The sequence below is a fragment of the Liolophura sinensis genome, chromosome 1, assembly GCF_032854445.1.
Source record: "Liolophura sinensis isolate JHLJ2023 chromosome 1, CUHK_Ljap_v2, whole genome shotgun sequence".
NCBI lineage: Eukaryota > Metazoa > Mollusca > Polyplacophora > Chitonida > Chitonidae > Liolophura > Liolophura sinensis.
In genome coordinates this window covers 27,287,278-27,517,906 of record NC_088295.1, presented here as the reverse complement: position 1 = coordinate 27,517,906, position 230,629 = coordinate 27,287,278, and the positions used below count along the sequence as shown (strand labels likewise).

The following is a 230,629-nucleotide window of genomic DNA, read 5'->3' as shown; positions in this document are numbered from 1 at the left end:
ATTCGATTGCTATTGTGTGAAACTGCAAAACAAATCCGCACTTGACACATGTTGGAGTACTTCCTTGTTCTAGCTTGTTCTTTTCGGTAATTGACCATGAAAAATGCCTGTTTGAAAGGCGTGAATGTGCAGGGTGAGATTAAGCCTACCACACTTGGTGGCAATCCTCATATCAGATGGCCTGAACAGATCGCGTTCCGATTTCAGTCCAATTTGCAACGTGCCGGGTGAACTGATCCGTAACAATGGAGCCTTTGTCAATTACAAACGTGAAGCATTTTTGTTGAAAGGAATTACTCAAGAAATGTTATGGCTGTCGAGAGAGAAAAAGATTAGTTGTATTGACGGAGTGAGTACAAAGTGACCTCCCGTGGGGAAATGAGATACCAGCACACGACTGAGCGCGGCTGTTACGTCACACGTAAGTCCATGCTGCTCATATTGCGACCGCCGGCTGTCAGCGTGACAAAAAATACATGTAGGTGTGATGGCTCTGTGCAAAAGCCCCACGTGTCAAGAGAAAAGGAGTTTAAATATTTAAATACGCGCGTTCATCAACTTCATGACCTTGTTCATCATACTTTGTGACCTTGTTATCAATATATTATATCCGTTGTGAAAAACTAGAATTAGGCACCTACGATGAATAGCATTAATATTATGTATTATGCATATATAGCCAGGTAAACTAGGCAAACGCTGTTACAAAGCTCAAGCAATTATTGACGACACCGTGGATAGTTCATGCTGGTTTTAAATGCCGACGCATGGGTATACCCACGCGCAATTATCGAGTGAGGAAACGCAAGATTATAAGTTAAAGGGAAAAGGTGTTATTTGTACGGTCGAACATTTACACCTGCCTATTCAGCGGCAATACACGTGCTCCTTTGTCCTCGGACCCCATCTTCATCCCTGTATCTCATTGTGCTCGAACACCAGGTTGTCCAGTGTTTAACCACATAGGCTAAGTAGTCCCGGAGTTAAATATTAACCGTCATGGTTAGGAATGGTGCAGTGCGCGGGACGAGCAGAAACAGATGTCCTTATGTAACGCCAATGAATTGTTAATCACACACAACCGCCGACGGTCATTTCCACTCAATGGATATGTTTAGTTAATCAGAAGAGACTGCCTGGTGGCAAGAGTTAAACGAACCTACTGATGCAGACTTAAGATAAGATAGTCCCCTACTGGCCTTTAAAGACGTCATGCACGAAAAAGATCAAACATGCAGTTCGGGAGCGGAGATCTCGCACAATTATGGATAAATTTAACTTTCTGATAGCATCTTCATCATAATCTTAAGTGCAATTGTACACAGTTAAGGGTGTGACTTGGCCGTGAGTCCATAACTTTGTCACATCTTGAAAATATTGTCAAAATGTCTACAATACAGAGACATATATATATATATATATATATATATATATATATATATATAATGCTCGCGAATTGCAGTGCAAATAATATACTTTTTCACAATCTTCATCAGTTAGCACTTCATGCACAAGAGCATCTCTTGCCGCCACCGGACAAGTGCACAAAGAGTGAAAGCGGTGAAATTCATACCAAGCCCAAGGCCGTCCCAGCGGTTGAATAGGGGGTCTACAAAGGTATTTGATCTGAACTAAAAGTTGTCCGAATAAAGAAATGACCATAAGTTTGTTGCATTTTCCTGGTGTACTTTGGCAGAAGGATTAGATTTATGCATGCGCCCTACACGTTTAATTCCTCTGTATAGCTTATGTTTGGCGAGAAACACAACGCAAAAATCTGGACAGAACCCGTTGTACATGTATTTGGGTATGTCTTGACGTCAAATTGCGATTTCGATCACCAGAAAAAAAAGCTATACTTTTTTAAATCATGGATGACGAGAACAACCAATATCATGTTACAACATTTTATAGCAAAGGGATATAATTGGTGTAGGCCTGCATTTTCCTTACCAAAGTATGTCAAATAAGAGAAACATCCATTTATTTTAACAAAGAAAGCGTCCATAATTTTATTCAATTACCATGCTGGAGAAGGCTGTTGACAACATGCAGTTTTGGAGAAACTTGAAAGCCCTGCAGTTCACCTTTAACAACTCGACCACGACCCGGCCTATATATTACACTGTAACAGCAAATTTAAAACAAATTTTAAATTATGGTATACATACACTTTATGTGCTGAACAACGTCACCTTTTGTGCCAGAAACATATTGTTCTCCAGCCGTTCCTATGCGTGTACAGCATAGCTACAGGTTTGACATGTTAATTAGCAGTTATCGACTTTATCGGTTGGTAAGTGACATGTCTGTATCTTACCTGACAGATGGCTAGTCGTTAGCCAAGGTGTTATAATCTTGTTAGTCTCCTTTACACATCTGTCATAATTGTATAACATTCAGCTATGTTTGTTAGGGAAGTGTATTCAAATATATGTCTCTTACATGCATGTATAACACGATGTTAAACAGTCTATATAGTAAGCATGCAGTGCAAACAAATGCGAAACGGTTTTATACTTGTTATAATCATTATTTTGACTTTCATGTTGATCTTTTTTTCCTAGAGTATATATGCTTATTCACAATACCTTTATCTGTGTTTAGGCCTTTTGCTTTATCTATATACGCATATAATTATAATTATCAATAAAAATTAATTATAGAAATTAAATTACTGTGACATGACGTCTTTTTGGAAAAATACAAATGAGAATGAAACTATTCAGTCCCGTAGCTGATTTACCATTAGATTATTGTAATGTGAATCAATAAACCCTGTACAATCCTTAAATCCTGTAATGTTTTATGAATTCTACTCATACAAGTTAATCAGTTGACGTGCAGACCGTACAGCTAGATAAATGTGTGTCCATCCTGTGGCTTTGTATTCTAATTTCCACCAGCTTATACCATATGTTATAAATTTACAAGCTTTGATTAGTTCGACGAAAACAAATTACGTTGGTTTCAAAAATTTGAATGAGTGTACAATGGGATTAAACTAGGATCGTTGACAAAGACAACCCGCCTACCCCCCGTTAAGAGTAGGCTAAGCCCTGTTGGATTCCATCAGGGCGCATGCATAAATCTAATCATTCTGCCAAAGTAGAAAAGTTTGTTTGTTGAAATTAAACATGCGGTGGAATGTTGATTAATGAAATGCACCACGCAATGTAAATGATTAACAGAACTCGTCATAAATCCTATGCACATGCGTGTAGGCCCTTTGCTAAACTTATCATAAAAAGATGTTCGCTGGACATTAATCAAAACGATTTTGCAACAAACGAAATTAAGCCTGTATAATTTTAAGGAAACTTGTATTTAAGCTTATCATGACGATGAGCCGTGTGCGCATAAATAAAGCCCCGTCAAGATGTGATAACTGTGACAAATGGTGGTTGTTTTTGACAAGACAAAGTCTGCTCAGTTCAGTCCGTCATTATTATTCATTGTTGATCTGGGTTTGTTGTATAGTCTACCGTTTCTGTGAAATACATTCCAAATTTATTTATTTCTTTGTGACTAGTTTACTTCATAATAATTAACATTTGACGTTCACGAACTGAATTACGGTGGTGTCTTTATAGGGGCATGTAATTCAAGTGTAGGCCTATTAAATTTACTATTTGAAAAAAAAAGACACAATGATTAATAATAAATACCCTAAGGTATAGATTTATATGTGATTCGTGTGTAGTTCGCCTTGTCAGAAACTTCAAGCTGTACCGAGATGTCAAGTTAACAAAAGGCACAGTACGGCCAATCAACACCCTAAATGGGGCACTTTGAAAGTTTAAAAATGGGTCAGGAAAAGCGTCGTGGGCAACCGAGACTGAGAGAGTCACGTTTGAAAACGCGATTTCCGCCAGCCAATCAGCGTGCAGCATTTATGCAGAAACTCTAAACATTTACGGGAGCGAGTGGAAAGGCGAAGCGGTTGTGGAGAAAGAGTGTTTAGACCTCTTTAGGGTGTAGAAGAGTGGAATTTACACTAAACACAGGAGACATGAAAGGTAATAATCGATCTTTTAATTCAGGTGGTTCGATTATGTGTGGTAGTTACTGAGGTATCTACCCTAACACGTCAACGAAGTTGAGCGTTACAAACACGACATCAACACGTATCGTGGCCAACTTCAAAGCCGTTAGACAGACTGCCTGTTTGTGAAGTCTTTCTTTAAGTTGTGAACGTACCATTGCAGTTGGTCCGTTTAGCATATATCCACACTTTAAAGATTCTAACAGACGACGCCAGTGTCACGAAGCTGACAAGCAAACATGTGTTTGGGATTTTTTTTACTATTTTATATCTTGTGCAAGATAAGCGCGCCGACGGTCTATCTTCACGTTCGTGACTTCAACAACGACATTCCTTTTAAAATGTTTATACTGAGTGCTACAGTCAGGGGAGGACATTTTTAGACGCCAGTATACATCTTTCATTGTGTCATGGACTCCGTCATTTCGGATATCTTACAGTTAAATGGCCCTCTGACCACTCAGAGATTTCAAAATTTTGGCGGACAGATATGATGTAACCGGTTAGGTGTTGCGCGGGCAGAGGTCACTGGACAGTATGAATGACCAAGTATTTGTTATTTATAAAAATTCATTTCGGTGAAATATTAATGCAGGTAGATCACACAGGGCCATTGTTTTACTATTACTACTCACCAGGACACTGTAAGGTGGTCATGAATAAATAACCGTGAACATGTCGGTGCAGGCTTGGCGAGGGGCGGGTCGATCAAAGCAATCATGTTTGTGCGTGTAGTAACGTATCGACGCAGGGTAGCGTCGCTGGAGATGACAGTTTGGGTTTCTCTATGTATATAAGAGGAATTTGGTCAGTTCTCAGCACATCACTCAGCAATCATGGATAGTCCAAGTCCTCAGAAAGTCTATGCTTATGTACAGGATATGGTCAGTCGTTTAGGTAAGGAAAAAGAGCAAGATTTTCCTCATTTTGACAGGGTGATTCTGTGAAAGTGACATTTGTCCAGTGGACTGGATTTTGGAATACATTATGTGTATGGTTGGTTGTAGTATTCTCAGCTTCATTTATGTGAAGAAACCTCTCAAGTAATGTCCAGAATTGCTTCAATAAGATACCCAGGGCTATATTTTAACCAGAGACCTTTCTCAAGCTTCTAAATATGACTAGTTATATGGACAAATTAATTTACCTTCATATATTTGTATTTTTTCTTAGTGCTTCGTGGGTTAGGAAGGCTCCCTAGAACACCAGACCAGCAGTTCATTCCAGTACATATGCACTTAGGACCACGTACAAGGAGTCAAGTGACAATATGGAGTTTACCAGAGGAAGTTTTACTGCATTTGTTGACAGGACTTCATGTTACCGATGTATTAAATATGCGTCTAGTAAGTAGAAATTGCTTATTTTTTTTTATCTGTGAAGTTCCTCCCAGAATGTAATATTCTTTTATTTTAAGAAAGTATATTTTTTAATATTTTGTGTGAAAATTTTGTGTTAGTGCAGTTATTGAATTAAAGTGGAAAAATTAACAACATGAAAGCCGTGAAATGTTTGCTTCAGCTCATGCTGGCGGCCGTACGTGAGAAGGTCTGCCAGCAAGCTGCGAATGGTCGTGGGTTTCCCCCAGGCTCTGCCCGGTTTCCAACCACCATAATGCTGGCCGCCGTCGTATAAGTGAAATATTCTTGAGTACGGCGTAAAACACCAATCAAAATCAAAAAATCAAAATGTTTGCTTTAATTACTAGTAGATTACTTTATTAATGTTTACCTTTTTGTTTTCAGGTTCATCATTATTTCCGCGATTTAATTGACAATTGCACTACAATCTGGACAAATGCAAGTTTTGAAGACACATGGCCCTCCTCTGCTAATATCAAACACTTTAAAAGGTAAGGTTACCATCTTTTTACTTTTTAACTGTATAATGTACATGTAATGCCAACTTCAAGGATTAAATAACTCATTACATTTGATTTAGCTATTTATTTTTATTTTTTAGTAATTGTTTTATTACTACTCTGTTCAAGTCAAACATTGAGTTCTAATGTCCTAATTTTATATTATTCATAACAGGGCAGCCAAACATGGAAACATTGAAGCTTGTGTGAAGCTGGGAGTAGCATATCTCTACAATGAAGGATGTAAGTACATCAGTTTTTCTATGGTCACCTTTCAGTTGCCATACTTAGGGCTAATTAATTTAATGAAAATCAGAAATCTTGATTTCCTTTACACACAGACTTAAAATAAAATGTCACGGTTATGCTGTTTTGCGCTAATTAGATTTGAATTTCTTTTTTTTTTTTATTCATATTGTTTTGAATGAATTTGTAACGTTTATATTTTGTAATTTTCAGTACCAGGTGATTTTGATGGCAAAAGGATTACAAGCAACGGTGAGAAGGCTGCCCAAATGTTTTGCAAAGTGGAATCCCTTTTGCCCCAGATGTCTCCATTCACATGGCTCTTCATACGTCCACCTTGGTCTCTCAGCGGTGCTTGCTGCAAGGAATGCGTGTTCACTTACATGAAAGCACATTTAGAAAAGGTAAAATAGGAGAATTAATTCAAATATAGTATTTTCATCAAATTACTAATTTCAGAGTGTAACTGTGTAACGAAGATGTTGGATATTTATCAGTTAAAAAAAGAGGAAGACTGTACAGTAATAATAAACTGTAAACAACATCTGGGGTATCCATGTGAAATGTTTTTGAAAATGCGTCTCACTCTCTGTTGACAGACTCAGGACTCGTCTGTGATGATTTGTGTAGCTAAGATCCTAGCCTTGTTAGATGATGAAGAGAAAGTGAAGCAGTCCAGAGAATACTTACAAGCAGCGTCAGACAAGGGCTCCAGCTTAGCCTCCTATTTATTGTGGGAAGAGGCTCAAAAAGCAGTGGTAAGTTAGTTGTAATTTTTTTTTATCACACATAGAGGAAGATTATTAGACAGTATTGAAAGCAAATCATTCTATAACATGTAATTTGTTTTCTGAAAATATTATCAAAGTACTTTCCACAGTACAGTATGTGGTATAATGGACATATCTCTGAAGAGATTATTTTAAAGTTTATTATTTAAAAAATTTATTTGTTCACACAGTAATTAATTGATGTTCATAGGTTCACGACAGAGCGGGTCAGCTAGAAAGTATCCGACAGCTTCGAGGTATAGCTGAAGAAGGGGATTCGGAAGCTCAGCTTGCCCTGTGTAGATGCTATGTGAATGGCAAATATGGTGGCATTGAGAAACATCAAGCAGCTGCATTTGTGCGAGGATTTGTGCAATCTTCCAAACCTTCTAATGCACATAAATTGTTTCGCTCCAGCTCTGAACTTACACCATCAATGAGGTGATTTTTCATTTATGAAATCTTTAGCAGCATTATTCATCTTAGTGTATAAACTGCACAGAAAACTTCACAGTAGTTTCATTAAGAGGAAAACCTTTGCCAGTGGACCTTTGAGATGCAAAACTATTTCTCTTCTAGTTTTTCAGAAATTCTTTCCATATTTGATTACGAATTATTTATTTTTTGGTCGTTTTGACATATGATCCTCTGTCAGGTTTTTTAAACTTAATATTTCATGCATGGCTGAAGTAATTTTTGATAGTAATCAATAGATTTTCCTTTCCTCTGTCTCAGGTACATCCTGGTTGACTGGCTTGTAGAGGTGGCCGGAATGAAGGACTTCTCAACCCAGACACTACATGTGGCCATTGATGTGGTTGACAGATACTTGAAGTTGCACAAAACATCACGCTCCAAACTTCAACTTTTGGGCGTTGCAGCTATGGTTATATGTTCAAGGTGTGCATTTTCATGAAATTCTTCATTTAAAGCATTGCAGTAATGTGTATGCTTTGTAAAAGTCATTGAATTTTTAATAAGTAGTTCAAGATGTCTACGGACGCAACCCTCCGAATTGTCTACTTTTGCATTGTTTATTTTGCTCTTAATTTGAAAAGTTAATAAGATAACCTCACATGCCTTCTTTTGTTGATTTATTATTTATTATGATTTCCTATTTTTCAGATTTTTAGGCAAGGACATAATTACAATCCGGGAAGCAGCCTGGTTGACAGACAACACATACAAATATGAAGATGTAGTTCGCATGATGGGAGAAATTAGTGCCACCTTGAAGGGAAATTTCAGGGTAAGCTTGCAGAACTAAAGTGTATATTCAATTCAAATGTAAAAGTGAAAAAGATAAGTGATTAACATTTGGTAATTTGAGTACATTATCAGCATTTGGTCTCAAGTCAGAATGTGAAGGTTAATTTGGTGTTTTTATTTCTGATACTCAGGTATTCACCAGTCTAGACTATGTCGAGCTGTTCAGCACACTGGCAGGGCTCAACGCTAAAGCCAAGTGTCTGACAGAGCTGATGTGTGAGCTGACATTACTCCACGCCGAGATGGGGCAGTTCACAGCAGCTGAGATTGCTGCATGCTCAGTGCTACTTGCTCGTCTTGTGCTAAAAGAAGGTAAGCAACAGCAAATGTTGATGAATATGTGCAATTAGGCCTCATTATCAGTCATCATGAAAAACAGAATTATTGATAACATTAATTTAAAATCACTCCACAACTAAGCTTCCAAGTTCCTGAATCACAGTAATCTATAATGGAGAATTGAGCTTGATATTGGCTAGTCATAAAATCAATCATCAGAAGTGTGTGCATATGCGAGTACTAATGTGAATCTTCTTTCCAGAATTCCCATGGCCTCAGAAACTAGAAGAATTTACAGGATTTTCCATAAACGACTTACACGAATGTGCCCGTACTCTGCACAGAAAGTGGTAAGTTATTTTTGTTAATCAAAGAGAAATGCTTTCCTAAATTTTTCAGAGAAGGTTTTTATTTCTTCATCTTAAGAAGTTGATGATTTAGTTATAATTCAGATTTAAGAATTTTTCAAAAAGAGGTATATATCCTGTAAAACTGTTTTTTTTTTTTTTTTTTTTGCTTTTAACAGTTTCCTTGATGGTGCTATGATTGACCACCGAGAAGTGACCCTTCAGGCAGTCAAGCAGAGATACTCTGATGACCGCTTCCAGAAAGTTGGGGAGATTAAGGTAAAACAAACTTACAGTATGCCTTCAGTGTGTTTGTGGTATTGTACAATGAAACAACATGATAAAAATATACAGCAAACAACTCCTTCCAAGTGAAAAATTCTTAAGTACTGCGTTAAGCAAAAATCAAATTCAGTCACTAGGGAAGCAAAACTTTTTCGTGTAAAGGAGTCTTACTGTGAAAGCATTTGTTTATGTCAATTGTTTTGCTTTTACAAATTTTTAATAATGATAATTATTTCTTGACAGATGATGACAACTGAAGAACTTTACTGTCAGCTTGGAATTACAGAAGAAAGCTTGAGTTTGTCCAAGCACAAACAGAAACTCCGGAAAACAGAAGAGCTGATTGTCTCCCCTTCACGCACCAAGTCTCTGTCAAGAAGGTACCCATTTCATCAATCTATACTTCACTTTTAAAGTATACTACATAGTTTGAGATAAGTCCATGAAGCCTTGATTTCAATTTGGTCAGACACAAGTTTGTAGTAGTTATATTTTCCTGTTCTAACTAAATTTGTTCATTTGCTTCTTTAAGATGTGACGTTGACAATGCCGATCGTACCAAGGCCTCTACTCCCACAATAGATGTCACTAATCTTCTGAACGAGTCGGCAATGTCAGGGTATGAAGGAGATCATGAGGATGAGGAGTTGGAGGATTCAGTCTTAGACCAGGATGGTAAGCTGCACTTTGATGTACCAGTTGTTTACTGCACTAAATGCACTGTTTTCCCAAACATACATTTGCCCATTTCTTCTAGCTTGAAACTCAGATTCTAGATAATTTAGATTAAACTTATTTATGTTATAAGAATTGTTTTCATGAACATTCTGTAATGCCCGTTAACATTTGTTTTAATTAATTAATGTGGAAATGATGAAGTTGTGAATAACACCGAGCTGTCTGAATTTACAGGTTACTATTCTGATGCTAAGAGTCCAGTCTCTCAGGATGCTCCGTTTGCTATGGAGGAAGACGATACCTATTTTGCCAGTCTTCACACCTCTTTTGACATTGAGAAAGAGAAGCAGTCCTCTTTGGAACTGATGCTGCCATCTTGGATGTCCCCCACCAAAGACTGTGATTTATTTCAACAGCTACATCAGAAAACTGATGACTGTGAGATGAATGGACCCAGCTCATCTGGTGTGTCAACGTCGCCACGCTCACCTGACTTCTCTCCCTTCAGAACCTTTGCCATTGGCAATAACAGCCTGTGTGCACCATTGTGCCCCTCCCCTAGTGCTATCTCCTACAGTGGCTTTAACATTCAGATGGACTCTAGTGAAAGCGAAGTTGAGCGTTCAGCGAAGGGAGCCAACTCTAACTCTTTGGTGGCATCTTTTTCATCGAACTCTTTCATCTCATCGTATGGACATTTCGCTGTTAAAAAGCACTCCAGCAAAAGAAAAAGCTCAAGACAACACGGCAATGCAACCAAAGCTTTCATTGTTCCTCAGCATCAATGATAATTGTGATCATAGTCTCAATACAGGCCCGAGATACTACTCAAGCCTGGCTAGTCCGTCCTCCATATTACCAGTTTCTGATATGACCTCATTTTCTACTCCAGTATCATTTTCTTTTTTAACAGGATGGCATTCCAATTTACAAAATTGTCTCAGTCCAATTTCCATTTGCTCAGAAGAATGGTAGATCACTTTTGAATTTGCCACTGTATTATTTTGAAATATTGAGGGTATTATAATTTATTTAGCATGTAGTGCCACAAGTTCTACATTCCAACCAATGATAAGAGATAAGAATGCAGCTCCCTTTATGAAAATGAAGAGAAAATCTGATTCATGATTGAAGTGCTACCATGAATGATTGTATAAGTGGAAGATAAGAATGCAGTGTGAAACTAGGTCTGGTATTCAACCAAAGAATGTTAAACCAAATATTTGCATAAACATAATATTATACCACTTGGCAGCATAATTGTCATCAGTTTAATATCTACTGTCACATGATAGTTAAATGTTGGTAGGAATCTTTTACTGTAATGTGGGATTTTTGAGCTCTCAACTTAATGAAGTGAATTTGGCTATACCTTTAAGTTCAGTCAGGCCCATATATGTCAAGAGCGTACTCATAATTTGAGTTAGTTTCATACTGAAAAACTGTGTGAAATGTTTATACTAGAAAGGAAATTCATAATGTTTGTTTTGACTTTATACGTTGGTGCTACTTTTCATCCCACAGATAAATGTGATCGTTTATATGTTGATAAGTACGTCAGTTGATATGTTTTCTAGCATAAAAATCATGCTTTGAAATTAACAAAGAGTGGTGAGAAAGAAACATTAACTGCAAATCATGCTATCCAAAATGCCATGTGTATGGTATTAAATTAAGAGTATGTGGATGATTTGTTCTTGATTTAATTAATGAGAAATGTCTGTTGTTGAATATCTGAATTTTGTTTGTAAATAGATTTGCTGTTATTGGTTGACTTGTAAGAGGTTGAAAAGCAGAGGACTCTATTTACACATGCTTTCCAGAAGAGATATACATGAAACAGATTGTGTATATCAAATATATTATTTATGAGATGATTTTTTTCTAAATAAATACTCCATGCAAACTCATATCAGAGCTTGGTTTTCTTTTCCATTTTATGTGTAGGTTGTTCAGAGAGTTTGGTGGAACCATTGAGTAGCTGGTTGTTCATTAAGTCATTGACTGTTTACCAGGCGCTTAATTCTGTTATTCCCTTGTTTAGTTCACTGAGTGTTGTGGTGTAAAATCAAGTTAAATGTTCTTGTTCGATTGCTGCTGTGTGCATTTTTACATGTATGTGAGAAAAGTCGCATTTCAAGTTTACTATTTGCACAAACTGGAACCTCATTGCACAAAAACAGACAAGTTTAAAGCACTGCTGTTCAATTCATGGAGATTTTTAAACTTAGTGTTTGCTGTGAGGATCCATTGCAGGCCTTAATTTAAACAATTCTTGAAAAGGAACTATAAAACAAAGATTATGTTTCTATGCCAAGTGAAGAAAATTATGCCCTGGAATTTTTGCTAAAAAAAGTTCATTTTGGGGATATTTTTATACCTGTTATTACCGCTCTATATTATCCATATTTTCCGTCAGCAGTCAGATTTTTTCAGAAACTACGGCATCGTTGATGTTGCTTGGGACTCGGTGAACACCCTACGAAGTGCCCTGAACCCGGTGAACCCCTTCACGCCCCTACACCCTACCCCCATTTGGTCTGTTCCCCAGGCCTCGGTCCCCATTCGACCAGATCTGTTTAGTCTGTCCCCCACAGAGTTCTTTTTAAACAAAGATCATTGTTGATGTCACCGCTGCAAGCTACGGACTCACCATTACTTTGAAGCCATTTTGGCTAGATTTTCTGGATTTTGCCCAGGAGTTAGTCTCAGAAAGTGCGCTTTAGTTATAATGCAATAAATGTTAACAAGAAATAATTCAGAAACTGCAGTTATATCTGGACTACAACATTTGGACAAACCAGCATATACTAATATAACTACACAAGTCAATATAAATTACTAAAGAGATGACCAAGTTTTCTAACAGCCTTATTTCAAATGAGCACTTCGCTAGCGCAGCGTAATGACCCAGAAGCCTCTCACCAATGCGGTCGCTCTGAGTTCAAGACCAGCTCATGCTGCCTTCCTCTCCGGCCGTACGTGGAAAGGTCTGGCAGCAACCTGCGGATGGTCGTGGGTTTCCCCTGGGCTCTGCCCGGTTTCTACCCACCATAATGCTGGCCGCTGTCGTATAAGTGAAATATTCTTGAGTACGGCGTAAAACACCAATCAAAAAAAAAAAAAAAAAATCAAATGAGCACTTAAAGAGTCACTAATCTGAGAGGCCCTTAGGTCATTACACTGCGCTGGCGCACTAACCAGCTGAGTCTGCCGTTATTAGCTTCAGAGGATAGTATGGAAGAAAAAGTTTTGTCCATTCCAATTTTGCCTGGTGCGACGTCACGCAAGAACATTTGACGTCACTCATCCCTGACGTATAGCTCTGTTCCCTAGGGTATCCTTCTTTTCATTTTAATATTTCGACATAGCTTCTCTTAGGACTGAAGTAGTACTTTAATAAAAATGTGGAACCACTTCACTCGCGTAAAGGAAAAATTTTGACGAGCGGAGTAAGCCTTCATGTATATCCCAGCGCCAACCATACTCCTGTTTTAGCCCATTTAGACAAAATTTAAGCACTCTAATCTAAGGCTACACGAATATTTTAAAACCATCTGAATGAAAAGAATGTTGTGTCGGCGCATTCACCGTTTTAGATATTAAATCGACTAAATCATGGGCCTGGCCTGGTTATGGAAGCAGAATATTCTGTCTCCATGCTGCAGAAGTCCGGTTTTTCTGTACATGTTCCTCCATTCCTGTACTCCAACCAGTGAATTTATGTGCGCACATAGACCCCGGCGCGTGGCTAGTCGGTCAGCTCTGCGTTAGGTTGAGTGAGGCTTACTGGGTTTTACTCTCAGGTTCCATGCGTGTTTTAATAATCATAACTCGTTTATTAGTCCATGAATCAAAAAATTGCTTAGTACACTAGTTTGTACACTAATTCCGCACTTGCTAACACATGTAATCTAGGTGGCGCTGTTATCAGGGATGTGCAGCATCTAACTACTTGGGATGCGGATCTCAATGCCAATCATCAGTAACTCCGCCCCATTTCCATCCTGTATATAAATAGCAGGTGCCCGTTATTTTATTCACAAATTCCCACTCACAGGATACATTAACGTCTCGTGGGGGATTTTCTGCAGGCTTTGGGCTTACTCACCCTTGTCTTCTTATCTAAACAGCTTGAAATCAACTGAAAATGGTAAGTAAACGTTTTAATTATGTACTGATTTAGATTAGGTGTACGGACGCCACGTGTTGAAAGAAAAATCTTGCTAGTTGGTCTTCATGAAAAAAAATGAATCATGGCTGCCTGCGCGGGCGCCAAGTCGTGTAGAGCGCCTTTTCTTGGCGGTTGAAATACTGCGGATGTTGTAGTACAACTGTAATTGTCAAAGTATATTTCATAAATTTTACTTAGTTTTAGCTCAACCGGTCCGTTTTACTTGCAGCGTGAATGTATCAGCGTCCATGTCGGCCAGGCCGGTGTCCAGATGGGAAATGCCTGCTGGGAACTGTACTGTCTGGAACACGGCATCCAGCCGGACGGTCAGATGCCCTCAGACAAAACAATCGGAGGTGGGGACGACTCGTTCAACACCTTCTTCAGTGAGACAGGGGCAGGGAAGCACGTTCCTCGGGCTGTGTTTGTCGATCTGGAGCCGACTGTTGTCGGTATGTTAACTATAATTCCAACTCAACCCTCCCACCCGCAAAATATTAAAAAAAAAAAAAAAACACATTAGATAAATGAATGCAGTTGCTAACATGAGAAAAAGCTCATTAGCGATTATAAGCAATTATCATTAAATGGCAATGAAAACAGATACTAGGTACACAATGTGAATAGGTACTAGGTACACAAAGTGATATCCTAATAGACCTAGAGGCCTGTAAGGTCAGCCATGATGAGGTGATCTCATCGCAACCGGTTTCCCAGGAATACATTATTTATGCCAGCCTGATGACTCACCCTATGTCTGGTCTGACCAAGAGGAATGTGGACGTGCACTATGAAAGATTTGGATCTGTGACCCAGATGAGGATGTTGTTCAGACTGCTAGTCTAGGACAATTCTCTAAATTTAGCATACTAGGACATGTGGAGATGATGACCTTTTTTTTTTTGGATTGATACTGAGGTGCCTGACATATTGTGACCTGATGGCTTGACCTTATTACCAGTGCCACAACCTTCACAAAGTTGACCTGACATTTACCAACTATAGAACATTATGTTTTAGTATGTTGTAATTTTATAACATAATTCATAAGCTGATGCCAGGGTATAAATGGTAACCTTTTGCTATCATTTTATGACGTTTTTAGTAAGGTGATGTGGGATGTGAAGGTATTATTCTGATGGTTTTCCGGGTGTAGCATCCATATTCAAATCAAACCATTAAATGACTATATTAAGGTTGGGTCTGACATGTTGGTTTACAGATAAATAAATGTACAGGTATAAGCTTTAGTAATTCACATGAATGTTTGTTAAGCCACAATGTACATGTTAAAAAAAAAAATTTTATTGTTGATAATTGAAGTATTTATAAGTGTAGACAATTTAGATCTGTGATATATGTGTTTTCAGATGAAGTGCGTACTGGAATCTACCGTCAGCTGTTCCACCCAGAGCAGCTTATCACAGGTAAAGAGGATGCAGCCAACAACTATGCTCGCGGTCATTACACAATCGGGAAAGAGCAGGTTGACTTGGTCCTTGACCGTATCAGGAAACTGGCTGACCAGTGTACTGGCCTTCAAGGTTTCCTGATTTTCCACAGTTTTGGCGGTGGTACTGGGTCAGGATTTACCTCCCTTCTCATGGAGCGACTCAGTGTTGACTATGGCAAGAAGTCTAAGCTGGAGTTCTCCATATACCCAGCTCCACAGGTGTCCACGGCCGTGGTCGAGCCCTACAATTCGATCCTCACTACCCACACAACTCTGGAGCACTCTGACTGCGCCTTCATGGTCGACAATGAGGCCATCTACGACATCTGTCGTCGTAATCTTGACATCGAGCGCCCAACCTATACCAACCTTAACCGGCTGATTGGTCAGATCGTCAGCTCCATCACGGCTTCTCTCAGATTTGACGGTGCTCTAAATGTGGATCTGACAGAGTTCCAGACCAACCTGGTGCCCTACCCACGTATCCACTTCCCCCTGGCTACCTACGCCCCAGTCATCTCTGCAGAGAAGGCCTATCATGAGCAGTTGTCTGTAGCTGAAATCACCAACGCCTGCTTTGAGCCAGCCAATCAGCTTGTGAAGTGTGACCCACGTCATGGTAAATACATGGCTTGTTGCATGTTGTACCGAGGTGATGTCGTTCCTAAAGATGTCAATGCTGCCATTGCTTCCATCAAAACCAAGAGAACCATTCAGTTTGTTGACTGGTGCCCCACTGGTTTCAAGGTCGGCATCAACTACCAGCCCCCAACCGTTGTCCCAGGTGGCGACTTGGCCAAGGTCCAGCGTGCTGTCTGTATGTTGAGCAACACCACTGCCATTGCTGAGGCTTGGGCTCGTCTTGACCACAAGTTTGACCTGATGTACGCCAAACGGGCCTTCGTCCACTGGTACGTGGGAGAAGGTATGGAGGAGGGTGAGTTCTCCGAGGCTCGGGAAGATTTGGCTGCTCTGGAGAAGGACTACGAAGAGGTTGGGGTTGACTCGATGGATGCTGAAGACGAAGAGGAAGGGGATGAATATTGAAACAATCTCCATCATTCTTATCAAACAATCCAGCCCTAAACTGTAAATTTGCCATTACATCAACAGAGACTTTGTTCAATTAAGACTCTAAACAGCATTCCGAAAACACTCTAATTGGCTTTATAAATTACTAATGATTTTTTCGACTTAATTTAATTTATTAACCAAAGAGTACAATTTTCAGGCTCTATTGTATACATGGTTGTTAAACCTTTAATACTCGTAATTCAAATTACAGTACATTTCTATAAATGTTTTCACAGCTGGTTTGTTTACAAAACATGCAGAGGCTGTTGATCAGTTAAAGAACATGAATAAAACTACAAAAAGTAATATATTTGTGTTAATGTCACTTGCATCATATTTCTGTGCTGGTTTTCAAGAACAATATCAACATTTTTATATAGAGAATAAAAAAGTTCAGGCTAGAAGAAGTTTAGAGGGTGAAAAAATAGACTGACTCCATGTTTTAAATCTCGCCATGACGACTTCGAAAACAGAACCATGGTTAGAGGCACGTGCCGCTCGATCACTAGGGCACAGGTGACTGCTCAAACCCAACCTTGGACAGAATTTGTAGGGTGCCTTGGTCTCACTGCATGAAAGTTTGACCGTGTTCATGTGACCATTGGCTTCGTCTAGTTAGTTCTAATTAATGTTAGGTAAAGACCATGCGTCTGTTGTGAATATGTTGTTCAGATCTGTGTGTCACATTGGAAAGTTCATAATTTGCCAGTAATTGGTGGGTGTACCACAAATCGTAGTGAACTTGCCAGTAATTGGTGGCTGTACCACAAATCGTAGTGAACTTGCCAGTAATTGGTGGCTGTACCACAAATCGTAGTGAACTTGCCAGTAATTGGTGGCTGTACCACAAATCGTAGTGAACTTGCCAGTAATTGGTGGCTGTACCACAAATCGTAGTGAACTTGCCAGTAATTGGTGGCTGTACCACAAATCGTAGTGTTTTCTGTGAACTTCCCATCCCTCCGGTTCCTGCAATGAATTGTAGCACATGGTAGCGTCAAGGAAACTAATGTACTCTTATCAAGTTACTATAAAACAAACTTTCACCTACCCATCAATGGGTATTATGGGACTTCGGCAGCTACAAACACGAACAAAACACTTGTTCTGGAACAAATGAGTTATGCCAAATGACCAGTACCGGCCCGGATAGCACAGTTGGTAGAGCGTCCTTAATCGAGTCTCGCTTAAGACATGCGTTTAGCATGAAGGGAATAGTGCAACGACTGGTTGACCCGTATCAGTATAATGGCTCGGGCGTGGCGCCTTACTTGCCTTCGGTAAGTCGTCTCAGTGAAACAGCACTAGATAAAAGAGCGGTGGAAATCCGTCCTGCTACAAGGAGGCACGTTAAACGTACATGCACCCTAAGGATTCCTTCGTCGTCATATGACTGAAAAATTGTTGAGTACAACGTTAAACCCCAAGCACTCACTCACTCACAAATGACCAGTGAAAACAGGTGTCCCAATCCAGCTGGCTAGAATTACTTATGTAAGAGTTTGAACTCTAATAGCTGTACGTGCAAAACATTGCAGAAATTATTTGATGATCGTTTTGAATTTCAGAAGCCAAATTATCAACTTTTCCGGTCTTAATTTCCTTTAGTCGATAAATGTGTAGTGGTTTTCACTGATCAAGTTTCGGTCAGATTTGCAGGCGGAGGAAACCAGAATTCAGGGGAACAATGGAACCTGACTAACATTTATAGTGGATGTCTACCAGGGGTTATGTCTCAGCGCCTTGGTGGAAAGCAGCAGCCGGCAGCATTAAGTTTTAGTCTAACATCAAGTCTGCTGGAGATCACTTCAATAGAAGGCACATTTTGTGACTTCCCATAGACCTGTGGGTTACTGTAGCTTCCTCCACCCAGGCTGCTGGCTGCATAATAATTTTGGGTGTGGCATTTAAACGCCAATCCTGATCGTTTCAGTTTATTGAGGGAATGCCTGGTAAACTGTCTCATTTTGACATACAGGTTAATTCCTTTGTCTACTTCTAATGGTTTCCTCTTTATTGCCTACTCTTTGATAGGATCTTAGCAGGGATTCTGTACAATATTTTAATCTGTTTCCTCATGACCTTGCAGTGACTGGTTCAGGATATTGCTGGATTTCTCCATGACGTTGCCAGGTTTCCTCATGACACTGGTATCTCAGAAACACAGAAAGAAAAGAAAAAGCAAATACTGTTGAATACATTTTTTTGGGATGCGAAAAGAGATGTGATAAAATGCATAAGATACAGCATCAAGGCAGATTTCTGCCGAAGAAATGAAGTAAGACTAGAATTGCAAAACGAAACAAGCCTGCTCGTTTAATACAAACACTCATTACAAACCTGAGGATGAATGCGATTCCAACTAAAGATAGGCGATGTGATCTTTCATCTGAAAAAAGTGATAAGCGGGCGTACTGCGACGTATGTCAGGAAGAAAGTGATCTCTGTAGTTGAGAGTTACCCCCCTTGTACTACTCCAGTAGCACGTGCGATTGTCTGACAGGTGTTAAACGTTGAATGATTACATGATCAGAGAAAAGTAACAGTCGCTCAATTTTTATGTTTCGGAAAATTTTTTTCAAAGGTTAGAAAGTTTCAAAGTAAATTTCAATGGACAATGCCTTCAAAAGTCTACCGAAGCTAATGGACACACAAGTTGAAAAGTGTGAAAGAAGTGACAGTTTGTCAACAACAACAGACCTAGAACCTGAAGTTGAAATGGCAGCACATTTAAAGACGAAGTGATGCACGGGTAAGGACGAATTGTATTATTACTGTATCACAGACAGTTTGGTGATTTTGATTCTTATTTGCAAAGCGGTAAAATTTGTCTTTTACTCTGTCAGTGTCATTGGGTGGTTGTACTGTAACTGTCAAGACAAGAACAGTACACCCTGACATGATACAAGCATGGTGAAGTATTGATTGCACAGAACCGATATAATCTCCCAGTTTTCGTGTCATCTCCCTGTTTCCAATGATGTCTCAGCTATTTGTCATTCAAATACCTTTTGTCCTCTTCTCTGCCATTGGTTGGGCACGCACAACTTACGTCACACACATCATACACACTGAAACTCTTCATGATTTTAAATGGTGGGACTTCTGACTAGAACTGCAGCATACCATGAGTCTTACTGCAATATCTGGTAGAAGTTCTTGTCAGAACATTCAGATTCAGAGTTAACTCCAGTGTAGAAGGTAGATTACTCCAAACCTAGCGGGACGTGGTGTCGTTTAGTGTATGCTGAGAATGAGAGAGATCTTCTGCATACAGCGAGAAAAGACGAGTTGTTGTTGACATTTAGCTGCCTTCTCAAAATTTCAAATCTCAGATAGACTGTCGTGCATGGGAAGACTGCTTCATGCCATGGTTCCACACTTTAAGCACTGTTGGCAAAGCCACAAGTGTAAATTGTTAGGGGGTGACGGTTTTATTTCTACAAATTTAACCTTATGACATTATTAAACATGGTCATTTTAACCAAACCAGAAAAAAGAACATAACAAAAAATTGAGGAGGAATTCTTATTCATTAAATTTTATTGTTATGATTTTGTCAAAGGTAACCTTTTTAAATCTTTCGAGTAATGCCATGAATAGTTTCACATGCATTATTAACAAAAGTGAGTGAGTGAATGCTTGGGGTTTAACGTCGTACTCAACAATTTTTCAGTCATATGACGACGAAGGAATCCTTAGGTGCATGCACAAGTAATGTGCGTCCTTGTAGCAGGACGGATTTCCACCGCTCTTTTATCTAGTGCTGCTTTACTGAGACTTACCGAAGGCAAGTAAGGCGCCCCGCCCGAGCCATTATACTGATACGGGTCAACCAGTCGTTGCACTATCCCCTTCATGCCGAACGCCAAGCGAGGAAGTTACAACTTCCTCTTTTAAAGTCTTAGGTGTGACTCGATCAAGGATTGATCCTGGATCTACCGGTCCCGAAGCGGACGCTCTACCAACTATGCTATCCGGGCCGGTATATTAACAAAACTTCAAGATTATACCATTATGGTTTAAAATATCAAGCACCTCTTTTCTCTCTCTGATAAAACCCCTTCTTTTCATCAATAAAAACTGCTACCATTAACATAAACATATCTTTCAAAATACAGTGTAAAACACCCATGAAAAAAGTAAATCTTTCAAAATAGCTTATAGTTATGCATAACTGACACATGAAATTGAGACATTTAGACGGGTTTCAAGCATTAGCATGGTAAAAAAGTTATTGTAATCTTGCTTGCTAATTTCTGTGTACTTTTAGAGCCCGATTTAAACCCACATAGACTGGACCTATAAGGTTTTAATTTCAAATGCAACTCTTGCTTGATTAGATACAGTTTCATTGTACAGGTGTATCGGTATTCTAGTTATGGCTCAAGTCAGGTTATGATTTATTCTCTTTAAGTACCTGTGAAACTAACAGCTATAATTATTCACTCTTTTCACATGTTTGCAAGGTGTTTATTCAAGCATATTCTGTAGGCATTAATCTGTGTTGACTGATAAAATCACACTTTTTTGGAACCCTCCAAAATCAAGTTAAAAATGTGCACTGAAAATAACTCTTTCATATGCAAGAAGTTTGAGGAATAAGGGTATTGTGAATAAATGAAATACACCGTTCAGATAAATAAATAAGTCACTAGCATCTAAAAGCCTGAGTGACTGCAAAATAATATAGGAATATATTACGTGGAATGTCAGGATTGATTTTTGGCCTGTAGGAGGTCTGCCAAGCAGACACATGGTATAGCAGAACAAGTTATGTAACAAACAACTCCCAGCCCTCTTCTGTTTGAGGCTGACGTATATTTAGTCTGACAAGACGGATCCTTTTCATAAGATGAATGCATGGTGCGAGTCTAGTAGCCAACCTGATTGGTTGACTTGTTTCCTTTGTTGTTTTCTTCATACACTTGAAGGTTGCAGGGATGAGTAAAAGGTAAGAGCTTGGGGGTGGGGAGGGGGTTGGTAGGGAGGGGGTTGTATTAGCCAAAACTGCATGTAACTCATCAAGAGGAGTTGACAGAAAGCCTGGCATAGACTAATGAAAGAGGTGGGATGAAGTATCACATTCCCAAATGGCTTACATACAACACTATAGCATGACTAAACAAACTTGTTCTATCCTGCTGCATAATGAAACAGTGATATTATTCACACTGAAATTTTAACACTATATCTGATTGGATTATTGTGTGTGATGTTGAAGTACAGTTAATTAAGAAAAGGGCACTCCGGAATTAATGATAAAAATTCAATAATATTATAGGTTCTCTCTCTCTCTCTCGTTTTAATTTTGTACTGCTATGTTCTTATGTCTTCTTATTGGCCACTGTATTGTGTGTGTTTTTGTTTTTTAAATATACTTGTATATAGGCATACATGTATAGTCACTGATGAAAAAAAGAGTGGAAGTATAATTTAAGCTACTTGATGAAATGATCAGTTTTTTAAAGGCTAAGCTCCTCTGTGTGGCTGCAGCCTGTCAAAGAAATTGACATGTGGGCGGGCATACATCATCAGGGAGTCTAAAAGTGGACTGCTCTCCAGAGAGATTGAAGTGCGGCATAGAAAATAACATTTTTTCAAAAAGATGCCAGAGATTTTAGTGGTTGCTGGACCATGTTTTGACATGTTTCAAGTAGATATTGTCTGTCACATGTGAGTTTGCTGTTGTTTCTTGTAGACATTGGCAGATAGTAGTTTTTGTGGCGAGATAACTGTTCTGCCGCCAGCTGAGGAATCCAACCTGCCCCTCCAACACAACTGGCTACACTGGTAGTCTACCACTGACTGGAAGGAGATGTTAACAATGCTCTTTTCTCTCTCTAGCCTTGCTGACAGTTTGGACAGCTGGCCAGTGGTTATCCAGGCATCTAGGCAGAACAATCCCTAACCCTGTCTCAGCATTTGCCTCAGGAGTACCATTTGGCAGGTTCAACCGCTAGTATTTGGATTGTAAACTGAAGTGGAAAGTTTTGTGTTTGCATATTATACTTAGGTAAGTGCTCCTCTGTATTGTTAACTTTGATGGATTTAGTTGTTTTAATTTCTGACATCAATTACCCTAAATGACCTAAAAATTTGACCACAAAAGAGCATTTTTGGAGGCAAATAAATTTCACGAGATATTACTGATGGTGCTAAAATTAACATTTTCCCAGTAGGCTATCATCCTACCTTGCAAACACCTCTCAAAGCACCTATCCAAATTTAATAGAACTCAAAGAAACTGGAAAAATGAGCAACTTAGTCATGGATGAAATTTGAGGACATTTAGGGTATTTACATGCTATTCCTTTGATATTTGGCAATACTAGTAAGGGTATTTTAAAAGAAGCCTTTGGAAGAGTATTTACGTTTCCTCTTGAAAAAATAACAGTGTACATTTTTGTCCAGAATGTGTGGGAAGTTTGAATAGAGAATGATTTGTAAATGAAAGTATATTGCCATGTCAACTGGTTACCTTAAGAATTACAGAAGAAAGTAGTTTTCTTGATAAATGTTGGATGGCACTCTAAAATATCAGTGTTATGCTTGTTAGTTAATCATCATCTTAAGCTGACTGTTACCTGTTGTTTGTGGCCTTTCTCTCTTTGGGTATTAGGCAGTTTATAATGATAAAATCTAAACTTAATTTGTTTTTCCAAATGAGGCAGTTTCCCAGTTTTGTCAAAGGCAGCATTCATTTTTCAATTTCTCCCTAAGTTTCAGTTTAATCTGAGCGAGGTTCATTCTTTCTGATGGTGTGAGAGCACGTATGGGACATGGTTAGTGTATTCTTGTATTAATATTTTAAGGGCATTATGAGATTCTTAAATCTTGAAAACTAGATCAAGTCATCATGTACAAGATGAATTCTGGTATTTTTGAGAATTTAAGACAGGATTTTTTTTTTTAAGTGCTGTTGCAGTAAATTGGTGGGGGTTGAGGTTTTGGGAGGCAGGAGGTGGCTGTGCATGTAAGTTACTGATCTTAGTGTGCGTACTTTAGTATCTTCATTATCTACAGTTTGTAGCCTACAGCCTCCCTGAATTACCACAAGGGATCTTTTCAAGCTGTCATTAAATATTCCCACCTCAGTGTCTCTGGAAAATGTGTTAGCACTTTTTTTTCTGTGTGTCTTTTTTTCTGTTTTCTGCATGGGAATATTACACAATAAAGAGATGAGCTGCACATGTCTGAATGTGTGCTGTGAGCCATATGGCACAAAGCATTATCACATTTCCTTACTGTGATATTACCTGGATTTCTCGTTCACTTTTTAATTCTCTACGATAATGGTACAGTACTTTTACCACCAGTAGGTTCCATAAAAACTACAAGAATGTCTTGGAGGTGAAAATGATTAGTTTTCTTATCTCGCAGATCTGATGAATGAGAACCAGCAGAACCCTTGGTTCTGATGTTTTCAAGGCTTCTGGTACCTGCAAGCATCAGGCCAACAATTTTTTTTTGTGTGTGTGAGTTGTAGGTTAAAGTGATCTCGAGAACAATTCCACTTGGTTTTTTGGTAATAGCTGTTTGGCAACTGCAACAGGTGCAGCTTTTAAAAAGTGGATCCTGTGGAAAGTGTTTCCTGCTGCTTTGAAATATGCTTTGGTATAATGAAGACCAATGGAAAAGTTGCAGTGCATGTAAAGAAGCAGATTGGTTTGTTTCTAATTTATATAAAGCAGCCCCACTGGTTGTTTTGGATTAAAAGTTCTTGTCATTAGAAGACTGCCCGTTTTGTTGCGTGTCCAGTTCCACTTGGAAATGGTATCAGACTATTTTTGTCGGCTGTCAGGTCTTTGACGTGGTGAGTTAGCAGACCAGTGAGTGACTGTTGTTGGTAGGTACTAACACTAAGGTGATTCTTTAGTAACAGACAGTTAATCACAACGTAATGTAAGCTTACTTCTGATGGGTAGTAAAGGTGTGAAGTCTGCAGGTCTGCCAAACCCCCAGGTGAACCAAGTATTCCCAGCTTTACTCTTTGGAACGCCCTACACCCTGATATAGTAGGAGCTGTCAAAGTAGCTGGATAGTGTGTGTTCCTCTTGCTGGATAATTGTGCTAAGCTGAAAACATGTAAAGAGTTCTGGAGCCAAAGGATAAATGACAGGTGGCCAGGAACAGAATGTGTGTGTGTGTGCTGCAGACCATGGCTGCAAGCCTCTGGACCAATTTTAAGCGTCTTCAAAACTCATTTTGGTGGAAGTCAGCTTTCATCATGCCAAACAGTTTAACGCTTGCTAGGCTTTTCTCCATGCCACTTTCATTTTGAGCATTTTGGATTCGAGTTCTCATAATCAGACGTTGTTAGGTCACGTGATGATGTTTAACGGCTGTTTGGTATTACGTAACAGAAACATAAGAAACTAATCTATGACAGGTTTTTAGATAACGAATGTCTTAAGTTTTAAATGATTTTCCTGTTTATGTCATCAAGACTGCCTTGACAGCAACTGTTTTCACATGTGTATGGTATTTGGTTTCTGTCTGTCATGCCTGAACCAAACAGTTTGGGCATTCTCCTCTATTTTAATAAGTGGTCTAAGCTATATCCAGTACCGGTATGGCTGAAGTCGAACTTTTATGCAGTGCTCTGAATAGCTTACATAAGCTGTGCAATATGACTTTAAAGACTTTCTTGAGTACAGTGTAAAACACCAATCAAATAAATGAAGACAAAGCTCATCTATTTATAGTGTGGAATGCTGTATGTCATCAGTAACATTGATGTCTGCTATTGATTTTGACTGAATTAAAATAACTGAGCAGAGATGAACATACTGTTTTAGTAAAACTCCGAAATCGTGTCGGAACACTGTTCAAGTACTGGTAGCCAAATTCTGTGGAGAATCATGCACAGTGCAGGAATTTGCCTTGGTCTCTTTTTTCTGAGGGTATTGGTTTTGAGAGGAGTCATTAAGACTGTTGGTTATTACTCTACGAGCCTAAAGTTAATTACCTGGAAATGTTAGTCTTTGATGGCTGCTCTGAGCTGTAGTAACATTCTATGAGGTCCAATCCTGTTCTCTATCTTTTTCATTGGGTAGATGTCAAGGCCTGACTTTGTGCAGTGAGAGAGGCTAGTGCTTAATCATCTCTATAAATCTTATACATGCATATTGAAATTTTCACTGAGATCACAATGGTGCATAAAAAGGGTTAGATATTGTGTTTGCTTACTACCTTACTTTCAAAACCAAGAAGCATTGAAAATGCAGATTTATGAGAGCAAGGTTAGGGAGTCGTATTCATTGAAATGTACTCGGTTTTCATGCTTCTTGAATACATGTACATTACAGCCCTGGTGTTGTATAAATGTCATTGAAGAAAACTGAACTGATGTCTTCAACCATAAGAAAAAGAGGCCATTATCATAGAGTCAACAAGAACATTCTTTTTTTCTTTTTGTAGGAAAACTGAGTTGAACTAAGAAGCAATCCAGTCAGTCATGATGAGACACTAAATTATATGTAGGTGTACCATACAACTTGTTGATATCTCTTCAGAATGAAAGAATTTGACAACTAATGGGGATCCATCTGCTTGTGTACTTTTCTCTGTTATTGCAATATAACAAAATAATGTATAGCTCTGCAGTGTTTTGGTATTTCTTACCAAAAACCTTTCTGTTCTAGAAAGCAAAAGTGTTCCACCAGTTAGATATATATGTATAAATGATTGCTTTCTTTAAGAACTGAGCCTTGGCACTACAGTTTTCTTTAGGAAGTGTTGTTGTGCCAGACTAAGTGTATATCTACCCTTTGCCTGTGTTGTTCTGGCTTGTGTGATAAGTGCAGAGGTAAGTGGAGGAAGGACTCGCCCACTGTCTCTCTTCATACAGTTCATCATACTTGTACACCTGGGCATGTAACCAGGGCTGGACCAATACTCTATGAGGTATAACAAATCTGGATGTGGCATACAGGTTGGAGTGGATTGGATTGACAGCAAGTCCACATGCAGTGACCAGCTTGGGATAGGAATATTGAGTGCAGAGAATTGTAGAAAGCTCATTGGAACGTGAATTTGTCTGACTCAAAAGAGAAATTTAACAAATTTAACAGTAAATCTGAATTGAATTGGTGAGGAATTAATCGTGTGGGATATGTGAAATGCATATATCTTAGAAATTATGGGACAAACAAATAAAAATGGATGGCCACTTTATTACATGAGCTGAGGGAGGGGTGGGGAGGGTGAGGTTTTGACAGATTGTTTCACTTAAAACTTCGCCCCTTTATAATGTCCACCATGCATGTGCCAGAATGAACCCCCTCTTCCTTGTATTGAAGATACTTAAAACAGATATGCAGAAAAAGAGGCTCAGTTCTTTGGGTTTTAATAAAATGGTTTTGTCATCTGAAAGTATTGTTCATATTCTACATGCTTTGGGATTAGTGAGTACATTCAGAAGAGATTGATTGTTAATGTGTAAGATATTTATTGTCTCTTGGCAAATAAACAGTATGTATGCCTCAAGTGTTCATCAAAACAAGCACACCTGATATAAATTAGGAATGGTAGGGTTTTTTTTGCTTTTCTTTTCTTTTTGCACTCTTTCTTTTCTAGGATTATGATGTATGAAAAGACATTATGCACAATAAACTTTAGAATTTTTAAATAGTAAGGGGAACTTTAGAAGAAAATTAAAATACTTAAAATATCAGTATTGAAGTGTGTGAATTATAAGATGTCCGCACTGGCATGTTACTACTACTTGATGTTCTTCTTCACTTGCATTTGTTATGTGGAAACACTACAAAAACAGCCATACATTATTGGGAGGTTACACAGATAGCTGTCTAGTATTTAGAGGAAATCTGTAACATTGACAAAAGGCGGTGTTAAGTAAGAAGCTCATGTTATTCTTAGAGCCATCATGATGGTAAGTATATCTTGTAGCCTCAGGATGTCGGGCAGCCTGAAGTAGCAGAAGGGATTTAATTTCCTGTAGGCCTTTGATCAAGCAGGTGCAGGTTACACAGTTTGGATTGAACCATGTCTAAGTTTAACCAGAGAATGCTCTTAAGCTGTTGTATTACTATTTAAATAGTGTAAAGATTTATTTCGGCTGTGTTTAAAGTACCTTAGATGAACACCTGAAGTAAATTTTGGACAAGATTTAACCCTCTAATAAAGTGAATGAAATGGACAATAATATGTAGGACAAATTGTATCAATTTAAAAGGTTAAATCAATACATATTGTCTACATACCTTAAGCAATAACTGGGTGATTTAATAAAAAAAAATATGAAAATTCAAAATTACAGAATAGCTTTATTAAAATGACATTGACTATAAGGAATTTTCAAATCCTCCTTAAAATGACAGTTGGTTAGCGCGCTAGTGCAGCGTAATGACCCAGGAGTCTCTCACCAATGCGGTCGCTGTGAGTTCAAGTCTAGCTCATGCTGGCTTCCTCTCCGGCCGTATGTGGGAAGGTCTGACAGCAACCTGTGGATGGTCGTGGGTTTCCCCCGGGCTGTGCCCGGTTTCCGCCCACCATAATGCTGGCCGCCGTCGTATAAGTGAAATATTCTTGAGTACGGCGTAAAACACCAATCAAAAAAAAAAAAAAAAAAAAAAAAAAATGACATTGACTAGTGAATTCAGATCCTCCTTAAAATGACATGGACTTGTTAATTCAAACCCTTCTTAAAATGACATTGACTAGTGAGTTCAAACCTTTCTTAATATGACACTGACATTCAAACCTATATGGTGTGTGAGATTACTTGGAGCTTGTTTTCCCACTTGCTGATATCACACCAGTTATTAGATATGAAGGATGAAGAAAGCAAGGAATCTATTGGACTTTGTGGTGCAGGTCTATATTCTCACTGCCACTTCATAGTATTCACAATTATCAGACATGTCTTTTATTTTAAGGCGCCTTATCATCCAATGGTATGGCCTCCATTGCTCATATTCTTAACATTTTCTCCATATAGAGACTTGTATTTAAATTTATTGTTGTTGCATATTTAGGCTATAATTAATACCTGATATAATCATCAGGCTTGTTAGTCTTGTCTTTTACAGATAAAATGCCTCATTAACCTGTTTTATTGCTCAAATTTCTGTGTAGTGAGTTGTATTCAAATTTGTTATTATTACATATTAGGGCTAAATAATGGTATAATCTAACCAGAGTGTTGAAGGCTATGTAAACTGACAACATGTGGTCAGTGACTTATGCTGACCTGGTCAGTGTGATCTGTAGACTAGAGAGCTTGTTTATTTGGCACTGAGTGATGAACTTATCATACTGTCACATTTAACATCCTGTTTCTCCACTGGCTGACATTTTGTTGACAGGTTGATTGAAGGACTGTAAGTCTTCAAATAATTTACCATCAACAGTGGTCAAAATTGTACAGTATGGGAACAAGACTTGGTGTGATTTGTAAAGTTCTTATGTCTACTTTCTATTAAACTGGATGTACGGTATTTCAGCTAAAGTTTAGCACTTTTCAAGTGACTTATTTTGCTTGATTCTGATTGATTCTTCCACCTTATAAGGCCATTTGAGAGCTTTTTGAGCAGTTTGATTTTTAGGCCTTTACATGCTTCAGAAAGTACACTTTTAGACACCAAACTTCAGGTAAGATAAAGTACATGTACAAAAGTAATGTAAGGCCACACCAATTTAAATTGTGTTTTACAGGTGGAATACATTTTTTTGTCAGTTTCAGAGGAAGGTATAAGTATATAATTTTAAAATCATCTGATTTGTGTGAAATGTTGATGATCCCAGCAATTTTTCCACTGATGACATGTTTTCGTGATCTGAAAGCTTGGAAAAGCAGGGAAATCATGAAAACACCAAGATGAGACAACATAAGAAGGTGAATTTTAAGTTTTATTTCTAATTCTATTTTTAGATTGTTTAGTATAGGTTCACCTGTAAAAGAAAAAATTGAATGGGTGTTGCCGAGAAAGTTTACATTATATAGGGCATGTACATGCTCTTAAGCATTGCGAAGTTTAATTATGTTTAGTACATTGTCACATGTATAAGCAGAAATAGTTTATTCACCTAAAAAAGAATTATCTGTAAATCCTGGCATCTTGCACAGTGACATGAAACTGCATCATGATCAATGCATGCAGGTGAATTCTGCATATGTTCACATCTACACATGTGGACTGAAGATGAAGGAATTTTATTTTCCAAGATTGGCAGTATGTGGCCCAAAATCTAGAGGCTTGTCAGGTATCTTGCAAGCAGCAGTGGTTTTCCATTAATTCTCTTATCGTAAACCTACCATTAATAATGTAATATAAAATAAAAAATTATTTAATTGTGCGACAAAATACGACCAAATATATACATGTACTAGTAAAACATCTACTTTACATGGAGTTTGAATTAATTTAGAATCATTTACTTGTTTTTACATAGTTACGCAGCTGTAAATATTTGTTTAAAGTATGCGGTTCAAGAACATACATGTATTGTGCTGAATTATACACAAAGTACTTCATGAAGGATTGCCAGAAGACCTTAGGGCCCATTGGTAAGTTTTCTTGTTTTTGACTTGTTTGATATATATGTGCGAAGTTAATTCAATCGAAGTCAGATGTGCTTGTCAAAGGGTTGGGTTAAGTTTCCCCTTTGAAAAAAAGTTGTCATTTCCTGTCATTTTTTGCTACTGCGTTAAATAGTTTGATTGTGTGGAATTCACCTGTGGCATGCCTGGACTGTGGAGGCTAGTATTTGGTGTGAGGGCGAGCCCATGTGGTGGCCAGCTGCTAGCAGTTAGGCCATTTAGAGGGTCTCAGAAAGGAAAGATTGGAGAATTAGGGTGATTATAGAGCAGTCACAGGCTGGTACAAGGATCCCCCTCTCTCCTCGCTTGACCCCTGGGCTGGTAATTGACTCCTTCTGCCCTGTGGTGTGTACTATACTACAAGACATGATCACTGGGAGCACACTGCAGTGGCCAGAACAGGATTACCAATCAGCCTACTAAATACATTGTTACTACAGTTTATCTGGGATGCACAGCACATACCTTTGGGTGCCAGAAAACCAAGAAAGCAGAAATGGTAAATACATGTTCCGCAACTAAGAACTAAGTTAATATATCGCAAGCATTTTAGTTAATGAGGCTTGTTATGCCCATTGGCCTCTCTCTGGCTCATTTGTTTAAAGTATCTCTGACTATACTTGATCGGCTGTTGATGATCAGTGGCGGATGTTACACATACTAGTTCATCATGCCCCGGTTGTTTAAAAGTGTATTGGGTCTTTAGGTTGGTATTAATTTTACTCACAGACTAAAACGTCATGTACTTTGTAATAGGGTGAAACTGGTATTAAGATTTTAGCCTGGCTTAATTTTAACACATTTTTGAAGAACTGATGGCTGTTGTTAAGGCAAGTGGCTTTCTCTTTCCTACCTAGGTTTCCTTTCAGTTCTGCTCAGTTTCTTGTAACTATAAACCTGTGGCTTCTCCTTGTAGTGAAAGACCTGCAATTTGCTTTCACTCTTTGATACATTCATTCATCACTTACCGTTTACCATCCGGCAGAAGCAAGTTTAAAGTTTGTAGATGTTTGTAGACTGGTGGCCGTTATAATATGTAATATATAATATATCAGGGTAGTTATTTTATCTCCTTGCTTTAAAAGTGCTGACATAATTAATTCTTCCCTGGATAAGCCTTTTGTAACTATGTAATTACTGTGTGAATATGAAATTACGAACATGTATATATAGGCTCTACTGTATATGGAAAAAGAGCGGGCCGTGACCTGATGGTTAGAGATGCTTGTCTTTCCTTTGTTTGGACACTCAAGGTGTGGGTTCAAACCCTACCTCTCTATTCATCTATGCAGGTAATAAGCAGTAAAACTGGCAACAGTAAGTCATTCTCACATACATGTAGACAAAAGGAGGATGTCAGATCTAATGTTATGCAGTGCTGGCTGTTTTATAGTAGGATGTAGGACATAAAACTTTTTTTCATTTAAATGTACATTATCGAAATACACAATGCTCGCTAAGTACCTTTGACCAAAGTTGGTTTTCAGTGCTTCTGCATTTTTATGAAATTCTGGTATTGAGGGGATGTCCATCCCAGTGTTCGTGAAATAATAAAATGAACTTAAATCCGTCAATCTCCACCCATAAAACTTACCTCTGTTGTACAAATGAATATCAGTCAAATAAATAAATAAATGAATAAACTTATCATCCGTTACCAGTAACTTCTGATCTCTTATTGTTTATTTGTTTTAATTTTTCTATATGTATATACAGCTTAGGTGACATCTCTGCTTCACAGACTCTGAATTCTGGTAATGAAAGTTGATAGTTAATAGTTAAATGATAGTTAATTTAATACAATTGCACTTTGCTGGGTAAAGTGCATAAATGTCACCTGACAAATTATAAAATGATGATATATTCACGGTACAAAACTCGCATAATATTGTTGGCATAATAGCTTAAACAAAATGTTTGTAATTTCATTACATTTGCAATTGACTGCCATCAGGCAAAATTACCTAACGACCTGGGGCACAACTAATTAGACTTGTTTGTCGGCTAAATTCCATAGGAAAACAATGGGGTGATTTTGAAAAGAATTTCAGCATGTGGCATGATACTTAATTTATTTCTAGCTTATTGCATTTTGCTCTGCCATATGTCATTAATCCTTAAAACTTTTTCACAAATTGTTAGTACAAAATCAAGTTTTACTCACTTTAAGGTTTTATTCATTTTTTTCCCCTACAATTTAAATTCTTGTCATTTTATAAATGACTTCATAAATGACTGTTACTGAGTACACTTCCATTTTGTCCTGTGCTTATAATTTTCAGCAGTATTTTGATTTTTCTTCTTATGAAAACCACTTAAGTGTAAACCTTGATGTTTTGAATTTCAAGATTTATTTTGAATTCAGAGCAGGTTGTTAGTACTGCACATTTGGGAAAGGATGCTATCATGCTATTTATTTGTCCTTTCTTTGTTTGTTTGTTTGGTGATAGAAGTTTCAGTTTCAATATTTCATTATTTTTCTATTTCTATTGTACATGTAAACATGTGACAATATTAGTTACTTGGGTTACTCAGTGATAGGATACAGAAATATATGGCGTCAGTAACCCTCATATTGGGCTCAGCTTATGTAGGATAAAAATAAATACCTACATGTATCTTTGTTTTTGGTTTTATTCTAGAAATTTATCGCTATTATCTAGACACAAGTTTTTGTTGTGGTGATAAATAGTCTTTAGCATTTCTCAGATTTTCTAGATATGATGGAATAGGTGACTTTGTCTTGAGAATACTTAAAGGCATGGTTAGTGAATAACTACACTTTGTAGGTGAAATGTGTGAGAAAATCGTCAGAAGAAAAGGTATATGGTTACACACACTAATGAGGCAGGGAGCAAGTGTGAAGGCTTATGTTTGTCTGTTTATCTGATGTTCAACAAGCCAAACTCTGAGAGAGATAGACAAAAGCAGGTGCTGCTGTCTACACAAAAAATTACCAGAAATATCAGTCCCTTAGAATTACACACAAAAATGGCCAAGAAAAGATAGTTCATGTTGATAAATGCATCAGCTTCGTATATGCGTAAGTTGTAAGGTTGTGTGAGAAAGGGTACAGTTTGAGTGATAACATTGGCCAATTTTTAGTAATAAGTGTAGCTAATAGAATTAAAGACAATAGTTTCCCCCACATACCTGACACATGTCATATAAAAAAAAAGTGTTGAGTACGGCATCAGGTAAATGAAACCTGTAGTCATAATTTATTCCACTGGATATTATTATAGTGATGAGGGATCATTATTTGTATTTCATTTGACTGGTTTTCAAATATGGAGAGAAATAATTTATATGTGAATAAATTATTATGACAGAAACTCTCCTTAATCTCCCGCACCCTCTACCCCTGGAGGAAGAATTAAGAAATGCAGTGGTGATATAGGTTCTTCATATAGTTCACATGTGAAATAGTGAAATTCATAGAGAATTCATTGGGTATCCACTATGAATATTATGAATAGAAATCCACAGTGACAGAGATATAAAATGAATAGGAAGTTACTGAAATGATTCAAATTCATAGTGAATAAGACGCATTTAGGGTCTCCTATAGTTTCAGAACTTTGTAATAACATTTCACAGTGCTTAACAGACAAAGTTGGGCTGAAATGTTGTTTCTGTAACAAACACAAGTATGATTAATCTCAAGAACATAAATTTATTTATTTAGTTGACTGGCGTTTTACGGCGTACTCAAGAATATTTCACTTATATGACAGCGGCCAGCATTATGGTGGGTGGAAACCGGACAGAGCCCGGGTTAAACCTACGACCATCCTTAACCCACGACCATCCGCAGGTTGCTTTCAGACTTTCCCACATACGTCCGAAATACATAAATATAACAGCTTTTAGTCTTTACCAACAGATTCAGGGGTTTCTCCATCTACTGCAACATGTGTTGTTTAGTATGGTGTTTTTGGTGCAGACATTCTGTGCCTATTAACTGTGAATAAAAACAGTATGAAATGTGAACTGACAGCTTGGTATTTTGTGACCTTTTAATTAAGAGTGAGACTTGTCCTGAAGCATGCATACACCAGGAGCTGCTTGTGAGATGGGATTTATGACCCCATTCATGAGATGCTCAGCATCTATCCAGAAAACATTACTCTGATCCTTCTGTTTCTTAATCCAAGACTGCTGAATAAAAGTCAACATCAATCTGTATGTATACTTTTTCATCAATGTCTATTGTACACGTGTGTGTGTATTCCAAGAGGGTTGTCTTGAAATAGTGCCAGTTTAAGCTTTAGATCACTTTAGTTGTTATTTATTTTTTCATTGTACCCAGCAAGCATGGACATGTAGGTGTAACAGCCTTGAGAAGTTCAGATTTTGACATTGCCTCTGTGTATGGATTTGTGATAAACACTGGGCTTCCCTCCTGGTTTGTGTGTAGTACAATAGTGTGGTAGCAGTAATACAGGGGGCAGAGTTTGGGAAGCTGGCTCAGCACAGCAGGGCTTGCTTCAGCACTACCCCTACAATGTGGGATTTATTACCCTACATACTGGCCCAGGGCAGAAAACACAGCCTGATTTCTTCCCTCTAACAGTGTCTCCTTGTGGGCAAAATGCTTCAAATGTTTGCCTATCTGGCAACCTGTTGTGATGCCTGAGAGGAATATATTTCTAATCACAGTAGAGATGCACTTTAAGATTGCCCACTATATTTACAGCTGTATTTTCAAGAATCTTTTCAATGCATACTAACTAATTAGTGGACAATCAGTTGGTTACTTTATATACTACATGTATATATATATATATATATATATATGTCATTAAAATTGGACAGGAGTGCAATGATGTCTTAGGGCTACATTTTATTTTGCCTCATGGCAAAGTCAAGTGAAAAAAATGACAGCTACATGTATAATTAAAGCTTTGCTGATACAGGCCTGTAGGCACAATTTGTATAGTTATGCATGGCTGTACCCTAAATTTGCTGTTAAGGAGCTGAGTGCATAATTTGAGTCAGTCTCATATAGCCCTTGCTTGTGTTTTAAGCCACTGTGTAATAGACAGAAAACATGTGAAATAAATCCCAACATTATTGTTGATAATTTCTTGATTTAGTTTAACTATGATTCAGAATGTTTGATTGTGGAACGGAGGATTAGTTCATGTGTACACACACTGCAGAATGGTATGTGCACTTGATACATGAGAGATAGTGTGAACATGTTAGAACAACTTAGGCAAGATTGATAGTGTGAAGGGCATAAAGGGTTGATAAGCCGAAAGCATGATGGCATGATATACTTACACCCGTGCATAATGAAATTTTATCTTGATGATATATTTGCATGTTAATTTTTATGTAAAATAAATTGATGTGATATGTGCACGTTAAATACTTATGTAAAATTAATATGCACATGTTGAATGCCAAGAGACAATGCATGAGTGCTACTATCAACACAGTGAATTCTCAGGGAGGTACATCTGTGGCTGAACTATTTTTACCTCCTGGCTTTTGATAGATGCCAAGGCAGTTATATTTTTGGATCTGTTACATCTGAATAACTGGGTGGGCTGTTTGACGCAGACGTGCAAATGCTAATTAACATATGGTAATTAGTTGAAACACATTTAAAGTTTCATGTGCAATCATTCGTAGAGGTACTGAACTTACTCTGCAGCTAGGAAAACTGATTTAATTATGCTTTTATGGTGAACAAGCATCTCTATGTTGACCTTGATGAGATCTAGACAATATGTTTATAGAAAGTCTTTAGGCTAATTTCATAGCCTAAAAAATTTACATGTGATATGTTTCGAAGACATCTGTATGTTTTATTTTTGAATGCTGAAGGAAACTTGGCACGATTCTGAACATACATGTTGATGTTAAAGCAAGTATTTAGAATACATTGTGGTGGTGGTATATGTCTAGCATGTAATTGTTCATGTTCTTGTGGATTACAGTACTCATTGTATTGATGAAAGTGGAGTGAACAATCAGAGGAAAAAGGAAATGCCCCAAATAGCCAGTGTTTGATCAGGGGATGACTTTGGATTAATGAGACCCATACATATGAGGGGGTGAGATGTTTCAGATATTTCTCTGCATATAGAGCTACCCTGTTTGCCTTCCTAGTAATTGTTCAGGACAGGATTACCATGACATGCATTTCTCAGGCATACCTTTGCTGATGGGTACAGGATGAGTACACGATGGGTACACACGCAGTTCCATTGAATGTTGCCCTAGGTGCTGGTTATTAGTTGTGGTTTGTGATTCACCACATATTTTCTGTATGTAATGGTTTCCATATTTGTATGGTGTAGTATACATTAATTTTGTAAAAGCTTGCACTACATATCATCAGTTTCTGTCCTTTAGACATCATCCTTGAATTAAAGCCACTGCATTCAAACATCCCGTATGTACTGTTCGCTTGTTTTATGTCTTTAACTCTCATCTCTCTAGCTCAAAGTAGCTTTACTTTATGAAGGATGATGCAGGCAGTATAACTTTGCAAAAAAGTCACTTATCATGCCTATTTCCTCATTACGCTGCTTCTCCTGAAACCTACTGCACTGGTAGCTAGTATATGTGTATGGTTTAAACTCCAGGTGCTACCTTACCTGGCTAAGTGGTAAAGGCTTCTTCTAAAAAATCCATCTCTCAGAATAATGTGGTCACACGCACACTTTAATTTGTGCTCTTGCTGATCTGACTGTATCTTTGATTCATTAGGCTTTTCAGGTGGCATGGTTGTTGGTTAGTTTCCTCTGCCAAAAAGCACGAGTGCAATATTACAAGTGAAATGTTCTTGAGTGCAGCTTTAAACCACCACCAAATTGGTAAATTAATAAATGCATTCTACAGATTAAGACAACTATAATCTTGTCAAGCTTTGCAGAACATTTGTGTTGTTGGTCATGGTATTATTCAAGAATACAGGAAATAAAAATAATGATTTCTTAAGATCATTTTGCTTGGGGTAAAATCAGATCTGACATCTACTGCAGTCCAAAACATTGAGAAAGATACAGATATGGTTATGTGCTACAAATTCCTGTAGGACTTATGATGAACTTACCAAGTTGATGCATAAATCATTGGTTTGTATACTTGGATAATACGTGTACTTGGTAATCACTAGGCTGTTTTCAGCAGTTTTAAAATACATTTGTGCTTGTAATACAAGTACATCTGTCTGCAATTCCATCTGAGCTAAATGTTTTTTTATTTTTAGAAAAAGGGCTTTGTTTATTAAGATATAAATAGAAACTGTTTTAGAGGGTTTTTTTTAGAACAGCTCAATACCTGTATCTAAAAGTTCTTACACATGTACAGGCGATGAATTACTGCCACCTTAGAATGATCAAGTTCTTTGGAAGATGAAACTGTGAATGATCTGTTGTGGCATAATTTGCCAACAGTTCCTTTTTTCCTGGTGGTTCATGAACGTGAGCAACAATCAGTAGAAATCATGTGATGGACAGCGTGAGAAAAGATTACAACTCCTGAAATGTACATGCAAACAATGGGCCATTATCTCATCATCATGGGAAACAGGAGGGTGAAAATTTATTATCTGTTTTTCAACTTTTTTGTCTTTTTTCTTGATTCATGTTTTAGGCTCTTAAAATTATGCATTCATCATGTAATTGAACATGTGGGTTAAACAGATAAACCCTCAAAATGGTGACTTTGTTATTGAGAGCTGACAAATTAAGAACTATCATTGTGCTTTCATTAGTTGTTGAATTTCTCCACTTTCTTGTTTAAATATTTACTAGGTATGATGTATATTGTAAATCAAATACATAAAACAATCAAAATCCTGTTATTAATAATTTAATCTCATTCGTTTGTCCATTTTATTTTATTGGTACTCAGGAATATAACATTTATACCACAGCCGTCAGGTTTGTGACGGGAGGACAGGGCTGTTAAAGGCAGCCTTTGCTTTCCTTGAATTCTATCGCGTCATAGATTTTGTGTTATAGAAAATGTTGTATCCCAGTATCTTTTGTATTTACAGTATATGCTCTACAGCAGTTGATTGGGAAGGTTTCACAGTAAACTTTTATTAGAACTATAAAGTTTAGCAGGTAGTGAGGGGCAAGTATCTATGAATTATAATGTCTATATAATAAAAACACTTGATCCCCAGATAAGAGGTGTTTAAAACACTTGTGATTGTGAAGTCAGGGTGCAAAATGTCATGATATGAAGTCCATAGGTTTATGTATATAAATGTGGGGGTTGTGAATTTGTGGTTGATAGTGGAGTTTCACTATAGTTAGAAGTGGCCATTCCAGTTAATCCACACAGTCAGTGACTACATGGATAATCCATATAGTCATGGACTACACAGTCAGTCCTCATTGTCATTGACTACACCATCGATCAGTACACAGTCAGTCCCACTGTCCTTGACTACAGAGTCAGTCACTACACAGTCATTGACTACACATTCAATCCACAATGTGAGTTACTACGTGGTCAATCCCCACAGACCCAAAATTTTTTGCACAAAAGTGTATTTTTTGAGCCAAAATCTCACAAAATATTATGTTTGGCACTGAAACTTACAATGTTCCAGGAGAATATCTTCTTATGTTCCAATCAAACCTCAAAACCTTTTTCTAAAATTAATAGAACCCTCAGAATCGGGGGAAAATGGGCAAGTTAGTCATGAACGAAATTTATGGTCATTTAGGGTACAGGATCAGTCCACACATTCCATCCACATAGTGAGTAACTACATAGTCAATTCCCACAGTCAGTGACTACACATTCAGTCCACAAAGTGAGTAACTACATGGTCAATCCCCACATTATATTGGCTACACAGTCAGTCCACATATTCAGTCCACAGTGAGTGGCTACACACTCAATCCACAAAGTCAGTGACTACACAGTAAATTATCACAGTGACTACACAGTAAATTATCACAGTGACTACACAGTAAATCCTCACAGTCAGTGACTACACAGTCAGTCCACAGTCAGTGACCTCACTATCAGTCCACCGTCAGTGACCTCACAATCAGCCCACCTTTTTGGTTAGGATTTATACTTGTAAAATCAGTTCAGAATATTATAGCTTCAGCCTCATCTCACAGAAATATTGCTGACCACAGTACCACATGGTGAGGTAATTTGCAAACCAGAAAACAACCTTTGTGAAAAAAAAGGACGCGTAAAGAGGTTTACAAGGGTTTACATAAATGTATTTTTCTTTTCTACATAAAAATACACCTATTTATCTTGTGTACACAAAGTTTATGGAGCTATTCCTGTGAAAGCCCATTGATAGCCAGTTTTCCTTTAGAAGCCAGACAGGGCATCAATCACATTGTAACACCTTTAGGTGTACAGTTGAATTGTGTCCAAGTACAGCTTGCGTCTAATCCATCCAGTCAGTGGGCTTGTTAAAGGTTTGACTCTGTGCCTGGCCTTGGTCTGAGAAGCTTAACTTTTCACCTAACTCCGCCTCAATGTCGCACCACACTGTCAAAATACCAAACAGCAAAATAAAACTCAGTGATTAGCCTTCAAACAGTAGGGAAAGTTTACCCGAGGCCAGCCATTGACCTTTTACCACATGGCATTACTTTATCTGTTTTTTTGGCGTTATTAGAAGCTATAATCTGGAGTCAGTGTTAGGAAAGATCATTTAAGTGGGAATGATGGTATGAATAGGGAATGCTGTATGTTTGCTTTGCATATTTTATTGTTGGCCTTTGATACAACCTTCGTTGTGCAACATTTGCTCTCTGTACAGTTCATTTGGATTGAGAGGTAATGTGTAGATACTGTACTGTACTGGTTTTATGACTGATATCTGTACAGTTCATTTGAGTTGAGAGGTAATGTGTAGATACTGCACTGTACTACATGTAGTTTTATGACTGATCGACTGATGTGGCTTAGTCATGCGTGACAAAGCGAGGAAATGCCCTTGTGAATGTCCAGCTATTGTATTGTACTTTCTTTCATCTTCTCCATTTCAGACAAGGATGATAAGTAAAGGGTACTGAGGAGTTATGCTGACAGATATATATGTACAGTATATCCTACCTGGTGCAACTTATGATACAGGTCTTACACTGACTGGAGTTATAGGAGTTACCTGTGTTAGATAGGAATGAGCGCTTGGTGAATGTTGATTTATCAAAAGATTTCACCTGATGTGATGACACATGTGTTAAATGCTACAGGTAAGACTTTCCTTATGTGTCTGTTTTCCAATTCATGTTTTATGATTTGTCTAATTCCTCATGGACATATTGTTGGCCAAACACTTCACTCAAGTTCACTTGCCTACTGGCCAGCACAGTTACATCTGAACTGTATACCTAGAAATCTGTTATTAACTAGGCCTACTCATAAGCCGGGCTGTCATATATATATATATATATATATATATATAAAGCTGAGGATGGCACATTTGGCCATGGTGATCCTTCTGTTCACATTGAAAAGGGATGTTGAACTTCAAACTTAGCTGCATATGCCTTTGACAGGACTTCACACATGTGTGCTGAAATTATTGCGATCTAATTGAGCAACCAATCCAAAGAAATAAATGAAATTTGCCAGTTTTCATTGATACATTTACCCAAGTAGCACTATCAGACAGGATTCCCACAGTCCCTTTAAAAGATCAATTGACAAAATGTGGCATAAAAAGTATCCTGTGACATATTGTGAAAGTTTCAGTCAGACTATGCAAAATTGTGACAGGAAGCAAATTTAAGATCAAAATATTAATTTTATTATTTTTTTTTTTGCCAAAAGGTTATATATAAAGTGTTTATGTGAAACCCATCACTTTTAATACATGTACATGCAGGCATAAGAAAGGTCATTAAGTAGTGATATTGGGTATTGTGCAAACTTTGACAAAATGTGACTAATTTGAGTCTTGTGACAAAAAGACTATTGTGCCATAAAAATGCTTAATAAATAAAGGACAACGTGCAGTTTATCACAGGTTTATCACAATTTTTTTTCACCAAAAATAACCTAAATTGCGTCACCAGAAATATAAATGGCCAGAAATGGTCCTTCGAACTTCACCTGTTGGACTGGGATACTACTTTTGCAGTCAGCCTCCCTCCCCCACCAATATATATATATATATATATATATATATATATATATATATATATATATACTCCAATGAGCAGTAAATGTAATTTTAAGTATACATACCCCTGGTTATTAAGTTTTTACAGGAACTATTAGGCAGTCTTATCAAGTTAATCAGTGCCCGATTGAAATGGCTGTTATTGAGATGACAGATTGTTCATACTGAGTCTGTGCTAGCCTATTATGTCTCATTAGTCACCTGTTGGTGATATGTCATTAACACATGTTGTGACGATGTTTTGTGGTTAACTTCTCATAATCCCTCATTAACCTTCTCTATTCATTCATCTCATTTGGCTCCTCCAAATTTATAGATGACTATGCCTGATAACATCAGAATTGCTCTCTTCTTTTACAGTTTATTTATGTTTTCACATGATAAAAACTGACTCAGCTAAAGTCATAATGATGCAGTTTTAAATGAAATGAGTCTTTTAGTGACAGATTGCTGTAAACATCACCATATGATTGAAACATGAATTTTATCAAGGTGAGCAGAGAGCAGGTAGACTTGATTTATTCATTTATTTGATTGTTAATTAATGGCATACTCAAGCGGCAGACACTTCATATTAATCTGAGAATATGTGGAATAATGGAGAATGTAATAAAACTGGCTTGCGTGGCCTTTTGAATAATGAAATTTTAATATGGAAAATTTATAATAATTATACTGTTGTACTGAGTTGTTCCTAAGTTTCCAATGAAAGTGTTACAGTATTACTAAAACTAGAAAAAAAATAATGGAGGTGAGAAAAGAAATTATGCCACCATTATAGTAAGTGTGCTTTATGATGTTCAGGTGATTGATGTTTGTCAAGCCACGATAAATCCAGATCACAAAATCTCTGTATTATACAGTATGACTGACTACCAGGTGTTTGGCTCGGCTTAGTCCATCGTCAAGTTGTGAGGTATCGTACCTATCAGTGATCAGAGCATAAGTCAGGTTGGTGTATCAGAGCATTGCTATCTATCCTGCCCTCACTGGGAACCTGTGACGAAGGGTCACTGATATTATCTTTATCTTGTTAGCTGGGATCCCTAGGGAATAACATGTGTCAATACTATGTACAGCCACAAGTCCTGCTAAATTAGCTCTCCTCGACCTGTAGGGTCTTTAATTAATGTTACCTGTGTACAGTTATGCACTATAATAAAAGGTGTGGAAGTGTAATATTTGTGATTCCATCCTTATGAATAACAACGATTTGTCTGCAGAGAATGAGGATATACAACTATGTAAAGGTGAGATTAGTGTATGTACATAGGTGTATATATACCAGCCTTTTAACATTCAATAACTTGTACAGGTATAAGGTATCTGTTTCTTGCAAACCTGTTACCAATAATGTTAGACAGTCAGTGACTGTGCTAGGATTTTGTTGCTTGTGTAGTGAATTGCACCTGGCTTTGTTAATTGTCAAAACCTCATGGATGAATATGTCATAGGTACATTATACAACGATTTAATAATTTCAGTTTAAAATGGTTTGATTAATGTCTGATCTCATGAATTCACTGAATACTCAAGATTGGGCTGTGGCTGAGTGGTTTTGAGATGCTCGTTGTTTTGTTTTTTTCAATGTCGGGACACAGAATTCAGGTCCAGCCACAGACAGTGAATGTCGAGATTCCACATTTTGCAGTCCTCGTGGGCAGTAGAGTGTTCATTGTGCTTGGAAGCACCTTCACTTGACTTACATCAATATGGCATCTCTCAGCTTGCTCTGGGTATAAACATTTGTGTGTCACAAGTAGGAAAATTTGGCAGTTAAACTAAAAAGGAAACTGATAACTGCTATATGTACAAAAAATACAAAAAAGTGTTAAATACAAGTAAAGTAAAAATACATGAATTCACTTCAAACACAGTGCTTATCCTGTACAATTGTTGGTTGTACTGTGTGGTTGCTGATTTACTTGTTAACGTATTATGTATGATGATATTTCAGTAGACAATTTAAGTTAGGACAGTCGTGGATAAACCTATATAAAAATTTTAGTGGCTCTAATACCTGAGTGCATTAATCAACCACAGGTACAGCTTCATGTCTATTCCAGTTCTAGCTGGATCAACAGTGACCTTTTGTGGTGAATGTTTTCAGGTGTTCAGAACTTTTCTTACCTATTAATCTGTATTTTGTGGTGTACATGTATATTTAAATACTTTTACGAAGTAAACAACAAAGTAATTTTACAAAGTAAACATCTTACCTGAAGTACTTGCTGGAAACAGCAGTTTGTGTTTTTTAGCACTGATATATGGCAAAATACAACAGCTATTGTAAATAAGTCAAACTATTCTTAAAACTTTCACTGCAGAATATACTTTTAACTTTAGAAGTTGTGGGAATTTCATACAGCAAGATCCAATTTTCTGTTAATATACCAAAATTTTGGTGTCCCGAGCTAGTGTATTATCATGAAAAAATTACTGTATTCAAAGTTGAAATCTTTGATACCGATTAAATTATCTTTTGTTAACACTTGGCATGGCATGGTTAAGTTAAATAATCAGGGCAATTTTTTTTATAGAAATTACTGAACCACATTTGTTAAATTGTGTAATATAACATACATGATAAAGAGTTATAATAATGGCATTTTCATGAATTCTTTCTTGCTAAATATGAAGTGGTATAAAAGGTACATAAATCATTTGTGTGTTGATGTTAATTAGTTTTAGCTTTCAGAGTTTAATACATTCTTTCAGTAGTTTAAAATCTGGGATATAAAATTCCCCAAATCAATAGAAAACAATTTACCTCATCTATTTTCAACCTGGCACATCATGTATCTTATACAGATGATCTTCTGTACATGATTTACAAGCACGTGAAAATTGGACTAATAAAAACATGAAGACTTGGATGTCCTACGTACCCTTAGCTAATATTAGTTCAGTGAACAGTCAAAACACAAAGTTACCAAAGTCACATACCATGTCAGCAGATTGAAAGAAATCATGTATGCATGTAATTGCTTGTGGTACAATTTGATTTCACATCAAAGTGGCGGTACGTGCTGTTTGTAACAACTTGGACGTGAATTCGTCTACCTTTATACTTCATGGTGCTTCGTAGTTCTACAACCTTTGATGGTATTGTGCTGCCCAGAGGGCAAGTTCTCAAGACTATTCATATTGTTGTCATGACAACATATACACATACAGAGGCCATGGTTTGATTCATAGTCTGTCAATTGCTTGCCTATTATTGTTACATGTAGTTTATTTTTGAAGCTTTTAAGTTTAATTGCCTAATCTTCATAGTGGGCTATAGTTTAATGTGTATATAAATTATTTGTGGTAAGCACTTTTTTCTCACCTTACTTTTCTGATGTAATGAGGCCAATGATTCAGGACAAGTTTTGTTGTTGAGACCTCCATATACAGCATAAATCAAACTGACTTGTCCACTACAGGTGTGTCTAACAGAATGGCTGGCTGGCCTATAGTGTCATACAGCTCTTATCCTAAACTGTACAGTGTGGGTGTGTTATTATGGCTTCATATAGATATGACACAGTATGTTACGGTGACAGTGTTTAGGGCCCGGTCACTGTCAAGATATCTGAGGCATTAGATCACCCATCTCTGCTCACAGGTACATCTCCCTCCACGCTTGCTCGACTGTAACACACCCCGCAGCCCCCCGTACCCTTTGGATTTCACTAACCTAGTTTTCACCTGGCTTACTTACCCATTCAGGATGTACAGAGTCAGTTACCTGTAACGTAACAGAGTAAGGATGGTGAAATTCTTCTGATGTGGTTCTGTGGTACAGGTGAGTAACAAGTAAGGCATTCTCCTGTCTGTTTGTGATGTGTTAGATTTTGTTGTAAGTTATTGTTGTTGTTCAGTGTATTGACAGCTTGCCCACAAAGAGTATAGAAATCTGCTTGTTAGGACAGCCCTTGAATGGGTTTTTATTTCTTCCCTTGAAAGGTAAGAGAGTATGTGTCCAATACATTGATATAATAGTTCAATTTTTTGTTGTTCATGTTTTTGTTTTTTCTAATCTTTGTGTACAGTAATTCCTACCTCTGTGGTGATACTTTATGTTGGTTCCGTTACTAGATACATGTACATGTCAGTAATCAAGAGTACAAATGATTTTGCATTACAATTTTATGACTGATATTATATTTATCTTTGAGCGCTTCAGTGGCTTAATGGTTAGAGCCGTCACCTCGTAGTAGATAGCCCCGGGATCAAACCCTGGTCGGATCATACCGTAGCTGCCTCGCTTGGCATTCAGCACTGAGAGATTAGAGCAAGAAAACAGGACTAGTTGGCTCGGTGTCAGTGTATACAACTATTATAGTAATAAAGCCTCATCATGCCCTCTAGGAGCTTCTTATAGTGTGTGTAAGTTAATAATCAATTGATGTAAGTCAGTGTGCATATTTTATGTAAATGATATTGCTGAAAATCGGGTTTAATTTCAGAATAATTAAGTACTTATGATGGAGATGGTGTTAAGACAGTGTGTTATCTGCATAGATACAGATCATGACATGGATTGATAATAATCAGGGTTAAATTTAATTGTACTCCTGGTGGTAAGCTCTTTCAACCAGGCTAGTTCTTAAAGCTACATGTATATTGCATTTACTTATATTCAGTTTGCTTTATGGGATTTGATAAGACTGTATGTTTCTATGATATAGTTGTACCTTGACAAAAATTTGCCAAGTGTAGTTTTTGATTTGTATGTAGTCAAGATTTTCTTACCATCTCTACCTTAAATTGAGAATACATTTTAAGTGGTGGTAATATCAGCATAAAAGCAGTTATATCCTATAGACTCTGTGTGTGAGAAAAGACAGGAAGTCCTTTAGATTAAAGTTGGTGTCTGTGCTGATTTTGTCTTATTTCATCTCTGATTTGCCTGATAAATCTGAATGTTTTGAAATGAGATCAGGTATAATTTATTTTTTTCACAAGGTTAGAGATGGTCTAAATTAATTAAATTAGACCAATCATCTCTTTATTTAAATTATTAGTTTAATTAAGTTCTCTTTGAAGTATGCCTCTAATTTTCCATGAACTTATATTTCATCTGGAGATACCATACAAATAACACCAGCTTAATATGGAGTAGAAGCAATATAATTTACATGTATTTAGTTGTTTGATTGCTGTTTAACTCTCTCCTATATGTGTGTAAATAGCGTTAAACAGTTGTGATTTCTTGTGGAATTATACTGTTGCATTGTTGTACAGTAGATGGTGGAAAAGTCATACTATGCTTTAGCATTCATTCCTAAGCTTGACCCACCTCTTTCTCACACATCACCTCTGTTTAGATTACCTGGTACCTGCATTAAAGGTTGAGGAGGACAGTTTTGTCCCTCAGTATTTCTATGCCATTCATAAAGTCCCCCCAGTAACTGGATAATTGGTATGACCTATGCAAAATGTAGTAGTTAATAGTAGTAATAAATTGAAAACTGTGTTAATTACCACATAGAAAAGACTATGCATAAGAAATGTGATCAGAAATGTAATAGCACTGCTTGATATGTTTTACCCTCCAGATTTTCTGACCTATTAAATAGCACATGGATGTATGTTTTGCTACTACTAGCTAATGTTTTTCCCTTGAGTGAAACCCCTTGCCAGAGCCCCTAACTGAATTACATTAATCTGTTTACACATGGCACCTGTCTATTGTTTTCTGACCTAAGAATGAAGCCAGAATTCTGGCCCCTGACTGGCCCCACATTACAGAGCAGGGATTGTCTCCATTCAGTTTAGGGCAGACAGCATAGTTAAGGTAGTCCATGAGACTGAGGCAGAGTTTACTATATAGTAAGGTATTGGATTCTGGAGCACACTACCTGTATATTAACAGTGAACAGAAAATTCCTCACACGGCTGCCTTAACAATGAAGGTAATCAAGTGATGGAAAGATAGCGGGCCTCAGATTCCCAGGTATTACACTAATGTTAATTAATTCTCTCAAAGCCAGAGCCGGAATGAACCAGGTAAAGCTCTGCTGGATGAGGTATGCATGGTTAGACGATCCAGTGAATGGAAAACTGGACAAAACAAGAAAAACAGCCATTAAGCATTTCGGAAAAAAAAGGGCATGAAAAAGACGTAGTACAGATTGAAGAAAAAAAAACTGTAAACACTTTTGCCTCTGGCAGTCGAACAGCTTCAGTAAACATGAAGGGTTGGTTCGTGAAATTGTATCAGTATTTTATAGAGGTGATGTATTTATAAACTGCTCATACAAGCTGTTCCAGGAAAGTCATGCAAGCTGGTCAGGGATTACTGCAGTGTCTATTGTTTCATGTCCTGACTGGACTGACTCTGTGTAATAAGTGTGTATGAATTTTCGTGTGATGTGTGCACTCCATGTCACATTCCGGTCACAACATACCAGCCGCATGCTACATGTGTCAGGTCACACTTATACCCAGTACATGGATGGGTACAAGCATACAGATGTGTTACCTAGAGGGTAAGGTAGGTTGTACAGGTAGTAGCATGCTTGTAGCTATATATGTTCATCACCAGATAACATTACTTCACCGCTAGCCTTTATCCTAAGTGATTTATGTGAGATATGCATAAATTGTGATGTGCATAAATTGTGATATGCATAAGTATATTTACATATATTATAATACTTTGACAGGTCTTTGTGTAGCTTTGTCCTTACATATATTTCTGAGAGAGTCCATATTAAGTTAACTTAAATGATTTCTTGGGGTGGACTGAAATGGGTCAGAAATTTAGTGAAAAGTGATGAATTTTATTCAGGTTGTCAGGAAGGTGAGGTTGAACTTGATTGAGCCTAGATGATGACAGAATTGACAGTGTCTAGTGTCACATACGGATACGTGTGTTTTCATGATGCTTGGGTGTCAAATGTTTACAGTGTTGATGTTGTTGCTATCCCTGTACAGGGATTCAGTGTGTGATTTGTATCTGTGAGGATCACATTCACAAGAATGCTGTAAAGTTAGTTAGTTAATGTTTTCAAGAACTTCCCAGGTATGAAGTGGTAAAAAAAGAATGGTATATGTAAGTGATATATCTAAATATTTTTTCCCCATGATGAGCTTTAAAATGAATTGTTGTTGCAACTCTGATAGACAATGATAGAATACATATTGTGATTTGATATTTATGGCAGAGATTATGATGTGTTGTTCTGTGCACACGCATAGCCTTGCTACTCCCCTTGTAGAAATATTTTTATCCGTGTAAAAGTATATTTATCATAATAGAAGTATATTTATAATTATAGAAATATATTTATCATTATAGAATATATTTATCATGTTGGTTAGCGTGCTAGCGCAGCGTGATGACCCCGCAGTCTCTCACCAATGCGGTCGCTGTAAATTCAAGTCCAGTTCATGCTGGCTTCCTCTCCGGGAAGGTCTGCCAGCAGCCTGCGAATGGTCGTGGGTTTCCCCCGGGCTCTGCCCAGTTTCCACCCACCGTAATGCTTGCCGCCGTCGTATAAGTGAAATATTCTTGATTACGGTGTGAAACACCGTTCAGATAAATAAATAAATAAATAAATATATTTATCATCATAGAAAATATATTTATCATTCAGTCATCTCAGCTAAGGAAATATGACAAGATTGGTTGATAAGGTGTACAAAATCCAAAATATTTATTTCATTATTTTGTGATGTTAGGTAATTAATTAATCAGGCACATGTAGAATTGAGTAATCCTGTCATTGGTTGATGTTATTAATTTTTTACATGATCCAGGGGCATCTTACATTATTCATTATTTGACATTGAATTTATCAGCACATGTACATGTCTATTTTTGATCGATAAAAAGAAGTATAATGCAATTCAATGAGGAGTTAGTTTAAGATATCAGATGTAAGATATCAGTACAACTGTAGCTTATTTATTTGCTTTTGTGTGTTCTTATGCCTGTCAGTCCACATCTGTTTTTGAGGTACAACTCCAGTTATTTTGTATGTGCAAATAATATGTAATAAATATGTGTAAATTTTGACGGATATATCCTTAGATACAGAGGTGCTTACCTGCTACACCTCACTTGTAATGTCCATTTCTGTGGTTACCAATATCCCAGCATCTTCTGTTTAAATACATCTAAGTAAGAGTTTTGTCCTGGTTAGCTACAACTCCAATTTTTAACTTTTGGTGGGTAGCCTACTGAGATGCTAAGATGACATTGTGTTGCACAATACAGTTGTCCATTTTTGCCAGTTCCTCTATGTCACTTGTATAAATAGCTATAACTTTGTCACAACTCCAGTTGTTTTGTTTGCGCAGATTTCATTTTTGATTCACGGTCTGCATAGGCACAAAGGTGAAGCTCTGACATGCCTCACATTTTAACCAGTTGATATGAAACTTGTTCATGGGTGGAAGAAACCAGGTAGATCTAAACACAACTACTTCTCCTGAGCAGTTTCTAAAAATGATCTTATGTGAAACCAGTTTATGGGTGAAGTAGACCAGGTAGTTTTTGAAACAATTGCCACTCCTGATTAGTTTCTAAAAATCATCTGATGTGAAACCAGTTTATGGGTGAAGTAGACCAGGTAGTTTTTGAAACAATTGCCACTCCTGATTAGTTTCTAAAAGTCATCTGATGTGAAACCAGTTTATGGGTGAAGTAGACCAGGTAGTTTTTGAAACAATTGCCACTCCTGATTAGTTTCTAAAAATCATCTGATGTGAAACCAGTTTATGGGTGAAGTAGACCAGGTAGTTTTTGAAACAATTGCCACTCCTGATTAGTTTCTAAAAGTCATCTGATGTGAAACCAGTTTATGGGTGAAGTAGACCAGGTAGTTTTTGAAACAATTGCCACTCCTGATTAGTTTCTAAAAGTCATCTGATGTGAAACCAGTTTATGGGTGAAGTAGACCAGGTAGTTTTTGAAACAATTGCCACTCCTGATTAGTTTCTAAAAGTCATCTGATGTGAAACCAGTTTATGGGTGAAGTAGACCAGGTAGTTTTTGAAACAATTGCCACTCCTGATTAGTTTCTAAAAGTCATCTGATGTGAAACCAGTTTATGGGTGAAGTAGACCAGGTAGTTTTTGAAACAATTGCCGCTCCTGATTAGTTTCTAAAAATCATCTGATGTGAAACCAGTTTATGGGTGAAGTAGACCAGGTAGTTTTTGAAACAATTGCCACTCCTGATTAGTTTCTAAAAATCATCTGATGTGAAACCTGTTTTTGGGTGGAGGGAGCATGGTAGATCTTTAGATGAAACCACCTCACCTTGCTTGGCTCCTAACAAATCAGCTGATGTTAAACCAAGTAGACCTAAACACAACTACCTCTCCTGATTAGTTTTTTTTTAAATCACAGTATGTGAAACCAGTTTGAGAGGGGGTTGGGGGGGGGGAGGGAGCAAGGTAGATCTTTAGATGAAACCACCTCACCTTGCTTGGCTTATAACAAATCAACTGATGTGAAACCAAGGACAGAAAGATTAAGACATGTTCTCTCATTGGTCAAGGGCTGGTGGTCATCCACCCAAGCTCGTTAGATCGCCATACTTGCAAAGGTGTGCCGTTAACTTTTTTCAAACACTACTGTGTATTTATTAGTACAAATGTGTTTATTGATGGAGTAGTGCCTTAGGGATGGAGTGATACAGATGTTATGTGTAACGGCCTTGACAACTGTGACAAAAAAATTACTTGGCACAAATTGTGTACATGAACACGCAACATTTTACTGAACTGTGGCTTTTAAAATTCCATGCAATGCTATGTTAACTACACCCGAGTTTTTTTGTAGGTGAGAAGAATTTATTAATATAGAGTACATTTGTAGTAATCCATTGAAAATACATATCAACAGCTTTAGGTCTACTCACTTCTCAAGCATGCTGAAAGTAAACATAAAGTCAGCCACTGAATCTGAATAAATTAATAAGGTGGTATCCCAGAAATGTTTTAAAAATTCTACACCTCTTATCAACAAAATAAATAGCAAATGATCGTCAGTGCCTAGCCACTCATTTTGTGACACCATATTGCCATGTTATAGCTAACTAGATTGACTTCACAAAAACTAGGGGCTCTCCCGTACCATCGGTATTAAACAGTGACAGTGAGAAAGTACAAATGCCTGATAAGCAACCAAAGAATATCAACTCTGTTCTTTTTTCAAATTGCCTATGTTTTTTTTAGCTTATCGCTCGGTCAGGACGATCTTCGTTGGCACAACCGCCGTTTTTCAACGGTCCTGCTAGTCCTCGTCTTCAACCTGCATGAGTGTAAGCTGTAGGCCTAGCTGGCTGTACCCACTTCAGGGAATTTACCAAACATGTCAGGACCTTCTGATTTGGAACACTCTTTCATGAATATTTTGGGAAGATATTTTCCTGACATGGTTTTTGGATGTGACAGCCAATTATCACGTGATGCTTTCAGTGCTAGTGGTTCAGTGACCAAGTTTATAAAGGCTTCTACAACATGGCTACTCGGAGTGAGCGTTCTATCAGTGCTGTATCTCTAATGCTGAACTTCTTCTTCTTACCTTTCAAAACTTCATAGAATTTTTTACATATTTTTGTTTGATAACTGTGTCCTATATCCGTTTTTCTATGTATACATAGTGGCAGACTTTATGTTCACTTGAAATAGGTTTTTGGAGTGTGTCATATCTTTGTTACATGTTAGTCAATTCCTAGCAGCTGTTTTAACTTGCCTAAAAGAATAGCAGAAGAGTTAGATAAGAAAATAGCCAACTTGTATAATCTTTTATCATCTTGCTCTAGATGATGGTGTGCTGGATTGGTAGAAATGACAACAGTTCCGAGTTTTATTATAGAGGCAGGATCACTTTGCCGGTTGATTTCTTAGCTTCGGTACACATACATGTGCATGTACGTACAGTTTATGACAGATTAGGCCTACTTATCTCAAGTTGATATATTTGGGTTTTAGCTGTTTAACTATTACTATTAGCTCTGTATCATTGGATAACAAATGTTATACGTCATCATATATAGGTTGTGATATGTGTGTGTTTATGGACTGTACCCTAATTAAAACTTTAGTTTTATACATGTATGCTGATATACATATATGTACGTGTAAATTCATGTTTTGGTATAGAGTATTACCTTCATATTTATGTTGTGTTTTATGACATCAAGTTTATGTGTATGTTTGTCCGTAGCCCCAATTCTGGTGTCATTCAGTTATACATTCCTGATCATTATATATACAGCCACAGATAAAGCAAATTAAACATCGCTACATTTTATTTAATTCCATTCCCATCCAAATTTATCAAGCATGAATAAAAGTGACTAGCTAAAATGATTTTGTGAGTGAGTCGGAGTGTAACATGTTCCTATTAATGAAATCACTATTTTACACGTGGTTTTGTGACATTGAGGAACATGATATAGAGAAAATTACTGGTGACATTTCACAACATTCCATTGCAGCTAAATCACATGTACATTTGCGTGTAAGGATATGCCAAACAGAATGACAGACATGCAGTATTTGGTCTTCCACAGTTTCTGGATAAATACAGGCTGTGCAGTATACCCCTTTATGTGTATGCGTCACTTCCAGCTCTATCTATGTCAGTGAAAATGAGAGATTTAACATTACATTATTGTTTCAGTTTCAGTGGAAGAAAAAGGCCGGAAAAAATATGTTGGTAGATATTTCTGCTGATGTGTATGAAATTTCCCTGTTAGCAATTACATATTCATGCTGTCAGCTAAAATCTAGGATTAATTAGCAGAGCTGATGTAACTTTTAGTTAATGACATACAGTAAATAGCCTAATGTTCCCCCCAAAACTAAGTTGCACATTTTGCTGTATTTGCTGAAGAGTTCTGTAGGTTCTGTAGAAAGGTGTTTAAGGTTTGTTTGGAAAGTAGGATCATATCCTAGTGGGAAATGTAAGTTTCAACATTAGTCTAATATTTAGGCTATGTTTTAACTGACATTTGTTTGAATCTAAATGTGGTCTTTGTTGGGATGCGAAATGTTAGGACGTCATTTACATATGTCACATAGGCCATCTGAATAAATACAACACCTAGCAATTTAATTTTCATTCAGCCCACTTTTTAAACTTTGAGTTTGATCATCTTTTGGTATACCCCAATGACTGAATTATGGTGAGTGCCTATTACTGTATCCTTAGGTAGAACATTTATTGCTTTTTGTAGTGAAACCAGCTAGTCCACAGCCTTTTTCTGTACAGGAACCTGTAAATGGTGTGTTTTTCTTAACATTGTAATGGATACAAATGATTATGCTGTCCTTTAGAAATAGAGAGTGTATAGTGATTGCTTTCTGTGGCCCAGTGGGTCAAGACCTATAATTTGCTGATATTTTAGTATCAGACTTTTAACTTTATTAAAAATGTTTGTGACTTGTGACTGAAGGATAAGATGAAGGCTTGCCCAGTTTCAATAATTTCTGTCAGAAAATGCAGTGGTGTTTAACTGTACCGTATGACTGTATAATTCATATCTGGAAAGGCATTCATGAATTGTTGTTTCTTGTTAAAGCCAATTCTCACATGACTAACATGATAAAGTCTATCGTTATTAGAATCCTTGGCTCTAGTCTGTATCTGCCATTCAGTTTTGGGCACCTATAATTTGGAAGTAAGACCATGTATACCATATCTAAGTATATTCTTGATAAATTCTGTTTATTCCTCTCGTTTGAAGACTATTCATCATTTCTGAATGGCTTTGAGTTTGTTGGATTTGTGGCTGATACTATAGTATGTTATCCTTGGTCCATGTGGTTCTGCTGTGCCTGCAGTGATTGACACATCCTGAGAGACCCTGGTAGTTAACTGTTATCATACTGTCTGCTCATTGTTAAGGCTTGTTTGGTCCCCTGCCCTGATAACTGTAGAGGACTGTGGTCACACGGCCAGACCCACTCTTCTAGTACATGCCATCCTTTACTTCGACTTACAGCAGGCTTTTGACTTGCCTTCCATCTGGTCTGTCAGTGTGTAATTTTCTTTATACACATGCGCCATTCCATGGATAATGTATGTAATTGTATTGTCCGCAAAAAGGTTTGGAAATGCCACCAGAGGCGTAATGACTATAGATGAAAAGTGCCCTGCTGTGATCTGGCTTATATTTTATATGCAGTTGCTGAAGATGACCTTAACATGCGTGAGTCAAGATTCATGAGGGATACATACATATACGTACGATCAGAACTGGTGAGGACAAATTGTACACCTACTGTAGAGATTTAACCATATGTGAGGGCTGCAGTGCTTTATCTGCTTGTGAAAGGGCTAAAGTTCTGGAATTATTAATCAGAAATTTCACAGGTAAAATGTATGCCATCAGTATACACTTAGGTGGACTTGGATTCATAAACTTAGAATTTTTGTATTTGACTTTCTCAGGAATACTATATATGGAAAAACTCCATGCATGTTATGTCCTCTTAGCTAGATTTGTTTTGTTTCATAGTAAAAAGGAGGCTGTTTTGAATTCGTTTTTCCTCACATGATTTTCAGGGTAATTGCAGTTGTGTAATGCATACCATATATCATTTTATCAGGTGTGGAACGTAGTGCTTAAGTGGTAAGTTGACTGTCACGTTGGTTTGATTCAGCCTTTTGTGCTACTGAACAGTCCGCTTCAAAGATGGATATTTGTCACAGTTAAGGTGTTTTCACACAGAAGCCAGCATTTTATAGTGTTAGTGTAAAGTTTGTCAGACAGCAGTTAGAAAAACATGGATTTTTCATCCCAAATTCTTTCTCTTATTTTCCAGGTTAGTTTCAATTGAACAGATAGTGTTAATGGATTTTACCGACTGTCAGGTTTTTACTGTGGACAGCAAACAAGGATGTGATGGCCCAGTGTTTTAGGTAAGTGTGGGGATGGATGAAGAGATCGGAATGTGAACACAAAAGTAGGTTAGTGTCAACAGGAATTAAAAGTTCGGCTGGGGATATGTCAGCACGACAACATCTCTGAGGCTAATTCTGTTTTACTAGTACATCATCTTACACCACATTGCATTTATGTAGCCTTGTGAATGGGGTTACTCAGGATCCCCATCTAACAGTCACCACAGCAAGTGGGTGTAAGGCTTGTCCTTCTCATTTTTTTTTTTAACATGTGCAATAACTTTGTGCTTCGTCTGTTGATGTCATATGTAATTTATTATTGTTCAGTTAATTTTTCTTTCTAATACATATGGTTTTCTTATTAACTGGGCTGCCTTAGATGAAAGACTTAAGTATAGTTATTTCTGCTCAGTGTAATATTTTTGGCCTAGTTGTTTGAAAGTGTATTAGCTGATATTTAATAAAACTGGGATGTCATATTTTGTATTTAAAAGTTTCGGCTAACTGAGCAGCCATGAATTTCTCCAAAGTAAAAGTATAACAGCAGAAGATTTTGTTCATTTTTAATATTTTGTTACACATTTATTTAGGGCTAAATACAAAATTAAAGACTTCAAGGCTTACAGTTAGTCTAGTATTAAATCTTAAAATAGTTTTAAACAAATGAGGAACTGTTCATTTTAAGAAGTTCTTAGTTTTAGTTGTCATTTAATATATATCTGACCAACCATATTAAACTTTCTGTAGTGAAATTCTTGCTTAGCCTATTTCAGATGGTTGAACCTATAGTTCCTGCATCTTGGTAAACACATAGATGTGTAGATGGAATGGATCTGATACTGGTTTGCAGCATGGAACTAGAGTTGTTGCCCTTGGAGTCTAAAATACAGCTGCTAGTGCAAAACTATGGAAGTGAGAAGTTAAATGATGTTTGATTCTAAGAGTTTTAATCTTTAAATACATTCTACATTTACTACAGCTACTAGTTATTTGATGAGTCAGGCATACATACAGAATTGATATCAGCATTGTAAAGAGTTACATCATGGAAATGCTATGAACATGTCACAAAAAGGCACTGCCCAGTTATACAAAGTTAAGGGGTGTGGGGGGTGTGGGGGGTGGAATCCATGCATCTTCTCCAAACTACTGCCCTGATTTTAGTGACACTTTCCATACATCTTATCTATCATCCATCTGAACTTGTGCATGCTTAAGATTAATGGCAATCGGAAAATTTTCATAATTAGCCCCATTTAGGACTTGCCTAACAGTACTTCCATGTATTCAAATTTGTCCATGCAGCTCTTCCTAAAGTACCAGTACTAAACCTGTTTCCATGAAACATCATATTATATATCTTCCCAATCATCTAAACTTGTACATGCTTAAAAATTTATTACAATCGGTTTATTATTTTCATAATTACCCCCCGTTCAGGTAATGGATTTTCATGTACACTGTATTCTCTTCTGTTTGGTAGGTTTTTCCATTTAAAATTCGAACATCTGGACTTTAGTTTATAGTGTGTCTTTTTTGTCGGACTTTGTGCATAGTTGAAAACTAATCATTTGTATGTTTATATCTCTTGTGATAAGCAAAACCTTAGGCTGAAACAGAAGTATATGTGTTTAATTTCGTAAATTAAATATAAATTAAATTTGCTACCAAATTAACTCCTCACCATTAGGCCACACCTGTTTAACTTTTGTTTTATGGGTAGAATAAATCATTTTTGAAGTGTCATCAGAGGGTATAAAAATAAAATCCTCTAATTTGTGGGAAAGGTGGATTATGTGAACAATTGTTCCTGTTAAAGACATATTTAAATAATTGGAAAGTCATGAAAAAAGTAGGAAAATCATAAAAATGATTATGAACAGACAAAATAAAAAGGTGGATTTTAATTTAATTTTGATACCTTTCTTTGTAGTTTTTTTAGTGTTGGCTTTCCCGTAAATCACAAAATAACACTAGTGTCACCTTATCTGAAAGATTATCTAGGTTAGACTGAGATTTATGAAATTTAATGCCTGGTCACCACTAATGGCAGGATCAGTCTACTCCATATGGATGCCCATTGAAAGAGTACAGACCTGATCTGAAAATGTTCAGATTAAAACAGTTCATGCCACATTTTAAATAGTTCCATCTGTTTAACTACCTTTGTCTCAGAAATTTTTAAATACAGTTGCCTGGAAGGCTTGATGGTCCTTACATTGAAAATTGCAGTGAAAGTTAGGTGCTTTTAAGTAAAAGTATTTCAGTTTGATTTAAAGAGAAAAGGATTTCACTTGTATTTAGGATACTTGTACTGTAAGGTGAGCCACAGAAAGGGGAATAACTCCTGATTGGAAACTTGTGTATATGGAGAAATGTGCTTGATTTTTGGGACCTGAACTTCTAAAGGTCTGTCAGCAATAAATCAACATATTACCTTTACAAAATGCTAAATTTTATTTCATTATAGTGTAACTTCTGAAAAAGACTGTTGAGCGGCTTAACTCACTTTAGCTCACCAAGTCATTTCTGAAATCATATTCGTTGAAGGCTTAGATTGTCATCTTGAAATGATGGTTTTAAGCATATGCATGCATGTATGCACTCCATTATGATATGTATCTTGACACGAAGGGCATTTTTCACACATATACTTGTACCCGTTAACATTTATTCGCATGCACTATTCTAAACTGTGCAGTGTGCTGCGTTTCAGTTGACCGTAAAATCCCATGCTATCTCATACTGGGGTCAGTGTTGCATGTCTATTTTAAAAATTTGGCGGCCTACATGATTAGTTCCGCATTGTTAAAGTTGTCAAGTCCTTTGGTTTTGATTGCAGAAATGCATATTTAATGAATATTTAAGCATGAGGTTCATCTCATGAATGTAATTTCCTATTGTAAATGGAAGTTAATGTAGACATTGTGTCCTGCAGACACATGTAATATACTTGATTATAATTTTTACAAAGTAATTTTGTATATGTATGCAGACAAGATGTCTTAGCCAATTGCTTGCTTTTGTAGACTCATACTGCTGTGTAGTCAGTCACATGTGCTAAGGTAAACTCACCATGGATCCACATGTAGCATCCAATCTGGCTACTTGGATTTACATGCATGTAACTGTTATAGGATGTCAGGTATTTGTTTTGTGTTTTTTTCTGGAAAGGTGAATATGAACGTAGAATTCTTCTCCTCTTCCAGATTTACCGACAGCATACCTTTAATTAGTGGAATCTCATAATTTCACACTTTTAGTATATTAGAAACATAGATTGTTTTTGTAATCATATTGACACAAATGTTGTATGAGAGGATATTGCACAAAAGCCATATCTAAAACTATGGAGAAAGTTCTTTCCTGATGCTGTTTGTATGGTTACAATGGTTAGTTGCCATCTTGATGTACTTTTGTGGTTTGTTCCCATAGTAACAAGGGTCCTGTTTACTGTGATATTTTGACAAATCCAGAGATTATTTTAGTTTCACTGTTTCATGTCAAAGACCTGCTAAGCTTACATGTTAACATTATCCCCACGCTCTGTGCTTTGCTTCAGGGCTTTTTATAAACATGTTAAATGTAGAAGTGGAGTGTGATTTGTTGCGTGCGGGTTACATGTAGGAGGCTAGCTTCACATGATGTAAGCTATAAGCGGCTAGGGTTCACTCGCAGAGTGTTGCGTCGATCAGTGCTGGCAAAATGTTGTAAATAGCTTCTTGTATATAAAAGCAAGGTGTTAGTGAATCCCAAGGAGGTTTTTTTTTCTTCTTTCCCCGATGTGAGTGGAAGCTTTCCGAACACCTGTTCTCACACACCTCTCCCAATTCCAGGTTGGTACTGAGGCTTGCGAAGAGGTGATCTGTCGTGGTTGTGGCTCTAGTGTGGTGGATTTCAAGCTCATTTTAGCAGTTCAAAATGAGTCTTGTGTGTGTCTAATATCTACAACTGGATGCAAATGTTAAATCCTCTTAGGCTCATTAATGGGTTGTTGTTGTTTTTTTCAGAATTTAACCACCACTGTGCACCTTTGAGGGTAGATTAAAGACATCCACGTTTGATGTGGATAGTGTTGGGACTGCTTGTCTTAAGTGTGGAAACCACCAATATATATCTTTCCATCTTCCCACACTGCTGCTGATGACTGGTATGGAAAGGCATCCAAGGGTGGATAACTCTGGAGCCAAGTTCAACCAGAGTGTTAGGGTTTCTATATTTAGTGGCTTCTGCAGTCTACAGTGGTAGATCCTTGGAAACTGGAGATCTGCCTTATGCAGATGAGCTTTGGAGTAAGACCTGGAGGTGCTCAGTGACTCCCTGTCATACACATGTACTGTTATGTGTGGGATTGGGCTGAGCAGTAGAGCAAAGCACACATGCACAGTTTATTATGACCTGTAGCGCAGTACCATAAACATTTTGTATCTGCATCATGTATCTGCATTTTTCCAGAGAAAAAAAATGTGCAAACTGAAAATGATGAAAGGATGCAAATCTCTGTTTTAACAGATCAGTTTTGTTTGCATAAGGAAGTAACTCCTTGTTTTACGCTAGTATCACATCTGAGGAATATGGTTATAAGAGAGCTTGAACTGAAGAATCAGTCTTTTTCCAGGCTCATAAATTTGTAGATTTGTTCCATTTTGGTGTAGGACCATGATGTAAAGTTGAGAAGCAGATGTATTAAGAAAGCAGGGCAACAGCTCAAGCATAAATCAGCTCCCAAATGACTGACTCACTACTACGGAGATAGTGTACCACAACATCACAAAGTTGTCGCACCTGTAAATGTACATGTTGATTATAATCTTGTTTTCCTTTCATCAAAAATTTGTATCAAACATGAACATTCTTTGAATTTTACCTAGTTTTTTTGAGGCTCTTGCCCAATTAGGTGAACAAGCTGCTCAAGTAGAGTCAAGTGGAGAGTGTGTGATTTACAGCAGGTCTGGCTGGTGATATAAGAGCCAGTGTTGATCAACGTGATGTGTTTTATTGGCTATTATCATGACTGAGAGGCTGTATGTCTCCTCTCTTTATTGCACACCTTTGGATTTATAGTGGCTCTGACAGTGCCAACCTGGACCTCATTACAGGCTGTATAGGTAGTAAGGTACTGATGATCACATGCTGCAGTCAGTCTGCGTCTGTTTTGATGTTTCTGGCTGATTTGGCCCCTCTCAGCTGATCCCCCGTTGGTAACTGGGTGCGCCAGAACACTAGTTTGTGCTCCACTTTAGAGGCCTTGGCGTCAGCCCTGATAAACCTGTTCAAAAACATATGAAGGTTGATGGTTTATCTCACCTGAATTGTCAGCACATCAAACACTCTGAGATGTATCTATCTCTGGGGCACATTCACTCTATCAACCCCCGAGTCCAATGTCCTCACAGCATGCCTTTTGCTTCTTGAAGTCTTCTTGCTCTTGCCAACAAGGATCTTGCCAAATTTGACAGATATTCTCTGATATTAGTGTATCTGAGTTTTTATCAGTATTATTCAGTTGTAAACGTTTACTGAGATCCAAGAAGTTGATGTAAAATATCTCTGGTTTCTTTCTCTGAATTTTTGCTCTCTTGCATTAATTCTTAATTATGATATGCCAAAAATGTCATTTAAAGCTTTGAGTATACTACATATACTTTTCAAAGTGGTTAGTAACCACTGGTTTTGTTACCAGGTGTTACAGAAGACAGAAATATAGAGTAAAACTGTGATGGCCAAACACTTGTAGCACATGAATCTGATTCCACAAAGCTAGTTTTGGTTTACCTTAAATGACCTAAAATTTTGCCCATAAAAGTGCATTTTTAGAGGCAAATAAATGTCACAAAATATTATTTTTGATGCTGAAATTTACCATTTTCCAGATGGATATCATTCCAATGTTCCAAACAAACCTCAAAACGCCTGTCTGAAATTAGACACAGTATCTATGTTCAGACATTATATTAAATAATTACTTTTGATGCTGAAACTTGAAATTTTCAGGGGGATATGATCTTCCAGACAATCCCCTTAACACCTTTGTATAAAGGTCAATAAAAGTCATTTTCCAAGATTTGCATGTGAAACTTAAATGGCCATTTAAATGAAAATATGACAATTAAAACCATAATAAGTTTCATGTAATGGGAGTCTTATATCTGGCATTTGGTGTCCTTAGCTTCTTATTAGAAAAGCATGGATTTTGGTACAGCACTTATGTATTGGTCCATTGGAAATTCTGTAGTGCAGTATGATTGCATATTTTATGATGGATTTCATTTTAATTATGAGCGGCTGCTCATATGTAGGAAGTTCATAGGAATCATCGTCGATATTGTATATGGTAAATTATACAGGTGGGAGTATGGTTCAGCATGTTTTAGAACTGTAAGCTTTGTGGTATATATTTTTGGATTTTTTTATGTATTCATTTGCACATTGGTGATGCACTGGATACTTTTGAAATTCAGATTAATGGAATTATTCATTATGCTTTAATTTCAACAATTATTTTCAATTACACAAATCCATGTATTTTGTAAAATGTGTCCCCTAACTTTTTGGAATTTAAAATCACAGCCATTCTATACTGTTGTGCTGAAGTTCAGTCATTTTTGAAACAATAGTAATATTATTACTTGTTGAAAGTCATAAAACTTTTTGGGCTTAACATTTCTTATATTTATTCATACATTTATCGATTCGATTTGAGGAATGTTATGTAATTCTAATCAAGTATGAAGGTCTTTGCCTGTCAGTCTTTTTGATTGAACTTACGTCACAATATTAAATCATTATTTAATTAAAAAAGAATCCTATTACATGTCAAAGGATGACAGTATTTTAGTCGTGTTGATATTAGACTTTAATGTGGTGTCCAAATGGTGGCTGTAGTGAGCTTTCTTGAGAAGCACATACACAGGTAACTGGAGTCTACCCAAGCCTGCCAGACTCTAAGGATATGGATAACTAGGTGTTGGCCTATGACCTGATTAATTGTGCCTTCAGCTTTTAAGTTAGCCTCATCATGTGGTTTGAGCAGCTCATTAAGCCTACATGCTGCATGTGGGGGAAAGGCCATGGGCACAGTGCTGTGGGCACATGCCCCCCTCCCTTGGGGATCTAGAATGGAACAACCTTTGAAGATAGCTAGAGTTTCAGGCAGGCATGATGTATGGTTGGAATCTTTTGCCCTCTGCAGATGTTGTGGGACATGCAGTACAAGAGGTGGCTTGTTATGTAAGAATGGCCAAGAGGAGTGTGGAGCATGGTGTGATTGGGAGATAGCCATCTTAGCCCTCTGCCTGTACCAGACCACAAGCTACATGTACAACTACCTGCCCTTCGGCTGGTTACAGGCACCAGAAACGTCTGCCTTTTATACATTTACAATAAATTATGTCAAATGTTTGTATGGACCATGTTAAAGTAACTTGGTATGTGTACATGTAAGTTTATCTGGGTATATCATTGCTGTGTATTTCATTGCTGTGTATTTCATAGCAAAACTTTACGATGGTTGTGGGTTTCCCCCCGGGCTCTGCCCAGTTTCCTCCCACCATAATGCTGTCCGCCGTCGTATACATGAAGTGAAATATTCTTGAGTATGGTGTGAAACACCAGTCAAATAAAAATAAGTAAATAAAAATTTTAGATAATTTTGATGAGAGAAACAAGGATTGATAAAAAATCTTCTTTGCTTGAAAAGGAAAGATTATCATTATCTTCAGTAGTCTTTTGTCCTATTGGTTAAACTGTAGAAAGAGGTGTGTTTACATCCAGCTCGTTCTGCAGCCATAAGTTGTTAGGTTTGTCAGGTATCTTGAAAGGTATGGTATCTGTCAGACTTGGTATGGTTTGTCTCGCCTACAACCCTTACGTCTGTCACATACTGGTATCAAAGTTGATATCAGACCAGGCTGCAGTATTTTTCAGTGGACTTCAAGATAAATGTTTATAGCAGTGTTTTTGATAGTATCATTAAGAGCCTGCTAAGATTTCTTCACCAACATGTACGTGTACCGGTATATAGCGGCCATGTTGTTTCCGTGATGAGGTCAGCCTAGTCTTGACCCCTGTTAATTGGCTCTGCGCTCGGGCATGCTGTCACACTTATGTGACTCTTATGAGCAGGAAGTCAGACAAGGAGCGCTCTTTCTTTTTAACGTGGCGTATAATATTTCATTTTATCAGGTTTAATAATTTGAGCTGTCTGCAGAATGGTTGACCTGGACATTTCCTTCCTCTCTACAGTCCACATATGTTTGCTTGTATGAATAGAGGGATCCTGATAAATATGATGGATCATGGACCATCAATTAATCCATGTGATTAACATTTCAGATTTTTCTTCCTTAACGGTGCATAATACAAGTAAACATATTATCCTTGTTTTGAATTCCTGTAGATGAGAAGTTGACGTGTGAAGTGATTTTGATAATTGTATGTACAGTTATGGTTTGGCAAAGATGCTATTGTTGTAACAATGCAGTTTTGTGATATCTGTGATTGGAGTAAGCAAATTGTATCAGCTGATGTAAGTATTTTTATTTTGTTTCCTGTAGAAATAATATCGTGTACATTAATTGTTTATGAAATTTTTATTTTTGGAGGTATTTTGATTAGTATGTACTGTTTTGTATTTGTTTATTGTAGAATGACTAAAAAGTACATCTGATCATGGCAAGATACATGTAAATAAAAACTTAACCAGGGTCAATTATCAACTGCTTATGAATGTAATCATGCGTGTTTGTATGTAGTATCTATGTAGTCCAGCATTACAACATTTGTTACCCATTTCTTCAGGATTGTTGAATCTATTCTATTTGTTGTCCCCATCTCATATTTTATTATTACATATAATCCTACATGTGTACACTGAACCAAGTGCTGGTGATACACAGTTTGTAAGCACAAGTATGTGAACTTTGACTTTATGTTATGTCATATTTATGCAATCATTTTTGCAGCCTTTGCCCTCGGGTTTTGTTCACTGTAAACTGAATGTTCATGGCTATGATATTACATGTGGGAATTTGCTTGGTGTGGAATACATATGACTGTTTCACTTATATGAACCAGGAATCATGCTTATAGTGTACAAAGTCATGTGGAAATGCAAGGTGTGCAATAAAAACTTGTAGTATAGGGTTGCAGCCATGCCAAACCAGCAAGAGAAGGATTTGAACCTGAGACTTCCTTGAACAAGGGCTGGTGGTCATTACTCATGTTCATTACCATAGTAACTGTGTTCTCATTGCAAAAACATTTACTTGTATAGATGTACCTTGTTTTAACTCCCTACTCACGAGATACCTTTTCGCAGCAATGATGACATGGGTCCAAGTTGTATTGACCATCATTACTCTGCCCAAATATTACCATTACTGAGGTAGGAAAGACCAACACACCACTCAGTTTTTGCCAGAATTACTTTGGCAGGAAATGTTCTTCATTGCTACTATTGTTACCAGTGATTAATCTATTATCTCCCATAATGTTATAATTTTTGTATTAATTACAATTTATGTGACACTATGTGGTATTTTGCCAGAATTACTTTGGCAGGAAATGTTCTTCATTGCTACTATTGTTACCAGTGATTAATCTATTATCTCCCATAATGTTATAATTTTTGTATTAATTACAATTTATGTGACACTATGTGGTATTTTGCCAGAATTACTTTGGCAGGAAATGTTCTTCATTGCTACTATTGTTACCAGTGATTAATCTATTATCTCCCATAATGTTATAATTTTTGTATTAATTACAATTTATGTGACACTATGTGGTATTTTGCCAGAATTACTTTGGCAGGAAATGTTCTTCATTGCTACTATTGATACCAGTGATTAATCTATTATCTCTCATAATGTTATAATTTTTGTATTAATTACAATTTATGCGACACTATGCGGTAACCGATTCAAATGTTAGGCACTGAGAAATTGGTGCAAGGATGGAAATGATGCTTATGTGATAGTGTGACTTTGAGTTGGTTTGACTTGCTGAAATTTTTATCATAAATAAATATATGAGTTTTCTGTTTGTTTAAAAACGTTCAAGTGCCATATGGAAGTTGATGTTGATTCAGGTTTCATTTTAAGGGCTATTATACGTCTGATATGAAAATGAACAGGAAATTTATAAACGTCTTCCACATGTTGTGCAATTTCGCTATAGTTAACATATTTTGTTAAGGAGGTTCCCTTGGGGGGAGAATCGTGCTGCAGTGTGTATTATCATCACCATCATCATCATCACCATAAACCACAGCAGGACAACAGAACACTACATCATCAGCAGCAGCTTACAAAACAGCAATATTCATACAGCAACGAACTACTCTTTTAGAGTCAAAATTAACCCATTTATTTTGTTTTATGATAACAAGCCATGAGTTGTAAATTGGTGAAGAGAGGGTTATTGGTGTGATTATGGTAAGAGTATGGTTTAGCATGCAGGGGTGATATTTTAAGTCTCTGTGGCCTATGCAGACAGGAGCAGAGGGAAGGCTATCATTTAGCTGAAGAGATAGAATTTCAGCCTCTGAGGGAGCTGGGAGAGCCAAGTCTCCGCTCAACTCAGAACATGGCACCACTCTCTTATAGTTGACTCTGGTTTTCGTGCAGGGGAGGTCAAAACTCACAAATTCAGGTGGTTCAAGAAACATTTAAATCCACCGAGAGACATCATCAGAAAACACATTGACTGGGCTATCTGACGACAGAGAAAGTAAGGCCAGGTACCAGCGGTAACAACTCAAACTTTCAAGGTAAAATCTGTGGGTATTTGGTAGGATAGGTAAACAGTAGGTGTGGTACAGTGTATAAGACGGTGCTTTCTTTCCAGTTGGTCTATTTTGGTATATTTACTATGCTCTTCTCCATTTCTCCCAATGGTCTAGTGGGATGAATGTTAGCAGTTATAGGTGAAGACTTCAGCACGGCTGATAAAGGTGGATCTTAAGTTGAGAAAAAAACATGCCTTTGCCAACTTGGCTCACTTCTTTTCTGATATACATATAATGAAGTGGGAAATCAAGTAGCACTATTATTATGGATTTGTCATAAAGTATATCAGAAATTTAATTACTCCACAGAGTATTTCTTATATAGATGTATACATAGGGTGTACTGATGAGAAACAGGGGCCGTACCTGGCTCAGTGGTGAATCATCTCCAGGTAGTTGTATACCACAACCGCCTTGACTATTAAAGGGTGTGTGAGTTCAAATCCAGCTGCGGTTGATTCAGCTGTAACTCTACAACATCAGGTTTGTTAGATGGCTTTAAACATATCGTGGTGTCCATCAGATTTTTACTAGTTTCCTCCAGTCGCCATTTGTAAAATATTGGAATTTATAGCATAAAATCACACATGAATAAATAAATAAATAAATAAATATAAAATAAGTGGATTGTGTCTTAATTCATGAACAGAGACTGTTTAGTAGTAGTTGTTACATTGTCTTTATGTGGTTTGATTTTATTGTGTATAATGTTCAACTGTCCATGAATTCTATACACATCAAATCGGTCTGTCAGCAACCTGCAGATTTCCCTCGGGCTCTGTTCGGTTTCCTCCCACCACATTGCTGGCCGCTGTCGTGTAAGAGAAATAATTTTGTCATAAAGCATCACTCAATCAAATAGTCATCAGATCAGCGAAAGATGTACACTTTAAAGTTCCCAATATACATATGTTAAAGTTGTAAAGTATGTCTACTTATTTGTAAAAAAAAAAAAAATGGCATGCATAAAAGCAAAGCTGAGGTCTGTAAACAACAAAGCAACAAGAAATTTCCAAAGTAGTTCAAGGGTCTTTGCAATGTTACAGTAGCTGGAACAACTTCTATCAAAGCCTTGTACAGAAAAAGCATTACAGCACCCAAGACCCATTCTATGCTGATATTGTTACTACTGGCCAGTTTTAAATTTACACCATTGAGTCAGAGTTGTAGCAGAGCGCGGTTGTGTGTTCAACTTGTCTCTGAGTCATTGATTTAGTGATAATTGTAAATGATACCAGATTCCTTGTGTAAATACTGCTTGGAACAAGTGTGTACATGCATTTACCATTCCGTAATGGATCAACATTGATGTACTGTTTATTGTTTAGAACTGAAAAGGCAAATTGTATCGGACTTCACTATATAGATAGTATGAACCAAGCTTATGAGCCCCTGAGTGGAGGGGCCAATTTCCTATAAATGTTACAGGGCTTTATCCTTACACTGTCAAGCAGTATTCCACAATCGCTTCACTTGTGAGCTAATGACTAGCTGCTAGGTTGATTGACAGAAATCTTATCTCACTCTTGAACAGAACTGAGGGAAATAGGTATTGGTTTGTCTGTCATGTTTGGTTTTCTAGCAATAACTGCTTCAAATATTGGGTAAAATTTTTTGTCTCTCTTCTGATCACATTTAAAAACCAAGCAGCTCCATGTATTTTTAGTGTTTTTAATGTGGAATGTAAATTCTCTGAATTTGCTTCTTTGGCAAATTCTGACTGATTGAATGAACAACTGAAAATTTTTTTATCCACTGGTGCAGTACTGTTCTCATTACACCTAATGTGATACTTAATGTGAATTTCACTCATGGGGTTTAGAAAAGAAAGCACTCTTCTGATTATTGTTTTATGATTCAAGACTGTCAGTGATAAACGTTCAACAACTGTACTGTTTTTATTTTGATTAATTTACATGATTTAATGCAAGTTCCAATAGGGGCATCTATTGTGCCAGCGTGACGCAATATCTCTGGATCTTGTCACCAATGCAGAGGCAGCGAGTTCAAGTCAAGCTCATGCTGGCTTCCTCTCTGGTTCTATGTGAGAAGGTCTGCCATCAACCTGCGGATGGTTGTGCTTTCCCCCAGTCTCTGCCCATTTTCCTCCTGCAATACTGACTGCCCTCGTGTAAGGGAAATATTCTTTAGTACAGCATAAAACTCCAATAAAAGAAATCAGATCAAGTTCCAAAATGTACATGTGTACTTGTATGAATGGTTATAAGAAATTTGTGTGGAATAGCCTTTTCTCTACAAACAGAAAACAAAAAAGAAAACTGAAAACTTTTTGCAATGTTAGCTTAAGCTGGAACAACTTCTAACAAAGCTTACAGTAGTGTATTGAAGATCAGTACACCAAGACTGATTGTAACATAGACATGTGTCGTTCAAACTGTAGGTTTCCTGTAATGAAATAGCACTCAGTTTTGTGGTTGACCTCTGTTGTGAGTCATTTGAACAATGCTTCTCTGTTAGTTATGTTTTTGCCAACGAATCTGCATAGACACCTACAGGAACATATAGCCTGACATGTACTTAGTTCATTCAACTACAAGCATGTACTGTCAGCCTAACGTTTAGTGTGATTGTGAAAACTTACTGCTGTAGAGTATGGATATGCAGAGGGTTTTGAGATTGGTAATGTATGGTTATTTAGTTTTGGTAATGAGGTTAATGATGGTGAATGTATAAATGATCTGAGCAGTCTTGTTTTTTACATGTACATTGCCATGAATACATTGTTTTTGTATCTACATATGGTACATGGTGGAGTAATGCTACGTATACAATCACTAAGTGGTGAGGAATTACAATCATTGGTGTCTACATTTCAATAGATTATTCACTTTTTAGAAATACATTCTCTTTTAATTTTTTTTTTTTAATTATGATTGTATTGTGTTTTGTTACGTTGTACTTGTAAGTACATGTAAGAGAGACTTAATGGTCTCTTATGCTTATAGGAAAATACATGTATTTTCAAAAATGCACACAAAAATTGTCTGGGTAAATCTGAAAACTGTCAGATACAATTCAATGTCATTTAGATTTGGAATAATGGGTTAACCGTAGCGCACACGGACAACATTCATTGTTGAAAATCGGATTTTCACATCCTGGTGTTTAATGATGCGGAATGTCGGTTACCTGCACGCAGGCAACATTTGTTGCCCATTTTTGAAGATTCCACTGATAAAAGACTGTCACTGATATGTTCAAGGTCATATGACATCAAAAGCTGTGTCACAGCTGCCATTTTGTTGGTGCTCTCACGACATTTCCATAGGCCCTGATTGGGTGATGTATATGACAATGATTTCACAAGATTCAGCTGGCTTGCAGACAAGCGAAATCTTGTGCTCCGGCTCATTCCTTTCTGGATTTTTTATACCCCAAAATTAAACAAGCCGAATCTTTGGATCAAATGTTCCAGAATTCTAGTTGTGATCACTCACACACAAGTAAATTTTGAGGATTTTTTGTTGTTGTGGATCAAGAAATCTCATGTTTGACAACAAATGTTGTCCGTGTGGGCTGGGCTTAAAGATGAAAAGTAGGAGACTAGATTGAATATAATTTTGATTTATTTCTATAAGGTCAAATGATATATTCAAATTAGTCAGGTAGAAGGATATAGACAGCAGTTTGCAGGTACAAACTTGCCTTTTTTGGGAACCCACTTTGTACACCATTAAATTTCATGTTATTAAAAGTGCAAGGAATTTGACTGGAGCTGTGTGATAGGGTATCTTCTCTCTCGATTTATTTTCTTTACTGATATCATAACCTAGATGGATTGTTTTTTTAGTGGTCTGTTTGTTTCAAATGGTTACAAACTGTATGAGTTTAGTATGGACACAGGAAGATAGAGCTGTTCCCTTTAAAAGTCTTCAGCAAGCATTGTCAGAACTGTATTTGGAGCGGAAAACTGGGGTGAAATATGAAGTTTGGTGAAATACCTACAGCAGGGCGACTTTGAATGGTATTCTTGAAAAATGCCATTAAAACCTGGCAACAAGTGCAGAAAACTGTTCAGTGCTTTATCTCTGAATGTCTGTCTGGGTGTGAGAAGACAGGGCAGTGATGTTGAGATATGAAATTGATGCCTTTGCTCTCTTGTGTTCGGAGCAGGTATAATGTTGTGAGAAGTCCTCTGACATGTATGCAAATGGGGGTGGGGGGAGTCTAGCAGGAGTGAAGGGTTAAGAAGTATTGGCTCATCCTCCAAGGAGGTGTCAAAGCTTATCTCTAATCTGCTGCTATCGGGGTTGTGTGTGTAGCCCTGGGGGACCCAGGCCACATTCCAGTGTCTTAGCATTTTTGAGGAGGGGGTAACCAGGGGATATTGAGGGGAGCCTAGAAGAGGGAAAGGTCATGTACTGACCATGGCTAAGACATAAACAAGCTGGAACAGAGTGGTCAGTTTTCTTGCAGGGGTGACTTAGGGGAGGGGGAAGGATGCTGGGAGAGGGGCTGTCTGTACCTGTGTCTGCTATCTGTACATGTACCAGTCAGAGGTGGATCAGCCTGTTCTATATATACATATAGCTTCACAGTACATCTGGCTGCAAACCTTAATTTGTTTGTCTGCAGACCCCACGTCAGAGGTTGGAGGCTGAATCCTCTTGGAATAAAGAATATCCGTCTAAATTAGACCTGCAGCCGGAAATGGTATAGCCTAAAGTTTGATATGCATGTATACATGTGTGTGTATATACACATGCCTGGTCAAAAGGTTGGAATGCTCAAGGCCAGCTGTTCTGGCTTATCAGAATGCATTGTAGTCTAGTTCTTTAATGCTATGGTGCATTTGCATTGGAATGACATGGATGAAAAGTGTTCATTGAGAAATAAATCAGAATGTGCAATTTTGCCACTTTTTTGCATAAGCACAGACATAGTTTACATTTTATTGTACACATATTGTAAATGATGAAAATATTCCTTAAAGAAATCATGATTTTGGCTACATAAGCAAAATGTCAAGAAATTTTGATTTATACATTTTATTGAGTATTAGTTGACTGGCCTTTTCTTTGTGAAAAGGTTGGACTGTGTGGAAACTTTGGGTTATCCTATGCCATATTCTCAACTATGTGGGTTACTTACTCAATACTGGCATATAATTGCTATAGTAATACATGTACTTTTGATGTGTGGATATTGGTGTGTTGGAGTTGTGGTTTTAAGGACAGGGGCTGGTTTTGAATCATTTTCATATGAGAAATTTGAATCTTTGTGAACTACATTTATCCTGCATTGCAGTATTTAGATGTAACCTTTAAAAAATGTAAAATTTGTACCATTTACATGTAGATAAGTTGCACATGTATAATTACATGCAAGCCTACCTTTAATAGGAGTTGAATGATAAAATAGCTTGTAAGAATATTGTCTATGAAATTGGGAAGTGGCGTGTGTATAAAACACAATAAAAACATTGAATAAGTAGTGTGCATCTGTGGTTTTAAATATATATTGTATTTTGCGGTTAATCAGGCCAAATTACTCATAAACATATGGCTGAATCTGAAAATGTACACAGGGTTTGTCTTGTCTTTTGAAGCATCTTGTTAATTAATAGGAGAAAAAGCATTTCCTGTTATCTGTCATAAAATTGTTTTCTGAAATGTTTCTTTCTATAATGGCGTAAATCCCACATCTGGTAATGAAATTACGATGGCCTTTGATGTAGAAATTTTGAAATCAGATATGATACTACCTCTGATGTGTAAGGCATTAAATTCTGCAGCTTTGTAAGTTGGCAGAGTTATTTGAGTTATTATTGATGTAAAGTGCCGCTTTCGTAAGTGTGGTGGGAAAATACTCAGAAGTTTTGCCATAGCTATATTCTTAACATTCCTTGGATCACCTGGGTTGGGGTGAGGTGGGGGGATAGTGCTAGATGCTCTCAGGGAGAGACAAGCTGTGCACATTGAGTGATGGGTAGTGACCAAATTTAGAGACTGTTGTATCCAATGTAACCTTGTAGCAAACAGTATCATAGGCTGAAATTCCACATACATGCACTGCAGCATCAGTTATAAAAGCAGCAAAAACTAGAATTGTGTAGGAAATTGAGCTGTGGTTTATCTTCCGGAAGGTGGGGAAAAAAAAGGACATTTCAGGAGGAAAAGTAAATAAAGAGGCTTGTGGTGTTTTATGCTGGGTAGATCAAGATAGTGGTAAGCATTAAGAAATGTGGATGTACCAAGGCACTTTGGGATCTCATATCCAGGTAATATTTTACCTGGGGATTACCTGACACTCTTTGATCCTAATCATCTTCTTCGTGTGTCAGGTACATGGCAGCACAGCGGTTTCCTTCCTAGATTCTACTGTTCAAATGTTTTCCGCATCACATGACTGTTTTAGTGTATACTCGCTGCTCAGCTTTTACTCTCTATGCTGTGCGTCTTTAATTATAGTGTAAGGTCTGGTATGCTAAATGCATTGATTCCTGATGTAATTTGAGAAGGTTCAAAATTTTGTTTTGACAGCTGACAAAAAATATTGTAAGGGCTGACAGATTTTATTTACTGTATTGGCAAAATATAGATGGGCTAAAATTCACACCCAGGCCAGGCATACATGTAGTGTTAAGAATCAAACAATACATGTACCAGGCCTCTATGCCATTTCTTTTGATGTGCATTTGTATAAGTGCACAAAGGGACTTTGAATCTAAACCACAGAGTCATATTTTAATATTAAACAAAAATGTACATGTAATAAACATGATGTACATTCCTGTAAACATTGGTTGTTAGGCTTACCTGTCCTGCAGTGTACGCCCCCAGGTGGATCTTATGATGTGCTGACACCTAGATGAACCCAAATGACTTTTGTGGATTATTACACCTGGTGTTTTCCTCTCTTTCAGAACTTTTCCGAAGCCAAAACCTGAACAAAAGGAAGGAAACCTGGTCTTTGTGGGAAGCACAAGGATAAACACTGCAGTCTGGTACCAGTGGATGTGAAGCCACCCTTTGTGACAGGTATATTCATACTGTTAGTTTTATGACCGTCCACGGGTCTAGCTAGAGAGACAAATTGCATGTACTGAGTTTTGACAAGTTAAAACTGATAAAAAGGTATGTAAGGGCTATAAGTGCAATCTCGCCATCTCACAATGGTCCTTTGCTAAGTGAATGGCCCATGTTAAAGGATAATGTGTCAAAAATTTGATTGACTGACAAACAGACAGAGAGACAAACAACGACTTTTAGAGCTGCTTATTTTTATAATGTATCATATAGCAGTGTTAGTATCTGTATGGTTGTACTAGTTTCAGAGCGGACTGGCCCCGATATCACAGTTGGTCGAGCGTCCGCGTTGGAAGCGGTAGATCCAGGGTCAATCCTGGGTCAAGTCACACCTAAGACTTTAAAGAGAAAGTTGTAACTTCCTCGCTTGGCGTTCAGCATGAAGGGGATAGTGCAACAACTGGTTGACCCGTATCAGTATAATGGGTCAAGCGGGGTGACTTACTTGCCTTCAGTGAAGCAGCACTAGATAAAAGAGCGGTGGAAATCCGTCCTGCAAAAAGGAGGTACATTACATGCATTCTAAGGATTTCTTCGCCATCATATGACTGAAAAATTGTTAACTACAACGTTAAACCCCAAGCACTCACTCACTGGACAGTTGTGCAGAAGTGTACAAAGATTTAAGCTTGGTATTTATCATAGTCTGATTTCAAAATTCAATATATGTGTTGTGAGGATAAGTTCGGTATTAAAGTTTAGGCCGGGCCTCCGTCGCTCAGTTGGTTAGCGCGCTAGCGCAGCGTGATGGCCCAGGAGTCACTCACCAATGCGGTCGCTGTGAGTTCAAGTCCAGCTCATGCTGGCTTCCTCTCCGGCCGTATGTGGGAAGGTCTGCCAGCAACCTGCGGATAGCCGTGGGTTTCCCCTGGGCTCTGCCCGGTTTCTTCCCACCATAATGCTGGCCGCCGTCGTATAAGTGAAATATTCTTGAGTACGGCGTAAAACACCAATCAAATAAATAAATAAAGTTTAGGCCTGGCTTACACAGATTATTGGCTCCAGAGTCTTTAGTAAACCCTTCGAATAAGTAGGCTTCTTGTTTACTATGAACCTTTAACCTTGCTGACCCTATTGCACTCTGTGTTAGCCCTTCTTCAAAGGAGTGGCAGAAGGAAATGCCTTGTGGTTGTGCTGATTAATGTGTTTTGTTGTTTTGGGGTTAGTGGGTCATGACTTAGTTCCATCTACATTTAAAGAGGATGAATTTGAGCTGTTTACCATGTCTATTTAGTAAAATCACAAATGTTAACAACCACCTGTGAGTCTGTCGGTCCGTCCGTCTGTATGTATGTCTGTCAGTACATTGGGATACTCCTATGTAGACATTGATTCCGGAGCTGTATTCTAATTTAAGGGCGAAAACCTAATAGAGAGTATCCTCATTGACAGAATTGGACACTTTAATAGGTGAGAAATGGTTTAGCAAGAAAACAGCCTTAATGTTAATAGCTTTACAGCCCAGTGTGGTGATGAGGCTTCATATAGATAGGCTTGGGTGGGATTAAGTCAAAACCGTGTCAATTAGCATGAACATTAGAGGGTTATCTAGGTGCTTCGCCAGTATGCATCACCATGCAGCAATTTACTGTGTGGATTCACGCTGAGAAACTTATAGGATTTACAGCATTTGGATATCTGTTTCATACAAGCATGGGAACTTTTCTCCCAGTACTTGATTTCAAACATTTTTGCTTAAAATCTAAAAATAGAAATCAACTGATTTCACCAGAAAGGTGATTGCAAATGTAATTTGGAGATTGAGTAAGGTATTTTCAGACTTTCTCACCTTCACTTCAGATGCCTGGTTATATAACCACCTCATGTAGTTCATACATTCTACTCACATCACACTCAAATACTTTTTTGCAGATCTAATTTATTTGCATTGTGCCCCAGATGCATTTGCTGAGAATAAATATAAAACTCCCCTGTCCATACGCAAGTCAGAGTAGTTTTCCACCAGTTGTTTCCAAACCTCGTATTTCACTTTTAGCTGTTCTTGTACCATTGACAGAACAACTTCTGATTTATCACTATATGAACAAGTGCTACACCAAGGATTCTAAAAATACAGGTAGAGAGAAAAGGTGTGTGGTCCATGAAGAACAGTAACTTAGAGATAAATAATCCCAGAAATGACAGGAGTGGTTAATGCAGATGCAACTCTCCATCTGTGCGCATGCTGAGTGCTCCTACTTGCTTCCTGGTACTTTTTTCGCCGGCGCCTGAGGGAGTTTTTTCTAATCCATACATGTATGTCTGTTGATGTTGTCCGCTGCGCTTGTGTTTAATGGGTATTTGTGTAATAACGCACACTGGGAATCCAGCATAGTATTTGATTGTGTACACTCTCTCTCCAGTAAGGGACCTTATGTTCTGAGCCCTGAACTAACATTCGCAAAGCCTTCCTCAGTTGCATCACCATAGCATGAATTACAACTGACTGTTCCAAGCTAAGTCATTTATCATTTCATAGATTTGCAGTGTTTCCCATTCCTTGCAAACGCACAGATGTTAGATATGTGGGGTTGGGGCTGTTATCTTTAACCTGGAAATATTACAATTTGGTTGATGCATTATGCTGCTAATCTTTAAATCAGATTATTAGCATTCCTGGGTTCTTTTTAAGGTTCGTTCTGATGTACCTGTAAATTATTTATTTGTTTTTTATACTTTTGACATATTTTTAGTTGATCCGGCTTCCTCCTACCATAATGCTGGTCGCTCATCATATAAGTGAAATATTCTTGAGTAAAACACCATTCAAATAAATAAATAAATATTTTGAGTTGGCCTCTTTTTAATTTAGCTCTTCACCAAAGTATGGGTACCACCATGATTTGCCTAAGGGATTTATTTATATGAAGACTGTTTCAAAACATTATTAGTGTAAATAAGACAGACATTATTTAGAAATGGGGCAGCTCAGAATTATTTGCACTGTTGCCTTAATGTTTTTCCAACTTTACAAGCTCCTTGACAGCCCTAATCTGTAGGTCTGTTGTTATCAAAATATACATGTGAAGATTATTTATACCTAGCCATTTAGCTCAAGGGGTCCTAATTAAATACATGCATTAAAATACATTAACTCACATGCTTGACACTTATAAGATATGACCATTCTGAAATGTGAAATTGGCAGATTTCTAGTCTTATCAGCTCCAGATTGACTGGTGCTATCCGGTTTCTGAAACATAATGTCATCTCTGTGTTTGGGGGAGAAACTGGAGGTCCTACTTGAATCCATCGTGGCAAGAATGGCGACTTGATGGAGTCTGGTTATCGAGAATGAGATATAAACATGAACAGTTCGACAAGAGCCAGGGTTGCGTGGCTGGCACCCCATTAGAGGTGCCCTATCAGAGTCCGTATCCTGGTGTAAATTGGACAGGGGTGCACCCTTGTGGTGATTATAAGGGTGGGGCTAAGGTGTATGTTGACTCACTCTAGCTCACTTGTCTTTATTATACTGCTTCTCTGTCAATCTGTGATATGTAATCTGTGAGTAATCATGCGTAATGTTCTGACAGATAAATGCTCTGAAGCTCTGTGATGTGAAGATGCAGACTGACGTCTGTGATGAAAAGTCGCAGTGGACATCTCCTCAGTCACACTATGTGGTCTTCACTTGTGGGATTGTTACTGACCTAAGATTGGAAATTCAGTGCTAATTTTCAATTTTATTACCAAAAGTCTACGATACCTCTTAATTGTTAAAATGAAAATTTTGATGGTAATTCACAATTTTAGTGCTGTAAAACTTTATGAAGTTAAGACCTTGTCTGACTTAAGTTTAAGACAGCTTCACAAGTACCTGCATGTACTTCAGATAGTAAACTTCAAATGTTACAGTATACATGTATATTAGTGTGGTTTGGTTGGATGATGTGCATTATAATATATAAAGAAAACTATACATGTCTAACAGCTAAGTTCTGATGTAGATCCCAACTTCCTGTTCCGTGTGTCTGCTGCCTGATTTCAGTAACTGAAAGCTGTTCTGTAAGATTGTTTCAAGACCAGGAATGTGAAAACGTTTAATATCGCACAAGTCTCTGATTCTACTACTTCTTACCAAGCAAAGGCTGATAACCCTGATTTTGTTGACCCCTAAATACTGATGCGCAGTATGCAATCTTGACAAGCACAAATTCACAATAACTTAAAAATGTCAGCTTTGTAGGGTTTGGTTTTATCTTGTCCATTGTAACAGATAATGGATCAGAAATTCTACTGACATACATTGTCAAGCATACTTATAAAGCTGCTTGTCTCAGCTGGATGCAGTATGTAAGTTGGTTTAAAATTATCTTTATTCTGAGACTAGTGATTGTTTTTTTTATAGATGGTCCACCCTGCCAAAAAAGGGGGCAAAAAAATTTGCCAAAAGTCATAATTGGTTTTGTAAGTCCTTTATTGAAATGCATGTAATACAGTTTTTCGGGCATCTGTGCATGCAGGAGAAATAGTACAAGTGCACAGGTTGAACTCTTCAACAATTGTGCGAGTGCTGTGCAGCCTGTAGAGATAGATAGGGAAGACATGCAAACAGTGTGGCGGGCTGGCTGTCCCACCCCTGGTTGTGTTTATGTACCAGATGCATGTCTAGCCATTCCTCAGCGGATTCCCTGCCCTCACATCTCGCTAAGGCTGTTTCTGTTACCCTGATGTTCAAGTGATTGTTATCTGAGTTCTGCTGCTGCCTGCCCCTAGCCACCTCTACCCTCCCTTATACTTACTTAACATAAACACCAAAGTGGATGGATATTTTATAGAAAACTGGAGATAATGGCAGAGACCCCACTTTGATGGAAAGCCTTGAATAAACTGAAAAAAAAGAGCAAAAGTCTAGAGTTTCATAATCTTTGGGCAACTGTCCAAAGTACTACCACTTCTAATGCCATGTCTTATTTCTTGTGTGTTTCATACCAAGACAGATTTCATTACTGTCTATGACCCTCGGTTTATAAAATTTCCCCTTGATACAGCTCAGGGCATATATTTACAAGAGCCTCTGATTCACCTATCAGTTGAACTCTTGTCAGCTAACTTGTAATTATACTGAAAACTTTGCTCAAGGTATTGATTGCTCCATGTCTAAGACACTTTCCAGAGGATGAGTTAATTTATGCATTCAGAGAAGACAGGTCTTGTATAATAATGCTTAAAGCATAAAGTTTTAGGTGGAGTTTTCCACTTTTGGTACTTGGCATTATTTGATTCCCCTACCAAACGATCTAGAGAGAGCTGCTATTAGAGGACTATATCCCTTGACGAAGAAAAAAGTTTGTTCCAATTTAGCATTCTTAGGAGTCCAGTCTCGACTTACTTCTTGAAGGTTATGGCGTTATCATCTCCCTACTTCAAACTTCAACAGTTTCCTCCCCACCATAATGCTGGCCACAGTCAAAACAAATGAATATTTTTGAATACTGCGTAAAATACCAATCAAATAAATAATTAAATCAATTAAACTTCTGCTCAACTTTGCTCGGCATTGTGGATTCACTAGTTTTACTCTGAACACCAGTGTTATCATAATTTAAAATGGTTCTCCCAGGATTCCAGTGTCAATTGCACCAAGCTATACATATATTGTGCTTCTGAAAAAGATAGTACATATATGTACCTTCAAGTTTTGGGGTTTTTGCAGCCATGAAAATTTAAATCTTTTAATAGATGCCATGTTATAGATGTTTTTGGAGGTTTTGGCAAATTTTTATAGCTTGTCTGTGATGATAACTTTCATTAATGGTATACATCCATTAACCTGTAAACTTCTGTCCCCTAAATTAATTTGAATGTATTAAAGTCATGAAATTTTACATTTAATAATTGTAATGTATCTGTTTATTCAATTTATAAAGCAGTAAATTATGCCTTCTTTGGACATTTCATGCCAAATATGTCATTTTTTTACATTACTGTGAAACCAAAGAGAACCATATCTTCCAAGATGAGTTAATTTTGACTAGTCTATGAGGTTGTTCTGCTTAACTTAGTATTATTCAGCATTTTCATAGGTGTTTGATGATGATTCAGCTGGATGATCATATGTTGAAAAGTTACAGAGGTATGAAAGCAGATGAAAAGCTCCTGTATTAATATAAGATTCCACAGAGGTATGAAAGCAGATGAAAAGCTCCTGTATTGATATAAGATTCGACAGAGCCACTTCTGACAAGGCTTAGTTTTTGGAAAGTTTTTTTTGAAAGTTGAAATTTGGACACATTTGTCTAAAGGTAATATTGATGAGGTGAAAAGCCAAAAAATGAGCTTTAAGATCGCATTTCAAATTTTGACATAAATCAGAAATGGCTTTGAGGAATCAGCCCTAGACCCTTACTGGCTCAATCAACTAAAGCTTTAGCTCTGCAGATAAAGTCTTAGCCCATTGGGTATCGCATACATGAAAATAATTTTAAACCAATAATGTCATTTTTTTATTTTTCAGCAGTGCAGTGGCTACTGACTGTTCGGCCCCAAAAAGATGGTAGCTAACACCTAGCTACCATAGAGCATGGCCGACAAGGATGACAATGTAAGGAAAACCACTGTGACAAGTGAAGAAGTGCAGAATGGTCAACAGAGTCGCTATGTCAAAGCGGAAAGTCAGCAAGTACTGCTGGGCCAGACTGTGGAGGTGGAACACACAACGACTCACCTCAGTCAGGTGTCAGTACAACAACAACAACTGAGTGGTCAGTATGATCTGATGTCTCAGGCTGCCGCACTGGCCCAAGTGACCAGCGATGTGGCACCTCATCCCTCAACAGATAGCCAGATTAGTGCCTCAGGGTCTGGTGCTCTGGGCCCCTCCCCTGCACAGGAAAGTGTGGGTACTGTCTCCATGGCTCAAACCACGGACGTGACATCCACGGTGAAGATGCGGACACATACCCGCTCTGCCGTGGAAACCCAGCAACGCCTAGGGGATAGGCTGACTCATCCATCTGATGACTACGACATGGAACATGACAGGAAGCGAGATAGTACCCACATCCTGGAAAAATTTGAAGAGCAAGCGAAATCTTTCCAGGAACAAATGTTACTTTTACCATCGAAACCCAAGAAGCCAAGAACTCCAAGCCCTGGCATCTTTCGTCAAAGTGTTGGCTTGGATCACCTGGACAATCTGGTAAGACTTATGGAGCAGTTGACTCAGCTGCGTGATGAGAACTGTCGCCTGAAGAAGCGCTGTGAATACCTGGAGAATACAAAGAGTCTGCTACAGGTGAGGACGTTGATGGGGGGTCAGGAAATCCCAATGGAGGGTCCCCCGCCAGCCCCAGCAGGGTACCTCACCCTGCCCACCACATCCAGACCCAAACAGCGCCGGCTCTCTGAGGACCTGGGCGTGGAGTCACGCCCGCGTCTGGCCAGTGCCGAGGACAGCCAATATCTGGACACAGAAACGACCGAGGAGAATCTTACCAGTGGGGAGATGGAGCCTCGGAAACGCTTACACAAACGTAGCTACTCCACTGGCTCCATTGACGTGCCTGATGGTGTCATGAGTGAGGAACAGGTTTCGGAAGCCAACGGCTCCAAGCACAGGGAGCCGCTGGCAGATATAGGCAAAAGTAGCCTGAAACACAAGAAGAAGTCTAAATGGGCAAAAGTGAAGAAGGTGTTCTCTGGACACAAGTCCACAGAGGAGACTGGAGCGGCAGGCGGACAAGAACCAGAAGGGGGGATAACTCTGACAGTGCCTGATCTGACTGGTCAGGACGCGGTAGAGAAGCACCTTTTGGCCACACCCCATGTTGGCCTGTCGGAGAGCCGCTCCGTGGACAGTGGGGTGGGCAGTGGTCTGGAGGGCGCAGACACCTTACGTATGTCCACTTCTTCAGGAGAACCTTCTAGTCCCTCAAGGAAAATGGTGCACTCTCGGTCTGGGTCTTCCCAGCAGGACACCCCAGGGGAGTCCGGGGCAGAGTCCTGGGTGGGGCCTCCGGGCTGGGAGGAGTGTCAGACCCAGAGACAAGGTAGCTTCGCCTCAGGCTTAAGTGATGAGGGCTCCTCTGCTGAAGGCAAGAGCTCCAAAGCTCACAGTGCTAAAGAGGGCAAAGAAAAAGCTCAGTATTTAAAGGTAGACAGTAGATACCCTTATGTCCGGCGCTCCTCCAGTCTGGAGGGCCTGGAAGAGCTACAGAAAAACAACAAGGATGAGGCCCGTCAGACGCGTCTGCACCGCTCTGCAAGCACGAAGAGTGACGGGAAGTCTCCCTCCCCTGACGGGGACGGCAGTAGCTCATCCAAGGAGAAGAAACTACACAAGTCAGCCTGGGGTCGCGTCAAGGACATCATCCATACCCGTAAGGATAGCCTGAAAAAGAGAACTAAGAAAGTAGACAAATCAGACTCTGAAATATCAGAAGGTATAGAATATTCTGACTTCTTGGCAGACTTAGGCGAAATATCAGAAGGGAAAGTCTCTCCAAAAAGTAGCACAAAGTCTCGAAATGGTCAGGAGGCTGGCAGACAATCGGTCGATGCTGGAGCTAAGAAGTCATCTCGGCTTAAAAGCTCGGGATCTGGAAGCTCTCCCCCAGGAGTAGGCTCTTTACTTCCCCCACAGCATAGTGTTATGAGCCTAGATGTGTCTCAGCTTATGGGTAAGTCATTAAATACACTTGTTGTTTTAAGGAGTTATCCTAACTGTTCACTGATGACGTCTCTTGAATTTTATACACATGTTCTCAATTCCTCTTAGCAGATGAATTTGGTTGTGCTTTATTGTCTAAGGTGATCTCTCTGATGAACCATGAGATAAATAATGTAACCATGATAAAATATCCATATGATAATGTAACCAGATGGTAAAGTATCCATAAGATAGTAATATAACCAGTGATAAATTATCCATATGATGATAATGTGTCCATATGACATAGTAATGTAACCATCTGATGATAATGTAGCCAGATGATAAGGTATCCATATGATATAGTAATGTAACCATATGGTGATGATGTGCATTGTAACCTTGTGATAATGAAGTATGCATGGAATAATAAAGTAACTTATGCAGATAAATATAACGAGTATGATAAGAATTAAATATGTAATTGGGTAACCATATCATGATAGAAAAATAACCATATTGTAGTGGTGTGTTCCTCATTTAATGGCACTTTCAGTTTGAAAGATATTTGGGAGTCCAGGTGTATATGTGTATGCATTTTGGGGATATTTTGTTTGTTTTCACATACATAAACTGGTATGTAGAATTGTGGTTTATATGTGATTGTACACTAGGGGCCATGACTGATGAGTATGTGAAGAAAATGCAGGAGTGGGAAGAGATGAAGAGCAAGAAGCCAGCAGGGTCAAGAGGTGAAATATAACTGATCTGTACCAGTTACAAACATGGATCTTGACTTAAAATTCACATTTCCACTATCAGTGAAAATTGTACAACCTGTCAGATCATAAGTTTGGGGAGGCTTTTAAATTGTCCAATGATAGCTTGTCTTAAATATTGTGCTTGTCTTAAATGAACGTGTTGTGGAAATGTTCACAAATTTTACTATTCACTATGCCTGCATAGAAAAAATAAATTGAATAAATAAATGGAAAGAAAATTTTAAGATGTGGAAAGTCATAGGTGCCACTGCTGCATGAGTGGTTTATTCCTTGTGGGCTGTAACCCCCTAATGTTCAAGGAAAATGAAATTCATTGTGCCTGTGTACTCCTATGTGTAAATACATAAATTATGGGACACAAATTCTCTTATAGCAAAGTCATATTTTTCTGACAGGGTCTTTATCACCAGCTAAAAGTAAAGAACAGCGTTCCAAAGAGGGGACACCTGAAGGAGCAGTCACACCCGTAGAGCCCCCCTGGCATTCCATCAACGTGGATGAGATACAAAGGAGCCTGACGGAAAGTTTTCACCGCAAGCTACAAGAGTGGGAGAAGATGAAGTATCGACGTGACCACAGCCCGATGATGGAGCGCAAAAGTACCTCCAGCGCCAAGAAGAAGGAGGAGAGGAAACCAAAAAAGTCTAAAAGCGAAAAAGAAAAGGAGAAACAAGATAGACTTCGTGAAAGAGAAATTCACAGAGTTGAAAAAGAGGTTCAAAAGTTGGAGAGGGAAAAAATACGCCTCGAAAAAGAACGGTTAAGGGCTTTAGAAAAAGAGGCGAAAATTGAAAAAATGAAAGGCAGATTGAGTCAAGCGGACATTGAAACAAAGATAAAAAATCCCATACTTGGTCCACTAAGTGAGTATAAGGTGACGACAGAGTTTGCTCGTAAGCTTCATGAGTGGGAGGTGAGGAAGGGCATGTCGCAGGAAGCATCTACATCATTGTATCTAGAGATCCAGAAGAGGAGTTTAGAGTTAGCTGACGAGATGTACCATGGGGAAGCTCCTAAACATTCCAGACCAGGGAGGGAGAGACGAGTGGGCAGCACAGACACCCTTAGCCCACCTGTGTCTCCCTTACCTAAGGACACACCAGTCTTCACTCTAGAGGGGTCGCCCTCAGATGAGCCAGTGGAGGGAGAGCTGGAGAGACAGCTATCTGAGGAATCCAGTCTGCCACCCCCAGAAGCTGAGGGTAGCAGTAGTGTCACAGAGGAGGGGCTCACATCCGTCAACATTGTGAGGTATCAAACATTTGTCAGGATTGAATCATTTTCAAATATGAAACATTGTCAGGTGGTTAACGCTGTGAGGTATAAAACATAGTCAGGTATGAAACATTTTCGGGTATGAAACTTAGTCAGATTTGAAACAGTCAAGTTTGAAACATTTTCTGGTATAAAACTTTGTTACATGTGTGACTAGTTGACGTTGGTGGATGTTAAAAATATTAAAAATAAACAAGATTAAGTGTTGACTATGACAGTTCTGAACAGAAAGAAAGCTGAACTCCTTGACCGCTTGTGGCTGTTCAGTACATGCAGCTGATATCTATGTGCAAAAGGTTAAATCATGCGTTTAAATGTGCATGTTGAACTTGAGAAAAGGTATTATGGGTTTGAATTCAGTCATTTTGAATTATTTGTTTACATGTCTTTTTTTTTGTTTTTGTTAATGTTTTTTTTTTTTTTTTGCAGCCTGGAGAAGGCCAATGTGAGTTTAATGGAGGAGTTAAGGAAGAAGGAGAATGAGTACATGACAGCTCAGCTGGAGGTGCACAATCTTAACATGAAGCTGCAGACCATGAAGGACAGCCATACAAGAACGCTGGGTAAGTTGACAGAGCTGTTTGGTGTAGCCTTACATGAAGTTCACTGGGGACATCTTGTTTTCTTCAATACAGCTTGCTAAAAGTCCTTGGTTTTATCCCAGGAATTCTCCTACTTTCAAGTATGGCGTTCTGTCAACAGTCTAAAACAAAAATATAAAAAACAAATGAATAAAAGTAATGAGCCTGTGTATTAATAGAGATGTCTTTTGTGTGAGTTGTATGTGATGTGTGTGCCTAAAATATGTACTGTTATATGTTTTATGTATGAATTGCATGTGTTTGATATGTAAGAAGACGTGTATATAATGTTGGTATCACTATACGTTAGGATAACAAGTATGTATTGGTAGTGTGTTGATAAATTTTGCTGGCTGCTGTCATAGAAGTAAAATATTGTTGAGTGTAGTATAAAACACCAATCAAATAAATAATTAAATAAATATGTAACAAATTTTATTAACGTGAAAAATTGTAGAATGCTCTTAAGGTCCATATATAGCCATGGATCAAAGCAAAACATTGTACTATCCCAATAGCGATAGGCTAGAAAAAGAAATATAGAAGAATACTACTATTACATGTAAATGTGGAGTTATCCAGTTGTGTTGTGGACATTGATGAGATGAGTGTGTTCACTGTGTGTCTGTTACAGTAACCTACAGACAGGAAATGGAGACATTACAGCAGGGTGAGCAACCATTACCCCAGGTGTCCCTGACAGACCTGGAGGGGAAGATACAGGAACTAGAGACGTTTGGAGACAGGGTTGTGCTGTCTATGGAGAGTGCTGCAGTAAGTATGCAACAACAACAACACGTCCATCACCCAGGCTGCAGTTTGTGTCTGTACACATTGGTACATAGTGGTATGTGGGTTGGCCACGTTTGTATAAAGGGAACAACAAGCAAATATGGATGGCATTATGTATTTATTCATGTTTTTAAATTCTGTAATATGATGTCAATTTAAATTTCATGAAAAAAATTGTTGTTAATATTATTTTGGGGAGATGGGGAGAAAATGGTTAGAACACTTCAAATCATATATTTTGTATGGAGTACACAGTTTCAAAAACAAAACTTTCCAAATATCAACTTAAATCACTTCAGAAACAAACTGCATAATAGGTCATGGAATGGAAATGCAGATACTGTATTTTATGCACAATGTTATTTGGACTGAACATTTTAGAAATTGACAAAGTTTGCCATATCTGTACGTAAATAAATGTTATGAAGGCTGGATTCCAAAAGGGTGGTTATCTCCCCTAGCTCCTCCCAGATGAATTCTGAAAACTTCCTGTAAGTAGTCTAAATGACTGCAGTTTTATGGCATGAACCCATCACAGATATAGGCTGCAGGAATGTTAAACCTACATGGAGGCTGGATTCCAAAAGGGTGGTTATCTCCCCTAGCTCCTCCCAGATGAATTCTGAAAACCTCCTGTAAGTAGTCTAAATGACTGCAGTTTTATGGCATGAACCCATCACAGATATAGGCTGCAGGAATGTTAAACCTACATGGAGGCTGGATTCCAAAAGGGTGGTTATCTCCCCTAGCTCCTCCCAGATGAATTCTGAAAACCTCCTGTAAGTAGTCTAAATGACTGCAGTTTTATGGCATGAACCCATCACAGATATAGGCTGCAGGAATGTTAAACCTACATGGAGGCTGGATTCCAAAAGGGTGGTTATCTCCCCTAGCTCCTCCCAGATGAATTCTGAAAACTTCCTGTAAGTAGTCTAAATGACTGCAGTTTTATGGCATGAACCCATCACAGATATAGGCTGCAGGAATGTTAAACCTACATGGAGGCTGGATTCCAAAAGGGTGGTTATCTCCCCTAGCTCCTCCCAGATGAATTCTGAAAACCTCCTGTAAGTAGTCTAAATGACTGCAGTTTTATGGCATGAACCCATCACAGATATAGGCTGCAGGAATGTTAAACCTACATGGAGGCTGGATTCCAAAAGGGTGGTTATCTCCCCTAGCTCCTCCCAGATGAATTCTGAAAACTTCCTGTAAGTAGTCTAAATGACTGCAGTTTTATGGCATGAACCCATCACAGATATAGGCTGCAGGAATGTTAAACCTACATGGAGGCTGGATTCCAAAAGGGTGGTTATCTCCCCTAGCTCCTCCCAGATGAATTCTGAAAACTTCCTGTAAGCTGTCTAAATGACTGCAGTTTTATGGCATGAACCCATCACAGATATAGGCTGCAGGAATGTTAAACCTACATGGAGGCTGGATTCCAAAAGGGTGGTTATCTCCCCTAGCTCCTCCCAGATGAATTCTGAAAACTTCCTGTAAGTAGTCTAAATGACTGCAGTTTTATGGCATGAACCCATCACAGATTACAACAGTTTGAGTTACTGCCCATTTCTGCGAGCCAGTGAGGGTCATGCCCGCATTTTAATGGGATAATCAAAAGAGTTCCTGTTTAAGGGGAGATGACAATCCTTTTCTAAAGGGCTCATTTATTCTGTTGCAAATAAAGATAAGGAAATGATGCAACCTTTTTAGAAACACCCAAATGTATTTCAGTTTCTGTTTACAATTACATATTTGGCAAGCTTTGTTGTATTTTAGAAACTTCTAACGTGTTAATAGAGGAGATCTTATAAGCAATGTTTCTGTTGGCATGCAAGCAAAATTTGTTAAGTACTTGTAGCTGTTATTTTCATATTGTTTTGTGTAGGCATTGTGTAAATTTTAGTTTTTGATAGTTCTGTAGAAACACTTTTTTCTTGTCATATTTGTGATAAATTTCTGATCAATGAGATACAGAAGTTCTGTTTTACAAATGTGCTTTGAAGATTCACTTGTTTTGTTTTCATTGGTTGATTGAAAACAATTTTTTCAGTTCTGTTCTGTAGAGTCCATATTGAGTTGAGTACAGCTGTCTTAACACAGTTTTCCGTGTTTTACATCTGAGAAAAATAAGTTCAAATTGAACTTCAATATGTTTCTTTTTCACTGTTGATGCATGTTTTTTCTTTTTTGAATGATGGATTTACATTGTGTTCATTTATGGGTTTTTTTTCCCTCATTGGTGGCTTGCTTTGTGTGTATTTTTGAATCAACCAATGAAAAGTTATACTCTCCTTTATGTTCGCATGCCTGTCTTGTCTCTCCTGTCCCTAACCCTTTGCCTGAAAAATGCATTTTCATCAGGTGGCTTGGAGTTTTCACCTTAACATACACTAACAAACTGTATCATACAAAACTGCCATTCTTGAATTGTTATGGATTTACCATTCATTTATACCTGAAAATAAGGCATTGGTGTTGTTAATTGAAAGAAAAGGGTTCCTGTTAGAAAGCTACCCCCTTGAGAATGGGTTTAGTTTTTATTTTGTAAATTTTAATATCCCCCAGTGTTAATCAGTGCACTAGCCATGCTTTCCCTTGACCTTGACAGTCTTTTATATGGTGTAATAACTATTAAAGAGGAAATACAACACCAAATATTAATAATAAGGTGTTTAACTTTCATATTTGCTAAAACATGGAAAGTATTAATTGTATCACAGGTTCAGATTTAAAGGTTTGCCAAGATATCTCATGGATATAAACAAACAGTGATGCAAACAAGAAGAAGTGTTTCTTCATTCAGTACAAGTATTTCATAAAATCATATCAACATTTATCATTTTTTTTTTAATACATGATAGATTTTAATTACCAGTCCCAGATACCATTTCATCTGTCTTATTTATTGGCTTTAACAAGTGAAATGTGAGAAACCAAGATGAGCCAAGAAGAGCAATACAAGCTTCCAAACCTGTGATGTAGGATTATCTCCCTTTTGTTTTCCCTCTGGCTGCATGTTGCTGCTTCACTGTCTGCTTCTCACGCTGACTGGGTCTTTGTCTTTTTTCTTTTTTTCCTTCTCGCTGAACAGATCTGTAAATTTCAGAGTATAGAGGGAGAGGAAGCTGTAGGCGATCAGCTTATGGAGTTAGTGGATCAGATGAAATCCATGTTGTCTAAAGTCTCCCATACAGGTGAGTGCTTTATTCAGGTAACAAACAGGTACTCTGTATTTTCTTTTGTCAAGTAAGTGTAACTTGCTGAGAGAAGAATTCCTCATTTTATTTCTGAAGATACTTTTTGTCCTTGTTGAAATGAGCAGCTGCTAAAATGAGAAAGCACATTTTCTGAATAACAATGAATATGTAAAAAAATTAATGTGTGCAAAAATGTTAAGAAGAATTTCAGTGGAATTAGTAATTGAAGCTTGTATATGTATTTTTGAACAAAAGTGATTAGTTATATTTCTGATGTTACATTTGCAGAAGAAGCCTCCAAACGTTCTTCCATGATGCATGATTTTGAAAAACTGTACAGCCATGCAATGCAACTGCAAGTGCAAGTAAGTCTTTTTCTTTATACATGCACCAGATTTTTGTGAGTAATAAATGTTAGAGGTGTTTAATAGGCCTGCTTTGAATTGCCTCCCTTGTTACACGACAACAACTATGACATAACGCCAGATTAGTTTTTGAGGCGTGAAACTACGTCTGTTAAAGCATTCAGTATGCAGGCTATGCCCCAACAGTGACAACAGAATGTAAAAGAAACATGATATCAGCCTTTGGGAATAGCAGAAATGTTAAGAGATCTTAAATGAAGGCAATGTTTTTAAACTTAGAAAGAATATACGTATTTGATGGAAGTTCGCCCAAGCTGTCTGTTGTATTTAATTATGGCCTGGATTTTTAAACTACCTCCGAATAGTTTAAAGAAATAGACCTACATAGCATTTCTCCTGGGCTTTCCAAATCATTTTACAAAATTATAATTTGTCCTAAAGCTAAACCTTCAACTAGCTAACACCATTTACTACAAAACTTGCCATTACCCATTTTCTGAGGCGCTACCTCACCACCTTATTGTTTTCATTCTAATTAAAGTGTGACTTCTTGTAGCTGATTAGCCTTTTCACCCATCAGATCCCAGCTCTCCATTCAACTGTGACTTAAGTCCACAGGTTTGTCAGCTCCAAACTGAAGGGCAGTTGCTTTCTCCTCTGTCCACAGCCTTACCACTGTCCTAGAAGTGAATTATTACTGGCATTAAACTTCAGTCAAATACATAATTGACTTAAAACAGTTGTCAGTAAGAATTTCTATAAATACATGTGCTTGTATGATTATATCCAGAAGAAACAAAACATTTGAGGTTTCATTTCTGAGATATGCTTATTCACCACAAATGATTTGGTTTTATCTGCAGATGAACAACTTACGATTGAGTCACCTTGAGAGAAACAAGGAGATAATGGATCTGAAGAGACAGTTGCTGTTACAGGAAGTAACAAACTTGCTGTTACAAGTTGACATTACACGGCGAGAGACAGAGCTCACCCACTACAAGGAGTCCAAACAACGTTCGCTGAATCGCTCCAGTACATACAGTGACCTTGATCCAGATGAAAAGGTAGCCTTCTTTTTCATAGAGGATTATTATTAGTGAAATTGTGAATTGGTCTTTTCCAAGTACACCAAATCTGAAGGGAAATAAACACCTTGCTGAGGGTAAAGGGCTAAACAGAAGGTGCGTTAAGTTTAGACTTCCTTTCCAGGTGTTTATAGTTCATCCTCATGAAATGTACAATCCCCGTTATCTATACCCATAATGTAGTGCTTTTGATCGATTTATTTACTACCCAACAGAGCAGAAATTCTGATGCTTGCTTTGGCTTAAAAGCTTTAAGGTTGTGGGGATAGGGCTTGAGTAACACCTCAAAGCTTTTATCTCCTGCTTTATACATTGTACAGAAAAGAAAGGTGTAAAAAAAATCCAGTCACTTTGAATTTTGCTAAAATCTCTGACCTGGCATGAGAGATGTACGGTCTGGTAGCAATACACTTTATTTCTGATCAAGGTCTCACCCAGAGGAAAGGTATCAGAATAGTTTCAGAAAATATGTTTAGATAGTTTCTGGATACAAGAAACAGATGTTGAGTGCTTGATTTTTTTACTCTGGAAAGCTTTTATGTTTTTTTCATTTGTTTTGGGGGAGAAAATTGCATGGAAAATTTGGGGAAATTTTTGACGATTTATTAAATATACATGTCTGTCGTTTGCATGAGATTATCTCTCCCTGAGATCAGAAATCTCGTTTAATAACTCTAGTTTTCAATGCTTTATCCTGAACCTTGAAATGTCATCACAGCATCTTCAGCAGTAGACATCCGGAATTTCTCAAGTCCAGGTGCAACAACATTTAAGCTGCTGCATTGTGTGAATCATATTTAAATTTCAGTGTTTTCTTTCTCCAGGTGGACACTGATGATTCAAGCCCTAAACCCTCAGAACATCACTTTTCAAGTTTGAAGGAGTCTTTACAGTATGAAACAAAAGAGGTTGAAGGGGAAAGGTCACCCAAAAGTCCTGCAGAAGGAGGTCAGTAATTGGATGGGTAAAATACATGATATTCAAATGGAGTCTGTTTTATAAGTACAGGTGGTTATTCCTATCATTTATTTGGTCGGTGTTTTATTGCCCAGGGTCCAGTTGTTCAAAAGTGTACCAGCAGTTAAGACCGTACAGACAAAAATCTGTTAATTTTGTATTATAGCATGGCCACTATTAAGATTTAACAGAACAGCACTGAATTACCTCCTTTAAGGTCACTCTCCTATTTAAAAAGTGTGTTTTCAGGAGTAAAAAGTGGTTAGGTGGGACATCAGTATTATGGCTTATGATAAGTTTTGGAGTTACAGTGGCATAAACTGGTTGAAGACCAAGCTTTAAGACAAATTTTAATTTTATAAACTTTGTTGGAATGCCCAGGAAGGCTATGTATTTTTAAAATCAGTTTGAAAGTAATTTTTAAATCCTGGACTAATTAATTGCAGTAGGCATCTTCGCCAAACTCTTTTAGCTGAAAAACATGGACTTCATTAAAGATATCTCAACATCTGCAACTCCCAAAGTCTGATAGGCCCCATAGTGTTTTTTTTTTTTTTAATTTTTCTTGCCTAGAAAAATTTTGTCCTCACATAATCTATATACTGCATGCTTTTATAGGTGAGGTTTCATGCCTCAATAACTAGTCATTGTCGCTGAGTTAATATGATAGTGGCCAGCACTTCAGCAATCTTTGCTAGTGACGCCTCTCTTCCCATAAAGAGGTTTTGCAGTTCCATCGCTTATTTAAGGCATCACAAAATTTATTTGTGGTTATGTGGTTGTTGGACTTGTATCCATTTGCATTCAAATGCATTCAAATAAGTTGAAAACTAATTTAACCCTACTATATTCTCTTTGCATAAGGAACTCTTCAAATTCAGGTGAGTGACATCTGTATAAAAAGGGTATGTAGTACTTGTGATGAAATCTTCTTGATTTCAGATACCTCCAGGGAGCATACTTTGGATGTGTTTTTTCCATATGAAGGACGCGCCAGAAGCAGTACAACATCGGCTGATTCCACGGAGTTAAGTTCAGCTAAATCTGGTGACACAGGCAGTATGAGTGACGACCCATTTGTGGCCTCCCTGCCTGCATCTGAATCTGTGGAAATGTTACCCCCTGACCAATGTGGTACACCTGCAGATGGTCAAGACAGCGACAGTTTACCTGTGCTCAAACTACAGCCTGTTCCTGCAGCCAAATCCAAACACGAGAAACAGGACTCTTTAAAAGTGTTACCTGAACACACTGAGTCTGCTGTGTTTTTCACCGCAGATCCTGAGAGTGATACAAAAACAGAGAGGGACTCAGGTGTGATGTTACCTGATCAGCTGGACACTGGTATGATTGTTCACGAGGAAGACCTTACAGGGGTTATATCACATGATCCAGGTGTGACAAGTGTGAGACTACCTGAAGAGACAATCACAGCTGTAGGTTTACCTGAACGAAGTGATACAGATGTGACATCACCTGTGACGGACATTACATTTGAACAAAGTGTTACCGGTGACTCTTGGGTTTCAAGGGATCAAACATCACCTGAGCAATCTGACAATCAAGTACATGTACCTGTAAAAGCAGGTATATCTATCGTACAGGAGGCAGTAACTTCAGCCGTACGTTCCCCTTCAGTGGAATCTAAACAGATTTTACATCGACCATCAGAGACTGTGCAGTGTCCATCAACATCTTCCCAAGCTGTGCAGCCATTGGCCTCTGTTGCTCAATCAACAACATCAGGAGTAGGGCCTCAAGAAAATCCTGACCGTCCAAAGACTGTGGTACTGACAAAACCTGCCAAGCTGCGGCAAGACAGCACGTCTAGGCTGTTTGCTCAGTCTGCAAGGCTGAAGATGGACAGTAGTTCAGCTGCTCAAGATACCCACTCCCCTGTTGCTGTCTCACACCATGTCATCTATAGCTCATCTCAACTCCATTCTAACCTCCCAAGGGGAGAGAAACTGTCTGAGTGGCTAAAGCGAGAGCCCAAACTTCCAAAACTTGTGATTCCAGATTATAAAAAAGTGGCCAAAGGAAGCGAGAAGCCACGACTGGAGAAGACCTCTGCTGTAGAGGAAGACTCTAATGATGTATTATATCTCCCAGATTCTGGGGGTAGGACTGAAGAACCTGTGACGGGATTACCACCCAGTCCTGTAATACGCTCACGACAAACCAGGCGCCTCCGGGCCGAGGAAAAGCTCAGTCAGCAGAAACACACCACTTCCGACCTAGCCAGGTTACCAGCCACACCCCCCAGAAACAGCCGACATCGCATGGCAAAGCAGGAGCAAACACTAGAAGAACAGCAGAATGGTCGGAGAAGTTTGTACGTAACATCAGATCCTAACTTACAGATTCCTCTGGCCAGCATGGAGCTGTTAAAGCAGTCAGAGGAATTAGAGGCCTCTTGTAGGAGCGCCCCCGATGGTTTCCCCCGTACCTCCCCCTCTCACCCAGACCTCAGCCCGGATGGGGGAAGATCAACAGAAGGACACAAGCCAATCAGTGATATGATTTCAAAGTTTGAAAAACAGTCTACAGCTGAGTCAGCACATGGGATAATTGGGCTGAGGAAAAGCCCCAGTCCTACAATAGTATCACATGTGTCACCCATACGTAAACTCAAACCCGCCTCCGAGCTGCTGCAGGAAAGTCAGAAATCCAAAGGGAGAGCACTCTCTCCACGTGGTCATGTGCATCGTCTGGAGGCGATGACACAACGGACCCAGTCAGAGGAGAACACAAGCAGCACAAGGAGTCAGAACAAAGAGAATGTGTCAGAGGTCAGTTATGTGCAGACCATGGTGCATCGGCTGTCGCGTGAGACAACACCAGAACGCAGACATGGATCCAAGGACAGCAGCCCACGTTCTGGCTCCAGCAGTGTCATCAGGAGTGATTCTCCGCGATCTAACTGCGAGTTTGTCCAGCACATAGTCAGAAAACTGTCCACAACAACAGAACCCGATCACAATCGCTCCCTCTCCCCGCTGAAAGACCTGACCAATGACGGTCAAGTGAAGTCTCTGACAGAAGCCTTCAGCGCGGGAAGTTCCCGCAGCTCACCGGAGAGGATGGGCGTCCCCACGTCCCCATCCCGCAGCCGCGCCAGGCTCGTGCAGAAGACGCGCAGTGCGAGCTCAAGTCGGTCCCCGCCTGTGTCACGGGCGGTCCACCCTCGTCTTACCAGCCCCAGCCAGCCTGGGACGGACATGGTTAGTGTGTATGATAAACATGGCATGGGGTCTACATCACCGACCTCCCCCCGATCACAACCCCCCACACGGGGACGCTTTGTTGGATTGAGTCAGCCTATCCCCTATAAGCCAGATTCAGCTATAAGCGTAACATGTTCACTGCCATCCAGCGTACTAACTACACACCCCTATCCCAGTTTAGCAGGTCATCCCTACCCCTATCCGCATACAGGGTCTTCGGTGGCCAGTGTTATTCCTGAGGAGCGCATCAGTGCCATCATGGAGGACTTGTCATCTGTAGACTCCTCGCCTATACCTTCCCTTGACAGGACGAGAGTAACTGAACAGACTAGAGAAATGGAAGGAACTCGTGTGAAATTTGAAGAAAAAAGTATTTCTGATATTGAAGTGCTTGAGAAAAATATAGTGACTCCAGTGACTCCAGAACCAGAGACTCCGGGAAGGAGCAAGAGTCCAACTTCGCCTCGCTTCAAGAGGAGTCTTTTCTCAAAGGGCGGCCAGGGAGGGAAGAAATCCAGTGCTCAAAAGTTACCTCCCTTGCCCAAGTCGGCTGAGAAGCCGGCACAGTCTGGGGGTAAAGGACTGAGGGGGACCATCGGGACGCTATGTCAGCAGGCAATGTCCTTTGACTTAGGCATTAGCCTACACCTGAGTAAAGACCAGGATCATGACAGAGTGGACTTCAGGAAGAGCGACCCTGTCAAACTGCCCAGTGACTGCCCTCAGGGCATGCCCCCTAAGTCTCCGTCTACCCACAGTGATGAGGGTGGACTATCCCCACAATCCACCGATGACAAGGGCAAATCTAAGGGCAAATTTCTCGACTACAGCTGGTTACAAAAGTCCAAAAAGCTTTTTAAAGTTTCGAAGTAAGTATTGAATGAATGCATGGCACTGGTTTTTGAAGTATATGTAGTTAGCTCAACAGTCAGCACTTCGTATGTCAGGAATCTGACATTGTTTTTATATTACACAGTAGAAAGTGTCTTGAATGTATCACTGACTTTCTAGATGCTTTCTTGCACTATATGCACTTAGCAGAAAATGTGAACAGGTTTCTTTTATACATATGCCTTCAAAGATACACACATGCAGGTGTTGTGTGTCGTCAACTATCTTTCACTTGTCAGTGTCAAATGTCCTCTCTCAAATTCTCCTGTCCATTCACGTCTGTAATGGTGCCAAATTTAAACCATTCCCAGATTGTATTTTATGTTTTTTGTGGGAAGAGATTGGGACACTAAGGCTGATATGTCCAAACAGTGTGTGAATATGCCTGGGATGTGTCTTAATAGAACTTGGACAGTAGCTCATTGTAACGACATGGAAACATTGTAACCACTGGTTGGATGGGTAGGAATTAATTAGAACTACATGTAGTTCATGGATTTGGTTTATTTAATTATTTGATTGTTGTTTCATACCATAATAAAGCATTTTCACTTATATTATTTGGTCAAGCTTTCAAATAAAGCAAACCAGAATGCTGAGGGTAAACCACTAACCTTTGGCTGGTTACAACTTTCCCACCTGTGACATACAGGCTTTCGGACTACATGCATATTAATTGTGGAAGACGTGTTCTTCTGCACAAATGATCTCATTGTTGCCAAGGTCCCACGAGCAGTGGTAGTGGAGGGAAGTTTTTGTGTTACTGTATGGGTTATCCAGGAATGGTCAGGACTTAGGCGACATAATCAGTGTTAAAGCAGAACTATTATGATGATTTCGATTTTTGTTCAGAACTTAGATATAGATGTATGGCAAGGATCTAAGGTAGCTGAATATACATGTAAACTGCGAATGTTTCTGTTGAGCGAGAGTGACGTGTGTATGAGTGGGTGATGCTGAACAGATGATTGACTGTGGAGTGTTTGGTGGTTCCGTTGTAGTCCCCCGCCCACGTCGCAGCCTGAAGACTCAAGCTGTCAGGCGTGTCACGGCCGGCCGGGAGATAGCAACGTGTTCACTGTGTTGTAGATAACCCAGGGTAAGGTTTACAAGCTGGCCCCTTGTTTTGTGCCAGTCTGTTTGTCTGTCTGTCTGGTGTTAGTACAGTGTATTGGCTTCAGCTGTCTAATCCCATGGCCTAACATACATCACATTTATACACTGCTTGATATCGTTAAGTGATAACCTGTCATACATGTAGCAACTTCTCAAGATGGATGCCACTTGGATACCGCATTTGGTTACAATGATACAGTTACACATTATAGTCTACCAGTAATAATATTTTTACATCAAGTTAGCTGTGCACTTGAGTAACGTGATTATTTCTTGATTTCTAAAATGTGATACCTCTGTTATTCCGCTTTAATTGGGATACTTGTAATTCCATTTGCACAGTGTCAAATGAGCCTGCTGATTCAAGGGTGCATGAGCAGGGTTTCTACTCAGCAGGACAACAAAACAACCCACATTGGATTTTTGCACCGTGGGTTTGTCGTTTTGTTGACTTAAGTGACAGTGTGGCAAAAAGTGGAGGGGGGGCGGGGGGTGGGGGGGGGAGTGTGACCAGATCAGTATGTAGTGTGGCATAAAACACTCTAATCCCACTGCGCAGAATCCTAGTAAAATGGTGATGGATTAAAGGAAAAGTTTACATATATTTGCTTAAGATATTACTTTTTGTTTTTTTGTTTTTGCATGGCATTTCTTTTATGTAGGACTTATCTAAGCTTTTAGAAAACCTCTCTCTCCGCAATAATGAACTGTAACATGGCACGTTTCTGTATAGTTGTGCTCATATACAGTAAAGAGGATACATGACATGTTGTATGAATACATCCATTGTCTGCAGCCTGTGAAGTGCTGTTGCTTTATGAAGTAAATGTATTTACTGACAAGCATTTGAAAAAAAACACTAAGAAATGAAAATGGTCCCAATTTTCTCTTTAGTTACAAATTCTCATCATTTTTAAAATACTTTCAAATATTTATACAAAATAAGAAGCTCTCCCCTCTCTTCCCATTACTGCTTTATTGCATTTGGCTTTCTGTTGCCCTTTAATGTCATGTTCCATTTATGATTGTGAAGTGTGTGAAATTTGTAGTACAATTTCTGTTTTGTTGGAGTTAACTGGTTAATCCATGAACACTGTTCGGATGTTTCTGTTTTAGGAGATTTGTGAGGTGTGCACATTTTCCTCCAAGTCTTTTTATGATATGGACATTGTGTTTTGCTCAGTTGTACAGGCTAGGGAATGTGTTGCATGATGTTATTGTAGGAAAAGTATAATACTGCTAGCTGAAACGTGGCCTGTTATGTTTCAAATGAGTGGTACTATATATTCAGGGGGGATAACTCTTAGGGCCAAGACCCTAGAAGGCATACGTCCGTGTGATCGTGGTTATAATACAGGTACAGTCCTATTATTCCAAGGTGTGTTCTATGCATCAAAAAATACGTTTTCTTTCACTGATCGAATGTTTGATATTTTTGATATAATTTCAAGTGATAATGATATTAGGGATTGTTCAAGCACGGTTTTCACATAGCATTATGATTCACACACTGTCAGTTGAAAATGACATTTGATTGATTGATTGATTGGTGTTTTACGCCGTACTCAAGAATATTTCACTTATACGACGGCGGCCAGCAATTATGGTGGGTGGAAACCGGGGCAGAAACCCCGGGGGAAACACACGACCATCCGCAGGTTGCTGGCAGACCTTCTCACGTACGGAAAATGACATTTGAATGTCATGCACTGTATTATGAGAAAGTTTGTTAGAGTTCTACTTCACTATGTTTAACCAATATCTTTCCTGATTTTGTTTTAGTTGCCCCTGCTGCAATGTGTCTGATGTTTTCATTTAAACTATGCCTGTATTTTTTTTATTTTCAGATGCTGATCATTGGCAGCAATAGATGTGAAAGACAGCTTTAACCTTTTACAATTATTTTTAGATGTCCAGGGCAACAAAAGATCAAAAATTTCATAATTTTATCCCTCCCTTGAGTAGTGAGTTTTTAGGAGGAGTTGTAGTTTTTCATATTGTGGCAGTTGAAGCTGGGAGGTGGGGAAACATGAATTACCATCCTTGGAGAAGTCTTCAAAGATTCACCAGCTATTGGGGATATTGTCATGATGAAGCTAGTTGTACATATACATCTAGAAATGCAAATCTGACAAGTCTCCAGTGTGCGTCCTCATCTGCCAGCTTCAGTCATTGTTATTGTTTTACCATACATCCCCACATTAGTTCCATTTGAACTAGAGGTTTCACCTCTCATGCTCAGTTGCCACCACACCCTTCTCATTTGATCTTTGTTGCCCCTTTTCGAGACCAACTATTACAGGTTTCTTAAGTTTACCCAATTTAAGGTTTTAGTAGTCTTTAACCAGAGCACAAATCTTAATCTTTTGACTGACAGATTAAAATAAAATAGTACAGAAATTTTAGCTGCTATGTCAGAGGTTACTCACTTTTTATCTCTGGGTATACACAATGAATAGGGATGTCTGGTAATTTATACTGTGATACTCATCAGTCTGATACAGTCAGCGTTAATATGGTCAGTTTACTGCTGTAAATGGTAGTGAAAACCCCGATAGACATGCTACGTTCCTGAAATGAATTACCTATTTTGACTGATTTAACAGGAGTTTGGTGCTATCTCTCCAGTCATGTGATATCAAATAGTGATGGATGTTCGGGGGAGTTCTTAACTTAGTGCTTACTTCAGATTGGTGCTCATTTTAAAGACATTTTTTGTTTTATTATTTAAACAAAAACAAGTTTCCTCATTTCATTTTATATGTGTCCTTTGTTCACTGAAATCTACACAATCTGAAATGGGCAGCTCTTTAATTTTTTTTTTTTTTTTTGAAGATGTACCACAGGGAATTGTATCAACCCTAGGTTTACTGTAGAGTATCAGTAGTCTGTTGATTTGACTAATATTTAATTGAATGATTTCACCTAATAATCCTTGATATCCCTGGATTGTTTTGGGTGATACAATTAAACTGCAGGTCAGTTGAGGGAAGAGCTCAAACTGACACTCAAATCTCACAATTGTGGGAATTATCTGCTGTGCGGAAAAAGATGAAATCAAATGCAGCCTACATTTTCAGTTTGGCAGTAACCCCAGATGTATTCACCTTGAGCTAGTCACTTCACCCTAATTGTGACGGGTCTGCAGGGCGGGACCCACCTGGAAAATACTCGTGAAAATGTGCTACGGAAATTGACTGAATGTGTGGTGCTTGTGCCAGACTTTATAATCTGGCTGGCTATATGCCGAGTGAAGCTGGGGAGTGGATGGTCAGGGCAACCAGAGCATAGCCTCATGATCTGCCCATTGTGTGAACAGATCTTGGCAACGATGAAGAAAGGATGTGCTGTCCTTAGATTTTGTGTGTCATTATGTTCTGGACATTTCTAGAACTTGACCTTCACTGGTAAACTTTTTTTTTTTTATACATCCTCTATGTACATTCTTGATGTATATCCAGTCTGGACGTTTTGGGACAATTTTTTTTTTTTTTGCTAAGTGTAATGAATCTGTAAAGACTTCAGCAAGATATGACATATGTATATTTTTTGTAACCATGACACCTGGGAACTGTGCCTTAACTCTGCCTGTAGATTTTTGTGTTGAGAATCTGGTCAGCTGTTGTGTGTAATTGAATGGAATGTGTTTGTGATGTTGTCGTTAAGTAACTCCGCCTTACCCCGTCTCAAGAGTTACTTCTATGGATACTGTCAGTGGTGTTATGTAGTCTCCAGTTTCCCAAGCCTTCTGTGTCATCAGAAAAATCAGTACAGACCTGTAAATTTAGTCAACAAGCCTATCAGCTTGGATAAGCCTGTACATACACAAGGTAAATCTTGGCCACAGTAATGAGGTACAGAGATACCTTAGTCAGACAGGTATTCACTGCATTTCCTGGTTTTACAAAAGGTTTGGGTGTCATGGACTACTGTCTTATGTGAATATTTTGTAAAACCATGACAGTAAAGTCATCTCCACATTTCTATATTATAGTTCAGTTTGTTTCTTTCTTGCAATTCCACATTATATTTACAGGGGTGGTTTTTATGAAACTTGGTGCAGTGACATGAATAATCTGTGTCTGTAAACTTGGGTTTATCAGAAACAATTTTCAAAGATAGAATTAATTGGGAGAACAAATAAAATCGAGTGAAAGATATATAGACTTTCACTTCACTTCTCTTAGAAGTGTTTCAGCATTTGCTAAATTATAAGATATTAAAGGGACAAAAAAATAAAGAAACGGGGCCAATTATCTACATGTATTTTGCCTTATATATGAGATTGATTTGGAATTAATGATGCTATTGAGTGCGGACAAATTGAGCTAGCCCACGGATCCTCGCATCTCTAGTCGGAATTGACAGTTTTTTTGTTTTTTGTTACAACTTTTTCAAGTTTTGTTCGTCGCATATGGATCTGTCAGACACCAGAGTCTGCCAAGTAAATTACAGCCGTGTCAACATCAGCGCAGAAGCTACAGATTTAGACTACTGCCAGCTAGTCTGGCTTGATATCTAGACTACTGTGTTCAAGGGGTATTTTCATTATTTGCGATTTACATATTTTGGGTATAGCACAGATGATAGTGAAAATTGGCCAAAACAACTCCAGGGTTTGAACTGGTGAATCCCATATAGCATAATTTAACCCACTTTCTAAATGACATCCAGCAAATCTGATAAGTTAAAGTGCAGCAGGTTTCAACATATTTGCCTCTGAGTGAAGTGCCTTTTCCTGATGTGACCGTACCCAAACTTCAATCTGATCATCAAGTAGATTTACCAATGAACAGTTCTGAGTAAGACGCACGTTCATGTGTTCCTCTGAGCCTTGCCTAGCTTTGTCAGTTTAATATTTACCTGAACGTGTTCCTTACCCTAACAGCCATTCATGTGTAAAAAGTGTTGTGATTTATGTGAGGCCAGCATTACAGTCTGGGAGAAACCCACGAGGATAAACCCACAGGTTGTAGCCAGACCTTCCCACGTACTTGTAAGACAGAAGAGGAAGCGAGCATGAACTAGACTTAAACTCACAGCAACTGCACTGATGAAAAGCTCCTGGGTGCTGCCCTAGCACGCTAACTGTTAGGTCACTGTGTTAGACCACAAATTTCAATACGTTTGCTTTACATGGTTGGAACAATAAGTGCTAATATTTGATTGCTACAAAACAGTGCCCTCTTTCAATCAGTGTTGCCAGAACGCAATCTCTCACAGGCTTGTGCACATCCATACACGTGGGAAAGAAGCTTGACCTTGGATCATTCACATGTAGGTGGTATTAAATTGTTTGATTTTCTTGTGTTTTTGTTTAATACCATATTCAAAACATTTTCACTTTTACCATGGAAGTCATTTTTATGAGTAGAAGTAACCGGATAGCCTGGCGTAAACCACTGACTTGAAAGTTACAGATTGACTTTCCCACCATATGTGACATACAGATATGCACACCGTACTGAAGGAAGACAAGTGGTCTTAATGATCACTAGTCTGCGTAAATAGACACAGGAACATTATTGACTGAATATTGAGAATTTTGTCATTACCCTACAAATTCAACATATAGTTGTCAAAAAGCAAATTTGTCAAAAAATTCTTCAGTCAGCAGGTCTAGTAGTATTTAGTTGGCCTACATCCACAGCCTTCGTACATTTTTGGTGTGAATGAGTGTGATCTCCAATAAACGGTTTCGTATGTTTTTTTTTTTTCCACTTGGCTTTTTCAAGAAACTAAACTGTCAATCTGCAAACACATCCTACCATGCTGTTACTCAATAAAAAAATGTAGGATTTTAGTAATATGTAGAGCTGGGCAAGACTAAACGGTACTCTTCCAGATGCTGAATTACTAATCCCCTGTAAAGCAGATTCGCAACTCTAATGTCGGTCTAAATCCAAACAAGGACGAAATACACCAAAAATACAAAAGCGTGACAAATATTTAATATCACCTGTGTCGATGTAAACAAATAAAACAAGCTCCAATATCAGGTCTCTGAGGCTCAGTAACGGTTCCTGGTAATCTCTTCCAGGTAAAACATTTCAACGTATCAAAAACTAGTAACAAATGTTTGTTGTAATAAATAGCAGTACAGCTGGTAAAACGTCACTAACGACTGTGTGGTAAGAGACATATATATGTACATATATCAAATATATAGGAGTATATGACAGATTTTTAGCACCATTGGCAAGTCTTCTCCAAGTAACCAGACCTGGAGACAGTTGGCATGGGAATGTGAGCTTATTCAAAACGTGCAATTATAAAATTTCACAACCAAAGTCAACAGTAAACAAAGGACAATGTAAACACTAGCACTACACAGTAAAATACACTATCACAACATGAAATTCTTATAATTAAGCCCTGGAATGTGTGTAACAAAGTTATTCCAAAAATAGAATATTTTAACAGGCCAAACTTACAGCAGAGAGGTTGAATAACTGGAGATATGTTCTATATATAAATATATATATATAGGAAGTCATTGTATGGCAATGCCAGTTGGATGGATAATGTTGACAACAGGTGATGACATTAACCAATTGGAGCTGTTTTTTGGTGGGATTGGCTTGTACTACAGTACAGTCGTGCTCTCTCCTTTTCCTCCGCTGTAGCCTTGATTGATGTAAGCCCCGCCTCCAGTGCCTCCATTGCTGTAACTCTGCACTACATACGACGAGCTGGAGTAACCAGTTGTAGCTCCGCCGCCACCACCAACTGGTCCTGTAACAAAGGTATCACCGCCAGAGTTTGACACATAGCCACCTGGTCCAGAGCTTGACACAAATCCATCTCCACCCGACGATGTGTAGGCCATACCTCCTGATGAATATCCGCCACCTCCTGCCGAATAGCCGCCGCCTCCTACAGATGAATATTCGCCTGCTCCTCCTGCTCCGCCATCCACAGAGTAACCTTGTGTAGCATACTGGTAGGAGTGGGAACTCTCCTGAACTCTCATGGTGGATGTCTCCTGTATTCCTGAGTCCCCGGAGTGCATGACCAGACTCTGACCCCCTCCGCCGCCTCCTCCTCCTCCTCCCAGGCCTCCCTCACCACTACAACACACGACATACATGTTGACAACTATCACGTTTGGTAGTAACCAGTGCTCACACACGTAACACATTACATAGTGTTAATTCTTCAACCTTTTCACAAGTTTGCAAGATTTTAATCAAGCTAATTCTGAAGGCTTTATTCCATGTAGACTGATAAAATTATACTTTTTGTGAAGCTCTGAAATTGGCCAATCCAACCAATATAGTTTTACTCAAAAATCAAATTAAAAATGTGCATAAATTGCTCTGAAAGTTAATCTTTTATACGCGAAAAGGTTGAGGAATTAGGGTAGTCACGTTTTCTCAAAGCACTAGTCAAACATCAGTCAAATTTTAGACATATCTTTTAAGATGGGTCATTTACTTAATGAGGTGCCCAATTATGAGATAACATCCACCTTCTTGGATTTCACAACTACAGACCACAGTTTCGTCTATCTAATAATACTATTCTGTTTGTCTGCTTCTTTGGTGTAACTTACACAGGAATATTTCACTTTTATATATGACTGCAGTATAACTGATGACTTCTGCACGATATCCAGTACATGACAAACCCTGTGATTTAAAAGTCGCTGCCCACCGTCAAATCAGAGGGTGGGCCTGGATACGAACAAGAAGCCTTATTCGTTCACACTTAGTAATCTTTCTGGATAACCCAGCAGACTGCAAAGCTAACTAACACTGTATCACAAATACTGCCTAACATTTTAACTTGGCCCGTAAGTCCTTGCATTTCCATTATGCCAAGACTTATGCTGCTGACAAGCCTCTAACATTTGTCAATGAGTTTCATTTTGTTTGATGACTAATCATCCCATTATTTGTGTAGTGGATTTGTGGTAAGTAACTAAGGACCAAAGACAGTATGAAATCCATGTACCTGATAGATATGTAATGCTGCATTCACACAGTGCAATGTGTCATAACAACTTGCAGAATTGAACAAAATAGAAATGCGTAAACTGTCAATCAACTTGTGACAAGTTGTATGAAACAAAGGTACAAAGAGTATGAAACAGAGCTTCTTTTGGTTTCATTTGACGCATCAATATCACACAGTGTGCACAAGGCTTTACTGGTATTTGTAGGTGCTGTCCTTACCTTCCAAATATTGGGTTGACAGCTGCGGTGACGCCCTCTGAGGTGTGGGTGATGCGGGCTGCTCCACTCCCTCCTGCCCCTCCCACAATAGCCATGTTGATCTCAGCCTGGTCTAGCATGGCCTCGTCATTGGGCACATACATACTCAGAGACTGTAACACACAATGGGTACAACTTCAGTTACTGAGAGATAAAACATTAAAAGAATCAGCTATGATCTGTGTACAACATAATTCAGTTTTCAATTTCCTACCTGGTTGTAGGCTGCAATATTCAGTGTTCACATTTCCTGCCTAGTTATAGACATTATTCAATTTTCCTATTTGGTGTAGGCAACGTTATTCAGTTTTCAACTTTCCTGCCTGGAAGTAAGCAATATTATTTAGTTTTCCATTTACCTACTTGTTCGTAGGCAACATTATTTAGTTTCCAATTTTTCTACCTGGTTGTTGGCAGCATCATTAAGTTTCCAATTTTCCTATCATGTATAGGCAACATTATTCAGTTTTCAACTTTCCTACCTGTTTGTATACAACATTATTTAGTTTCTAATTTTCCCACCTGGTTGTATGCAACATTATTAGTTTTTACATTTACAGACTGGATTTGTCAGCATACCTGTGTTTCGTATTCTCGGATCATGCTGGGTGTCTCAGTGAATTCCATGCCATGCATGTTATCCATGAGTAAGGCAGAGCCTCCCATACTCTGGTACTTCTGCCAGAACTTGTGATACCTGGGGGACAAATTAACACAGGTTATTAAAGACACATGTCCTTTACGAGAACTAATATGAAGATACACATAATAGGAAATATCTTCTTACTCGTGACATTGATGTTTCACACCATGTTCTACCTGTACCCGTTTATTTATTTGTTCGTTTGATTGGAATTATTTGATGCTATGCTCAATTAGTTTGCACTTTAGTGACAAAGGTCAGATTTTGTGGGTGGAGGATAAAAGATAGAATCCACAGTCAACCACTGGCCTTCCCCAGGTTCATGATAAACACCTACTGTGACTCAGTAACACAGCTGAACCTGGAAGACATTGATTTGCACATGCAACCTCACTGTGCCAGGATGTGTCTATTTAGGAACAGTTTGGATTGTGTTTCAAACAAAATCAATCTGAACTTCCACGGGATGTCCCTAGCGACTGATATATCCAACTTATGCTTCCATGGGATGTCCCCATGGATCGATTTATCCAACCTCAACATCCATGGGATTTCCCTAGAAGGGACCTAAGTTAATTCTAAATCAATAAGATCTCAATCCTAGCCTTAGCTCACAATTGACACCCTCTTGCCCAAAAATTAATGTTAAGTACAAATACTTGGCTTAGGTAGACTGTTAGTTTGTACTTTTTGAAGATGTGCAATGTAAATGTCTTAAAAAGACGTTACAAGCATATTTTCACATGTTGTTGTTGTTAGCTGCTGAATCATTACGATGTGGAACTCTTTAAAAATGAAGGCAAGTAAAGTTATTGACTGGTATATTGTCCATTTACACAGGTCAACTTCATGTACAACTCAAATTTGCCCTACGATCGCGATTGATCGATTAAAAAAATTACAATCGCCCTCACAGTTCCAATGTGCAAGTAGCACAATTTTTTTTTTTATAATCAATTTTAAACTCAGTTGTCTACAATTTCTGTGTGCATGAAGACCCATGTGATGTATTCAACTTGGCTCCAATATTTTCAAACACTTCAACTTCTGAGAAATCTTATCTTGAACAATGAAGCAATGTGGAGAGTACTGACCTAGCCCAGGCGAAGCAGAGGACGATAATGCCCACAATAGCCAGTAGGATGATGATAGCTGCCAGAGCCAGTAGGGCAGCCCAGGGGTTGTCCAGCAGACCGATGTACGACTTGGTCATACCTCCAGTGGCAGCTACAACAGGGCCATAGATCCTCTCATACTTTACTTGCAGTTTCTCATCCAGTTTGTTCTTGATCTTCACCTGGGTTCCAGTATCTATTAACCTGCAACAGAACAGATGAAAGTTAGTAAGGTGAACAGAGCTTTACATGTATGCCACTATCTTCTAAAAAAGACAGTATATTGTTGTCAGAGTATCTCTGCTTGCAGAGAGAGATCAGTTTCTTAAGTTGCATTGTATGTGAAATCTATATCTGCAGGTACGGGATATTTTGGTCTGTAATGTGAATTTTGTTGTAAAAAGTTGATCCATAGACTATCTTGAAATGAAAAGAAGAATGTGCTCATATTCAAAACTCTCTTGAGACTCAATACCAGATTTAAAATTCAGATTTAAAGATTCAGTTTTGTACATGGCCAAAAACTAATTGTATAACAGTAAATGTACATTTAATAGGAACTAAATCTGCTGCTGTTCCGTTTAGTCTCTATACGACCGTAGTCGTTGCTGGGTTTTGTTAAAATTGTAAATATCTGATATCATTTAATACCAACATAAGCTAATACACTTTTAAAAATATGGGCGACAAGTTAGGTAGGTTTACTTACCCTCCGGCTCCCTCACGTGTCACAATAAGATCCGTCACAGGATTGATCATGAAAAACAGAACATCAGTGCTGAAAAAGGACCAGAGCTCAGGTAAACACAATATTCCTATTTGTACAGTAGATGTAGGCTACTTATCAGCATCAGTAGTTACCATGGCAACATAGTTACCTCGAGGTATGTGTCAACTAAAATTACAATTGCACATGCAAAAGTCACAAACACAGTCATACAACACTTGCAATACAATTGAAGATGTAACCTCAACATGAACATGGACATATGGACAAAAAAAACAAAAGTTTCCCCCAAAAAATTAAATGCTCCACAAAATGAAGAGTGACATTTTCAAAAACTTCACCATGGTAAGTGACAATTAACACTGATTGGGATTTAATTTGAGATGTTACCTGTCAGTCTGTGCTATCCCATCAACAGTTGCTGGCTCAAAGCCCCAAATTAGGATTACATACTGTAACTCTTCCTGCAAAATCCTGAAGAAGAGATAACACATGGTGATTACAACAGAGAAACAGTTTTACCACAGAGGGGTTGCAACAGACAAAACCAGGTTACACTGGGGTATTACAACAGAGAAGCAATGTTACCACTGGGGCATTACAAGAGAGAAACAATGCAAACATCATGGGAACTGGTGGTAAGAAAAAAAGTCTGAAGTTTCTCAAGAAAGTCAGAATACCTTGCGCTACCTCCAACTTACATTACATTCATTGCCATTTGTTTTTCAACTTTTATAGAAAAAAGTCTGAAATCAGCCAATTGGAGGAAAATTCCTGTGCCGGAACAATGTTACCAAGAAAAATATAACAAAGGAACAAAAAAAAAGAAGAATGTTGCCACAAGGGAATAATAACAAATTCACATTATTTCCATGCTGGCATATGTTGTTCAAGGTAAAGTAGTTCTTTACCTTCTAATTTCCTCAATTAACTGGATATATCGTTCTGGAGGTCCATCTATCTGCATTGCAAACAGGTTGAGGTCACTGTAGTGGTTAACCTGAAACACAAGTAAAACACTGAAGAACTGAGGGCTCACTCAAACATGACAATCATATACTTTATAGTGATTACTACTTTCATATTGTGCAGTGACCCAGAAGCCTCCCAGCAATGCGGTCCTTATGAGTTCTAAGTCCACCTCATGCTGGCTTCCTCTCTGGCCATATGTGGAAAAGTATGCCAGCAAACTGCAGATGGTTGTGTGTTAAAACAGCAATCAAATACATAAATCCTTTCATATCGATATATAACTATAAACACTGACATGCTATAAACATTATTAAGTACTGCATATGATCAATAAAAAAAATTTTTTTTGAGGCAAATAAAGGTACTAAAATATTACTTATGGCGATGAACATACCCAAATTTTTTCCTAGCTGATAAAGAACCCTCAAAACATTATTCTAATATGAATAGAACTCATAGAATCAGGCAAAATAATAGACAAAACTTAATCATGGGTGAAAGTTTCAGTCATTTACATAGCTTTGCAAGTTACACTTGACTTGAATATTAGCTCTCTTAATTTCACAATGTTGTGCATTTTTCCCAGACTATGGACTTTGCCGAGGCTGGTGTATGTATACGGTGAAGATTTACAACCTGGATGCTTACCACAATTCTGGTACGTGCTGTGTTTCCATTGCCATTTCTGTCTGTGACATCAACATTAAATGCATACATGGTGTCTGGCACCTCCACTCTGTCCCAAGGTAGGGCCAGTAATACCTGTCCTTCTCGGGTAACTCTGAATGGGTTAGCACTTTGGGAAGTGTACACAATACCTGCTGTACCATTCTCCGCCAGATCTGGATCTGTGGCCTGCAATAACACATCAGGACATCAGTCACCTTTCACCAAAATAATGACAGCTGTGTAAAACCTGCCACGATATACAGGAAATCACAATTACTAGTTAGCTCCAAGTTAATTCCTCCTTTATGTTTTTTTTTTTTTTTCTGTTGTGATTTGGAACCTTTTTCTCAAGTATTTTAATTGGAAAGCAGCTGTCTGGGCCCTGTTCCAGAAAAAAAATGTTGTCACACTTTATATCCAATGATAGCTGAGTAAAACTGAGCCCAAAAAGCAACCTACCACACCTTGCAATGTACCTGAAAAATTTGGCTACACAAAGCCACAGCTGAGCCCCAAGGAGACTGGATTCTATGTCAAAAAGGTCACCTGTAACCTCACACCTCAAGAGTATACGAAAGCTTGGGTTATTATTTTATTTGATTGGCGATTTTACGCCATACTCAAGAATATTTCACTTATAAGACGGCAGCCAGCATTATGGTGGGAGAAAACCGGGCAGAGCCCGGGGGAAACCCACGACCATCCGCAGGTTGCTGGCAGACCTTCCCACGTACGGCTGGAGAGGAAGCCAGACTCCTGGGTCATTACACTGCGCTAGCGCGCTAACCGACTGAGCCACAGAGGCCCTCTCACAAAGGCTTGGGAATTCTCGTGGCAAGCCACAGAGTGCATGGATCAACTTGCATGTTCTTTGGTGGATGCATATTCGAACGCAAGCTGATCAATCTATAAATCTACACATAATTTCCCATTAGGAGTAACACATTGATAACTCGACTCACATTGATCTTCAGGACAAGTGTTCCTGCTGGAGACACCTGCGATATTACTCCATAAATGTTGCCCTTTGTGCCCTGAGCGGTGATGTCCTGCAGAGGATAAACTGGGTAGATGACTGTGGGAGTGTTGTCATTGATATCCAAAACCTTGACGATAATTTCAGAGTAACCTGCTCTGCTCCATTCAACTGAGGACAAAAATTGGGTAAAAATAGAAGTATAACAATTCCCACTCCAATTCATTATCAACTGCCTTCCTGAGGTTACCAAATTATTGATTTATTTATTTCTTTTATTTGATCTGTAGTGCACTGTGTAAAAAAAAAAGTAGACAGAAATGTGTAGGGTAGTTACCATTCTGTGCGTTGGCATGGTTGACAGAGACATTGAGCCTGTAGGAGTCTTGTTCTTCACGATCAATGGCCTTGGCCAGGGTCAGATTGCAGTTCTTCTTGGAAGCATCCTGAGTGATGGTGAAGCGATCTGAGGAGGAAGAACAATCAATGTTTACAGTCATGAACTAAACAGTCATGTCCTACAGGAGCAAAACAATCATGAACTAAACAGTCGTGAACTAAACAGTCATGACAAAATAATCATGAACTTAACAGCCATGTAGAACACAGTCATGAATTACAGGAGTCATGAACTACAGGAGTCATGAACTAAGTAGTCGTGAAGTACAGTCATGGACTACACAGTTGCAAAATATACCACACAGTGTTGCAAAATATATTATACAGTATATTACACAATAAATCAACTTACAAGGATGACTTGAAACAGAGTCTGCTTCACTGTGACCCTCTTTATCAGCTGTTAGTTTTCTACTTACTGTTGGGATCTCCAGAGACAATAGAACAGGTGACTTGTACACTCTTCTGCTGGTTGATAACATCCAGGAACACCACGCTTGTTTTGCTCGGCAAGTTCTCATAGATCTCCTTACTGATAGAGAGAACAAAGACAGGTCTGGTTAGTTCACATACATGCATACACTTTACAACAGACAAAAGTGGAAGAGTGACATTTTACCAGACAGCCTGACAATACCATTAACCCATATCTGCCCAAGCCATTTTTAGTAAATAAAGCTGAATCTGCCCAGTCCTATAGAAAAATAACTATTGTTTTCTGCACAGTGAACAGAAAATGTAGATTCTACACATTTGGTTTGAAAGGAACTATGTCAAGTTATATACTGTTAGAAAGCCTAATAACTGTCCTACAACATGGAATGATTTATTACATAACATTTTTGCTGTTGCCATGGTTACCGTACCTGTGAAAACTAAGAATAGTGGGGGTAAATTTATCACAACAGTGGAGTTGTAGGTTTATCTGCACCCATAAAATCAGAAATAAAGCTATAAAATGATTTCTTTCCTGGATATTGTAGAGGTATTGGCATAGTACACAGAGACAGACATCACAACTTACTTAGCTACAGTATAAGGTAACAAGTGAGAATTAATTACAGGTGTGTTGTTTTGAAATATAACGTCACTACACAAGTTAGAATATCCAGAAGTGTTACAGCTCCATTTCAATGTACAGTAACCATGTAACATGTCCATAAACACAATAAAATAAAATTACAGACTATCAATCACTCTGTCCAGGTAAATTGATTTATTTTGGGGATATTCTCATCAAATATCATGGCTCAAATCAATTTTTGCAAACATTGTATGACATGTAATTGGACACATTTGAAAATACCAAGATGTTATTCTATGCAGATGGGGCCACAGATCATATCATATCATCGCCAATGTCAGTGTCACTGTCATTATCACTACCATCAGCAACATTACCATTGCTAGTAGTTGATCTAAGCCTAGGCCTACTGGTGTTGACATCTCCGTTGTCACCAAAACTATGCGGCACATAGACGTCTGACACATCAGAATCAAACTCAATTTCACTTTCAGAATCATCACTAAAGAGCTGCGATATATCTCCTCCACTGTTGATAGCTTGGGCAAGTCTCTCGTTTTTCCTTTGAATGCCACGAACAATGCCGAGAGGAATGTTATCATCCGAAGAATCCGTGTCTTCTGCCATTTTTACACATAAAAATCACCTCCAACAGCGCGAGATGCTCAGTCCGCACAGGGTAAACACGTGTGTAAACAAAACCTGCCACGCCCCGCCTGCACTGTCCACTAATTTTACTGAACAATCGATGTAAATTCCTTCAAAATCGCAAAACACAAGACTGCAACTACAACGGAAGCCCACTGAAGCAGATCTGACGTCACATCAATGCTACGGAGATTCCCCAAGCCAAGAAAAGCATGACCTAAATGATGATACAGAATACCCCGTATCTGGGCATATTCAGCTTTCAAAACACGTACGGCGTACGCCGTACTTGGGCGGATATGGGTTAATTATTGTTTGATACTCACATTCTCAAACATTTTGACACAATTTTTCCTAAGATATTTTAACACTTAACTAGAACAATTTTTCCAACCTTCATACATATTGTGAAATTTCACTACATGCTAGAATAACATAAGATGAAATTAAGGATGCCTTGTGATAATTGCGTGTGTGTACATGTGTGTATGTAAGTATGTGCGGACGGACAGTACATACATGTACTTACTAATAGAGTGGTTGTGAGAATTTCAAGCTGGTTGGTGGCAATGTTTCGGGATAGACCAGGATTGTCACAGACACACTGGTGCTTAATGGTCTCCAGCTCTGGTCACTCACAGTCACATTAAACTGAAATAAACAATCAGCATTTGATTCAAGACATTTTCAAATTTCCACATCATTTGTGGAGTGTCACTTAATAATAATTAAAGGAATACAAACATTAAAAAGCTAAACCAGTGTCAAAAAAGCATCTATAAAACAGGGTTAAAAGATAAGGATTAAGGTGATTTAATTTGCTTTTCTAATATTGAATCTCCTTACAGAAAATTTAAATTTTTGTAGTCAATGTTCATCAGCTTTCTGTCACATTCAAAAAAGCCCCAGTATACAAAAGTGCTACTATTGTTGTTCTTTCGTAAACATTTTCAACATTCTGATTTTGAAATAATACCTACCTGGTAAACATTCTGATCTGCTGTGCGGACAAGACTGTCCCTTACAGTAACAGCTCCTCCTGGTGTCACAGTAAATATGTTACTGGCTTCAAGGGGAGTAACTGTGTATTTCAGCATGGCATTTGGTGTCTGAAATAGTAATGTTACTCCTATAATTAATACAATTTGACACATGCAGCAAAACGAAATTACAGTTTGTAAAAGTGGAAATCCCAAAAGTCACACCCTACAATTTCAAGGAGTCAGGTAGTTTTAAAATAAAATGCCAGTCACAATATGGCAACCAACAGAAACTTACATCTTTGTTAAGAGGATCCAGTGAATCTCTGTCTGTTGCACTGATGTACAAGATAGCAGATCCAGCTGGGAAGGTGTCCACAATCTCACTTCTGTACACTGTAGGATCAGCCGTAGGAGCAAACAGGTTACGCTGGACATGGATGACAACTCTGGTAGTGGCGGCTCGTGGTGGTATGCCCTCATCTCTGGCTTCTACCTCAAGCTGAACAGGAACGGGAAACACAAGTTATTCATCTTACACCTCTTGTAAGAGGAAAATCTTTCATAGCTACCTTGGATTTGGCTCTAACTAGTGAGTTAAAGGTATTTAACAAGTAAAAAGAGCAAAGAAATGAAATAATTGCTACAAATATGATTTAATACACACTGTACAGGTATAATTATTGTGCTACAGGGTCAAGTAGAATGAGGTTAGTACAGGGGAAGTTAAATGGCACAGAACAAAAATAAACTGAAATCAGGGAAATTTTTGATCTGCTATCTGTGCGCCAGTGATAACATCTTATGACCTGACACGTTACTCAATGCAAATTCTTTGTCAATTTACGTTTTAGATCAGTGGGGATGCACTAGTGTGCTTATCTGCAGATAATTCAGGCTTCATTGCATAACTTGTCCATTCACAACAGGAGAGTTCCTCAGTATACATACCACAAATGTGTCATTAGCCTGGGGAGTGGTCAGTTCACTGTCCACATAGATTTGACCGCCACCTCTGGATATGTAGAAGTACTTGGTTTCAGTCAGAATGCTGTAGACTACTGAGCGACTCTTAGCCTACACAGAACAAAGACAAGGGTTGATCAACAACACAGTAACAACACGCCTTCCACTGCCATAAGAAACAACACACCTTCCACTACCATAAGAAACAGCCTATTCACAACAGTGATGTTTACATTAAGAAGTATGTCCTGTAACTTGAGGATCTTGTACCTGCATAGTTTAACTGTGGTTTATAGTTTAACTCTGTTTTTCTGGTAGGCATAAGATGACGATCACTGTATCTTTTGCCTTCATATTATGGAGCACACTTGGACAAGTAATACAATATGAAATGAAATTACTCCAATAAAGTATTAACTGGACATGGAAAAAAACAGAATGAAGATTATCATGGAAATCACAATAGTATATTCACTAAAAAATGTAGCTAAAACTAAACCAAATAGGGCCCACTTACCATTCCCAACTAAGAGAGGCATAACAGACAAAAAAGTAAACCTTCAGCAACTGGTATTATAGGAACACGCACTTATAAACTGTTAAAATTCACAAGATTACCTTTGTTGCTATCTTTGTTACAATTTATAATGAGCTGAGTTTGATCAAACTGGATTATTGTTGTTATCAGACAATATGATACACATCACAGTAGTCATAGTCCACTAATATAACATATTAACCATTCCTGACCAATTCCAAATCATGGTAAAATGAAGCCAATTTGTGTGAATGGTGTATGCTTACATCAAGGTCCTTGTCTGTGGCTTGTACAGTGATGACGGGTCTCCTGGCTGGATGGTACTCTGAGATAGTTGTGTTGTACTCTTGCTCTGTGAACTCTGGCTTGTGAAAGTTTCTAGTAACCTGAACTATAACAACTGCAGTGTCGTGTTTTGGAGGTGTTCCAGTGTCAGTTGCCCGTACTGTGAACTGTAACACACAAATAACTAGTACATAAACTGGTTTCTGCAGTATCAAGAATTCCTGACGTCTTCACACCTTTATATCAGGGATGAACGTGGTTTTAATCTTTTAAATCATCCAACTCCAAGGAGAGAATCAATTTAACTTCCAAGGAGGAAAGCAATTTAACTTCATGAGCAGCATACCAGAAATACTGTATATACATGTATAGAAAGATTTTTACAACGATGCTATTGAAAAGGGTATTTTGCCTGACATTTATAAGGAAGTACAAAGTATGGAAACTGTTGGGTATTTGGTCTTCATGTACTTCATTGGGTATTGATCTCAGGTTCCTGTACTTTAATACCAATCCATCACTGTGAAGTCTGAGGTGTTTGGGGTTAACTTACCCTGTATTCTGTGTTAGATTCCGATTCCAGCTTGGCTCGCAGTGTTATCTGCCCTGTTGTAGGGTTAATAGCAAAACGAAGCTGATCCACACCTTCCTGGTCAATGCTGTAGCGAATGGCATCCTGTCCATAGAGAAAAAATACTATTATCACAGTTATCCCAATATGAATACGAAATTCACGTCTACCTATGACAGAATTCATAACACATGCTGTATGTTTCAGACTGATTAATCTCACAATACCTCAAACACTGGTAAAATAATTACAGCCACAAAAAAATGGCTGTCACCACTTCCAGTTTGGAGAAAGATACAGGATTGCTTACAACTATGCACACTAAAAGAACATTAACTTACTCATTAATGACATCTAATGACCTTTACAAATTGTATAGCTCAAGAATATTTCACTTACAAGAACATACACACACATGCATACAGATTTGGATATCATATGGATGGAAGACAAGTGGCATCAACAGACATGAGACTGTGAAAAGGCCCCATGAATGCTGCTGAACTCTTATTGTCACCGAGGCCCACAAACGCAGGAAGCAGTACAACATCCCTATCCCAGGCCAGGACTGAGCCCACACCTCATGAGCCTTGTGGTTATCAGTCACTCTCATTACTAACTGACCCACACCCCATGAGCCTTGTGGTTATCAGTCACTCCCATTACTCACTGAGCCACGCCCCATGAGCCTTGTGGTTATCAGTCACTCTCATTACTAACTGACCCACACCCCATGAGCCTTGTGGTTATCAGTCACTCCCACTACTCACTGAGCCATGCCCCATGAGCCTTGTGGTTATCAGGCACTCCCATTACTCACTGAGCCACACCTCATGAGCCTTGTGGTTATCAGTCACTCCCATTACTCACTGAGCCATACCTCATGAGCGTTGTGGTTATCAGTCACTCTCATTACTAACTGACCCACACCTCATGAGCCTTGTGGTTATCAGTCACTCCCACTATTCACTGAGCCACACCCCATGAGCCTTGTGGTTATCAGTCAATCCCATTACTCACTGAGCCATACACCACTACCTAATTCACTTTTAGACTGATTTTTTTCTGAATATATGCTAGCTGTACTGACCCCATCATCATCTGTGGCTGACACCTGAGTTACGGGACTGCCCGGGGTGGAAGAGGCATTGATAAACCCATCATACTGATTCTTGCTGAACTTGGGCGGGTTGTTGTTACGCAAGATCTTCACTCGCACCGTGACTAAGGCCCTCTTCTGGAGACGAGCATTGTCAGTGGCAGAAATAATCAGCTGTAACAGAAAAAAATTATATTACAGAAGATGGTTAAAGCTAGTATATCAATACTTTACTGTCAATGCTTGCATACTGTGTTATCCAAATTCACAGTCTGTTTTTCTGGATTTAACCACAATCCTTTGATGTAAATAAACAAATAAAACTTTAAATTACTTAATTGGGGTCAAATGCTACTTAAAACATTAAATCGAGCTGAATTATAGGTAATAAGCCTGTGAATAAAGGTAAGATTGATGTCAATGGCCAAAGGGCCAGCTATGCTTACCGTGTATTCCTCCACAGAGTCTTCAGTGAGTGGGGCAATCACAGACAGGTTACCGTTGTACGGGTTCACGAAGAAGTAGTTCTTGTTTCCAGGTGGCGATTGTGATACGAGCTGATATGTAATGTCACCTCTCTCACCCTGATGTTCAGAAAAATTGAGTAAAGTATATTCGGCAAATTCAGCTTTTTACATTATAACCAACATAAATATACACAGCTTTGGCTTAAACATAAACTGGATCCAATGGACAGACATGAAGCCACAAAATGTTCCAGTAAACACATTTCTTCACAGTGTCGAATGCACACAGCCATCACAAGCTAAGTCCTTTTCCACAAATACTTTTAAACCTCCTACCCCTACAACATTTACCCTTGCCAAAAAAATGAGCCATATTTTAATATGCACACAATTTAAGTAGACGAAAGCAACATTAAAGAAATTCATTTTGAAATAAAGTCAGCAGCCAAATTCAGTTACTCACACTGCAAGGCTTTTTTTCTTTCAAAGAAGTCTCTCTACTATAATATATACAGATTTTTTACTCGTAATTCAGGTCCCATAACTCATACATTCCCAGTCATTTAACCAGTGTATTATATTAGCTCACCGTATCCTCATCAGCAGCATTCACGTCACCAAATGGTTGTGTCAAAGGTTGGTTCTCTGGTATAGAGTAGTTAAGCGTGCCGTGCAGGAAGTAGGGAGCATGGTTCCTATCAATGTTGACCCTCACCACGGCCGAACCACGTTCAGTTTGAGCACCCTCTCTATATACTTCCACATCCACCTGAAGTTACAATGCAAGGTTAACAACAGTTACCATCTTGTCCTAAATGTGCGAGTTTAGGGATTATTTCAGTCTCCCAGTGACTTCAATTTATCTCACCTAGTAATCAGCATTTTAATTTTAAAGAAACATCCATAATAAGAAAAAAGTAACTTACTCAAGCAAAAAAGGGATTAAATGTACCTTAGAGGTTTCATTGGAAAGTGTTGGGTGTTATCTTTAACAGAATCTTGAAGGACACATAGCTTAACAGTTGAAATTTTTATCACAGACATTTAACTCATTTTCTAAATCATTTTAAGTCCCAATATTTGGTGTCTACTGAGCACAGACAAAGGCACACTACGATTCAGGTGTATGCCTCATGAACAGCTCTCGTATACAACACACACTTCCTCGGGCAACTTACGTAGAATACTTCGGTGTCGATATTCTCTACAGACTGTCGAAGGATCAAGTCAACACTGCCATCTCCTCTTGGGTTCAAACTGAAGTATGTGGGAGCAAGGCCACGCCCAAAGATACGGAAAAGAAGGCGACCCTATCATTGGATACAAACAAGACAATAATCACTGATTTCACATCCTTGTAATATAACTTGCGTCTGAATCAATAACACCAAACAAAAAACATCAACAAACTTCACCATAAAAAGCAAGAAAACTACATGTACATGTATCCCATATTATTTACTTTAAGCACGGTACTCTAGCTATTAAACTGACATAAAATTAAGTTGACTAAACTACTCATTTTGTCCCATTCTGAGAGTTGTATTAACCTTGGAAAGCTGATTGGATGTTTGTTGTTGGAAGGTTATTATATACTTTTGGCTAAATGCCTGTTTAAGCACCAAAATTAATATTTTATGACCATTTTTTGGCCTTTAAAATTTTAGGGTAAATACTGTATTTGGAATGCAGACAAAAATTGAATATGAAGATATATAAGGCATGTGCTAAAGTACTGACCTTAGGAGAAGGATCCTTAGTACTGAGCGTGATGACCGTATGTGGGATAATCTCCTCAGAGGATATTGTTCTCTCATATGTAGACTGGTCAAAGTATGGATTGTCCACCAACTATTTTCTGTATCACGATCGTAACAGTAGCCTCTGCTTTCCTAGGCCTGACACCATTGTCTGAAGCTTCACGATAAACTGCGCAGTAGATGTGACCAACAGCATGAGCAAATGTTCAAAAACTTATCAAAATCGTGAATAAAATTTAATCTTAGCGCATAAATGCTGACTGAAATGTACAAATAAATGATAATAGCTTTATGCAACAAAAAACTGTATGGTGATAAATGCTGATGCCGATACTTTACAATCCAATACACAAGTGTAATAGCTAGGCTGACTATGTTGAACACGGAACATCAGTGTTTATTTATTTATTTGATTGCTGTTTTACGTCTTACTCAATAATATTTCACTCACAAGTGGTCAGCATTATGGTGGGAGGGAAACCAGGCAGAGCCCGGGGGAAACCCAAGACCCTCTGCAGGTTGCGAGCAGGACCGTCCCACGTATGGCTGGAAAGGAAGCCAGCATGAACTGGACTTGAACTCACAATGACAACATTGGCTGACGTTTCTTGGGTCATTGCGCCGTGCTGACGTGCTAGCCCCCTCGGCCAAGGAGGTCCCCAGAACATCAGTGAGCATTAAACCCTGCAGTAGGACAATGTAATAGGGTATACCCTCTCTGCTTACCTCAACAGTGTTGTTAGGCACCTGGCTCAGACTGGTCCTGGCAAACACCTGACCCGTCTTACTGTTAATGAAGAAGAAGCTGAACACATCTGGTGGTCCCACAATCCTGTACGTGATATCACTATTGGGTGTGTTCTGAAGAGCAAGTATAGATATCGTGAACTGTCAGTTTACAATGACAAATTTTTACTGTCTGACTGTGAATAATCACAAAAGTCACAACTCTTTTATACAAATGTGATCTACTATGACAGTGAAGCATTTATAATAACAAAAACCGGGAGAAATTTCACATATGGATACGTGTGGAAGAAAATCATGTAATTTTGTATCAGCACCCTTAAAACATTCCAGCATTATGATGTAGATGGACAGCTACAGAAATGTAATCACCCATGGTGTATGGTTCAAATGTATCCTCCAGCCTGTCTGCATGCCATAATTGAGTACACAATCTCCTTAGTCTTAGGTCTAGGGGCCAGACACAAAGCCCTATTAGTGTTACAAGCACACAGCTGCTGTGCCCACATAATGTCTACAATGCTAGGGCCACTTTCATGAAACATCAACTCAGATTTCAAATAACTTTTTTGCAAAAGGCATTAGGCGGCACGCTATAGGTTATAGTGCAATAAGGTGATAAAAAATTTAATTACAAGAAAGTTACAAAAAATTTAGTTCCAAAATTTTAAAAAGTGGTCCCTGGTTGCCATGGTTACATGACCCTGAGTGTTTGGTGAATCGCATATTACAGTCGTTGACTTACAGGAGGATCATCATCAGTGGCTGAGACAGTCACTAATACATTGTTGATATTCCAGGTTTCGTTAACAGGCACCCTGTAATTCCGTCTGTCAAACACTGGATCAAATCTGTTGTGGCTAACAGTGATGATGACAGAAGCTGTGGAAGTACGACGGTCAAACCCTTGGTCCTCAGCCAGAGCAAGAAACTGATGGGAAGAGAAGAGGGAATATATCCAGAGGCAATTCATCCACTCAACATTTATACCTGCAGTATGTATTAAATTAAAAGTTTTCTACATGACTAAATTGCTGATTTATTTATCAATTTTATTATGACAAATGAAACAAATCTAGTCTTATAAAATTCTTTCAAATATGATCAAAGCACAATCTTATTATGTGTTTTCATATTTTCACTATACCACAGGCCTCTATGCTCAAAATGAAAAATCTAGGATTACAGATACCTGTTCAGAACACTAAATTCCTTCACATCACTTTGTGGTTTGACATGATAACTTACCCTGTAGGTGTTCACATTTGGGGCTTCGGCGAGTATCCTTCTCACACTAATCACACCTGAGTATTGGTCGATGGAGAAGTACTGATTCTCTCCCCCTGAAAGGCTGTACACCAGCTGACCCTCAGGGCTCTGAAATACCCCATCCACAACAGTGGTTAAACAAAAAAGGCAGACTCTGTGAATCTTACAAACTAACGATGTGATATCTCAGCTCAGGACAGGTATTAAACTACATGTATGTATACCTGGTTTTTCTTAATGCAGTTCTATCATACATTGATGATGTGATGTATCTGCCAAGGACAAACACATTTGCAGCTGCAAATTAACAGCACATCCTACCCATTCCAAATTAAACAGATTAGACCCAATGCTCAATTTCATGTGAACAGTTTTGACAACAACGGCAGTATCAACATTGAAAGGGGCCCAAACTTTTCTGTTATCCTGTTTTATTCCCCCAAAATTATTTCTCTTTAGTTCTCAAAGATATACTGACAAAATATCCCAGCAGCTATAATCAGTGGAGCACAGGTAAGGAGAACAATGCAATACTAAACAGAATACCGTCTTACCGTGATTGTATCATTGTCGTAAGCAGATACTCGGACGATTGACTGACCAATGGGGTCATAGTCATTAGCTGTACCTCTATAGATACTGTCCACAAACACAGGCTCAAAGTTGTTGTGAATCACCTTGACAATGAAGGTGGCTGAGGTGGATAAGTTAGGGTCAGACTGTTTGTATGCAGTCATGATCAGCTGTCAACAGAAATAATTGTTAAGTATGTAGTCTGGCAATTCACTTAGATTTTAATGTTTAAAATGTTTGTTAAGCATTTGTTTAAATGTTTAAGCATGGAGGTTTTCTAGGACCTAGCAATGGGCAATTTTGAATGCAGTCATAAATAATTTTTTTACCAGTCTCATTCTAAACATTAGAAAATGAAAGAATAGCCTAAATCCCTGGAGACATGGTAGCCAAACATAGTATGATCAGTTCATGACAAGGACACATTGGCTTAGTGGCAACCTTTACTGTCTGGGGTTTGTTAAGTGCCAAGGTACAAACTCTTACAGTCTGTGTGTGCTGTGTCCCAAGGAACAGACTCTTACAGTCTGTGCTTCCTGTGTACCAAGGAACAAACTCTTACAGTCTGTGATTTGCTGTATGCCAAGGTATAATGCCAAGGTATAATGCATGTACTGTGCATGTTGGAGGGAAACCTTACAGTGTATTGCGTCCTCCTCTTAATTGGATCATCTGTGAGCGGTCTCTGTACAAATAGGCGGCCATTCTCCGTCAGACGGAAGTAAGAGCTGTCTGGCTCCAGACTCTCCATTCTGTACAGGATGACAGCAGTCTGGACATGAAGGGAAATGAAATATGAACAAGTACATTTTACATAGAAAAGCAAAACATTTAGTTTACAGCTAAGTATCACCATTTTTAAAATTCATGAGAAAAAAACTTTTCTTGTCACACAGAACAATTTTTTTTCTTCTTCAAAATGCTACATGGCTGGCAATTCACACAAAGATTTTCAAAGATTTTGAAAACATGTTTTTTTTCAGGTATCCTCATTACAACAAAGATATCAAGGCTAAACATGGGGCTAAATGGAAGTGTTTGAGATGTGCTTACAGGATCCCTGGGATCTCTGGCCACCACTTGATGTATTCCAGTGTTAACCTCTTCAGTAACCTTGACCTCTGTGGTCATAGTACTGGTGAAGGCAGGTGAGCTGGCCACAATCACTGTCACCGTCACTTCAGCTCTGTCTGTCAACCGGTTGCTTCTCTGGTCGTCAACTTCCACAGGGAACTATCAAAATAAAGGTAAAATTCTAAACCAATGGGTCACTGAATGCTTATGGCTCACATCTAATAGAGGTCTTACTCAATTCTAAGGATGAAGAAATATTACAAAACTAATAATCAAAATCAGTCATTTTTTTCCTCTCATAATGAGCTGTTGTGTACTACTGTAAATGCCTTTTGATTCGCGGGTATAAACTTTCGCGGATCTTTTTAAGACGAAGCCCTTACCTGCTGTGTGAGCAAATATTCATATCACTCCGGGAGACGAAAACAGATTAAATGTGATATAAATAAATCCCACTGCTTAATTCTCATGCATCAGCAGTGTGAGTGAAACTTTGAGTGAACTTTGACAGATTTGAGTAAATTTCTCAGAAATCATTATTATGAAAAGGAAGTTTGAAGTGTGGAAACCTCCGAGCGATGCATTGAGCACGTCGTAAAGGTGATCTAACTGGAAGGCAAGCACAGTCGTATCACTTACACGCGCCCAGTACACATTATTGATTTGTATGTCTCTAATCGCGGCAATAAATCAACAACAAAGTTGCAATATGGCGATACTTAGACAGAGCTAAGCCTCCTTAAAAGAAAGCAAGATTAACTGACGATCAATTAAGCTGCATTTGTGAAAGCTAGAATACATTCTAATTAAGTATTTCTAATTAACGTGTTTGAAAAAGTATTAGAACTGTAGTGCTTTTTAACAAATTCACAACTGTAACGCATGCTACATTAATAAATTACATGGGTTTTATATTCAAGGGCACTTATTTTCGTTTGAAATGTGTTTGCCGCAAAATCCGTGAATGTTAGTACCAAGCGAATAAAAAGGCATTTACAGTATTTTTTTGTGATACACATAATCTGGAGTAAAACTCACCCTGAAGACTTCCCGTCGGGTAAAGGGGAGTTTCTTGTTCAGCGTTATTTCCCCTGTTCTTGGATTGACAAACAGATACTCCTGGACAGTCTGGTTTCCAAGGTTACGATACAGCAGTGTGTCCTACAAACGCAGCAGATTTTGCATTACAGTACGACCATGTGAACCTCACAATAATTACTATGTCTGAGAATATTGTTATTTGCCAACAAAAAAGAGACACATTTGACATTCTGAATGAATTTAAAAAATCTTTGGTTAAAGTATAATTCTGCCCTTTACAGACTTACTCCATCCGGGTCATCGGCTATGAGCTGGAGGACCAGCTTGCCTCTTGGGTCACTAGTGAAGACGTCTGCTCGGTAAAAATTATCAGAGAACCTTGGGGGCGAGGCATTTCTGGACACGTTGACATACAGACGACCTGGGACCCGGTTGTTTGGGAACAGGCTGTCGTAAATGTGGATTTCCAGCTGCAAAAGAATATACGTTTGATGTACCCAGTAACCAAGTTTTTGACCAAAAGGGACAAAACTACCTCAGAGAGACATCATGCAACTTACTCACACTGTATTCCGAATGTAAAAAAATGAGAAACGTTCTAGAACTACTGAGACTGTTACAGTGTACGTGAACAAGAAGCAGAGCACAATTAAAAGCACACTGACACAGAAAGAGCGACATTTTCTAGAAAAAGCACAAAAGACTACATCACTTGGACCAACTTTTTATAGATAGGTTGTGTTCCCCATTACAGGCCACATGTGTTTTGATAATCAATACATATATGTGAAGGACAGACTAAAAACCGATCCTGCGTGAAGAAATAATAATTTCATTGGCCGGTTATCTACTTATTTATGTGATTGGTGTTTAAACCATACTCATGGATGGTGACATGATGGCTATGCTGCTTTCATGGGAGGCACAAACTGGGCAAAACTAAGTGGACACCATTACCCTTTGGCAGATTCCTGACAAACCTCCTGAAATAAAGATGCAGTCAGGCCAGAAAGAACACCTGTTCATTGGTCAGCAGAATGTCTCAGTCCAGCCAGCAAGGGCCCACTTACCGGTTTTCCATGTTATTCTAAAGAACAATGCATCCATTTTATGTCTATCAGTGGAGTAAACACGTGCACATTGCAAGGTACCTGATAACACTCTTTCCTCATGGTTGGTGCTTCACATCTTACTAAAAGAACAGTGCATCTATATTATGTTGGCCTATGGAGAAAATGACTGTACCTTGCAATGTGCAGGACAAACCTATGAGTAGCAGGGCTTGAATTTAAGGGTTTCAACTTACTAGTCAGGTAGGGCTAATGGTTTTCAGATATTACTAGCCCTCATCAAATTTCACTAGCACTCAAAACTTCTGGAACTTCAGTTAACACACTATAATAATGTAGCGAGATCCTAGTGGTGCCACAAAATGTGCCATAAAAAAGGTCTTTTCCTTCTAACCTTGCAAGTCGGTAAATACAGTTTCACATGAACTCATTCACGAGTTCTCTTGATAGCGCCTTGTGAAATAAATACTTTACTGTTAATGCTCCAGGTTCAAACTGTACATTACATATGAAAAGTTCACAGTACTTGGCAGTGACATTTTGTTTTGCCTTTTGTGGTAAGATCTTCTGTGTGTATCCTAGTTCTTCTAACATTTCGGACACCTGATCTGCCTTTTTCAGCTAATATGCACGAAATTTTAACAGAGATAAAAAATTTCTTTTTTCTCCCATGGTTAGACCATCTTATGACCAACATATCCATGTTCTTACTTTTTCAAAACACTGGGAGATAAATAAATATTTTGTTTTCAGCAGGACTAACAGCTGTCCCAATTATTAGAAGAAATAGGGCATCACTTTTATTAACTAATAAAATTCTCTCATTTACCACTGACAAGCCCAACGGTCAAGTTAATATGAAATTTCCTTAAATATTAATCAACACCAGGACTACTCTACTGATACACGCTGTGTTTAATTACCTCATCTCATAATTTTGATAAGAACCAAAATGTAGATATGCATTACCATTTTACACTTAACAGTGATACTGCAAATCAACATATACAGCAAAAGTTGCATGTACAAGGGCCTAGTCTGGCCTCAGAAGGGCAGGGGGTGGAACCACCGATGAAGGGTACCTCACTTTTGAATATTTCGATTCTCATACATTTTCAAGGGCCTGACCTTTCTATGATGCTAGTTTGAAAAAAAGGTACGAATGTGCGTGTTTTCATCCAACACCGTTGAATGGAGAACAATCTTTTTTGGTAAGCTCACTAAAAATTAGGACGCATTGGAAGTATTCCGTTATAGGTTTACAAACCTTTTATCGCCATAATTTTGTCTACCATAATTTTTACTAGCCAAAGCCGACTAGTGGTTTCAAAATCATACTAGACCGACGGCTATTTTAACTCATCATGGGCCAGCAGACCTATACTACTTTCATGCCCTGGAGTAGATTATAAAATACATCCTAAAATGTACAAAGGATCCAGGCAATTCATATAACAAGGGGACTCTCAAAAGGATGTACCCATGTAACAAAGACAGGTGAGTTTAAACTACACTTCACAAACCTCGTAATGTTCTCGTTCTGTAGAATCAGCTGTAAGGTTGGTGTGAACATAGACTTGACCACTGTCCTTTCTGATGCCAAAAAAGGTTCTAGCTGGGTACACACCCATCAACTCATACTGCAGGCGACCCTGTAATATAGTCAGACAAATATTTTGTATGCAATTAATCTTATAAAAGAATTGTTACTGACAGGTGTGGGAAAAATATAATTCAAACCTGCTTCACACATATACTCTTTGAATTCCGCTTTATTGACTGAAAAAAAAAAACTTCAATGACAAATTGCCAATAACAAAATCACTAAAAAAAATTACCAGTGGATGAAAACCCTTTCAATATGAGACAGATTCGTGACAACCACATTTTACAATTATATATGTTTACATATGTAAGTCTTCCATTGTGTAAAATATGCAATTCTCACAGACTTTTCTTGTCTTCATTACAGATTAGGGGATATGAAACTGTATGGTTAAAATAGCAGATCATGTTGCAATACGATATGCTCTTATGACAGAAACATTTATTTTAACAGGTGCTTCATTTACAAACCTTGAGATCACTATCCAATCCCTGAACAGTAAATATAGTGGACTGCAAGTCTTGGTTCTCTGAAATTCTGATTGTTGATGGCAGGTTGATCATTCGTGGGGCAGACAAGTCACGCGTCACCTGTATAGTCACCGTGGCATTGGCCCTGCGTGGGTTCACACCAGTGTTTTCTCTGGCTTCCACAATCAGCTAAACAGCGCAGAAAAGAAGTGAGGCACATTAGGATTTAGGCTTATATTCAGGCATATGTTTTGCGTGTGAAATATTATAATGTAACAACAAAAGTGTTATCACTTTTATTAGTGAAGGAAATCCTAACATTTACAGTAAATGACATGCACGTATGTAGGGCATCAACAATGGAACATCCCTTTCATGTTAATAGGCTTTACATGTGTGTGCAGCCAAAGCTAAAAAAATGCAGTACTTCTTGAGACACCACCCATACCACTGATTTCACTACACATGAGGCCAAGTCTTGATTTTTGTAATATACAGTGAATGACATGCACGTACGTAGGCCATCAACAAAGGAACACCTCACTCATATTATTTTGCTTTACATGTATGAAAAACCGGAGCTTATTATGTACACTTCTTCTTAAGATGCTACCCTTAACTATATAACTTCAGTATGTGACTTTAAAAAGATTAAGTGAACAATGGAATGAAACGTTGATCTGTGTTGACTTACAGTGTAGATGGTTCTGTTTGAGGGGTCCTCAGTTAGTGGTCTGTTGACTCGGACAATACAGGCTGATGGATCCACACGGAAGTATGGCACTGCTTCTGGGGTGCCAACAACACTGCATGTTTTCTACAGAACACACAAAATACAGAAATGAAAAAATTACTAAGTAAATACATCATACTTTAAAATATAAATCATATTTAAAACCAAGGCCATACAATTCTCAAATTCATTTAAATTTATCATCTACCATTGTTCAACACTAAGGAAAAAAAAAATTGAATAAAAAAGTATACATAAAAACTTCACAGAACTTTTTTTGTTCTTTGAATTGTAATGTGATTACTAAACACTCCCTAATCAATTAATCAAAGTTTCAATTTTCTTGTTGCTGGCAAAGAAAATATTTCTCGAGGCATTTTTCTGAATTCTTACCCCAGTGGGATCTGTGAGTCTTAGTGTGATGACAGCCGTATTTGGAGCAACGGTCTCATCAATGCGGGCGTTGTACTGGGTGGGATTGAACAGTGGAAGCCCATCATTACGGTTTACGGTTACATACACCTGCGCGTAACCACGGGACTGGGGACTCGCTGTTTCGTACACTGTCACATTCAACTGAAAAAACAAAAAATATGGCGTACATACGCATGTGACAAGCACAATTCACATTAATATCTGACGAACACGCTTTATGTTCAAGTGTGTTCCAAGACGAATCAAGCTTTGCAAACGCACCAAAGTTCAAGATTGAAAACTATAAGCTGTATACAAACCGATGGCACAACAAATAAAGATAACTTCATTCTGATTTAAGGAAAATGTTTCTGAGTTGTTAACCACGTATGTGTTGGTAGATTTATTTAAAGCACACCAGTTTCATACGCATGTAAAAGTGGTGAAGTCACCAGTTTTTATATCAGATTTCTTTGTATAATATCACTTTTCCTTATATACAGAACTGCACATTAGAAATTTGAACAAAACCAGCAGTGATTATTATACTGAAGCTTCACTATACAGCTGAGTGTCTAATCCTTTGTGTGTATAAATGTCCTTACAGTGTAGATGGTCCTCTGTAGACTGTCCTGGGTGAGAGGAGACTTGACCCGGATCCAGCCAGTCACGGGGTCCACCATGAAGAAGTCCTGAGCTGGGTATTCACCCACCAGCTCATACCGCACAGGCTATCAACATCACATGCACATAGTTTAGTATTCATAAGCAATAAACCAATATAATAATTGTCAAGCACTTACAGAAGCTTTGGAGGTTACTTGTGCATTAAATATGCACATATCTGCAGACAATTCATTACATCACATACAAACGGTTTAGTATTCGAAAGCAATAAAACATTATAATTGTTCTGCAGTTATAGAAACGTTGGAAAGTTTTACCTGTACATTAAATATATTTGAGTTCCTTAATTTTCTATTATTTTTTTGGTTGTGGAACAGGCTGTTCGAAGAAAACATGCAGGAGATTCACTGCATTTGAACGCACAAAAGAGATGATATGAAGTGCCGTTTGTGGCTTCAAGTCAGTTGACATACCGTAGGTACAGTTCCTGGCCTAACATATCGTCGGACCTCCAGAATACTGCTATTGACTCTTCTTGACTCGTCAATGGTGATCCTATACGTTGAACTCTCGAATCTGGGTGGTGCCACGCCCGTCACTGTGACTTGCAGATTGGCATTACCAGTATTACTAACAGGGAACCCGTTATCGGACACTTCCAAAATACACTGTTAAAACCAAATAGCTTAATGTCAATATACCATAGTTATTTAGAAAAAAATTGCAGCTTTCTTGTTTGAGGATCCAGAAGGAAGACTGGACAGTTTTCATTAATCATGTTTAGCTAAAAAGAACGAAGCTACAAGATTCCTATTTTATGACACCATAGTTAGTATAGTTTTACAGATTTTCACAACAGAAGTAACATGGTATTCCTGCAGCAACTATAATAAATACAAGCTGATGATACTGGAAACAAAATGCCACACAATTTTCATTAAAAAATGTCAACTATTCACTTCTCAACTTTTCACAAGCCAATATGTTTCATTAGCAGAATCGCAGGCTTAGAGTGCATCATAAATTTCAAAATTCTCCTACCTCGAGTTCATACTTACATTTATAGTTCTGCCAGCAACGCCAAGCAAAGGTTCCTTTAGAATAACCTCTCCTCTGACGACATGAATGAAGAAATACTGCTGACAGACTGAGTCGCCTGTTATATTGTATGTCAGACGATCCTGGGCAAATAAATCAGACGGTGTTTCTGTCTTGATACATATTCCACATGCAATGCAATAACTAAAATCAGAATTCCATTTGCAACTCATGTTATGGATTGTAAATGTTATGACAGCTTTCAAATCAACAGAGAACAAATTAAATTTCACCTAGGGCATAACTTACCCCATCTCTATCACTGGCAGTGACAGTTATAATCACTGTTCCCAAACTTGTGCCATCACTAACATCTTGACTGTAAGTGGTGCGTTCAAATGATGGGTCGTTGTTATTACGGTTGACTTGTATGATCAGGTCAGTGGTACTGTCTGAACTAGGGTTTTGCGAATCATAGGCTCTTATTCTCAGCTGGAAAACCACAAGGTCATTTAAAGGTGAGTGTTGATCATGATAGACACAGATTGATTTCCTACATTTAAACCATTAATGCTAAAAAAAAAGAAATCTGTTGCATATGTATTAAACACACAAAATAGTTTTCAAACAACCAAGGGTTCTACACACTTTCTTTCACATTTGGTCTAACCTTGTGTTCAGATACAAAATAAAACATATGTCCAAGCGAGTGATTTACAAAATAACAAAAATAACCATGCTGCATATTCCCTGAAAGGTTATAAACCTCATAATTCAACAAGTAAAGTGCAACATAAAATGTAACTTAGAAATATAAACTCATGCAATTTTGATGACTGAAATATATCTGTTGAGATATGGGTATATATATGAGTTTCACAGTAAAAAGAATTAACTGTCCAGATCAGACAAGATTCCTCCGCAAAAGCTAGCACTATGTCTGTGGTTTCACATGTTGAACATTTAGGGTAGTAGGACTGACCACATAGATGGGGCTGGCATCACTGGTGAGGTCTCCCTGTACTGTCACACGGCCTGTGTTCCTGTCTATGCCAAACAGACGAGACGCCACACCGTTGTTGATGATCTCGTACCAGACTGGGCCCTGGAGGGATTAAGGAGAGGACGATTAGACCCAGCTTCACAAACATGATGTTGATGATGATGGAATGTTCATACACATATTTGATTTATTTATTTAATTGGCCTCAAGAATATTGACAGACATCAGCAATATGGTGAGAGGAAAACCCACGGAGCCTAGGGGAAACCCACAACAATCGTCAGGATGTTGACAGACCTTCCCATACACGATTGGAGGGGAAACCAGCATTGATTCTACACATGCAGATCAAGCTAATATGATGATATGTTCTGGACTGTACAAAGACAGCATGAGTCACTATGAGAAAAAAAAATAATTCATCTCAAGTAACTTCCAAAGAAATGGTTTGAAATATTTTCATAGCAAGAACACTAAAATGCATAAAGCTCTAAATTGTGATCGCATTCTATATCAGAGTAAATGTAATTTCTCTGCTCATGTGTATGATTTACTGCGAACACTTACATGTAAATGCAATAAATTTTAACTGGATTACTCATTTAACATCAAGGAACTTGCCAGATACAAAACACAGCAACAGATACCAAAAACTACCATTGGCGCAATTGTTCAAACAATTCTGAATGTCCTTTGAAGTCCTGTACAACACCCGAAGTGGGTAAGTCAGACAGGTGTTGACACTACTTACCTGTGCATCAGGGTCTGTGGCAGTAATAGTGATGATAAACGTTCCTGTTCTGTCTGTTTCATTGACCAGAGCCTGGTAAGATGGCTGCAACACAGGAGGCTGGTCTTTGACCACATCTATGATCACAGTTGCCTCTGCACTCTTAGGTGGAAAGCCATTGTCTGTCGCTCGCACTTTCATCTGAAATGGCAACCACATTACAAGCTCAAACACATGTGCCCTGCCCTTTGAAAATAGTACAAACAAGTCTTGCATAATTATATCATTAACATCTACCACTCAAACATTTGGTCCATTATTTATAATTGTTTTGCCTCTCTGATGATTTACACTCTACAGAACAGACAACCACGATTTCTTTTCTTGTGGCATGGAACACAGATGTAGGAATACTATCGTGGCACCATACATATATTCTATGGGGATAATGGTACAAATACGGGAGATAACTCACAGAGAACTGTGGGGTGGTGGTATCCTGCAGTGAGGTGCGCAGGAAAATGGAGCCCGTTGACTGTTGGATGTAGAAGTAGTTAAGAGAGGTGCCTCCCGTGACTGTATTATCACTGGGTAACAGGCTGTATATTAGACTGTCCTGTAAACACCAGGCAAAAGAAGAACACATTCATCACCATACTGTCATCATTTCTTCCCCAGTGTCAGTAGGTAATTTATACCTGGTGTATCCTTCATATAAAATACAGGAACAGGTGCAACTTTAATTACAGCAACAGAATGGGCATTATTCTAATTACTTAAAATGAACTTTCTTTGGCTGTCTAGAAATGATGTCAGTCATAGGTTTAAATTACATTTAAAATATATCTGCTGAACTATTTTGTGGTTTAAATTCTGAGGTTCTCCAACATATAAATTGCTTGTGGGAATGCAATATTTTTTCTATATCCCATGTACACCACAACTGTTGCCATTGTTGTTTTGATGTATTTAACCCATATACACTAGTTCACTGTCTGGTCTCCTTACCCCGTCTTGGTCAGTGGCTGTGACATTGATCACCCATCTGCCAGGTATGTGGTTATCCTGTATCCTAGCCCTGAACACCCCGGGTCTAAAGGTTGGGTAATTGGGGTTACGGGTCACGTCAATGATCACCTCCGCCACGTGCTCTGTTGTCAGGGTTAGCCGTGTCATAGGCCTCCACATACAACTGTTAACAAACAACAACTAATCATCAGATAACTGGCTATGGTAAAACAGGACAACTTTGTTTTTGTTAATTCAGTTTAAGGACTATGAGGCTTGCAAGAAAGCCCTAAAGATTTCACCAAATCACATGTCTGAGTTTCTGATAATGAAGTGAATAAAATAAAAAAATGATCAGAATATTTTGACAAAGATGATAGAATCAGAAATGCTAGAAGATTATTAGAGAAAAGGGGGCCTCCATGACTCAGTTGATTAGCGCACTACCGCAGTGTAACGACCCAGGAGCCCCTCACCAATGCGGTTGCTGTGAGTTCAAGTCCAGCTCATGCTGGCTTCCTCTCTGGCCGTACATGGGAAGGTCTGCCAGCAACCTGCAGATGGTTGTGGGTTTCTCTCACGCTCTGCCAGGATTTTCCCCCACCATAATGCTGAGCGCCGTCGTATAAAGTGAAATATTCTTAAGTACTGGGTAAAACACCAATCAAACAAATAAATAAAATTAGAGAAAAATGTGACAACTAGACAATAGACAATCCATCTCTCTAGGAAGTTGAGTAGCAGAGTAGGGAGATTATTTATCCACTTACCACATAGTTGTCATTAGCATAGGAGTCTCTCTTTAAGCTCTCCTCGGGACCGTGACAGCACCTGTGGTTCTGTTGACCCCAAAGGAAAAACGCGGCTAACACCAAACCCCAGCAGCTTCATACACTACAGTTTCCTGTTAAAAAAAGATAAACACGTCACAAAATATGCAACAGCAACTGATGACAGCACAATAGGAATTATCCAGTTGAAAGGAGGATTTGCTTACATAACATAGATTTATAAAATTGTGGATATTTAATACAAATCATTGACATTCTTTAAGGTTTATTATTTTACAGTTACTCTTGTTGGAGTTTCTTGTCGGAGTTTCTTGACTTCAACTTTAATTTCCTTCATGTGATGTCTCCATATACAGGAGAGTCCTAATGTCAACATATTTCCAGGGTTACTTCCCTTGCATGCCTGGCTGTAAAGACAATGAACTACATGGACATGAATGTTTCTACATATATTTTGTCAGTTATTATCACCAAGTCTCTACGAACAGCAGCATCAGAGAAATCATCCCCCGCTTAAAAACCTGGCTATAGCAATGCAGTGCAAAATGTGTAGGAAAGGCTACAATCTTACCTGCAGATTTGGTTCTGTTGCAGATACGCGGACAACCTCATATCCCACACTTACGTCGTCTGAGATGTTACGACGATATCTCAGTTGTGAAAACACAGGTATAGGGTCAGGCAATACTGTTACAAATACCGTGGTGACATTTGACCTTTGTGGTCTGCCAAGGTCATTGGCTGTTACTCTGATCTAAAATGAACAAATCAACACAGAAATGTATTCATCAGATGTACAACAAAAATAAATAATGACAGAATTAAAAGAAGGAAGTTACGATTAAGAGTATGTATTTACTAAAGAGCAAATATTTTTGTCATCTTTTTTATGATTTTCACCTCCTTTACACAGATCTTTTCAAGAAGCTTCAACATCAAGGGAACAACAGTATATTTTATTTTTCACATTTCAAAACAATCAATGAAATGAATTTTAGAATTTCCATTCAGTATATAATAATTTTTTTCTTATATGTAAGGATTTTCAGTCATATTAGTGAAGCGTATTGCATACCTGATAGGCAGCCCTGTTCAGTGGAGCCACTAGTAGGATTTCCCCTGTGATGATATTGATGGTGAAAGTGGACTGAGCATCGGCATTTCCAGTAATGGTGTAACGAACCTGAGTAAGAAAGACAGAAAGTGTCAACACGAAAATCCTGTCTCCTGACAAAATAGTCAGTAGTTAAACCTCACAGTCACAAAAGCAAAGCTGAAATGACACTGCAGGTCACTGTCAAATAATAGTGAATACCATCATTATTACAAATAAATAATTAATGTTTAATTAACAATTCCACAATGTCATTATAACATATATGAAACAGTATGTACAAAAGTATAGAACACTGATATGCCAAGAAAAGGTAGCCCCCTCAAAAAGTTTTCTCCTTCATTTGAGATGAATTGATAGATTCTTTAACAGCAGTGAATTAAGTTACGCCAAGAAAAAAAGCATATTTGCGAAGCATGTTTGATCACTCAGAATAACGCACCTTTGTCAATATGACTAATACCTTGAACTAATTCCAGCTTACAAATGACAGTTAAGACTCACCCCATCTGGGTCTGTGGCTGACACAGATGTCACTGCTGTTCCCAGACGATGATTATCGTAAATCTGAATCCGGTACGAGTCTTCTGTGAAGCTTGGAGCTTGGAGCCTCAGCATTACGCAGCATTGTAATAGAGACAGTGGCTGTAGCGACTGCGGTGGGACGCTCAGAGTTATAGGCCTTGACTCTCATCTAGTCAAAGGATAAAGGAAAACTTTGTCAAATGCAACAGTTCAAAGTATAAAAACCTGAAGAATGGACATTCTACCCATATTGTTTTTACCATTTTCTAAATGTACCTTACAGCTATGCTACAATAATAATAATAATGTATCAATATTGAACTACATCAGCATGAAAATCTGTAAATATTCTGAATTAAATACTCTATTTAAGGGAATTTGTACACATCATGTAAAGGGAGCTTACTCTGTATGATGGACTATCATCCACCCGGAGATCACTGATGACAGTGATTATGCCTGAAGATCTGTTCACAGCAAACAACCGAGACACAGGCAGATCATCCACTACTTCATACACAATCTGACCCTGAAAACACAGCACAGAAAACTCTTGTTTACTTATTTCATTGCCTCATTAGTGTACGTGGTGCATAAGAATATTTGTGTTTTACAGATTAGGTTTATACCTGACTGAAAATGAGTAGTGCTTCAGGATGCTACTTCACCTGACATACAGCCATAATCAATCATGCAGAAACTGGTGCTGAACTCGTGATTCCTGGTTAAGCAAGTAACCTTCAGTGTGTCAGTTCATAGCACTCAACCCCACAATTAATACGATACTTCCAATACCCCCATTGAGTGAACTGTATACAATACATCAATAACCAGCATTCCAACATTATCATGTAGAAATGCATCAGACAGTGTATTTGTTGGTTATTTCAGATTCTAATTCAATTTACTTGATTCCCTATCGAGTAAAAGTCACCATATGGCTAAAATACTGCTGATGTGGTGTTAATCCATAATCAAGTCAAAGAAGGACTTACAGTTGGCAGATTGTCAACAGCCCTGACATTGAACACAGCTTTGTTTATGGTTTCCTCCTCATTAACAGACACTTCATAAGGCAAATTCTGGAACCTTGGACCATCTCCCACAGGGCGGATGTTGATGATGACACTAGCACGGGCACTCCTTGGGTTAGGTCGAAGGTCAGAGGCTACAGCTGTCATCTGCAGAATGCAAAAACACAAGAACTTCATGCCAGGGAGACAAAAGCATTACCCAAGTCACTGAAAGCCCAGTCTGTTATACAAGTGACTTGTTCCTAGATAAGTGTGGCTAATTCAACAGCAACAAGATTCAATGAGACAATTTCATTGGTTCATAAAAAGAGGTATCATTTTAAATCTTTACCTTTGAGAATCCATACCTTCATACAAAAAAAGAAAACTAAGCTAACAATAGCCAATCTAACAGAAGCAAGATGCAATTATACTACTGGTCTCTTTCTTGAGCCTAAAATTTTTTTTTATTTATTTATTTGATTGGTGTTTTATGCCGTACTCAAGAATATTTCACTAATACGACGGCGGTCAGCATTATGGCGGGTGGAATCCTCAAATTTTTCCTGAGCAATATATTGCATTTATGAAAAAGAAATACTTGTACCTACCTGAATTCTGCGCAGACTTGTACCTCTGAGGGATTTCTGCAGGATGATGTCACCAGACCGGGGCACGATGAAGAAGTACTCCAGAGCAACAGCAGGGCCTTCCAGGGAGAACTGGACAATGTCCTAATGATGCAAAATTTGGGGAACAGCTAAGTACATATCTGATCTTCAGAGACTAAAGCACCCAAAGGAGAAAAATTTCTGTAATGACATTGTATATGATATTTACATTTTCCCTGTACTTCAAATTACTTCTATGAAAAAAATTATTAAACTAACAAAGCATTAAGTTAACAGTGAAGCAGTAAAGGCATCCCCACATAAAGGCATCCCCACATAAATTTTAAATGCTTACTTCTTCATTATTAGGAATGAACCCAAATAAAACTATGAGTCTATAACAGTATCTCAAAATATATAGTTAAGAGTTGGTCAGGAGTAAACTAAGCAGAGAAAATGAGAAGGCTTTTCACATTAATATCAACATATTAACGTGAAAATACAAATCTGCGAGAAGAAAATATTTGATTATACCATCCACAAACTGTCATTAAAAAAAAGCTTAACTCAATCCCTATCAATGTGTGTAATCTTACCCCATCTGGGTCAGATGCCCGTACAGGCACAACCACATTTCCAGGTGGGTAGGTGTCATCAATTGTCCTTTCATAGGCCCCGAATATTGTCCTTGAACTGCGGCTCGCTGGGATTACGCACCACTGTAATGAGCACTGTGGCTGTACCTGCAGCTTCTGGGAACAAGGTGTGGTAGGCCTTTACTTGAAGCTGCAAAATAAAAACTTCAAACTTCAGCACCGCCTAAGTTTATATTAATATTCGACTTGGCCCTCATGTGTTTATTTATTCAGTTGAAGAGTTCTTGGTGCAGCACAGTACTGATAGTGACAGAATAACACAGCAGACTAAATTCTGCATGGGACAATCAAAAGAGAGCATCTAGAGGTCACTGGCTCAAACCTGCCTCCTATCTGGTAAGCACGTCCTTCTTGAGGTCAATTTACAAAATAATAAAAGCTGTGAACATGGTCCTAAAAGCATCAATTTGCTGATTCAATCACCTTACATCTGGTGAGTGTGGCCGTCTTCAGTCCTCTTCAGAAAACAATTAAGCTGTTAAACGGCTGTAGAAAACATCAGCATGTTCGTTCAAATCTATCCTAGAAATGGTCCGCAAGTCCGTCTTGAATTCTATTCACAAAACAATTAAGCTGTAACCCACTATAAAAGCAACACTTTGCTGGTTCAAACCTATCTCATATCTTGTGTTCATCTTCAGGTTTGTTCACAAAATAATCTTTCAAATCTATCCTAGAACTGGTGCGCGAGTCCGTCTTGAATTCTATTCACAAAACAATTAAGCTGTAAACCAATGTAAAAGCATTAGTTTGCTGGTTCAAACCTACCTCATATCTGGTGAGTGTGTCCGTCTTGAGGTCTCTCAACACGTACACCTGGCCTGTAGTTCTGTCTACCCTGAAGAAGAGCTGGGCAGCTCCCACTCCTGTGGCCTCATACACTGGGTTACCCTGGGGAGAAACAAGCAGACATGTACATCTATGTAAGAACAAAGTTGAAATGACATCTATGTAAGACAGAAAGCCTTGTTTGTCTACTTTTCTGAATGTTGTCAGTCTTAACTTCTGCCACACAAAAGCATCACTAAACTTAGAAGCAATACTCTCCCTACTTACTTCTTCTTGCTCATAAATTTACTTACTTTAATTGACTGGTGCTGAACACTGTATTCAAGAAGTTTTCATGAACAGGATATTGAACAAGTCCAGGGTAGAGGAGTAAACGCACTGCCCCTCATCAGGTACCTGGCAAACCTTCAGGCTTGAATCTTTCTTGCTGGTAAAAATTTAATTCCAAATCACGATAATCTGAATTCTGCTTAACCCTGAGGCTGGCTTGAAAAACTCCATTCGATAAATGTTCTGAGTCCACTTACGGAAACTCCCTGAATGGTAGCCCTGACAGTGTGGATGGGGCGCTGGTTGACAGGCTCGGTCTCATTGATACTGATCTGGGTGCTGGGGTTCAGTATGGTCACCCTGCTGGCTCGTTCCACGGTAATCCTCACAACAGCTGTGTCCTCGTTGGGGGGAAGTCCCTGGTCACGTGCCACCACCGTGAACTGGGAGGAAGGCAAATCATACACTTGTAGGATGGACAAGAAGAGTAATAGACAGAGTAAAATGCTTTATATCAAATCTAATGTAATCAAGACATGGCTAAGATATAGCATACCCATGTAATGCTGAGCCTTATATATACTCAACAAAAATATAAATGTACGAAGCAATTTTTATACTGCTTTCTCTCAGTATTAAATAACCTGCTAACTGAGTAATTAGGGTAAGAATTCATTATGAATTGACACTTCAATCACCACTTCAATTGGGACACTTGATTTGAGGAAAATAAATCAATCAGTATAAAAATAAATAATTTTCGGGGGGATGTTTTATGAAAGGTCTCTTTAACATAGAATTTTTTTTGCTTTTGTTCTATGCAATTTTCGTTTTCAACTTTGTCAGAGAGAAAACCTCGTTAACGGCTCCTGTAATATATTTGCATACTAAATGAACAGGTCAGTAAATAATTCTTTTTAATCATCGCTACAACAGCATAAGCCATGCGCTCCAGAGATATCCCTGTGTCTCTGTACATTATCAGCTTATTGCAAAGTATCCTAGTGCTAGCCTACCACTGAACTGTAAAGACACGTCACACATGTTTTGTCAAACTATATTTGATGCCAGTGTATAAGAAGTAAGTAGAAAATGTACACTGTAATGACAGCATAACTAGAGTCAGGTATTCTAATCTGGCCTTACTGTGTACAGGTTATTAGGGGCCTCCCTGAGGTCTCTGCGGACAGTGATTACTCCTGTGCCTGGGTTCAGGTAGAAGAACGGTATAGCTGCAAGACCCTGTGGATTGTTGTTAGCTGTGTAGATCTCATACCAAATGACATCCTGCGGAGCAAAAAGGGATCAAAACAATAACAATCACACATGTACACTGAAGGTGATTTAATGGACATTAAAATTATTTGTTTGACTGCTACTGGATATAATAATATTTGCAATTGTATAATTTGTCTTACCAAATATGATATAAATGCAGCCTGCACCAATTCTGTATTGAGCCGACGGAATTTATTAACACTCTAAATATGAATATCCTGTGATCCAATCTCAACATTTTTTCACTGCTTTTGACGGAATAATAAAACACATACATGTTCAATACAGTATAAAGTATAAAGTTTCACTATTTAAACAATGACACATGGACATACTCCATCTCTGTCTGAGGCACTGATGGCGAGGACAGATCCTCCCAGCGGGAAGTTCTCCCGGACTGTGGCCTCATACTGGTTAGCGCTCAGCTCAGGTGAGTTAGGGTTACGGTCCACCCTCACAATCAGATCATATGAGGATCGGGTATTAGGATCGGACACACTGTATGCTTCAATACGGATCTGAAAACAAGGCAGAAAAAACTAAGAATCCTTGCAGCCACATCTACAAGATTGCATACAGTCACTCATCTCTAAAAGGAAGTGCTTGGAAATAGTAAAAGTGAGTCATTGAATTCAAGATAGATTAAAGGTCAACCCAAATGGTGTTGCCTGACTTTTGTTATAAAAATAATCTGACATAAAAATACACGGCAGCAAACTAATAAGAACAACATTTCACAATATTATATTGTAGCTCTGACACTGCTGTATCATGTCGGGAGAATCCTTTAACTAAACAACCCAACATTAACCTTTACTTTGCCTCAGGAATGAAACAAACAGCAGAGTAAATAACAACATGGCAATGGACATGAAAAAAACATTTTCAATAATTTTTCTCATTTGTTATTATTTATATTTACATCTGGAAACAATTAACTGAAAAGTATCACCTAATTCGTGTATCTTACCACATAGACTTGGAGCTGTCGAGGGTCAGTAGATAGCTGTTTCTTCAGGTAAATCACACCTGTTCTGGAGTCAATTTCAAAGAACTCAGGTGAGGGGTCTACACCTACAATCTCATAACGAAGCTCTCCCTGAAAAGAGAAGGTCAGATATGAAGAGATTGGTAAAGCTGATGTCAAAACCTCAAAAGCATAAACACATAAAAACTATAAAACTTTGCAGAGGAAATTTCTGAGAAAACAGCGAAGCAATCAATTACAACACAGACCTACTTGAATGAAGATTGTTGTGAGTAACAAATGTATTTTAGTGAAACACTGCCGCTCATTAATTGAGATATACCATATCTGACCTAAAGTTTCATCCATGACTAAGTAACGCCTTTCGAACGATTCTGAGAGTTCTACTGATCTTTAAGAGAAGAATGTTATGAGGTTTGTTTGGAAGGTATGCTGATACCCTAATAGAAACATTTAAGTTTCAGCACCAAAAGTGCTATATGATGACCTTCAGTTGCTCTTAAAAATGCATTTTTTGAGACAATTTTTACAGATTAAAAATTTAGGTTAGGTACATGCACATGTACATGTGGTAGTGGGGAGAGAATGAGGAATACCACAGTAGTGATTTGGATACTAAAGCCAGAAAGGGACGTACTGGTGGAGAATCTGGATCAACAGCAGTGACGTTGTGTATCCTTGTACGCACAGGATCTGTCACGTTGACAATGATTGTCACACTGCCTCCTGGGAAGACGGGTGGTTCAGACCGGCAATTCAGGATCACGTTCACTATACCCAGGGCTGTCCTTCCTAAGGGGTCAGTTGCACGCACAATGAGCTAAAACAGAAACCACAGTCAGAAATTATAATGATGTGTTACATGTATTATCTTTTTCTAAAGTTTAACTTGAATGCGAATGTTCAAAATTATCATCAGATTGAAGGACATTTGTACTACAGCCACAGGCATATATCTCTTTTGATAATAATCAAAACAATTACCACACAACTTTTTTTTTTTAACTGCTATTTAAATATCTGACAGCCTACATATGCCTATATATATATTACTCAACATTCACAAGAAACAACATTACCACCACAAAGATCGTCTTTAGAATGAGCGTACATACTGTGTAGAAGTCAGCAGCTGCTTGATTCAGAGGCCGTAAGTTTGTGATGACACCAGTTGTGGGATTGATGGTAAACATTTGTCTGATTGCCAGAGAAGAATTCACAAAGCTGTAACGCATTCCAGCCTGCAATATCAAACAAACAATAGACACTCTGGCACACCGAGCAAACATGCAGACCAGTACAGGCACGAACAAAGATGAACATATTTGCAATGAGAGAAAATATATAACAGTTAATATTTTGTTGATCATGAAAATGGGTTTACATAGTAAAGTTTAGTACTACAAATATGTGCATATGTGCAAGTTGTAGGCCTTAGAAGAGTTATATTGGGCAAGAGTCTTACACTACTTCCGTCTTCTGCGGTAGCTCTGACAGTCTGAATGATGGAGCCAGTTGAGGGATCACAGGAGCTGATACGGGCTTCATACGTGGCTGAGGGCTGGAAGCTCACCCCACGGGCGCCACGCCTAACAGTGATGAAGACAGTGGCCTGGGTTCGATTCAGAGGGTAGCGGGAATCATATGCTTCCACAACCAGCTGCAAGTATCAACCACAGTGACAATTACAACCAAGAATAAAAAACAAATATGGACAACCCCCCCACCCCCAAAACAACACTGATGTATCATACAGACACTCATTTTGAATCAATAACCAAGTCCTCTGAACCATGTTACAATTCACCAGTCAAAATTTCCCACCTATATCATAGCTCTTGTAGCCAGGACTCGTGACAGTTTCACTATCCAAATATCTTCAATTTCAATACCTTCAGATGTTTTTGCACTCAGACACATTTCACAATAAATGCAACCTCTAGAGACAACCTCAGGGGGACTGTCAGCTACTGAAAGCCTCTATCAATTACCTCGTATATCCTAAGTTGCAGGCTGTCCTCTGTTAAGCTTCTCCTGACATAAACCTGACCACTGGGTCGCACCCCAAAGAACTCTGGAGCTGGGTACACGTTTGTGGCCTCATATATGATTCTTCCCTGAAACCAATATGGCAGGATTTTAGTCATCAGGCACAGGTTTCATTAGATCAACAATGACATACATATACACAAATCATAACTACTACTCAATGAGGGCTATAACGTTAATATAATCATCATTATCATAGTGTGTATTTGAAATCAAAATAATTTAGAGTTTTCATACAATGAAACCTTTAATATGTATCTTTCCAGAAGGAGATCACATTTAAAGGCAATTCATGGTTTCTCTATAACAATCTTCGGACAAACCAACACTATATTTGCATTTACAGCAGAAAAAAAGATGAAAATAGCCCAATACCTTGAGATCGGGATCAGTTGCCACCAGAGTTACAACACCTTCATTCACTGGCTTGGTTTCATTGATGGTGACATCATAGCGGTCTCTTGGGAACACCGGTGGACTTCGGTCTCTGATCACATTCACAATTACCGTGGCAACTCCAGACTTACCAGAGGCTGATTCGGTAACCCTTACAGCAAACTGAAATACAAAAGTGATGATATGAACATCAATTTTATTTTGCTTTTAATGAAATATTACACTTGTTCCTGTCCAATGACATTACTGTACATGTGCAATTGTAATCACAAATTAATTGTACATCACAAATTAATAAAGAAAATTACAAGCTGCAAAGCATATGCATTTCAATAATGTATTCTATGATCAAGAAGAAGAAAAAATCGTTAAAAAAACCCCCACTCCTCAAAAAGATAACAACACCACACAATTATGCTGAAACAAAATGTCCTGCTATCATTTGGACAATATGAAACAATGGACAATAATGTTATGAGGAAGATTCTGACAATGCTAAGAACCGTCTCTTACCACAAAGGTGTTGATATCTCTGACCAGGACGTCTGTCAGGGGACGGTTCAAGAAGAGGGCCCCTGTGGTGGGGTTCACATAGAACGTGTCCTCATCTACCTGACTTCCTACCAGGCTGTACACGAATGTATCCTGTCACAAGCACAAATACACACTAGATAATTCACAACCAATAGCATAGGGAAAGATGTATGTATGCCTAGACCTAAACTGCTGCATGTATGTGCATTTTAATACTGATAATGAGGGGTCTCTGCACATTCGCCTGATAATATATGTTTACAAATGTACATATTTGTTTATGTCAAACAAGAAATTTTCACCAAGCGGATAGCAGTTGGTTTTTTGGATGGAGGAAGAAAGAGTGTCCAGAGTTAACCATTGCCCTTTGGCCTATTGCTGATGAACTTTACCACCCGTGATGGACAGATATGGACACCATACTGGTGAAAGCGGTCTTCATCATTTGAAAGTCCACACTGCCACATGAGCATTGTTGACCGCTTATTGTCATCAAGTCCCCACAAACATGGAGAAGAATACCTATACATTTGTACTTCAATCACAGCCTGTGTTAAAGCACTCTGATTTTGTGCACATTTAGACTACACATAAGCATACTTACACTGCCTGTTCCATTAGCTGTTATTGTCTCCACTAGGTCTCCAGTAGAGGCCGTCTCATTGATGTAAATGACATAGAGGTCGGTAGGGAAGGTAGGTGGTTTGGAACCACGGTCTACAAACACTGTCACTGAAGCATACCCCTTCATTGTCGGAAAGGCAGAATCATAGGCAGCAACTCGGAACTAAAACAAATTTAAATGATGTAATAGGAACATTTCCATGACCTGTAGGCTAATCAACATAGGATCAAAAGTTATTGGTTCGACAAACAAAGGTACAATGTAATACATGACTCTGAAATTTGTTAATGTGAAACAAGTTGCATTATTTCAATTATCCGTATTTACGGATATACATCAAATGATTTTTCAAACTGTTATAATTTACTTCACTGATATATTTCCGCACGAGGAATGCAAAAATTCCATGAAGTCAATGTTTCAAACAACAGTGGATAATCCCACGGGATAAGCTTGCAGATTGTTCCCTTGGGGATAGAGTACTCACTTGGTACTGGGTGGGCTGTTCATTAAGCACACTCTGCTGTAATAACAACTGGCCACTATTGTCAATACCGAAGAAGCGGGCAGCTGGGTCAGGTAACACAACCTCATAACGCATTGTGCCCTGTAACAGGCAGACAGTTAAAACAAATGGATGATGGTGGTTTAACACCATTTTGGCAGTATTGCACCCATGTGTTTAAAGATTCAATTATTTGTCTTTCAAACCAATACACAGAAGAATGATAAGAGCTATCATCGAGTGTCCATGAGAAATAAATATATACATAAGTTGGAAATCACAACGTAATTCAGGGAAGTGTGTCAAATTGATATAAAATGTAGTGAATGGAGAATTCACTGATGTACATTCCATTAATTCTGAACTTGTTAACCAAAATCAATATCACACTTTGAAAGGCACACACCTGCAAATCCCTGTCCACGGCAGACAGACGGAGCCCAAGGCGCCCCAGGGGCTGGGTGTCGGGAATACGATGAGTGTAGGACGATATTTCAAAGAATGGGGTCTTATTAGCATCATCAATGTTGATTATGACCTGAGCCACAGCACAGAGGAATGGCACACCATTATCACACGCCTGCACGTTCAACTGTCAACAGAATAAGCCCTATATGCAGTTTTTGTTAGACATTACCAAAACAATAAATTTTAATAGCAGCATACTTTCAAAATACATGTATTACTAAACAAAAGTTTGAGAAATTGGTAATTAACTTTATGAGTGCTGAATTATACTTGGTAATAAACAGTAGAAAACTTTCCATTTCCCCAAAGGTGAATTGTGATCAGGATACCACAATATCAAGCTTCTTTGTCAGACAACTAGATCAACTGAACACAAGCACCGGCTAATGCATGACCCTGTAGCCCATTTGACTGACTGGGAAGAAAATGCTTACATTAAACCTGGTGATAGATTCATCTGTCAAAGCTTGTTGCAGAATTATCTCCCCTGACCTTGGGTTGATAAAGAGATATGGTGACGGTGTCAAGATGGAGTAAAACACATCCTGAAATATAATAAATGTCATGGCTGATAAGAAATTGTTTTTTGAAATTGAAATAAAAAAGCAACCAATACACAAAAATGACAAAAGAACAGGTTTAAAGAATCTTTCAAATTACTGCATCATGAAATTCAATGTCATGAACGTTCATCAAGCTGTCAAATCTAATTTTCAAATTCAACAGTACAAATATTTCACTGAAATAAAAGTAAACCTTAGTTGATTTACTTACTGTTCCCTGTGGATCTGAAGCCACAACTGTAGTGATAACTGTCAACGGAGTGGTTGACCTGCGGATGGTGATATTTCTGTCAAACACCCCGAAACTTGGAGGATCAGGGTTGCGGTCTACCATGATGCGAACAATACCCTCAATCTGCTGGTCAGGACGACTGCTGTCATACGCAAAGACAACCGCCTGCATAAATACAACAAACAGTATAACGCAAAATTTACTGTCAATACAAATACTGTGTGTGTGTTTGTGATTATAAGGCATTTATTTACAAGAGTAAAGAACAATATTAGAAACATTATAAACATTAGGAACTGAATATTTTGAATGACTATGCAGCTTTTAAAACGGCTAAAAAAAATTAGTTTAAAGAGCGTTAGACATTCATCATTTAAATAACATATACTTACATTATAGTAAGGTGTATCTGTAGAATCAGACGTAAGGGGAACAACCAATCTAATCTGACCATTGCCAGGGTTGATGCTGAAGTAAGAGATTGTGTTAGAATCTCCACGCATTCCGTATCGCATCTGACCCTGAAATTCACAATTTTCACATACACATTAACACAGATCACAGTTTATAAGACCGAAAACAATACTTATGGCTTGGAAAATGTACAATACATTATGTACATTACTAGGTTATGTTTCATTAGATTCTCCACAGCTCTCTCAGACAAACTACATATATGCATTTGCCAAATACACCTCCTTTACTCAAATAGTGATTTTCACAGATTGCTTCTGACTCACACACCCAAACAAAAAGCCCAGTCATCCTGGAAATGTTTTTACAAGAGCAGCTTGATTAAACTGTTTACCTGCAGGTCCCTGTCTGTGGCTGATAAGGTGTAGACAACTGTATTGGGACGTTGTGATTCACTGATGTTCACAGAGCCAGGTACGTTCACCCACTGGGGTAGGAAACTACTCTTACCAAGAGTCAAGGTCACAACTGTCCAGGCAACATTCGGGGGATTCCCCTGATCTGTAGCTGTTACATTCAGCTGAAGGGGAACACATGAGAGATGATTTCTTGAAGAGCAACACATTTTGTAACAACCCTTAACATGGTACCAGAATATTACCATGCATCTCTACAGTACAATGCAAAAGCAACCTGTAGTATATTTTTAGACTCGCACAAGGTGATTACTCTAGCCACAAAGCCAAGACAATAACCTTTTCACAGTGTTTTTTTCAAAGGAATACGGATGTATTGCTAAAAACATCCTGAAAATTTTTTGTGAAACATAATAAAATGAAAAGCTAAAAAAAACTATATATATATTAAGCACGTAAACTGGTAGCATGAGTACATGCAGTGCAAATGGATCAATAGAATTACAACAGGTTTAAATATAAGTAAACTAAAATACCTGGTAACTGGTTACGTTCTGATTCAGGGTTCCCACAGTGAAGATTTGACCAGTCAGAGTGTTGATGAAGAACCTCTGATCACCCGAGGGTATTAATCCATAGATTATTCTGTCCTGTAAAATGTACAACACATTGTACATTTAATTGAGAACATTCAGATAAAACCTGGAACCTTACTATCCAAGTCCTCAAAATCTTCCAATCTCTTCCAACTAAAACAACATTATATTCAAGATGCACCAATATTTAATAGGGAATTACCTTTTCTAGAAAACAATAGGCTGCACGCACAGCTTTTCATGCCAAATATATGCATAGATTTGAGTTCATATTACAGTAAATCTGAATAAAGCTCATACATGTACATTTATGTGCATAACTGTGAAAGATAATTAAAGTATAAACTACCAAAACTCAGGAGACTTCCTGCTGGCAATTTCTTACTGCATACTTTTTATAGAATACAACATACATAGTAAGTTATAGTATGTATCAGTATAAATTAGCATTCCTCTTGTCAAATGGATAAATGTAAAAACACAACATGGTCTTCCCTTACCCCATCCCTGTCTGAGGCTGACACAGTGAAGACATTAGTTCCCGGGCGAGTGTCAACAGAGATCTCTCTCTGGTATGGCACACCTTCAAATATGGGAGTGTACTGATTGCGATCCACTCTGACCAGTATGGTGGCCGTAGCATCATTATCAGGGTACTGCTGCTGATAGGCTCTCACAACCAACTACAATCACATTTATTTAGTTTAGTTTACTGGTCTTTTGCGCCATATTCAAAGCTATAATCATAGAGACACACAGCAGTTATAGTTCCACTTGTGACCAGAGGCCGGGTTTCATATAACACCAAATACTTTGATACAAGATTTATTTCTTTTATCATGAAATCATAAAAAAGACAAAACCTTACTCAGGTATTGAAAGAAAAATAAAATAGGAAAATCATTTCATATTAAAAAAAGTATTACAAATGTTCAATGAAAATTAAGTCAAATATTTCCAGTAATTCTTAAGCTATTCTATCCCCAATCTATAAGATTGCTCCCACTTCGGAATGAATATCTGTAAGTATTCTTCATGAGGGACACATGTAAAGTGTGCAGACTTCAGTTACATCCACTTACAGTGTAAGTAGTGCTGGAGTCAGTGCTCAGGTCATTACGCACATACACAATGCCTCGTGTGGAATCAATGCCAAAGTAGTACCGTGCTAGTGCGTTACCCACAAGTTCATAGACCATGGGGCCAGCCTACAGGCAAAAACAAAAACAAGTCATTAGAAAAGATGTACCAGTGCAATTTCTTAACAATACCTAGATAAATCCTGTCAATGGAATATATGTATGCTGACACAAATTGTAGATGTGTCAGTAACAATACATTTGTGTTTTCAACAAACTGTGTCAAAATTTTAACAAAAGTGATGATGATGGTTACTTCTGCAAAAGTAGAATATGAAGTGTGTCACAAACTTTACAGAAAGAAGTTAAGCATGATAGTATGAAATTTTGTGAATATTGGTGGTGATCTACATTCAGGAATTTTTTTTAAAATGACTCTTCGCAATTGCTAGGTAGACAAAAATTATTACATATTATTATTAGTCACCATCATCTGACCCAGGTATTTTTCCATTTAGCTGGCGCAGAGGTTTGCATTGTTGGAGAAGTTTCTCCTTTTTTTTATACAATGATACGTAATAATATAAAACATGATGTGATGGGCTACAGAGCTGACCTAAAACCTTGTTTGCACCTACCCAGGTGTCACCGTCTGTTGCCCTGACAGTAATAACCACAGTTCTGTTGACAGCAGAGGAAGACACATTAGCAGTGTAGGTTGGTCTGTCAAAACGAGGGTTGTTCTCGTCACGCCGAACAGTCACCTCAATTGTAGCCTCAGCAGTTCTCTCAGGGTAGTGATTGTCTCGCACCATTACCGTCATCTGTAAGGGAATACATCATGTAAGTATGGGCAATCATGCATTCCCTGCTGTGAGGCTTCTTATTTAGTTATTCACTTATTTGATAGGTGTTTTACGCCTTATTTAAGAATATTTCACTTATTTCACGGCAGCCAGCATTACGCTGTCAAGAAAGCCCAGGGAAAACCCACTACCATCCACAGGTTTCTGGCCGACCCGTGAGGAACTACTGTAATTCTTTAATCTTTTTGACCTCTAGAGCACTTTTTTCAGTAGAATTTATGCATACAATTATATGAAAATGTTGCTAAAATGATTTAACTATACTTATCTCAGAATGTTTTAAAATATTGGTCACAGATGTGGTTGAAAAGGTTGAAGAATTAGGGTATATTTCACCTAAAGTTCTTTCAAGTGACTTGATTCTTGATTGATTCGTCCATCATAAAGGGCCACTTTAGACTTTTTTGTGAAGTTTGAATAATTTTTTATCAGAAATTTTAAGGCCTTTACATGCTTCTGCAAGAGTATTTAAAGCCAAAGCCAAACTATTTAAACTGAACTAAAAATAAGGTTAAAGCTAGATTTCATATATTTAAATCACCTTATTCTTTTATGGGCGATTCAGGAGAGTTATTAATATAGACAGAACATAAAGATACATAGTGTTTTCCTTTTGTTAGGTTTATACCACAAACTATTTAGATACCCAAACACTCAACATGCACAAAGCAGTAATGTGACTTTATAGTGGGAAAATGCAGGAAGTATCAGGAAACCTTTATAAAATACACTGAAGTAAAGATAAATATGCAATAAATTAGGCCTTTGAAACTACAAAAAGAGCTGACTTCAAGAAATACACACAACCAAGAACTTTTGCCTTAAACTACTGACCAAATAACGTCTGTTTCTGGCTGGGTCAAGACTTAATCTCTGACGAAGGAAAAGGATTCCACTCTGCGAGTCAATGTCAAAGTAATTCAGGGCTGGTGGCACACTCTTCACTGCAGACAGCTCATATGTCAACCGGTCCTGCAAATTATACAAGTGAATCATTTTATCCATTAATACGCATGGTTAATCTGAAAACCAAGCTGGTTATTTGGTACTTTTTTGGGCACTTTCTTCTTCAGTCAATAAAAATCCTCTAATAACAATCTGTTTCTGTTGTTTTCTTTGCCTTATATCTGTTAATCGGGTTAGTAAGAAAAGATCTTGGGACCAGTTTCTTGAAACTTTAAAAAACTTTTGTTGCTTATGCGACATCTTTACTGAACTTAAACAGTGCGTATTTGACTCCAGAAACACTGCTTTTAGGAAAAAAAAATAGCCACTTAACTTATTGGAACTTTCTCAAACTTGTGTTAACATACTTTCTAGGACAGACATTGTGAACTCAAATCAGAAACAGTTATGGTGCAATATTACACATATGTGCACCAACAATCTGGACTACAGAGAATCAAGTAAAGCAAATCAATGGGTGTCATCAGCTCACCTGATCTCTGTCAAAGGCTGTGATATTAAGGACCATGTCAGAGAGACGATGTGTATCCCGGATTGTTGTGGTGTATCGCTTTCTTATAAACTCCGGCGGATTTGGGTTTCGTATGATTTGGATGGTTCCTTCTAGGGTAAGGGTCAGGGAATGGTTGAAATCATCATAGGCCAAAATATTGAACTGAAAAGCAATACCAGGGCAAATCAGCATTGTATTAAATAAATGAATCAAACTTAGGTAGGTCATTTTTACAATTATTATAACACACGTCAGGAGTTATTGTGAGGAGATTCCAGTAAAGTAATGTGCAAGTACAAACCTTCAAAATGTGTTAATGTACAAACCACATTGTATTGTGAGCTGGTTTAATGTGTCATGGCATGTGTTTGTATTCGGCAGATACATACTGTATACACATCCTGATCTGTCTCCCTCAGATTTCGGATCACAGTCATACTTCCATTTTGGTTATTGATTGTGAAGAAACGCTGCGCGGCAAATGTTCCCGTGGCATTGTATCTTGTGGGCCCCTGTGAATAAGATCAGACATGTTACCACTATAATCATCACCTACTAGAACAGGACACACTGTTATCTATTTATTTACTTGATTATATTTTAAACCCATAATGAAGAAGTTTTCACTTTACAGTGCTGGTCAGGTATATTGTTTGACAAACCAGAGTGCCTGAGGCAGTCCCGTCAACCTTTGGCAAGTTACTGACAAAGTTTCTCATACATGACACACAAAATAAGCATGCTATATCAGTATGACAAATGGCTTTCAACCAGTGTTGGACTACAACAGATTCCATTCACTGTCGTCAAAGACCTAACAACAGGGAGCAGTGGAATCTACAAATTGCCTGTCAAAGACCAGGTTTGAACCTGAAATATACACATTTTAAATTCCACACTATGACAACATGCAAAAAAAAAAAAAAACAAGAAATTTTGCGACTTTTTTTCCCCAAAACAATGCACTGAAAACTCACGATTTGGCTTCATTAAAAAAATGACTTACTCTCCAGATGGTGTTGGAGACATTGATGTTGGCAATGATCCAGTTGATGGGAGTGATGTCAGTGACATTGAGAGCGAAGATCCTATCAGGCTGAGGGGAGGGGGTGACAGAGGGTGTGGTAATAGTGGTCTGGGTAGCTTCCACTGTGATCACGACATTGATTTGTACACTTCGACTGGGTACAAACACGTCATAAGCCGTCACAGTAAACTGAAAGGAAAAAGATAAAAGCATTATTTTCATTATTTGTTTTATTGGACAAGTCATTTAGGAAGTACAAAAAAATGTTTCATTCAACATGAAAAAACTTTCATTCACACTTTTATAGGCTCCTCTAAATGTGATGTGGGCAAAGTCTTTATTATTTTCTTAACCCTTCTTAACCTTTGTTAATTCAGGTTAGCTAATTTTAGGATATCAGTACTCACAGAATACAGCCTGGATTGGGTGAGAGCAAAAGCTTTCTTCAGGTAAACTCCTCCCAGGACTGGATCAACAAAGAACTGTTCTCTGATCTCAGCCGAACCATCTAGTCTGTATCGCACTGTATCCTGAAACAAAGTGAGGCAAAAAGGATGTCTAATATGGCCACAGTTGACAATTTTATTTATTTACTTGCCTGTTCCTTAATGCCCTAGTCAAGAATTTTTAAACATACACAATGGCAGACTTTTATGAGCAGTGAAAACAATGACTTTTTGACATGACCTCTGATATCACGGTAAATTTTGCCTTTATTACCTTTTTCTTTATTCCAGACCACACAATGAAGTGCATGTGCTGAGTATGTGAAATTGTGGGATGGTGAAAATACATACTCAAAATGTATGCAAGTTGTTATTCCAAGCCCGTGGAATGTAGGCATATACACTTACATTATCATCATCAACAGCTGACAAGGGAAGGATAGTGTCTCCTGGTGCCAGAGTGTCCTTGATTATGCTGTCATAGGTGCCACGGAGGAAGCGAGGAGCATTGGGGTTACGGTCCACGACTATAAGGGCCGTTACCTGGGTCCTGTCTTCAGGTGACGAGTCCAGATAGGCTGCTATGGTGGCCTGATAGCAACACAAACACGAGTTTACAAGTACAGTTTATATTTTGTAGAAAATATTACATGACGGCTTGTTGGGAGGATTTTCTGCAGGATGAGAAGAAAATTTCATAGGGAAAACACTTATTATTCCACCTATTGCATGTCTGCCAGTTACTGGGCCTACTTTCACAAAACTTTATACAATCATTTTAGTAACTTTCCATGTGAATAGCCTACAGTTGTGATTTATGAACACATTGATTAGGCAAAACGAAGAATTTTAGTGAAATGTGACAAAGCCTGTACCTATGATTTAATTTAGAGTAAATCAAACATAAAATGTAATCCAGCTTTTTAAAGGCTCCTTGCGCAGCACTGTTTTCTAGATTACTCAGCCCCAAACTGACCTGGTATCGAGCTGTTCTCTCCTGAGGAATGACATCCTGTCCTAGTGGACGGCTGATGCTTATCTCACCAGTTGTTGAGTTGATGCTGAAGAAGTTAGGAGTGGGGTACTCCCCTACCAGTTCAAAGCGGATCTGACCCTAGAAATGAAGTCAGACAAAAGTGCTGTTGATGATTGAACTGAAATTTAACCCATCTTATTAATTAGATAAACAATCATTTTTCCTTGCCATCAAACTAAATGACAAATAAAAATACATGAAAATCTGTACATTTTGCAGTATGAAAGTATAAAATATTGTACTAATGCAAAACCAAGAGAAATAGTCCTTACTTACACACATACAAAAATTTACTCAAGTTTAAGGAGCATTTAAAAATGTGTCGTACCACTTGTGAGTTGGACCGGCCAACAACTCTGAGGACAACCTGACCCACAGGGTCAGTTCTCCTGATGTTCGCACTATAGGGCTGACCCACAAACACTATCTGCTGGTTATCAACCACCGTGATGGTCACAGTGGCCTGGCTATAACGAGCTGGATTGCCATTATCTCGTACTTGGACAACAAGCTGGAAAAGTAAAGAGGCTTTCAGAAGTAAAAATTGCAAACACTTCAAAAGTTATAATCTGACGAGGAGCAGCACTTTGTAAAGACTAACTAAATTTAATGTACAAATACTATGTGTGAAGATAACCAAGGTACCAGGAAGCAGAAGCATTTAGCATTTACCGTAACTTAAAAAAAATGCTTAAAAAAAATAGGATTCTGGATGTGAAAAAGCAAGCTGCTTTACATAGAATTGTTTTCATTTAAAATAAAAGAAAAATCAATGAAAATAAAAAAAAACCTGCTATGTTTCAGACTCACAATGATTTGGTATGGTGTTTGAGCCCTGGGCAGTGCAGACTTGAGACTAAGCAGTCCAGTGTCGGGGTTCACATAGAACAGCCGAAAAGCTTCAGGCCTGCCAACTATCTCATATGTCAGGGTATCCTGGAAAAAAATGTGCTCGTCAAAAGCAATAATCCAGCAAAATTAGGTAAGCTACATTCCTTTGAATGTCTAATATCTTCACTGATTGAATCACAATATTTTACGGTTAAACAGTAGTTGTCCAATTTAATTGATACCACTAGATACATGATTAAACATTGTTCAACATTTTAGCATACAAGGACCGGGGCTTAAGGGGTTACACCTACACAGGTTCTGCTTCTATCATGGAATTTCATAATATATATATATATAAAGAATGAATTTATGGGAGGATAATGCCGGTATGTAAGAATGCAGATTTTTAAAGGGAATGAGGATCTTTGCCTCCTTGTCTACTGACTGCAAACAACTGATTTTATAAGACTGCAAATGTAGAGTAGCTCATAGGTTTTATAGCCAGGTACTACTTCCATTAAAGATCATGCTGATCACTTGACAATTAGGCAATATGACTACAAAAAGCAGAGGTTATGCATAAAAAAATCAAAATCTTCAGAGGTATGGCAGTTAAAGGTTGACAAATTTCACTGCCCAACATACGTTAATGTCCAGGTCCGAGGCCGACAGCTGAACAATAGGAGAACCCAGCTGACTGTTGATTGGTAGCTGCGCTGTGTAAGCTGTCTGATTAAACACTGGCCCATATTGGTTCCGTAACACATTCACCACCACATACTGACTGGCCTGGTTTTGAGGGTACACGGTGTCATATGCTATGATCCTCAACTGTAATCATTATTTAAAATAAACAATCATTTAAAAGAATTTCCTTTTCAACGCAGTATATTTTGATTCAAAGGGAAAAAAAAAGTGCATGTTTCGCAACATTTTGTACATATCATAAAATTCTCCTCAGAAAAGTAAAAAACAGCGTTTTAAAAATCATGATGACAAAGCAAATAATATATCATTAATGGAGACAAAGAATGAAACTTTGAGGACATTTGTAGTTGTATGTGCAAGTCTTTTTAATACACATTCTTTATGATATCAGACTTACGAAGTACTGTGTGGTGGTATCCCTGATGAAGTTAGGGCCTCCCACAAGTGTGATCTCCCCAGTAGTCCTGTTCACAGCAAAGAATGCTGGGCTGAGGCCATCCCCTACCAGTTCATACACAATATCCCCCTGAAACAGACAAGGCACATATTACAACAATCAGATAATCAAAACTGTTGTATCCAAACATTATTCATATCAAAGACTTGTAATGATGTAATACAGTGTAAAAATAAGTACACTGGAAATTCTGTCATTTGTTAACTTCATGTTTAAGCATGCAGTTACTATGTGTTATTAAAACATAAGGATAGTAAGTTATACAATGTTACAAACATGAAACACTGTTCTTTTTTTTAGATATACCAACATCTACTTTTTGATGTGCATGTGTCATTTCTTATAAAACAGCAAAGAAACATTATATCTATCCAGCGCCGAGGCCTTCTTATGAAATTGTTAAAGCAGTCTGTAACAAATGATTACATCCACCATTTCACTTCAATAAGACTATGTAGTACTGCGGGATGTAATATTCTGGGTTCTCAACAAAAGAGTTCTCGCTAATGACAGTAATGTCTCACCCGTCTATCCGGATCAGTGGCCACGACGGTAATGAGTTGCTGACCAATCTGCCAGTAAGCTGTGATGTTTACAGCGTAAGTCCCTTGTTGGAATATTGGACGGCTTGAGTCACGACGGATGTTGATTATGACCTGCACTCTACTGAATCGGTCGGGTCGGCCAGCCTTACTGGCTTGAACAGTAAACTGACAAACAAAACATTGAACAAATTAGGCAAAACAACTTTCATACAAGAACAGCCCTCAATGATAGATACAGCATAGGGCAAACATGTGCAGAAAATAAAAATGCAATAACAATTATGTTTTCATATGTTGAAATATACCATGAATGCCTTAAGTACAAAAGGTAATGCCAAAAGCAAACAACATAAAGAAATTGAGGTATTTAAAATTAGGATTCAAGCAAAGAGGAAACATTCATGCATTTACAATATACAAGTCAGCTAGCATAATGGTATTTCAAAGTTTCTGGACATAGAATAGATATCTGAAAACAGAAAGCCTACCTCAAACCTGCTGTATGGAGTTCCCACCAGGGGTCTCTTCAGAATTAGCTCCCCAGTGTAGGTATTCATGAAGAAGAAGTCCAGGATTGGTGCTGTCTGGGAGGCAATGGAGTATTCCACAGCATCCTGGAGTGAGTAAATGATTAGCATGTGTGAAAATCTTAATGACATCTGTATCTGACCAATGGCTGATGATCATTATGATGTTTAATGAGCTAAACTACCTAGGATCCAATGTAGCGGCATTCAAAATTTTATATCCAGTATTACATCTTCATCCTCTTATGGATGACACATCTGCAGTAAACATTCGTGTCTGTACGACAGTGTGCTACAAATATATCCTCTATAACACTTCACTATTTTCTTGGGAAAGGCAGCATACTGTCTTAATGTTCACACTAGGATTGACTCATGCACTACGAGGTAAAAGCTTTTCACCCATAATCCATACATTTGCCTGCGTTCTGATATCACTTACCCCATCTGTGTCCACTGCTGACACTGTCAGAACGGGTGTTCCCACATCATGAGTGTCGTTAATGAAACGCTCATACTTTCTGTCCAAGAACTGAGGGTATCCCTCCTTACGCCGGACATTGATGGGTAATCTACCTCTAACCACCAGGGGATTGGTGTCTTGTGGGTCCCTTCGTGTGGCCACAACATTCAGCTGGAAAACACATTTCAGAAATGAATGTACGATAATGGCTTAACACATCAGTATAAATATCTATTTATTTATTATTTTTAGAATATCTCTGAAATATGGACACTGCAGAATGTTCACAGGTAAAGAATCTGTACGTGAAGGAGGGCTCTTCGTCAGAACCTATGACTATGTCTAGAGATATTTAGAGTTCACATTCCCAGTGAAGGTTACTCAGGGACCACAACTTACATTATATGTGGTGGTGTTGAAGGTATCCAAGCGCAGGTCAGCACGGACACGAATCACACCTGTGATAGGATCAATGTAGAAGAACCTCTCTGCCAGAGGTGTGCCATCCAAACTGTAACGGATGTTCACCTGAAAACAAAAGAAACAGGTACAGTTTTCAGTGAAGTTAATAGAACATGCCTGTGCACAAAAATTAAAATCTAGAACAATGCTTTCTCTCAAACATGTAATCAATATAAATATGTATTTATTTCATTGATGTTTAATGCAATACTCAATTCAAAATTTAAATTTTCTTTACGATACTTAGTTTTTGGTACTGAAAGTTGAAAGTTGGACAAGTTTGTTTCAAACTAACACTGACGAGGTCAACAAAATTTTAATTTATAAAGCCCAAGAATAAGCTTTAAGATTGTATTTCAAATTTTTACTATAGTCAGAATTGGCTTTGTGGAATCTGCTCCAAACACCAAGGTAATCAACTGTCCTTTGCTAGGTATATATATATATAAATGCCATCCTTATTAAACAAAAAAAGACATCCACGCTTAACACACTTTTATATCACTAGAAGATAAAGTCGGAGTTCCTTACCCCAGGTCTTGCCACAGCGATAGACACAGTCTCATTGACAGGTTTACTCTCACTGATGGTCTCCGAGAAGAGCCTCAGCTCAAACACAGTGGGTCCAGTACTGTCTCGCAATACATTGACCAGCAGGTAGACAGAGCCTCTGTTTGGGGGTACTTGTCTGTCTGTGGCTGTCACAGTCATCTGAGATACAAGTACATGTAGAATAGTGTTAATATATTTTTACTCTATTACATGTAACTAGGTGGACCGAAAAGCTGATGCACTTAATGCCACTCCACATTTTGTATGCTCAATAATTACCTGGAAAGCACATGTGTACCACTATTCTCTGTGGTGTCATCAGTGTTAAATATTTTCTAAAATGCTTTCACATTCACCTGCCAGGAATTAAAATGTAGAGAAAGTGATACAGGCAGTTGTTAAATATGAATGATTTATGTGTTTCTTCAGCATCAACTTCAACAAATACGTACAAAATAGCTGCTCCTTGGGTTGACAAGAGGCCTGGTCAAGCGCACAACACCAGTGCGCTGTCAATGGTGAAGTATGTATCTGCATCATCAACACCTGTAAGGCTGTAGAGTACCTGGCGCTGAAAAGGCTGAAATAAACAACATATCAGTTTCAAAGCTTTAGCAATGGAACAATGTCTTTAAAAAAAATATTAATAAATAAAACAAATGACGGAATATAATGTTACTATAGGAAAGGCTACATATAATGGAAATCCAGTATTTCTTCAGAAATAACAGAGTAGTTGTTTGAAGAAAGTATTTTCAAGTGAATAATTTGTATCATTGCTTCATATATCATTGTATATTCTGGAACCTTATAGTTGGCCAAGTTTCAGTACTTACATTATTGTTCTGATCCACAGCAAAGAACTGGGGATAAAGTAGCCGGCAGGAGCTGACTCTTTAATTGTGACCGTAACAATTCAGACACGTTGAACCTTACAGGTTGGGTAGGAGTGCCCGAGTCTCTGGACCAGCAACAACCACTGTAGCAACACTGCTCAGGCGGGGGTTTCCACCATCTTGAGCACGCACAAGGATCTGTAGGACACGTAGAAAATATGCACAGCACCAGTTAAGTTTTGCGTGAATTACTAAACTGAACTAACAAATATTGAGCAATATGTTAAATTTAAATAACTCACCATTATTTTCACTTGTGTGAAAATTTACAGGTAAATTGATGTCCTGAATTAATAAACTCTAATTCAAATGTGTAGCCATATGAAATTACACATAAGGAGAGCTTTTAAAATGTGTAGAATAAGAAACAAAGACAATGTGACTGTGAAGAGATATATGTAGACTTGCACTGACCAGGTATCTGGAGTTAATGGTGATTGGGAGCTGCACTCCTGGTCTCACTCGAATCACACCGTTGTTATCTATGGTGAAGTAATTGGCTGATATGGAATCCCCAATGATGTCCAGGGTCACTTGATTGAAAGGCGCCTGACAAAGAAATTTATCATCACAACTTTTAGTTGTGTCTATCTGTAAAAGGCCAACATTAAAGAAAAAAGACTACACATTTTTGCTTCCTTCACATCAGTTACATTAACTTTCAATACAATTTGACGGCACGCTTCTGACATTTGAGTCGCCATGATATGGCGTAAATATGTGGGGTTAAACAACAATCATTCTGACATTTGAGTCGCCATGATATGGTGTAAATATGTGGCAGTACACAACAATCATTCTGACATTTGAGTCGCCATGATATGGTGTAAATATGTGGCTGTACACAACAATCATTCTGACATTTGAGTCGCCATGATTTGGTGTAAATATGTGGCTGTACACAACAATCATTCTGACATTTGAGTCGCCATGATATGGTGTAAATATGTGGCGGTACACAACAATCATTCTGACATTTGAGTCGCCATGATATGGCGTAAATATGTGGCTGTACACAACAATCATTCTGACATTTGAGTCGCCATGATATGGCGTAAATATGTGGCGGTACACAACAATCATTCTGACATTTGAGTCGCCATGATATGGTGTTAATATGTGGCGGTACACAACAATCATTCTGACATTTGAGTCGCCATGATATGGTGTAAATATGTGGCGGTACACAACAATCATTCTGACATTTGAGTCGCCATGATATGGTGTAAATATGTGGCTGTACACAACAATCATTCTGACATTTGAGTCGCCATGATATGGTGTAAATATGTGGCTGTACACAACAATCATTCTGACATTTGAGTCGCCATGATATGGTGTAAATATGTGGGGTTAAACAACAATCATTCTGACATTTCCACAAAATGTGACAAAAAATTGCCATAGTTCTACCAGCAAGATATCAGACAACAGCTTATGCTTGAGAAACTGTGGTGTAAGTACATGTATCATGCCTGGATAATGGTTAAACTAGAAATGTATGCGGTAACATACATTTACAACATCACATTTTAAGGAAGACATTAAAGTGGTATGTAGACAAGTCACCTGTGTATCCCTATCTTGAACAGTCACCCTCTGAATCACAGAGTTGGCAGGAACATTTGTATCAAATCTAACAAAGTAACTCGATGAGGGAAGGAACTCTGGGGTATACTCATTGCGGACACAGTTAACGATGACCTGAGCTGGTGACGCGTATTGACGAGGGTTTCCCATGTCATAAGCAGTGGCTTGGAACTGTTAACAACATAAATAACAATTAGGATTGAGTTTGTGAAGCTCAAATTGAACTTAAAAGTTACACTATGTTAAATGTAAACAGTTATTCAATATAACACCAGTAACTATTAGGCACACAGAGAAATAATGAGAATACAGTATAAAAAGGGATGAACAATATACAGCCATGAGATTTACATCGACTTTGAGCTTAAATAAAAGAAGAAATACTCTAAAACCTCAATCTTTTATATGAGTATATATTCTCCTTAAACCATTTCAAATAAGTAGTCATCAAACTGGTATCACATCACCATGAGCCACCTTCAGGTTAAAACAATTTATCAACATTTGTCGCAAATAAAGAACATGCAAAAAAAAAGTAACATGAACTGACCCTGTACTGTGTTCTGTTACTGAGGTCGGCAAACAGAGGTTTCTTCAGGTAGAGCATACCAGTGGTAGAGTCCACGCCGAAGTATGACATTGTGGTGGAATCTCCAGACAACTCATACAGGACCGTGTTACTGGGAGCCTGTGGAAAAAGACTGAATATGAATACAGGGACAGCAGAAATGGTAATAAAATACAAAATTAGGTTGTATGGACAATATCAATGAACAGCAAATCAGTTATCAGAAGAATTCTGCTAAACTACTGTTTTTCACAAAATTTTAACATTCTTCCAAGTTTTGACACATTTTTCTAATTGACTTATCCACCTTAGATTTTTATGTGAAGTTTGATTAAATTCCTATCAAAACAACTGATGAATTCAAAGGTGTACTTTTTAGGCCTTCATGTGTTTCTGAAAGTTTTACAGGCCAAACTGAAATACTTCGTCAATATAGCACAAGAACAGAACGACCAAGTCAAAGATTTTAGTGACAATACTCACAGTTCTGTCTGGGTCTGTGGCATTAAAGGTGATGATTTCTTCACCCAGGGGTTTGTTCTCCATGACCGTGAGGTTATATAAGCGCCGAGAAAAGACAGGTGGGAAATTGTTTTGATTCACTGTCACCTGTAGAACAGCCACATCTGACAATCTTGGTGACCCTCCATCCTGGACACGGATTCTTACCTGCGACATTCAATAAATTGGAATAAACAACACATCTGTTTCATTACACCTGGCATATATCTACATAAGTATTCAATAGATACATACGTGACTTGTAATGATAAAAGTAAAATTAAAATTAGATCAAGATAGATGTTCTTTATATATTACAGGATTTTACACTTTAAAACAAAACTATGAACCTTAAAATCAATACATTTATTTCACACTCCAAACAATAATTCTGAGCATTATTAGAATATTATTTTTGATGATGATACCAATATTAGCCAAAATACATGTTCACTAGTACCATAATCAAAGTCTACTGAGATGTGGAGAAGTACTTACATAGTACACATTTTCTGGCCTGCTTGGTAAACTCTGACGCAGGAAAACTCTCCCACCATTAACACCAAAGAAAGTCGCAGCCACACCATCCCCAATAATGTCATAAGACAATGTGCTAAAGGGAACCTAGTATGAAAAACCCACTAGTTTAAACACCATGACATAACAAATTGAGCAAGAGGTAAGAATAAATGTCTTAACATTATACTTTGTTTCACTTAGGAAATGTATTCAGGCTAATTTACTGAGCAGACCTAGTTAACATATGGTATTATTGTAGGTGCCCACATAGTTGTGGTGGAAATTGTCCCTGACACTGACACACACCATTTATTTATTTATCTTATTAACACTACACTTCTCTGGCTCTTACCCTGGTGTTGTTATCTCTGGCCATTACTGTAGCAATCTGAGCATTCTGTGCCACAGAGGCGGGGATTTCTACCTCATATACCCGCTGTGGGAAATATGGTGCTACATTCCTGATCACTCTGATACGCACTGTCTGTATAGGTGTGGACAGTGGTGGGTTACCATTGTCAAAGGCACGCACATTTATCTGCAACAAGATTATGTCAAAGTATTCCACAACATAAGAAAGAAAACAGATTACTGGAATGCACACCAGATAACAAATTATTTGATTGTTGTTTAATGCTACACTTAAAAAGTTTCTAGGTGTACAACAGCAGTCAATTTTATGGGTGGAGGATGCCGGGGTGTACACTAAATAAAGCATATGCTTAAATGAGCACCGCAAAATTGGCATTACATAAATTTAATGATAAGTTCATAATGAAAGCCTTACACTCATTAAACAATTTTTTTTTTTGATATGCAAATCCACAATGAAGTAGAAAAATATCTATGAAACGGTTTTTCTTCAAATAGATATGAATTCTGGTGGGAAAATATGCATAGAAATATCAAAATCTAGCATTTGCACCACATGTAAAAGTACCCATATGTAAACTTTTAATTCATTTGATTGGTGTTAAGCACCATACTCAGGAATTTTTCATTCCAAGTACAGTTTATGAACATAAACATAATGTAAGGAGTGCTTTAGTAGAGAAGCATTTCCACAGGTAAATCATGTTGTCTTACAGTGTATAAGTTCTCTGTGGTTCCAACCAGAGATCTCCTCAAGAAGATGCCGCCATTCACAGCGTCAATGTCAAACAGGTTCTGATTGGGTGAGTTAGGAGCAAATCCATAGCGCACTCGAGCCTGAAAACAGCAAAAAACAGTTAATTCTCAGCTGAATCACTCGTTATAGCCAAGATTAAAAAGATTGATAAGATTATGGTAGCAGAATATTTCCACATAAGGTTCTACTTCTGTGCAATTTTACTTCAAATGTAACACGCTGGAAGATATTTATAAAGTCCTAATGAAGTCATGCTAATAAGGCAAGAATGTTTTTCCTTTTCATTTACCAGTGCTGTGTGACTGATTAACAATAGGTTTATATAAGCATTAATATATACCCCAACTTACCCCAACATCTGAGTCGATGGCATAGAGGGTGAGAACTGGTGTATTGAGAGGGTAGATCTCCAGGATGGTCCTATCATAGACAGACGCAGTTGTGTTCCAGCGAGGGGCAACCAAACTTCTCTGTACTAGAATACTGACTACTGTCACTCCAGTACAGTACCCATCACTGGCCTGGACTCTTAACTGTGAGCACACAATCATAGCACAGAGTTTAATAACATGTACATGTAAATGAGCATCAAGCAAGTTAGGAATGGGATGTTTTACATATTTATTTCACGCCTAAATGACAGAAGTCCACCTTTGGGGTAAGAACTGCACTTCAAAGAAAGCCATGCAAACCTTTTGATATGCTAAGTGGTTAGAAATAAAACCACTGTTTAATTAAAAATACATTAGTATGTACTTGATTTGTAACATTATCTTCTGAAATTTGATAATTATTATCAAGTAATATTAAAAAGCCATATTTTCTTACAGATGGGAAGAAAACTATGTTTCAGTTTATATTTTCATTTAATATACAGTTGCATATTTATATATTTTAAAAATAGTTAGACTGACACCTTCCTTCTGTTTTATTCATCTATTATTATAAATATATTGCTGAAGAGAAAGTACCTTATAGACAGCAGTGTCATCTTGTCTGTAATCGGCATTGGAGCTCACACGAATGTTACCTTGAGGGGTCACATCAAAGTAGGTAGGAGCAAAGTCATCTCCTATCACACTGTATGTCACATCACCAAAGGGTCCCTGAAAAAGCAAAATTAGTGTCGTATTTGTAGTTATAATGTGCACAGTATTACTCGCAATGTGACTTTGATTCTTATTCTTTTGGTTATTAATGCTGATCATCATGATGCTGTGTTTTTGCTGTCCCTCCTAATTTTATTTACTGAGTGATGATCACAAAACTTTTCCAGATCAAGCATGGAATGGGGTATCATTAACTAACTTTGGCCTTATGATCTAACACAAAAATTACACAGCTCAAAATGAGCAAAACCTATGAAACTTATTTTTGGTTTGCTGTAGACTACAAACGTACTATCGCACGTTAATTCAAAAGCAGCTAATAAAATGCCGCACTGAAAAGAATTATGCAATTATGAATGATGGATATTGTACAATTTCATTTTTAATTAAACCTTGTCCTTAACACATATTTTCTAACTCATCAAATCAGAGAGTAAATGAAATATAAGCATATTTAATGCAGAAGTGATATACTGTGTAATACACTAACCTGAGGGTCTGAGGAATCCCTGTCACTGGCGACCACTCTGAAGTTGAGGACAGAGCCAGGGCCACTGGTGATGTTGATGTTTGTGCTAAACTGAGGGGAGCTGAACTGTGGACAGTAGTCATTCCTGATCACATTGATGGTGATTCTGGAAGTCTGCGTGCTGTACTGACGAGGGGGGCCTTCATTGTAGGCCCTAGCTGAGAACTGTTTAAACAAACATGTACAGCCTTAATAAAAACATGTACAAGGTTAACACAGTACATTAGCGCATCTTTTAAGCTTACAGAAAACACGGTGCCTGCCTTTTCCAGTCTTCATCAGGTGTTTGCTGTGGAGATAAGAAACCAAATTTGCCACTGTTGCATACATATATCACAACACACAAACAGTTCTAAGAACCATTTTTCCACAAGTTTTAGGTGTGATTTAATAAGCCTAATGCATAGAAAGTGACTTACAAATTTGAATGTAAATTTTGAAATGCACCCCAACAAGATTCACATACATGTCATGTAAAATGCCTGCACATGTGCAAGTGTCTGTTACTAGTGGTGCACTCACCACGTATCTTGTAGCATTGTCAGATGTAAGCGATCGTCTCACAGTGATAGAGCCATCTCTCCCAACGCTGAAAAAATTCAGGGCAGGGCTGTTTCCTACAGCCTCAAAGTAGATTATGTTGTCTGGTGGCTAGACAAAAATATAAAAAAATAAAAATTAGGGGTATCATTAAATTCCTTGCCTGGGGACAATTTATCATCATATTTTCAAAAGTATAATTTTTTCATGTTATTAACTTATGCTACAATAAATTACACCTATGCCTTTGTCTTATCCAACAGGATAGTTGTAATTTGTGTCTGTCATAATATCCTTGACAGCACAGATGTAAAGTAAATGCGCTTAATGCAAAACTGCGACACTTTTCTCAACTATCACCGAATACAGCATACAATTTCAATACCCAAAGATTATACCAATCTATTAATGTAAATACAACAGAGAGAAACAAAGAAACAAGGAAAATTACCAGTAAAAATAATAAAAGATATTTCAGGTGGTACAACTGTTTGATACCTTGCTGGTGAGGTATTATATGTTTATATGACTCAAACCTTTAATACAATCTATCACGCATTAGTCTAATAGAGCAACTTGCTTTCCCTGGGAGAACAACACCTAAGTACTGTTAAGGCATAAATGGAATACCACATGTAGTTCCTTACCGGGTCGCTGTCTGTGGCCCTCAGGTTAGGCATGAAGATGACTCCGAGCTCCTGGGTCTCAAGGATGGTAGCCTCTAGGTTCAGCTGGTCAGCGGGGATGACTGGCGGGGAAGTGGTGGTGCGGATGTACACCATCAGTACACCCTCAGCTGTCTTAGCTGGGGTACCCCCATCTCTAACCTGTATCCGCACCTGTTACACGAGAAAGATGTTAATAAACAGATCCTGGATGTCATATAATACTTGAGCCTTCCTGTCAACATCATACTGAATCATTAACTTGTTACATGTACAGACAGCATTCATATATGTTATTGTAGGTACTTCCTAGTTTCATAGTCAGATAAAGATACGTATTATTAAACAAAATTGGAGATTACATGAACCACATTTATTAACTTAAAAAAAAAAAACAAAAAAAACCTGAAACATCTGATGGAGGAAAATGATATCCTGTTCTAGGCGTTATTTGGATGGAAATAATACCTGGAAGTCAAATGAATGGAAACTGGTACAACTGGCATATAAATTTCATAATGCACCCACACCAGAACATCTGCATGGTAGCGCTATGTTTTGACAATTACCACAACAAAACATTAAGGGCCTGGTTGTATTCCTTATTCATTCACATTTATACAATTATATGGTTTAGAAAATATTAGCACAAACTGAAATATCCCTCGCCTTTATTTACACATATATTTCAGCTGTAGACAGATATTTCAGGCACACTCACTGTGTAGGCATTGTTAGGCTGGTTAGTTAATGCTCTGCTCAGATAGACAAAGCCTTGTGTCTCATCAATCCTAAAGAAGGTAGCTGCTGGACCATCACCAATAATGGAGTATCGGACTCGATTGAAAGGAATCTGCAAAGTTAAAAGTATATAGTCACATCTGTTACTTTTCATACATTTTGAAATTTAAAAGTAAATGCATATAATTCTCGCAGTTCATAAGAATTGAAGCTTGATCATTAAGTTCAGATATTATGTTAAGCAGGTACAAGCCTCACCTTCCCATCAAAAAAAAAAATAATAATTTGTACGCAACAGAATCCAAATTCGTAAATTTACACGTTGTTAAATATAAATACTGATTTCAAACTTGATATTTTATGTATTTTCTGTCATTACAAATATATTATTTCCAGATAAACCAGCAAAGTGACTCTTCAGCTCAAAACATTTCAGAACTTGGAAGTAACAAATGGCTTTGCTGTATGTAAGTTTTGAATAGCACAGCAGGAGAGTTCCACTATTATGATACTTACCACAGTATCAGTGTCTCGGCTACGGACAGTAAAAATAACATCTGAGGTGCTCTGGGTGACTTGTATGGTGACATTGTTGGGCAGGTTCAGTATCTCTGGGCTATGAATGTTTCTCTGCAGGACAATCCTAACAGATGCAGAGCTACTAACACTGGGGTTGTTCCTGTCACTCACTACAGCTCGTAACTGAAAGTGAAAACTTTTCTCAGTCATGCAGTGTCACATGGCTAACTTACTGAGGAATTCATTTAACTGCTAGTGATGTTTAGGTTTGTTGAAAAATCAGGTTTAAAACTACTTAAAAGCACCAATTGTCTCTCCAAGGTACCTGATGACAAACTTTCAAATCACAGCCAACACCAATTTTATATAATGTTTCAACATTATAGGTCACAGCTTTCGATCAATAGATTTGCAATTCAAATACGTTTTTTTTTTTCATATTATCACACAAATGTGTTATTTAATAAAATGATTTGACTGACTAAAGATGTCAAGAGAAGATCAACTTCAATTACTAGTCAAATATTCTAACACGACAAAACAAGTGTGTTACAAGTGATCTGAAACTCAAGTGTGTTACAAGTTATCTAAAACTCACAGAGTGAACAGAGGCCAGACAGGGTGACACAGTCAAAGAAGCCTTCACACGAACCCAGCCTGTCACCTCATTGATGGTGAAACACACTGGATCAAAGTTCCCTTCCCGCAGTGTGTAACGGAAAGAGTCAAGGGGCTGTAAGAGTGATGGCACACGAATTAATGACAAAAAAACTTTTATATTCATGCACATGTTGTTACAATCTGACTTGCACATACATATTATTAAAAGAAAAAATACACTTATATTTCCTGCAGCCTTAACAAAAACGAAACGAAATGATGATTTTCTGGAAGGCCAGAAACAACAAATTACGACAAAAAAATCTTCCTCCGTAAAGAGAGAGAGAATTGAATCTGACATGCTGATGTGAGAGATAGGCAAGGCAAGCCTAACCTAAGCTGAATTTTAGGTATGACACATTTATCCAAGCGTGATCAAGACTGCAGGGTTTAACACAGGAAATCCTATCTCCACTACCAGTCAATCAGCATCAATTCTGTATCCCTTTCAAATGGATCATCAAGACCTTTCAGTACGTGTATTTGAGACTAATTACTGCAAATTTATGTAAAAGGCAATATGATTCTTTCTTTCACTAAACTGAAGGTTTTGCAATAAGCTATTTGTCATTTAGGAAAGTTAGGCGTCATTTTGACATGACAGAATGTAATCTTTATTTGATTGTTATTTAATGCCATCCTTAATAATTTTCAGCAGATATAATGGTAATCAGTTTTATGGGTGCAGAACACATGTAGGATGATTACCTGTTGTCCCTGAGTGACAGCATAGAGCCTGAGGAACTCGAAACCAACAGGTCGGTCCTCTCTGACATATACTGTGTACGAGGTCTGGTTAAACTCTGGGGCTCCCGAGCTCTGCTGTAGGGTCACAGTCACTATGGTGGTGTTGAATTTGTAAGGTCGTCCACCATCTCTCGCCTCTATCCTCAGCTGAACACACAGGTGAGAAAATCAGACATTACATAAAATCAGCGAGTACTTAATGAATCATTAGGTATGGCCTTTATTAAAAGCAAGAACACCAAACTACATGGTGCTTGGTAAAATAACACTCTCAACACATATACATGTAGCCACAATGACATTAATGATGATAATTCCAGGAATACGGGACCAGGTTAGCATCCCCTGGACTCTCCCCCCAACAAACTCCTACCACCATGATGTCACCACAGAAGGCTACTTAATTTCCAAACAGATCACCGGGAGATAGCGAAAAATGTAGTTTAAATTATTTTTATGCCCCAAAAAGAAAGCTGGAAAACTTTGTTGTACTTCTAAATGTTAAGCCACATAATACACTCCATATAAACCAAGCTTTTTATGTATCCTTAAAGTAAAAGATTGGGGAAAATGAATTCTGACAAAATGTCAAGAATCACACATTAATGACCACTGAAGCTGTGCTGGTTACAAACCCTGAACTCTGTGTTTGCCACTAGGTTAAGGCTGTTCTGCACAGTTATAACACCAGTCACAGAGTTGATCCTGAAATAGGCTGGGGCTGGGCCATCTCCTGTGAGGTAGTATCGCACCGTGCCAAAGGGTGTATTCTATAAGGGAGATAAATCATCACACTTCAATTACTACAGTTACGGTAACTAGTTTGCTGTCTAAATCCACAGATAAAGCCTATGCTTATTTCAATTTATGGACATACTTGCAAAATAATTGCTGTCTTCATACACATTCTAACACAGATACAGCTTATTTACTTAATTCACTGTGAAATAATGCATTATAATCAATCACAGGCATATCTAATTTGGTTTGCATGAATCAATGTAACTAATTGTCTTAGGTGTGCTACATGTGCTAAGCAAGTAGAGACCCTGTTAGTTTTTCAAGTGTACAAGATTAACTATGGTTACTTACACTAGGATCAGCATCAGTTGCCTGGACAGTGACAACAGGGGTGTTAACTGAGACATTCCTGGCCAGGGTGCGGTCGTAGGGCTGCGTGTTGGTCCACTGGGGTGTGTATCTGTTTCTAATGATGTTGATGGTTACACTGGCCTGTCTGTCTCCACGCTGAGGTGGATTACCTCCGTCTTGGATGGCAAGGTTAAACTGTACAGGCAAAAAATTTCAACATTTTATCATTCACAGATAAACCATAGTCTAATATTTGTAATCATAATTTCTCTTTACTGCTGTACTGAACACTTAAATCTTCAAACCTGACAACTTTGATAAAGCAAGGCGAACAAATCCTATGCCAGGATTTCAAATAAATACACATACTGAAGAGTGCAAGATCAAATGTATCATAATTTATCAATGTTCTCTTGAAAGTACTTTTGTGTGCCAATTCACCTGTAATAATGATAATTAATTGTTATCTAATAATAACATTTCTAGGACCAAAATTAAAGTACACATGTACCCCATTTAAGGTTAAGTTAGATTAAAAATGGGACTTCAAATGCATGAATTACAAATTGATGAATCGACTTACCTGAATGCTGTCAGTAGTGGTGAGTTCTGTCAGAGGCTGTCTCACAGCTATCCCCTGAGATGACACTATGAAGAACTGTCTGGCCAGATCATTGTTCTCGATTGTGTAGTAGATATCCCCAAACGGAGGCTGACAAAAGTTATAACAAACATCAAAATTAATACAATTATATCAGGAGTACGATCTTCTGCCTACTAACCAGAGGGTGTCTCTGAACTGGGTCAAAGTACAAACCATACTTGCAATAACAAGAAAAATTTCCCATCACGCCCTATTTTTCCTTCATATGAGCAGTCTGTTAGAATTATTACTTTTATTAGTATTAGTTATAATTATTATTTTATATCTGACAGTCTTAGTTAGTTTTATTTTGTAACATACACTGATGATGGAAGTCAGCATAAATTACACTGCGGGTTTTTTTCCCAACAAATTATTATTTTTATGAATCCTAATCTTATGTGTTCCAACTTTACATAAATTATACTGGTGATGCATGTAAGCAGGTGCAAATTAGACTGTAGAGCTTTTGCAAACAAAGCATGAATAATGTAACGATAATTACATGTATGATGTAACAGAGAAATGATTTGTCTCACCACAGTGTCCTGATCTCGGGCAGAGAGTCGCAGGAAGGGCACAGCCAGATCCTGAGTCTCCAGCACCTGTGTCTCGTAAGTGAAGTTCAGAAACTCGGGCTTGAACTGGTTACGGCGTACATTGATGGATAGTGTGGCAGAGGCTGATAGGGATGGGTTACCGTTGTCAACAGCAATCACACGTAGCTGAAAGATAAAACAATGACATATTACGCTTATTATTTCTTGACACATTTATCATCGATCAACAACAATCATTTCCAGCGGGCAAAGACAGATCACAAATTAACCATTCTGTGAACGAAAACTAGCCTTGGCACTTTTCAGGATTGTTAATGAAATACAGATTGTATTCTCTGAAAGAATTAATTTTTGAATATTTATGTAACTGCTGTTTAGTGCAAAACTGAATTTCTCATAAATCTGAGCAATTACTGTCAAGGTATATTTTATATTTTGGTCAAGCATAACACTAATTCTTCAATAAGCTTTCTAGCATACCATGCAGAAAGCAGCATGTTGTTTCATGAGCTTAGAACCACGGTACTGTAAATGTGAATCCTCTTACCACATAGCTCTCCCGCTGATCCCGTTGGTAGTTTGCTGTTGTTGTTATCACACCATTTCTGTCAATAGCAAAAACTCCAGCCCCGGTACTCAGGGCATCCAAACGTAGCTCCTTAATCTCACCATGAGGTCTCTGTAAGCAGACAGTGATGATTATCATTATCCAACTACCAATCTTACTGTTGCATTTAATCATAAAGTACTCAAAAATATAGTGGAATAAAATGTTAAATGTCAAAAACTAGAACCAAAAGTATCAATTTTAAGTGCAACAAGAGTTCTAACAGAAACTAGGTGGAAATAACAAAATGATATGTTGGAACACCTATTGAATGGGGATGACACTGTTGCTCAATAGTATTTACAATGAAAAAAATTATTTAACCCCAGGAAGAATCAACCAGTTATTTATCACTCATTAAATACATGTGAATAAGAGGATGGTATATCTTAAAGGAGAAGAAAACTTAAAAACATGACACTATAGGCTGAAAAGAGCACATTTCTTTCTATCTGGTGATGCCTGCTGCATAATTTTGCTATTTTTCCTCACCATGCACGCAAAGCCTGAATACGGCAAAGCTGGCATAAATCGCCGAGTCCATCGCATGCTCCATCTTTAACACCCTGTAATTTATGCTGGGGGTGTGTTGCCTCTTAGCAAATGCGAGTCATTAAAACTGCCGGCTTGTTCGTTAAACTCGGAACCTACGTCCAATATTCCGGTTTCCCGATCGTCAAGCGGATACCGTACTGTTCGCTCCCTTCTGGGAAGAGGAGTTCTACTGGAAATGTACGAACTGCACTTCGGCGGTTTCCGACGGCAATTCTCCTCCTAGGCAAAATGGAGTTGCCCACAGCGGGTGTTGGTGCGCACTTTATTTATAATTTATCAACTTGAGGTACATCTTAGAATGTTTTTTATGGCATGCACCTGTAAGGAAATTCATACTCTTTTCAATGTTATTTGATTGATACTTAAATTTTCTTCTCCTTTAATAAAGAACGAAGTCAGACTCACCCTGGGAGCATCTGGGTCTCTCACCCCAACAGTAAAGATGGGGACACTGGGGCCAGTGCTGGCTCCTATGGTGGTTGTGTTAGGCAGGTTGGTAAACTGGGGAGGGTTGTTCTGCCACACATTGATTCTAACATTGGCTGGGTCTTGAGAGATCCTTTCACCACCATCCACAGCGGTCACTTGAAACTGAGACCAGAGTTCATACACTTTTCACACGTTTGTCAGAAAAAGTATGGTTTTACCAGTCTGCATGTAATAATGCACTCGCAACATGTCTGAATTAACATCTTGCAAACATGCAAAAAGGATGAAGAATTACAGTACACATATTTTATTATTTATTTCATTGTTGCTTAAAGTCAGACATCCATGTTAGACAGTTATCAGAATGCACATAAACTGCAAACTACTGCCTAGAATTTGCATTTTTATCCCTTGATTGAAGTCCTGGCATGAGGATCAAATGCTACATGCAGTGTAAATAGTTAAAACATGTATGGAGATGACTTTACTTCTACATAATTAAAATTTGCATATCTATTTGGACAACATGAATAGTTACAAACTCAGGTATAACTGGATATAGACGACAAATGTACAATACAGAGCTACACCACTGACGAGTTATAGTCAGTTTGTCAGAACACCTACCTGGTAGCTAGATGGGTTGTTGGGGTCTGTGGTCAGTGGAATTCTGGGAGAGATGATACCCTCGGGAGATATACTGAAGTAGTCAGACTGCAAAGTCTTGATTAGACGATAACTCACAGAGTTAAAAGGGCTCTGAAAATTGCAAATATATTTCATTATCGTCACTGTCATAAATTTAGCTAGCCAACAATCAAAACTTAACATTAACATGGTATTATCTCTAAACAATTTCGCAAGCATGCATTTTCAATGGCATTGCTCATATTTTCCTTGATCCTTATAACTTTTAACATAGTTCTGAAGATGCCCTCTAGTGGATTTCACAAGGTCTACAATCCTCAACACAAAATACCAGTGACTGGCGCACTGTCATCTAACAGAGTTTGTGTTTGTGGCTGTAGGATGAGATGATCAACATTATCCTTACCCATCTATCACGATCTGTGGCTAACACCTGTAATACAAAGGTGTCTATGGGGTGTTCCTCCAGGATGCTGGTCTGGTACAGGCTCTGGTTGAAGACTGGGGCATACAGATTGCGATTCACGTAGATGTATGCGACAATGTTGGTAGTTTGGGGAGGAGACCCCAAGTCACTGGCCATGATGCGAGCCTACAAACACATCAAACAAAGATGTACAAAATGTACTGTGTGTAATCTAAACTTTTGAACATAACTAAATCAGTTATTTTGCCTGATTTTAAGGGTTCCATTCATCAAAGATGGACGCTTTAAGATTTACTAGGACAACATGATCATTTCATACTTGGACATGTTCATTTTAAAACCAAAGATACAAATACAAAAATACAACTTTTCATTTGCATTTTTACGGCAAACACAGTAATTCATTCTGTAGACTCAACCTGATCACATCATTATTCTTTGAAATGAAATAAAATTTTCAATCCCCCTTGAAAGAATGATTATGGTTTTAATAGCCCCACTTTGGCAGTAATGCAGCCATATCGTAACAGGTTCCCTCGAAACATTAACTGCAGGCATTAAATGCAGAAAAAGCCTAAAAGTTATTTAGTCTTTATACCTTGAAACTGGAAAAGTTCAAGTCTTCCATTTGCAGTTCACAGAAAACTACAAAAAATTTGTCTCCCACTCAAAAAAACTTTTTTTTTTTTTTTCTCTTCTTTGTATAGATGAGAAGCAAACAAAACACCTGGTAAAGAGTGGTCCTCTCAGTCAAAAGGGAATTCTTCACTGTCAGCACACCTGTGGTGGGGTTCAAGCTGAAGTAGATTGGTGTTGTACCATCTCCAATAAGGTCATACCTGACCTTACCAAAGTCTCCAGTCTAGTGAACGGTACAAGAAAAAGTAATGTTTGAAAAAAAAACAAAAATTTGACAATCCTTTTTTTTTTCACTGTAAACTCACTACTCAGTATTTTTGCAAAATGTTACACTGATCTTCAGCAGTTTAAAATTAAGAAGTGGAATGTCTGTTATACTTGTATGTAATATTTTTTTTTTTCATAATTTAAATTTTCCTAACAATATGTACAGGTAATGACTGCAAAATCAATCAAGTTTTGGATGATGCAGCAAACCTAGTCAGACTCACATCTCTATCTGTAGCATTGATCCTGAGCACAATTGTGCCTGTACGAGTCGTCTCATCAATAGTGACATTGTACACTGACTCAGTGAACGTGGGAGGGTAGTTGTTCCTGTCCAGGGTGATGGTGACACGAGCAGGGACAATCGAAGTTCTTCCAGCAACACTCAGCTCTGTGGCATCCACAAACACCTGGTGAACAAATGACAGGTTACTATGTGCAACACAATTCACACAAAGAGTTATATCCTCTCTGTCTCTAATAGCTTTGTTTGAATTCTCTTTTTGTTCATGATGTCAAGTGGTCAAGCCATATGACATGTCTGTTGCAGATATAAACCTTCACAAATCAAGCCAATTCAAAAACAGGAACCAAGTCAAATGCTCATACAAACAGCTGCATTGGAGCACGTGTTTCTGGTAGAAAATGTATTTTGGACTGATTCATAAAAGCTGCCAATTCATAATGACATGCAAATATGTATTTGGCAACAGCATGAACTGTAGTTGGCATGTACATGTACTTACATAAATATTTGTGCCATTGGTGTTTCTCATAAGGCCAGACACAGACACTTGTCCAGACAGAGGGTCCACAAACACAAGGGACTGAATTCCACTGGGAGTTTGCAGTCTGTTAATGGAATATCTAACAGGACTCTGGAAACAAGAGCAAGAGAATATTAGACTTATTATGTTAAGACTTAGATTTATTATATGAGCATTTTAACTACTTCTTCTCTCACTATCAACATATTCTGTAATTTAGTATCTCTCAAGCCAAGTTCCGCTTAGTTCCTTTTTTCTATTCTCTCTCAGCAATAAGATTTGTATTTAAAAACAAAATAAACAATCAAACAAGAAATGCACACATGCCACATGTTTTCACTGATCGATATACCTCTGTAAACTAACTTAGCTTTCATCATCACACGAAGTGCCTCATAACTATTGTGTGATGACACCAGTAGTCCCACACAACTACAAAGTTTCCTCACCCCATCAGGGTCTCTGGCAACGACAGTGGTGAGGTAAGTGCCCTGGACAGCATCTTCTCTGACCCGAGCTGTGTACTGGGTAGGATTGAACACAGGTGGTCTGTCTGCCCGGTCTGTATACACTGTTACATTCACAGAGGATATCTCCAGCTGTCTGAACGTGTCATACACAAAGATCTCAATCTGAAATAGATCAGGGGAGACAACTCTCATATAAACGCAACATGGTTGATTCCAGATCTTTACTTATGAAAATTCATAGTCAAGGGTAAAAACAGAAGCAACAGTGGATGAGCGAGTGAGTGAGCGCTAGGAGTTTAACGTCGTACTCAACAATTTTTCAGTCATATGACCTCCTTGTCACAGTTAGGATTTCCACTGCTCTTTTATCTAGTGCTGCTTCACTGAGACGACTTACCGAAGGCAAGTAAGCCGCACCGCCCTAGCCATCATACTGATATGAGTCAACCAGTCGTTGCATTATCCCCTTCATGCTGATCGCCAAGCGAGGAGGTTACAACTTCCTCTTTTAAAGTCTTAGGTGTGACTCGACCCAGGATTGATCCTGGATCTACCGCTCCTGAAGCGGACACTCTAGCAACTGTGCAATATGGGCCGGTACAATGGATGTGCTTCATACATTTCTCTCTTGTATTTGACAATAAACAAATTGGGGTTTTGGCAGTGATATGGAACAGACATAAAATTTGCAATATTGCTTAAGAGTTCACACATAAAAATGGAACACCAATGCTCATAATTTTATCATAAAAGTACTGTACTTACTGTATAAACACTTGTAACGTCTGTAGTCAGAGACCGAATGACATAGATCTGGCCTGTGATTGGATCCACTGTGAAATAGCTGGGAGCTGTGCCATGGCCTTGAATTCCAAAACGAAGTTGACCCTAGAAAAACAATTACAAATGTTTCAACTACATTTTCATCTGTAAGGCTTCAAAATGTGCACACGCATGTTTATTAATTTCAAGAACAAGCATAGCATGAAGTATTCAGAATTATGACATTTTATGACAAAATGCATGAAAATATATACTGATTTTATTTCAGACACACAATGATATGCATTTTACCAATTATATTAATGCCACTGATTAAACAATACAGTAAATAATATCAACTGAGATACTAGCAACCTACCTCTAGTACAACTGAACATGTAAGAAAGAGATAAATAGAGTAGGACAATCACGGCTCTTACCACAAGGTCTGGATCGGTGGCTGTGACCCTGATGAAACTGCCAGAGATACCCACTGTGTGATTAGCAGAGATGTTAGCCCGATAAGGACCACCCGTAATGATTGGTGGTTGGTTGTTTACGTTGATGTTGACAATTACACTTGCTGTGGATGTTTTGGCTGGATTGCCTTGGTCAGATACGCCTATCTGGAACTGTACAGAAAGAACTCATTTGTGTAAGGAAATCTCTATTCACACCAATGACATGGTATAACAACTATTTATCTTCAATTACTGTATATGATCTAAAATTTCATCCAAAAAGTTTTAACATCATAAATAATATTTTATGACCTAAAAATGCATATTTCTTGGGACAATTTGGGGGAGGCAAATACAGTGATACATGAACAACAACATATTTCTAATACGGGGATGAACTTTTTCCCCTTATTTCATTCGAACAAGCTATAACTGCCTGAATGTAAAGTTTGGCTACTCACTATGAACCTGTCCACATTGGCCGTGGTCAGTGGGGCATTCAGGAAGATCTGGCCTGTTGTTGGAGTCACAGAGAAGAAGGTTCTGGCTGGGTTCGTAGGCTGGAATATCAGGCTATAGAGCAGGATTGTCTACAAGGCAACATACAGAAAAAGACCTTATTAGACTATCCATGCATTGGTATGTCGACAAGTATTACACCAATTCTAGATTAGATTACCTTATCAGACTATCCACGCATTGGCATAACAGCAAGTATTACATCAAGTTTAGACTGCATTAGATAGAATCTGAACTTAATATCTGTGTATTTCCCTTTTCAAAAAGATGCAGCTTTATCTTCTTTAGTTTCTCCTCAAGCAAAGTCTTAAAGCTTCCAATGAAAAGATATTTTACCTGTTCTCTATCAGTCGCCACCACCTGACCAATAGGCCTTGTGATTGGCCACACATCTGTCACATTGAAGATATACCTTTGTCTGTCAAACTCTGGTGGGTTTGGATTTCGACTCACAGTGACTGTCACGTTGGCTGTGGCAGTCTGTGTCGAGGTTCCTACTTGCCTCGTAGCTCGCACCAATATCTACAATGACACACAATCTTAGCACAGGAAACAAAGAAAAAAAAATGTCCAGAAGCATGGAAAATTAATTTTTTGAGCTATGTATAAAACCAGAGCTCCATTTAGTTATGTTTTTAAATAGGATGACTGGATATACTTTCTACTAGGTCAGAAGAAATTTAAAAATTATGCTGTTGAAAACTCAAAAAAAACCTGCAGTTAATACTTACAACGTAGGTCACACGGTTTGTGTTATCAGTAATCAGCTGTCTGCGTACTCTGATAACACCCGTGTTCTGATCTATGCTGAAGTATGTAGGGGCTGTGCCATACCCAGTAATGGAATATATCACATTGGTCTGTAACAAACACCATATCTATGCTGTAACAGTATTCAATAAGTCATGCAACTTGTTTACCAACATGGTATTTTACTCCAATGTACACATGCATACCCACACACCTTCAAAAGTTTTTGAAATTTTAACACAATTCAGGCACAAAATAAAAATTGAGACAAACAATATGAGTGGTATAGACATTTTCTGCTCAGGGTAATAATCCTCTGTGCTTTGATGACTAAAAAAACATTTTTCCAGCAATAATTTATGCCTTACAGTTCCACTCGGCAAGAGTCAGTTACTGAGTTTAAGAAACTACAGCGTTCATAATCTGTACAAATTGTAAACAATCTGTGAACCCCCATGTTGTCAATACACAAAATAAATATAAAACAGATAAAGTCATGTACGCTGTTCACAGAATATTCAAATAAAAATATAGAGGTAAAAATTATTGAAAGAAAATCGCCATATCCTACCCCTGGTCCAGCATTAACATCAAGAACCGGATACGAGATGTTAACATTCTCTGCGACAACAATCACATAGTTTGGGAGATCAAATTGGAAAACTTCAGTGTCTCCTGTCACAGTCACTCGCACAATGACGGTGGAGAAGAGTTCTGGGGTGCCAAAGTCTCTGGCACGAATTCTCAGCTGAAATGCAGATACAACATGATGAAAGACTATAAAAGGATAAAGCAAAAGTATTAAAGGAAATATCTCAGAGAACACTGAATTTCATCTAAATACAGAAAACGATGGACATCTGTTTTACCTATGAAATGAACATATCAGATAGTTACATTTTCAGCATACTTGTACTTTATCAGCATACTTTACCGTTTTGTACACTCTAAATTCTGAAACTATAAATAAGTTGATAACCCTTTGTTTTCAAGAAATACTCTGCAGAGTGGAAAATACATGTAAGCTTATGAATAATTACTATGTCATGCATGTAATAGGAAGAAATAATGCACAACAACTACAAACATATTCTTGATTATATTCTGTTTTGTTCCAAGCTGATAATGTGGTCCCTAGTCTGTAGGCTTACCAAGAACCCAGCTTGTTGAGTGTTGCTCAGTGGTTTGATCAGCATTATCTCCCCTGTCCTTGGGTTCACGCTGAAGTACTCTCTAGCGTTATCATCACCAACCAAGAGGTACTCAAATTCATTATTGGGAGCCTGCAAAGAAAAGTCAACCCAATAGCACACCTTCTGAGATGCGGAGCTTCTAATTACTATGATTTTACAAAACATACATGGTCTGTACAAAAAGTGTAAATGCAACAAGACTAATGGTTTAATTTCAACAAGATTCCCCCAAGCTTGAAAATCATTTACTAACCCATTTAATAACTCTTGAGCCAATAGTTTCTTAGCTGAAATATTATACAGTGTGAGTGAACAAGGGTTAGAAAAGTTCAAAAGACCATATCTGAACAAAAAGATGTCATCATGATTCATTTTCTATTTATCCAGGTCTAAATAAAACAAATTTAACATTAACTGTAAACAATCAGCAAACGTCTTCACTTACAGACTGGTCATCATCTGTGGCATTCACCCTGACAAGTGTCAAAAATGGCACCTGACTCCTTGGGATTCTCAAGGAGACTTCACCATGGCTGAATTCTGGTGCACGCAAGTTCCGTGAGACAGTAACTGTTCCCACGGCAATGGCTGTCAAAGAAGGCTGACCAGCATCAGAAGCCAATAAACGGATCTTGAAAAGAGAGCAAAAGAACCAAAATGATACAAATGCCAAGTCTGACCAAAAAAGTGAGTTTTAACCAAAAAATGGTGATTTTTGCACTTCAAATCCGTAACAGATCTTGACAATGCATAGGAACAGTCTTCTATACCACGTAACACAGCAACGCATAAACTTCTTAAAATGGCCACAAGAACAAATTCCTACTCAACAAGTTTTGGCTCCATCCAAAAATTACTACAAAACATCACCTGAAACACAGGATCAGAAGTCACAACGATGACACAGGTAACAATACTGTCTACAGATTATGACCAACCTTGTAGACTCGGGTGGGGTCTCTCTGAAGATCAGCACCACTGATAACTCTAACAACATTCTGGCTATCCAAACGGAACAGGCTTGGTGCAGTCTCGTCGCCCACAATTCGCACTGTCACTTGATTGAATGGTGCCTGAAAAAGGAACATGTACATTCTGTTGGTTTAAAATATTCCAATTCAAAGCAAATGAAATCAGAAAAAAAACACATGAATTTAAATGAAGATAAAAAAGTAGCTAAGTATATTAAATTCAGAACTACAGGTACTTCAACTAACAAAACTAGGGTCATCCTTAAATAGTTCTTTTTGGGGCACAACCCAACCGTATCAGAAAAAATAGGAGTGGAGAGAAGGGTATACTGAAAAATGAAATCTTTGGCTGAGACACTGAGAAGACAGACATCATTCCCCTCCTATATGTATACATGGTAAATAACCCACTGTGACAATTACCTTGGTGTCTTTATCTCTGACAGACACAGTAAACACTGCTGTTCCTGTTGTACTGTTCACAGGTATAGACTCCTCATACGGCAAATTGAGGAATTCTGGAGAAAACCTGTTACGGTTGACAGTTATCTCCACAGTGGCTGAATTGGATGCTGGTTTGGGTGGCTCACCAAGGTCACGAGCAACAACTTGTATCTGAAAAAAATAATGCAAGCTTAATCACTTCCTAAACATCCTATTATTACATGTACTTTTATCAGTTTACAACAGTGTACTAGAAATCTTTATAAACTGGTTAAAATTACCTGATCCTCCAGATAGTAAAACTAAAATATCAAATTACAGTCACAGGCAGCACATTTTACATATTAAATAATCAGATATTTATTTAACCGTTAACAGTTTTGATCGGTGTTCATTTTGAGAGAACAATACTTAACAGCAGTGATAAAAACTACACATACTACGTAGACAGCCTGCTGACTGGGTTCATCTCCTATAGGACGTTTTAAGCTGATCTCGCCAGTTTCACGGTTGATCTGGAAATAGGTGTTTGTCAGGATATTGGCCACAAGGGAGTACTCAATGGTATTACTTGGCCTCTGCAAGAAAGGACATAAAAAATACACATAAGTTTATCTTTCATGCAAAACAACTAGAAAATGTAACAATCAGTATTATACTTTATGGATGAACTGCATGGATGACAAAAGCTACACATGCCGTATTTAATTACAACATCTTACCTTACTTGTTACTCTCTGATGCTGTGACATATGTAACAGCAGCAGTGGCTGTTCTTTCCATTAATTTGCTGTTGTTTATTAACTGAGGACTGGCATCTTCGCACTTCATCATCTTGACTAGTGTGAATTGCATGAAGCTAAGATGTCTGTTTAAACAGCTACAGTTTCAGTTGCTTAGGTGTAATACAAAAATCCGGAAGAATTTAACAGCGTAATTTGGCATAGAAAAGTGCATCAGCACCAACATTCATTGGAGACTGGAAATTAGCTCGCTAATAATTAAAATCAAGACAACAGAAAAACAGAAATGAAAGTGAGAGAGGGTCTTACCGTGGTGTCACGATCTGTGGCGTTAACCTTAATGATGGTCTCCCCCAGAGGTTTGGTAGCAGGGATCTCCACTGTGTAGCGAGTTGGTCTAAATTCAGGAGCATAGAGGTTTCTGCTAACTGTCACATCCACAACGCTGACGTCTGACAGTTTGGGAATCCCACTATCCTCAGCCATAACACGAATCTGTACAAATTCAATTAAAGTATTTAGTCCACATCAATATTCATTCAGAAAGCATAAACACAAACATCTAAAACAGTTCTTTTGCACTCAAATGCTTGCTCCACATAATTATTTGAATGGCTTAATGCCAATCATCAGAGCATTCAGATAATAAAGATTTACTTATACCTCTGTTGTTCTTGTCAAATTTATGAAAGGTACATCAGTTAATGAACACATAGCAAGTCAATAAAACTATGACAAATCAATACACAAAAAATTAATTCAAGTCACAAAGCAGAAACATTGTAGAGAGTGGAACTCACTGTGTATCTGTTGGGGCTGTTGTTAATGTTGAGAGAGCTGTTCACTGTGATAGCTCCATTTTCATCAATTTGGAATAATCTAGTGGCTGGTCCATCCCCAATGATAGAATATGTCACCTGGTTAAATGGCGGCTGTGGGAAAATCATAGGAATAAAATATTAAAAGTCTTCATCTCAAGCACTGTGCAAAGTGAAAAGAAATTCTCTCCCATGAAAAATAAAGAATTTATTACTATCAGAAAAAACATCAACTGACAACAACGAGCTATTACAAAAGAACAGAAAACAGGTTATGCAGCTTACAGCATTTCTTTTTACTTGAAATTTATCTCAGAGTTTTACATATTAGGTTTTAGCTCAAAAAAAATAGCTCCAAAACTGTGTTACTTACAAGGTCTTTGTCTTCAGCAGTGACCTTGTAAACGAATGTACCGACAGGGGAGGTAAGCAGTAGATTTTTGCTGTACGGCTCATTGATGAACTGGGGTGGCTGGTTATTACGACTGACCCGAATGACAAATTGATAAGGCGGACTAGACTTTGATTCTGGCTTACCGAGATCATACGCTACCACATTTACCTGAAACAGAAAAATTGTGTTGAATAACTACAGCCAGATGCTGTATTAGAGGTATTTTAGTTATTTCAGTATGGATAACTGACTTAACATATCAACTTTATAACATCACAATAAAGACTTCTTTGGGTTAAAGAAATCTCTCAGACAGCACCTGCCTACAACAGGAGCAAAGATCAGATTCCGTGAGTTTTACTCACCGTATATGTAGTTTCTGAATGTCCAACCAGCCATGTTCTCACTGATATTTCTCCAGTTACTTCGTTGACCAAAAATTCATCTGTGCTTCCTCGATACCGCACAGTGTTGTGTGGTGGCTGAAATTTAAATTAAAGATTGCTCATCAAACAAACATATATAATACAGAGCAGAAACTTGCATTTTATTTTTGCAACATCAGAAAGGTTCATTATCAAAAGAACAAAAGACCATTATATCAAACAACTATAAAACTAATCTGGAAGGAGCATTAAAAAGTTTTGAATGAGTGTGAGCATAGGACTCAAGCCCTTTAAAACCACTATATTTGAGAAAGCTATAAAGGTGCTGTAATGAGGTCAAATGTATGGAGGGAAATTATTATATTCGTCAAGGTGTTTATCTTAGAGACACTTTGTCGTCTGACGATATTTTCTTTTCAGTATGAAACATTTGAGACCAACGACCAACGTGAGGAATGACTGATGGACTTACCAGGAGATCTGCATCCTGAGCACTGACAACAGCAATGACCCCACCTGGGCGTGAAGTCTCCTCAATAGGGGACGTGAGAGTGGGTGTTCGCACCCAGCGAGGGGCAAACAGGTTACGATTCACATTTACAATGACAAGAGCATTAGTGTACTTGGGTGGACTGCCGCCATCTTCAGCACGGACTTCAAACTAAAAGAGAAACACAGCAGCAAGGATGAGGATGTGTATCAATACAAATAAAGCACACAGATTAATATTAGGGCAACTGACAAGACTGCATCTTCAAAGCACTTGATAAAAGATGTTGTAGGGACAAGAAACACATGACTGCTTATTCCAGAGTTATGTTAATATTAGTTTATCATCACTCAGGGTTCAGTTTTATAAAATGTCCTTGTATATCAATCTGTCTTCCCAATCATATATCATCATTTAGTTAAGCTTATGAACAAATGATACTGAGTAAGTTTCCTTAGAATTGGTCCATTCTCTCACCCTGTACTGGAGCAGATCTTGTCGGGATATATCCTGAGCTAGGACAATCCGACCAGAACTCGGATTAGGGATACTGAAAAAGGCTGCATCCGGTCTGTCCCGTACAACACTGTAAGACACTCGGCCAAAATTACCCTGTAACAAAGAGAAGATATTGCCCCATTTTTGTATTTAATTATTTCTTCAAAGAGCTTAAAACTCTTGGTTTGCTGGCAAAAATAATTTTCACACTTGGTACAATTACATCATATTAACTGCTTTTCATTACCAAAATTTTAGATTCTTAAATAAAATATAAAAAAAAAATATCCAGTTGCATAATCAGGCTAAAAAACACTTGAAGTATCACAATATTTTAGGACTTGTTTTAAGTAAATGTACCAAACATGTTTGACTGTCGTATGTACCTGAGTATCACTATCCCTGGCAGTGACAGTGATGATGAGCTGGTTCTGGGGATGTGTGGCATCGATCTGGGCATAATACGTAGTGTTGGTGAACGTAGGGGCCTGATTGTTCCTCAGGACATTGATAGTGACCCTGGCTGTGTTGTCACTGATCAGGGAAGGCTCTCCAAGATCACGAGCCTTGATGTCAACCTTAAACAAACAGCCTGGTTACTACTCATCTCTCACATATTATAGCGCAACAAACATACATCATACAAGGAATTTGTGCATTTTACAAAATCTGGAGATACTTAAGTTTCCCTGGGCAAACCACAATGAAAGTTCTCAAGGTGTATCCCAGTATCAGAGAAACTTTCTCCTGATTTAACTTTAATGTAACAGAACGACTTTTTAACTTTCCTGGTCTATAACCCAAGTGACTGTTGCACATACTATCCTCACCTGAACAAAGAGTCACTTTGCACTGTGCTTTACACAGCTAAAAAAGATATCTTTTCTTTGAATGCAGTAGAGAAACAACAGATAGGTACATACCACATATCTGGCCTGTGTATCAGTGGTCAAAGGCTGAGAAATGGTCAGATTTCCAGACAGTGGGTCCACACGGAAATACTGCGCTCCGCCAAATTGGGAGAGGGCAATAAAGTATCTTATTTCAGCTCCAGGACCCTGTATAAAATAAGGACAAAATTACAGCTTTGCAATGAATTCAAACACATTTGTAAATCAAGTTTAGAGGTAAAACAACATAACTACATAACAATTTTTTAAAAAGACCCTTTAATAAAGAGCATGGTAACTATTTGAGCTCCCCAACAACACATCACTGAGAATCCCAAAAGAGTGTACATGATACAAAAGTATAAGGCTGAAACTAGGCATTAGAATTTTAAAATTAATGACAATAAGCTATATAAAAACGATAGTGCCATGTCATTTGTCAGTGCAACTTACAGGTGGGTCTAGATCAATAGCAGTTGTTGTATACAGAACTTTCGCCAGTGACTCCGTCTCAGAGATTGTCAGTGTGACCGTAGTCTGAGAGGTGATACGAGGTCGGTACTGGTTGCGCTGGATTGTGATTTCCACAACACCCACATCAGACAAAGGGGGGCGGCCACCATCTTGGATGAAAATCCAAATCTGTGGATGAGAAACAACACATTAAAACAACCCAGTCCAAAACGCAAAGACAGATTGAGAGAAACTTTGCTTTGATCTATCATAAAAACATTAAAGAAACCAACAAGTTTGCATTAATTCATTGTTATTTTTCACCACTGTTACAAAGAGTTTAATTAAATTCATGAAAATACACAAGATGTAGTAAGATACGTACATTGTAGATGTTTTGAGGAGCTGTGGTCAGGTCAGCTCTGACACGAACTTCTCCATTGCTGGGGTTAAAGCTGAAGTAGGTCAAGGCATCAGTTGACAGATTTCCAAGAACACGAATCTGAGTCTGGTTGAAAGGAGCCTGAAATTAAAAAAAACGTGTATATGTAAATATATATAATTAAATTTCAGTTCTCAAATCAGCAATTTTATTTTGATGAAACAACTTTTCACATTTGATCATGAAAACTATTACTGAAAATAAATTCCAGTCAAAAATAATGTAAATTTAGCAGTTGTACATGTACATGTATTCCTTAATGTCAACAAGCACATATCAGTGCTTTTTAGTTGAAAAAATAAAAAACTGAACAATTAGTTGTCACAGTGACATACACCAGTATAGCATGGTTACATGTTCCACGGTTGTGACACTTACACTGACGTCCCTATCCACAGGCTCCACACGGACTATCAGAGAGCCTACTGTTGTGTTCTCAGCCACAGTCCGCCTGTACGGACTTCCCCGGAGGAATGGAGCATAACGATTGCGGTTTACATTGATGGTCACTGTGGCTGTATTGGTGCCATTGTTGCTGGGGATTCCCAAATCATAAACACGCACTATGACCTATAGAAATAAAAAAAAATAAAAAAAAACATCAGAAATAAGTTTAATGCACTACTCTGAGTGGACAACAAAGCAAACTAACTTTATAATTTAAATTTCCCTTTTCAAAAACATTTTGAAACATGATACAGCTTTTGCTTTTACCCTCAACACCATCTCACCTTTATATATAGCTTACCAAAGTTACAGAGTCAATACCAACGTATCCTGTCATAAAAATATTAATACATGTCAGAGTTTGATCAGTGCTTGAAAGTATGGATCTAATGTGTAGAAAATCATATACCTGAAGTTTCAGGTAGATTCAATCAGGAAAGCTCATTCAAGAGCTTTTGGTCTTGAGGAAAATCTTAGAATAGTAACCCAATAAACATCCCATCAATTTACTCTGCCGCTGGCAAACTTATGATTTTATGTATTAACATACAGTGTAGGATGTTCTCTGCTGTGGGTCGAGCTGTAGTGATTTGCGGACAGACAGCATTCCTGTTTGGCGGTTGATCTGGAAGTACTCCATGCCAACAGTCGTCCCCATCAGCGCGTAGTTCAGCGTATTAAAGGGGGCCTGAAAACACAATCATATCGAAGGGCAACACAACATTAGCATTAAAGTCAATAGTTAAAAAGAAGGGGACAGAGACAAAGGGAAAATGAAGACCTACATAATAAAAAAATGTCTCTACAAGGCAGTAGAGTAAAAAGAAGTGTGAAATTGTACAATTTTTAATGTTTGATATAGTGATTAAAGATTATATAACTGAGGTCCTATTATGAATTTCCAAACAGTGACTTTTCAGCCAAAAAGAGAACCAAAATCAATCGAAAGTAGACATTTCAAACTTAGAGTGCCTTACAGTGTCAAAAAAAATAACTAGACACTACACACCTGATTATCATCATCCTCAGCTGTCACAGTGCCAAAACCTTGATTAAGTGCTCTTGTTTCTTCCACATCAAAATTGTACTGTGTTTGCACAAAGTACGGAGCTCCTTGGTTACGATTAACAACCACACGTACAATCGTGGTGTTACCCAATGGTGGGCGCCCATTGTCAAAGGCTCGCACTCGAATCTGCAGATGAAACAAGCAAGTGCAACTTCCCAACAAGTATTCACTTTCAAACAAAAACAATACCTTTTAATCAGGAGTTTCTGAGTAGACGCTCAATTATACAGCTGTATCAGAGTTGGATATCAGTTGAAAAATTAGTAGATAACTACAGTTCATATTGCAAAGAAAGAGCATATTGGGGCCTAAAGAACAGAGCTGACCATGTTACAAGATTTTCTTTGATAAGCGGATGATGGAGGCAATAATTAGATGTAAACTCAACTCACATCATGAAAATAACGGTGCTTTTATAAAGACATCAGATTGTTTATATGTATTTTTTATCTAAGTTAAAACTCACAATGTACGTGGTCTGCACATCTGCGTCCAGAGTTCTGCTCACAGTTATCTGCCCTGTCTGTGATATGTTGAAGTAAGCCGGTGAAGGAGGATCACCTATGATCTCGTAGAAGACTTTGTTAAAGAAAGACTGGAATAAAATAAAATATTAAGATTTAAACATACTTCACCCCAACATTAGGTATACTTTATTTAAAAATTGAAAAAAATAAAGGAAAATATAAACTACAGGGAAAGATAACCAAATTGCGAGAAAGAAAACAAGAAAAAAAAAAACAAATGTGTTAAAATGATACCAAAGTCAAAACAAACCATAGACTATGCAAACTGCTATCAAAGCTTTTGGTTATAAAATAATCATACTCTGAGTCCTTACCGAAATATCATTATCAACAGCTTGAACTTGAAAGATTACAGTGCCAGGTTGAACCCTCTCTGTGATACGTATATCCTGCGTGGAGACCCTTGTCCAGTACGGAGCAAACTGATTCCTTAACACTCTCACTATAATGATCCCGTGCCCAGGGGCCCGTAATGGCGGATTCCCTTTATCTTCAGCTTGTACTAAAATCTGCAAGAATAAAACAGAAATAAAAATCTTTCATGAAAAAGGATCCATAATTAAATAAGCAAAGCTTGTTGCTGAGGAGAAATTTACTGTTGCTATAAGTGGGGTGTGGCAAGGGTTTACAGGCTAGTGATAAATGAATAAACACAGTACCAGGATTCAGAGTAGACAAGATTAAACATACAGGCTATTTTGATATGAGATGAAATCAGGAAGATTTCATTTATAATTAAAAAAAAAAAATCACTGACATATATAATGATTTTTTTAACACTGTTATTGACGCTGCAAGCCAAATCAGATAGCACAACCTGTAAGGTTCACATAAGATTTCAACACAAAATAACTTATGTCATACATTACATAATTTTATAATACTTGTCCACACATGATCAATGTAACTCTGACTGTTAAGCCTGTTATTGCAGCCTTCATTCATATTGTTCAATGATCCTGCACAGCTTACCCTGTAATACTCCTCACTGCCCAGCATTAGAGACTGACGAAGACGAATTTGTCCCGTGTTCTCATCAATCTGGAAGAAGTTCTGGGCAATCTGATGGCCAACAATCTCATACCTTATTTCATTATAAGGTCTCTACAAAATAAACAACACAACGATAAATAACAAACAAATTCACAGAATTTATATCCCATACAAAATTTCCAAACCTTCTGAATGCAGTCAACTACTTTTCAAAGATTTTTTTCTGCTGGTTGAACTTGCACTAAAAACGTCACGGAAATTGGACAATTTTGAAAGAAGCTTTTTTCACAGAAACCAATACCCAATCAGAATCGCAGAAATTATTAAATATGCAAAGGTTATGCACAGATCAAAATAGTCTTCAAACCTGATCTGGGGCTACAAAACATGAAACTGCAATACAAAAATTTATCAACATCAGCAAAACTCGAAGGAGTTATTAAACAGAATCTGAAGTGTGCCTGACGGACAGACCCAAACTAATATCCCTTGATTTCTGTGCAAGCGTGGGAAAATAAAACAAGCGAAGAAGTTTCTGATATCTTACAGCAGTGTCATTGTCTACTGCATCCACATCATAGATGAGGTAGTCAAAGCCTACGCTCTCCGGCACAGTGATGTTCACTGTATTCTCTATGCCACCAGGATTGGTGAAGCGAGGACGGAATCTGTTCCTAGACACGGTGACAACAACAACAGTGAAACCTAGTTTGCTGGGTCTGCCAGAATCAGCTGCTTGCACTCGGACCTGAAAGACATAAATGTTGTTTGTGGGTGAGAATTCAAATCATACTATACTGGAAACAGCACTGTATCAGATTACCTCCCTTAGATGCGTTTATGCTGGGCCTTCAGTTGTAGATACTTATTAAAACTACTTGGTTATGTTTTCTTTCTTAAAGTACAACTCAAACAGCAAGATAACATGTAAAATGAATCCAAGAATCCCTTCATAAAGCTGAAAATATTTATCTAATTTTCTTACATAATTTACTTATAATTATAAACTTACATATGCATCAGTATTAAGACGTTTTGTATTGCATTTCAAAACGTCAGGATGACTTACCCTGTATTCCGGTGTTGAGTCTGTCAGAATGGGACGTCTCAGACGTATTACACCTTGACTGTTAATAGCAAACACATTCTCTGCTCCAGTGTCACCCACAATACTGTAGGTGATATTATTAAATGGAGGCTGAAAAATAAAATAATGAATAAAGGACCTGTCATCAAATATTCTGAGATGACATGGTAAATAACTAGTGGCAAAAAATAGGATGTAAATATATCCGGAAAACTCAATATGAACTGTAAGGCATGTAAATATTAGTTTTTATTCGACTGTATCCCAGCAACATTAAATGTTCACTCTCACCTCATCTCTGTCCGTAGCTGTCACAGTAAAGACCAGCCTGTTAGTCTGAGAGTCTACAGGAATGCTGGTGTCATATTCAGACCGAGGAAATTCTGGAGAGTACAAGTTGTGTTTGACGGTAACATCGACTATAGCATCTTGTGTTGAATCCAGAGGTAGGGGCTCACCCAAATCACGGGCTTTTACGTAAAGCTGAAACATGTGAAACAGCAATAGCCTCTGAAGTCAGTTATACACATGCAAGTGATTACACAAATACAATGGCCACCATCAGCCTTTCTTGGAAATCTACAAATGAAGAATGATATATACCTTCAGCCATCTTCAAACAGCAGAACTTTTACTCTTTTACTTTTTAAACAGAAAATTTTACTCCTTTGAGTGTGTATGTTGCATTTACCTTGACCAAAATTCTGAGCTCAGTACAGAAATCTAAGAATAGAATGCTAAAGAGAAATAGATCAAAATACCTGTAAAAAATCTCAAACCTAATAATAATGAAGTCAAAGCAACTTTATCTTTTCACTTCATAAATATCCCAGCATGTGGATCGAAGGCTTGTGAAACCATTTACACTTATGTGGTGATGTGTCGACTTCATTATTATTATTAATGAACCCACGTAAGAACCTGAGTCTTAAGCAGTCTATAATCTGGAACCTGTTAATTTCAAAGTCTTCCAAATAAAAATTTGTAAACAGTCACATATTAACAAATTTTACCACTTAGTGTGAAAACTTAACACAGTATTTGCACTTCTAAACAGATCATTGTTTATATCATCAGCTTACCCTGTAATTTACACGGTCCGTCAGGTCATCTGTGAGAGGTTTCTTCAGGTAAATGCCTCCTGTTCGCTCATTCACATCAAAGTACTCCAAACCTTGGCTGTTACCACCCAGTCGGTATCTCACCTGGTTGTGGGGAGGCTGAAAAGATAAAACACAATATCAACTGAAAAATGTATTGATCTACTCTGCAAAACAGATGTAAAAATACATGTAAACAGACAGCGAGGATAACAATATACATGTGGTCTAACTATGATTAACTGGTTTGAGCTATAAAACAATTTGTACTGATTAGATTGTGGACGAAATAAGACCTCAGTCCTTTAAATATGAACAGATAAACCACTATGTGATTGGAATAAGGTTGTCTCACCAAATATTTTGATATTTACTGCTGCTCTGATGTTCAGTATTAACTATGACTAGCCTCCAGAATGAGGGGAGGCCAGCAATTAATACTTACTTCACTTTTGAATACAACATGTATACATCTCAATTTTACTGTGTAAAATTACAGCATGTATATCAGCTGAGCTTCATGCTACCTTATTTTAATGAGAATAAGAATTAGTTACTTACCACGGTGTCCAGATCTGTTGCTTCAACCGTGATAAAAGATCTGCCTAGTTCCTGAATTTCTAGGATGGTGACAGTATAGGGTGTGGTCCTTGTAAACCTTGGGGGGTTGAGATTACGCTGTACAGTGACTCGGGCCACGGTTACAGCAGTTTTCTGGGGCGAACCATTGTCACCCACCCAAATACGGACCTGAAAAAGAACAAAAAAACATTTGTTCACAAAGTTATAACCTGGGTTGATATGCAAACAATTTTTGTTCTTTAAGTTTACATTCCTTTTCGAATCAAGAATAGATACTTAACAGGACAATGGCTATTAATTGTCATTTCTTCTGTTTGTCAACTATTATACTAAATCAGCTGCTACATTGTGTAACACTACAAGTACGTTATGGGTACTTACCCTGTAGACACTATCAGGGTCAGCCTGTATGCTGTTCCTAAGGGTTATAACAGCTGTTGATCTGTCTGTGGGAACTGGGTTGATGGCAAATAATCCTTGAGATTTATCATCCCCAATAATACGAAACTCCAGCTCATTGAAAACCTGTCGAATCACAATGTCAGCTTAAGATGGAAATAATTCAGAATATTCACAGCAAAAAACACATTTCACAATAAAAATTGTCCGATCAAGAAGAAAATTACACCTGAGATACAAGCTAATATATTAACTTTTCCATGAAAATAACTCAATGACACAATGCAAAATACACACTGTAGACTGTCTGATTTTTTTTTCACAAGACTTCCAACTTTTGACAAATCACAGAGGGTCTAGAAAGTTTCTTTCATATATTGATGAAGTATTATTAAGATAATGGTTTAAAGTTTAATTATATGAAGGCAGAAATCTCTGAAGACAGAAAACATGTGTCAAAACTATAGAATAACTACATACTGTATCATTGTCTCGGACTCTGATTTCACCAGCTCTGAAGACAGCTGTATTCGGTTGATGATTTTGCTGAATCTGTTTCTCATATGGAGTGCCGATAAACTCTGGAGGGAACTGATTGCGGCGCACTGTGACAGTAAAGGGCTGCTCCTTGCTGACACGCCTCGGCTCACCCAGATCATAAGCATACAGGACTCCCTGACAACAATGATTGATACGTCTGATACTTGTGTATTTAATAAAAACTGCATCTTATCAACAGAAAATGATCTCCACTAATTATGGTAGATGTCGGTACAAAGACTATTTTAATACAGTTTTCAAAATGCATTATTACTGTACAAATGAAACCCATTCACTTTCATATTTAATCTTGTTAAACGGATGCAGGTGACATGCAAGTAATTCATGTATAGCAAAATCATGCCTTAGAGCCAGGTTTGCATGTTATCACAAACAGTAGTGCTCACGTCAACATTTAGAAGAAAATTCCCATTGAGGAGGGCGATTTGGCAGAACTACATCCCAGAAGAAAACGACCTACCCTGTAGATCTGATCACTGGTATCAGTGGTCAGAGCTTGACGTACACTAATGGCTCCAGTTTGCTCATTCACATTGAAGAAGCGTAGTACTCGGGCATCACCAGTCAAATTGTAGTGCACAATGTTGTTGGGAGGCTGAAAATTAAGTCATGCAAAGTATGTACATAGCCTAACACATGATACAAATCAATAACAAAACAAACTTTATCCCATCAGCTTGGCGGTTTAATGTAGTTTGCACTTTAAAGGTAAAGCCATTTTATACCATCTGAATAAATGATCTCGGCTTAACACCACGTCAGCAATACTCAGTTGTGGCAAGCATTTTATAACTCTTGACAACAGTACCCAGAGAAAAAGGTTGAACGGTGACTGAAGATTTGTATACTGCTCGGAGTTACCTGGCGATCTTCATCTCTGGCTGAGAAGGAGGAGAAAGGAGTTCCCCAGGGCTGGGTCTCGTCCACTTGGAAGCTGTAGGATGGCCGTGTGAACACAGGGGCATAGAAGTTCCGTAGAACATTGACCTTGACTGTGGTTTGAGCGCGTCTGGGTGGGGACCTGTCGTCACGAGCTTCCACAAGAATCTAGTTGTACATGAACCAAATAAATGGTCAGCATAAATCCAAAGTTTATTAAAGTAAAAGCCCAAACCATGAACCCTTCTTTAAAAGGCCTTAATTTATTTTCCAGTTTAAAATAAAATATGAAGAAAAACATGTGTGTCCAAATATTTAAGCGTAACAGCCATATTGCATCTTGTCGCTACTTTGTTGTGTACTCACCATGTAGAAGGGGCTTGCATCTTGGGAGAGATCTCCGCTGACTGTGATGCGGCCAGTGTTAGGATCAATGGAGAAGAGCTGTGTGGCACGACCATCTCCAATAATGAAGTACTGGATGCGCTGTACAGGTAACACAGTAACAATACATATATATATATATATATATATATATATATATATACAGACTGTCAAATGTGCACTAGAAAATTTGTTAAACCTTAGAATTTGATCACGTAATTTCAAGCCAGTGAAGTTTAAAATTCCAGCGCTTGCCGTAAGCCAGAGATTTTTTGTTAATCCAGGTATCTGCATATATTCTTTGAAGATGTCATGTTTCCATCATAAGTTAACTTATTTACTTTATCAACAAAAGGATTCATACTTCTAGATTTTAGTAACAGGAAAAGCTAATCACAAATAATAATCACTAAACAAAATCTAAGATCACTTTTTTCCTTAATGATTTATTAATCACTCACAGATGGGTCAGAGCTGTCTGCTCTAACTGTTTCAACAAGAGTTCCACTGGGCACGTCTTCCCGTACTGTTTGCTCATAAGTCTGATTAAAGGAGATGGGTGACGAAGTAGTGTCCCGTGTGACGGTCACACGAACCGTGGCTTGTTGTAGAGAGGTCCTTTCCTTGGCAAACCCTGATCGCTCACACTCACACGAACCTAAAGGCAGCACAAAGTCAGAGCATACAAAGTAAAAAATGAAGTCAGGGTAAAATGAAGTATATACAGTAAATATGTAAAATATCAAAAAATATAAAAAGAGTGAGGCATATTCCTACCAGTAGTTATGGCTTGAGTTGATGTTCATTTTTCAGAATGATAGATGAAGATAGCAAAGTACACCTAACATAAAACCCACTGCAGGACCTACAAGAGTACTTTCAATGGCAAGTGTACTTTTCAGCAAAAGATATTAGTTGTCCTATGAAGACAATTTAAAAACCTTCTCTACAGCACTATGGTTTCAGTCTTCTTCAAATTGTTTGTGTGGGTCAATATGCCTCAAGGATGAAAAAAAAAATAGAGCTGATAATCTGCAGCACAATGAACATAATCTATAAGAATGCTAACAAAAATGCTTAAAACAGCCTTGCAACCAATTACAAACCTAACATGCCCTTCTCCCAGAAAAAAAATATTTTTTGCTGGAAAGTCACCTGATATCAAAGTATTGAAATTAATATAATTACTCATTCAGGGTATATGGTTTACAATACACCAGCTCAGATACTTACAGTGAATTGGTTCAACTGCCTGTTCTGTGTCAATGATCTTATCAGGGTGAGAAACCCATCAGAGTCCACAGTGAAGAAACTTTGTGCTAGGCCTTCACCTGTAATCCTGTACACCAGGGTGTTGTGAGGAGCCTGTAGAACAACACAAGTCATTGTGAGTTGGGCAGAGCACTTCGTTTTTATATAACATCACTGCAGTCAATAAAATATATAATGTAATATGTAATTGGTAAGAAAAGACAGGTTTCTGACAAAATCTGCCCCAAACCACCAAAAAACCCATGTCAAGAAACAGGTGAAGAAAACCTGTGATTTAAAAGGGCACATGACAAGTAATCTAGTCAAGGGAACTTGCTGTTACACCCATACAGTTTGTGTAACTATCACCCAAACAAATTAGCTGGGAAACCATTATGTTATACGTTATATATTATTATATACATCTACGTTACAGAAGTCACACTTATGGGTTATGGAGCTGAGTGGAAACCACTTTGTCACTGCCAACAGTGATACAAAGTGGAATTATGTATTAGAAAAGTAATAATTCAGAAATGCATCATTTCATATGTCACCTGTTTCTGCAATACATTTAAGCTGCAGAGCCTCCACTGCAACAAATCACTTGTAAGAGATAACTCTTACAAGTGTTTCCTCACACATCAAGTATTTCCAAGCTTACATAAACCACACCTGTAAACTGTGATACAAGTACACCGTAACAACTGAGACTTCTCACCTGTCGGTCAAGATCTGTGGCCAACAGTTTCAGGAGAGGGACTTGGATCCGTTGGTTTTCAGACAAGGTCAGATCATACTCAAGTCTATCAAAGGCTGGAGTGTTAAGATTCCTATTTACAACCACTGTGAAGATGGCTTCACTGTAGAGGCCCCCTCCATCTATGGCTCGGATACGTAGCTGTTACAACACAACAGGTTCATTTATTTTATGAAGCATTTTTATCATTCTGTCCATAAATTAGGCATGGGTCCAGAATTTTTCCAAAAGCAATAAATGTACAGAAAATAAATCAGGCAATGAATACATGTTGCAGTACATGTATGAAACTTTTGATAAGAGTATGTTTTCAAAGAACAGCTTCTAAGAAGAGATAAACCTGACAATTAGATAGTTTCACTAGTAAGATTATAAACTAGGTGTGAATAGAATAATCCCAAATATTATAAAGCTATTTTTGAATAAATTAGTATGGAATATATGTATTTTAAGGACAAAACAATTGAAAAAAAATTGTTGCAAAAAATTTTCTTCATAAACAACCACTTCACCCATAAAAAATTTACAGCAATTCTATTTTAACATATAGAAAAAGATTCGCATTTTATACAACACATGAAATGAAAATTTACCGTATACTGTAAGTTTCCATCTCTCCAAAGATTTTCCTTGATGGTGATCTGCCCTGTTCTCTCATTCACACTGAAGAAGTTGGGTGAGTTTCCATCCCCTACTAGCACATATTCTGATTTGACCAAAAGACTGGAAAAATGATGAGCAACAAGCTTTATTTTAATACGAATCTTCATACCTCAGACCTTTTATTAGTTGTACATTTCCTCTTCATAATAATTGTAGAAAATCATATTTGCTCAGCTCATCATGCTTGAGTCTATCATAATGACATGAGCTATCCATGAAACTGGCAACAATTTCATCACACATAAAACTGATGACACTAAAAAAAAAAAACAAACAGTGAAAAAATCATGTCAGAAACAATCTGCATGAGAAAGCCTTACCCCAGGATCGGGATCTGTTGCTGTTATAGTGATTACAGGGGTGCCCACAATGTCTGTCTCATCCAATGTGTTATTGGTGATTGCCGTGTTAAAGGTAGGAGGCCGGCTGTTTCGATTCACCCCCACTGTCAACACTCCAGTTGAGAACAGTGATGGAGTGCCACCATTTCTGGCTTCAATTGTGATCTAAAGCATAAATATTCCATGTTGGGAACAATCGTCAGGAAGAATAAAATGAGTGAACAAAGATAAGACATGAAAAGTTATTACAGTTGGGGGGGGGAGCGGGGTATAATAGTGACAATATTAATAACAACAACAACCATGATCAGTTTATAAATCTGGAGAAATGGATGATATTCCAATTTCTGTTCAATGTAATGATAATACAGAAATGAATGAATGAAATCAATAGTTTTTGTCACCCAAATAACTTTCAAATGAGCAAGTGGACAAGAGATTAAAGGCACTTTTTGTGAGAGTGTTTCAGGTGAGCCATACCCTGTATTCTGAAGGTTTGCTGATATCTGAGGACAGCTGTTCTCGTATGATCACTTCACCACTCAGGGGATCCACAAAGAAGAAGCCCTGACCAGATGTGGGAAACACTTCAGTGATGCTGTATCTGATGGAGCTGAAATCTGTGTTCTGCAAAAAAAATAAACACCCCAATGTAACAGAACATGCCACTCTTAAGAGTAAATAAACTAAACATCATTTTTGTCCAGCCAGGTCTGAAGGGAAGGAGCGTAAGTTACTTGCGGCAAAAGACATGTTTTTTTTCATAAATATACATTTGACAAGGTCTCTGGTAATTCAATAATTTGAAAACTAACTGTAATGAACTTTTTATTCTATTGAAACAGCCATTAGATGGGGGTGATTGTCACTGATGTAGACTCCGAAGGTAAGTAGGTAGTGATGGTTTAAGACTCATATCAAGAATACACGTACGAACTAATTAGGTCAGCAGAAGTCATACAGGTAAAAGCAATTGTCTTACTGGAGGGTCTCTATCACAGCAGAGACATCATACAGCTTGTAGCCCTTCACCTCATTCTCATCTACACTCTCTCTAGCTGGCAAATTGTTTATGAAGGAATATCCTATAAGAAAGCAGAAGAAACATTGGAACTCTATGATTCATTCATGTCCCTACATAATCGCCCAAAATAAAATTTAGTACAAAGTTGGAAATTATATTGATTTCAAGATTTAAGTAATACACAGTCTTTCGAATACACATCATAAATCACCTTAAATAAATTTTATACATTTTGAAAAAAACTACACAATTTGTGCCAGTACAAAAAGCTGCCAGATACACATTTATTTAATACTTAAAACTACAAGCTCACTGGTGAATTGACTAACCAGCACATTGATGTCTACAGTGGCAGTAGATGAAGGCACGCTAGAGGACCCATCAGTGGTGGTGACCAGTATGCGGTAATTCCGCCGGTCAAAGTTCAGGGGTTCTCTGGTCAAGAGGTCACCGTTAGGCCGCAGCTGAAAGCTGGAAGTGTCAGGACCAGGCACAAACCTGTACTGGATATTGGGCTGTGTATCTCTATCAACTGCCTGGAAGAATAATCAAAAATGATATCAAACAATTTACCTGGTTGAAATAAGAAATTTGAGACTTGATCTATGATAAAAATTAAACTGATCTAATAGGGAACTGTATATTTTCTTACATGAACTGCGGGTATTACCTTGGTAAAATTTCCCCAAGGAGACAGATAGAGGAGCTTCAAGGCTTGAGTACATGTCCAAAGTGTCTACATATTTTTCTACAGACATAAAATCCCCATCATAAGTGAATCATTCAGGCTGTTTATCAATGTACAGTAACATTTAATTAATTGCAGTCTTTCAGAACATCTAAATACTACTGACATACATAAACAATCATACCCTTAAGGAAGCAATTAAATAGTTTCTGGTCTGTTTCCGGAACATTTCTTGTAATTTGAGCCGTGACGAAAACTGGGGCAAAGTCCTGAACATCTTGTACTCTGACAGTGACAATAGTACTGCCAGTACGACTGTCAGGGGCCAAGTCTCTTGCCTCTACCACAATCACATAGACCTGCTGGGTCTCGTAGTCAAGAGGGGCAGTAGAGATGATCTGACCTGTGTTCCGATCAACACGGAACCTTCAACAGACAAACATAAGCATACACATCAAGCACATATTCCATATAACAAACACCATAACGAACACATAAAACATGCTTAGGGGTGATAGTTAGGCAGCCCTTTTATTTATTTAATTACTGTTTTACGCCGTACTCAAGAATATTTCGATTATATGACAATGGGCAGTGTCATGGTGGGGAAAACCCGCAAGACCTTCCTATATACAGCCAGAGAGGAAGCCAGCATGAGTTGAACTTGAACTCACAGACCACATTGGTGGGAGGATACTGGGTTATTGTGTCAGGCCACGGAACTCATTTAAGGTTAGTAATTAAGCTCGTATGGAACAAGACCACATTTTTGCATATGAGACACATTCAAGTGAAAAACTGTCATGTACACTGCTGTTAAATTACTTTTTCTCAAATACTTGGAATATATGAGGCTAATAGAAGCATATCTCAAGATTAAATAATAACAACAGAAGCTGCCTGTGTTAAAGTATATCTGCTTACTTATCAGATCCTGTCCAGTAATAAACCTGGGAGTTCACAGAGTTGGGAGCATCCCCATCTGTAGCCTAGTCAACAAATAGACAATCACCAAACACATGTACAGAATGTATACTTCACTGGTCTTGAAATACATCCTCAGGCGAAATGTATATTAAAATAGGTCCTCAATATAGTATCAGCTGAAAGTCTGATATATACACATATTAATCATTGCAATGAGCATTAACCAATATACATGTGTATGCATATTTTACTGGTTATTTTATATATTTCACAGTCAAACAGTGGATTCCTCCACACAAAATATTATGTACTGGTACTGTGTGTAATAATGAGTTTCACTATTCTTCAAATATGTCACTGTTGTCGATCTACAGTATCCTGGATTAGCCCTGGATAAATCTTACCTCTACTCTTCCTACATTGATAGGCGGAGCTCCTTCGTTAACCTGATAGGTGTAATTAGTGCGGCGAAACTGAGGAGTGTTGTCATTGATATCTGTCACTTCAAACCTGACCGTCATGGTATCCGTCTACAAAATCAACATTATGGACTGATGACATTTAATTCAGACCAAAAATACATATACTTCACACTGAAATTTGCTCTTCGTTTGTGATTTCCCACCTTTGATCCAATTTGATTTTGACATGGCTTTATACTATCTAAATTCTGGATGCACAAAAAACAGTACTTAGTTGAAACAGTAAGACAAAGCGAATGACATATACATGTAAATGTGGGCTTACCAGTCCTGCCCTGTCTCTAGCCTGTAGCTGGATGTCGTAAGAGTCTCGAGTCTCTCTATCCAGGTTTGTCCTCAAAAATATCATCCCAGATCTGAAGTAACAACATAAAAATGATTCATACTTGAGAAAGAGTAAATGTAGCAGAAAATGATCTCTATATGCTGTCCTTACTAACAAGAAACTCTAATTTGTACTAAGTATAATGAAAAAAATAGGAGCAAGAACATTACAGCATATGGTAAAGAAAATAGCATAATAAACTTACGTGGCATTTATCCTGAAGACATTGCCAGCATTCCCTCCTATTATGGAATAAGTCAAAGGCTCATTGTCAGGGTCCTGGGCCTACAAATGAAAATCAACATTTTCAAAAATCTCTGACACATACAAGACCAATGGATCTGAAAGAACAGCAAATTAAACCCTGAAGAAAATATCAGATCAAGGACTACAAAAGACCACTGTATCTGAATGTTAGGAGTGGAAGTGGGAGGGGTGGATTACATTATACTCTGCAAGTGCCCGTCATATATGATAGCCGCTGTAATTTCAACTCTCAAACAGGATACTTTGTGGTACAAGAGCGCTGTGAATGTTAGAGTAGAGATAACTTCTGTCAATGGGGTACTGGCAGATTTTTCTCTCACAACAGGTGGTGCAAGTGTGACATAGAACTTTCACATCACAAGTCTTTTGTTGTCCGACCCAAAACATGTTGCATGCTGCAGTTTCATCTGTGACGTATTTAGTCTACCCACTGTGATGTTATGCTGTTGATGCTGTAGTGAAATGTTCAGTGTCACTGAAATGATGTAATACGTCCCATTTCGGACTTCTGCCAGTATCCCATTACATTCAAAAGAATGTCAACCACAGGTGAATATAAAGCTGAAAAACCCACTTTGACATCAAAGAAACCCAATCCTAGCAACAAGTTTAAAACAGCCCACCTTGCAAATCATCCATGGGCTGCATGTTTGTAATTGTCTGCACTTGTGTGAAAAATTAGTAAAACTATTTTGAATATAATTTTGAATAATTTTTCAGTGTTTTTTTCCTTTGCTTAATCCACAGAATAATGTTCTAATATGGTTCACTAAAAGGTGGACAAAGTTACAATTGACACCACACTTTACTATTACCATCACATCAGTGATTTGCTTTTGAAGATGAATGAAATTGCCCTGACTTACCACGGCCAGGTAGACCTGTGTATTTGGTGTTGTGCCTTCGCTGATTGGTTGTACATATAAGTCCCCAGAGAACTGTGGGGAGTTATTGGCCTGGCTCACGATACGAACAATCATCTGAAGAGTGGAGCTCCTGTATTAAACATTGGAACAGCAAATGTCAGGGAATTCAAAATTCAGATCAATTATACAGAATTCAAAAATATTGCCGAATAAGTCCTCAAATATAAAGGCTTGCATCCTCAAAATCAATAAAACTCAAGGTTAACTCTACTCTTATAAAATAGTTGAACTGCAATCTGAATTTACAATCTTATAGGGTATCACTAATTTAAATCACTTTTATTTGTAATTTAGATCAAGAACAGATGTCAAATTTTCATTCAGTGGCACATGACTCCTCAGCCATGATAAACAAATAATAAAAACTCAAGAATATTTCATCAAGAATATAACCATCTGAGACAGTGAGATGCCTTGCTCTTTTTAAAAGCAAGCATGATGAGTAAAACAATACATATAAAGTAGTGCTCACCTCCTGTTCTGAGGGTCAGGAGCCATGTCTTCAGCCTTGATCACAATGGTGTGAAGCTCGTTCCTCTGGTAGGTGCCATTAGCCAGCACTGTGGCAGACCCGTCCCCGTTCTCCCTCAGGGCAAACTTGCCCTCTCCTCCTGGTGTGATCTGCTCTATACTGTACGCCACCTGGCCATTTAGACCACTGTCTCCATCCGTGGCCGTTAGCTACAATCATGACATGAACATGCATACTCATATAACATGAATAAGATGGGCACATTCATTTTGCTGGAATATGGTCTCAATGAAAGAATACTTGCATTCCAAACAACTGTGAGAAATCTCAATGACAACAATACAAATATAATTTAAATTCTGATTCAAATCTGATACTGATCATCTAATAGCTTTTTTAAATTAGGTCATGTACACTATGATAGTGTTTTATGATATACAACCTAACAATAAGTAAAATAAAATTTAAAAAGATAGGTGTATTAAAAGCTCTATGTGTAACACAAAATGGGTCCATTACATCACATACATACATAGGTAAATATGCTGGATTTTCCATTGAAACAATAGAAAAATATGTTAATACTAGCTTGACAATCTCAACAATCAACAAAATAAAGCAAAAACATAACACAGATTTACACAAAATAGATAGAGATGGTTTGCACAGAATATCATTCCATATTTCAAATTTCATCCTTGCATGGATCAAAAGTAGTTCAGTACTCTTAAAATACAATAAGTATTTAACAATGTACAAAGAAAAGACTTGGAAAGTCGCTTACAACAATGAGGCTGCGTGGGTTTGCGACATAGCTTCCGACCTCCAGGTCCCTCTGGTAATCACCTGCTGGGAACACTGGGGCAAACTCATTGACATCCAGAACCTCAATAGACAGTATCAATGTGCCAACCCTTCTCTCAGTTGTGTCAGTCTCTGTCACAGTCACCTGCAGAAAAGAGAAGATTCAACTGATACTAACCATTGTATTATTAATATATATGTATGCCCACAATTCCACAAGTGTCAGGTTTTCAATTTATATAACATGGAACAAATCAACTACACTTGCACTGGTAGACACATGTTATGGAGTTCTATTAAACAATAATATCTGAGAACTTTTTGTCCATGCAGTGCCAAAGTGCATATGTGCCAAGAGTTGACCATATCCATTTGGCAAGTAACTAGAGAAGTTTTTCACAAGTGATACCATCGCTGCCAGCAGCACCACAAGTTACATAACATAATGAGTACAATAGGTAGAAAGACATATTTTTAACTTACAGTGACAGGGATGACAGGATTGGCAAAGGATTCAAAGTTAAGGTTGGGTGTGGTGAGACTGATATACCCATCAGGAGTCACTGAGAACAAGGGACTGGACAAAGTGATGTCGTAGTTGGGAGGAGTATCTCCAGGTAGCTGGGGGAAAAAAGGTAAAAATAAGCTTACACTTTCAAGCATTATATCACACATACAGTATGGTGGTTTCCTCATTCCAGCCCTTCACCAAATAAATCTTATGGCTGTGTATCAAACAACTTTTTTCATTACCTTAAAGCCATTTTTCAAAATTGGAAGCAACTTTGTCCAACTGACTAGAAATCAGAATACAATAAGCAATATACTGTCACTTGATAAAACCCCATAAATGTATAATTTACTGTATAACATAGCTGTATTCAAGTAAATACAGACACACATTAACTTTTTGCACATTTCAATTTAAAACTTTAGACACTTCTATATAAACCCACCACATCACGGTCAGTAATGATGAGTTGTAGTCTGCGCCGTCCATCCTGGCTGCTGACCAGTGTCCCTATGGGTGAGTTTCTCCAGGATCACACCCCGGTCTGAACCCAGGTTTGTGGATATAACAGGATTGTAATCATTCACAGCGTCGACCAGAACACGAACAACAGCAGTCTCATATCTCTTGTTAGGTGATACTTCTTCTGCCTGTTTCAATTCAAAATATTGCAGTTGATATCATTCACAGGTAGATTAATTATCAATGGCATGCTTGAAGAAAGTCTTGAAGATAGTGCTTTGTTTATTTTTCTTTCATTGATTCAGTTATTTTGACTGTTGTTTAATGTCAAATTCAAGAATTTTGCACTTTTACAATGGCAGTCAGATTTATGGCCGGAGTAAACCGGACCACCCCGGGTAGACCACAGACCTTTGGCAAGTTAGTGACAAACTTTTCCACATGTGGTGTTCATAAATGTGGTTCACATCAGTGAAAATAATGGTCTTCCGCAAGAGCTAAACTATCCACACAATAACAACAGCAATGTGGATCACATATCACAAAAGCAGTGTCACATATCAGCAGTGTGAGCAACAGAGTCTGTAAATACAAGGCTGGGTTTTAATCAACATCTCGTGAGCCCCAACGATCGAAAAAGTATTGCCTTTAACAACCAGATCACAACCTTCTCCATAATTCTTTCTCTTGATCTCAGAACAAATGAGCAACAGGTGCCATGAACTTTTCAAGTAAAATCATTCACACCCAATAACTGACCTTCAGGACAATTGTGACCTCCTGATCCCTGATTCCTCTGGATGGGGCGTGGTCTGAGTGATCAGAGCCTGATAATACTGAAACCCCACCCTGCTGCTTAGGCTGGGTATTCACTTGGAAGTACGACAGGTAACGTGAAGGGAAGCTGTAACCAAGATGGAATGTGGTGAAGGGACGCATGTGTGGAACTTTTCTGTAAAAATCGCTACCAAATGCAACTGTTTCTTAACCTTACTCTAGATATAGTTTTCATTGATCAATACATATCTCCTTTGAGTTTGAGCCAAGCAGCAAGCGAATTTTCACTGAATATGACAATCCCTTTTGAGAAAAAAGTTCAGGATGAAAGACGAATGTAATACCCTGGGTACCACTAGGGGACTAATAACAACTGACACATTTTTTAGCTAAATGGTTTCTTTTATTACAAAAATACCATTATATTAAATATGTTTCTAAAACAAAATATTTCAAGAAAGAAATGGTGTCCAATATAAAAATTTTGTGCAATCTGATGCAAGAGAAATGGTTCATTGGCTGTGAGGAAAGAATATTCCACTTCATGATTCAAATGATGATAGCACTGCTACTTACTGCTGACGATTTCATACGTAATACGGTTGTTTATGCTGTCCTGATCTCTAGCTAATATATCCCACAGGTGAGGCAGGAGCATCCATGAAAGGGTAGATTGTCATAGGCTGTCTCTACGAACACATGGACAACATCAGATAAGTGATTTAGTGACAAATCTTCCTTTGAAGAATTTGCACTGATAAAGCTTCAATTGTAGTGAAAATCAGAGGAGCAGAGAGAGATTGCTAATAAAAGCAAATCTCCATTATTCAAATTTGCTCCATTATGACTAAATCTGTCAAAACCTTGGACCAAACTATACCGTATAATGAATTTAGTGTTAGTTCTCAATAATACTAGATCAGAAAAAACAAATAACACATCAATGTTTTGGATTTTATGAGAAGAATTCCAGTCTGGAACTGCTGGCTTACATTGACATCATTGGACTTGACAGTGGCTGTGTACTGAGGGTTGATGCAGACCGGGACATACTGTGTAATGTTGAGACAGCCAGGGTAGTCGAATACAGGACCTAAATCATCATTATCCTGCACGGTGATCTCAATCCATGAAACCGACTTTTTCAGTGGGTTTCCATTATCCTGAAGGAAGGAAACAGTTAAACTTTATTTCTGTACTCCAAATTACTAGGTATAAAACACTGCACCCATGTTTAGCAATTACAATAAAAGCCTGAAAACTTACATTTTGTACCTTTTATTAAAGGATTTCTTTTGGTATATTTATTTGGTGTTATAATGCGTGCTCAAGAAGTTTTCTTTTCTTGAATTTTCAAGGACCTCAGACAAATGCTTAGCAAAAGTTATAAACTTGAATTTTTCTATAATTTTATTGCGGAAGGCGGAGAAATAAAGAAAACTCAATTTCTCGGATTTTTTTTGCAGAGACCTTAAAATCAAAAAAACTTATTCACAGAGCATTCAGAACTAAATTCAGACAAACATAAAATAAGTCATATAAAAGTAGAGCAGATCAAATCACACCCACAACACTTACCCGGGCTTCAATGGACAGGTTAAATGTATTTCTCTGAAGTCGGTAAAACATTTCCTCAAAATCCAATGGTTCCTCCAATGTAATGTAGCCCAATCGTGGGGCATTGATAGCGAAAAGTGTGGTGCCATCATTCTACAACAAAATGCATCAATCTGTATTATGACCACATCAATTATACTTATTTATTTATCTGATTGGTGTTTTATGCCACACTCAAGAATATTTCATGACGGCGCTCAGCATTATAGTGGGTGGAAACCGGGCTGGGAGAAACCCACGACCATCAGATAAATCATAAAAAAAAATGAACAGGGCTGTAAGAAGAGAAAAAATGGTTTGTGTCTTTTCAAGTCTGTGATAAACAGCCTCAAGAAAAAACACAATCCATCTCATTTTGCAGATAGTAGTTTTTACTACACTACTACGGCATAATCAGACCGGCACATTTTGATACACACATTGTGCATTCTCTAAATAGGATCCTTGCAATATTGAGATTTTGTGAAGAAAACAGAAAGAACACGGAGGTTGGGTGGATGTGTACGGAGTATATAATGAGTGAATTTCCACAATGTGTATAAACTAGACTTACAAGTGATCCATCCCCCTTGATGAAATAAAAGTCCACATTTTTGGCAGGCCCTGAGTCCAGATCTGTGGCACTGAGTTGTCTGAAGACTGTTGTGTGAATTGGGGTGAGCTAAAATGTAAACATTTCACATTTTCATACAGCCAGTTTAAATTTTAGAATAAAGTTTTCCTAAACATGCTTATCAAAAATATTTTAAAAATTATAACAATATATAAATTATGAAAGTAAAGCACTAGAAGCAATGTTTTAAGTCACATTTCATGCAGTCTTACATGTATGAATTTACTATATCTGCTTTGTTAAACTTTATACCAATCCATGAAATAAACAATAAAATTAAATGATATTTTACCTCATTTACAACAACTCTGTATGGAGAACCAATGAATTGGGGGTAGTTGTCGTTAATGTCAGTGATTGTTATTTTCAATCGGGCATAAATCTGAAAACAACACAGACACATATAATTCAGAACATCCCACCTAAATCATCAGCACAAAAAAAATGCTAATGCAAATTCACATGTGGAAACCAAAAACCCCGGGACAATAAATGCAACAAAATATGGGCAATTTATAACCCAGATAATGCATATAATCATGTGTGATAATTTGAATAAAATAAATTTATTTATTTATTTGATCAGTGTTTTACACTGTGCTCAAGAATATTTCACTTATACGACGTCGGCTACCAAAATTGTGGAAGAAAACCAGGCAAAGCCAGGAGGAAACCCCCACAATCAGCAGATTGGAATAGAACCAAGGCTTGTATCATATTTATTACTGATCAAGGTAATCAAACAATAATAGGTTCACAATAAAATATGCTTAGTAATAGATGAAATGAAACTGAACATATTAGTTCTTAGCACTCACAGACACACACTGAGCTGGCTCTTTAAATTGTACCTACCTGCCTTGCTGGAGTATCAAATGTTTCACACAACAGAGTGTAAAATATTTCATCTATGTCATCAGCTATGGATGGTGTAGTACCCTGAATCATAGAATATTAGAGGAGTGAGCCAAAATTACATTTCATTCATGCGATGTGAAATTTACAATAATAAAATATGAATTATGCTGATTATGTATGTAGACTACTTAGTAAAGCATAAATGACAAATGCTTCTTACAAGCATAATTAAGCAGTATACAGAGAAAATGGTTCTTATTCTTTTACTTACTGGTCGTAACATGATAACATAAAGAACAGTATTAGACTATTAATAGAACAAGGACTGATTAGACTTACATCTCTGTCTATGCCCTGGAGCATCTGTATATAGATACCATTGTTGTAATTCTGTATCTGGAAGTAATCCTCTACAGGCTGTAATGTGACAATGTTGGAGTCATTACCACGAGGAGCCTGTAGTGATAGCGAGATTGTCCCCCCTAATGTTCCCGCTATCATTAACTGTTGCCGTACAGGCTGGAATGGTCTTAGCGGATCTGTAGCAAACAGGAATGATATTTTTATACACATGTAATTGTTCATGCGCACAAAATCTTCCCATCATGCTTAAAAGAATGAAGAAAACACCTAGCTCAAAAACAAGCTTCATCATGAGAATTTATAGCACACACTAAATCTACAAAACTTATGTATGGATCATTTTGGCTTCGAAACCTGACCTGATGGACTAAAAAATTAATCTGCACACAGAATTTTATCAAATAAATCATTAAATATGTAAAATTACGAATGAATAAGAATATACATTATTGGATAGACAGGATCATAATAATGAATTAGTTAATGTTGGGTGGTGGGGAAGGGGGGGAGGTATTTTTGATCTAAATAAACTGATGCTGTAATCCACTTTTATCTGGATGCATTTCACATCTTTTATGCACATAATATTTTCATTATGAGATTCATCTATAAAATTCATCAGAGGTGTCAACTTTTAAATTTTATTTAAGTATATTGTAGAACTGATGACGGTTCATCAACAATGCACAGAATTTTTAATGATTCCATCTATCAAACAATATGAGATAATGATTTATAGATCATACATCAAAAAAATCGTTGCCTAGTTAAATATTTCCCATGTTTTGTGGACAGTACTGAAAGGATTAGCAAGCAAAAGAACTTTTATCAACACAAAGAAGAGCTGTACATTTAGGTTAATTTTAAAAGCTTTTCGAAGTCCAATGACCCTGTACTGAAAAGTTACAGAAAAGATGTCTGAGTGTTAACGTAATACGATTACTTTGTGTAGCCAAGTACATGAAAAGCCTTCTTTAGCTACAGCCTCCAAATTCATGTACATGTAGGCCTAAATTTATGCTCAGAGGTGCAGCTGGTTATAATCGTATAAATCTCTACCATCCAGCCATATTTCAAGGTTAACACCGAGCAAAACATGTTTAAGACACACATTATTTAACATTATATGCTCAGTGAATGCTAATATTTCACTTCTTTTTCCATTTTTTTTTTCTTTATCTGTCTTTCATCTCCTCCACTGGAGTAATATTATAGCATAATTCAGATTGTCAAAAAACTGACAAGAGGAACTGAATTTCACTGAACCCTTGCATCAACAAAATGCATGATCTAAGCGCTGATAGCACATAAGATACATGCCATTCGGTCCATTACCTCGTCCCTCATTTGAATAGTGCATTTTATGTATTATATAAAAATTGTATACCTATGTATTATGTACCCACAGTAAATACACAAGACATTATCCCCATTGCAACATCGTGAAAGTGCCAGCACTAGGCCATAACGGCTTTTGTCAAACTATTCAGAAGTGCATATAAAAAGATCTTTTCAGTTTTGTATGAATTTCAGGTCACAGGACAAAACTCTATCCAAGAGGTAAGCCAGACAATTGAGCTGAAAATAGCTGGTGCAAAACATGAACGCATTTGTGGACATGGTGATCAGATTCATCCAAATGCAGTTTTCTTGTACTCTAAGGACAGACAGTATTAAAATGTGTCTGTATATGAATTATGCATAGGTGTTATACTGCGCTGTTATTTATTCTTTTGACATATGTCGAGTTACTGATGAACATCCTCTTCATTTTTATCACCCTGAAGATACAGAATTGTGGCTTGCTGTTTTGCTTGTATTTTACCCAGAGGAACCTAAAAGTTAATGGTAATGCTGATAGACTGTAATAATATATGGCCTAGCAATACAGGAATACTTATCATAATAAAGTGGAAAAAAGATATGTTTACAACAGTTACAACAAGTTGTACTGAGAGATTTAAAAATGGTGAATTTCTGACTTGACTCCAAAGCAAAATTTCTTATACAGAGAAGAGAAGTTAATATGCCATATTCCAGGTCAGTTCACACAACTCTTGAAATTTGAAACTTTATTTATTTATTTGATTGTTGTTTTTATGTCATACATGTAAGAATTTCCCACTTGTACCAAGGCAGTCAGTTTTATGGATGGATTTCAAACACTTACGTAAAAACATTAAAAGGGCAAAAGCCTGTTTTTATACGTAAAATTTGCCATGTATAAGAAACTTAAATATTCTAGGTCAGTTTTTGAAGAAAAAAGCTTGCTCCCCACCATCATGGCGCTATACCACAGGTGTTTACATGAGATGAGGTTAGCTGATTTCTCATCATCTAATGGTCACATATATAAGGTTAGTTGAGAACAGGGACAGAGTCAGCAGGCGAATCACACACCCAGACACGCTTTATCAGGCTCATTATTACAGGTTATTTAAACTGTGTTTTTCATAAGGCCTTGTCGGTCTACGTGAACAGCTGTCAGATGTGATGGAGGGTCAGATCCCCTTAATAACAAGCGCACGAACACACTCCTATAATCAGGTTATTATATATGTAAAACTAAGGCTATGACTGATAAAACAGCACACCCATTTGGCCTTGCATGCCTCAGTTCTGCCCCAGAATTTCTTTATTTTCTGCCATGTGCGCAGAACTTCTGTATCAGCACAGGTGCATTGTTAGAGGTTATGTGATTGATATGCAGACAGTTAAATGTACTTTTACTGTTCTGAAGTCCCGCATGACTGAACCTTGTGATACATGCAGATGGAATACTTCTAAAAGCTGGTCCAGAAGCTTGGTGCTAAATTATTACACTGAATGTTTATCTGAATAAATGCTACCAACAGCAGCTTAGACTCTTCTCTTTATATCTCTCCCACATGCTCATATGGTCTACATGTAGCAGAGGTTACACAAATGCCTTGTGTATATGGAGACAGAAATATCCAGGAGTCAGGTGAAAACTTCAGTCTTACATGTGTGACATGTGAATACCATTTCAAAGCACAAAAGTTAAAGCCATCAGAGAGTAGATATATCTGTATAAGGAGAACAAACTAGAATGTTCTCATATATTTTTTACGACCACTGGACATACAGTAACCATGCTCTGATAATAAGCTTCATTTTGCCAGATAACTTCTACGTACATGTGTTTTACAAGATACACCTGTATCACCTGATAAAATTAGTTCTTGTTACACATGCAGTAGAATTACTCTAAATGAAACACACAGAGAACACATTTTACATGTAAATAACCTTAAACACACCCTGACTGTTAGGTGGCAATGAAGAGCAGATATTCTATTTTAAGCACCTGGTATACAATGTACTTGTACCAGAACAAGTAACGTACAGTGGTACATGACTTTACTTTTAACAACGTTGTTTTACTCCTGTCTGTTTTTTTCCTGAGCAGATTGCAATCAAGATTTGAGGTGTCACATGATGTGAGAGTAAGGCGCATACAGGTATACAGGTAGATCAGGTCACTGTGCATTATTAGGCTGCAGGAGCTCACTGAGCTCAGCTTCAGCTGCTCCTTACACCTGATAACCTTTGCTCAGGTATTTTTATAACAGCTGATTTATTCCGGTCTTTTTTGACATGTCTTTGAATAATTTATGTGGGAGAATGAATGAGAGTAATATCTTTAGTTTCTTCACATATGTGCATACCTGGTTTTAAAATGCATCAAAAGGTTAAAGAAACGCACAATTGAAACAAACAGCGCATTATTAAATAAGATTAAGTGACAAGTCTTACCAAGTTTTCCTGAAATATGCTGTACTATAAAATACAGTATTAAAGTTTGAACTACAGTAATTGAATTGAAACTAACTGAGAGTGGGTTTGTCTTAAACTTTCTGTGAAAAGAACTCTAAAAACGAAAGTATATTACAAGGGACACAATGTGTTTAAAGTGTATACCTTTACATGTATATCATATTATGGCTTCCATGTAGCTGGGCATATACTGTGATACTACATTTTTATTACACTGCATTAACAGCATAGCTGGTCATCAGAAAATCACACAACATACATGCATGTAGGAATCATTTTCGTTTTTCCCAACAGTGTTTTTCCAATGAATCAGTATCAGTATATATGATAAAAGCATACCTGTATTTATGTATACCATTATCTAGAACCCAGGTGATGATCAATACTGTGTACATCTATGTTTTATTCCGTTATAATGTACTACTCTCTGGGTTTACACCTTCTTATTTTAAAGAGCTATTTAGTGTTAAGACACGTATGTCTTAAAAGCAAGGTTAAAATGATAAGGATCGAGATAGTCAGAATTGCTATCTTAAATTGTAGAAAAAAACCATTGTATTTTACAGCTGTTGTTGTTAGTTCGGGGGATAATAAGGAAACAAAAGTTTTCTCCTGTTTCCAATTTTGCCTGGTATGACGTCACGCAAAAAGACTTCATGTCACCCATCACTGACTTATAGCAAAAAATGATGTTGTACTTTCAAACGCGCATGACGTCATTCCAGCACAACTGACTTACGGGACGTCATATCAGCCTGATTCATTGTCACATAAGGAATATTACTACGTAACATCAGATTTTAAAAGAAAAAGAAACAAATTCTACAGAAACTGCCAAAGATTTTGTTTTTCAGGACTCTTCACTTATAGGGGTGAAATAGCGTTATTCAGCATACATTATTTTGAACTGTGATGCTAGCTATATTCCATAGGGTATCCTTCATATATTCAGTTTAATATTTCAACCTGGCGTTACTTAGGACTGAAGTTGCACATTAAGAACTCACAGTTCTTATTCACTGAGGTTAATATGTCTGCCAGGAATTTTGCCCTAAAATGATATACATGCTTTCATAATATGCGCAAATAAAACTTCCCTTTGGCCATACAGGATGTGGAGGAAAGTTCCAGATACTGAAGGTCTCAGTTTTAGCTGATTTTTGGCCTACTACATCCCAAGCGTGCAAAAGTATTCTTTAATATACCCTTAATCCTCAAAAAATTTTACCAATGATATGGTGCATACTTGTACATACTTGCATGACTAGAGAGTGTTATCTGGACAGTTACATGCAAGTTATTTACAATATCTGTGAAGTACATATGTGCACCTACATGTACCTGAACAATACATTTTAGTCTTCAAAATTGTACGAATTGTGTTCATATCATTTCTTAAGTCATACATGTACTTCACTGGCAAAATTTGTGGAGTATTTCGGGTACATGTCAATGCATGAAGCTCTACCCCAAAAGCAGGTTTGTCAAGATCTTTCGCCAAGTCTGGTATGTATCCTAATGACAACTGTTCAGACTGTCTACTTGTACATAACAAAGTAAAACACTGCAGCACTTGCCTCGAGCAAGTTCACAGTTGTGTTATGAACACTGAAATGCTTTCTGTGGTTCGCTTAGTGTTCACCACAGAAATATGCACGTTATAAAACACATCCAAGAAATGCTCTCAGATGAACTTGAAAACTAAATTAACATTTCTGGATTCTAAACAGTGTTGGTTTTAATTAAAATGTAAGCATACTCTTCAGCACTGGACATGTAGAACAGGTTTATGTAAACTAGGATTGTATGCTTCAGTAAAAACTGTGTTTCATAACATTCTGCACTTGTTTACTTTAAATTCATAAATTATTAAACCTCATTAAAATCTAATGCCAAAAAATACTTGAACTATATTTTCAAAACACTCAAACCTATATCAATTATAAAAGCTATGTGCATCGTTAATGGCAACAAGTATGTTGATTTAACTAATGTACGGCTTGGAATAAAATATTGTCTCGTAAACTATGTCACATGTTTGAGAAGAAGTACTAGCACTCAGATAACATCTTTCATTTTGTCACACGTGGCATTTTTCAAGGAGTGTTCACCAATGCAGCTTAACTGACTGAGAAGCTGGGTGTGCATGAATCTGAACAAATCCTGTTATAAAGGCTCTGTGTTTGTTTGTTTAACTAGACTTTAGCACATCTTTCTGCCTCGCTTTTCCAGGATGGAGCCTCCTTGCACAGGTATTGCTGAATTATCAACCCCTTTCTTCATCACAGCATAGAGCTTTTGTTAAGATGTAGCACAGCATACATGTTTAAATGTACGTGTCCCTCAAATTGTTTGAGCAGGGTGTCAACGTTTCATTTATTTCCCTATCTCTTCCTTATTTAAAGTGCTGAAAACTGAATGCAAACACCACAATTATTTTTTACCTCCAGCACTTCTTTGAATACTCAAAAACGCTTGAGGATTTTGGAAGTTTTTTTACATTTAAGCTTGCATTACAATCCTTTTTCATCTAAATGGTATGACTATACATGTGTATGTACATGTATTCCTTGTTTCAGTAAGCACATGGAGAGAAAATACAACATCCTGCTGGCTTAAGCTACATACATCTATACATGCCTCATTATGAATACACATTTTTTCGAGAGGTTGCAGTTCTTATGTATGAACACATTTAAAGTTTAATGTGACACCAGATTACGGAGCATGTGACTGTCAAACATGGGATAGGCGTTTGAACAATTCCTTATCCATAAAATATATATATACATATAAAATATATATATATTATAATAAATAAATATATATTATAATAATATATAATACATATAAAAATAACACCAAATGCAGTACTTAATAGAATGCCTTCACATTAGCAAGAGTTTGAAATTCTCACCTAAGAAAAAATTGTGAGTCAAAAATAAAAGTTTTTTTTCAAACTGAGTGAGATTTGTATTCATTATCTAATTATTCGCACCAGTAAACCTGCTGAAAACTTTCCCAGGCTGTAAAATGCTCTCATACAAAGAATTAAAATTTCAAAAAACATGTAATGTGTTTGAAAATTACAAGAACAACAACATACATCTCAAGCAATTCTTGTTTTGTAAACAATATACTAAACATGTGCATACTATACATCAGAGGATTTTCATAGCATCTTGGCCTAATGGCAATACACTACATGCACATGTTGTACCTGGAGAGCTTTATTAATAAATCAAGATCATGTAGATCTTGTCTTATTTCACTGTTAAAAAAAGGAAGGCAAAGAGCACAAATTTTGTGAAGACACTTTAGATATTTTGAATTTAACTAAGTATCACTTCAGCAATATTCTGCTGATGACTAAATTACAGTCAAGTTAAAACTTAGCGTCTCACAAACTGCTTGTAAATTTATGCATAAGAGTTACCCTAAACATGTACACCTGAACAAAGTAATCATGGTGTCTTCTACAGGATGATGTAACCATCTTTGAGCTCATAGATTATAAACATAACAAAAACCTGCACTGACCTGCTTCCTCGAAAGTTACTGTATATATTCCTAATGAGTCACCTGGGACCCTTATTTGATCACAAGCTGAAAATAAAAGAGAAAAATAAACAGTACATATATAACATACCATGTTTATTAAGTGGGAGGTGATCTTCCATGCATTATTCTGCACTAATATGAACTGTTGGATATAAGAGGATATAGTCACATGTACACTGTGTATATTAAGACTACTGTGTTAACATGTAACGGTAAATTTCATGTACATGTACTTCACTTTTGACAGTTCAAATAACCCCCTTTAGATAACTATGGGGTGTTTTTTGGCTCATCCTCAGACTTCATGTAGTTTGCCAGAGGATACTAAATTTAACAAATGTTTTACCAAATTTATTTTTCAATAAAAAAGTCATCATAATGAACCTTAAATATAAAATTTTCTTAATGCATACTGCAGCTGAGTAAACATGTAGCATCGAATTAGTCACTCAGTGACAGTACTCACTACAAACAGCATTACATTTATCAACTGATCACAAAATATAGCCCAAAATGGATTTAAAACTAAATGAATATAAGTGATGTCGTAGTTTAGCATTTGATAAACAGATGTTTTATCTAACTGTACCATCCTGATGGTAATGGGGTGTTGCTTCAGAGAAAAAACACAGAATTAATGAATGCGCATCACTTCCTCAATGATGTGTAATGATAAACAGGAAATGCAACAAATTAATGTTACAAAAATCATGAATGAACTGTTACATTCTTCTATAAATTTACCACCACTAAAAGAAAAAATTTTACACTCTAGACAATGAAGTACAAAACTGTCACTTCAAAAAGCAACACCAATAGACTTTTACTTTCAATGGCCTCTTACTACACATTAGATACAATACCGTGACTTGCCAAAACAATTCAGATACAATATCATGTCTTGCTTGATAAGATACACAGATTTATCCACAAGGCACATGTAGTTAATCAGTTAATCATCCTGCTACATTAATTGTATCCAGTGTAATAGGTAGCAAGAATGTGCTTACACTGTGTTATTGCTGGGCTATCATAGGAGAGACATTGTACAATGTAGCACTGTCACGTCATTACACTCAAATATGTTTTCACTATTTCCCCACAACATGTTAACGTCAAATTAAGTCAACTGTACAACTGTATTTAAATTCAGAAATGATTCAAAACACTAACTTCAGAAATGATTCAGAATATAAACATCAGAATCGATTTAAAAGGTTCCACGATTTGGTCAACTTGTGTCAAAATGCTTCACATTTTCATATTTTAGGTTTGACATGGATATTTGTTGCCTTGACAGTTTTGAAACAGATATTTAATTTGTCATATATATCGTAATATATGAACTGAATCTGTTAGTACGTAAGTGTATGTATGTAACTTAACTTTCTGTCAGTAGTATATGTATAAATATATGCATGTATTCTTTTGAGTACAGTAGTTCACATTTGACTTTTTACCTATTTAGTATTGTAATAACCTAATTTCATGTCAATACCACACTCCTAAGCTAAACTGTGTTCTTCTGTTGCATGTGACACCAAAGAAATTAAGACTGCATCTGTATCAGGTACTTGTACTGTAGCCCCAGGTGTCAAATGTTATTATAAAACAATATGTCAGTATTAGATTGCAAAAAATAAACAGCCAAGTGCCTTTAATGGTATATAAAAAAGTATGTACTTACGATTTTGTGAGAGTACTCCAGTGACCAGCAGCAGGAGTAGGCTCCCCTGAAGGAGCACATGTAAGTTAGGTGGCCGCATTACCCGGCGTGGCTGTTTGGACCCAGGGTCCTCCAATCTGTGCTAGTCCTGAAAAAAAAAATAGGCCAAAGTTACTTCACTGTTGAAAATGCATTGTAGAAAGTAATGTAATAGGTACGTGGAATGAAATGAGCATATAAAGTCACTGATTATTCTGTGGCATGAGTGATGGAAGGTAATAAAAAAAATTACAAATCTAATTCATTCCCCAAATTGATAAATACATGCATAGTACAAATTTATGCAAGTCAATACGGTAAATCCTCACTAACTTGCAGCTCACTTTGAATTCACAAGTAAATTTATCAGTTTACGTAACAAGAGCCAATATCTGAAAAAAAAATTAGAAAACTCTAGTGTAAAGAAAAAAAATAACATTTGATGAATCAAATGCCAAAAGGCATTACAAAAAGAATGTACAAGAAAACTCAAGGGGCAGACAGATAGGTCTCTGCTCTAAACCCTATATGTTATACTTGCACATATATGTAAGTAGAAAACTAACAATAGCATGCACTTAAACTGCCCATAAAAACTGAGGCTAAATATTGTCAGAGCCGTCGAAGATTTTAACATGCCTTAAAAGCATATGAATTATTACAGGATATGTACATTTATTAATTCATTAACAAACAGAGGAAAAGGAAACCTCAGAAAACAGTACTTAGCAGGACCAATGATGAAAAGAGTACAGTTCCACATCCAGCACATGGTTAAGTGGAACCAATGCCATCCCTCAAAAGACAATCTAAGTCACGCTTCCTGTACTATAACACACTGCACATGTATACATGAACCAGCAAGACCTTTAATAAACCAATCTGGTTTTCATCATTTTCTGTTCTTAATCGACTTGTAAAATTCAGTTAAAATGTTTTAAGAGCAGATGCAGCTATTAAATTGCATATACACTGTACGTTACGTAAGCATACATTTGTATACCAGGCTGGAAGCACTCAACACAAGAAGATTTACTTATTACTGTTACATTTTCTTATTAATGTCTCTTACAGGTAAAGCACATTTATCTGTGACTTCAAAATACAAGAATCTTGTAGGGATTTAGCGTTAACTTACTGTACAGGTGACCCTATGGCAATGCACACAATACTGCTCCTTTTAAGTCTGAGTACACTATAGGCTCCAAAGGTAAAAAACCAGCGTAATGGCAATTTATCTTCAACTGTTTCGTGACCTCCATGCTGTATTATGATAGCAGCAATTCCCTTAATTCAGGTTTTTCTGGTCGTACAGTCTAGCAATATCTTCAGCCTGAGGCAATAGTATCAGCTGCCCCGACAACGAAGAACGCATATGCTATACATTCACACCCTCTGAACACAAGCTTGAAATTGTACCCTTTATATGTTTACCGTCTGCCAACAATGCACGGCAAGGACATAATACATCTAGTAATTAACAATCACTTTTTTAATTACACATATATAATTTGAGTTAAACATTTCCTTTTCATAACTGTTCATCTATAAGTACATGAAAGTCTCAATGGATTGATCATACAATCTTCTTACAAACTAGATGGACATAACAATATCCAGACTGTTATTTTCATTCCTTGTCAAGGAAACAGAGAAACCTTCCTAGAAATTGTCTAACCTGTGAAAACATGCTTGATTCTGGTAAATTACAGGCTTAAAATTAATTATCATATCATAACAATATTACAGAATTAAGTTCTTTACAAAGCTTACATGAAGCACAGTTCAGTTAGTTTCAGGTACCACCCAGGTAATCTAGCCATCCAGTTGAGGATACATGTATATTAAGGCACAGTCATCAAAAAGTTCACTCTAAGGACACCTATACAACAGCTCTCATCAGATGAAACTAAATTTGTAAGGTAAGAGCAGTGGGAAATCTAGCCAACAGCTGAAACACCATGAAAGGCAAACATATCAACTGTGAACACCCAATTCCAAGATACAGTTCTCACATTACTCACACCATCTTTATTCCCATTTCTTTTGGATAAAAAAATTAACATAAATTTCAAGTATTATAAATCAAATTTGTGGGTTTTAAAGCTGGCAAGCAGAGTTACTTTTTTAGGGGGATCAAAATCCGAAAGACTCTTCTTTTCCAAGAGCACACATAACTTGGGAGATTATTTTTCATGCTACTTCATGCTTTTCAGCTACTGAATGCCTTCATATACCTTATCAAACTTCAAGCAATATATCATGTTCAGAAACTGCTGTATTCTAATTAAACTTTTTGATGTTGTACACTAAACACTTGCCAACCTGTTAAAATAATTAATACATGAAAAATGTTAGTTACATTTATCAAGTACCCTAATTCCTCAACCTTTTCGCATATGAAAGAGCAAACATTCAGTGCAATTTATGCACATTTGTGATTTCAATTTAGAGTTAAATTTCCCAGTTTCAGGGCTTCATAAAAAAGTAGAATTGTATCTGTCAACACAGAGTAATGCCTTCAGAATATGCTTGAATAAACACCTTACAAACATGCAAAAAGGTTGAAGTATTACAGTAAACTAATCTAATAAATGGATAAATTGTACATTTAAATTACATTTACATTCAACTGTTTAATTATTATCTCCCTTTCGCTAAGGCATTCAAATATATAGCTGTTCAACACTATAATTAAATTGTGAAATTTGATTATTCACATAGTGTGTGAGTTTGACTGAAATATACTCAATTTCTCACAGATATAAATGAGAATAGGTTTCAGCTCAAGACCAAATACCACACTTAAATACCAGGAAAACATATTCGTACGTCTGGCCACCAATACCTGGTTATAGCGGTCGCTCGTATCAAAGCCATAGGGCATGAAATTCATTACAGTTTATGCACGCTCAATAGTGACTAACATTAGCAATGAGGACTCATCAGATTACCTTGACACGCCTTAATACAGGTAAGATTTGAAAACTAGCTGATGAGTAACATCAGAAGAAAACACCTGGAGAAAATCTTAGTCTGACCATGTCCATTTTATGGTAATTTGAGATTAGAGAAAAACTGATTAATGAAAGGTCGGGTTTTTAATGCCACAAGGGCAGTATTTCATCCATATCGTGGCAAAACTCCATAAAGAGGGCACACATGTATGTACATGTATGAACTACAGAAATGCCTACAATTCAGCCATAACTACAATACCATTTCATACATGTATACATAGTAGACAGACAGCTTTTACTTAATATACAAAGTGACATTTGAATTTTTAAAGAAATACATGTATATAAATATAACCACTCTACAATACCTGTTTTAGCGTGGCTCTAATTGGGTTATGTTCCTAAGATGAAGACAGAAAACAATCCTTTGCTCAAGAGCAACACGAGTCGACATCTATTTTAATCCAAGTACATGTAACTTCAGAGAGAGGTGGTCTTGCAGCATTCCTGGCCTCCTCTCCACATGTCTATGCCAACAGATCCAGTAAAACACAATCACCTCTAGGACTGGGATGATTCAGCTGGTGCCTACTGGGTGCAGTCTCTGCACACACCTCAGCAAAAGACTACACAAGGTCTCAATGCTTTCAGATTACTCAGTCAACATGACTGAAAATTAGACAACCAAAACAGAAACAGTATTCAAAAACATACAATCCAAAAGGCAAAGTTGCACTGTTAAATTCATAAATATTGAGCAAGCACAAGAATGTTGTTGAAATAAATGATAAGGCAGCTACGCTGAGTTTACCCCTTACAACTAAAACTGAATTTCATTTCACTAGGAAGGGCAGCCATGAATGGGCATACGAGCACTACACCTGAAAGAAAACTGGTTTAATATGAATACACTTATTTTTGACCTGGAGAATGGGAGGGCGGGTGACAGTTTGGACTAGAGAACTGGGTTTGGTTCAGGAAGACAAGTGAAGCCTGCACTAAAGGTGCTGAAAGAAATTAGAGTTGACCTAAAGTGGACAATTCCCATAACCCAGTTCTATAGGAGAATTCAGATAATAAAGCACTCCTGTACTGGTAAGTGACCTGGGACAGGGTCAAGCTAATGACTTATCAGATACTAGCTGGGACGGCTTCAGGGCAAGAAAAAAAGGCAAAATTGTCCGGATGAGTGCATTTCCATAGGGAGATTGACTGGCTCATAACTGTCACCAGTGTACACGAATCTGAAGGGCAAGGGCACCAACCTGTAATCCAGACTGCTTTACTTCACACCTGACGATGTTATCAGGAATCTTTGGAAGAAACCTGCTGTGGATCACAGAACAGATAGGCCTGAACAAAGTGATCAATCTCTTATCTCACACAATATCAGTGTATTTCACTGCCGTCCAGTAAATGCAAGCAAGTTATTCAGATCACTACTTCCCAGAACATTGTATTCTGAGGGCAACCATTAAAAACTAAACTTTATGTCTTCATTATACAAAATAAACAGCAGAAATCAGAGCCACTACACATAGTAACTAACAAACAACAGAACAAAGTGAACTAAAAGCAAGTTTACCAATGTGACAAAATGAAATTATACATAAATCTGTCTTCATTCAAAGCAATTACATCACATTCACACAGATAAAAATGAAGAGGAAAACAGTTACATGGTCTTCATATATTTATATGTACATCTAAAACTAAGGTCCATACATTGGTACAGCTTTGTGTCTCTAACAAAAATTTCTCATGAACCAGTGAAATTTCTCACCCCAAACTGCTGAAATAAAAAAGTCTGTGCCAAGGCTTCACACTGTGAAGGAATTTGATTTATTTTATTCCAATTTATCACCATTCTCCAACAGTCAAAGAAAACTTGAGAACCCAACTGCCTAGAGTAAACCACCAAACCCTGGCATGTCACCCTACAAGTAACCCACAGCTAAAAAAGATTTAGTCATGCACAAATAAATGCAATTATGTAACAAAATTATCCATAAGATAAGATTGTGCTTCTATTCATAAAAATGTTTTATGTTCACATACAAGTGAAGAATATAAATAAAAAGAAAAGAATATGTTAAAAACACTGTCCAATATTAAATACTCACTACACCTCAGTCACATCTACATATACACGTACAGCACCTATAAATTTATTATCAATTCATAAAACACTTAAGTTCTACAAAGAATAATGTCAACTGTTCTATACACTGGACGATTTGATCCACACTTTCCATACCTACTTACACTAAGCTAGCCTTTTAACATCAAACAATAGGCACTTTAACAAAACCTCATTTTAGTGTGAATATAAATACAGTGAAATATGCAAATGGCAAGGCTCTTATAGTCCTCTACTAAAGTCAGTCTGACATGGCTAAATGAGTAAAGCCACAGACATAAAGGCTATCAATATCCTATATATTACCACCACTGTTTTCATGTTCGCTCTGCAGGAACATCATCTCATACACCACCAGCATAAAAACAGAACTGATTTACTCTACACTGCAAAAGACAGGTTCATTTTAAATATCCAAATGTTGGCTTTCATCTGCTTTCAAACTGATATTACTTTCAGTCAAAGCTTTGTAGCACAATATCATACTACATTCTATATCATTTTTCTAACAGGCTTTAATTTTAAGTTTAATCAGAGAGTGTGAACTCAAGACCGAGGAAGGCAGACTACGCCTAATAGATTAACAACACACTGTACACATTCGAAACACAAAAGACAGGCATAACCAGGATAAAGGAGCCAAGTGATACAGAGAAGTTACCTGTTCTATGTGAAGAAAACCTGTTTATCTCTGTTCCAAAACTAGTCTAACAAGGTGCATGAGGATTCCCTTACCTGTCAGACTTTTACAACACCCATAGCACACACTGAGGTGTATTTTGGTGAATAAGATGCCCAGAAGCATGATGTTAAAGATAGACATCTACCCATGCCTATCTGTACAAAAGACAACCAGAACAGTCTGCATTAATTGACGTATAACGTCACCACTATTTCTTCACTATATCCTGTAAAGCCTACTGAAAATATTCTGGGTTCGGCAATCATGATCCTGCTACACCTTAATCACATACACATGTTCACTGTTAACGCCCTATGTTTTCTCTGAAAGTCTGACCTCTCAGAGGTCTAACCATGACTGAAATTTTGCAGCAAGTAAAGAAGTCATGGAAAACATTCAAACTACATGTATTTGTCGGTACTCAACTACTGCACTGAGGGAATCACAATTCCAATTTATGTCTACACAGTAACAGACTCTGCTCGTGAAAAATGTCAACAAATACATTGTGTTTCATCAAAAGAGTGTTATTCCATCATATAAACTTCTTGAAATATAGAGGATCAAATACTCTTTACTAAATTGTATCATTAGACAATACTTAACCATGCTACATCTTCAGGGTGTAGCGTGGTCAAATAAGTCATGAAAACCAAAACCATTTGTCGGCAAGTTTCTGGACAGTTAATGAAACCTTTCATTTCTTGTCTATATGATATTTGATTAAAGTGTTTATTTCAACTGAATATAAACTCAAAATTCTCGGCTAATTTTTATTATTTTGATGAGCTTTATGTTTTCTCAATTTACTGTTTGAATTATTAGAGAATGTATTCCATTACATTGGTACATATAGATCTGCTTGTTTTTCGCTCCCAGAGTTTGATATGACATACAGTATCGATCTCCCCTTATCAGAAGTTCCAGTGCAACCCTACCACATATATATTGTGGTATAGTTCAGGACAAATAAGAAATGAAATGTCACCCTCTAACAACATACTGTCACCAGGCTGTCTAATGTATTTCTTTGTATCATCCTCCAAATGGTGATTCATAATCACAGACGCTTCTTGATCAGACATCCCACATGTGATGCTCTATACCAGAACTTACTGCAAAACTTAGCAGTAAATTTTAGGTAAAGTAAAATGAGTACTAAATTAAAACTCCAACAGCAATTGTTATGCAATCATGACCTTCTATACAATAAATGTTCATTTAAAAATACAAAATATTACCTAAATAGCTTAAAATTTAATACCTCAAAATATGCGTACATTGTAAACATTTTGGTACCGGTATCGGTAATTTGAATCACCTTTCAAACTGACGCAAAACTTCATCACAAGAATATCAAATACACAAAAAATAAATAAAAAAAAACAAAAATATATAAAAAAGCAATTTCCACCAAGTGAAATAATTATAAAAAACAACTAGAGTCAAAAAATTATAAAATTCAAATTTATCAGACTTTCAGATAAACCATGAGCACTGCAAATGCATTCAGAGCCATGAAAATCAATTGCTATGAAGCACAGCGGTATCTAAAAAAGCAAGGTCCATAATGTTTAAAATGCCAATGTGTATTCACACATGAGAACAATTCACTTTGTGAGCAACATTTGGCTTGTCAAGTGGAACTATAAAGATATCTGATAAGGGTGGAAGGGGAGAGATAACTCAGGAAGATACCTACTTCCCAACGTGTCTACTTCCTGTCAAGTACAGTGAAATCATTGACTATAACAAACAGATAATAAGGTAAACGCTATGTTCCAGGGCCTGACAGATCAAATACATAGTTGAGAGTCAAAGTTGATCACAGCATAAATCAATATGGAAATGTATTGCTACAATAAATGTCATGCCAGAAATAGCAGTAATCTGTGGCCTACAGTGAACTCCGGACATATAACGGAGTAGGTGCACGCCATCGCTACATGGTGGGGACGAAGATTGAGAAAACTGAAATAAACCATCAGTGTACCATTCATATTTCAAAATCTTAAGCTACTCAGTTACTTTAATTTGCTGGCTTTTACTCAACAGTTCAGTGGGTAAACACCGAGCATAGGCCTACAGTGTTTAGGCCTACTGTGTGGCAACGCCTAAATTCACTTAAAAGTCCATAAAAAAATAAGTCAAAAATATTGTCTGGCACAAATTTATGGTGCGTGCACCACAGCCGATTAACTCATTAATTCTCCAGGCAGCTGATTATTGTTTTCCCATGTTTTGATTTTCCCTATATATGAAAGGTTATGCTGTCTAATGGGTCGATAAACAAACAACACATATTGGATTTCAACATACACAGTCCAACAGAAAAGTGATATGTCAGTATGTCATTCTAAAAACCAAGAATTACGCTAATTTTCATGATGAAACAGATCAGTTTTCATGCACAGACGTAGCGCATTCGTTAAAGACACACATGGTTACATAACCTACCAGCTAAGCACCTCGAAATCGAGTTTTCTTGTCACACTCTTCCCCCAGTCCAGTAAATTTCCCCCGTGCTTCTGCTCTTGAGGCCAACGAAATGACAAACCTTTTAGCTTAACTGTACTGAGCTCGGCCGCCACACCTCCCCAAACCTGATGAACGTTAGTTGTTAATTTATTCATCGACCTCATTATGAAAAAAACAAAACACCTCTGCTATTTTTAACGCACAACTTAATTGCCCCCGGCTAGGAAAATCTGGCAGAACAAGTTTCATGCATGATGATGATCGTCTGCTCCGAAATTTCCGCCAGATGACATATGACGCAGAGCTACCGTATGCGCGCATCGCATTTCAGGTGTATCGCCGTCGCTTCGTACATGTACATGTACTTCGTACAGTTTATTTCTTTACTTATTTATTTGTTTGATTGTTTTTAACACTGCACTCAAGATTTTTTTCATTTGTACCATGGCGATCAGTTTTATGGGAGGGAATCGGGGTGCTCGCCGTAAATCACCGATCTTTGCCCTGGCAAGTTTCCGACGAATCCAGCCTTACCTCGTGCCACGGCCCCAGTGAATTAAAGACAAACGCCTAGAATCATTCGGTCACGTCCCATGCCGGCCCAGTAATGCAGTATACCATAACGCTTTGATTGTGACAACCGTATATGAGATTTAATTTTGGCTTTGGCTTGATTTTAACTGAAATTAAAGTACGTTTGCATTCAGGCCATTTCACGTAGACCTATGTGCATCTTCACGTTTTTGTTTGGCTGGCTTAAATTCTTGAATTTCCTATCCTCTTTAAAAAAAAAACAGATCGAAATAAACATAAAAAATAAATTATGACTCACGTTTCCTGATTTTTCCAACCCTCGTAATATATCGGCATGTTCATAACGATCGATTAGCTGGGAAAACATTAATAAAAAATAAAGGAATATATATGTGCAATATTGCAGCGTTCATTGCACACTGGTCAGCAAACCATGATTTTTCGGTTGTTATATGAATATATAGTCATGCAGAACCCAGTGGTAAATAGGTCTACATATTAAAATCGAACTTTATTTACAAATTAACCTCCTTATGCTTCAATATTTTTCCTTTTTTACACTATATACCCAATTGTACTGAATGCCTGTCAAGGTGTTTTTGGTAATTCAAAGCTCTTTTACAAGTTCAACAATGCATGCAAGCAAACTTCCTTGTTTCAAAAATAAATACTGCATTGTACCATGTGCAGTTTTCGTTACTGGTGGTGTTTCATCATAATGCTCGTGTACTGGACATATATAGATATATATATATACCGGTACATATGGAATTAGGGAACTAGAGAAACAACTTAGCCAAACAAGGCCAGATAAAGAACCACATTGACACTCTCGGTGGCTTTTGTTAATTCGACCTATTTAAAAAAAAAAAAAAAAACTTTATACGATCTGGATGGTATCAATTAAAATTCTGAGGCTGCATAATTATGCCTAATCCCAACTGAGACTGCGTTGTCTCAGAACGGTTGCAATCAAAACGCAACTGAGATATGTATATAGGCCTATGTTTTGATTTATAACAAGTTACAAAAAAAGCAAATATGGTGTACACTATTTACATGGATAGCCTATACTGATGAAATTATTGAGAAGTGCCGGCTGTTCTCTTCTGTACTCTACAACTATATGTCCATTTATTCCAGTTTGATGACACGTCCTTGCCGGTTTAGTGCACATATATCTTTGCATTGTATATCTGGTGTATATCATGCTACACTAGAGTATACGTATGTGGATTAAAAGTATACTATACGGGTCATAGCACGTGTTATCCCATGTCATCGGCATGGCTTGGAAACCTATGAAGTCGCCATAATCTGTGAGACGAGATCACGTAAACCATACCATGCACACCTATGTAAACCATATTACGCTATATAGCTATAGGTTTACCCATGATGTATGATCTGTTCGTGTGTTTGTGGGTAGCCAATCATTAGCATATAGGCCGGCACAAGGCACGCGTTAAAGAATAGCCAATTAGTGATCAGTCATGAACAAGATTTTTGACGCATGTTGCATACGTATGCTATATGAAGTGTTCGACATGATGCGAATTAGGGTTTTATGACCCGTGACTGGATAATTATAACCAGCATGTACGAATACGGATGATCTGACTGGCAAGGTAGAAAAGCATCCTGTCTTTAAAGCAACTAACCTGTAAATCTTTGTTTCTCTTACTTGCATGTATATGTCGTTAACTGTGATATGTACAACCAAGAAGTTCAGGGTATAGTACTAATCGTCTCAAATTATATCTTCTTATATCTTCTTCTTATATCGATTTGGCTTCTTTCTTTTTTTATTTTTTTTTGTCCTTTTTTTGGGGTGGTGGGGTGGGGGGGGGGGCTATAAATTAATTCCTTGCGCGTTGATTTTTTTACTACTATATAGGCGTACATGGTGTCGATAATATCACATTGTTATGCTAATTAATTTACGCCATTCGGCCAACATGTACTCTATAGAAACCTCCCTTCGGTCGTAATGGGTCTTACTAGTTTTTACGTAAATTACATTGTACGCGATATTTACATGTTGTCAGATGTACTGTGATCAATAATGAGCTGTATCCCATGCAGATGGTTTCCCTATATGCATATTGTATTTTCAAGGTTTCCTACCATCGTGCCAGCGTATAACCTTGCCCTTAGTTTTAAATATGAACAACGCAGAACATATGTCCGCCTCATACATTTATCTCCATTGCTTACCCCCGGGCTCTGTTCGGTTTCTTCCCACCATATTGCTGGCTGCCGTCGTACAAATGAAAATATTCTTGAGTGCGGTGTAAAATAACAATCAAATAAATAAATAAATATCTCCATTACATAGGGACTCCTTGTCCTGTTTTCACTGAAAATGGCGCGCATGAGACTTTCCACGAATGCTGACCTTCATTCAGGCGAATGTCCTGATTACAATTGTTCACAGTCATTCTTAAAACGCCCCCTTGGTTTGATTGACTGATTGATTGATTAACTCATTTTCAATTAAATGTCGGCGGTCAGGTATAGGAAATGCGCAGAATAATATATACAAACGTTTTGACTTCAACCTGCAGCCGAAACAGCCTTCAACAGCTGGATACGAACACGTGACTTCAAGATCCTGTATGTGTATACTTATAAGACCATTCAAAGACGATAGCTTTTCTGGTCTGTGTATGTGTCAAATAGAAATTTTGGCTCAGGAATTCTGCATTTGATTCTGTGTTTTTAAAGTTGTTGTTAAAAGCTCCAGGCAAATGTTTAATTACACACATACCAAAGCTTTTTATGTGGTCATATTTCATGACTTTCCATAATTCTCATTTCAGGAGACACGGAGTTGTGATATCAAAAATTAATTCTCTGAAAGGGAGGTATTTATAGAGACAGGTTCATGTAATTACTGCTCGTAAGCCGTACAATTCGCACAGGTAGAAGTGTGTCTGGCTAGTACACTGTGACACATTTCTACATGTATATTAGGTGCATAGGTTATTACGTTACAGGTAAAATGTAAAATCGTATGTTATATGTCATGTCTATATATGTCTCATGACACCTGTACAGAAATGTCCTGAGTTAAAGTAACTACCAAACCGGTCATTCTCTGTATATGTAGATAATTTGTCATGCGAGACTAGACTATAGACATCACCATATTTAGTTCTCAGATTATGTCAACTTGTGCCTTGGCCATTGAAAGTAATTCACATCTAAGGCATGGTGTGAGCTTCTACTAATATATGTAATGCACAACTATATAAGAAAAGTAAGTATGTAAAATGCGAAAGATATGTTGCATGAGCATTGCATACTTTGACACTACCATTAGAGCGTCATTCAAACTGACAAGTGTTGGATGAATGGCGATGGAGAAAATCGAAGGACAGACATATACATCCATTGATTTATTCCTTTATTTATGTAGTTAGACATGCGTACAAACTGAACTCGGTTTTACCATATGTTGTATATATCGCAATATTTGAATTTTATGTGTGTGTTAATCGTTTTTGGTAGTATTCGTATAGTAATGAATGGTCAATGGCGATATTTATACACATGATTTACATGGGTCTCAGTAGACTTCATATGATTCCCATCCTTAAGAATAGCTCGTTGCTAGACAAGAAATGAAACAGACCCAAGAAAACATATTCAGGTTCTACATAAGTTAAGTTTTCATGTGTTCACATCTAATGACTATTTAACAACTTCTCGTTGCTAGGTAAGAAATTTATGTCAGAAGTTATGCCAGATAAAACGTATGCAAGATTCTATTTAAGTTACGTTTTTATGTAGGACTGTACTAACGTTTGCATTTGTGCACATTTGGGGGCCTCCGTGGCTCAGTTGGTCAGCGCGCTAGCGCAGCGTAATGACCCAGGAGTCTCTCACCAGTGCGGTCGCTGTGAGTTCAAGTCAAGCTCATGCTGTCTTCTTCCCCGGTTGTACGTGGGAAGGTTTGTCAGCAACCTATGGATGGTCGTGGGTTTCCCCCGGGCTCTGTCCGGTTGCCTCCCACCATAATGCTGACCGCCGTCATATAAATGAAATATTCTTGATCACGGCGTAAAACACCAATCAAATAAATAAATAAATAAATGAGAGCATTTGTTACACAACGGGAAACAGGAAATTTCCGTTTATAAGTGTACGTACATATGTATATTATGAAAGTAACAATTACCAAACCTTGCCTCGCGCTTCACAAAACCATATTTCTTTTCAAACCAGCAACCTAAGAAATTAAGAGAGGAAGTTGTAACTTCAATTTTGACTGTAGCTATGTATGAATAAACATTTTGTTCTTAGATCTATTTAGAAACTTTATTCTGGTAGGATGAAAACCTCTTGGGGCTTTTATCCCTAAATATAAACAAAAACAGTTAAAGGTATATCTTAGTTATACAGAATATCTATACAGAAGAAAAAATATACAAATATATACATCTTTGGGCTCCGATACTGATCTGGAAAACTTACACCTAACAAACTTTCACAATCTATGTGTGGAAACGGACATTCATATACCAGCCGTCAAACAATAATCAACAATCACAAAGCCAGTTCCAAAAACGAGGTTTAACACAAACCACCAAAGAGCTAAGAAAGTATATAAAGTACAAAATAAGGACGGAATCATGCAACAAGAAGCAGTGAACAGTTTTCAGTGATGTTGGGAAAATGCAAGGTATGCTCTGGGCGACTGAGCGAAGTCAGTATTCAGATTGTGTACCATGCTAGAATATCAGTTGTCAATAACAAAATGTGTACCTCACTTGCGCTTTGATCGTAACTGTTCATACATTTAGCGTGGCGATCTAAGTCAACACATTCAGCCCTAGCCACAGGTTAAGCGGAATTTGATACAATCATGAAGCAGAGCGCAGGAGATTCTGCACGCTCTGTCCGTATTTACTTACAAGGGAATTATACCCATTGCAAAACTTAAGAGACATGGAGTGAAGGCGTTTGATGGAATAACCTTGATACTCTAGTTTTTGCAGTAACAACTTGTGACGTGGATTGAAATCGTCACACAACATACTACGTCAAATTTGAAACTATCCTTCTTGGGATAAAGTCTGCGGGAGTGGAACCGTTTTGTACAAATATGGGTCCAGACAAGATGTAATATCTGGAAAGTCTGTGGTTTCGTTTAAATCCAGCGACGGTGAGTAAATATCTTTCACAGCCTTTGCTATATATATGGATTGTTTAAACCCAGCAGGCCATCAATATATCGTTTAGTGAATGAGACAACGAAATCAGAACACAACGAAACAACAGTTCACAAATACTTTTAAATTAGTATTTACCTTTTACTCTATACGTACCAATGTAGCAATACTATTAATGTCGAATTATTAATTTACAAAATCAACAGGTCTGGAAAAATATGCAACTTTTTGTTTACACCTAATCCGTGTCACGGTGGCAAAAGGCATAAAGAAAACAAACAAAAAGTGCCCTTCCAGGTAATCGCCCATGCACAACATTCGCTTTGCATGGCGATTGACATGACCGGCTATAGCAAGACCACTCTTATGCGATATAATCAACAAAATATAAATATACATTTAATTTTCGAGAAAACAAAATAGTTCTGCAGATACCTGTAAATACAGCCTAAACAGCTCAGTATACTTGTGAGTACCCATCACCATAATGCTGGCCACAGTCGTATAAATGAAATATTCTTGAGTACGGTGTAAAACACCAATCAAACAAAAAACTTATGAATACGTCAGCTGCTGTAACATCCACCGTATCTTATTAGTAGGTAAGCTTGTCTGGATGGTAAGAGTGACCGTGTCTTATTAGTGGGTGAGTCTGTCTGGATGGTAAGAGTGACCGTGTCTTATTAGTGGGTGAGTCTGTCTGGATGATAAGAAGGACCATGTCTTATTAGTGGGTGAGTCTGTCTGGATGGTAAGAGTGACCGTGTCTTATTAGTGGGTGAGTCTGTCTGGATGGTAAGAGTGACCGTGTCTTATTAGTGGGTGAGTCTGTCTGGATGGTAAGAGTGACCGTGTCTTATTAGTGGGTGAGTCTGTCTGGATGGTAAGAGTGACCGTGTCTT

At 37.8% G+C, this 230,629-nt stretch overlaps 9 protein-coding genes and 1 long non-coding RNA gene across 15 annotated transcripts; 3 read left to right on the top strand and 7 right to left on the bottom strand.

The window, feature by feature from the left end:
• Window positions 1–3,907: 3,907 nt before the first annotated feature.
• LOC135481977 (cyclin-F-like) lies at window positions 3,908–11,683 on the top strand. 2 transcript variants are annotated; one of them, XM_064761778.1, is made up of 15 exons: window positions 3,908–4,019; window positions 5,219–5,391; window positions 5,791–5,897; window positions 6,082–6,149; window positions 6,366–6,556; window positions 6,752–6,910; window positions 7,134–7,363; window positions 7,658–7,822; window positions 8,048–8,171; window positions 8,323–8,503; window positions 8,733–8,820; window positions 8,997–9,096; window positions 9,346–9,482; window positions 9,635–9,777; window positions 10,015–11,683. In XM_064761778.1, exons 1-15 carry the CDS (start codon window positions 4,013–4,015, stop codon window positions 10,566–10,568), a joined length of 2,427 nt encoding a protein of 808 aa, XP_064617848.1. In that variant the 5' UTR covers window positions 3,908–4,012; the 3' UTR covers window positions 10,569–11,683. The 2 variants fall into 2 exon arrangements, with proteins under 2 accessions (XP_064617848.1, XP_064617847.1); XM_064761777.1 differs by lacking the exon at window positions 3,908–4,019 and adding an exon at window positions 4,888–4,942.
• Window positions 11,684–13,827: 2,144 nt separating this feature from the next.
• LOC135462036 (tubulin alpha-1 chain-like) lies at window positions 13,828–16,787 on the top strand. Its single transcript, XM_064739371.1, has 3 exons — window positions 13,828–13,933; window positions 14,184–14,406; window positions 15,325–16,787. Exons 1-3 carry the CDS (start codon window positions 13,931–13,933, stop codon window positions 16,452–16,454), a joined length of 1,356 nt encoding a protein of 451 aa, XP_064595441.1. The 5' UTR covers window positions 13,828–13,930; the 3' UTR covers window positions 16,455–16,787.
• Window positions 16,788–17,347: 560 nt separating this feature from the next.
• LOC135473363 (uncharacterized) lies at window positions 17,348–18,882 on the bottom strand. The gene is made up of 3 exons (XR_010444594.1): window positions 18,822–18,882; window positions 18,538–18,635; window positions 17,348–17,450 (listed from the first exon to the last, which is right to left on the bottom strand). It is a non-coding gene; the product is annotated as an uncharacterized LOC135473363 (long non-coding RNA).
• Window positions 18,883–18,999: 117 nt separating this feature from the next.
• Window positions 19,000–96,095, top strand: LOC135473334 (uncharacterized). Of its 4 annotated transcripts, XM_064753193.1 has the most exons (15): window positions 19,000–19,233; window positions 22,329–22,497; window positions 54,964–55,060; window positions 72,718–72,832; window positions 79,341–81,504; window positions 82,148–82,225; window positions 82,651–83,506; window positions 83,960–84,093; window positions 84,746–84,885; window positions 88,001–88,103; window positions 88,395–88,471; window positions 89,335–89,538; window positions 90,384–90,507; window positions 91,459–94,612; window positions 95,636–96,095. In XM_064753193.1, exons 5-15 carry the CDS (start codon window positions 79,407–79,409, stop codon window positions 95,721–95,723), a joined length of 7,056 nt encoding a protein of 2,351 aa, XP_064609263.1. In that variant the 5' UTR covers window positions 19,000–19,233; window positions 22,329–22,497; window positions 54,964–55,060; window positions 72,718–72,832; window positions 79,341–79,406; the 3' UTR covers window positions 95,724–96,095. The 4 variants fall into 4 exon arrangements, with proteins under 4 accessions (XP_064609263.1, XP_064609269.1, XP_064609277.1 ...); XM_064753199.1 differs by lacking the exons at window positions 19,000–19,233; window positions 22,329–22,497 and adding an exon at window positions 40,146–40,253; XM_064753207.1 differs by lacking the exons at window positions 19,000–19,233; window positions 22,329–22,497; window positions 54,964–55,060 and adding an exon at window positions 65,593–65,813 and having other exon boundaries at window positions 88,016–88,103.
• A 5,586-nt stretch (window positions 96,096–101,681) lies between these two features.
• LOC135480125 (protocadherin Fat 1-like) lies at window positions 101,682–117,996 on the bottom strand. Its single transcript, XM_064759891.1, has 22 exons — window positions 117,786–117,996; window positions 117,224–117,355; window positions 116,635–116,814; window positions 116,025–116,162; window positions 115,570–115,752; window positions 114,462–114,584; window positions 113,890–114,075; window positions 113,071–113,196; window positions 112,418–112,621; window positions 112,120–112,248; window positions 111,669–111,790; window positions 109,887–109,999; window positions 109,406–109,534; window positions 109,055–109,239; window positions 108,072–108,278; window positions 107,363–107,451; window positions 106,842–106,925; window positions 106,434–106,502; window positions 105,704–105,928; window positions 104,546–104,663; window positions 103,928–104,079; window positions 101,682–102,820 (listed from the first exon to the last, which is right to left on the bottom strand). The coding sequence occupies exons 10-22, from the start codon at window positions 112,234–112,236 to the stop codon at window positions 102,337–102,339; spliced, it is 2,094 nt and encodes a 697-aa protein (XP_064615961.1). The 5' UTR covers window positions 112,237–112,248; window positions 112,418–112,621; window positions 113,071–113,196; window positions 113,890–114,075; window positions 114,462–114,584; window positions 115,570–115,752; window positions 116,025–116,162; window positions 116,635–116,814; window positions 117,224–117,355; window positions 117,786–117,996; the 3' UTR covers window positions 101,682–102,336.
• LOC135474459 (protocadherin Fat 4-like) lies at window positions 112,263–133,627 on the bottom strand. Its single transcript, XM_064754182.1, has 34 exons — window positions 133,618–133,627; window positions 133,075–133,182; window positions 132,571–132,753; window positions 131,979–132,112; window positions 131,209–131,392; window positions 130,676–130,816; window positions 130,222–130,401; window positions 129,450–129,572; window positions 128,777–128,959; window positions 128,488–128,610; window positions 127,903–128,097; window positions 127,408–127,533; window positions 126,782–126,964; window positions 126,350–126,472; window positions 125,656–125,844; window positions 125,103–125,231; window positions 122,797–122,979; window positions 122,507–122,629; window positions 121,448–121,627; window positions 121,035–121,166; window positions 120,376–120,564; window positions 119,801–119,929; window positions 119,298–119,483; window positions 118,532–118,666; window positions 117,786–117,869; window positions 117,224–117,355; window positions 116,635–116,814; window positions 116,025–116,162; window positions 115,570–115,752; window positions 114,462–114,584; window positions 113,890–114,075; window positions 113,071–113,196; window positions 112,418–112,621; window positions 112,263–112,268 (listed from the first exon to the last, which is right to left on the bottom strand). The coding sequence occupies exons 4-34, from the start codon at window positions 131,996–131,998 to the stop codon at window positions 112,263–112,265; spliced, it is 4,518 nt and encodes a 1,505-aa protein (XP_064610252.1). The 5' UTR covers window positions 131,999–132,112; window positions 132,571–132,753; window positions 133,075–133,182; window positions 133,618–133,627.
• LOC135474300 (protocadherin Fat 4-like) lies at window positions 132,074–156,661 on the bottom strand. Its single transcript, XM_064754172.1, has 46 exons — window positions 156,482–156,661; window positions 155,888–156,016; window positions 155,468–155,659; window positions 154,987–155,112; window positions 154,478–154,663; window positions 153,894–154,022; window positions 153,434–153,619; window positions 152,765–152,890; window positions 152,283–152,465; window positions 151,895–152,032; window positions 151,327–151,509; window positions 150,880–151,002; window positions 150,452–150,661; window positions 149,835–149,957; window positions 149,425–149,607; window positions 148,821–148,958; window positions 147,759–147,944; window positions 147,124–147,249; window positions 146,542–146,724; window positions 145,982–146,095; window positions 145,424–145,609; window positions 145,008–145,136; window positions 144,595–144,780; window positions 144,255–144,365; window positions 143,759–143,944; window positions 143,335–143,454; window positions 142,827–143,009; window positions 142,202–142,333; window positions 141,668–141,850; window positions 141,235–141,360; window positions 140,709–140,903; window positions 140,359–140,484; window positions 139,881–140,063; window positions 139,226–139,354; window positions 138,591–138,773; window positions 138,124–138,264; window positions 137,235–137,420; window positions 136,687–136,809; window positions 135,859–136,014; window positions 135,263–135,385; window positions 134,634–134,819; window positions 134,045–134,167; window positions 133,618–133,680; window positions 133,075–133,182; window positions 132,571–132,753; window positions 132,074–132,112 (listed from the first exon to the last, which is right to left on the bottom strand). Exons 1-46 carry the CDS (start codon window positions 156,659–156,661, stop codon window positions 132,074–132,076), a joined length of 6,933 nt encoding a protein of 2,310 aa, XP_064610242.1.
• On the bottom strand, window positions 156,651–194,699 carry LOC135472768 (protocadherin Fat 4-like). Of its 2 annotated transcripts, none has more exons than XM_064752439.1 (71): window positions 194,534–194,699; window positions 193,795–193,926; window positions 193,023–193,219; window positions 192,544–192,663; window positions 192,160–192,345; window positions 191,759–191,893; window positions 191,218–191,412; window positions 190,720–190,863; window positions 190,318–190,506; window positions 189,739–189,876; window positions 188,948–189,139; window positions 188,639–188,767; window positions 188,117–188,317; window positions 187,549–187,680; window positions 186,891–187,085; window positions 186,516–186,644; window positions 185,990–186,175; window positions 185,531–185,668; window positions 184,912–185,103; window positions 184,477–184,614; window positions 184,092–184,280; window positions 183,672–183,806; window positions 183,135–183,326; window positions 182,728–182,862; window positions 182,233–182,421; window positions 181,740–181,856; window positions 181,354–181,542; window positions 180,963–181,094; window positions 180,472–180,657; window positions 179,860–179,997; window positions 179,399–179,590; window positions 178,943–179,077; window positions 178,450–178,635; window positions 177,963–178,094; window positions 177,383–177,559; window positions 176,793–176,921; window positions 176,398–176,583; window positions 176,004–176,132; window positions 175,522–175,713; window positions 175,085–175,207; window positions 174,299–174,481; window positions 173,829–173,960; window positions 173,307–173,492; window positions 172,904–173,038; window positions 172,156–172,341; window positions 171,729–171,860; window positions 171,078–171,263; window positions 170,058–170,189; window positions 169,490–169,675; window positions 168,891–169,019; window positions 168,308–168,502; window positions 167,851–167,985; window positions 167,177–167,362; window positions 166,407–166,541; window positions 165,806–165,991; window positions 165,270–165,401; window positions 164,531–164,722; window positions 163,866–163,994; window positions 163,305–163,508; window positions 162,677–162,811; window positions 162,056–162,238; window positions 161,663–161,785; window positions 160,929–161,114; window positions 160,556–160,681; window positions 160,040–160,225; window positions 159,539–159,676; window positions 158,968–159,159; window positions 157,813–157,947; window positions 157,339–157,536; window positions 156,955–157,082; window positions 156,651–156,661 (listed from the first exon to the last, which is right to left on the bottom strand). In XM_064752439.1, the coding sequence occupies exons 4-69, from the start codon at window positions 192,544–192,546 to the stop codon at window positions 157,435–157,437; spliced, it is 10,392 nt and encodes a 3,463-aa protein (XP_064608509.1). In that variant the 5' UTR covers window positions 192,547–192,663; window positions 193,023–193,219; window positions 193,795–193,926; window positions 194,534–194,699; the 3' UTR covers window positions 156,651–156,661; window positions 156,955–157,082; window positions 157,339–157,434. The 2 variants fall into 2 exon arrangements, with proteins under 2 accessions (XP_064608509.1, XP_064608516.1); XM_064752446.1 differs by having other exon boundaries at window positions 192,544–192,654.
• Window positions 194,700–196,928: 2,229 nt separating this feature from the next.
• On the bottom strand, window positions 196,929–203,365 carry LOC135461811 (cadherin-99C-like). The gene is made up of 12 exons (XM_064739053.1): window positions 203,224–203,365; window positions 202,448–202,652; window positions 201,975–202,112; window positions 201,472–201,636; window positions 200,688–200,896; window positions 200,156–200,285; window positions 199,228–199,307; window positions 198,963–199,053; window positions 198,620–198,745; window positions 198,213–198,277; window positions 197,473–197,714; window positions 196,929–197,136 (listed from the first exon to the last, which is right to left on the bottom strand). Exons 5-12 carry the CDS (start codon window positions 200,711–200,713, stop codon window positions 197,129–197,131), a joined length of 768 nt encoding a protein of 255 aa, XP_064595123.1. The 5' UTR covers window positions 200,714–200,896; window positions 201,472–201,636; window positions 201,975–202,112; window positions 202,448–202,652; window positions 203,224–203,365; the 3' UTR covers window positions 196,929–197,128.
• A 452-nt stretch (window positions 203,366–203,817) lies between these two features.
• LOC135461912 (cadherin-99C-like) lies at window positions 203,818–224,286 on the bottom strand. The gene is made up of 10 exons (XM_064739197.1): window positions 223,996–224,286; window positions 215,739–215,865; window positions 214,031–214,096; window positions 206,669–206,868; window positions 206,327–206,410; window positions 205,764–205,853; window positions 205,412–205,519; window positions 204,820–204,951; window positions 204,234–204,404; window positions 203,818–203,930 (listed from the first exon to the last, which is right to left on the bottom strand). The coding sequence occupies exons 2-10, from the start codon at window positions 215,815–215,817 to the stop codon at window positions 203,865–203,867; spliced, it is 996 nt and encodes a 331-aa protein (XP_064595267.1). The 5' UTR covers window positions 215,818–215,865; window positions 223,996–224,286; the 3' UTR covers window positions 203,818–203,864.
• Between the last annotated feature and the right edge of the window lie 6,343 nt (window positions 224,287–230,629).

What these genes read in the sequence shown, in the direction of transcription:
- LOC135473334 (XM_064753193.1), top strand. Translation starts at nt 79,407, where the DNA reads ATGGCCGACAAGGATGACAATGTAAGGAAAACCACTGTGACAAGTGAA. An exon ending in ACCTTGATCCAGATGAAAAG is followed by an intron (nt 89,539 to 90,383) that starts GTAGCCTTCTTT and finishes TTCTTTCTCCAG; the next exon opens with GTGGACACTGATGATTCAAG. An exon ending in AAGCTTTTTAAAGTTTCGAA is followed by an intron (nt 94,613 to 95,635) that starts GTAAGTATTGAA and finishes GTTCCGTTGTAG; the next exon opens with TCCCCCGCCCACGTCGCAGC.
- LOC135461912 (XM_064739197.1), bottom strand. Translation starts at nt 215,817, where the DNA reads ATGCGGCCACCTAACTTACATGTGCTCCTTCAGGGGAGCCTACTCCTG. An exon ending in AGTAACTTTCGAGGAAGCAG is followed by an intron (nt 206,869 to 214,030) that starts GTCAGTGCAGGT and finishes TGTTTGCTACAG; the next exon opens with ATCCGCTAAGACCATTCCAG. An exon ending in TCAAGGGGGATGGATCACTT is followed by an intron (nt 204,952 to 205,411) that starts GTAAGTCTAGTT and finishes ATTTTGTTGTAG; the next exon opens with AATGATGGCACCACACTTTT.
- LOC135474459 (XM_064754182.1), bottom strand. Translation starts at nt 131,998, where the DNA reads ATGCTAATGACAACTATGTG. An exon ending in CAGCCACTGACCAAGACGGG is followed by an intron (nt 130,817 to 131,208) that starts GTAAGGAGACCA and finishes TGGTGTTTACAG; the next exon opens with GACAGTCTAATATACAGCCT. An exon ending in CCACCACCCCACAGTTCTCT is followed by an intron (nt 130,402 to 130,675) that starts GTGAGTTATCTC and finishes TTGCCATTTCAG; the next exon opens with ATGAAAGTGCGAGCGACAGA.
- LOC135472768 (XM_064752439.1), bottom strand. An exon ending in CTGAGGATGATGATAATCAG is followed by an intron (nt 185,669 to 185,989) that starts GTGTGTAGTGTC and finishes TTGTGTTTTCAG; the next exon opens with GCCCCCTTTAATACGCTGAA. An exon ending in CCAGGGATAGTGATACTCAG is followed by an intron (nt 182,863 to 183,134) that starts GTACATACGACA and finishes TCTTTGTTACAG; the next exon opens with GGTAATTTTGGCCGAGTGTC.
- LOC135480125 (XM_064759891.1), bottom strand. Translation starts at nt 112,236, where the DNA reads ATGCTGAAATACACAGTTACTCCCCTTGAAGCCAGTAACATATTTACT. An exon ending in CCATGCCAACGCACAGAATG is followed by an intron (nt 109,240 to 109,405) that starts GTAACTACCCTA and finishes TTTTGTCCTCAG; the next exon opens with TTGAATGGAGCAGAGCAGGT. An exon ending in GTCAACCCAATATTTGGAAG is followed by an intron (nt 102,821 to 103,927) that starts GTAAGGACAGCA and finishes CGTGTGTTGTAG; the next exon opens with TGGTGAGGGAGGCCTGGGAG.
- LOC135474300 (XM_064754172.1), bottom strand. Translation starts at nt 156,661, where the DNA reads ATGACTGTGACAGCCACAGACAGACAAGTACCCCCAAACAGAGGCTCT. An exon ending in CAGCTGCTGACTTCTACACA is followed by an intron (nt 140,064 to 140,358) that starts GTATGTACGCTC and finishes TTTCTGTTTTAG; the next exon opens with CTCATTGTGCGTGCAACTGA. An exon ending in ATGATAGTCCATCATACAGA is followed by an intron (nt 133,681 to 134,044) that starts GTAAGCTCCCTT and finishes TACCGGATTCAG; the next exon opens with ATTTACGATAATCATCGTCT.
- LOC135462036 (XM_064739371.1), top strand. An exon ending in TCTGGAGCCGACTGTTGTCG is followed by an intron (nt 14,407 to 15,324) that starts GTATGTTAACTA and finishes ATGTGTTTTCAG; the next exon opens with ATGAAGTGCGTACTGGAATC.
- LOC135461811 (XM_064739053.1), bottom strand. Translation starts at nt 200,713, where the DNA reads ATGGCTCCTGACCCTCAGAACAGGAG. An exon ending in CTAGAGACAGGGCAGGACTG is followed by an intron (nt 198,746 to 198,962) that starts GTAAGCCCACAT and finishes TTGATTTTGTAG; the next exon opens with ACGGATACCATGACGGTCAG. An exon ending in TCAATGTAGGAAGAGTAGAG is followed by an intron (nt 198,278 to 198,619) that starts GTAAGATTTATC and finishes TTTGTTGACTAG; the next exon opens with GCTACAGATGGGGATGCTCC.
- LOC135481977 (XM_064761777.1), top strand. An exon ending in ATATCTCTACAATGAAGGAT is followed by an intron (nt 6,150 to 6,365) that starts GTAAGTACATCA and finishes TGTAATTTTCAG; the next exon opens with TACCAGGTGATTTTGATGGC. An exon ending in TGAAAGCACATTTAGAAAAG is followed by an intron (nt 6,557 to 6,751) that starts GTAAAATAGGAG and finishes CTCTGTTGACAG; the next exon opens with ACTCAGGACTCGTCTGTGAT.